General features: G+C 40.7%; 3 protein-coding genes and 1 long non-coding RNA gene across 7 annotated transcripts in view; 2 read left to right on the plus strand and 2 right to left on the minus strand.

Annotated features, from left to right (window-relative positions):
• The window catches only part of RIMKLA (ribosomal modification protein rimK like family member A), a 34,128-nt gene extending 28,894 nt beyond the window's left edge, over positions 1-5,234 (minus strand). Inside the window, exon 1 of the mRNA XM_023221585.3 lies at positions 4,929-5,234. Within this exon, the coding sequence (XP_023077353.1) occupies positions 4,929-5,091 (163 nt within the window). The 5' untranslated portion in view covers positions 5,092-5,234. The remainder of the gene's footprint in view (positions 1-4,928) is intronic.
• A 41,093-nt stretch (positions 5,235-46,327) lies between these two features.
• Positions 46,328-56,068, minus strand: LOC111548700. The gene is made up of 3 exons (XR_002733498.1): positions 55,527-56,068; positions 49,086-49,177; positions 46,328-46,661 (listed from the first exon to the last, which is right to left on the minus strand). It is a non-coding gene; the product is annotated as an uncharacterized LOC111548700 (long non-coding RNA).
• A 38-nt stretch (positions 56,069-56,106) lies between these two features.
• Positions 56,107-209,865, plus strand: FOXJ3 (forkhead box J3). Of its 4 annotated transcripts, none has more exons than XM_023221311.2 (13): positions 56,107-56,319; positions 80,752-80,812; positions 115,394-115,718; positions 129,927-130,001; positions 159,282-159,365; positions 180,282-180,383; positions 186,934-187,062; positions 191,699-191,873; positions 195,009-195,425; positions 197,318-197,419; positions 197,788-197,979; positions 204,519-204,626; positions 206,578-209,865. In XM_023221311.2, the coding sequence occupies exons 2-13, from the start codon at positions 80,769-80,771 to the stop codon at positions 206,691-206,693; spliced, it is 1,869 nt and encodes a 622-aa protein (XP_023077079.2). In that variant the 5' UTR covers positions 56,107-56,319; positions 80,752-80,768; the 3' UTR covers positions 206,694-209,865. The 4 variants fall into 4 exon arrangements, with proteins under 4 accessions (XP_023077079.2, XP_023077081.2, XP_023077083.2 ...); XM_023221313.2 differs by having other exon boundaries at positions 56,151-56,319; positions 115,282-115,718; positions 206,578-207,077; XM_023221315.2 differs by lacking the exon at positions 180,282-180,383 and having other exon boundaries at positions 56,164-56,319; positions 206,578-209,863.
• Positions 209,866-221,454: 11,589 nt separating this feature from the next.
• GUCA2A (guanylate cyclase activator 2A) lies at positions 221,455-223,541 on the plus strand. The gene is made up of 3 exons (XM_023221196.1): positions 221,455-221,556; positions 222,609-222,816; positions 223,249-223,541. Exons 1-3 carry the CDS (start codon positions 221,482-221,484, stop codon positions 223,320-223,322), a joined length of 357 nt encoding a protein of 118 aa, XP_023076964.1. The 5' UTR covers positions 221,455-221,481; the 3' UTR covers positions 223,323-223,541.
• Positions 223,542-225,750: the final 2,209 nt, after the last annotated feature.

A 225,750-nucleotide genomic window follows, 5' to 3' on the forward strand; every position in this document is an offset into this window, starting at 1 on the left:
CTGGGCAAGAGTGAGACTCCGTCTCAAAAAAAAAAAAAAAAAAAAAAGAAGAAGAAGAAGAAGAAGAAAAGGAAAGGAAATCTAGGAGCAGGGCTTCGAGATCCATGAAGGATCTCATCTACTGGTTCTAAAACTCTTCCTAACATAGTTCATGGGGTGTAAAAACTCCTGTTAGAAACATAAACTAAACATCCATCCCACTCTCAGCCCTTGCGGTGAGCCTACAGACATAAATGTGGACCCAAGGGGTAAAGCACATCCATGCAGCACTCACGTCTATTTGGAAATATATGGTAGGTGCTTGTACTCATTCCCTGACCGTTCCTTCCACGAGTGTGGTACAGTGGTATCATGTGCATTATAAGATGTCGGGCACAAGCCTTTAGCAGGAACTGAAGTTAAAGATCAAGTTTTCTGCACGAAAGTTAGCATGGTACTCTTTCCTGCCAGTGTCTTCTTGCACAGTGATGGGAGTCCATCCTTTCTCTGTGAGCCTTTGGTTGCCTTTTAGTGATCTAAGGTAAGACTATTTCCTTATATAAATGTAGTCAGAATCCACCCATTCCCAACTCTTTTAAATCTGACTCACCTGATTACTACAAAGACCCAAGTAAAAGGATCCAAGAACACCTGATTTAAAGAATCTGACCTAGAATTTGCCATTTAGCTACCAACGTTTTAGCTCTGAATGTAAGGGAAGGAATGCTGAATCATCCTGCTCCTAAGAGACAAACAGTAACACAACCTCATTTCCAGGTCAGACTCGTTTTATGTCTTGGTGGGTATCTGTCCCTGAGTTTGTTACTATACTTGTTTCTTGAGCCAATTAATCATACAGAGCTGTGGGTGGACAAATAACTTAATTCTTCCTAGTGAATCTGTCCTCATTTACACATCTCCTCATGATCTCCCCCACACAGAAGCTCCTTAGCTCATTGCAGTAAGTCTCACATACTTCAAATTAGCTTTTAAGACACTTCATTCAGTCATCCAACAAACATTAACTGAAGGCCTACTATGTACCAGTTACGAAGCACACATTTGAGGAATCCTGGTTCTTCAGAGGGAGGGGGAATATAAATTGTATAAATAGACAAATTATAGCAAAATATGATGAGTGCTATTTTAAAAGGTATGGACAAAGCTATTTGGCAGCAGATGGAAGAGAGGGACTACTTGGGGACAGAGAAAGGAGCTCAAGCAAGCCTTTTTAGAGACAAGTGACTTGTGCTGGATTTGAAGGATGAATAAAGGTGAACCATGTGGGAGGGAACAGTGGGCATCCGAGGCAGAGGGAATTTTAGTGCAAGGTCTGGAGTCACAGACAGGCATGGTGAAATCAGTGTAGACCAATGCAAAGGATAGAGTGGAAGAGAGGAGACAGTGTTTAGACCAGAATTACTGAGTATTGGTCCTGACTCCCAGCTGGTGCTATATTCCCATATATCCTTATTGGCATTTAGAAGAGCTAATAGGTAAAAAGAAGCTACACCTATGCCCGGCACAGAATAAACACTATATATATATAGAGAGAGAGAGTTATGACCATTATTATTAATCTGTGCATTCTGGTGTCACGTTCATCACTTTATCCCTAGGGTTGAGGATATTTAGTACATATTTGTTAAATGAATGAAGAACTTGCTGTTTCTAAAAATGGACATGATTTTCATATAATGCTACACCCAGCAAAGAGTGAAGGAAGGCTGTTTTCTACAGGATTGCTTCAGTCACCTAAAGATCATTTTCCTCTCCCCACTGTCTCCCCACTCAGATTACTAGATTAAAAATAAAAATCATGAAAACTTATAATCTCTTGTCTGAATCCTATTTCCAGATATAACCTGAAACTCTAAGCCCTGGATTTGGGCTCCCACTAGCCTCCAGGGAGAAAAGCTCAGGAATGAATTTAAGCAATTGGCTGAGGCACCGCCCATACCTGCCCCAATCGACTCCATCACCATATTCCTAAATTAACATAAAGAAGCAATGAAAAGGAGTGAAAGCACAAAGGCTTTCTAAAGGTGATACCTGAACTTCCTAAATTATAAAATTACGTTCCAAAGTCACTGTCTAGCCTCAACATAACTCAATTCACTTCAATTCCACATCTTCTGAGAAAGGTACTATAGGCTACAGACATCCTAAAGGAAGCTTATTCCATATCACTGGGCTAGAAATTAGAAGACCAAATTTTTTAACTTTAGGTTTGCTGTTAACCAGCTGGATGGCATTGAGGAAGTCACTTCACCTCTTGGAGCTTCAGGTTCTTTGTAAAATGAAGGAATTAGAATGGATGATCTGAAAATCCTTTCCAGCTCTCACATTCTATAATTCTCAAACAGTAAATAGTATCAATATCATCATAACTACATATTTCTGTATTTCAACGCAAGTTGAATTCTGGAATTTTTTTCGAGAAATACTTTGGCTCAGCAAATTGCCAAGGGTTTTCTATAGTTTGACTACAGAAGAAACTGAGAACCAGAGATCATATCCTGATTCATCAAAAAAATATGTATTGAGAGCCTACCATGTGCAAGGCACTATTCTAGCCACCATTATAGCGCTGAACAAAGCCAACAAGGTCATTCTCATGGGACTCACTTGTGCTTTAATTAATCTGCTTCCATAACAAATCTTTGGACAGCTTTGGACAGCAGAATTGGTGATCTAATAGTTTTGTTCTACGTTTTGTGATGTGTGTGGGCTACCTTGGAATTAACAAAAACTAAAACTGCATCAAAAAAGAACTGTCTTCAATTTCTCCATCGACCAGGCAAATAGCTGTGTAGATTTTCCTGTAGTTAAAAAGAATGGGCTGGGCACAGTGGCTCACGCCTGTAATCCCAGCACTTTGGGAGGTCAAGGCAGGTGGATCACCTCAGGTCAGGAGTTTGAGACCAGCCTGACCAACATGGTGAAACCCTGTCTGTACTTAAAAAAAAAAAAAAAAAAAAAAAAAAAAAAAATGACGAGGTGGCGCATGCCTGTAATCCCAGCTACTCAGGAGGCTGAGACAGGAGAATCACTTGAACCCGGGAGGCAGAGGCTGCAGTGAGCCAAGATGGCGCCATTGCACGCCAGCCTGAGCAAGAGAAAAAAAAAATGAATGAACTCCTGGTTTGTGAATAGATTAAGGTATTTTCACATACGAATTCCATTAATATTTAAGACACTAAACAAAAGGGTTTGAATGTTTCCTGTGGCACTAGCATTTAATTTTATCTTTTTCTAGGGCTGATTCTTTAAAATGCGGTTTTAGATACAGAGCATTTTCTTGCTGTTACAGAATTTGTGACGGTTCTACAACCTGAAGGTGATGTGGAATTTGGCTACTGTATCTCAAAAAAGAGACATCTTTACAAGCTGTAAAATAAATAAGCAAAAAGTTCATCCTGGGTAGAAAGATGAACATGTTAGTTAATCTAGGTCGGTGAAATACAACAGATTATATAATTTAAATATGATACTGAAACACATAAATTTAAAGTGAGAGGAACCTTAACCTTTAGTTTCTATAAATGAGAATCCTGAGATTCAAAGACATAAAGTGGCTTGCCCAAAGCAAAGCCAAGATACTTGTTAACTGCAAAGCTGTAATAGGAATCCACGTCTGCAGATTCCCTGTTCTGAATTCTACTTCTACATTAACTGTGAGAGTTTTAATAAATCAAGGAGAGAGGGTACCGGTTGCAGCTGAAAGACACTGTTGTAGATTAAATGTAAAGTACCTAATGTTTATGGTATATTTCTCCAACAGGATATACAATCTGATATTAAGTATGAGGGGACTTCAATAAACTTACGGATGAAAAAATATATAACAGCTATATTCCACTCAGAAACAGGTCATATTCAAAATCTCACTTGGAAGTAGTCTTTCCGAATTCGAAATTCTTTCCCCTGCCAAAGCAAAGTAGCAAATTACGAGCTTATTTAACCAGAAATAATTGTTGAAATAATGCGAACAGCAATCGTTTCTCGGCCTTTTGGCTAAGATCAAGTGAAATAATGCGAACAATAACCCAAGGTGCACCCTGAACTGGGCGCAAATCCTTTTGAGTCCTGGACTCCCTGAAATGGTTAGATGCCTCCAATGGAGCCCCAGAGACACTCAAACAGCAAGCCAGAGGGAGTTTTCTGCGTCAGGGATTCCTAAATCAGAGAGGCCTGTATTAAGGATATATGAAAAAATAATTAACCTTTTGAGGTCAAACCCACAGATGACAACCATGTCTTACCCACAAAAGTCTCCTGAACACAGCAGTGGAGTGATCAGTGAGGCCAGAACTGTCTGAACCTGAAATCCCGACTCTTCTGGAATCAGAATTCAACGCTGCTAGGGAGAAGGATGAGTTAAATCCTTCAAAGGTCTACACTCCCACTTTACACTCGAGAAGTGACTCCAAATCTTTCTCAGATTTCCCCCATATGTGGCTTTCTAGTTTGGAAATAATATTCTATGTGGTGCACATTACTGCTGCTCACACACTCCTAAAAAACTTTTTTATAACAGTCATCTTAATCGTAATTTTGTAAATCTGTTGTGGGTTTCTAGAAACCTCAGAGTCTGAACTGTCAAGGTATTGATGCGAGCAGGATTTGCAAATTTGGGGTTTAACAGCCTGATTTTCCTCGGACACCCGGGCGGTTTCAGGTGAATTTGGGTTTCTCACAAAATGAAGTCCTCTAAGTAAATTAAATCGCGTTCTCGAATCCTGGCCTCGGGGCAGGTGGTGGTGGTTAATGAAGCTATGAAGGTTAGCGGCTTTCTCCAACCCCAAGAGGTCTCGCAGCGGGAGTGCGGCTGGTGTGCCGGCCTGAAGGAGACTCCGGGGCGGGAGGCCTGGCGAGCTCGCCCACCCGGCCGGCTCTCATGGACCCCGGCGCGCCTCCCTTGCCCTCCCGGGGCCCGCCTCGCTCACCGAGGTGGCCGCCGACGATGGTGACGGCGATCTGGTCCATGAGCACCGCCCGGAAGCGCACGTCCTGCTCGGAGCAGCGCTGCCGGAGGGCGCGCAGGATCTGCACCTGCGGGTAGTCCTCGCGGATGCGCCGGTCCGTCAGGAACCAGAGCTGGGAGCACATGGCGGCCAGGGCGGTGCGCCCCGCGCGGCGCGGACCCCTCGGCGCCCCGGGCCGCTCGCTCAGCAGGGCGAGCGGAGGGGCGGCCGGCGTCCGGGGCGAGCGCGCCGCGGCTCAGCTCCCGCGGGTGCGCCAGGCGCCTCTGCAGCCCTGACCCAGCGAATCCGCCCGGCCACTCAGCGCCGCCGCCGGCCCCGCCAGCCAATCAGCGCGCAGCGGCGGGCGCTGGCGGCTGCAGAGGCGGCCCTGGCGGGCGGCGCTGGGAAAGGACAGCGGGTCGGGGTCCTGCGGCGGTGGGGGAAAGGACCTGGGCTTCCGGGGTTCCGGGGACCGAGCCGCCGGCGGGCGCAGGCGAGGCGGAGGAGGGCAGCCCCGGCAGGCCCCGGACCCCCGGTGGGCGTGGCGCTGCGGGCTAGGGTGGGACAGCAGGAGCGGGAGGGGCCGGGGCGGCGGCCCAGTGCGGCTCGGAGGGTTTCCTAGCTGACCGGCCAGCGATGCGCAGTGGGCGGCGGATGCGTCTCTATGGCGATCCCGAGCGCTCGGGGGCTGGTTACACAGGCGGACGCCTGCTGAGCCCCAGACAGGGAGGGCCTTGGGGACGTCCCAAAGGAGATTCTGGGGCCTGGGGAAGGTCACACGACTAGGTCCCCAATTGGACCCTAAAGCCATGGAAGAAGAGGGATTTCTCTGCCGAAATCCTAGCCTGTAAGCCCCACAGGGGCGGGGGAGAATGTAGGAGAGGGGGAAGTTGAGTCTTACCCACCTCCCATTCAGATAATTTGAAGGTGCATTTCTTGGGGTCTCAGATTTTCTTACACTGGACACCCACTCCTAGGTTGCAGCAGGTCTGAGCCTTCATAGCCTCGAAGTCATAAAAAACTGACCTAGCATCCTTTTCAGTTAGAAGGACCACTGGCTGGTCTTCCTTCACCGGTCCGGCTCTCCCCAGGCCATACAACTGAGTCATCTTTAAACACTGTCCTTGGTCCTGGCCAATTGCAAACTCTGCCTGCAGACAATAGTGTTTGAAGCCAGATTTTCCTGTCTAAATAACTGCAGGATTGAAGTTAGCCATATTTGGAGACTGCATTTGCTCTTCCAGTTCATTAAAATATGTCTTTTTTGGCTTAGGGAAGCAAGAGTAGTTTCAAGGTAGACCCAGCAATGGCAACTTAGAAATGGGGTAAGTTTAGTCTCAGGGAAGACAGGCTTCACTGTAAATATTGTACAGGTGTGTGCATTTACTCACTAAGATGAGCCTGTAGGAAAGTTCTGTATACTGGAATTTCAAAAATAAATTTTCAAGCAATCTTAAGTAAACCTTTTGATGTTGCAAAATATCTCCTCCCCCCTCCTAGGAATGTATTTTCTTAAAGTAACGGTAGTGCCCTATGGATTAGTAACTTTCAAAACTATCTTATGGCAAAAGGCAAAATTACAAATTTAGTTATAGATTGAATTGGCTTTTGAGATTCATGAATTAAGGTAGCCTCCATTCCACAAAACAGGATGAGAGCTTCCTCTGGGCAATGGGGGAAGAATGGGTTTTAAAAGAGGGGAACAAGGAAACAGAACAATGGAAGAAGAGCTGATTGCTTAACATCAGGCTACTTTGGGTTACTTTTTTGGTAAGGGTTAAAGCAGAGGGGACTTCCTTATTCTGACTCAAGTAAACTGAAATCTCCTGTTTTCAGGAAAAACTGGTCTGTTGTGGGATGTATGTCAAGTTTGATTATGTGGCATTTAGCAGGAGGGACTCGATTTGGTTTGTTCTGGTCTGTTGTGGCCTAGTGCAAAAGCTCAGTCCAAAACAATGGCCCTCCCATAATTTTTGTTTAACACTTCCTAAGCTTGGGCACTAGAACCTCTGTGTTCTACATTGGCCTTTTCCTTGATATTTCATGTTATATATTTTTTGACCCTGGCTTCTACAGTATCACCCATAGAATGTGATGCTTCCTTTAAGGCTTCTATAGTATCGCTCATAGGATGTCTATAAGATGATCAGAACCTTGATTTTCTGGGATGGTAATTTACTAAAAGATATGAGTCAGTGAATTCAAAAGTTACTTATAACCCATTTTCAAAGCTATCCACACTAGACTAGAATGTTTAACTGCAAATGGCTATCAAGGTCCATAAAAGCCAGGCTTGAGGAGAGCAGAATCTGAGGATGGGATCCAGATGTTGTAATCACTTTCTCTGAACTCCTTCACCAGGAGCTCACTACCACCTCTGTGATCTCCCCTTCTCCAGATGGGACACAAAGACCTGGAACAATAGCATATCCAGTTAGGAAATGACTACACATGTAGGTGCAATGTTCTCTTATGTCACTGGAATTCCTCAAGCACAGAGGCAGCTTTTCCAGGTACAGATCTGCTTTCTAAGATGTATTACTTTATGGAATATTTCTCCATAGGTGACTCTCAAATTCAAATTTAACCTTGATGTTCCCTGAGCTTTAGGATTTAAAAGGATGCTGTTCTGCCATCACCTCAATGTCACTAGGCTAAACTCATTATTTTCCCCTCCACTCCAGGCTCAACTGTCTTAAACAAAAAGGAAAATGAATTATCTCATATAACAAGAAACCTGGAGGTAGGTAGGTTAGGATTCCTTTTTTTTTTTTTTTTTTTTTTTTGGAGACGGAGTCTCACTCTGTTGTTCAGACTGGAGTGCAGTGGTGCAGTCTTGGCTCACTGCAACCTCCACCTCGCAAATTCAATTGACTCTCTTGCCTCAGCCTCCCAAGTAGCTGGGATTACAGGAATGTGCCATCATACCCTGCTAATTTTTTTATTTTTAGTAGAGGCGGGGTTTCGCCATGTTGGCCAGGCTGGTCTCTAACTCCTGACCTCAAGTGATCTGCCCGCCTCATCATCGGTGACCCAGGCTCTTTCCATATTCACTCTGACAGCCTCGGGCTAGTGCCCCTCATCGCTACCAAATGGCTGCCACAATTCCGGCTGGTGTACACATACACACAATGTCCAGCAGAAGCAGAGAGACTGTTTCTTCCTGTGTGTCTCTTTTTCTAATCTTGCAAGGAAAACTTTTCTCAGAAGCCCTCAAGCCAACTTTCCAGTTTCATATGCCCACGTCTAAGCCAGTTACCAGCAAAGAAAAGGAAACTCATGAATGGCTTAGTTTCATTATGGTTCATTCCTTGGGGCTGGGAGTTAGACTCCCTTCCTCCAAGCATATGGCCATGTAGAGGTGGATGGAACTGGGGAAAAACTGGGGGTATATTAGGAGGATCGAAAGGAGAATAGATGGCTGGGCACAGTGGCTCACGCCTCTAATACCAGCACTTTGGAAGGTTGAGGTGGGCGGATCACTTTAGGTCAGGAGTTAGAGACCAGCCTGGCCAACATGGAGAAACCCTGTCTCTATTAAAAATGCAAAAAACTAGCCGAGCATGGTGGCGTGTGCCTGTGATTCCAGCTACTTGGGAGGCTGAGGCAGGAGAATCACTTGAACCCAGGAGGCAGAGGTTGCAGTGAGCCGAGATTGCACCACTGCACTCCAGCCTAGGCAACAGAGCAAGACACTGTCTCAAAATTTAAAAAAAAAAAATTTAAAAAAAAAAGGGGCCGGGCATGGTGCCTCACGCCTGTAATCCCAGCACTTTGGGAGGCCGAGGTGAGTGGATCACGAGGTCAGGAGATCGAGACCATCCTGGCTAACATGGTGAAAACCCATCTCTGCTAAAAATACAAAAACAAAAAAACATTAGCTGGGCATGGTGGCGAGCACCTGTAGTCCCAGCTACTCGGGAGGCTGAGGCAGCAGAATGGCGTGAACCTGGAAGGCAGAACTTGCAGTGAGCTGAGATCGCACCACTGCACTCTAGCCTGGGCAACAGACTATCTCAAAAAAAAAAAAAAAAAAAAAAGATGTTGGGAGGATAAACAATGGTGCTTCGTATAGATGACAATATGGTAAATGTATCAGTCAGGATAAGCTCGGTTAGGCTGTGGTGACAAGTGATCCCAAGAGGGCTTATAGCAATGAAGTCTTTATATATGTATGTGTGTGTGTGTGTGTATATATATATATATATATATCAATGAAGTCTTATCTCTGAAATGTACTCATACATGGTAGGACAGTATGGCTATCCTCTAGGTTGTTTTTGTGCCAGGACCCAGGCTGATAGAGCAGTCTTTAGTATTTTTTTTCAGAGAGAGGATCTTGCTCTGTTGCCCATGCTGAAGTACAATGGTATAATCAGAGCTCACTGCAGCCTCAAACTCCTGGACTCAAGCAATCCTCCCACCTCAGCCTCCTGAGAGGGTAGGACTACAGATGTGCACCACCATACCCAGCTAATATTTTGCTTTTTTTTGTAGAGACGGGGGGTCTCACTGTGTTGCCCAAGCTGATCTTGAACTCCTGGGCTCAAGTGATCCGCCTACTCAGCCTCCCAAAGTGTTAGGATTACAGGCATGAGCCACTGCACCCAGCCCAGAACAGTCTTTATCTGGAACATGTTGGTCTCTCATGAAAGAAGGAAAGTGATTATGATGAACCACACACTGGCTCTTAATACTTGTGTCTGGCACTTACACATGGTCAGGTCACATTTTCTTGACCAGATCAAGTTCACCTGGCCACACCAAGTTTACCTGGCCACACCTGATGTCAATGAAGTAAGGGAAATATAATCCTTCCCTGGAAAAGGCAGCAAAAATTTGTGAACAATTGTGACCAACTATACAGTCTGCTACAATCGAACACCAGAAATAGCCAAATCCTGCTCTGCTAATCATCCCTCTTCTCCTTGGGGTTCCCAAGGGAACTATATCCAAGAAAAATTAGAGTGGAAACCAAAGGATCATTTTATTCATAGCTGAGCTAGCACCCAACAACCTCTAAAGCAGAGCTCTGCAAAAAGATGGAGTCGAATCACATGGCTTAGGTTTAAGGCTAAAGCGATGCTTCCTAATTCCCTGCCCCACCCTCCCCGCACTGTAAGTTTTGGGACCAGTATGCTTAGGCATGCCTACAGAAAGAGAGGGGAAGATGATCAGGTCTGCAAAGCAGACCAGCTTTACTCATCCAAGTGTGTGCTCAATGAAGACTGGTCTGGGCCTACTCAGAAGGAAATGAGGGCCAGGCACAGTGGCTCATGCCTGTAATCCCAGCACTTCGGGAGGCTGAGGCGGGTGGATCACCTGAGGTTAGGAGTTCGAGACCAGCCTGGCCAACATGGCGAAAACCCATCTCTACTAAAAATAAAGAAAATTAGCCAGGCATGGTGGCGGGTGCCTGTATATTTCTAGCTACTCGGGAGGCTGAGGTAGGAGAATTGCTTGAACCCAGGAGGCGGAGGTTGCAGTGAGCCGAGATCACGCCATTGCACTTCAGCCTGGGCAACAGAGGGAGACTCTGTTGAAGAAGAAGAAGGAGGAGGAGGAGGAGAAGAGAAGGAGAAGGGGGGGAGGGGGAGGGAATGGGGAATGATCCTTTAGCACAAAGTGGCCCCAACCACTGGTGTGAAAGTGGCCCCAACCACTGGTGTGGACTAATTAATATCCTGGTTTGATATTGTGATATAATAAGGGATATATATTTTGGTCTCTGTCCCCAGCTCCTGACTACGTCTCCTAAAATCCTTGTAATTTCCTAAGTGATAGGAGCTATAGGAGCATCTTTTCCTGAAATACTGGGTTTAGTCCCTGGCTCCTGAAACAGCTGCAGAATGATAAAGTTGTTTTATTCCTAACAGGCCCCCCTCAACCATACCTGAGTTTATGTTAATAAGGTGACTTTTGGAAATCTCCCAAAGATGAGGAGCTGGTTACCAGAGGAACAACCATGTGATTACAGAATTGGAACTTTCAACCCCACCCACTCACCCACCCCAGCCTCTAGAGAGAGGAAAGGGGTTGAAGGTAATTTGGTCACCAATGGCCAATGATGTAATCAATCATTCCTACTTAATGAAGCCTCCGTAAAAACCCTAAAGGACAGGCCAGGCGCAGTGGCTCACGCCTGTAATCCTAACACTTTGAGAGACTGAGGCGGACGGATTGCCTGAGTTCCGGAGTTTGAGACCAGTCTGGGCAACATCGTGAAACCTTGTTTCTACTAAAATACAAAAAATCAGCCGGGCATGGCGGCGTGCATCTGTACATCTGTAGTCCCAGCTACTCAGGAGGCTGAGGCGGGAGAATTGCTTAAACTCAGGAGGCAGAGGTTGCAGTGAGCCGAGATGACGCCACCGCACTCTGGCCTGGGTGACAGAGTGAGACTCCATCTCCAAAAAAACAAAACACTCTAAAGGACAAGTTCCAAGGGCTTCTGGGTTGGTGGCTACATCAAGTTGCTGGGAGGTGGTGCATCTGGAGAGGGCATGGAAGTTCCATGTTCCTCACCCCACGCTTTGCCTATGCATCTCTTCCAAGGCTCTTCCTAAATGGTATCCTTTATGATAAACCAGAAAACGTAAGTGAAATATTTCCCTGACTTCTGTGAGCCATTCTAGCAAATTTTTAAAAAATTTATAGACAGGGGCCGGGTGTGGTGGCTCAAGCCTGTAATCCCAGCACTTTGGGAGGCCGAGACAGGTGGATCATGAGGTCAGGAGATCGAGACCATCCTGGCTAACAGGGTGAAACCCCATCTCTACTAAAAAATACAAAAAAAAAAACTAGCCAGGCGAGGTGGCGGGCGCCTGTAATCCCAGCTACTCGGGAGGCTGAGGCAGGAGAATGGCGTGAACCTGGGAGGCGGAGTTTGCAGTGAGCTGAGATCCGGCCACTGCGCTCCAGCCTGGGCAACAGAGCGAGACTCTGTCTCAAAAAAAAAAAAAAAAAAAAAAAAAAATTTATAGACAGGGTCTAGCTCTGTCACCAAGGCTGGAGTGCAGTGGCACAATCACAGCTCACTGCAGACTCAACCTCCTGGGCTCAAGTGATCCTCCTGTCTCAGCCTCCCAAGTATCTGGAAATATAGGCACATGCCACCATGCCCAGCTAATTTTTTTAAATACTCTTTTTGTATAGACGAGGTCTTGCCATATTGCCCTGGCTGGCCTCAAACTCTGGCTTCAAGCAGTCCTTCTACCTCAGCCTCCCAAGGCACTAGGATTACAGGTGTAAGCCACTACACCTGGCCATTCTAGCAAACTATTGAACCCAAGGAGGGGGGTTGTAGGAAGCCCCAATTTATAACTAGTTAGTCAGAAGCACAGGAGGCCCAGACTTGTGACTGGCATTTGAAGTGAGGGCAGTCTTATGGGACCAAGCTCTTAACTTGTAGCATCTGATGCTAGCACCAGTAGATAGTGTCAGAATTGAATTGAGTTGAATTACAGGACACCCAATTGGTGCATGAAGAGAATTGGAGAATTGCTGGGCACAGTGACTCATGCCTGTAATCCCAGCACTTTGGGAGGCTGAGGTGGGTGGATCATCTGAAGTCAGGAGTTTGAGACCAGCCTGGCCAACATGGAGAAACCCCGTCTCTACTAAAAATACAAAAGTTAGCCGGCCGTAGTGGTGGGCACCTGTAGTCCCAGCTACTCGGGAGGCTAAGGTGGGAGAATCGCTTGAACCCAGGAGGCAGAGGTTGCAGTGAGCCAAGATTGCGCCACTGCATTCCAGCCTGGGTGACGGAGTGAGACTCCATCTCAAAAAAAAAAAAAAAAACAAAATCAGCCAGGCACAGTGGCTCACACCTGTAATCCCAACACTTTGAGAGGCCAAGGCAGGCAGATCACGAGGTCAAGAGATCAAGACAATCCTGGCCAACATGGTGAAAAATTAACTGGATGTGGTGGTGCACACCTATAGTCCCAGCTACTCCGTAGGCTGAGGTAGGAGAATCGCTTGAACCCAGGAGGCGGAGGTTGCAGTGAGCCAAAATTGCACGACTGGACTCCAGCCTGGCGACAGAGCAAGACTCCATCTCAAAAAAAAAAAAAAAATAATAATAATAATAATAATAAATCTTTTCCTTTTGCCTGGGCTTTGACCAATCAGGTTAATATCTCCTTCTTCCTTGTGAACATAGCCATAAGAGAACAGGGGAGAGGAGATAATTCCTGTGTTCCCACATTTTGTTCTCTCTTACTCCATTGGGAAGATGGGTGGAAAATTCTCCTACCAAACAGAATATGTGCATTGTCTAATTACCTCCCCATCTAGACTAAACCTCTCAAGATCGGGGCCAATGCATCATGCATACTGTTTCTATGTGTGGTAGGCACTTAGTTTCTGTTGATAACAATTGTGGTTGTCATTTAAGAAACATCACTGCAAGTTCAGTTTACAAAACTGTGGCCAATACAGATATAGCAGGCTTTTGTAACCTGAGGTTTTGGGGGCTTTATTTCTTATCTTTCTTTCAACCTTCACTATATATTGGCATAGAAGGGTATTGAGATATGGGTCTGGACAGTAGAAGGAGTGTCTTTTATAAACATTACATATATCCCCAAGAAGATGGGTCTGCCAAGTAGACAGAAGATCAAAATTCAAGTTACCTCAATGAATTAGAGAAATGACCATCAATAGCAGGTTAAAATGCACTAGAGTATTTGGATTGTTTCTAACACAAAGGATAAATGCTTGAGGGGATGGATACCCCATTCTCCATGATGTGATTATTTCACATTGCATGCCTGTATCAAAACATGTACCCCACAAATATATACTCCTACTATGTACCCCCCAAAATAAAAAATTTTAAAACTTACATAAAATGCACTAGGATAAATGGACAAATGGTATAATGAAGGAGTGAAAACAAAAAAAATCACATGGCTGGGTGCAGTGGCTCACGCCTGTAATCCCTGCACTTTGAGAGGCCGAGGCTGGTAGATCACCTGAGGTCAGGAGTTCCAAGACCAGCCTGGCCAACATGATGAAAACCCATCTCTACTAAAAATAAAAAAAAAATTAGCTGGGTGTGGTGGTGTGCACCTGTAATTGCAGCTACACGGGAAGCTGAGGCAGGACAGTTGTTTGAACCTGGGAGGTGGAGGTTGTAGTGAGCTGAGATTGTGCCACTGCACTCCATCCTGGGCAACAAGAGCAAAATTCCATTTCAATCAATCAACCAATCCAATCAATACACACACAATAGAATTCAAGGGAAAAACTGGCCACATAGAAATGTGGCCAAGAAGGGCCTGATAGATGTGGCAAACCAGTAATGGAATGCATAGAAAAATTGGGGGCTATATTAACAGAAGCCTGGGAAGCCAAATTCATCTTCGTATCTCTGAGACTTAGCACAGTGTGTGGCACACAGAGGATATTGATACACATTTATTGGAAAAAAAAAAGTGTGACCTTGACTTTGGTCACATCATCTTTGCTGTTCCCTGCCTCTGAAAAGTCTTCACATAACCAATTCCTGTCCACTCTTCAAGACCCAGCTTAAACACAACTTGTTCCCTGTTGCCTTCCCTAAAATCCACCTCAACCCCAGCTAGAAGAAAGGATTCCATTTCTGAATTATTGTAAGCATTTAATAACTGCAAGCAATTATTTTAGTAATGGGCACTCTGATATTGGGTGAATGGTAATTCTTAGATTATGGCAATGCAATCTGTATCATTTTTAAATTACAGAATTAATAAGTAAGGGAGGGTGTGTGAAATTCTAGAAGTTTAATCTCTGACACTGTCTCTGACTTTCCTTGTTCTAGTTTTTTTTTTTTTCAGATGCTATATGTCATCCAGATATCAGCCTCATCCTCTTATTCAAGCTCACACCCCCTGTGTCCTCTCATACAAAGGCCTTAGTGAACCAAGCAGAATTTACTGAAGTAGAGACACAATTTACATCATGTAGCTTGCAACAATTCATTTAGTAATCCCCCTATAAACTATTTTCCAGAGTGCCCTCCCTGGTTCTGCTACTAGAGTGTTTTTTCTACTCTCCTCCACCCTCCAAGCCTCCAGCTTTGCTGCTCTTAACTCTCTCACTCCAAAGCCCGTTCCAAATTCCTCAGCCCTTCATTATTCAGAGGAACACATTTTATCCCAGCTCATACTTCCAAAAAGTGTACCCTGGACAAATTACTGGGTTCAACAAAACAGAAGGTCTTCCAATTAGAGGACCTATCCTCTTCAGAAAACAGAGGAGGGTCATAAATACATTTTCCTTTCTGCAAACATAATTAACACAAAATTACTAAGTGGGGTTAGTCAAGGAAGTCTTATTGGCAGGCTTGTTGGAGTCAGCTTTTGAAGGTGGCAATGGTCATAGTTTTGTATGGTGGAGTGCAAAGAAGGCATTCAGGTGGTTGCTGGCTGCAATTCTGCTCTGGATAAACTTGGCTCCTAGAACCTGGTAGACGTTTATAGTTTTCAAGGGACTTTTCCTATCTCTCCCAAGACAAGGCTGCATAGTTGCTTATCTTGCTATCTGCCAGCCTTAGCTTCACTCAGCTATTATCAGTAAGGATAGACATTTGTTGTCTCAGCCTTTCCTAGCCTCTTAGCCATTTCTGACCAAGTCAGGAATTATATTAGAAACCTCAACACTGTTTTCTTCCCTTCTGTGTTAGGATACAGGCTATGCTGCTGTAACACAGACCCCTCAAAAGACAGTGACTCAGTAAGAAGTTTATTTCTCACGTAATAGTCCAGTAAGGTGGATGTCTGACTATACAGATAGCTCTGCTCCACTTGTTCGTCTTGGAACCAAGGTTTCTTTCATCTCAGTGTGCCACCTACTCCAGGATGTGGTCATTGTTTGCAGGGTTGAGCCTGGCTCACTTGGCCACATCTGTGTCCAGACTTCTGGAAGGAGAAAGAAGGGAAAGAGAAAGTGGAGAGCAAGTAACTTCCTTTTAATGACGTAACATCAAAGTTGTACTCTTCCATTCGCATCTCATTGGCTAGAACTTGGTCGCATGGTCACATCTACTGCAAGGAAGGCTGGATAATATATTCAGCCTAACTGGATAGACATATGCTCAGCTAAACTTAGTGGAGGAGAGAACAGCTTCCATTATAAAAAGAAATGATGATAGGGATGATGAGCAGTTTCCACCATACTTCCACATGGCCTGTGGAATGAACTTCTTAGCGTGGCGTAAGAGACCCTCTTGGACCTTCAGCTTTCCACTCTAGAAATATCCAATTACTTGACATGCCCTGAACTTGCTTTGCTTTCCCCTCCATGACTGTTTATGGTAAATTTTTCTCATCTTTCTTTGCCTGCTAGAATCAGCCTAAATAACATCATCTCCAACAAGTGCTCCTAAACCTCAGTCTGGGGCAAGTAACCCTTCTTTGCCTTCTCATAGCACACCGTGCATTCATCTCCTCTGGCACTTGTCAAATTCCCCCATTGCCTGCCAAAGTTTGAAATCATCTCCTTTCGGCTCTGTCACCATCTAGATTGTAAGCACCTTGAGAGCAAGTATGCTATGTCTTAGTCATATTTGGACCTTTAGTTCCTAATTTGAGCTGAATTCCTTTTGCCTACCAGTGGGTGAAAGATGTTGCATCATTGCCTGAGCCCTTGCGTGCTCACTGGGTTGTAGCTTTCATCTGTAATAGCCAGGCTGTATTAGTGGACATTCTTGTTCCCATTGGTTTGGAAGCACCAGCCTGAGACTGCTGCTGGTCTAGTTCCTATCCTCTTTCTTGTCCTTGTGAATTTCTTCCTTTGAGGAGCCTAAAGCTTGTTTATGTTACCCCTTGGGGCTAGCTGCTAAAGGGCATGACTGCCATTTACTGCCTTTGATCTTGGAAGCTCTTGCTGCTAGGCTTCACGTGCTATGGATTTTCCTGATGCCAAGACCTGGGGGAATTCAGTTCTGGTTTATTGTCTTTGGACACTGACAAATGATCCTTTAGGTAGATCATTTCCTCCGAGTTCTGCTTCTAGTGGGCTCTGGCCATTTTCCACTTGTCACTGCAAAGACTCTATCCTGCCTGACTTGTGAATGTTTTCCATTTTAAGATTGATAAGTATTATTGGTACCATCTATTTGAAACTAACTGGTCCATGATGAGAATGGATTAACAGCTTTGTGGAATATCACTGGCACAAAATGCAATTTGTACAGACTTTCTTTGGAGAGAGATACACACACACACACACACGTATATCTACATACATGCTTAACATATGAATATGTGAGCATGCAAACCAGTGTATTAAGAAGGTTATTCATATGGTAGATGTTCTTTATTTTATAAAAGGGCTTACTAGAAAGATCTTATGGATTATTTTCTATCTTTTTTGGTATAATGTTAGTAATTGCAAGGCAGAATTCCCAGGTCAGATGGATGATTTGGGCAGCCACATAATCTGCCCTTCTGTATGTCAAAGCTATGGATCAGAACAAGGAGATTTACCTTAAAAAGTTAGTAATTTAGTCAGATTTTGCAAAAGAACTCGGTAATATCCAGGGAAGTAAGAGGCAGGGAACTCTAGAGTTCTTGATGAGCTGAAGATGAGTTGTTAATTTGTCATGAACTGAAAATTCTCAATTCCAAAAGGTCATGGAAGAGTCACAGATAGGTCCCACCTGGGCAGCTCAAGTGCCCAGAACCCTTCCAAGTTTCCCTGCCTGTATTAGTTAGAAGTTACTCATTTACAAATGACAGAAATCCAATTTAAACTAGCATAAGCAGCAGGGGAGGGTACTGACTCACAGTCCTTGGAAGGCTAGGAATGGACTTCAGTCACAAGTAGATCTAGAGACTAAAATGCATTTTCCAAATTGGTCTTTCTCATTTTTTTCAATCCCAACCTTCTTATTCTTCATTGATCCCATTCTCTTCTATGGGAATTACCTTCCTCCACAAGGCAGAGAAGATAGCCCTCATTTACATTCTAAATGTCCTTTATCTGGAAGGCTGGGTAACTTTTCTTCTATCTCCAAATGAAAAAATTCCCAGGAAGAACTTCGATTGGCCTGACTCAAGTCACATTCTACCCCTGGATTAGTCATTGTGGCCAAGAGTACAGGATATGATTGGCTGGGCCCTGTGGCTGGGAAGTGGGGTGGTATAACTAGCAACCTCGTCAGACTCAGAATTCATGTGGGTCACACTCTCCTTTCTAATGCTGAGACTCTCCAGTGAATATCTCACATGTTCCCACCAAACAGCCCAGGCTTCATTTCATACTTCTGCTCGTTTCTGCTCTTGATGTGTTGCACTGACCACTGCTTGCTTTTAGTGTGGACACCTGCTTTGTGGTTCCCTTAGTCTGCCACTAAAACCACTTAGCTGGACCACTGTTGGTCACTTTGCTGCTCAGGCAACTGTTTGTGCTGACTTTTTTTCCCGGACCTCCTCTCAGTGGTCAATTTGGAGAAGTGCCCATGGGCATCTCAGATACTCTGGCAGGGACTAGTGCATGCAGTTGTGTAATTAGGAACAGTTATATAGGTCGTTCAGTGCATAAGGGCATCCCATGAGAACAAACATGGAGACCGAAGTCTAGCATGAAATCCAGCTTACTAAGCTATACACCCACCTTTATGAAGACATACTTTTTTAATTTGCATAAGGGTACCAAGCCGCCATGCATCAGGGAGAACATATTACTTGAGTTGATTCTAGCAAGCAAAGAAACGTGAGAAAGATTTACCATAAATAGTCATGGAGATAAGACACAGAAAAGCATATTCAGGGAATTTCAAGTAATTGGATACTACTAGAGTGGAAAGTTGAAGGTCCCATAGGGCCTCTTATGCCATGCTAAAAAGTTTATTCCATAGGTCGTAAGGAGGTGATTTTTATGTTATTTTATTTTATTTATTTTTCTGAGAGTCTTAACTCTTGTCACCCAGGCTGGAATGCAGTGGCGTGATCTCAGCTCACTGCAACCTCCACCTCCCGGGTTCGAGCAATTCTTCTGCCTCTGCCTCCTAAATAGCTGGGGCTACAGGCATGTGCCACCATGCCTGGCTAATTTTTTTTGTATTTTTAGTAGAGACGGTGTTTCACTGTGTTGGCCAGGCCTGTCTTGAACTCCTGACCTCAAGTGATCCACCTGCCTCGGCCTCCCGAAGTGCTGGGATTGTAGACGTGAGCCACTGCGCCTGGCCAGGAGGTGACTTAAAAATTCAGACAAGGCTGGGCACGGTGGCTCACACCTCTAATCCCAGCACTTTGGGAGGCCGAGGCGGGCGGATCACGAGGTCAAGAAATCGAGACCATCCTGGCTAACACGGTGAAACCCCATCTCTACTAAAAATTAAAAAAAAAAAAAAGTTTAGCTGGGCATGGTGGCGGCTGCCTGAAGTCCCAGCCATTTGGGAAGCTGAGCCAAGAGAATGGCGTGAACCTGGGAGGCGGAACTTGCAGTGAGCAGAGATCACGCCCCTGCACTCCAGCCTGGGCGACAGAGCAAGACTCCGTCTCAAAAAAAAAAAAAAAAAAAAAAATCAGACAAAGCTTCCCTGCAGGCCAGCAGCAGCATAACTCTGGCTGTTTCCTCTGAAAGTTAGGAACAACTACATCTCTTCTGTTTGCCATTGTATCAGAAGAATGCCACTACCATAAACATAACATTGTGAGAGCAGCTAGGGGCACAAGCCCACCTCACCTGTCTTTGTTAGGGCTGCTATAATAATATACCATAAATTCGGTGGCCTACAAGTGGCAAAAATGTATTGCTCATAGTTCTGGAGACTGGGAAGTTCAAGATCAAGGCGTTGGCATATTAGATGTCTGATGAGGGCCTATTTTCTGGTTCATAGATGGTACCTTCTTGCTGTGTCCTCACATGGCAGAAGCCGCAAGGCAGCTGTCTGGGGTCTCTTTTATAAGGGCACTAATCCCAATCGTGAGGACTCTGCCTTCATGACCTGATCACCTCTCAAGGCCCCACTTCCTAATTCCATCACATTGGTGTTAGGTGTTAGCATATGAATTTTGGGGGGACAGAAACATTGAGACCATAGCACCACCCCATCTTCAAACTACATCTTCATATGTGATAATTTCAGCAATGTGAATAAAACATTTTGAATAATTGACCTTCACACTGATTTGCCAACTAAGTCAGTCCTGGACCTACAAACTAAACTCCTGGTGAGAAGCAAAAGTCAGATGAGCCACACCCTTCACTTGGAAAAATTAATAGTAATTGGCCCTGTCCTTTCTTGCCTGGGAAGGTGACAACATACAATCAGTATCTTGGATTTATTTTGTCATATCTTGCTGAAGCCTTCATATTTTATATTTTTAGTCTTGAAGCCAACTGAAGGCTCCTAGGTGTAGTTTTTATTTGACTACATCAGATAATTTAGTTATATTCAGTAGAAGAGAGTGTACTGTATACAGCATAGATTAGGTAGACTATATAGGAGGCAGCATGGGTAGTAGGAAAGAAACTATCGAACTAGGAGATCCAAGTTCTTGTCCTGCCTAGCACTGCTCACTAGCTAGCATGTGACAATAGAAAAGCCACTAAAATGGGCCAGTCATGGTGGCTTATGCCTGTAATCCCAGCACTTTGGGAGGCCGAGGCGGGCAGATCACCTGAGGCCAGGAGTTCGAGACCAGCCTGGCCAACGTGGCAAAACCCTGTCTCTACTAAAAATACAAAAATTAGCCAGGCATGGTGGCAGGCGCCTTTAATCCCAGCTACTTGGGAGGCTGAGGCAGGAGAATTGCTTGAGCCCAGGAGGCGGAGGCTGCAGTGAGCTGAGATCATGCCATTGCACTCCGGCCTGGGCAACAAGAGCGAAACTCCATCTCAAAAACAAAACAAAACAAAAATAGAAAAGTCACTAAAACCTCACTAGCCATCTGCAAAATGAAGGACTTTAGATAACCTCTAAGACCAGCTCAAAAATGCCGTCATTCCATAGTCTCATTGGAAGTGTCACTAGGCTGTTCAAGAAATTCATAGACACCAGGGGCCAGGACAAATCAGCTGCGCTGAGCCAAATACCAAGAGGCAACAAGCGCAAGCTGGTGATAACCAGAGGTGCAGACGCAAAGTGTGCACTTGTCTTCCAGGAAGGTGTTTGGTGGCTGGGCACAGGGGCAATGAGAGAGAGTGTTGGAAAATAATTTAGTCACGGGTTCACTAAATGTTCCTTTCAACCTAGGTTTAAGATACATCTAAACATTCCCCATCAGTTGCTTTTCTTGGGGGGCAGGTGGTGTCATCATATCTCTAGGGAAGTATATTCCAAAGACCTACGTGCATAGTAAAGCTCTTTGTGGTACCTTTAGAGGCTGTGCACAACTTCACAGACAACTGGTAACAATAGGATAAAGAATTATATTGTTAATCCTGGCTACTTAGGAGGCTGAGGTCAAAGGATTGCTTGAGGACAGGCATTCAAGACAAGGCTGGGCAACATAGAGAGCCCTCCATCTCTCCTAAAAGAAAAAAAAAATATGTTGTTGTAGCCATTCTGGATAGTTCCAAATGTGGCCAAAGGTTACTGGCTATCTTCTGGCCTTGCTTAATCTGTGATGTTATTTATGTTCATAAGATATAATCTGTACTCTGTTGATGGCACAGCTGGGATTCCAGATACCCCCTTAGTGATCTACAAGAATAGGAGACTGACCCCTGGCCTATAGGAGATAAGACTCAGACTAGGTCTGTATAATATACATCACATCTCCAGAGACTGCTGACAAGCCATATGAGACACAGAGGAAGTCTCTCAGAATACCACCATTTCCAAGAGATAGTACCTGTGTATGTACCAAGTCCTATGTCCCAGTAAAAGAGCCTGGAGCCAGGCATGGTGGCTGATGCCTGTAATCCCAGCACTTTGGGAGGCCAGCACAGAAGGATCGCTTGAACCCAGGAGCTTGAGACCAGCCTGGGTAACAAAGTGAGACCCTGTCTGTACCAAAAAATATAATTTAAAAAATCATCCAGGCTTTTTGGTGCATGTCTGTAGTCCCAGCTATTTGGGAGGCTGAGGTGGGAGAGTCACTTGAGACTGGGAGGTTCAGGCTACAGTGAGCTGCGATCGTGCCAGTGCACTGCAGCCTGGCTGACAGAGCAAGTTCTTGTCAAAAAAATACAAAAAATTTAAAAAGCCTGAGAGCCAAGTCCTACAAGTCCTATTGCAAGCACTTACTTTCAGTCGACGTCCATATAACATGGCTTTAACTTCCCTGGGGAAAATTGCCCGAAGCTTAAGTCTTGTGGGGGTGATCAATAACGCTTCTCTTTTTCCTTCCAAGTTCTGAACCACTCAATAAGACGAGAGCTGTCACATGGGAGGCCAAAATAACATATTTATTTCCATTATAGTAGAGAATGTGACTTACATGTGAGATTCAAACTGTTTTCTTAATCCTGAACCTCAGAGTTAGATGGTGCTATAGTTTGGATGTGTGTCCGGCCCAAATCTCATGTTAAAATGTAGTCCCCAGTGTTGGAGGTGGGGCCTGGTGGGGGCTGATTGGATCATGGAGGCAGATTTCTCATGAATGGTTTGGTACCTTCCTCTTGGTACTGTCCTTGTGACAGTGAGTGAGATCTGGTCATTTAAAAGTGTGTGGTGGCCGGGCGTGGTGGCTCACACCTGTAATCCCAACACTTTGGGAGGCCGAGACGGGCGGATCACGAGGTCAGGAGATCGAGACCATCCTGGCGAACACGGTGAAACCCCGTCTCTACTAAAAAAAAATACAAAAAAACTAGCCGGGCGAGGTAGCGGGCGCCTGTAATCCCAGCCACTTGGGAGGCTGAGGCATGAACCCGGGAGGCGGAGCTTGCAGTGAGCTGAGACCTGGCCACTGCACTCCAGCCTGGGCAACAGAGCGAGACTCCGTCTCAAAAAAAAAAAAAAAAAAAAGTGTGTGGCACCTCCCCACTCCCCCTTGTTCCTGCGTTTGCCATGTGATGTACCTGCTCCCCCTTCACCTTCCACCATGATTGGAAGCTTCCTGAGGCCTCCTCAGAAGCAAGTGCTGCTATGCTTCCTGTACAGCCTGCTGAACTGTGAGCCAATTAAACTTCTTTTCTTTATAAATTAATCAGTCTCAGGAATTTCTGTATAGCAATGCAAAAACAGACCAATACAGATCCTCTGTAGGGCTCCTCCATGAGGGAAGGACACTTACACAACACACAACATGGAGCATCAGAGCAGAGAGCCTGCTAACTGTGGGCAGACGTCCTCCCAAAGGGAAGGAGATGGGAAGTGGTTCTGCTGCACATGCCCAGTTTCTCCTTCCAAACCTACCAGTCAAATAAATTGCCCCACATTCCCAGTATTATGCTAATAATACAGCTTTGCTAAATGGAAGGGAGCATTGCCCCATCCAGGCACCCTTCCCTCCATTAACAAAATCCTAGATCTTTTCTAGGCTCACAGGAAGGCCTAAAGTTTCAGTAATGAAACAGTGCATTTCCCCTCTTTCTAATCCATTTCTTGGGACAAAACAAATTAAGAACTCTTAATACTAGGCAGAAGCCTGCCCAGTAAAGGTGCCATGGACAGAGAGGGATATAGTGTGTTCATCCTACCATCTTCCAACTGAGTCCCAGGGTAACTTTCTCCTCTGGAATATCCATGGTTGGCAGAAAGTGTAATGATGATAACTCCTGTTGGATAATTATTTAGCTGCTGCCAGATTCGTATTCTAGGGGTTTTGTTCTAAGGAAACCAAGAGTAGAGTGGGATTTTAGGACACCATTCAAGAATATGGAATTCAACAGGCCATCTGATACAAAATGAGGGATTTGTTTAGTTTACTGTTGGTCCATTATCCATTGGCTGCTGCATCAGAAACCAGGATTCCTTTTTTTTTTTTTTTTTTTTCTTTTGAGACAGGATCTCACTCTGTCACCCAGGCTAGAGTGCAGTGGCTCAATCAGGGCTCACTGCAGCCTTCATCGCCCAGGTTGGGCTCAAGTGATCCCCTCACCTCAACTTCCCAAGTAGCTGGTACTACAGGTATACACCACCATGGCCAGCTAATTTTTTAAAATTTTGTTTTTGGTAGAGACAGGGTCTCACTATGTTGCACCCGTTGGTCTTGAATTCCTGGGCTCAAGTGATCCTCCTGCCTCACCTCCCAAAGTGTTGGGATTACAAGTGTGAGCCACAGCACTTGGACTTATTCTTTTTTTTTTTTTTTTTAAATAAGCTTTGTATTTTGGAATAGTTTTAGACTTACAGAAAATTTAGATTTTGCAAAGAAAATAAAGAGAGTTCCCATATGCCTCATATGCAGTTTCCCCTACTAACATCTTACATTAGTAAGGTACATTTGTTATAATTTATGAACTAATATTGATACACTACTATTAACTAAAGACTACATCTTACTGAGATTTCCTTGATTTTTGCCAAAAGTCTTTTTCTTGCTCTGGATCCCATCTAGGATACACAGACTTCTCATATTTCCTTAAGCTCCTCTTGGCTGTGACACTTTCTCAGACTTACCTTGTTTTTTGTAACCTTGATAGTTTTGAAGAAAATTGTTAGGTATTTTGTAGACTATCTCTCAGTTGGATTTGTCTGATGTTTTCTTCATGATTATACTGGGGTTATGGGCTTTTGAAAGAAAGACCACAGAGGTAAAGAGGCATTTTCACCACTTCATATCAAGGGTACCTGCTATCAATGTGACTTATCTCTGCTGATATTGACCTTGATTACCTGACTGAGAGAAAGTCAGGTTTCAGATTTCTTCACTGTAAAGTTACTCTTTTTCTTCCTTTCCATGCTGTACTCTTTGGAAGAAAGTCGCTATGCACAGCCCACACTAAGGAGTGGGGTGGTATGCTTCCTTCCTTCAGGGCAGAGTATCTACATAAATTATTTTGAATTCGTTTGCATGGGAGATTCATCTCTTCTCCTCATTTACTTATTGTTCAATCACTTATTTATTTCATTCAGTGATTTCTGCTTTCATCCAATTGGCTGTTCCTATCTGCAAGAGAAATGGGAAATGCAGTTCTTCATGTGGGCGCATTGTTCAGAATTTGGAAGGAGTTACCCTGGATTTCATGGATATTTATTTTGTTCATTGGGTTATAATCCAATACTAATTTGTTTATTTTGTTGCTCAAATTGTCCCAGCTTTGGCCGTTGAGAGTTCTTTCAGTTGCTCACTGTTTCTCTTTAACAGATTCCCATCATTGTGTTATTGTGGTTTTTGTTTAGTTTTGTTTATGTTGCTTTTTAGCATTTCCTTATTTCTGGCACTAGAAGATGGTTCAGATTCATCTTGTATATGTTCTGTTCTAATTTTAGAATCAGCCATTTCTTCAAGGCCCAGGGTTTGTTCCTTAATTTACATATTTCCATTTAAAACAAACTCCTTAGAAAGTGGTGATATCAGCCAGGGTGCGGTAGCTCATGCCAGTAATCACAGCACTTGGGGAGGCTGAGGCGGATGAATCACTTGAGGCCAGGAGTTCGAGACCACCTGGCCAACATGGCAAAATCCCATCTCAACTGAAAATACAAAAATTAGCTGGGTGTAGTGGCAGGCGCCTGTAGTCACAATTACTCAGGAGGCTGAGGCATGACAGTCATTTGAAGCTGAGAGGCAGAGGTTGCAGTGAGCCGAGATTACACCATTGCACTCCAACCTGGGTGATGGAGTGAGACTCTGTGTCCCAAAAAAAAAAAAAAACCAACAGAAAGAAAGTGGTAAGGGAAGTTGGGAGGAGAGGAGAATGGGCAGGATATACCACTCCCCTCACTTCCTGTTGATTCAATTGTTTTACCTTCCTTAAGGAAATAAAAGTTTGAAACCCATATTTATTTCCTATTGTTGGTATAACAAATTACCACAACCTCTGTGGCTTGAAACAACAGACATGCATTATCTTATAGTTTTGGGGATCAGAAGTGTAGAAATGGGTCTTATGAGGCTAAAGTCAAGGCAGGGCTGTGTTCCTTCTGGAGGCTCTAGGGGAAAATCTGTTCCTTGCCTTTTTCAATTTCTAGGGGCTGTTTCTCTGCATTCCTTAGCTCATGGCCTCCTTCAATAATGACATCACTCTGACCCCTGTCTTTGTAGTCAAATCTCCTCTCTCTTCAGCTTCCCTCTTTCATCTTTTAATGACTCTTGTTATTACATTGGGCCCTGTATTACTTCATTCTCACACTCCTATAAAGAAATACCTGAGATTGTGTAATTTATAAAGAAAACAGGTTTAGTTGGCTCACAGTTCTACAGGTTGTACAGGAAGCATGGCTGGGGAGGCCTCAGGAAACTTACAATCATGGCAGAAGGCAAAGAGGAAGGAGACATGTCATACATGACTGGAGCAGGAGGAAGAGAGTGAAGGAGGAGGTGCTACACACTTTTAAACAAACAGATCTTGTGAGAACTCACTGTTATAAGAATAGCAAAGATGAAATCCGCCATCATGATCCAACCATCTCCCACCAGGCCCCTCTTTTCAACATTGGGGATTATAATTTGACATGAGATTTGGGTGGGGACACAAATACAAACCATGTCAGGCCCACTCAGATTATTCAGAATAATATTTCTATTTTAAAACCTTTATGTTAATCACATCTGCAAAGCCCCTTTTACTACATAAGGTTACACAGTCACAGGTACTGGGGATTAGAACATGAATGTCTTTGTGGGGTTGGGGGTGTCATTATTCTACCTACTATAAAACCTTAAAACCAAAAAGTGGCATCTGCTGATAAATCACAGTTTTACCTTCCTTTACACTACAAAGGACACTCAAACTCTGAATGTTTTCAACAACCTCAGACAATCATTTCTTCTTTTTCCAAAAGGAGATGATAACAGTATTATTTAATAAACCCTACTAAAAACCTTATGTTGCTTTTTGGTATTTTGCCAAAAACATATCACAATTTTCCTCACTTATTCTACTGATATTTTCTTTAGTAGCAATTTAGAACATGTAGGTTAAATAGTACATATGGTTGATTTCCTATTCTCATTAAGTGGTCTCTTAAACTTTAAAGGCTAAAATATTTATACAGACTTCTAGGTTCATGATGGCACACAAAGCCTATCTATTCCTTGTCTTCTATGTCTTTTCCATCCTGATAGTCTAAGGCCTCAACGGGCAATCATATAGATTAGAGAATGCAAGCTATGTGTCCCATAAGGTAGATCTAATGCATTAGACTTACAGTTAAATAATTGTGGATTTTTTTCCAAATGAAAAAAGTTATATTAATGAATATGTTATAAATTTCATAAGCATTCCCTATTAATTTTCCTCAACATTGGTACCTCTTTCTGCTTGTATGTCGGTGTATGCTAGCTGACAACAAAAGAAATCAACAAGAAGCCAATTAATAGAAAAAGTCAGAGATAGGAAATAAATTATGTCTAGTTTGATAACTTAGTGTTTCTATAATTTTATGTTGCATACATCTAATAGAGAACTATTTTGCTAGCTGAAATGCTTTCTCACATAAAGAACTCTAGATGTAAAAAAATCATTACCTTTCCCTAAATATAATGGCGCCAACTACCATTTTTTTCATTTGATTGCAGATACTTTACAAAAAATACTTTCCTCTTGTAAAAGAGAAGTTTACTCCTGGAAAGGTAAGAATATGGGCTTTGAGCTAGATAAACCTGAGTATGAACATCTTACTAGTTGAATGACTTTGTCAGTTTTTTAAAAATTCCCCTCCCTCCCTCCCTTTCTTCCTCCCTCCCTTCCTTCTTTCCTCCCTCCCTCTCTCTCTCTCCCTCTCTGTCTCTCTCTCTCTTTCTTTTTTCTTTTTTTCCCTTTCTTTCTTTCGATGGGATCTCACTCTGTCACTTAGGCTGGAGTGCAGTGACACAATCATAGCTCACTGCAGTCTCAACCTCTTGGGTTCAAGTGATCCTCCTCAACTTCCCAAGTAGCTTGGACTACAGGCATGCACCACCACACCCTGCTCATTTTTAATTTTTTTTGTAGAGATGGGGTCTTACTATGTTGCTCAGGCTAGTCTCCAACTCCTGGCCTCAAGCGATCCTCCCACCTCAGCCTTCCAAAGTGCTGGGATTACAAGTGCCTAACCTAGTTGTATGACTGAATATATCACTTAACTGAATAATTTGTAAGTAATTACATGGGGTTGTTTGTAGAAGACACTAATTAAAGCAACTTAAATACAAAAGAGGCATATTTCTTCCTCAGAATAAAGAAGAGCAGAATTAGGCAGTTTGGGGTTGCTGTGGGCTCCTTGGTCATTAAGCATCCAGGTTCTCCCCTTTCCATGTGCTCTGCCATCTTTGGCACATACCTTCATGTTCTAGGTTATTCTTGGTCCAATATGGCTGTTGAAGCTCTAGCCACCTCATCTACCTTCCAAGCAACAGAAAGGATGAAGGGAAGAAAGGCAATAATGACAGCTTTCCAGGAAGCCTACCCAGTGACTTCTGCTTACATCTAGTTGGCCACTTTTATCTGCAAGAGAAAGGGAAATGTAGGTTTTCATCTGTGCACATTGCTCAGGATTCAGAAGGAGAGGATCATGTTGGATTCTGTGGCAGAGATGCCTAAATGATCCTCAATATCCATGATTTCCTTTTTCTTTTAGTAATAGAACCTTTGCCACACCTATCTGCCACTAATCTTAACCTTGACATTGACACATGACCATTGAGATAGAGGCTATGTTATTCAACCTCCCTTGAAGTTAGCTGTGGCCATGTAACCATTCCTTCTGAACAATAGGGTGTGAGCTGAAGCTTTTGTGTGCAATTTTTAAAAAACAAAACTGCCTGTCTTTCATCCTCTTTCCTTTCTCCCCACAGGCTAGGGCATGGATGTGTGGTGATGAGTTAGCTTTTTCTGTATGAAGACCATACTTTAGATGATGGCGGAGTAACCAGACAGAAGATGCTGTGTCCCTGGATAACTGCACAAGCTGCCAATCTAGATGTCTGCCTGCCCCTGCTATATTTTGTGAGAGAAAAATAAACCTCCACCTTGTTTAAGTCACTATATTTTGGTATCCGTTTGTTATAGCCCAGCCTATATAATATATGAATACAGCCACTTTCTGTGCCTCGGTTAATTTTTCTGTAAAATGGCAATGGAATTATGTACTCCAATGGGTTGTTGCAAGAGTTAGATAGAAATAAGAGGCCGAGTGTGGTGGTGCATGCCTGTAATCCCAGCATTTTGGGAGGCTGAGGTGGGTGGATCACCTGAGGTAAGGAGTTTGAAACCAGCCTGACTAACACGGTGAAACCCTGTCTCTGCTAAACACAAAAAATTAGCTGGGCGTCGGGGTGCATACCTGTAAGCTACTTGGGAGGCTGGAGCAGGAGAATCACTTGAACCTGGGAGGCGGAGGTTGCAGTGAGCTGAGATCACGCCATTGCATTCCAGCCTGGGCAAGCGTGATCTGCCGAAAGGAAGGAAGGAAGGGAGGGAGGGAGGGAGGAAGGGAGGGAGGGAGAGAGGGGAAGGAAGACATCTGGGCCACGGCTATTATACGTAATAGTTATTAGCATGGGTTTCAAAAAGCTGACTAAATCACTTGGAGGAAATTGGCAGCATGCTACCCCACCAGTATAATAGAGAAATATGTGTGAGTCGATCCTTGATTTAGCAGCAAAAGCATAAGAACAATAAATACCGCCTGGTGCGGTGGCTCAAGCCTGTAATCCCAGCACTTTGGGAGGCCGAGACGGGCAGATCACGAGGTCAGGAGATCGAGACCATCCTGGCTAACACGGTGAAACCCCGTCTCTACTAAAAAATACAAAAAACTAGCCGGGAGGTTGTGGGCGCCTATAGTCCCAGCTACTCAGGAGGCTGAGGTAGGAGAATGGTGTAAACCCGGGAGGCGGAGCTTGCAATGAGCTGAGATGCCGCCACTGCACTCCAGCCTGGGCAACAGAGCGAGACTCCGTCTCAAAAAAAAAAAAAAAAAAAAGAACAATAAATATCTTGGACTTAAATGTAAGTAAGTAGTTGCAGTGTTTGTAGAAAATACCCTAATGCATTTCTCTCTCTCTTTCTCTTTCTTTCTCTGTCTCTCTTTTTGGAGTCAGTCTCATTCCTGTCACCCAGTGGTGCTATCATTGCTCACTGCAGCCTCAACTTCCTGGGCTCAGGTGATTCTTCCACCTCAGCCTCCCAAGTAGCTGGGACTACAGGTGTGTGCCACCACACCTGGTTAACTTTTTGTATTTTTAGTAGAGACAGGGTTTCGTCATGTTGCTCAGGCTGGTCTCAAACTCCTGAACTCAAGAGATCCACCCACCTTGGCCTCCCAAAGTGCTGGGATTACAGGTGTGAGCCACCATGCCTGGCTGCATTTTCTCTTAATAATTTGGATTATTTCCCTGCCGTTCCCTTGCCTGCAGTGTTATTGACTCAAAGTAGGGGAGGACTAATGCCATGGAGGAAGGAAAAGGGTATTTGGTAGAGGAATTCCTGAGAGACAGGAAGGGAAAGCAGGAAGTTCTTCTGATAATTGGGAAAAGCAGAGTATGTGTGAGATAAAGGAGTGGGAGGTCAGAAACAAGTGATTTGGGGAAACAGATTTGGTGAAATTCCAAAACATGACTCATGCCCACTCTCCAGATTTTGTTTCAGACGATGCAGTTTCCTTGGAACAACCCTGTGTTGGGGTTGGTACCATGTTCGGTATGAATCAGGTAGCAAGGGATGAGGGAGAAGTCTGAGAGCAGCCTCCCAGGATCCCACCAGCACATCATGTCAAGGAGAAAGCAGTCAAGAGTTCCTTGGATTCCTCAGGGGACAGATGGTGCTGAGGAGAACCACTTGGCTGCAGGAAGCCTTGGGTTGCATAAGCAGAGCACAGAATGCAGGAATGAAGAATCTGAGTAATAGGCAGCAAAATGATGCCCCAAAAGATAAGGTACAGCCAGGCTTCCCTCCGTCAGCTTCAACAATGGGACAAGGGACATCCCAGGGAAGGCCACAGGACAGTGTGGTATTCTCCTCCTGCTTTTAGGAGGGGAGAAAACAGCCAGCAGGGAGTGTGAATTTTTTGTTTGTTTGTTTGTTTTTTGATACAGGGTCTCATTCTGTCACCCAGACTGGAGTGCAGTGGCGTGATCTCAGCTCACTGTAACCTCCACTTCCCAGGCTCAAGCGATTCTCCTGCCTCAGACTCCTGAGTAGCTGGGATTACAGGGATGCGCCACTACCACCCAGCTAATTTATTTTGTAGTAACAAATTATTTTAGTAGAGACAGGGTTTCACCATGTTGGCCAGGCTGGTCTCGAACTCCTAACCTCAAATGATCCACCTACCTTGGCCTCCCAAAGTGCTGGGATTACAGGTGTGAGCCACCGCATTCAGCCGGGAGTATGAATTTTGAATGAACTAAATTCTATTTAAACTCACAGAGACATAAACACAATTTAAAAATTTCCCCCTGCTATTAGCAGGAATTGAGGCTTGAGTCTAAAATAGGATTCATTACAGAAAGTAACAAATGTTACATTCTTTCATACATCTGAGTCACAGTATGCAAATTTCTATCCTGCTACATGACACAAGGTCTGTACAAAAAAAGCACATGTATAGGTCAATTTCATTTATAAACATAGATTCCAAAATCTTAAATAAAACACTAGTAAATTTAATCCATTAGGATAGTAAAAGAATAATACATCACATCCAAGTATTGTTTAGTCCACAGATGTTAAGTGCGATAGATTTCAAATAGGAAGTTTCCACCAGAAACCCTAAGGCAGTAGATATCAGATGGCAAAGTTATCAGCATCCCTTCTGTGGGAGTTTCAAAGTAGATAATCAAAAACCAGTTGCACAGTTCTCAAGCCTCTCATCCCCAAGGAGGTAAAGAGATGTTGCTATAGGGCTTCTTTGAAGAAGACTTTTCTGGAGAGAAATATGCTTGTGAGGGTCTCTCCTCCCTCTCTCCCAATAAGCAGGGTTGGGTGATACTTTCTTATTCTCAAACCAAGGGGGAGCCATTTCAATGGGACCACCTGGAGACCTTGATATATAACTCCTGCAGGTAATGGGATGCAGTGGACCAATATCTAACTCTTGCCTAGGACATGTGAAAGGCAATGGTGGATGAGCTAGCTGTTCCAACTACAGGGGTGAAGGTCAAATACATGATTATATCAAGTGGCCTGCACTCCAAGAGTTTGTCAGGGTAGAAGGTTTCTTTAGAAGGAGAGCTGGCTTAAACCCTTTAAAATCTTGCCTAAGAGGAGTGCCTGGAAGAGCCGTGGAACTCCTAAAAGAAAGACCCAGTGTAGACTGGACCACCAAAAAACAGAGGCTGAGATGAGAGTAGCCAATGAAAGGGAAATGAAATATAAATCACCTGAATTATATAAGGTACAACAGAATCTTCCTACTGGGGCTTCTGCAGAATCTGTAAATGTGTCCTAAGAGAGAAATAGTTAGCTTTGAATATCTGCCAATCCCAGAGAGCTTGAAACTATTTAACAAACCTTAGAGAACCAGTATGTGAAAATGGAGACTAAATTAAATTCAACTGCCTCTTTTTAAATTTTACCATAACTTGTTTTCTCAACTTTCCCGCTCCCCTCCTGCTATACCCTCCAGTAGAAGAAATTGATGCTCTATTCCATGTCCATGTTTTGTTGAATTTGCTCCCTTTTTTTCCTCTACCTAGGATGTTTGCCCCACCTCTTTTGGTTCACTCAGTCCTCCAGAGAACCATCAGCACCGAGGTCAATGAATAACATGGGGGCCTTTAATCTGTGTTAAGAGACCTTGGAATGACTATCACAAAGGCCTTTTATCCAACGTGATCAGTCCAGAAATGGAACCATTCCATTAAAGCAGAGAATCATAAAATGTGATCTGTACTTATTTTAAATATTTTCAGTTCAAATCCATTTATATATATATCCATTCACAGGCCTTTGAATGTGAGGCAAGCTTGTTTTTCTTTGTCCAACGGTCCAATGATCAGAACTCTGTGTTACCGTTCTTGAACAAACCACTCGCAATATGAGTTTTTATGATTCTTCAGTTTGGGTTTCTTTAATGTACAAGAACTTAAACACACCTGGGAAGATATCTATGTGTAGGACTTTAAATTACTTAAAATTATTTACCCAACTCTTTAGTTGTTTTGCTTACATTTATTTCAACAGTCATTTTTGCCCTTTTTTTTTTTTTTTTTTTTTTTTTTAATAGCAACTCAGTCTTCAGTCTTCATTGAGTCTTTCCAAAGATTAGGGGAGCCATAGGTCACATCTAATCCTCCTTCTAGCTCCTAGTGGGCTCTTCGGCTGGATCTGGAAACCAAATTGACACCAAGCAGATGAATAAAAGCATACAAATTGTATTAGTTTTACATGTACATGGGGATCTTTATGAGTGAAGTCTGAAGAAATGGCCAAAGCAAGATACTTTCATACTTTTTAGACAAAGAGCAATAAACTTGAGAAGAAATGACCCAGAACTGTGCTCCAAGAGAGAAATATGTCTGAATATCTGCCAATCCCAGAGAGCTTGAAACTATTTAACAAGAGTGTTTCCCAAACCTAAGAGAAAATAAAATCTGCCTAGGGCAGTAAAATTTTCTAGGGGAGTCATTAGGAAATACACGGAGGGGTGTAATACAGGTAAAAGCTAAGGGTAACTTCACTAGGTATGTTTATTCAGGCCCATTGCAGCCTTCAATTCCAAGTTTCCAATGATGAGGGCTATTTCCTTGCTCTGATATAGAAAGGGTACCACTCCCAGAGGAATCTGGCTACATGCAGGAAGAAAAAGGTCAGCTCTCACCCTTTCTGAAACTACAATTTCTCCAATGTTTTCTTTTTTAAAAAATGTTTTCGCCAGGTGCAGTGGCTCATACCTGTAATCCCAGTACTTTGGGAGGCTGAGGTGGGTGGATCACCTGAGGTCAGGAGTTCGAAACCAGCCTGGCCAACATAGTGAAACCCCCTCTCTACTAAAAATACAAAAAAAATTAGCTGGGCATGGCGGCACATACCTGTAATCCCAGCTACTTGGGAGGCTGAGGAAGGAGAATTGCTTGAATCTGGGAGGCGGAGGTTTCGGTGAGCCGAGATCATGCCATTACACTCCAGCCTGGGCAATAAGAGTGAAACTCTGTCTCAAAAAAAAAAAAAAAAAAGAAAAAGAAAAAAAGGCCGGGCGCAGTGGCTCAAGCCTGTAATCCCAGCACTTTGGGAGGCAGAGATGGGTGGATCACGAGGTCAGGAGATAGAGACCATCCTGGCTAACACGGTGAAACCCCGTCTCTACTAAAAAATACAAAAAACTAGCTGGGCGAGGTGGCGGGCACCTGTAGTCCCAGCTACTCGGGAGGCTGAGGCAGGAGAATGGCGTAAACCCGGGAGGCGGAGCTTGCAGTGAACTGAGATCCGGCCACTGCACTCCAGCCTGGGCAACTGAGCAAGATTCCGTCTCAAAAAAAAAAAAAAAAAAAAAAGTTTTAATTTTTGTAAAGATGTCATCTTGCTACGTTTTTTGTTTTGTTTTGTTCTGTTTTGTTTTTGCTTTGTTTTGTTTTTTGTTGTTTTGTCTCGAGACAGGTTCTTGCTCTGTCACTTTACCCACTTTTTCTGCTCTTTATCTTGTATTCTTGATTTGTAGGAATTTTGTTATAAATTTGGCATACCTACCAGGCGTGCTGCCTCACGCCTGTAATCCCAGCACTTTGGGAGGCCGAGGTGGGCAGATCATGAGGTCAGGTGTTTGAGACCAGCCTGGCCAACATAGTGAAACCACGCCTCTATTAAAATTACAAAAAATTAGCCGGTGTGGTGGCGCGTGCCTGAATCCCAGCTACTCAGGAGGCTGAGACAGGAGAATCGCTTGAGCCAGGGAGGCGGAGGTTGCAGTGAGCCAAGATCACACCATTGCACCCCAGCCTGGGCGACAGAGCGAGACTCCGTCTCATAAATAAGTAAAAAATAAATTCAGCATATATTTTCTTGTCAATTAAATGAATTACAAATATCTTCTCTCAGAGTGCAGCATGTAATTCATCTTTTTTATATCATCTTTTGTTAAATATGTGTTTTAAATTATAGGTAATCACATGTATCAAACTTTTCTTTCATGGTTTCTGCTTTTTTTGTTTTAAAAAACATTTCCTATTCTGAGAGGAATATTTTTCTACATTCTCTTCAAAATGTTTTAAAGCTTTATTTTACATATTTATGTTTTTATTCCTCTTAGATATGGTTTTGGATATGGTGTGGCGTAGAGACCTTTTTTATTCTATACATGCAACTATCTTACCCAGGTTCTCTGAAAAACAGAGCCTGAAGTATAACCTCCATGCTAAGGTATTGAGAGGGGCAATCCCAGGCCAGCAAGAGTGAGGGGAAAAGGGAAATTAGGCACGGAAGAAAAGAAAACAAATGCAGGATACCATGTTAGAAGCTGGGCACAGCTTCCTAAGGAAATTTAGCCTGTGGCTTGTTTACCCAGGACATCTTAAAGATAGGTTTCGTGTAAGTACTATACAACAGAATTGTGCATCAGAGACAGAGAAAGGGCAAATAATTTATTTTCTGGCTCCACTTCTCTCTGTTCTTGGTTGAAGTTTGCTCTATGGGAAGTTAGTTAACTTCTGGGCTGTGTAACACAGCTTCTCTGTGTAACCAGTAGGCAAACCAGTCTTCAGTGCTGTTATATGGTGTTTGATGCTTTATCTGAGATTGCCGGGGATGGGAAGAGTCTCTATGAGTCTGGTAGGGTGGGACCTGGGCACCAGAGTCATTGTGTCTTCTGATGTACTGAGAGCAATGGAGGCCATGCCAAAGCCAGGCTCTCACTCTATGGGGAGATTGAGAAGTGTTGGGAGATGAAGGAATGTCGGCAGCTCCTGGGGCTCCCCAGGGGGCAGGTGTATTATTTTGCTCCTTTAGAACAACCAATTTTCCATTATTGACCAATTCATTCCTCCCTCCACGTTTGTAATACCACCTTTGAGCATGTCAAGTCTGTGTATATTCATGGGCTTCTTTCTAGGGTCTCTTTTCTATTCCATTCAACAATTTGTCTATCCCTAAGCTAATGTCATACCATCTTAAATCTTACAACTTTAAAATAAGGCTGGGCGCGGTGGCTCATGCCTGTAATCCCAGCACTTTGGGAGGCCGAGGAGGGTAGATCACCTGAGGTCAGGAATTCGAGACCAGCCTGGTCAACATGGCAAAACCCTGTCTCTACTGAAAACAGAAAAATTATCCGGGCATGGTGGCGCTTGCCTGAAATCTCAGCTACTCAGGAGGCTAAGGCACGAGAATCACTTGAACCCAGGAAGTGGAGGTTGCAGTGAGCTGAGGCTGCGCCACTGTACTCCGGCCTGGGCGACAGAGCAAGACTCAGTCTCAAAATATAAATAAATTAAATAAATTAAATAAAATAAGTTCATATGTGGTGGCACAGTCTTTCTATTTTGTTCTGCATCTTCAAAATTATCTTGTCCTTTTCTACTTCCAAATGAATCCTAAGATCAGACTGTTTAGTTCCACAAAAAGTTATAGCTGGATTTAATTTAGAATTATATTGAATTTATGGACAAATTAGGGAAGAATTTACATCTTTATGATATCGAACTCATGAACCTGGTAGATATCTTCATTTATTCAGATCTGTGTGTGTATTTGTATTTGTTCTTCAGTTTTGGAATTTTCTTCACAATGATCTTACATAGCGTTTGTCAGGTTGATTTCTAATAATCTTTTTCCTTGTACCAGTATTGTGGATGAGATCTTCATTTCTAATACAGGTTTTAATTATTTATTGATATTGAAAGTCTATTGAGCCAGGCATAGTGGCATATAGCTGTAGTCCCAGCTCCACTGGAGGCTGACGCAGGAGGATCACTTCAGCTCAGGAGTTTGAGGCTGTAGTACACAGTGATCGCACCTGTGAGTAGCCACTGCACTCCAGCCTGGGCAACATAGTGAGACCTCTGTCTCTAAAACAAATAAAGAAAGATAAAAGAAAAAAGAAAGGCTATTGATTATTTATTGGTTTTGAATATGGCAAACTTGCTAAACTCCCTTACTAGCTTTAATAGATTCAATTCTAGTTCGGGTGTGATGACTCAAGCCTGTAATCCCAGCACTCTGGGAGGCTGAGGTGGGTGGATCACCTGAGGTCAGGAGTTCGAGACCAGCCTGACCAACATGGTGAAACCCTGTCTCTACTAAAAATACAAAAATTAGCCAGGTGTGGTGGCACACGCCTGTAATCCCAGCTACTCAGGAGGCTGAGGCAGGAGAATTGCTTGAACCCAGGAGGCAGAGGTTACAGTGAGCTGAGATCGTGCCACTGCACTCCAGCCTGGGTGACAGAGCAAGACTCCATCTCAAAAAAAAAAAAAAAAAAAAGAAAGATTATATTCTACAGATTATTTTGGGGCTTTGTATGTAATCAATCATATTATCTCTACATAAGGACAGTAGCTAGACTTTTAATTCCAGTTCTAAAGATTTTTTTAAAACCATGAATGAGTGTTAAATGTTGATGCCTTTTCTGTATTTACTGAAAAGGTCATAGTTTTTCCTCTTTTAATCTGTTAAAGTGGTATACTACATCAATAGATTTTAGGATGCTGCACTTCCTTGCATTCCTAGGATAATCAACCTAGTCTTTATAGAAACAACTCTCATTCTTTTGACATTTATAGTACATTGGTCTATATAACTACATTAAATAAATTAGTTAGAATATCAACTACACATGATGTCAATAGGTTATTACATAAAATACAACTGACTCTGGATGAGCATGAAACTCAAGTGCACAATAGCCCATTACCTGTCAGGCTTCACACTGATGATTCTTTAAGATAGCAGGAAGAGTATCAGTTAAGTGGAAGTTAACTAGAAAGTGTCCACTGTTTAGGGAAATTAGTGATTGTGGTGACAAACCCACTCTATGCCAACATGATTTGTTTCTATTAAACTAAATTCAAGAAATAGTTATGGAGAAACTACTATATATTAAGTACCATGTTAGGCATCACGGCTAAACACAAAGGTGAATCAAGCAGTTTCCCAACCTAGTAGACAGGTTAAAATCAAGTGCTTAAATATCTCATCATAACACAAAGCAGAATAAGACAGATGTCCAAGGAAATAAAAAAGCTATCACAGATCATAGGGGAAAAGTGTAACTTGGGGAGAGGAGTAATCAGAAAAGGAGTTTTGGAGAAGGTAGATTTTGCAGTGAATTAAGTGGGAGGTTAGACCATTGGTGTCCATAGCAGCCAGCCCCTTTAACTGATCTCGATTAGTTTCAGCAATCCACTTTAAAAGCAATGAGAGCTTCTGATGCTTCTAAAGCAATCCACTTTAAAAGTAATCTGATCTGTTCTGATGATCATTTCTTTTCTTGTTGGACTTGCACATAGATTCTCCCTTTCTGTCCAGCCCTTTCCTGTGAGATGTTCATCCCCTAATCCTTGGAACCTGTGAATATATTACTTTACATGGAAAGGGAGAATTAAGAGTGAAAATGAAGTTTAAGGTTGCTAATCAGCTGATCTTGAGATGGAGAGATTATCCCGTATTGTCTGTATTGGCCCAATGCAATCACAATGGTCCTTAGAAGTAAAAAAGGGAGGCAGGAGAGTGAGTGTCAGAGTGATGTGACATGAGAGAGACTCAACCATTGCTGGCTTTGAAGATGGAAGGGGGCTATGAGCCAAAGAATGCTGGCAGCTCCTAGAAGTTGAATAAATCAAGGAAATAGATTGTCTCCTAGAACCTCCAGAGGAATGCAGCTTCTGCAAAATCTTGCTTTTAGCCCAGTGGAACCTATTTCAGGCTGCTGACCTCCAGAGCTGTAAAATAATACATTTATGTTATTTTAAGCCACTAAATTTGTGGTAAGCTGTTACAGCAGCAATAAGAACTAACACAAAAGATTAATAAAGCCAACCAGGATAAAAAACAGGTTTGGAAGGAAAGCTCATAGCTTTACTCATGTTGAGCTGAAGAGCTAGTGCCTGTCTGTGAAAGGCCAGCAGGATGGTGGAAATGTGGGTTTGAATCTCAGAAGAGGCTTGGATTTGGAACCTTAAAATCATTACATAAAGGGGATACTTGACACCTAGAGCATGGGTGAGATGTTTTTAGGAAAAACATTTAGATCAGTGCTGTCAAGTGGAAATATAACACAAGCTGTGAATGTAAGCTACACATGCAATTTAAAATTTTCAGCAACCATATTAAAAATCTAAAAAAAGAAAGTGAAATTAAATTTTAATTTTTTTGTACTAAACATATCCAAATTGTTTTTTCAACATGTAATCCATATACAATTATTAGATATTTTACATTTTTACACAAAATCTTTACAATCTGATATGCATTTTACACTTACAGCACATCTCAGTTCAGCATGTCTATAAATAATTTCAAGGGCTCAATAGCTGTCGTGTGGCTAGTGGCTATGGTACTGGGCAGTGCAGTTTAGAGAAAGAGCAGATACAAAGGGTGGAGCTTTGACAGACACCTGCATTTAGGAGACGGGAGAAGGAAAAGGAGCCAATAAAGAAGTGGACACAGGGCCGGGCGCAGTGGCTCATGCATGTAATCCCAGCACACTGGGAGTCCGAGGCGGGTGGATTACCTGAGGTCAGGAGTTCGAGACCAGCCTGACCAACATGGTGAAACCCCATCTCTACTAAAAATACAAAAGTAGCCGGGCATGGCGGCATGCGCCTATAATCCCAGCTACTCAGGACACTGAGGCAGGAGTATCGCTTGAACCCGGAAGGTGGAGGTTGCAGTGAGCCGTGATGGTGCCATCACACTGCAACCTGGGTAACACAGCAAGACGTCTTAAAAAAAAGAAAGTGAGAAAGAAAGAAAGAAGGAAAGAAAGAAAGAAGGAAGGAAGGAAGGAAGGAAAGAAAGAAAGAAAGAAAGAAAGAGAAAGAAAGAAAGAAAGAAAGAAAGAAAGAAAGAAAGAAAGAGAAAGAAAGAAAGAAAAAGACACAAAGGACGATAGTCAAGATAGTGCAATGTCCCAAAATCTAAAGGAATTTTACTTAGGGAAATGTAGGGACGAAAATTTCAAAGGCTCTTCTTTGGTGTTCTGGCTCATTCAACTCTTATATTTGAGAGGTTTTCCCCCTCTCTGAAGTGCAGCTCTACACTACAAAGTCACTTTCATTTGCTCTGGCTTTTTAACAGTCTCATATATCCATCTAAACATAAATTTAGGGGTGCCATCATAGGTGACTGGGGATAGCAAGGTGACTAAGGGAAAGAAGAAAGGAGCATTGAGGTGGTTTGAGGTTGTTGGAGGATGTGATGATTTAGAACAGGTGCCTGGTGGGAGTAAGATGGAGATCATGTTACCATGACAACTGATTATTTCATTGGTCCAGTGACCAGTTGCCATGGTAACAAAATTTTTGTGTCAGTGTGACATGGATCCCAGGGGAGAGAATGCTTGTGCAAAGGACCCCTTTGCTCATTGGTAAAGCTTTTATATTTACAATGATTTCTGCATTGCTTGATGAAGCCTCCTGCAGGAACTTCAATCAACACTGATGTCTCCTTCTCCTTATTGCTCGTTTATGGCAGTCACCACATGCAAAATGCACACATTTTCATTGTTCATGTTCTATATACTGTTTTCTTATCTGATATTCCTTAGTTGTTTTAGTACTTTAATCTCTTTCTCCTAAACAGATAAGAATCCCACTGAAGGCAGGGATTCTTCTTATAATTTCGTTGTATTTTCAAAGGACTGGGAGTTAGAGGGAAAAAGCAGACACACCTTGTGCACCAGACATATCTGGGTTACATGCCACCTCTGCTTTTGCCATTTGCCTTAGATATTTCCTAATGGACTTAGGAAAGTCATTTTATCTTCCTGAATTTAGTTTTCTTCTATAAAATGAGAATATCAAAATTTGCACTGTGGGGTTGTTATGATGATTAGAAAAATCTGAAATGAAGTAGTTGGCCTACAGCAAGAACTGAATAAATGGTGCCAGTTATTATAACATGGTTCCCAGCCCAGTCCTGGATGCCATGATCAGTACTTAGCAATACCTGATGAACAATAAGATGATGACAAATGATACCGTGGTAACAGTAGGACTAGATTAATTTTAGAGTTTCTTAAAGATCAGTTGTCTTATGGTGGCCCAATTACATACCAGCTGCAATTCTTTTTTTTTTTTTTTTTTTTGAGACAGAGTCTGGCTCTGTCGCCCAGGCTGGAGTGCAGTGGCCGGATCTCAGCTCACTGCAAGCTCTGCCTCCCGGGTTTACGCCATTCTCCTGCCTCAGCCTTCGGGGTGGCTGGAACTACAGGCGCCCGCCACCTCGCCCGGCTAGTTTTTTGTATTTTTTAGTAGAGACGGGGTTTCTCCGTGTTAGCCAGGATGGTCTCGATCTCCTGACCTCGTGATCCGCCCGTCTCGGCCTCCCAAAGTGCTGGGATTACAGGCTTGAGCCACCGCGCCCGGCTACCAGCTGCAATTCTTAACTTGCAACCCAAGTTATGCTGATTGTAACTTCTTGGGAGGAAAAATTTTTAAGTATTTAAGAAAAATGAGAGGAAAGAGAACCAGATATTTTGTGCCTTCTTGATGGAAAAACATGAAAAAAATCACATATGAATGGTCCAACCTCTGGATCCAAGTACTTATTTACACAAAATACAGAGGGGCCTGGCGTGGTGGCTCACATCTGTAATCCCAGCACTTTGGGGGACCAAGGCAGGTGGAATCACTTGAGGTCAGGAGTTCGAAACCAGCCTGGCCAACGTGGTGAAACCCCCTGTCTACTAAAAATATAAAAATTAGCTTGGCGTAGTGGTGGGCACCTGTAATCCTAGCTACTCAGGAGGCTGAGGCAGGAGAACTGCTTAAGCCCAGGAGGTGGAGGTTGCAGTGAGCGGAGATGGCATCACTGCACTCCAGCCTGGGCAACAGAGCAAGACTCCATCTCAAAAACAACAACAACAACAACAACAACAAAAAACAAACAAAAAACAGAGGGCAGAGGCACATGTTAAACACCACAACAGGGAAACAATTAGCAAAATCCATACTGTAGAAATACTACAGGAAAAATGCTGTGGTTTCAGGCCGGACACGGTGGCTCACACCTGTAATCCCAGCACTCTGGGAGGCCGAGGTGGGCGGATCACAAGGTCAGGAGATCGAGACCATCCTGGCTAACACGGTGAAACCCCGTCTCTATAAAAATACAAAAAAAATTAGCCGGGCGCGGTGATAGGCGCCTGTAGTCCCAGCTACTCGGGAGGCTGAGGCAGGAGAATGGTGTGAACCTGGAGGCGGAGCTTGCAGTGAGCCGAGATCGTGCCACTGCACTCCAGCCTGGGCAACAGAGCAAGACTCCGTCTCAAAAAAAAAAAAAAAAAAAAAATGCTGTGGTTTCTTCAACAAATACATTGCAAGAAAAAATAATGGAAAAGGAACTTACAAAATAAAAAAAGATTTAAGAGACTTATTAATATCCATGTGTAGATCTTACTTGAGCTTTGATTCAAACAAACAAAATTTTAAAAAATTCGTAAGGTGACTGAAAGTTTAAATACTGACAGGATCAAAGACATATCTTAATACTAGTGACTTCAAAAATTCTCATTAATTTTTAGGTAAGTCAATGGTATGATTATGTTTCATTAATAAAAGAGTTCTTATCTTTTGGAGATGTATTTTTAAAATATGTGTGTATTGATGTAGTATGAAGTCTGGAATTTGCTTCAAAGTAACACAGAAGGGGAAATGTGAGGGTGAGGGTAGGGATATAGATTTAAAAGGTTAGTTACCTGAGGCGGGTGGATCACCTGAGGTCAGGAGTTTGAGACCAGCCTGGCCAACATGGCGAAATCTGTCTCTACTAAAAATACAAAAAGTAGCCAGGTGTGGTGGCACGTGCCTGTAGTCCCAGCTACTTGGGAGGCTGAGGCAGGAGAATTGTTTGGACCTGGGAGGCAGTGGTTGCAGTGAGCCGAGATTGTGCCACTGCCAGCCTGGGTGACAGAGTGAAACTCCATCTCAAAAAAAAAAAAAAAAAAAAATGTTAGTTACTACTTGATAACTGTTGACGTTGGAAAATGGGTACATGAGGATTCATTATATTACTTGCATATCTGAAGTTTCTCTATATTTAAAACGTTGAGTGCGTCTATCCAAGATTATATGCACAATAAAGACTTAGATATAAGGAAACACAGAATATTATTTAATACAATGTTGGACAAATGCATTGTGATGGTTTAATCAATAAATTAATGTATATTTTCCTTAGCTAGTCCTTCATAGCCAGGTTTTTACATTATATACATAAATGATATTTTTTCTTTCTTTCTTTTTTTTTTTTGAGATGGAGTCTCGCTCTGTCGCCCAGGCTGGAGTGCAGTGGCGCAATCTCAGCTCACTGCAACCTCTGCCTCCTGGGTTCAAGAGATTCTTCTGCCTCAGCTTCCCGAGTAGCTGAGACTACAGGCACATGCCACGACGTCTGGCTAATTATTTGTATTTTTAGTAGAGACGGGGTTTCATGGTGTTAGCCAGGATGGTCTCAATCTCCTGACCTTGTGATCCCCCTGGCTCAGCCTCCCAAAGTGCTGGGATTACACACGTGAGCTACCACGCCTGGCCATAAATGATATTTTTCTATTGCAAATTATAGTTAGTATTATTCATGATGTCTTAGGTTAGATTCCTTGAGAAAAAGACTCTGAGAGGGAGTTTTGTGGGCATGAAGTTTTTTGTGGGGGAGGGTGAAGTGGTGGTGTGCTTTTGTGTTCAACCATAGTGGATACGAATGGGCAAAGGAAGGATCTGAGCAGTGATACAGTTGCCATATGTATCTCATCTGATCTCACCTCACCCAACCCCCTAGGGAGCTTGAGAGATAGAAGGCGCTTTTCAAACATGTCCCACGTTGAAGAATGGAGCCAGGCCTTTATCCTTGGAATCACTCTTCTGCCTACTTTGCCTCAACAAACTTGAACTCATTTTTCAAGGATGAGGTCAAATGTTTCTGTATCTGCAAACTCTTCCTTAAAACACTCACCCTCGCCTGGGAGGCAGAGGTTGCAGTGAGCTGAGATGGTGCCACTGCACTCCAACCTGGGTGACAGAATGAAATCCCATTTCTTATCAAACAAACAAACAAACAAAAACAACAAAAAATGCTCATCTTCAGTCAGATCAAATTCCTTCTTCCACTATCCTTCCTATATGAACCATACAGGGGAAAAAGAAGAGCTAACATTTATAGCACTCCTCATGTGCTAAGCACTGTGTTAAGCAGTCTACCTGTGCATGGTTTCAGTTAACTCACAGCATACCTAGGTAGGTAGGTACAGATGCTCCTTCATTTAGGATGGGACTACATCCTGATAAACTCATCATAAGTTGAAGATATCGTAAGTCAAAAATGCATTTAATACACCTAACCTACCGAACACATAGCTCAGCCTTGCCTATCTTAAACATGTCCAGAACAATTACATTAGCCTACAGCTGGGCAAAATCATCAATCACAAAGCCTAAACAATAAATAATAAAATAAATGTATTATTTTATAATAACATGTTGAATCTCTCATGGAAGAGTATTATACCACGTATTGCTAGCCCGGGAAAAGATCAAAATTCAAGTATGGTTTCTACTGAATGCATATTGTTTTCACACCACTGTGAAGTCGAAAAATTTTAAATCAAACCATCTCAAGTCAGGGACTGTCTGTATTATTATTATTATCCCCATTTACATATGATGAAACTAAAACCTCAGAGAGATTAAGCGATTTGCCTAACTAAAATGATTGAACTAGTGAGTGGCAGGGCTGGCCATTTAACCCCAGACAAGGGAGCCCACACGCGTTTTTTTTTTTTTTGAGACAAAGTTTCGCTTTTGTTGCCCACGCTGGAGTGCAATGGCATGATCTTGGCTCACTGCAGCCTCTGCCTCCCTGCAGCCTCTGCCTCCCTGCAGACTCCCCCTCCCTGCAGCCTCCACCTCCCAGGTTCAAGTGATTCTCCTGCCTCAGCCTCCCAAGTAGCTGGGATTACAGGAACTCAACCCTACGCCCAGCTAATTTTTGTATTTTTAGTAGAGACGGGGTTTCGCCATGTTGGCCAGGCTGGTCTCGAACTCCTGACCTCAGGTGATCCGCCTGCCTCAGCCTCCCAAAGTGCTGGGATTACAGACCTGAGCCACTGTGCCAGCTGGGAGCCCATACTCTTAATTGCTATTATGCTATACTGCCCCCTAGCTACCGCTTTAATCTTTGTACTCCCAGCCCTTAGCACAATACCTAACCTAGAATTAGCACTTAATAAATATTTACTGAATAAATGAATATTCATTTCACCAGCATTTCTAGCAAATTTCATTTTAGAAAAAGATCAAATCCAGATGAAATTTGTAGAAATAAGGGTGGTATATTTCATGGAAGCATGGAACAAGAAACCCCACTAGAAGAGTTAAGCTTGGCTACACTTAACACTGCAGAAAAAGAGATCAGATGGGGGCAGTGGACATAGTATAGGCCAAAAATTAACTGCTAAATAGTTTAAAAGGGAAATACTTAAGTACATTAAAAGAAGCTTTGTCTTTGTGTGCGTGTGTGTGCTAATATGCCTTTTTAGCATATTTTGCTTTAAGAATCATTGCAAAAAGACACATTTCTTACTTATTCTACCATACTAAAATGGGGGCAAGTCATGGTGAATCATGAACTTAGATGAGATATAATGAAAACAGCATAAGTCAGTAAGTATTGAACATAGTTGCTAAAAGGTGGAAATGAGATCCTTTAGGAAAGGTGAAATATATAGGAATTATAAGTAAGTTTCCTTTAAGTAGTAAAGCAACTCTTCTTCATTTTCGCTAAAATAGAATATAAGATGACATATTTCAGCAGTCTGTGTGGCGTGTTAGCAAAAGGAGGGATTTCAAAGTCATGAATTGATGTTCAAGTCTTCATATTGCCATTCACTAGCAGAGTGACCTCGGTGTCCCTTGCCTATAAAACGAGGAGGAAAATCTCTAACTCCTAGATTACAGGGATTTATTGATATAAAATATTACTTCCTTTTTCTGTTTCCTGTTTCTGACAGAAGTCATTGTTTCCTCCTCTGAACTTCTACAGGCATCAACATTTTGCCAGTCTTGTTTCATCTCTCTCTCACACTTTTTTTGTTTTTTTTTTTTTGAGATAGGATCTCTGTTGCCCAGGCTGGAGTGCAGTGGCGTGATCAGGCTCACTGTAGCCTCAACCTCTGGGTTCAAGTGATCCTTCCATGTAGTAGCTGGGAGAAGAGGTGTGTGCTACCACATCCAGCTAATTTTTGTATTTTTTGTAGAGATGGGGTTTTTCCATGTTGCCCAGGCTGGTCGAAAACTCCTGGGCTCAAGCAATCCATCTGCTTTAGCCTTCCAAAGTGCTGGGACTACAGGCAAGAGCCACTGTGCCTGGCCCTCAAATTCTAATTATGCCAACACTGTCATACTCCAGAATTAGATGCCTGTTATGTTTGCAGTATTGTCACTTTTTGAGTGAATAGTAGAAACAACAGGTTGAATCTCTTCCTAGTTTCGAAGAACTGATCCACAGATCCGAGCAGTCCTAATTAGTTCTCAGGACTCTCTTCAATGCTTGCATCAAGGACATTCCACAGATGGTTTTTCAATTACTTCCCAGTAAGCTCTGGAAATGTATGGAAAGTGTTAGGACTTAGGACTTTGCACCTATGTTTGTCTAATTTAAAAAAAAATTTTTTGTTATTGTTGTTGAGACAAGGTACTTTCTCTGTTACGGCTCAGGCTGGAGTGCAGTGGCACGAACGCAGACCACTGCAGCCTCAAACTCCCAAGTTCAAGTGATCCCCCCACCTCAGCCTCCCAAGCAGCTGGAATACAGAGTTTCACCATGTTGCCCAGGCTGGTCTTGAACTCCTGGGCTCAAGCGATTCACCTGCCTCTGCCTCCCAAAGGCTGGGATTACAGGTATGAGCCACTGTGCCCAGCCTGTTTACCTAAATTTAACCTTCACCTACATGTTCTCTTAATCTGGTCCCATTAAAAACTTGGTCCCCAGTGCACTTCAAGCTAGATTTCTCATTGCCAAGTCCTTTGGGCTTTTCAGTGTCTTCCATTCTTTGTGATTCCTTAGAGAGGACTGAGTTTCTTTACTGAATACTGACCATGCTCCAGGGCCTGCAGATCCTAATGTTCCAGGTATTTTTCTTTTATGCGACATTTCAAATAAATTAGGTACACATAACGTTTTACATAAAAATTAGCTACTAATAATCCCTTAACTCAAGTTAGCAATATGTGACAACACAGGAAAAGCCTTTGTGGGGAGTTAGGGGACTTTGGTTATGGTTCTAGATTATTCCACAGCATTAATTTGACAAAATTTTACTTATTTAGTGCCTAGAGGCTGCCCCATACAGTGATGGGTTACTAGGTATAGAAGCAAATGAGCATGGTCCTTATCTCAAAAACAGGGACTGGCTGGGCGCGGTTAGTTCATGCCTGTAATCCCAGCACTTTGGGAGGCCCAGGTGGGCGGATCACCTGAGCTCAGGAGTTCAGGACCAACCTGGCCAACATGGTGAAACCCCATCTCTACTAAAAATACAAAAAAAATTTAGCCGGGCATGGTCGCAGGCACCTGTAATCCCAGCTACTTGGGAGACTGAGGTAGGAGAATCACTTGAACCTGGGAGGCGGAGGTTGCAGTGAGCCAAGATCGCGTCATTGCACTCCAGTTTAGGGCACAAGAGCGAGACTTCGTCTCAAAAAAAACCAACCAACCAACCAAACAAACAAAAAAAACTGGGACTGTGCTGGGCATGGTAGTTCACACCTATAATTCCAACACTTTGGGAAGTTGAGGCAGGAGGATTGTTTGAGGCCAGGATTTCGAGACCAGCCTGGGCAACATAATGAGACCTTGCCTCTATTAAAAAAAATAATAATAAAAGAAAAGAAAAACAGGAACTATATCTTAACATTCTTTGTAAGTTCCCCAGCTTCTGGGGCATGACATGGTCCATGGCACTTATAAAGGGTTGTCTGAGCCCACAGATCAAGACTGACTGAGTTTCAAAATCTGTATTTTTATTTTATTTTATTTTATTTTAGAGGCACTGTCTCACTATGTTGCTTAAGGTAGGGTCTCTCTCTCTCTCTCTTTTTTTTTTTTGAGGTGGAGTCTCGCTGTGTTGCCCAGGCTGGAGTGCAGTGGCCCGATCTTGGCTTATTGCAACCTCTACCTTCCTGGTTTAAGCAATTCCCCTGCCTCAGCCTCCAGAGTAGCTGGAATTACAGGCGCATGCCGTGCATGCCACCACGCCCAGCAAATTTTTTGTATTTTTAGTAGAGACCGGGTTTCACCATGTTGGCCAGACTGGTCTCGAACTCCTGACCTCAGGCAATCTGCCCGCCTCAGCCTTCCAAAGTGCTGGGATTACAGGCGTGAGTCACAGTGTCCATCACTTTTTTTTTTTTTTTTTTTGAGACAGAGTCTTGCTTTGTTGCCCAGGCTGGAGTGCAGTGGCACGATCTCGGCTCACCGTAACCTCTGCCTCCTGGTTTCAAGCAATTCTCCTGTCTCAGCCTCCTGAGTAGCTGGGATTACAGGCATGTACCACCATGACCAGCTAATTTTTGTATTTTTAGTCAAGATGGGGTTTCACCATTTTGCCAGACTGGTCTCGATCTCCTGACCTCAGGTGATTCACCTGCCTCGGCCTCCCAAAGTGCTGGGATTACAGGTGTGAGCCACTGCTCCCGGTGGGTCTCTAACTCTTAGCCTCAAGCAATCCTCATGCCTTGGTCTCCCAAAGCTCTGGGATTACAGGTGTGAGCCACCATGCCCTGCCTCAAACACCTCAAATACTGTATTTTAAAGCCTTTCACTATACTACACCAATCATCCCATTCTCTCTATCTTCTTACAATCCCCAAGCAATCTTTCTACCTGAAGATGACACCAGAAATTTGGGTCACTAAAGAGAAAGATTCAGAAAGTGTCTGCATTAGTCAGTGTAGGCTGTTATGCTATGGTATCAACCCGCAAATCTCAGTGGCCTAATCAGCAAAGATTGTTTTTCTCGCTTACTTTGTGTCCTTCCCAGGTCAGCTGTGGCTCTGCTGCACATTGTCTTCACTCTGGGACTGAAGCTGATGGATTAGCCTCTATCCAGAACGTTGCTGGTCATGAGGAGAGCAGGCAAGGAAAACATGGTTCAGCACATTGACTGAGAGCTTCCAGCTGGAAGTGGCTCATACTGCCACTCACATTTCATTACCTAATGCAAGTCACACAGCCAAGCCTGCTGTCAATAGGAAATTACAATCCAATTCTGGCAGGCACAATAAGTGTTTGGGAACAATTATATAGTCTTCCACAGGGTCTCTTTACCCTTCATTTGTGATACTTGGATGTAAATACATCTTCTCACAGTGCCTCACCCAGTACCTTAAATACTGTATTTTACATTGGTGCAAACAATCCGGATTTTTATTTTTATTTAGAGGCACTGTCTCACTATGTTGCTCAAGGTAGGGTTGCTCTCTCTCTTTTTTTTTTGAGATGGAGTCTCGCTGTGTTGCCCAGGCTGGAGTGCAGTGGCCCGATCTTGGCTCACTGCAACCTCCACCTCCCTGGTTTAAGCAATTCCCCTGCCTCAGCCTCCAGAGTAGCTGGGATTACAGGCGCATGCCACCACCCCCAGCAAATTTTTGAAATTTAGGAAATTGGCAAATTTAGGAAATTACAATCCAATTCTGGGAGGCACAATAAGGGTTTGGGAACAATTATATAGTCTTCCACAGGGTCTCTTTACCCTTCATTTGTGATACTTGGATATAAATACACCTTCTCACAGTGCCTCACCCAGTACCTTAAGTACTGTATCTCACATTGGTGTAAACCATCTGGCTGGTTTAGAGTCTTTGAAGGCAGAAGAGAGGGCTTAGGATCAGAAAATTCTGGCTTCAAATCCTGCCTCTGACACTTAAACTACTGAGCCTCTGTTTCCTCTTCATTTACATGATGACCACCTTGTAGTTTTACTGTAAAGATTTAAAAAAACCAAACAGACGCAAAGGGCCTATTGTGTTGCTACTCACACAAAGAACACTAAATGTTAACTATTCCCCCACCCCCAAACTCCATCCAGCACTGGGGTTTCTTGATGGTTCTTATTTAGCTCATGAGGCATGAAGTAAGCCAGTATCTTTACAACTTTAAACAATTGTTTCTTACTACCAAATTTGTACCAGAGTTTCAGGCTCCTTGGGGCTGCAAACCTTGGCTACTTTTTCCTGCTAACCAGGTTCCTTTCTATCAACCCAAAAGATATTGCTAACTAACTGGCAGAGAGATTTCCCTTGATCCTACTCTGTTTGAACATCCTCTGACTCACCCTTCCTAGTGCCACCCAAGTTTCATCTGCACCATTGCTTACACATAATACAAGTACTTTATTTACTTTACGCATTTGTTAATGTTTGCTCAGCTGTCTTGGTGCCTTTGTGTCTTTCACTGTGCTTTTAATTAGGTTGGCTGATTCTAAGAGTGGAGGTAAACCAAGGTTTGAACCAGGTGGTTACAAGGAACATGGAGATGGGTTGCAGGTAGGGGATGGCAGATTGCTATGAATGCACTAGTGTAAATTCATTGACAGCCTAGGGAAAAAAAAAATGTATTTTAGGCTAATGCCTTCTACCGGGAAAAAATAATCTAAGTTACTCCTTTCTACTAATAATGATTAAGTAGTGGAGTCTTTGGGAAGGATCACATTTTGCCTTACTGATACAATCCGAAGTCAACACCAAGCTACCAGAGGACAAGAACTCAATGATGATTTACATAGAGTGATGTGGTCTAGCTACATGAGTTAGTTATTCCCATCAGGCACTAATATTTAATGACTACTTATAAGACTATCACTTCTGTGGCCTCTACTTTTATCTACCCAACCTCTGACTTTGCACAAGTTGTTCTCTACTCCCAGTTTTGCCTCCATCTCTGCATGGCAAATTTCTACTCATTTATTAAAATTTAGCCTTAACTGTACCTTTTAAGAGTGAAGCTTTGTTTGGCCCCAGTGACTGTGCCTCACCCTCCACTTCATCCAATTTGACAGAATTAAGCCTTGCTTCTTTTCTGTTTCCATGGCACAAGTATAAATTTCTACCAAACTGCATTGGGATTAACTGTTTACATGTCTGCTTCTCTTTTATTCTCTTTTGACTCCTTGGTATTTAGTACAACACCTGGTATAGAGTAGGTGTTTGCTAAATGATTATTGAATGCTATGTAAGTGTGCACAGTGACCAACGCCCAAGCATTTTCCTTAAATAGCAGTCAGTAGTGCTAAGACCTTTCAGGCCTATGTATAGCCTTTTATTTTATTTTTAATTTTTAATTTTTTTTTTTGAGATGGAGTCTCGCTCTGTCGCCCAGACTGGAGTGCAGTGGCCAGATCTCAGCTCACTGCAAGCTCCACCTCCCGGGTTTACGCCATTCTCCTGCCTCAGCCTCCTGAGTAGCTGGGACTACAGGCGCCCGCCACCGCGCCCGGCTAGTTTTTTGTATTTTTTAGTAGAGACGGGGTTTCACCATGTTAGCCAGGATGGTCTCGATCTCCCGACCTCATGATCCGCCCGTCACGGCCTCCCAAAGTGCTGGGATTACAGGCTTGAGCCACCGCGCCCGGCTGTATAGCCTTTTAAAAAACCTAATTCAAGAATTATAAAATATTACATAAAGATACCCAGGGAATCCGGAAGGCGTTTCCCGGGCTAGGAATAATAGGAGGCGCTCTCTCATGTTTTTCTCTCTCCCTCTTGCAAGTCTTGGCTCATTTTAAATTCATTTCTCATTTTCTAATTTTCTCTTACAATAAATACAGAGGGAGAAAAGGATCAGGTAAAGGCTCATTTATCTAAGTGTCTGGGTCATGTGAAGTGTTGAACACTCTGCTGTTGAAGCACTGCCAGCGTCCAATCAAGGTTTTTGTAGGGCTATTGCAGCCCAGCTCTGGGCTGTGTTCCTTTCAGAAAATTCAGAATTCAGATGAAGCTAGGAAAAGATCGCAAACAATACAAAACAATAAAACCACTACTTTATTCCCCTGGGCAATCTGTGTCTTTTAAGGGTCTGTCCCTTGAGCTGGATAATATCTCCTCTTTGAAGGTTTTCTTGCTCTGCACCCTCCCTTCTAGTCTACGCCCATCTAGCAAGACAGTGAACTACTATACTCTTTTCTGTGCTGACACTGGGATCTTATGAATAATAATAACAGCTGTCTCGGGGACCTTTATTTTTGACAGCCTGTGCGTGGTCTCTTTTGCTAGGTAGCTATGATTATTGTTTCCTTATTATAGGCAGGGCAACAGAGGCTAAGAGAAACCAAATAACTGGATGTAGGCGCAAAGTAAGTAAGCTATGGAATATTAGACTTGAATCTAGGTCTGCCTTCTCAATCTAGGCTTTAAGCTTTTCTTCTTCACAATGTTCCAGAATTCCCCAGGCTGCTATAACCATTCTAGTTTTTTTTATTTTTCTTAGAGTCAGGGTGTCACTTTGTTGCCCAGGTTGGTCTCAACCTCATGAGCTAAAGTGATCCTCCCACATTGGCCTCCCCAAGTGCTTGGATTACAGGCATTAGCCACCGTGCCCAGCCTGCTTTATTCTTTTTTATTTTTTATTTTTGAGGAGGGATACTCCTCCACCCTTTTTTTAATCTTAAAAAAATTTAGGCCGGGCACAGTGGCTCACGCTTGTATCCCACCACTTTGGGAGGCCGAGACAGGCGGATCACGAGGTCAGGAGATCGAGATCATCCTGGCTAACACGGTGAAACCCTGTCTCTACTGAAAATATAAAAAAATTAGCCGGGCGTAGTGGTGGACGCCTGTAGTCCCAGCTACTCGGGAGGCCGAGGCAGGAGAATGGCGTGAACCCGGGAGGCAGAGCTTGCAGTGAGCCGAGATCACGCCACTGCACTCCAGCCTGGGTGACCGAGCGAGACTCCATCTCAAAAAAAAAAAAAAAAAAAAAAAAAAATTAAACACATGTTGTTGTATATATCTAAGGTATACCACATGATGTTATGGGATAGTCAAAAGGTCACTACAGTGAAGCAAATTAACAGAGCCATCATCTCACACAGTTATCCATTTTTTTTTTTATTGTGGCAAGAGAAGCTAAAATCTACTCATTTAGCATGAATCCCATATGTAATAAATTTTATTGCCCCTCCACCTTTTAACACCTTGGGACTCATACTTCTTTCCTTCCCAAAGGCTGCTGATCCCCATCTTCCCACCTCATTCTGGCAGCTAACCACCTCTGTTCTCTCTCCAGCCCTATCCCCATATTAGCTCAGGATGAGCACTTTAGGGAAGAACCTCAGAATCCCAGACAAGTGAGAGGAGCAGAGCTGCCCAACACTTGTAAGAGACGGTGCTAAACAGGAGTTCGACACAAGTCTGAGCAACATAGCGAGATCCCATTTCTATAAAGTTAAAAAATGTTTATAAAGAAAAAAATAAACAAAAGCTCCAGACTTGGAGCAAAGTCTACTCTCTCTCTCTTTTTAAAGACAGCGTCTCGTTCTGTTACCCAGGCTGGCGTGCAGTGGTGCAATCACAACTCACTGCAGCCTTGACCTCTTGGGCCCAAGGGATCCTCCCATCTCAGCCTCCCACATAGCTGGGACCATGGGTGCACACCACCCTGCTGGCTAATTTTTTTTATTTTTGTAGAGACAGAGTCTCTCCATGTTGCCTAGGCTGTTCTTGAATTCTTGTGCTCAAGCAATCCTCCCGCCTCTGCCTCCCAAAGTGTTGGGAGACTGTAGACAGACTGTACACTTATTATTTAGAGATGGGGGCTTGCTGTGTTGCCTAGGCTGCACTTGAACTCCTGGGCTCAAGTGCTCCTATCCTCCTGCCTCAGCCTCCTTAATAACTGGGATTACAGTCAAACGCCACTGTGCCCGGCTGAGACTAAACCTTATCCATCTTACTCATTGCTACCATCTAGTTCAAGCCATCATTCCGTACCTGGGTAATGGAGCCTCTGGCTTCCACCATTGTCCTCTTAGGTCTGCTCTTAGCGCAGCGGCCACAGTGATCTGACCAGAGTGATGTTTTGAAAGCGCAAGTCAGATCCTATCACTCCTCTGTTCAAAGCCCAGCAGTGGTTCTGTTTCAGCCAAGATTCTTACAGCTCCCTACTTGAGATCCCTCTCTCTGATCTTATCTCCTCATTCCGCTCCCATTTGCTCACTGCTCTAACCGTCCTGGCCTCCTCATTATTTCTAACACTTCCCGAGGCTTTTGTCTCAGGGCCTTTCACCAAGGACACTCTTCCCCAGACAACTGCATGGCTGACTGCCTCAGCTCTTTCAGGTCTCCGATTTAAAGTCATTTTATAAATGAGGCCCATGCTGACGGCTCTATTCAAAATTGCAGGCCAGGCGTGGTGGCTCACCACGTGGTGGCCGAGGAGGGCGGATCACTTGAATTCGGGAGTTCCGTGACCAGCCTGGCCAACATGTTGAAACCCCACCTCTACTAAAAACACAAAAATTAGCCGGGCGTGGTAGCGCCTGTCTGTGATCCAGCTACTAAGGAGGCTGAGGCAGGGGCATCACTTGAACCCGGGGTTTGCAGTGAGCCGAGATCGTGCCACTGTGCTCCAGCCTGGGTGAGGGAGCAGGATTCCCTCTGACAAAAAAAAAAAAAAAAAAAAACACACAAAAAAAACCTGCAAACCCCCTTCCTCCAGTTTTCCTCATATCCCTTATCTTAGTGTATTTTTTTCCCCATAGCACCCAATGCCTTCTAACATATTACATAATTTTCTTACGTTTATCATCTTTCTCCCTATATTAGAATGAAAGCTCCAAGAGGGAAGGGTACTTGTTTTCTCTCTCTCTTCTGTTTACGGATACATCCCAAGCACTAAAATAGTGTCTGGTAACCTTAGCAGTGGTTGGCAAATATTTGTTGAGTAAATGAATACATGAACCTTCAGAATCTTGCTAGTCTTATAAACAAAAGGAATATGTGAGTACTTTGAATCTCCAGTGCCTAGAAATGCTTGACCAAATGGCAAGTGTTCAATGTTTTCTGAAGGAATTGTGTGCTCAGATCTGCTGGAGTTTATCTAAACCCTTTGAGGCTATGTCAAAAAAGTACCCAGGGCCAATTCACTCATGCCTCTCCTTTTCCTCTCATCCAATCAGCCCAGTATTCATCTAACAAATATCTAAGTCTCCAAATATTGAGCCACCCAATGTGAGTTCAAAAGCGTGTTTGGTGCTGCAGGGGAATACATGACTAACGCGAATGGAGCAACAGCAAATACTACACTGGAATGTAATTAAGCGTGAAATTATAGGGCAGATTATCAGTGCTAATAGTTTAGAGAAAGAATCAGTGAAGACTGACGTAGAAGTAAATTCCAAAGTTCACTAGTCGACCAAACTACCCTTCTAAACGCTCCACCTACTGATAGTAGGACCATAACCTGGGTAGCTACCTTGAGAGTCAGAAGGGCCTTTAGAGTTCCAACTCCTTTAAGAAAGAAAGACCAGGCACGGGAAAGGCCTCAGCAGACATGAGTCTAGCACCCGGGGCTCAAGAAGTTCTGAAAGGAGGGGTGTCCTGAAGGTCCAAGGCGCCTTTGTTGGGGGTCCTGGAATCCACGGTGTGCCAGAAAAGGCGTCCGGTTTCCTGGAGAGGCGGCTAAGGTGCCGGGCGCTTCGGTGAGGTGGCGGAGGTTGGGGGGCGTGGGAGGACAGGAGGCACCATTTCTTCGGGGCATGGGGCCCCAGGTCTCCGCGGGCAGGGTCCAAAGCCACCGATCCCTACTGTCCTCAACTGCGGGGTTGCTTCCGCTGCCCTTGCTCCCCAGACGCCACTCCGAGGCACAAGGACCCCAAGTCGCTCGGAACTGCGGGCCGCTACATGACACCCGCTGAGCCGAGGCATAGCCGCGGGAGTCTCAGGGCACTACTTGTCCCAGCGGAGGGATCTCGCGTGCGTCGAAGCGGACGAGGCCGCGCAGGGACTTGACGCCGCTGACGCCGGCCCGGCGGCGCAGCTGCGTCGCTGGAGGAGGTGGCGGCGAGGGCGGGAGGGGGATGTGGGTCGGGAAGTAGTTCCGGGTGCGCTGCCCCGGATGTTGGCTGCTCCCGCTGCCGCCGCCGCTCTCGGCGCTGCTCGGGGCCTCGGCCGCTCGCACTAGGCACCGTTGGGACTTTTCCCGGGGGGCGGAGACGCACGCAGCGGCCGGGGGCTCGGCCGGGCCGTCCCGGCCTGCGCAGCCTGAGGTAAGTGCCCGCCACCGGGGCGGCCGGGCCTGGGCGGCGGGCGAGGAGGCGGGGCTGGGGCATCTCCCGGGACGGAGGCAGGGGCTGCCCTCCGCGAGACGCCCTCTCTTCTAGTCGCAGCCGCGCTGTGGGGTGGGCGGCGGGCGGGGCAGGGGGCCTGGGCCCGGGCTGGGGCCTGGCGGGCGCTGAGGGCTGGGTCCCTCCCTCCCCCGCGGCGCTTCTCTTCAGCTGCTGCTGCCCCTCAGCCGGGAAGCAGCGGCTCCGCGTTTCCCGCCCCTCCCCCAGGCGAGGCCCCGGGGAACCAGCCGTGGATCCCGGGGGCGCCTAGTCCGAGGGCAGCGACCGTCTCCTTCCATCCATGACCTGTCCCCTGGCTGGGGCTAGCCCCCGGACCCGGCGGTCTGCGGCTTCTTCCCTTCAAGCTTGGGGGCGCTTTTCTGTCGGCGGGGAGGGCTGTACCTCACGCCTCGGGGTGGCCCTTTGGGGTGATGAGGCCTTTGCGAGGGTGCCTGCGTTCCCGCCCATCCTGTGTCTGTGTCCTTTGCTGGGATTAGGGCAAAGGCAGACGTTCCATGCGGACGTGTTGCTGTCCTGTGTGTGTTGCATCCTGCCCACGTGGTAGAGTGTCTCCCGCCCCCCCTCCCCCCCAGCTCCATTTTTGCAGCTGGTGAGGAGGGAGGTTAACGGGATGGTTTTTCCTCTGTGATTTCCTCCGGGTAGCATGGAAGGTGTTAGGGTCAGTTTGCTTTGCCGAGGCCGACTGTTGGTTAGATGAAGAATGAAGAGTTGTACTCTGAAATTGAGGCCAGTAGGGGACATAGCAGGGCTTAGTTTCATTAACATTTTTTCTCCTCTTCCATTAGCTACTCTTATTCTTTTCTCTGTTGGTTAATCATAGAGAATAAGCGCTTGCTACGGATGCATTCAGGTATATAGTTTTCATTTCTCTATTTTACCTTTTGTGTGTCTGGTGAGCAAAGGTTTTACTATTCCGTGTTGGTGCATTCCACGTCTGTGTTGTCCCTAGTTGGATTCCTGAGTGAGTTAGAGCCATTCACTGTAATTCCTGAAGGAGTTAGAGATTGGTGGGCACCTTTTTGGTCTTTTTCTGAGATTTATTTGTGTTTGTTTTCCTCCGTTTTGTTTCCCAGTGAAAAAGCGTGATGTCATAGGAGCGTTATATGCATAGCTCTTTTTCTCACAAGGCAGCACTAGTTTCACCTAGTCACTTATTTTGTAGAAGCTTTTACTTCACTTTTCCTCTTACTCTGTTGAGTAACCCATTGCACTCTCTTTTTTGAAACTGGTTTGAAACATGTTTTGAGTAGTTTTTTTCTTAATGTCCCTTCCAGATTAGGGTTTTCATCTTCTGTTTGGCTCTTTTGAGACCACAGATTGTTCCCGCAGTAACAGTGAGAGAAACCTATTCCCCCTGGTCCCTAGCAAATATTTAAAGAAAAGCAGTAACTCCTCTCTCTTTTTCTGAGTGGCATATATTATATAGATGTGATTAAATGTTTTAGTTTCTTAAATAGGAGGATTTCTCTTTTTGCTTTTGTGTCTCAGAATTGAGGTGAATCTTCTTGGTTTTGTGCTGCTGAGGACAAAGCTGGGAAGTTTCTCATGCTTTCATTAGATTTTTTTTTGGATGAGGCTAGAACTTGTTTATTTTGGCTCTTTTTTGTTCATTAGTTTGGGTAAAATAGAAAATCTTAATGTTTCGAAGTCACTTACTAGATTCCAAAGTGGCCTGAATTCTCACTTTGTTTTTCACATTGTACATTCTTTGAGTATATTTTTGACTTTTTTTCACTTTTATCTGGTACAGTTGGTATATTCCCTTTCGTTCTATGTAGAATGAAAATATTTAAATATAGATTTTAGATTCTGTCTGCTTTCATTATGCTAAGTATGGGTGGGGCAGTGGAAAATAGAGAATGTTGTTCTGATACATACAGAGGCTTTTTTTTTTTTAAGTAAGTCAGCATTTGTGTACTTCTGTAAAGTTCCATGTTATCTATGTGTGAAGTAGTCTGTATGAAGAGACAAATAAGATATGTGGTCTCTTGGAAAGCTTCAACTTATATCAAAAGAACAGAGTTGTTTTTTTCTGTTGGGGAAACATGTACATCATTCAGAATTACCAAACTGCATTGGACTTTTCCTTGGGATAACAGTACAACCAAAGTCAAAAGTGTAAGTGACATTTGAGAAAGATACAAATTTCCAAAGGGGAAGAGATGTATTTCAGGAGAGCGAAAGGGCCTGTGCAAAGTGAGAGAAGTGGCAGTGTACAAATGATATCAAGGAGCTTGACTGTCAGATCATCTGTGTTGGTAAAGAATAATAAATGAGTTTAGGATTGGTGAGGAGGTATTGGTGGAGGATCTTTCAAGGTAGAGGGTTTAGTTTGATACGGTACCACAATGGATTCTAAAGAATGAGAGTAAGATGGTGCATCTTGTTCCTGAGGAAGGTTTTTGTATCAGTTGAGTGTCCTGAGAGTGGAGAGACTGATTAGAATGCTCATGGAGAATTTTAGGAATAAGATGATGAGGGTGGGTTATAAGATAGTAGTTGTAGGAAAAAAATAATAGCTAACGTTTGCTTACTGTGTGGCAGATATAGTTCTAAGCGCCTTACGTGTGTTTACTTCATTAAATCTTCATAATAAGGTATTAAAATCAGAAGGGACTTTGGGCAAGTTACTTAACCTTATGCATGTAATTATTTCCATATACAATGAACAGTTAGATGAAAGGTAGATTTTGCACTGACCAGGAATATAGATGGTGGTAAAACACATCAGTAGATGTATGTTGGGAAGATAGTAGTATAATGAAAAAAGAGCTTTGAGGTTTGGAATTTTGGGTCCTGTAATGGGCTGATAGCATTCTGAGAAGAACTGGAAGGTGCATCAGTTTCACAGAAGCCAAGGAAGATTTTCTACAAGGGGGGTGTTTGACAGTTTCAAATGCAGAGTAGAAGTTCAGAAACAGTGGCTACAATGAAAAGACAATTGAATGAAACCAGAGGAGATAATTTGTAACTTTAGAGAGAAATTTGAAAGGAAGGGTAAGAATAGATGCCAGATTTGTTTTTCACAGGATTTGTAGAGACATTAGGATCTGGTATGGTAATTCTTAGTATTTCCTTTAAAAAAGAAACAAACTTATGTTCCAAAGCCAGTGATTTTATACTTTAATGCTTCTCTCCTTAAACTTTTATTACTCTTAAAAAAAAACCAGCTTTCTTGAAATATAATTCACATACCATTTCATTCACACATTTAAAGTATACAAGTCAGTGGTTTTTAGTGTATTCACAGAGTTGTACAACCATCACCACAGACATCTTTAGGATAGCATTTCAAAAAGAAGCCTTGTACCCATCGGCAGTCACTCCCCATACCCCCACCTCCAGGCAGCCACTAATGTACCTAACATCTTGTAGAGATGTTGATAATTCCAAATGCCTGTTGTGGGCATTTCATACAGCATAAGGTCTTTTATGTCTGACTTCTTTCACTTAGCATATGTTTCAAGGCTCATCCACGTAGCATGTATCAGTATTTCATTCCTTTTTATTGCCAAATATTATTCCACTCTATGGATATACTATGTTGATATCCATTGCTTTAGTTGATGGGCATTTGAGTTTCTTATTCTTTTATTATTATTATTATTATTTTAGATGGAGTTTCTCTCTGTTGCTCAGACTGGAGCGTAATGGCGCCATCTTGGCTCACTGCAATCTCTGCCTCTCAGGTTCAAGCGATTCTCCTACCTCACCCTCCCCAGTAGCTGGGATTATAGGCATGCACCACCATCCCTGGCTAATTTCTGCATTTTTAGTAGAGACGAGGTTTCACCATGTTGGCCAGGCCGGTTTTGAACTCCTGACCTCAAGTGGTCTGCCTGCCTCGGCCTCCCAAAGTGCTGGGACTACAGGTGTGAGCCACTGCGCCTGGCCAAGTTGGTTAATTCTTTTAAACTCCTCCCCATTTTCATTGAATCTTCGCCCTGCCAACCCCTCACATGGCCGCCTTTTAGATTATAACCTCTGCCATGCATTTTGCTAGGCATTGGGGATATAAAGATGAGTAAGACACGGCCCTTGAACATTCATATAGTGTTTTATTGGTTTATATACATTTTCTCGTTTGATCTCAACAACCCTGTGATAAAGTCAGAACATCTTAAGATGAGCAATTTGAAGTTTAGGTGACCTGCTTAGGGTTGTACACCTAAGTAATTGGTGGAGCAAGTGGGTCTTCTTAGTTCATATCTGTGCTGTTTCCACTACTCTATGCTGCTGTTTTAACTTAAAGCATTCTCATGTAATCTCCTGGAGACTTAGAGGGACTGGAAAATGTATTTACTCAAAGAATCACTTTTTTTTTTTTTTTTTTTTTGAGACAAGGTCTCACTCTTGCCCAGGCTGGAGGGAATGGCGTGATCATGGCTTGTTGTAGCCTCAACCTCCTGGGCCCCAGTGATCCTCACACCTCAGCCCCCCCAAGTAGCTGGGACTACAGATGCACGCCACCATGCTCAGTTAATTTTTGTATTTTTTGTAGAGAAGTGGTTTCGCTATGTTGCCCAGGCTGGTCGCGAACTCCTGGACTCAAGTGATCCACTAACCCTGGCCTCCCAAAATGCTAGGATTACAGGCGTGAGCCACTGTACTCAGCCCACTGATTTTCTTCCGGACTTAAAATGAAGATTTTTTTTCCCTGGATTCTGCCACTTGTTTGTTCTGCGTTTTAGACAAATCATTTCATATTTCTTTTCTTTCAGAACTTCATGGAGTTCATGTGATGATAATGATAATAATAGCTAACATTTTTTGAGGCCTTACTATAGGCCTAAAAGTGTTCTAAGTACTCTACATTCATTATCCATATCTTAAAACCCTTAATATTTTATAAATTTTATGAATATATTTTATAAATATATTGTAGATTTTATAAATTTATTTTAGTTGTAAATTTTATAAAGATGGTAGTTTTACAGGTGAGGAAATGGGCAGAGAGGTTAAGTAATTTGACTAAGGGAACATAGCTTGAAATGGAAAGAGCCAGGATTTGAACTCTTGCAGTCTTATTTTCAGAACTCCGTGGCTGTTAATCACTACACTGTTCTATTTACTGTGTTATGAATTAATAGAGGATAATATTTCAAGTAAGGGCATGACCAGAATATGAAGGTTTGATTTTGAATGTAGTTGGGGAAACAGTTAAATAGCAATTTTAAGTTGACATCACATCCACTTTTCTGTTAAAAGTGGACTTAACACTACAGCGTACAAAGATACATGTTGTTTAGACATTTTTTTGTTTGACCCTGCGTAAAGCTTCTCAGCTCAGAAATTACATTATTTTCACTGATCTTCACTGTTGGCTTTGTTAGTCACATAGCTTTCCACATTGCCACTATTCAGAAACCTTGGCTCGAGACAGCTAAAGTTCACTTTTACCTCTCTGCTCAGCCTTCCTTTAACTGTGAATTTTTGTTTTCCATTTTGAACAGTTAGCCTTTCAGTCCTGGAGGGAGTTACTCTTTACCTCTTCCACTCCAAAACCCAGAAAACAGTGGCATTTTATAACAACTGTCACAAAATTTGACCATCTTAATTGGTGTAACGTGATTTTAGTGCACAAATAAGAACCAAAGCATAGTGTTTTGGTTAAAGAGATTGACTTACTCTGAAATTGGAAAAGGCATCTGCTATACAGGATTTTTGATTTAATAGAATTTGTTATAACCAGATCAGCAGAGCATTATTACTGTGGGCCATCTGTTGGGATATGGAAATAGCTTTGTTATATGGAACCAGATGTTGTTTTTATATTTATAACAATGATATTCTGCATATTTTAAGTAATCTTTTGTAGTTAGGTACCTTTGGCTGCCATTCTATTTGACATGTATATCAACTGATAACCTGAGAATGTGATGTCTTTCAAAATGGCTGTTATTCTTCTGTGGGATCAGGACAAAACAGATGAAACAAAAAGGAAACGAGACTCATACAGTGTCAAACTTTAGTACTATAACAAGATAAAATATAGGAAAGGTGACCTGGCGCGGTGACTCATGCCGGTAAACCTAGCACCTTGGGAGGCCGAGGCAGGCGGATCACTTGAGGTCAGGAGTTTGAGACCAGCCTGGTCCACATAGTGAAACCCTTTCTCTACTAAAAATACAAAAATCAGCTGGGCATGGTTGTGGGTGCCTGTAATCCCAGCTATTTGGGAGGCTGAGGCAGGAGAATCGCTTGAACCTGGGAGGCTGAGGTTGCAGCGAGCTGACATCCTGCCACTGCACTCCAGTCTGGGCAAGGGAGTGAGACATTGTCTCAAAATAAAATAATAATTAAAAAAAAGGATAAGTATGAATATGTGATATGAGATAATTAGGACCATATTAAATAAGAGCTTTGACTTTGAGACTATTAATAAAGGCCTAGTTTCTAATAATTACTAAGCCACTTGGTTGCTCTAAGAATTTTTACCATGAATCTAAAGCGATTTGATTTTGATGTAATTGGACCTACATTAATACCACACTGTCTGACTTGTTTCCCATCATCAATTGATGAAATAGTCTGTAACAAGACTCATATTTGTAGAGTGGGACTCAAACTTAGGGTGCAATAGAGGAACTGTTTTTAGAACATAGGCTTAGAGAACTCTGTTCTGAATTGAATGCTAACAATTTGAAGATGACTGGGTCTTTGGGTGGGAATTTTTATTTTTTTGAGACAGGGTCTTGCTTTGTCACCCAGGCTGGAGTATAGTGGCTCCATGAGAGCTCATTGCAACCTCCAATTGCTGGGCTCAAGTAATCTCCTGCCTTTAGCTCCCCAAGTGGCTGGGACTAGAGGTGCATACCACCACACCTGGCTAATTTATTTTTTATCTTTAATTCAGACAAGATCTGACTGTACTGGCTCCCTAGGCTGGTCTTGAACTCTTGGCCTCTTCCTCCCTTCTTGGCCTCCCAAAGTGCTAGGATTTACAGGCGTGAGCCACCAGGCCCGTCCTGGGTGGGATTTTTTAGAGAGTCTATCCAGAAACTACATGATGTCTGTTTTTCATGGTCTTCAAATCAATGTAGAGAGTCTATAGATTCCATAGAGTTGGCCAGCTATTCTAGGATGAGCCTGTGTCAAGGAGACTATACCCAGTAAACTGACTTTCAGTCAGTTTTCACCTGCAGTATAAAACAAAAAGTTCTAATGGAATTCTCCTACCTAGAGTCCTCCTCAGTGGTATAGTGGTTACTAAGGAAATAAGATTGATCTTCTGATTGATTGGTGGAGTATGGTGCCCGTGTGACCTTATTAAAAACCTTGTAAATTGGAATCATCTTTTTTTTTAAGATTGGGGCCTGACCTTTGACACCATCAATAGCCCTTGTTTCTAATTAGTACTATTGTGTTGAAACAGATTTGTGAGAGGAATGGATAATAAAGGAAAGACTGCTAGAACTCACTAACTGTTGCAAATTTTGTTTGCTTACAGAGAGAGGGGATTGCAATATGATGGAAGTAGGTTATAATAAAGATTCTAGATTTTGGCTAGTGGGTACATGGGTGCTTATTAAATTATTAAAGTTAACTTTAAAAAGTTTCTGTGGCTTGGCCATCAAATTTTGGGTAATTACAGGCACAATGGTCAAACATGCAGCAATCAGGGTCAGGTTGACCTTTCTGAATGAAGATGGAGCAGACTGTCATGGCAGGAGGTGAATGATACATGATGTCTCTTTCTGCTAGGGTAGTTGAGTCTGTGAGTCTATGATACTTTGTCTACCCTGTGTACAGAACTGTTGATGGTATTGTCCCACTTTGTATACGTGGGTAGCCATCAACATCAAAAATGGCACCTTTGTATATCAGAGGAAGTTGTGTTTTATATTATTATAGGGGATGTGTATTTTCAAAAGATTTCCACCTTACATTTGAATAATATTTTTTCAAAAGTGCTTGATCTGTTGGATTTTGGAGCCTTATAAAACAGCCTTGTGATATGTGTTAATAGTGATATTCCTATTGACAAATGGAGAAAATGAGATAGAAGCTAAGACTTAGTGCCACTCAATTATTTAGTAGTGGAGCAGACACTGGAACTCAGACCCTGCATTCTCCTTGTTTCGTACTCTTAGTATAAAACTGACAAAGTTTTGGTGAGGAACTTACTCTGGATTTTTGAGGTAAAAATGGAAGGTTATAGACCACAAAGGACCTGGCCTACTTGGAGCAGAACATTTGATAATATCAGACTTAGGGTACATAAAACCAATGGGAGCAGTTTCTTGTTAAATTTAGGTCTATTTCTAGTCATTGGAAGCATTTTTACTTGAATCTGCATTCTTTATCTTTGTAGAATTCAGGAGTTAAGGGAAACTTTAAATAGCAGATTCGTCTTGTTTTATGTAAGTACACATCTGTAAAATTTAGACATTGAGAAAGTATCCCTGGAACATGATTCTACTAAGGATGCCTAGGTTACTGCAACAGTGGGAGATGTGTTGTCTGTTGCCTGGTGGTTAGGAAGAGTAACGGTATATAAAGAAGTTATATCTGCATAGAAAAAAAGACTGGGAGAGAATGCATCGTAATGGGTAATTTAAATTTTCTTCTTTGAACCTGTATATATTTTCTAAGCTCTCTGCAGTGACCATATATCATTTTTGTACTCAAGGAAAACCTATACAGTTTGATTTTTATGGTTCAAGTGAGAATTTGAAAAAATGTGGATCTTCGGACTTTTTTTTTTTGAGATGGAGTCTCACTCTGTCTCCCAGGCTGGAGTGCAGTGGCGTGATTTCTGCTCATTGCAACCTCAACCTCGTGGATTCAAGCGATTCTCCTGCCTCAGCCTCCCAAGTAGCTGGGATTACAGGCGCCCGCCATCACGCCTGGCTAATTTTTGTATTTTTAGTCAGACGAGGTTTCACCATGTTGGCCAGGCTCGTCTGGAACTCCAGACCTCATGTGATCCGCCTCGCCAAGTGCTGGGATTACAGGTGTAAGCCACAGTGCCCGGCCTGATTTTAGGACTTTTGAAGAGCAGTTTAAACACTTGATGCTATGAAATTGTTTTGCTTTCTACGCAGTTTGTTAACAAATCAGTTTGATAAGTTATTGATTATCTTATGGATCAAGTTGTGAGTGTATTAAGTGGTTTGGGTTTTTCTTTGCATTCTAATTTGGTTATTTAGCTCTGCTAATCAAGAAATTAATTTTAGTCCCCTAGAGGCAAACAAGACCTTAAGTTTACTTACAGTAGTTATTTATCAATAAATGACCTAGAAATAGCACTCCAATTTAAATCCTGAAAACTAACTTAAGGATCCACTTATATGCTTCCATTCCTTGGCAGATTTCTAATAAAAAAACAAATGGTTAGAGCTTCTTTAAGGTACTGTTTTTCATCCATGTACATTGGACTCATTCATGTCTCTTACTCATTCGCTTGCTCATTTGTTCACTCTTTTGCTGTGTTCTGGGCGCAGTACTAAATACTGGGGACACGACTAAGGCAGGGTCCCTGCCAGCAAAGACTACAGCTTTTAGTTTGGGAGAAAAATCATAGATGTCCTTGGCATCTGAAAGTATCCTGTGATTTCTGTGATTTCTTCTGTTTTCTACTTTTTGACTAGAAAGGCAGAATGAGTAGCTAGTTCAAAGAACTTAATGGATTTAGGGATGTGAATAGATGGCTTTAAGGGAAGCTGATGGCTTCATAGTTATTTCTCTGATTGCAAAATATTGAAAATCTAAGAAATTTCGTCATCTAAGGAGCATTTGTTACTCAGGTAGATGACCTGGGCATTCAGATTTATATCAGGTTTGCTTTGGGAACGTAAGCAAACAACATTGTATTGATTCTTCCAGGATGGAGACAGTATCTTTTTGTCTCTTATCCTCTATTCTTAACACTGTACGTGACACGTAATAGGCATTATTATATAGCCATTATACAGTCGTGTGCCACATAATGATGTTTTGGTCAACTGTGGGGCACATATATGTATATACAGTGGTGGTCCCTTAAGTTTATAATGGAGCCGAAAAATTTCTATTGCCTAGTGACCTCAAAGCCATCACAATCTTGTAGTGTAATTAAAAAAATAAATTTAGTGTAGTCTATGTGTACAGTGTTTATAAAGTCTACAGTAGTGTACAGTAATGTCCCAGGCCTTCACAGTCACTCATCACTCACTCACTCTGAGCAATTGCCAGTCCTGCAGGCTCCATTCATTATAAGTATCCTATACAGGCATACCATCTTTTATACAGTATTTTTACTGTACCTTTTCTGTGTTTAGATACACAAATGCTTTTGTATTCCAGTTGCCTACGATATTCAGTGCAGTAACATGCCATTCAAGCTTGTAGCCTAGGAGCAATAGGCTGTATCATGTAGCCTAGGTGTGTAGTAGGCTCTACCATCCAGGTTTGTGGGAGTACACTCTGATGTTTGTACAGCGATGAAATCGCCTAACAACAGATTTCTTAGAAAGTATCCCTGTTGTTAAGCGGTGCATCACTGTAGTAATAAAAGATGTTGCATGTTTAAACTTAATTTTAAGAATTTTAATATTACTACAGATAGTTTTGTCTAATACAGTGATAGATATATACACACTATATATACTATATATACACTGTATGTACACTATATACTATATATACACACTATATATAATATATAATATATAATGCACTATATATTATATGTTTTTATATATGTATATAGTGGTTCCTAGAATTTTAAGAGTTAATCATTCAGATCAGTGAAATAGATTGCTAAAACACTTGATATATAGTCATTCGGCTACTTTTAGAACACCTTTGGTCACTCATAGCTGTAAGGTAACCTGTTTGTTGTTAGTTGTAATTGAGGCAGAATTTGCATCTAATGTCATCTCTCTTTCTTAGTTCTTCCTGTGGAACAGTAGAGACCTAGTCTGCCTTCTTTCACAAGATTATTCAATTATTTGAAGGTGATTGTTCAGCATATATCTCTTGAGTACCTGTGCATGCAAGACACTGTCCTAGATATTGTGAGAGATCCAAAGGTAATTAAGAGGCATAGTCTGTTAGCAAGAAATGGGTACAGATACTAAGAGCTATGGGTTTACTGAGAAGAGGGAGTGTTTTTGCTTATGATGATGAAAAAAGCTTCGTGGATGAGATAGTGTTTGGATTAAGATTAAACGTGGAGCATTCAAGGCTGAGAGCATAGTCAAAGACTTAGAAATGAGGAAGCACAATGCGAGTTAGAGGAATAGAGACCCAGCTTGGTTGTTCCCCAGACTATCCTTCAGGATATTAAAACTGTTCATTGTTGTATCCCCAGCACCTGGAGGAGTGGTTGGCTAATAATTGGTGCTTAATAAATATTTGTTAAATGAATGAATGGTCATATTTGAGAAATACTGATCATCATTTTCATGGACGTTAAAGCATTTTAGGATATTGAACACTCTAAGTCATTTAGAGGAAAGAAAGTGTTTATCTCAGTCTTCTGTAATTATGGAGTGTGCATTAACAACTCTTGAAATCCTCTGGAAAATATTACACACTGGTCTGTATGGTAGAGGTGAGGTGGAAGGCTAGAAAGGTGGAAGGCTAGAAACACCCAGTTTCTTCAGTCATTATATACTTGCACACCCAGTTTCTTCAGTCATTATACACTTGACATTTGGTTTCTGATCCCTCACTAGTTTGATATCCCTCCTTCCAAGGATTCTGTCCTGTAAGTGTTCTTAAAATGTGGTGCTCAAAACAGAACATGTTTCCCTCCATAGGTGATGGTTTTTAAATTCTCTATTAAAACAAAACAAAAAACCCCCAGAATACAATACTCCAGTTGTGAACTAACTAGTGAGGAGTACATGGTACTGTTACACTCCTTTTCTGGATACTGTTCTTCTGATGAAGCCTAAGATTGCATTTTGTTTCTTTTTAGCAGCTGAGTCACTCTCTTGGCTCATACTCAGTTCTCATCTTAATTTACAAGAAGTTCTTTGAGTAGATTCAGAGAGATTTCCTATTAGTAGAGCTAACTAACGAATGCCCGTTTTCTTCTGATTGAGTCTAGGCTGTTTTCTCAGAAGTACTAGTCATCCTTAGCTTCCTGAAATCTGAGAAAGAAAAATAATTAATTATCTATTACTATTGTTGAGCAACTAACACCAAACAAGTTTAGTCCAACTGCCCTTTTGAGTATATTCAGAAGTATATGAAATATGAAGAACCTCCCGTTTACCTGTCATTGAGATTCATCAAATTAAAATAGGTGCCACATATGCCTCAAATATCTTTTTTTCTTTATTTCAAAGAAAATGATAGACATTGTCTTTTCATCCCTATGTCAGTATGCATCTCTAAGAAAATGTAGGTATTATATAACCCATGCCATCATTGTATCTGATGATACAGTAGACAATAGACAATATTTTTAGGTGTCATCTAATATCTAGTTCATAATAAAATGCCCTGATTCTTTAAAAACATCTCTTTACAGTTGGTTTTTAGTTGACTCAAGATCCAGATAAAGTGTATACACTGCATTTGGTTGTTATATTTCTTAAATCTCCTTTATTTATTTATTTATTTATTATTATACTTTAAGTTCTAGGGTACATGTGCATAACGTGCAGGTTTGTTACATATGTATACTTGTGCCATGTTGGTGTGCTGCACCCATCAACTCGTCAGTACCCATCAACTCGTCATTTACATCAGGTATAACTCCCAATGCAATCCCTCCCCCCTCCCCCCTCCCCATGATAGGCCCTGGTGTGTGATGTTCCCCTTCCTGAGTCCAAGTGATCTGATTGTTCAGTTCCCACCTATGAGTGAGAACATGCGGTGTTTGGTTTTCTGTTCTTGTGATAGTTTGCTAAGAATGATGGTTTCCAGCTGCATCCATGTCCCTCCCTACAAAGGACACAAACTCATCCTTTTTGTATGGCTGCATAGTATTCCATGGTATATATGTGCCACATTTTCTTAATCCAGTCTGTCACTGATGGACATTTGGGTTGATTCCAAGTCTTTGCTATTGTGAATAGTGCCGCAGTAAACATACATGTGCATGTGTCTTTATAGCAGCATGATTTATGATCCTTTGCGTATATACCCAGTAATGGGATGGCTGGGTCATATGGTACATCTAATTCTAGATCCTTGAGGAATCGCCATACTGTTTTCCATAATGGTTGAACTAGTTTACAATCCCTGGGGGAAAATGGAACCAAGTTAAATCTCCTTTAACTGAACCACAGCCACTTCCCACTCTCCCCCCTTTTGGATAATTTGACTCCTTTGGCCCTTCACGTCTCTTATCTGTACCAAATTCTGTTCCTTTTGAAATACCTGCTAGATTTTTTCTTCTTTGATGACAATTCAGCAATCATTTTGGAGTATTAGGTGTAGAACGTGTCCTAGGCATTATGGGAGATAAAAAGTTAATTCAGTGTGTACATGGCCCCCTAGGAGCCAGCATTCCAGTGGTAGGGACAGATGCCTACAGAAACAACATGAAGTGGATTATTTGTCCTCCAATACATCATGCCTTGATGATAAAGTCTCCCTTTTTTTTTTTTCCTGGAAAATGATGACAGTGGAATCTTCTTCATACATCTCTTTAATCATGTACTGATCAGGAACCCACATTTGGTTTCCTCTTGAGTCAGTTCATACTTGACTGTTTTTGGCCTGTCACTCAATTCTTCCACTGGCTCCCACTATTATCCAAAGTGGCACAAAAATATTTTTATTTGCTTTATTTTAAAAACCCACCTTTATGTTATGTAGAATTTTCATTTCTCCAACAAGATTGTAAACATCTGGAGAGCAAAAGTCATACTGTCTTCTTTTTCTTTATAATACTGGGTGCTTAATAAGTACTTTTGAAGAGTCCTGGTACATATACCAGGTCTGTTCTTCTCTTTCCTACCTTTCTAGAGTCAGCTGGAGCTTCTGCCAGTTAAAAGTAAATAATCCAGACCTGGATCTCTTCTTACCTCAAAAGTCTCCTAGCAAACAGTCCATTCAGTGGTCTAACTGAACCAGGGATGACAGATAAATGGTTTGCATGTTACCAATTTCCCCTCACCATGTCCTTGGCAGACTACTAATTTCTGGTTGTGTTTAGACATTATTTTCTCTTTGTAGCACTTGAGGCAGCTGCTACCTATTGAGTATTATTGACAAATGATATGAAACCTTTCTGCTACCCTTGTCCTAAACCAGTAATCAGACTACATCAGAATCACCTGAGATAACTTTTAATTACTAGATTTCCCAAGTTTCACCTAAATCAGGATTTCCAGGAATGGGATAGAAATGATTATAAAGTCAGTAGTGGTTTGTTTACTGACTTTGGGAACAAGGCAGGTAATTTTTATTTTGTTAAACATCTCTGGCAGTGGAGACTTTGTGGCTTCCTATCTTTTCAGTTTCAGTACAGCATTTTATTCCTCTGACAGCCAGTAAGTTCTGTTAGGTTCAGTGGAGTTTTCAGCAACATGGGTAGGATCTGTTGCTTTGAATTACACCAGGCAAAGCACATGAATCAAATGCCCAAGATAAAGATACAGGATCCAGAGAAGTGGCATCTTGGTTTTCTAAATATAACTGAGCTCAAATTTAAAGCCTCATAGCCTTTAGCCCTCCAAAAGCTTATTCTGTCTTTGTTTAGTGAATACCTTTAAATGTTGCTTAAAATGTAAGAGTTCAACATTTTTTAGTAGATAATCTTTTGGATTTTTCATATTTCGTGTATATTCAATAAAGGTGGTTTAAACATATAATGTGATCTAATTTCATGTACCTTTAAGCATCTAATGTGATCTAATTTCATATACCTCTAATTTCATATATCTAATTTCATATACCTTTAAACATATAATGTGATCTAATTTCATATACCATGTAATTTCGGTATTTAAACCTACAATGTGATCTAATTTCATATACCTTTGTCAGGTTCTCAGTAAAAATAAATCTGTAAATTGGGAAAGTCTTCATTAGACCACATGATAAGATTTTGGGACCAGATATGAGGTAGTTAAGTTTTTGAGCAAAGTAGAGAGACTGAAGCCTCAGGATTATCTAGTGAGTTAATGACAGACCCAGAAATAGAATCTTGTGCTATTTGCTTGGGTTATGATTTAGTTTGAAGAGGGTGGCCTGTGATCTGTTTACATAAATTGCAGGAAGTAAGGTTTGGGGTTTGGAAGAAGTTATAGCTGTGTGATGTTTGACCAGGAAGCCCCCCTTCCCCACACTCACCACCTGTTTTATTGACACTAGTCCTAAAATACGGAGGAAAAGAGGCAGTTACGTATACTTCCTACTGTTAAAACAGTCTTTAAAAGCGAAAGCTAATTTTTTTCATCTTCTGTTAGTCTCCTCCTGGCCCTGGTCTTGTTTTAGGAGGAGAGGGGGGTATAGCCTAAGTAGTCGATTTGTAGATATTAGTAGTTTCCTTGATAATTTTTTCAGGTGTATGAAACTTTTTTATTGGCCGTACATGTATCTTCTTTAAATGTGTTTAGTAAATAAACAGTATGGTTTGAAAACAGTGGAGGCCACCAGATAACTATTGAATGGTTCAAGGGATTATAGATTTGTAAGTAATTGTTTTTTCTAGAGTTGTTTTCTGGTGAGGTAGTTACTTTTACTCTCCCTTTGCTGTTCCAGCTGTGGGGTTTGGGAGTGGATCCTGTGGCACTAGTGAGAGAAGCAGCAGGAAGCAGGAATAAAAACATTTGTGTGTGGTGGTTCTGAACTTATTTTTTTTCCTAACAGCTTTGTTGAGATATAATTCACATACCATCCAGTTCACCTAGTTAAAGTGTAAAATTCAGTGTTTTTTAGTGTATTCACGGGGTTGTGCAACCATTGCTACAGTCTAATTTTAGAATGTTCCTCCCTTGCAAAGAAACCCCATACCTCATAGCAGTCAGTCCCTATTCTCCATTTACTTTTTCTCTTACTGCTAACCCTAAGAAACTGCTATCTAATTACTAACATTGCCTATTTTGGATGTTTGATGTAAATGGAATCTTACAATATGTAATCTTTTATGACTGGTTTCTTTCACTTAGCATAATGTTGTTAAGGGTTATACATGTTGTAACATTTATTCCTTTTTATTGTCAAAACAGTATTCCGTTATGTGGATATAACATATCCATTCATCAGTTGATGGGCATTTGGATTATTTCCATGTTTTTAACAAAACAAAACAAAACAGGGTCTTGCTGTGTCGCTGAGCTGGAAAGCAGTGACACGATCACAGCTCACTGCAGCCTCTACCTCTTGGGCTCAATTGATCCTTCCACCTCAGCCTCCTGAGTAGCCAGAACTACAGGCACAACCCACAGTGCCTAGCTAAATTTTGTGTTTTTTGTAGAGATGTGATCTTGCCATGTTGTCCAGACTGGTCTTGAATTCCTGGGCTCAAGAGATCTGCCTGCCTTGGCCTCCCACAGTGCTGGGATTACAGGTGTGAGCTACTGCACCTGGCCTATTTTCATTTTTTTGCTATTATGATTTAATACTACTGTGAACATTCTTATACAGATTTTTGTGTGGATGTATGTTTTCATTTCTTGGGTATAGAATTTCTGGGTCATATGGTAACTCTTAATGTCTGACTTTTTGATGAACTGCCAAACTTTCCCAAAGTAGCAACACTATTTTACACTTGTACTAGCAATGCATAAAAGTTTGAATTTCTTCACATCTTTGCAACACTTGTTATTTTGTGTCTTTTTGATTATAGCCATCGTAGTGGGTATGAAGTGGTGTCTTGTTTTAATTTGTATTTCCCAGCTGGGTGCAGTGGCTCATGCCTGTAATCTCAGCACTTTGGGAGGCCAAGGTGGGCGGATCACCTTATATTGGGAGTTTGAGACCAGCTTGACCAACATGGTGAAACCCTGTCTCTACTAAAAATACAAAAAAAATTAGCTGGGCATGGTGGTGTGTGCCTGTAATCCCAGCTACTTGGGAGGCTGAGGCAGGAGAATCACTTGAACGCGGGAGTTGGAGGCTGCAGTGAGCCAAGTTCACACCACTGCACTCCAGTCTGGGTGACAAGAGTGAAACTCCGTCTCCCCCCCCCCAAAAAAAAAAATTATTTCCCTAGTGATTAATTATGCTGAACATCTTTTCATGTATTTATTGGACATTCATATATCTTCTTTGTAGAAATGTGTGTTGAGATTCTTGCCCATTATTAAATTGGATTATTAGTCTTCTCGTTATTGAGTTGTAAGATTTATATATTCTGGATACCTAACTTCCATCTTCTAACTGCAGACTGGTCCTTAATTGCTTAGAAGTAGAAAAAAGTGGTGGATACAAAAGACTGTATAAAGTAAAGTTTCTTTTTTCCCCCCAACTTTTGAAGAATCTGGTTTATTCATTCACTGAAAAAATATGAATGCTGGCTTTATACTAGGTTTTGGGAATATAACAGAGAATGAAACATGGAGCTCACATTCTAATGGGAGAGAAATAAAAATCATATCAGATGGTGACAAGCTTTTCTGTTTTCTGTTTTTATTTATGAAGAATAAAATAGGGTAATAGAGATAATGTGATGAAAGTTGTAACATTCTTTACCATTCCTGAATTCTTAATCTATAATTTCTGTTATTACACTTTCTACTTAATTTAATACACTTTGTAGCTAAACTATTATTTTTCTTTCACTCCTGATTCTTAACCCCTATCCATGCTAATTTTTGCCTTCACTATTCCACAAAACTCGCCCAATGTAGTGTAGTATCTTCTTTTAAAAGCCAGTATTCTCTTTTCAGTTTTTATCCTTCCTGATCTACACTGAACTCTATTGCCTTTCTCCCTCTTAAATCACTTGCTGCTGTCTGCAGTCCAACTTCCTCAAGTTTTTTTTTTTTTTTTTTTTCAATCGTTTGTCTTAATTATCTATGTGGCCTCTCTTCTGATTGAAGAGCCTCATGATTTTAATTGCTCTTTGAAAGCAGATGACTTCTTAGCTCAAGCTGTACCACTGTCTTCAGGTTTAGCTAGAGGAGCTGGGATGAACAGCTGATTGCTTCTCACTCATCAGGATTCTTTTCCCTTTACTCTTCCCTCTGGCACGTTTCTTCTATTTGGATTGATTAGGATACAGGTTATTTCTGCGACTGCTTTAATGATTACCTGTGACTAATGGTATAATAATCTACAATGTTCAGTCAAGTTTCTTGAATCAAAGGGTTTGTTTCTTCATCGATGTTAGTGAATTTTATACTTTCAAGTATTTTGGAAAGATAGGGCTGAATTCAGAAGTTAAAAAAAAAAAAAGAATAGCTTCTTGATCTCTAGAGCTGTAACAGTTTTTTTTATAAATAAAATAAATGAATTTTTATTTGTTTTAATCTCGGTAGGTTTTTGGGGACAAGTGGTGCTTAGTTACATGAATAAGTTCTTCAGTGGTGATTTCTGAGATTTTGGCCCATCCATCACCCAAGCAGTGTACACTGTACCCAATGTGTAGTCTTTTATTCTTCACTCCACTCCCACCCTTTCCCCTGAGTCCCCAAAGTCCATTGTATCATTCTTACTCCTTTGCATCCTCATAGCTCCCACTTTTGAGAACATATAACGTTTGGTTTTCCATTCCTGAGTGTAATAGTTTTAACAAATGTTTAATTCTTACCTTTGTCTGGTGTTACACTAATGCTTTCATTCAAACGACTGTCATAATAACTGAGGCATTTACTGCATTTTTCCTTTCTTATGAAGGAGGAAATTAAGCCTTAGGGAAGTTAACATATCCAAGGTCACACAGTAATTGTCAATAGTTGGGATTCCAGTGTTGAGTCTTCAGCCACAAGGTCATGAATGGTAGTAAGTTTTTTGTAAATTATAAAGCGTTACATTTCTGTGTAGGTGGGAAAGGGGAGAGAGCTCCTAAGTATTTCGGGCTGGGTGTGATGACTCATGCCTGTAATCCCAGTGCTTTGGGAGGCTGAGGTGGGAGGATCATTTGAGGCCAGAAGTTTGACATCAGCCTGGACAACACAGCAAGACCTTATTTTTACAAAACACACACAAAAAATTAGCCCAATGCAGTGGTGTGCACCTGTGGTCCCAGATACTAGGGAGGCTGAGGCAAGAGGATTGCTTGAGCCCAGAAGTTCGAGGCTGCAGTGAGCTATCATCTGGCCATTGTACTCCAGCCTGGGCAACAAAGCAAGACCCTATCTCTTAAAAACAAAAGGAACTTATTCAGAGCTTTTTCAAAACACTTAATTCTATTTCACTCCATGCCCCCAAATAATATGTTATTATACAACTGTTAGTGTGTTGTGATGGCTTTTTCCTAAATGTGGATCGTTTGTAACTCAGTTTAATGTATACTTGAATACTGCTTATGTTGAAAGGAATTCCATGCTTTTCTATTGGTAATGGAATATAATACAGTAAATAGCTTGTATTGCAGCATACTCATTAGCTAATGCCTGGCTTTTAGTACTCATATTCTGGTTGTGTCATTCTACTCTTTCTTGATACATATTCGTTTTCAAAAGATTTGGAGATTTATGCTGTTGGCACCAAATAAAACCATGTAAATATGGATGTAATTGAATGAGTTAATATCATTGTTCAACTATACTTGATGCCACAGAGATTTGTTTGTGACTTGGAGGACTTCAAAATTTCCTGACTTTAATGTGAACCTTAGTCTTCTTTTGTGAGATTTCCCTGTTGGTTGTTCAGTTGCTTGGGTAGGGAGAAGACTGGTATATGTTTGTTCTTTCAGTCAATAAGCCTAGGGTTCAGGATGTCATTTAAGGACAGTGATCTAGAGGAAAAATGAATAACACTGGGACTAAGGTATTGAAGCTAGAGCAGATTAGAAAGATAATTAAAAGTTAGAATTTGGTAGTAAATGGTAACTTATTGGAGGTACTAAGGGTGTTGATGTTTGGACAATTCAGTATATGAGATCATTTTCCCTTGCCTGAGTTTTGAACTGATGGAGAAATAAGAACCTGCGGATGAAGAAGCAAGACAATACCTTTAAAAAAATTAGCTTTTTATTCAGGTAAAAATCACATACTGTGAAGTTCACCATTTTAAAGTGTACAATTCAGTAGTTTTTAATATATTCACAAGGTTGTGCAACCATTACCACTATCAATTAGGCCATTTTCATCGCTCTAAAAAGAAACCTCCTAGCAGTGACTTCCCATGTGCAGTCTCCCTCTCTTCCCCCATCTCCTGGCAACCACCAGTCTACTTTTCATTTCTATAGATTTGCCTATTCTGGACATTTCATATAAATGGAATCATACAGCATGTGGTCTTTTGTGTCTTTTTCACTTAGCATAAGGCTTTCAAGGTTCATCTATGTTGTAGCATGTAAAAGTACCTCATTCCTTTTTATGGCTGAATGAAGTTGCATTGTGTCTTATATGGTTATTACTTAGATAAACCATATTTTGTTTACCCATTCATTAGTTGACAAGCATTTGGGTTATTTTCACTTTTTGGCTTTATGAGTAATGCTGCACATTTGTGTGCAAACAGTCATTTGTGTGCATGGTTTTGTAGGAACATTTAAATTCTCTTGGAGATATATGTGCCTGTAATTGCTGGGGTTTATGGTAACTCTGTGTTTAACTTTCAAAGGAGTTGCCTTTGTTTTTGATAAAACCTGTATTGTAGAACATGACTTAGGTTTAAGAGCCAAATGAGTTGACTGACTTTCTGCAGGCCCTCATCCCCATCTGTCAATGGGACAGTTCACTCTAGAGGATGTTTGGGTCAGCAGAGCGGACACACTCAGATCATTGCCTTGTAGAATCCTGGATGGAGAGGGAAGAGAGAGACTGAGGGCTGGGCGTGGTGGCTCAAGCCTGTAATCCCAGGATTTTGGGATCCCAGCCAAGGCAGATGGATCACCTGAGGTCAGCAGTTCAAGACCAGCCTGACCAACATGGTGAAACCCCATCTACTAAATACAAAAAAGTAGCCAGGCATGGTGGTACATGCCTGTAATCCCATCTACTTGAGAGGCTGAGACAGGAGAATTGCTTGAACCCAGGAGGCAGAGGTTACAGTGAGCCAAGTTGGCGCCATTGAACTCCAGCCTGGGCAACAAGAGTGAAAACGCCGTCTCAAAAAAATGAAAAGAGTCTGAGTCCCTGGAACTCAGTTCTTTTGTTAAGTTAGCTCTATGTACTAACCAATTTACCTCTTTGGAGAGGAGTGGGCTAAGAGACCAGGAGTGTTTACTGAAGTAATTCCTCATAGAGACTAAGAGTTGGAAAAAAATTAGTCTGCTCTAACAAAAAGTAAAGAGTTAAGCATGAAACCTGAAAGCCATTCTTAGATGAAAAGGCTGTGCCATTTTATCCAGGAAGGAAGTATATTAAGAGAAGATGATGAATTTGGTTTTAAACGTGGTAAATTTGGGATTTCCGGTACAGAATGTTAGGTATTTGTTTGGAGATCAGGAGATTGATCTCTGCTAGAGATGAAGATTTGAGATCTATAGAGATGAAGATTTGAGATCTATCTACATATAGGCAACTAAAATACAAGACTAGGTAGACACACATACAGTAAAACAGTAGAAAAGGATGTCTAGTAATTTCTTTTTTTTAAATAAAGCTGCTCTGCTATGTACAAAACCCTGACCCAGAAGCAGGTTGTCTATGAGTAGTTTAGTGCCAGGTTCCCCACGAAAGTGTGTTCCACGACAGCTGAGGGGAAGGCTGCCTTTTCAGCCACACCCCATTTCCCAGGATGAGGGGCTGTCCATGCCGGACTCTGGTCCCAAGGATGTCTAGTAATTTTTATATCTGAATTCCTTGTGGTTTTATTGTGCTAACTGATGTTTCTGCTGTATTTTGCTATGAGTGGCTGATTTCCTTCTGGGTTTTGTGATTTTTAATTATGAATACCTTTATTTTGAGATCTTACCTGTGGGAATTTTTCCAGGCTTAGATCAAAGGTGATTTCCTCCAGAGAGAATGTACCTTTGCTTCTATCAAGATTGGGTGGGAGATACAACCATCCTAGGGCTACCCTAAACAGAATTCTAGGTATGAAGCTTTTTTTTTTTTTTTCTGAGACGGAGTTTTGCTCCTATTGCCTAGGCTGGAGTGCAGTGGCGTGATGTTGGCTCACTGCAACCTCTGCCTCCCAGCTTCAAGCGATTCTTCTGTCTCAGCCTCCCAAGTAGCTGGGATTACAGGCACATGCCGCCATGCCTGGCTAAGTTTTTTGTATTTTTAGTATAGACGGGGGTTTCATCATATTGGTCAGGTTGGTCTCAAACTCCTGACCTCAGGTGATCCGGCTGCCTCGGCCTCCCAAAGTGCTGGGATTACAGGCATAAGCAACTGTGCCCGGCCGGTATGAAGCTTTTAAAACCATAATCTAGGGGAAGATCAGCTTGTGGTTGTAAAATATCAGGGAAGACACCCTTGCATTGCTGTCACAGTCCCTGATCCTCTCCCAGCACTGAGTGCCGAGGTTAAAAAAGTAGTTTTCCTGGCAGTTTACTTGGTTGAGAACTGAACATTGCTGCCTCTTATACCTTACTGCTGTCATAGTCCTTGATCCCCTCACCAACCCTAAGTGCTAAGGTTAAAAAAGCAGTTTTCCTGGTAGTTCTCTTGGTTAAGATCTGAACGTTGTTGCATCTTGTACATTGGGTCCCATAAGGTCTTGGAATTGCGAGCCAGAATTCATAGTGCTTGGCATAATGCCCTAAAGGTGAAGGAAAGCTGGTATCAGTACTCTGCATACCTTTCTGGTTTCTACTGTTTCACTTAGTTTTTGGATTCTGATCATACCTGATTTTCTGTCAAGTTTTTGGTTTATATGTAAAGATTTAAAGATATTTTACGCAGCATTTTAGTTATTTTCAGTGGATATGAGATCGAGCCATCCATCCTGTCGTTCTGGCAGAAATAGAAGTGTCTTCTGTCTCTCTCTTCAGTGTATGAGGGATAATTATTGGATGCAGGGACTTCAATCACCTTTCAAACCAAAGGTTACAGACTTGGAGCAAAATCCAGTTTCCGTTTGGCCCACATAGTATTTAGGAAATGAAAATCAGGGCCAGGTGCAGTGACTTATGCCTGTAAGCTTAGCACTTTGGGAGGCCGAGGCAGGAGGATCACTTGAGCCCAGGAGTTCAAGATCAGCCTGGGCAACATAGCGAGACCCCATCTGTGTTTTTTTAAAAAGTTAAAATAAAAAATCAAGAGATTGCAGATAAAATTTTGGATTTTTTTTGTTTCTCTTGAAAAATTGGAAGTTCTTAAAATGCTGGATGTATAATGCTCCTGCCTAGCAACAATTGACTAGAACTAGGAATAGCCCTGATCCCTTCAGACTGAACATGCTCTCTTTAGTTGCTCACAGTTCCGCCACTTGTGCAGTATATGCGTATGTATACACTTAAACCCATTTTACCTTATCCCATTTATGTTACCATTAGGCATTTGTGGATCATCTTTCTGCCTAATGAAAATACTGATACTCTCCCATGTGCTCCATAGTAGTGCTGATAGACACTTTTACATTTGTTGATTTATTTAATTCTAACAACAAGCTTGGAGTTTAATACCCTTTGAATAAAGTTATGTAGGTGGTATTAGCCCCACGTTACAGACGAAGAAACTGAGGTTCATTGAAGTTATATAAATTCTTTAAGGTCTCAATAGTGCCACTGTTAGAATTTGAACCTAAAACCTAGAATTTGAATTCGAAGCTCTTTCTGTTTCAGTGCTTCTCTTTACTGCTGCTGCTGCTGCTGCTGCTACTACTACTACTACTACTACTACTACTACTACTACTACTACTATTACTACTACTACTTTTTTTTTTTTTTAAAGCAGTGGAACTGTTTCTTAGATGAAGTCTTTGTGAAGTCGAATATTTAAAACCAATAAAGGTAGCACTGTTTTGCTGGAAGAATAGATTTGGTGGGGCACTTATTTGGGGGTTGAAACCTGCATGCTTAACTCTGGTAGCTTTTGGGCACCTTTCTAGAATCCCTAGGACTCAACTAAAACAGTTTGGACACTCTCTATATCATAGCCATAATCATTTGTTAAATCTTACAAAATCTCAGCTTCTTTAGATGTTACAGTTATAGTGTGTCTATTTCTGTTATGCCTCCTGATATGTCTGTAGGCTTCCTGATATGTTTGTCTGTCTTAGTGTAATCCCTCTTACGACTCAGTGGCATTTTTCTTTCATGGAAGTTTGTGTTCTGATAAGGGTGATTCTTTTAGCATTTTACTTCTGTTTTCAGAGTGTTTTAAAGTAAATCTAAAGCGAGACTTACGGTTTAATTTAATTTACTTTGCAGCATCTGATAACTAACTCTTCTTTACTTTTCAGATTCTCTTTGTGGCCAGATGGGTTTGTATGGACAGGCTTGTCCATCTGTAACTTCATTAAGGTGAGTGCTCTTCTTTTTTATTTTCTTTATTAGAACATGTAACATTTTAAAAGTTAGACTGGTCACCTTATATTACAATGAATTTCAGGGTGAGATTCAGAATAAAATATTGTAGCTTGTTTTGTCAAGTAGTGCAGTTTGGCGGAATGGAGTGATATTTCTGCTTACTGAAATTTTTGTGGTAATAGGATTTGGATATGCTTTTAATCTTCATTTAGTGAACTGAGTATAGTGTGGTAATTTGTACATGAAACAACATAATTAACATTTCTTTGTGTTTATTTTAAAAAAACTAATCTGGGCCGGGTGCGGTGGCTCACACTTGTACTCCCAGCATTTTGGGAGGCTGAGGCGGGTGGATCAGCTGAGGTCAGGAGTTCGAGACTAGCCTGGCCAACATGATGAAACCCTGTCTCTACTGAAAATACAAAATGATTGGCCAGGTGTGGTGGCTCACACCTGTAATCCCAGCTACTTGGGAGGCTGAGGCAGGAGAATCGCTTGAACCCAGGAGGCAGAGGTTGCAGTCAGCTGAGATTGTGCCATTGCACTCCAGCCTGAGCAACAAGAGCGAAACTCCATCTCAAAAAAAAGAAAAAAAAGCTAATCTGCTTTCTACTCAATTTAATTGGAACATAGTAAATTTTGATTGCCTTTGTAGCAATCAAAATACGACTGAAGATACTAATTTTAATTTCTTTCTAAGGGATGGTAAAAACATAATATCTAGATTTCTCTCGTTTACAGTAAAATATGAGAAATGTAAAAAGTAGGAACTGTTTTGTTGTGTACAACCCTGTGGTTTCAGATTTTTGAAGTCACCAGATCAGTTTTGCCAATCAATTAACATGTGAAGTCAAATTAGCAAAACAGATAAATGTGTGACTGTTTTTGCTGGCTTAGGCTTCCATGTTCTACCTTCATATTGGCCCCTGAGGGATTGTCATGGCTCCCAGAGTGAAAAATAATCTAAACCTAATCTGCTAATTGAAATCTTAGAGTATGAGGTGTTGATGGCAGGACCTACTAGTTACATGTGGTTGTGTAGTCAGCCATATCATTTATTCATCCAGCATATTGAGCATCTACTGTTGTCAGGCACTATTCTAAATGTTGGGGCATAGCAATGAGCATAACATGTGAAAATCCGGTAATCATGGAATTTGTATTTTGGTGGAGGGACAATTAATAGACAAAATAGTATAAATATCTGTTAGTGATATGATAAGGGTTAAGGAGAAAAATAGAGAAGAGGAATAGGAAATAATAGGAGTATGTGTTGTTTTAGACAGGCCAGTCCTAAGGGAAGCCTTCACTAAAAAAGGGGACATTTGAATGAAGATCTTAAAGTATGATGGAGTGAGCCATATATTGAATAAGTGGTAGTTGAGCATTCTTTAGGCACAGAGGGAGTCCAGGAAGGTCCAAGGCAGGAGGCTGCCTTGTATGTTTGAGGAGCAGTGGAGGAGGTCATTGTGGTTGCAGCAGCGTAGATGAGGAAGGGTTATAATTGCCCAGCTTTGGAGGGCAGAAGGAGAGAGAGAGGAGAGATACAAAATTGCCAGAACCATGATTGGAAATCAAGTAATCCTTTCGCTTGAGAGCAATCCTGATTTTCCGGAATGACACACACACACACACACACACACACACACACACACACACACACACACAAAATGAACAGTGAAGTTACCTTTGACGTTTTGCAAGTCAAGGCTGACTGTCCTATTTCTCAGTAGAAAAGCTTTTTTTTTTTTTGTAAAATGACTGTTGTTTCTTTAGCGTCCACTTTCTACTGGTTAGACTTCCTTAAGATATTTTAGTTGTGTGAAATGCTGAAACACTCATATATTAAGGTAATTGACTGAAATTTTAAATCTCTGTGTGAATACTATATTTATGTTTAGGTTAAGCCTTTATATGACATTGGGTTAGGAGTAATATGTGTGTAACTTTTGTTTGATGAAAGAGAAGAGGTAATATAAGTTATGTTACAATTTACTCACTGTGTTGTAATTCCTTAGCACAATATTCTACAATCAGAATTTGTTGGGATATAACTGTATATCTAGCATTTAATTTATAAACTGAGAAGCCCTATGGCATCAGAGTCATGATATTTACTGTCCTTATGTATGTCTTTCATTTCTGTAATATTCTGTATGGTCTACGTCTGAAACAGAGGATTCCCATTCTTAGATTTATGTATAGAAGACCATTGTCTGTCACCGATTTTTCTTAGTGGAAGCCAGTATTGTTTTGAGACGAAGAAGGGAAGAAAAACTGGATTACTTAATAACTACAATAAATTTTAGTCTACTTCCCGTAGAGTCTTCCCCAAACCAGAAATGGTCCCTGCAAACTACACTGCCCAAATAGGAGTACAACCAGAACTCTTAAAGTAACTCAAACCTACTGACAAACATTGCTTGTTTGCCTTATCTTTCTTGTATATACTACCATGTATATAGTATTTGTATATCTAGAAAGTGACTAATCTCAAGACAGGAAGCAAATGAGTTGGTGGAGAAGAACTGGTCATGTGGCTGGGAATCAGAAAATGGATAGGCAGGTGGGAGTTTGTAGGCACAGGTATGAGTGGGAGTGGGCAATTTATGTGTAAGTGAAGGTAGTGAATAGAAGGAAAGTATAAAAAATTTGTTGGTTGGAAGAGGGTATTTAGTAAATGGATTAAAACTCCCTCAGTCTCCTTAAGTATTTAGGGTAAGGTAAACAAGTACTACTTTCTGTGGATGATATTGGATCCTTGTTTAATCTGACTTTGTTAGAATTGTTGTTAAAATTAGACTTGCTGTATTTTTATGATTACAAAGTAGTACATATTTATTGTAGAAAATTTGGGAAAACAGAGCTTGCCTTTTTTATACCAGTAGATATTATATGTGAATTAGAAAAAGGCCCTCTAAATTTGCCTTAAAAAATGACTGCAGAATAGTTTGTAGTGATAGTTAAGTATACTCTGTAATTGTAATCAAATTGTTGTGACACTTTGGTCTGCTTTACTTGCTAGTATAGGTAGAATTGCATTTCAACAAAAGTCACTGTAACAACATCATATTCTACATGAGACTATTTTAGCATTCAGGATTCTCTAGGGAGGCTGAAATCATACCAGTATTTGAACAGAGATAATACTTTAATAGAATTGATAACTAGATATAAATGTTAACTAAGTAACATAAAGGATAAAAACAAAACTAAAATATCACGAAGATAGACACAACAGGAAGCAGCTACTGCCCATAGGGCTCAGGGACCAAAGGGAACGAGAAAACATTAGGAACTTAGAGGAAAGTCCCCAAAGAAATGAAACTTAGACCTCTTAGAAGCTGCTGCATGATCAATGCTGGTGTCTGAGCTTGGAAGAGGGGTTCTGTAAGGTTGAGTCCCAGACCTTGCTGGCTGATGCTGGTGTCTCAGTGGTTTATGGTGAAGCTAGTTCTGGAAGTGTTGGAAACACTGCAAGCTGGATTCACTTGTTGCTACTGGAAGGACCTGCTGCTATAGGGCTGAAGAAGCCTGTGTTGGGGAAATGCTTTTATGAAACCTAAAAATTACATAGGAAGATACAGTCTTTTCTTCCTCCTCCTCCAGCCTTTCAGTTCATCTTGAGTGCCTCTTCTTGGGAGAGCTTTTACAGAGAGTCTTAGTGCAACCACCACAAAGCAGAATACGGGTAGGGGTGCTGCAGTTTGGAGCTGAGGGGCAATAACCTAATAGCTGCCTTCCTTGCTCCAACAGACTGCTGAGAAATAGGGTACAAGAAGATATTTTCTAAGATGTTTTGCAGCTAGTATTTATGGGATTTAGTAGAGTACTGCATATTACTTAAAAAATCCTCAGAAGTTTTTTAAACACTGAAATTATATTAAAAATTTATGTTAAGATTCACAAGTATTTGCAGTCTGAATCTATTGTATTTATATCCTGAGTTTGGGTGATAAGAGTCTGGATAGTGAGGGATAGCAGGCCATTCACATCTGTTCAATTCCTGAGTTTTGGATAGCAAGAGCAAGAGTAAGAGTTCAGAGAGTGGGGCCAGGCGCTGTGGCTCACGCCTGTAATCCTAGCACTTTGGGAGGTCAAGGTGGGTGGATCACGAGGTCAGGAGTTTGAGACCAGCCTAACCAATATGGTGAAACCCTGTCTCAACTAAAAAGATAAAAAATTAGCCAGGTGTGCTGGTGCTCGCCCGTAGTCCCAGCTACTCGGGAGGCTGAGGCAGGAGAATCGCTTGAACCCGGGAAGCAGAGGTTGCAGTGAGCTGAGATTGTGCCACTGCTCTCCAGCCTGGGCGACAGAGTGAGACTGTATCTCAAAAAAAAAAAAGAAAAAAGTTCAGAGAGTGATGGATATAATTTCTGTTAAACAGTAGAATCTTAAAAGTTTAGCAGAATCTTCTTGTTTCCTGAGTTTGGGTAAGATGGATTTGAATCCTTAGATGTACCTGTATTTTATTTCCAAGTACAGATTCAGTAATAACAACAGCTTACTGAAAAAGCAAAAACTTTCCTTGACTATTTGCTTTATGTATACGAGTGAATGTGTGTGTATCTCATATGACATACTTCTTTTACATATTGTAACGATAGATTAGTTTTTGTAATTTCATTTTGTTTCAATTTTTAATTTTTGTGGGTAAAATGTATATTTATGGGGTACATAAGATATTTTGATACAGGCATGCAGTGCATAATTACATCCGTAAGTGGGGTATATTCATCAGCCCAAGCGTTTATCCTTTGTGTTACAAAGAATCCAATTATATTATTTTAGTTATTTTAAAATGTACAGTTAAATTATTACTGACTATAGTCACCCTGTTGTGCTATCAAACACAAGATCTTAGTCACTCCTTCTATTTTTTTGTGCCCATTAGCCATTCGCACTCTCCCTGACACCTCACTACGCTTCCCAGCCTCTGGTAACCATCCTTCTACTCTATCTTCGAGTTGTTTTCATTTTTAGCTCTCACAAATAAGTGGGGACATGCAGTTTGTATTTTTGTGCCTGGCTTATTTCACTTACCATCATGACCCCCAGTTCCATCCATGTGGAAAATTACAGGATCTCGTGTATATATGTACCACATTTTATCTATTCATCTGTTGATGGACGCTTAGGATGCTTCCAATCTTGGCTATTGTGAACAGTATTGCAACCAATATGGGAGTGCAGGTATCTCTTTGATATGTGGATTTGCCTTCTTTTGAGTGTATACCCAGCGCTGGGATTGTTGGATCTTTATGGTAGCTTTACTTTTTGTGTTTTTGAGGAACTTCCAAACTGTTCACCATAGTGGTTGTACTGATATACATTCCCTCCAACAGTGTTCAAAATCCAGTGTTCCCTTTTCTCCACATCCTCTCCAGCATTTGTCATTGCCTGTCTTTTGGATAAAAGCCATTTTAACTGGGATGAGATGACATGTTACTATAGTTTTGATGTGCATTTCTCTGATGATCAGTGACATTGAGCACCTTTTCATACACCTGTTTGCCATTTGTATGTCTTTTGAGAAATGCCTATTTAGATCTTTTGCCCATTTTAAAAATCAGATTATTAAATTTTCTCCTATAGAGTTATTTGAGCTTCTTATATATTCTGGTTATTAATCCTTTGTCAGATGAGTAGTTTGCAGATACTTTCAGCCATTTTGTGGCTTGTCTCTTAACTTTTTTGATTGTTTCCTTTGCTGTGCAGAAGCTTTTTAACTTGATGTGATCCCATTTGTCTATTTTTGCTTTGGTTGCCTGTGCTCGTGGGGTGTAACTCAAGTAATCTTTGCCCACTCCAACATCCTGGAGAGTTTCCCCAATGTTTTCTTTTAGTAGTTTAGTTTGAGGTCTTAGATTTAAGTATTTAATCCATTTTGGTTTGATTTTTGTATATGACAAGGAATAGGGGTCTGGTGTCATTCTTCTGCATTATAGGTGTCCAGTTTTCCCAGCACCTTATTGAAGAGACTGTCCTTTCCATTATATGTTCTTGGAACCTTTGTCAAAAATGAGTTCACTCTCGATATATGTATTTGTTTTCTAGGTTCTCTGTCCTGTTCCATTGGTCAATATTTGTTTTTATGCCAGTACCATACTGTTTTGGTTACTATAGCTCTGTAGTATAACTTGAAGTCAGGTAATGTGATTCCTCCAGTTTTGTTCGTTTTGCTCAGGATAGCTTTGGGTATTCTGAGTCTTTGGTGGTTTCGTATAAATTTTACGATTTTGTTTTCTATGTCTGTGAAGAATGTCATTGGTATTTTGATAGGGAGTGCATTGAATCTTTAATTTGCTTTGGATGGTATGTACATTTTAACAGTATTGATTCTTCTAATCCATGAACATGGAGTATCATTCCTTTTTTTGGTGTCTTCAGCTTCTTTCATAAATAATTGATGGTTTTCATTGTGGAGGTCTTTCACTTCTTTGGTTAATTCCTAGGTATTTTATTTTATTTGTACCTATTGTAAATGAGATTACTTTCTTGATTTCTTTTTCGGATTGTTTGCTCTTGGCATAAAGAAACTCTGGTTTTTGTATGTTGATTTTTGTCTCCTGCAACTTTACTGAATTTGTCAGTTCTAGTAGTTTTTTGGTGGGGTCTTTAGGTTTTTCCAAATATAAGATCATATCATCTGTAAACAAGGATAATTTGACCTCTTCCTTTCTAATTTGTATGCCCTTTATTTTTTTCTCTTGTCCGATTGCTTGAGCTAGGACTTCCATTAATTTGGTTTGGTCGAAGCAAAATAGGTTTGCTGTTTCTTAGGGCTTGTTGAAATGGGACCCTTTCTGCATTTCTGAATTACGTAACATTTATTAGAGGATTTATTTTATGGTTCTCACATGTATGCAGCCTGGGACACAGTAGTACTTGTAGTAGTTTCTGGTGATATTTAATACCTTCTACCTGAGATCACTTCCTCTTACATTTTTCTGTATTTATCCTTTTTTATCACTCATTTTTGTTAACACTTCTTCCTTAAAGATGCCTTTTATTATTGATCTTATTTGTCTACTTATTGTATGCCAGGGAACACATAGAAATATTTGAGTGCCCCAGATGAATTTCCTGTCCATCTGTTTCCTCATTTCCCTACTCTTGAAATTGATGACCCTGCTGTTTAGAACTACCAGAAGAAGGTAGATTTATTTCAAGCCTTCTTGCTGCCTCATTTCTAGAGGCATACTGGTATTGATAAAGCAGCTGTGGCATATAGACTTAAGATAATGTAGATACAGGTTCACATCTCTCTCTGCCACGTATTAGCCATGTACTCTTGGGCAAATTACTTTTCCTAATTTTGCTTTAATAGAGTTGCTAATGTTTACTTCACCGCTCTTACTTCAAAGCATCACTGAATATGCTGGTAGGTTAAATGTAAAATGTGCCTGCTAACAGTGCACATGGTGCAAAATTATACTGAAAAATAAAAAAGTAATTATATGATTTGACTTAGAAAGCTTATCATAGGCAAGCTTTGTGGTTCAGTGGCACTCAATGCAGAAACATATCTCTGGGCATTTGGAGCACCCACTCTTCTACATTAGGAGTTTAGGCTATACTCCCCTTCCCATACAGAGGAAGAGGATTCAAGGAATTAAATGTATACATGAGGAATCTGGCATATTTTCTCCTCTTTTCTAGTTTCTAATAGTAGAAAGCAAAAAGGTTCATCATTTTTAGAATAAAAGAAGGAAAGGGACAGATTTGTATCCTTTGCTAACAGTATAAAAACATGGGGTAGAAGAAAGTTTACTGTTTTCCTTTGTTCTATTTCCCCTTCATCCTAAATTTTAAGATTCTAGAATATTTACCAGTAGTATTCAGGTTTGCCACTAACCTTCAGGCTAAGGATGTTGCTGACATTTAATATTGTATGTTTACTATATTTAATACAGTTAAAATTTTAGGCTTTTGGGTCCCAGACAGTGGCAGAAATAGCCTTTGCATTATCATGCCATATTTATCATTATCATTTTTATTAATTTTTTGGAATTAGTAAAATCTTTATTAATGTACATGTTTAGATATGGCATGTTCCAATTAAATTATGAGTAATGAGAAAATCCTCTTAATTTGACCATTACAGAAACTTTCTCTAAAGTGCGTTTTGAGTTTTCTGATATGGGAGCTAGTAACCTTTTGTGGCTATTTAAATATAAGTTAATTAAAAATAGGTAAAATTAAAAATTCACTTCGTTAGTCATATTAGGCACATTTTAAGTGCTCACTCGCTATACATGGCTAGTGGCTGTCATATTGGACAGCACGCAGATATTTGCATTGTTGGAGAAAGTTCTGTTGGGGAGCGCTGGTCTGTTTTATGTTTGATTGAGACAGGGTCTTGCTTTGTCGCCCAGGCTGGAGTACAGTGGCACAGTTATGACTTGTGGTAGCCTCAACCTCTTGGACTTAAGAGTTTCCCCCACCTCAGTCTCTCGGGTAGCTGGGACTGACTACAGGCGCGTGCCACCATGCCCAGTTAATTTTTAAATTCTTTGTAGAGACTGGTCTCCCTGTGTTGCCCAGACTGGTCTCAGAACTCTTGGGTTCAAGTGATGTGCCCTCACTGGCCTCACAAAGTGCTGGGATTTACAGACATTGGTTACTGTGCCAGGCTTAACAGCACTAGTCTGGATCACCGTAAGTATAATTTAATCTTTTTTTTTTTTTTTTTTTGAGACAGAGTCTCGCTCTTTTGCCCAGGCTGAAGTGCAGTAGTGAGATCTTGGCTCACTGCAACCTCCACCTCCCGGGTTCAAGCGATTATCCTGCCTCAGCCTCCTCACTAGTTGGGATTACAGGCACCTGGCTAATTTTTTGTATTTTTAGTAGAGACGGGGTTTTGCCATGTTGCCCAGGCTGGTTTCAAACTCCTGAGCTCAGGCAATCCACTTGCCTCGGCCTCCCAAAGTGCTGGGATTACAGGCATGAGCCACCACCCCCAGTCATAATTTAGTCTTTAAGATCCTGATGTCCTAAGGCCTCCATTTCTGAACACCAGATATTGAGGAGTACTATTGACTGACTTATTCATTAACTTAAGGACATAAAGTTGCTTTTGTGACTGAATACTGACTTTGGTAGGTACTATTTATGGTGTTCTTACTGTTAGACCAGGCATTATTTAAGCACTTTTAAGTTTATTAAGTTCCCCCAACAATTCTGTGAGGTCAGTACCATTATTATCCTTACTTCGTAAGTGAGGAAACTGAGGTAAAGTTAATTAACTCAAAGATATATAGGTAATTAGGGATAGAGCTGGGATTCATACTTAGGTCCTTATCCAGTGCCTATGTTGTAACCATTTAATTCTACTGCCTCTTGGCTATGAGTATTTATTGTAATTTCAGGCTTTTTTCTTAAATGAAGGCTGCCAAACAATTTTCTTCTTAATTGAGGGCACTATAAAAAATAAGTAAAAAAGAGAAGCGTCAGTGCAGGAGACTGTAGAAAAAGGTAATAGAAAACCAGCGCTTTAATTTTGGAATACTAAAATTGAAAAAAAAATCTTGTTTAAAATTGATAAAATTTTTTGTTTTTTTGTTAACAAGAGAGCAGTTTTTTTTTTTTTTTTTAATTTCAGGGAGATGGAGAAATTTTGAGTTTTTATGAGGAGAAATCATATTAGAGGTAATAGGGAATAAAAAACATCACTGAATATACTAGTGAGTTAAATGTAAAACATGCCTACTAACAGTACATATAATGCAAAATAGTACTACTGAAAAATAAAAAAATTGTATGATTTGATATAATAAGCTTATCGTAGGCAAGCTTTATGGTTCAGTGGCACTTAGTGTAGAGACATATCTCTAGGCATTTGGAGCATCCACTTTTCTAGATTAGGGTTTAGGCTGTACTCTACCTGCCATACAGAAAACTTGGGGCAGTGGACATTTCCCAACTCCATGCCTAGGCACACCTCTGGGTAACTGGTGGTTGCCCATTGGACCCCAACTATCCTCCGCCCCCCATACCTGGTGCTTATGCCCTGCTATTGGGGGACCTGTAGGTGGACCTGCCTGGTCTGGACCCACCTGTCTTGATCTCCTGCTCCAGGGCTGGGCAGAGAGCTCAGACCACTGTGCATTCTGCAGATCAGCCCATTGCCTGAGGCAACAGAGAGCTTCTCAATAAGCAAGGATCAAGTATGTACCCATCTACATTGGCTTCAGCTGGCTCTTACCTGTGAGTGCCACCTACTGACCTGGAAGTTTAGTTGCATGACACAGTAGAAAATCTGCTGACAAGTGTACAGCACTAGGGATCTTGATAAACTTCCTAAGACCACCATCCTGGCCCCACAAGATGTAGTAAGCCTGCTCCCATGCCAAGTACATCAGTAATACAACCAGCATTTGGGAAAACTACCATTCAAAGGCTAACTGTAACCAGGGAACTTAATACAGACTCTTTGCCACTGAAAGCACCCAGAACTAAAGCCAAAAGACCCTACAGAACATATATTATAGACACCTGAAGGGGAGAAAAATCACATCAAAATGAAAGCAAATTCAAAAAATAAGGAGAGATGGCTTATCTAGATGAGAAGCAACCAGAGAAACAACTCTGAAACTGTGAAAAAAGTGTGTTACAATGCCTCAGAAGGATCACATTAAGTCTCCAGCAATAGATCCTAACCAAAATTAAAATCTTTGAAATATAAGATAAAGAATTCAGAATGTTTTGGTTTTAAAGAAACTCAATGAGATCCAAGAGAAAGTTGAAAATGCACATAAATCAGAAAAACAGTTTGGGATGTGAAAGGAGATATCACGAAAAATAAACCCAAACATATTTTGGAAATGAAAACTTCATTGAAGGAATTACAAAACATAGTTGAAAGCTTTAATTCTAGTCTAGAGAAAGTAGAATAAAGAATTTCAGAGCTGGAAGACAGGTCTTTTGAATTAACCCAGTCAGATGAACATAAGGAAAAAAAGAAGTAAAGTAAGTGAACAAAGGCCGGGTGTGGTACCTCATGCCTGTACTCCCAACACTTTGGGAGGCTGAGGCGGATAGATCACTTGAGGGTCAGTAGTTCAAGACCAGCCTGGCCAACATGGTGAAATCCCATCTCTACTAAAAATACAAAAAAATTAGCAGAGCTTCGTGGCGTGTGACTGTAATCCCAGCTACTTGGGAGGCTGAGGCAGGAGAATCGCTTGATTCCAGCAAGTGGAGGTTGTGGTGAGCCAAGAGCGTGCCACTGCACTCCACACTGGGCGACAGAGTGAAACTCCATCTCAAAAGAAAAAAGAAAAGTGAAAAAGTCTTGGAGAAATATGGAGTTGTATAAAGCATCCAAACTTACAGGTTATAGGTATTCTAGAGAAAAAAAGTAAAAAGTGTAGAAAAGCTATTTCAGGAAGTAATTAGGGAAAACTTCCCTAGTCTGGGAAGAGATTTAGACATCCAGATATAAGCTCAGAGAACTCCTGAGAGTAAGGAGAACCTTATTGTAAGAAGAACCTTATCTAAGGATATAGTCATCAGACTGTTCAAAGTCAGTGTGAAGGAAAAAATTCTTTAAGAGTAGCAAGAAAGAAGGGATTACCTATAAAGGAAATCCCATCAAACTAACACTGAACTTCTCAGCAGAAACCCTACAAGCCAGCTGGAAGAGATTGGGGACCTATTTTTAGCGGCCTTAAGGAAAAAATTACCAGCCAAGAATTTTTTTTGTTTGTTTTTTGGGCATGGTCTCAGTCTGCTACCCAAACCTGGAGTACAGTGGTGTGCTCACAGCTCACCACAGCCTTTACTTCCCAGGCTCAAGTGATCCTCTTGCTCAGCCTCCCAAGTAGCTGGGACTACAAGCACATGCCACCATGCCCGGCTAATTTTCTAGTATTTTTAGTAGAGATAGGGTTTTGCCATGTTGCTCAAGCTGATCTTAAACTCCTGAACTGAACCAATCCGCCTGCCTTGGCCTCTCAGCATACTGGGATTACAGGTGTTAGCCACCGTGCACAACCACCGGCCAATAATTTTATATCCTGCCAAAAAATAAGCTTTGTAAATGAAGGAGAAATAAAGTCTTTCCCAGACAAACACATGTGAAGGGAATTCATCATCACTATACTGATCATATAAGAAATGCTGAAAGGAGTTCTAAACATGTTAACGAAAGGACAGTACTTGCCATCATAAAAGTACAAAGCTCACAGTCTGTAAAGCAGTTATATAGTTGAAACTCCAAGGCAACTAACAACACTGTGACAAGAACAAAACTTCACATATCTATATCTCTGTCTCTGTCTTTTTTTTTTTTTGAGACATAGTCTTGCTCCATCGCCCAGGCTGGAGTGTAGTGGCACCATCTCGGCTCACTGCAACCTCTGCCTCCCAGGTACAAGTGATGCTCTTGCCTCAGCCTCCCGAGTGGCTGGGACTACAGGTGTGTGCCACCACACCCGACTAATTTTGTATTTTTAGTAGAGACAGGAATTCACCATACTGGCCAGGCAGGTCTCAAACTCCTGACCTTGTGATCCGCCCTCCTGGGCCTCCCAAAGTGCTGGGATTACAGGCGTGAGCCACCGTGCCCGGCCTATATATATATATTTTAAGATGGAGTCTTGCTGTCTTGCCCAGGTTGGAGTGCAGTGGCATGGTCTTGGCTCACTGCAACCTCTGCCACCTGGATCCAAGCAATTCTCCTGCCTTAGTCTCCCAAGTAGCTGGGATTACAGGCGTGTACCACCACACCTGGCTAACTTTTGTATTTTTTAGTAGAGGTGAGGTTTTGCCATGTTAGGCCAGGCTGATCTCGAGCTCCTGACCTCAAGTAATCCACCCACTTTGGCCTCTTAAAGGGCTGGGATTATGGGCATGAGCCACAACACCTAGCAACATATCAATATTAACCTTGAATGTAAATGGCCTAAGTGCTCCACTTAAAACATACAGAGTGGCAAATGAAATTAAAAAAAAAGAAAAAAAGACCCAACCAGCTGCTGCCAGCAAGAGACCCCACACACACTGGTTAAGGACAGCTATAGATTCAAACTGAAGGGGTGAAAAACGGTTTATCATACAAATGGAAAACAAAAGCCAGCAGTAGTATACATTCTCGTATCAGATAAACTTCAAACTGTAACAGTAAAAAAAAAAAAAAAAAAAAAAAAGACAAGAGCATTATATAATGATAAAGGGTTTGATACAACAAGAAGATTTAACTATCCTGAATATATATGCACCCTACACCAGAGCACCCACATTCATAAATACTACTAGGGCCAAAGCAAACAAATTGATGGCAATACAATAATTGTGGAGGACATCAACACCTCACTGACATCACTATTCAGATCATGGAGGCAGAAAGTCAAAAAAGAAATTCTGGACTTAAACTATAGACCAAATGGACCTACTAGACATTTACAGAACATACATTAATCTCACCTGCATGTAGAACATTCTCCAAAATTGACCATATATGCTTGGCCATTAAACTAAGTCTCAATACATTCCAAAATACTGAAATCAGATCAGGTATCTTTTTGGAGCACAGTGGAATAAAATTAGAAATCAAATACCAAGAGGAACTCTTAAAACTATTCAAGTAGATGGAAACTAAGCAACATGCTCCTGAATGAACTTTGGGTAAACAATGCAATTAAGGCAGAAATTGAAAAAAATTTTGAAATAAATGAAAATGGAGGCACAGCATACCAAAACCTCTGGGATATCAGTGCTAAGAGGAAAGTTTATAGCATTAAATGCCCACATTAAAAAGATAGGAGGATCTCAAGCTACTACCATACATCAAGGAACTAGAAAAATAACCAAACAAAAAACTAGCAGAAGAGCAAAGAGCAGAGCAGAGCTAAATGAGGCAAAACAACAACAACAACAACAAAAAAGATACAAAGGATAAGTGAAACAAAAAGTTGTTTCTTTGAAAGGATACACAAAATTGACAGACTGCTAGCTAACCAAGAAAAGTTTTAAATACAAGCAGAAATGATAAAGACAACATTACACCTGACACCACAGAAATACAAAAGATCATCAGAGACTGCTGTGAACATTTATGTGCTCATAAACTAGAAAAAGCTAGGGGAAATGGACAAATTCCTGGAAACATACGACCTCTCAAGACTGAACCAGGAAGAAATGTGAATCCTGAACAGACCAATACAAGTAACAAAATTCTATCAGTAGTAAAGGAAAACTGTATTAGTCTGTTCTCATGCTGATATAAAGAACTACCCGAGACTGGGTAATTTATAAAGGAAAGAGGTGTAGTTGACTCACAGTTCCACAGGGCTGGGGAAGCCTCAGAAAACATACAATCATGGCAGAAGGGGAAGCAGACTTGTTCTTCACATGGCGGCAGGAAGTAGAAGTGCTGAGCAAAGTGGAGGGAAGCCCCTCGTAAAACCATCAAATCTCATTAGAACTCACTATCAGAGAACAGTATGAGGGTAACTGCCCCCATGATTCAATTACCTGCCACCGGATCCTCCCACAACACATGGGAATTAAGGGAACTACGAGATGAGATTTGGGTAGGGACACAGCCAAACCTATCACCTTCTAACAGCAAAAAAGGCCAGGACCAGATAGATTTATAGCTGAATTTTGCCAGACATATAAGGAAAAGTTGGTATTTAGGAAAGAATACTGAAACTATTTCAGAAAATTGAGGAGGAGTAATTCCTTTCTAACTCATTCTACAAAACCAGTATCAAAGTCAGGCGAGGACACTAGATACCAAAGTCAGGTGAGGACACTAGGTACCAGTCGGGCACGGACACAACCAGAAAAGAAAACCACAAGCCAATATCCCTAATGAACATAGGTGCAAAAATCCTCAGCAAATACTGAATCAAACAGCACATCAGAAAGATTATATATCTTGATCAAGTGGGTTTTATTCCAGGAATGCAAGAATGTTGAAGCATATGCAAATCAATGAACGTGATTCACCATGTAAATAGAACCAAACCCCAAAACCATATGATTATCTCCATAGATGCAGAAAAGGCATTTGATAAAATCCAACATTGCTTCATAACAACCTTCAATAAACTAGGCACTGGAGGTACATACCTTAAAATAATAAGAGCCATATATGACAAACCTACAGACAACATCATGTTGAAGGGGAGAAGTTGAAAACATTCTCTTTAAGAACAGGAACAAGACAAGGGTGTCCACTCTCACCACTCTTCTTCAACCTAGTGCTGGGAATCCTAGCCAGAGCAATTAGGCAAGAGAAAGAAATAAAAGGCATCCAAATTGGAAAAGAGGAAGTTTGCTGATAACAAGACTGTATACCTAGAAAACTCTTAAGGACTCCTAGACTTTTTATTAAAGTTTCGGGATACAAAATCAATGTACAATGATCAGTAGCATTTCTATACAATAACGTTCAAGCTGATAACCAAATCAAGAACCCAATCCCATTTACGGTAGACACACCCACCCACCTACCCACCTACCCCCCCCCCCCCCCCCCACACACCCCTAGGAATACATTTAACCAAGGAGGTGAAAGATCTTTACAAGGAGAACTACAAAACACCAATGAAGAAATTGCAGATAACACAAGCAAATGGCAAAACATCTTGTGCTGATGGATTGGAAGAATCAATATCATGAAAATGAGCATACTACCCAAAGCAATCTACAGATTCAATGAAGTTCCTCTCAAATTACCAACATCATTTTTCACAGAATTAGAAAAACAGCACCAAAGTTCATATGGAATCAAAAAAGTACTCAGCCAAAGCAATCCTAAGCAAAAGGAACAAATTCAGAGGCATCAGCTTGCCTGACTTCAAGTTATACTACAAGGCTATAGTAACTAAAGCAGCACGATAGTGGTACAAAAATATGCATAGAGATCAGTGAAACAGAATAGGGAGCCTAGAAATAAAGCCACATACCTACAACCAACTGATCTTTGACAAAGTTAATGAAAATAAACAGTGGAGAAAGGACATTAACACCCTATTCAGTAAATGGTGCTGGGATGTTGGCTAGCCATATGTAAAAGAATGAAACTGGACCCTTGTGTCTCACCATGTACAAAAATCAACTCAGGCTGAATGGATTAAAGGCTTGAACATAAGACCTTAAACTATAAAAGTCCTAGAAGAAAACTTAGGAAGAACTCTTGGATGTTGGCCTAGGCAAATAATTTATGATGAAGACAAGAATAGACAAATGAGACTTAATTAAACTAAAAGCTTCTTCACAGCAGAAGAAATACTCAGCAGATTAAACAGCCTATAGAATGGGAGAAAATATTTGCAAATGATTACTTTCACAAAGGATGAATACCCAGAATCTACATGGAACTCTAATAACGAGGAAAAAACAACTTCTTTTAAAAACTAAGCAGAGGACATGAGACATTTCTTGAAGAAATACAAGTGCCAACAAACACATGAAAAAAATGCTCAACATTATTAATCATCAGAGAAATGCAAATTAAAATCACAGTGAGATACCATCTTATACCAGTCAGAATTACTGTTAAAAAGCCAAAACATAACAGATGTTGGTGTGGTTGTGGAGAAAAGACAATGCTTATACACTGCTGATGGGAATGTAAATTAGTTCAACCTCTGGAAAACTATGGAGATGTCTCAAAGAACTAAAAATAGAACTACTTTTTGATCTAGCAAACACACTACTGGGGGTATCTGCCCAAAGTAAAATAAATCACTATATTAAAAAAGACACCTGACCAGGTGCGGTGGCTCATGCCTGTAATCCTGGCACTTTGGGAGGCCAAGGCAGCGGATCACCTGAGGTCAGGAGTTCAAGACCAGCCTGGCCAACATCGTGAAACCCTATCTCTACTAAAAATAGAAAAATCACTCAGACGGGCGGTGCACACCTGTAATCCCAGCTGATTGGGAGGCTGAGGCAGGAGAATTGCTTGAACTTGGTAGGCAGAGGTTGCAGTGGGCCGAGATTGTGCCACTGCATTCTAGCCTGGGGGACAGAGTAAGACTCTGTCTCATACACACACACAAAAATGGCACCTGTAGTCATGTTCAACACTGTTGAATAATAGCAAAGTCATGGAAGCAACCTAACTGTCCACCAGCAGTTGACTGAATAAAAAAAATGTGGTATACAGATACCATGGAATACTATATAGCATAAAAAAAGAATGAAATCATGTCCTTTTCAGCAACATGGATGGAGTTGGAGGTCATTATACTGAGTGAAATAACTCGGAAACAAAATCAAATACCACATGTTCTCACTTATAAGTGGAAGCTAAATAATGAGTATGCATATACATAAAGATGGAAATAATAGACACTGAAGACTCCACCAGGGGGAGGGTAGGAGGAGGATAAGGGTTGAAAAATTACGTGTTGGGTATAATGTTCACTGTTTGGATTGTGGGTACACTAGAAGCCCAGTCTCCACCAATATGCAATATACCCATGTAACAAACATACGTTTACCCCTCGAATCTAAAGTTTAAAAAAAGCTTCGCTTGGTTGCAAGAAAACTAACTCTGGATACATCAAGCAGAAAAGAAAAAGAATTTATGGGATGAATTTAGAAAACGGTTGTATTTTACAAAATACAAGGATAGTTTAGTCTCTTGAAATGGAAGTAGGAATTGATGAAATGCTCTTAGAAACCTAGGCATTGTACTGACCCTTCTCTGTTGAGTTTTTCTGAATCTAATTTATTTCTTCATATCTCCAGGCAACTTTCTTTGCTTTTCTGACACATAACCATTCTATCCCTCAAGTTCATGGCTTCTTCTTCCTTTTTTTTTTTTTTTTTTTTGAGACCGAGTTTCGCTCTTGTTGCCCAGGCTGGAGTGCAATGGCGTGATCTCTGCTCACTGCAGCCTCCGCCTCCCTGGTTTAAGCAATTCTCATGCCTCGGCCTCCCAAGTAACTGGGATTACAGGTGCCTGCCACCACACCCAGGTAATTTTTTTTTTTTTTTTTTGTATTTTTAGTAGAGATGGGATTTCACCATGTTAGCCAGGCTGGTCTCGAACTCCTGATATCAGGTGATCCGCCCGCCTCGGCTTCACAAAGTGCTGGGATTACAGACGTGAGCCATCGTGCCTGGCCTCAAGTTCATGGCTTCTTCATTCAGGAGAGCATCCCAAACTGTTTCACTTCTAATCCTAAACCTTGGGGGAGAAAATTTAGGTAAACAGCTTGGATCAGGTATCACCCTTGGTTTAGATTCTTTAATTTGTTCCTGTATTACTGGTACAGACAAGTTGTAGTACAACATTCAGGGCCATGGGGATGGAGGCACCTCTGAGAAAGGGCATTGGTATGAGCTAGGCAAAACACTACAGACAGTGCTTGAGACAAAGCAGCATGTATCCACTTTTGGTTGAGAAAGGATTTCAAGAGAGGATAATTTTAGAATTCCTTATGGTCATTGGGTATTGAATGGGAGACTTGATTCCCAGCTTTGTATTAGAACATCCAGAGTATCCTTAGAATTGTGGTATTTGGAATTGGACTCCTACCTCAATTCTATTCAATCTGACAAATATGTATTGAATACTCACATCCTTACTAGTGTTCAAGAGTCCACAAAAGCAACAAAAGAAAACGAAAACAAAAAGATTATTCCACTCCATACTAGTGCTTACTTGAGAGCCTGATGTATAGGTGTTTGGCTGGGTCTCTTTTGAAGGTTAGGGGTCTGAATGGGGTTTTTAGTATGGGCATCCATTTCTTCACAGTTTTCTTAACACCTTCCCAGTCCCTCACATATATTTGGAGCTTGCAAAATGATATATCAGCTATGTTAAAAAGCACAAAGCATGGAGTTATGGAAAGATGAGACTGTTTGAGTAAACAGAGGCTGAGAAAAAGATAGTGCTTCTTTGTATAGTGCAAGATAGGGCTACAGATAATTCAAGAAATAGAAAACCAAGAGAAGCTCATGAGACTGGATTGGAAGCCATATGAAATGGAGATACTCATTCATGCTTTACCTCACAACACAATATATATATATTTTTTTTGCTATTGATATCAAGAAGAACCCAGTATGCTTGAAATAAATTCAGGAAGGAGGATTATTATTATTGCTTTTCAGATTTTAAAGACATTTTAGTGGGTTTGGAATAGTATCTCGTTGTTTTAGTTTGCATTTACCTGATAATTAGTGATGTTGAGCATCTTTCATGTGTTTATTGGGGTTTGTATGTCCCTGTTTAAATTTTTTGTACGTTTTAAAACTGGGTAGTTTGTCTTCTAATTATTATTATTATTATTATTATTTTTTTTTTTTTTTGAGACGGAGTCTTGCTCTGTCACCCAGGCTGGAGTGCAGTGGCCGGATCTCAGCTCACTGCAAGCTCCGCCTCCCGGGTGCACACCATTCTCCTGCCTCAGCCTCCCAAGTAGCTGGGACCACAGGCGCCGGCCACCTCGCCCGGCTAATTTTTTGTATTTTTAGTAGAGACGGGGTTTCACCGTGTTAGCCAGGGTGGTCTCGATCTCCTGACCTCGTGATCCGCCCGTCTCGGCCTCCCAAAGTGCTGGGATTACAGGCTTGAGCCACCGCGCCCGGCCCTTCTAATTATTGAGTTATATGAGTTCTCTAAATATTCTGGATATACGTTTTTTTTTTTTTTTTGTTAGAGCAAGAAGGTTTTAAATTTTGGTAACATCCGACTTACCAATTTTTTCTTTCATTGTTCAAGCCGAGAAATATTTACACATTCCTAATCACAGATATTTGTTTGTCTCTTTTTATGTCCAAGCTGAGAAATCTTTACTTACTCCAAATCACAAATGCTTGTTTTTTATTTTATTTTATTTTTGGAGACAGAGTCTCACTCTGTCACCCAGGGTGGAGTACAGTGGTGTGATCTTGGCTCACTGCAGCCTCCACCTTCCAGGCTCAAGCAATCCTCTTGTCTCAGCCTCCTAAGTAGCTGGGACTACAGGTGCCCACCACCACACCTGGCTAATTTTTGTGTTTTTTTTGTAAAAATGGATTTCACCATGTTGCCCAGGCTGTTCTCAACTTCCTGAGCTCAAGCAATCTGCCTACCTTCGCCTCCCAAAGTGCTGGGATTACAGGTGTGAGCCATCATGCCGAGTCCACAAATATTTGTTTTTTAAAACAGCTTTACTGAGATGTAATTGACATAGTACATTTTCATAAATCTGACAAATATATACACACATAAATCATCACCACATCAATGTGGTGAACATACCTGTCATTCTCAAAAGTTGCCAAAAGTGCTTCTGTGAAGTTCTTCCCTGCTGTCCCTCTGTCTGCAAGGTATCTACTGATCTGCTTTTCTATTCCTTATTATATATTTGCATTTTCTAGATTTTTATATAAATGGAATCACACAATATGTATTTTTATTTTTGTCTGGCTTTGTTTAATTATTTTGAGATTTATCCGTGTTGCTGCATGCATCAGCAGTTCATTTCTTTTTATTCCATTGGATATATTCTCACCAGTTTGTTTATTCATTCACCTGTTGATGGATATTTGGATTGTTTTCAGTTTTTGGCTATTACAAATAAAAATGCTATGAACATTTGTGTACACATCTTTGTATAGAAATATGGTTTATTTTGGGTAAATACCTGGGGGTGAAATGACTGCCATATTGTAGGTGTATGTTTAAGAAACTGCCAAGCTGTTGTCCTTAAAGTGGTTGTGCCTTTTTAAACTCCCACCAGCAGTGTGTAAGAGTTCCATTTGCTCCATTTGTACTAAATGTCTTGTGAACATTTAGTATGGTCAGTCTTTTAATTAGCCTTTTTGGTAGGTGTGGTGATATCTCAGTGTAGTTTTAATTTGCATTTCCCTAACAATTAATGATGTTGATTATCTTTTCTTATGAATCCTTTTTCTTTGCAACCCCTCCTTAGGGTTCTCTTTCTTGGCCTTGCATCCCCCTTCTCAGGGTCCCATCCCCTGGCTCTGCTCCTGCCTTTCCTCTCACCAGTGTCAGGATCCCCAGCCCGCTCCTGTCCTGCTGGCCCCATCCAGCTCCTGCCCTTGGCTCCTCTGAATCTTTGCTGTATTTTATTTGTTGAACTATCTGTTCAAGTCTTTTGCTCTTTAAAAAAAAATGGGTTTTCTCATCTCATTGAGTTTTGCGAGTTCTTTATATTTCCTGGATATGAGTCCTTTTGGTTCATTCCCTCCACCCCCAGTGAGGTGGATCTTACTCTGTTGCCCAGGCTGGAGTACAGGGTTGTGATCATAGCTCACTGCAGCCTCAAACTCCTGGGCTCCAGCGATCTTCCTGCCTTGATTAAACAGACAGACAGACAAAAGAAACAAAAAAAAATTTTTTTTCTCTAGAGATGAGTTCTTGTGATGTTGCCCAGGCTGGTCTTAAACTCCTGGCCTCAAGTGATCCTCCTGCCTTGGCCTCCCAAAATGCTGGGATTACAGATGTGAGCCCTGTAATTTGTAGGGCTAAGCCCTACACAAGTCCTTTTTAAGATATATGCTTTGCAAATGGTTTCTGCCAGTTTGTGGCTTGCCTTTTCATTCTCCTAACACTGCCCTTGAAGAACAAAAGTTTTAAATTTTGATAAAGTCCAGTTTATTAGTTGTTTTATGAATTGCGATTGTTTTTGGTGTCATATCTAAGAAATATTTGCCTAACCAGATTCTCTCTTATGATTTCTTCAAAAGTTTTATAGATTCAGCTTTTACATCTAGGTTTGTTGTTCATTTTTAAGATTTTTATATATGATGTGATGTAAAGGTCATTTTTAGTTTTTCTCCCATGCAATCAGTTGTTTCAATATAAATTTTTGAAAAGTCTTTCCTTTCCCCACTGACTTGTCTGGTGCCTTTATCAAAAATCAAGTGACTGTATATATATGGGTCTTTTCTTGGACTCTGTTTTATTGATCTATGTCTGTCCTTTTCCCCAAATTTGGTCATTGGCATTTTACAGTAAACCTTGAAATCTGACAGTCTAAGTCCTTTATGCTTTTGAAATTGAGAAAAGAGCCTGATACCTCATATCTGCTTAGTGGAGGGTTGAAAATTAGGGTATTCGTATTAACAGATTACCAAATAAAAATTTAAAAGATAGTAAATAACTGTGGCTTCTTGGAGCACATGGGAGGGGATGACTAGTTCCATCAAGTAAAGATTGTGATGTTTTAAGGAAGAAGTTGCTGTACTTGATAAGAAGAAAAAGATAAAGTCTGTGATAAAGACAGCAAAGTTCAGATGTTTTAAAGTGATGGCAAGGAATAAAAAATAGAAACAGAAAATGTAGGATCTTTTAAAAGGAGCCAGTATAGTAGAATAAAGAAGATAGAATAAGGAAGACTTAGAGTCTAGTAAGTTTAAGCTGCAGCATCTTTACATGTGGATTATTAGTGAACATCCCAAATAGTGCTGGGATTTCCATGTAAGTTAGTTATCTTCACACTTTTTCACTCCTTTTCGTACCATGGAATTGTAATGATAATCAGTGTTGATGTTTTATGTAAAGAGATAATGACTGATGCGCTGTTACAGCAGAAGGTCTGTTTGTTTAGATATTAACTAGTAGTAGATAACGGTCAGCTGACTTGTGGTAAGATCCATAACCTTAAGGGATTCTAGCTTAACTTATTCCTACTTATTTTTTTGAACTCCTTCAATGAATATGAATTCCTCCAATGAATTGACTGGTGTGTTCCTCTAATTTTTGTCTTCTTTGATGACTATTGTTTTAAAGTTCAGAGTTGAGTGAATTTTAACACAGACTTTAACTATCTTTTTCTTCTCCTATAGCATAGCAACTTCTTCCTTAAAACATCAGGGCCTTTTCTTGATGGAACTACTCGTCTTCTACCATGTGCTCAAGGGAATGTAGTTATTTACTGTCTTCTAACATTTTAATTCTAGTTGACTGTATTTTCTTTATTCAGCTTTCTCTCTCTACTTACCCCTTTTTATTTTTCTGTCCATTATTTAGTAAAAATTAAAGTGGTTTTGTGTAAGAGATGCAGTCTCATTTTTCTTTGAACCTTAGTGCACTTGAAATTATAACAAGAAATCTAAAGGTAGATAGAATGTATTTATGATCCTCTGAAAATAACTCCAACACAAGTAATCATAATGAGCAGTATGGAAGGTCTGTAATATTTATTATTTCAGACATTTTATATTGTTAAATAGTTTGTGTCAGATTGCTTATCAGATTGCTTATCAAGACTTACAGGTAATTCAGAGATTTTTTTTTTTTTGGCTTCTTTAGGTGCTTTGCACTTCATGCAAAGCCTGACATTATGCACATGAGCACGGAAGATTTTTTTCTTTTTAAATCCACAGCATAGAACTGAATTGAATTGTATTTTTATATGTTGCATACTATGGAGACTTTTGACAAAGGGAAAATAAGCAAGCGTGTCTTTTTACAAGTGTTTCTAACAAAATTGATTATAATAATATTTTTCATTTATTGAATGCCTACTATGTGTCAGGCATTCACTGTGTGCTAAATATTCCACATGTATCTTGTCATTTATTCCTCAAAGCACTTCTTTGAGGCTTAGAGGTTTATTTGACTTTTTTAAGGATACATAGTTAATAAGTAGGAGAGTAAGAATTTAAGGCTAGGTATCAGAGTAACTTCAAAGTCCTTACTCTCTTTGTTATACATAAGAAACACACACGTACATAAATACATATATTAAGAAACATATTCATATATAAATATTGTATATACTGTATTAAGACACATGTCTAAATATAAGACGAGACCAAAAGACTGAAGTTTAGTGTTTCTTATTTTTTTGTCCCGTAAAAAATTAGTGCTTAAAGAGCTTTTGTTTATGTGGGTTATATCTGTCAATATTGTGTTACAAATTAAAACTAAGAAAAATTTAAAGTATTCACATAAAAAATTACAGAGTCTCTGTACTGTACAGCATATAACAAATATAATTGAATTCAGTTCTACATTGTGGATCTTTAACAAACCCTTTGCCAACATAGATAGCAAGTTTTATGAAAAGTAACTATATTCCAAAACAAAATTTAGTGAGAAAATTGGCATTACATTACATTTTTGCAGATCTTTTAAATATCTGACTTAATAGAAGGCAGCTGGATTCTCATCTCTCTCTCTCTGCATTTAATCTCTTGTGATATCACACACCACATAGCATCTGAAAAGCTCTACTGTATACTTTATGAGAGGATCAGAGTGAGAAAGGCAAATAATATCTTATTATGAAAATAGTTTTGACTCTTCAGACTGCCTGAAGGGTCTCTGGACCATACTTTGAGAACAGCTGATCCGTAGACACCACATATAGCAGCTTAAACTATTTCTTTAGCATTTTCTGTGCATCATACTTAGCACTAAAAGACAAGACAGGATCACTTTCCACTTTGTTAGCCCTCTGCCAGCATTGATGCCATACTTACTTGTATAGTGCCATGGAAGCAGAAGTTGTGGAGGAAAAAACTGATAGAATATCCAGTAAATATTGGTTGGTGAGCTGAAGTAGTACGGTTGCAAACAGAGGTCAGCATAAACACTTCAATGAAAGAAAATTAGTGGACATATGTTACTTGAAGGATGTGTGTGTGTGTTCTAAACTAGGAATAAGAAACATTCTGGAGCAGATTCTGAGTTTTTTTTTTGTTTGTTTGTTTGTTTTTTTGAGACAGAGTCTTGCTTTGTCGCCCGGGCTGGAATGCAGTGGCCGGATCTCAGCTCACTGCAAGCTCCACCTCCTGGGTTTATGCCATTCTCCTGCCTCAGCCTCCCAAGTAGCTGGGACTACAGGCGCCCGCCACCTCGCTTGGCTAGTTTTTTGTATTTTTTAGTAGAGACGGGGTTTCACCGTGTTAGCCAGGATGGTCTCGATCTTCTGACCTCGTGATCCACCCATCTCGGCCTCCCAAAGTGCTGGGATTACAGGCTTGAGCCACCATGCCTGGCTGATTCTGAGTTTTTATTTACGGCTACAAAGATGATGTTGAATGTTCTTATGTGAAAGACTGGTTGTGTTCATCAATCTTTCCAACTACTCAGAGACATAGACATTTTAATAGGGTGAGTTTTAAATGCAAAATACAGTATTTACTTGATGACAGAATAAACATTTGGTTAATGTCCAACAATCTTTATTTTTTCCTCCCTAAATTGTAAAGTGAAATATTTTGAAGATGAGAACTATACTTATAGCATAAAATATCTTTGACCATATATATGATCCTTAGGTTTGTATTCTAAGTGGAGTTCTATTTTTGTTTTTTGGTTTTTTTTTTTTTGTGACAGGGTCTCATTCTGTTGCCCAGGGTGAAGTGCAGTGGTATTATCACAATTCACTGCAGTCTCGACTTCCCTGGGCTCAGGTGATCCTCCCACCTTAGCCTTCTGGGTAGCTGGGACTACAGGCGCACACCCCCACACTTGACTAATTTTTTTGTATTTTTTGTAAAGACGGGATTTCGCCATGTTGCCCATGCTCATCTTGAACTCCTGGCTCGAGTGATCCGCCCATCTCTGCCTCCCAAAGTGCTGGGATTACAGGTGTGAGCCACCATGCCTGGCCCTAAATGGAATTCTGAGGAAGGCTTTAGATTGTATAAATTCAGAACACAGTTTTATGAATCTAAGATTAAATAATTGTAGAATGATTTGGAGAGACTCTAGAGAAGAGCAAGAAACATATTGTGATTCTTAAAACAGATCTTGTGAGAAGACTTGGAGAAGTTCTGGACTTTTAACTTAGAGAAGAAGGAATCCAAATAGTGTTACTGTTGTAGAATATGTTACAGTCATTATGAAGAGAACCCTGACCAGTTCTCATTTTCCAAGATGGAATTTATAGAAATTTACTTCTCTGTAGCAAGGGAAATTTAGATTAGCTTGTTAAAACTTTTTTTTTTTTTTTTTTTTTGAGATGGAGTCTCACTCTGTCACCCAGGCTGGAGTGCAGTGGTGGGATCTTGGCTCACTGCAGCCTCCGCCTCCTGGATTCATACGATTCTCCTGCCTCAGCCTTCCAAGTAGCTGGGATTACAGGTGCGTGCCACCACTCGCGGCTAATTTTTGTATTTTTTAGTAGAGATGGGGTTTCGCCATGTTGGCCAGGCTGGTCTCAAAACTCCTGACCTCGTGATCTGCCCGCTTTGGCCTCCTAAAGTGTTTGGATTACAGGTGTGAGTCACTGTGCCCGGCCATCTTTTTTTTCTTTTAACCATAATGAATTGTATACCCTAGAACTGATCGAATATATTGTGAATTTTTCTTCCCTTGGAGATTTTAAGAAATATTGTTGGTCTCCAAAATAATACCAGGACTTGCCTGGGCGTGGTGACTCATGCCTGTAATCCCAGCACTTTGGGAGGCCAAGGCAGGCAGATAACCTGAGGTTAGGAGTTCGAGACCAGCCTGGTTAACATGATGAAACCCCGTCTCTACTAGAAATAGAAAAATTAGCCGGGCGTGGTGGCACACACCTGTAATCCCAGCTACTCGGGAGTCTGAGGCAGGAGAATTGCTTGAACCCAGGAGGCGGAGGTTGCAGTCAGCTGAGACATGCCATTGCACTTCAGCCTGGTTGATAAGAGTGAAACTCCATCTCAAAAAAGAAAAAAAGTTTAGGAAACCCTGAAGAGTATGAACTTGATATTAATATTAACTTGATACCAATATGAGCAGTTACTATGTGTTGGAAACTGTTCTCAGTGCTTTATATGTATTAACTCTAATCTTACAACAATCCTTTGGGGTAGGTATTATTTTATCCTCTTTTTACAGATGAGGAAACTGAGGCATAAGGAGGTTAATTTACTTGTTCAGGACCACATAGCTGAAGGGAAGAACTTGGATTCCAATCCAAGCAGTCTTGCTCCAGAGCCTCTATTCTTAATCACAAAGCCATGTCTTTTCCCATGTATATGGACATTGACTTTTCTATTTTGCTGAAATTAAACTAAGAATAGAAACTTTGATTTGGGTCATATATAACTAACTTAGAAAAAAGTAACACCAGCTGTTTTCATTTGGAAATTGCTTAAGTTATTTATTCACCTACAAACCTAAAAAAAATTATTTTACATTACATGATAACAAAATATAAAGTCAGTCCGTAGTAAATTATTTTATTTCTTTTTAGATTTCTTCTGTAGTTGACTCCTTTGTCTACCCAAGCATCCACATACATTTTTCTTCCTATATCTAATACTTATTTGCCCCTTCCTTAAGGGAGACAACCCAGAGATTCTGCCATTCACTGTATTGGAAAATATAAGATCTCTGGATACAGTCCCTTTCATCAGAGCCGAGGATGACTTCTTGTGGTTTGGAAACCTATAAACCAAAGATGAATTATATGCACTCTGCATATCCAGAATACAGTGGTGGAGAAGGCATAGGAAAACAACAATAAAAGGTGTTATTCAGAAAAGAGGATAATGGGAAACTCAGTAGTCCCTAGTCCATATTGATCATAAAATCCTGCTGGATAGGAGTGTCAGAGACTCCCTGGCAGAGTAATAAGTCCTTTTAATCTGCTCTTTGGGAAGATTTTCATTGTCCTTTATGGTCCTTCAAGGAATCTTACCTTGTCCTCAATGGCCACATCTTAGATTGGTATTGATAAAGATGCCCTTTCTGGGAAATACACAGTTTTTACAGCTCTCTCCATTGATAAGCCTTGGGGAGTATTTTAGAAACTTTAGAGACTTTTGCAGTTTAGGCTCTTTGACCTCTCACTCTCCCATATAGTTACCTTAAAAATTTTAATTTCTAGACTTTTTGCTCCTTCGAGTAATTAGAGCCAAAGGACCTGCCCAGACACTTTTTTTTTTTTTTTTTAGTGTGAAGACTGCCATTTGTACCTTGCTTACCTCAGGAATGTCTTGTTTTGGTGCCATGGAACATGTTTAACCGTCTGGTGAAACCTATGCATCGTTCTCAGAATAATGTTTCAAAATTCATAAAATACGGGGGTGGGGTAGGGGGAGGGAGGGCATCAGGAGGAATAGCTAATGATGCCAGGCTTAATACATAGATGATGGTTTGATCTGTGCAGCAAACCACCATGGCGCACATTTACCTCTGCAACAAAGCTGCACATCTTGCAAATGTACCCCTGAACTTACAATAAAAATTGAAGAAACAAAATCACACAAAAGGTGAAAAATAAAACCAGTTAATTATATCAAAATACAGTTATCAAAATATTAACTTTGTGACATAGTAATATATACTTTTAAAATAACACATTGAACAAAAGATCTAGTGACAAATCTAAGAAAGTCAGTTTTGAAGTAGTTGATGAGTTTAAACAAAAATTTTAGATTTCTGCAACATTTCTCATTGGTTATATTTGTGATTTTTATTGGTGGCAGAGTTATAGATACTATTAATGTTACTGTGATTTGTTGTCTACTTTCATAGTTAAAGGAAATGCTAAATTTCGGTCACAAGTTAGTGGAAATAAAGAAGATATTTTCCTTTTCCAAGTTATTTGACCTCTTTTAGCTCCTAAGGGAAAGGTGGCTTTGGTGAGGCCATTTTAAACAATAGTCTGTGTGGAAGGACAACACCTTAACATTACCTTTGTGTGGTAAGGTGTCAGTCTTCTCTACTGCTAATGCTGTAGTTTTGTAACTATACTCAGCTACCTCAGTTTGGACTTCAGAAGCACTTGGTTTTTCCAGCCTTGCAAGACTTCAGATTATAGGACTCTTAGCTGAAATTGCAGGACAAGGGCAGGGAGTACCTATCTCAGCAAATCTGTATTTTCTCTGTCTCTTCTTGTAACTTTAATCAAAGTTTATTTCTCTTTTAGGACTTCACTTTAAATGGCAAGAAAGAGCCAACACATGCCAACATTCTAAATTTTTCCTGCATTTCTCTTTTTGCACTAGCCTCAGTTGGCATATGGCTTGCTTTTCAAATTCTACAGATAACAGTTCGACCAAATTCTTTGTCATCAGCTTTCCAACTGTCATTATCGGAATTTATTAACTCATTAATTCGTCTTTAAGGGAGTGTCCTATTTTAGCTTATGTTACTTGTATCACTACACTGCCATGTCCTAAATTCTCTGTGTTAGGAACTACATTCATCTGCTGATAGAGACTCTTTTATAGTAGTTGAACACATTAAAAGTCTGTAGGGTAGGCAGTCTGGCTGGGATGGCAGCTTCACAATCTACTTCACACACACAAAAAAATCAGGGATCCAGACTTTTTCTCTCTGTTTCCATATGCTCAGTATCTGGCTTCCATGTTCAGGATCATCTTATGATCCAAGATGACTGCTAGAGCAATAGTTAATTCTGTCCACACTCCAGAGGGCAGGCAGGGCAAAAGGTGCAATACCGTCCTGAATAAAATTGGGATTTATTCCTAAGGTGAAAGTTAAGAACAGATAATAAGTGGCAATAGGAGTCTCTGCCGTAGCCCCTGCTTCTGGTTGCTTTGAGTGCTGAAACACTGTAATAGGAGTGATAGCACATATTGGCCCTAAGAGATGCATGAGATCAGAATAATTCAAGAATCAGTCCTGTGGTAATTACAAGAATTTCTCCTGAGTTCTAAGTTGCTCAGTTTTTTATGTGCCGCAGGTCTTAAGATGAAATGCCAGGTGCCGGGAATGACGTGGGGAGGATTCAGTAATATTTGGGTCACAACATTGTTACCCTCAGTGTTCTTCGTCCTTTTATTTTCTTTTGTGTCTTACTCTTACCTCCATTTAGGGAGCCAACGATATCTCTACCCATTTGCACCCTTTTTTGATACTGTTGAAACTTTAAAAACTTTCTGAAGAAGCCTTTGCTACACTTTGGGAATTAGGAAAGTTGCAGAGGGAGGCCACACAGTGTACTAAAGTAGCTATAAAGCATACATGGCATCATGTGAGTGTGTTTCATAAAGTGGGATTCAAACCCCCATGTTATGACTCAGTTTTGAGTTGTTATAGCCTGATCCTGATGCTCCTTATCCTTTAATTTTATGAAGAAAAAAATTCTGTATGGAACTTCTTTTAAGTAATAGTTACCATCATAGATTTAAGAACTGCAGACAAATTCTTCTCCATGCCTTCCTTTCTCCCACAAGTAACAGTATGTGCTTTTCATCTTACTTCCATGTTCTCATTTTTCTCTGTTCTAGTAGAATGGTTTCTTTTCCTGTGTAATACTGCCTGTCAGTCTGTGCTCTGAGTCATACTTTCTTCTGTCTTATCAAGGACTTCAAACCTATGAGTACCCTTACCTTTTGCTACTTAGTACTGTCACCTCTTTCTTTTAACTTTTGAACTGGTTACGGTCTCATTTGTTTGGGGAGGAGTACACCCATACCTTCATTGGACAGTTACTATTTCAATCATGAAAGTTTCTTCTTTCAAAGAGATCAGAGTCTTGTGGGAGAGAGGTAGGTAAAGATAATCACAGTTACATATAAATTCTATGATAGGGGTATTTATACTCTGCTTTAGGAATAATAGCTCCTTTAGTTTAGGAGATGGAGGATGGAAAGAGGGGATTGACCAGGCTTCCTGTAGGGGGAGATGTTTGGTCTTGAAGTAGAAACCAGCCAGGCAGACACAGAAGGAAGGGACATTCCAGAAAAGAAGGCCCTTATTCCTTATCCAGTTACTATGTTATTTTTCATATAACTTGTACTTGGCACAGTATTAGTTAGCATCGGAAGTACTAATGTATGGTCACTGTCCTTAGTGGTTGGGGGAGAAGAGGTGAGGGTAGAAAGCTTAAGCATATGATTCAACTATGCATGTGAAACCACATGTCAGTTGCCAAACTGAGGTTATAATTGCTCTAGGAATTTAGAAAAGGATTAATGAAAGATTAGTAAAAGCTAAAGTAGTTGAAAATGAGGAATTTAGATTTAGTATAGTAGGAGTAAGGGAGCCATTGAAAACGTTTAGGTATAATGACATGAAGGCAGTGTTGATAGGTTTCTCTTGGAGTGTATGCATGGACTGGATATGATTAGTAGGGAGGGGTGGTTGAGACATCAGAGTCCAGGAAGCCAGCTAGGAAGCTTTTGGAATGAGGTGAGGTAATGAGGGCCTGACATTTCTTAACCAGATTTCCATAACCAGATTCCTCAGAGCCTCCCATGCTGTTTTTAAATTTACCACCATCTGTTCTCGTATACAAGTGGACTTCTGTCATCACCATTCCACTAATAAGCTTGTTTGTTTGTTTGTTTTTTGAGGCAGAGTCTCGCTCTGTCGCCAAGGCTGGATTGCTGTGGTGCACCCTCAGCTCACTGAAACCTTCATCTCCCAGGTTCAAGTGATTCTCCTGCCTCAGCCTCCCGAGTAGCTGGGATTACAGGTGTCTGCCACCACACCCAGCTAATTTTTGTATTTTTAGTAGAGATGGGGTTTCACCATGTTGGTCAGACTGGTCTTGAACTCCTGACCTCAAGTGATCTGCCCGCCTTGGCCTCCCAAAGTGTTGGGATTACAGGCGTGAGCTACTGCACCCGGCCTAAAGTTTGTGTCTAAAGTTACTGGTGATCTGGCCAAATCTAATGATCATCTTTTGTGTTCTCCATGCTTAATGGAGAATCACAATAGCCACCAGCCTAAGTACCAACAATGGAGGCACTTTTTGCTTCACTACCAAGAATGCAGTACATAAAATTTAAGAAATTGCAAACAGAACAGAAGCCCCACTTTTTTAGAGTTTAAATTTGAGATGTTTTTATAGTGTACTTAAAATTTGCTCTTGCCGAACTGATGAATATAAGCACAGTAGAATAATTTTTACACATGATGGCTTTGAAGACTAGGGTCCTTTTTCTTTCCAGTCTATTTAAATCTTCACTTAGCTGAAGTTCTTCAGCTAAGTCAATCTTAACCTAGCTGAAGACTTCGCTAAGTTCTTCTTTCTTTACCCTCAAGGCTTTAGTCCATGTTGTTTTCTCCTTTTCCTGAACCTTCACAGCACCCAGAGCTCAACTCTGTACTTTTTTTCAGTTCTTTGTTGTGTCTGAACTTCTTTATTAAACTATAAGTTCCTGGAGGACAGGAATTTTACCACACTTCCTATGTGTGTATTTTTATCTTATTTTATGTTTTACTCTAACATAGCTCTTTATGCATGTATAATTTATGCATTCTTGTTAAATATATAACACACAGTAAATACCTGTATTACTGAGATTCTCATAAAGTCTTATTACTGGCACTGAGGGAAGGGAGCAGAAGGCAAAGATGGTTCTCAGTAGGGAGCACCTGCAATAACAATTATATTCCCGTTTGTAATATGCTTTTGTATGAAAATGTATGTAACTGGCTGCTTTGGGAGTTTCAACAAAATAAACCTCTACTCCATGGAGACTTGATTGAGGTAAATTGGATGACAGCATGGTATAAAATAGCCAATCTTTATTGAATGAAATGTGAATAATAATATAAGTAACTACTCTTATTACCAATATGAGTAGTTAACATTTATTGAATACTTACTACTTGCTTGGCACTGTTCTGAATACTTTACATCACTGAGGTGGGTACTATTTAAATTATCATCTTCATTTTACAGACGAGATATGTTTAGCAAAACTACTAGATTGGGTATCAGGAGATCTGGGCTCTGGTTTTCGTACTACTGCTAACTACCTGTGTGAAATTGGATGAGCCTTAACTTCAGTTTTTCATTATTGGAGGGATTAGTCTCTGATCTCTAGAATACTTTCTCTACTGTTTTGACATTGTGATCTCTAAATTATCCTATCTTCTTATTCTACAAGTCACTATATGACTTCTTGCTGGGAACAGATGTTTCTGGTTGAGATTGTAGAGTAGGATAGTACGTTTTTTTTTTTAAGGTCTCTGAAGATGCTATATAGATGAATTTAAAGTTCAGGTTCAGAGGAATGTGTACAATAGAGATGGAGGGAATTTGAGAAAATGAGTAAGGTAAAATTGTGGATCAACATATCTGAAAATCAAGAGGACTCAATTTACTGGCAGTGCAGATAGAAAGAATCCTAATGGTTGTCTTCTGATTTATAATTGCTCTTGCTTAATGTGGTTTACTTTATAGTGTATTAGTGCCCTCCCAAGATACTCCTAGACTAATATTATTAACCAACATTTACTGAGTATTTCTTTTGTGCATGTTTTAACACATTTAATTTTCAAAGTAATATTTTAACCATAGGTACTATTGTTGCATTTTACAGATGAGAAAACTTGGAGGCAGAGGTAATTAACATCTTCACAGTTCTATAGCTTATAACTGTTAGAATCAGTTCTTAGACTCTGGGTCTTCCTCACTCCAAACTTCCTGTTCTTTATTGATTCTCTGTTGCCTCTGTGTTGTTCAGAGCCTATGCATAATACTCAAGGTTGCTTTTTGTTAGGAGCCATTTGGAATGAAGGGGCTATATGGGATTTTCATAGCTACTAATGTTTTCTTTTGACTTGAAGTCAAAAGAAACCTTTAAGTTTCTTTTTTTTTTGGTTCTCCTTTTTTCCTTTATTTTGATATCACTTAGAAATCTTTTCATTCTTCTCTACTTTATTGTCAGTCATTATTTCTGCTTCTTTGATCCCAGAATAGAAGGGCTTATATCCTCTGCTGAAAGTTAACAATTCCAATGTGAAATGTCAAGCCTTGTTTCTATATTCTTATCTTCAATTCTTAGAGCAGCTTTCTTCCTTTTCTAGAATATCTGTTAACCTGGCAGATTTAGTTTTCTTTCTTTGTGTGATAATGGTCTGAATTTTTCAGCTTTGGAGAGAAATACACTACAGAATTCAAATCACTGGACGTTTGCCCAAGCCTGTCTTTGAGTTTTTAATGCTGCTTTTCTTGCTGACCATTTATGTGATTTAATGCCTTATATTCTGTACTCCCACATCTTCAGTTAGTTTTTGTAAACCTGTTCCTTGACTTGTTTTTTAAAAAAAGTAACTCCCTGGTACTGCCTATTTTTTCTCTCACTCATCAGTGTCCTTGACTTTGCATTCCTTTTTTCCGTCAACTCCCCCAGCTAGCTTGTCTCTTTGCTCTTCTTGTATACCCTGCTTTACTCTTCCTACCTCCTACCTGCATAAACTCTACCTTGTTTCCTTCGTGTGGATTCCTGTGCTAGTTTCTCAGTTACTTCTCTGACCTCTTGTCTCTACCTTACTTTTTGGTATTTTGTTTTTATGACTCTCCTAAAATTTGTGTAAAAGAAATGCCAGAGGTACATTTTAAGCTTTTAACGGCTTGTGGTGGTGAGTAAAAGAGTTGGGCTGCAGCTGGGTTTTTCATACCAAGATCCTGTTGCCCTCTTAAAGAAACAGGCAGCAATGTTTAGAAAGATTGGCATCGGAACACTTTGTATGTGTGTGTTGTTCTGTATTTTAAACAATTTTAAAACCAAGTTTGTTATGTTTTGATGAGGAAAAAATTAAGAAAAAAGATTGGAAATGTTGATCCCTTAAATACTTGGTTTGCTCATTAACATACTCAATCTTTTTCCTCCAGATGTAACTCAGGCTTTCCCTCACTTTGGAACTCCTAGATTTGTGAATATTGGATATTTTGAGAAGCAGGGGTTCTTTCCTTGATATTGACTAAGGAGTCTATTTACCTTCAGGATGACATCTGAACTGGAGAGCAGCCTAACATCTATGGACTGGTTACCACAGCTCACCATGAGAGCAGCCATCCAAAAATCTGATGCTACACAAAACGCTCATGGAACAGGAATTTCTAAGAAGAATGCACTCCTTGACCCAAATACAACTCTGGACCAGGAAGAAGTCCAACAGCACAAAGATGGGAAACCTCCATACAGTTATGCCAGCCTCATTACATTTGCAATTAATAGCTCACCCAAAAAGAAAATGACTTTAAGTGAAATTTATCAGTGGATTTGTGATAACTTCCCATATTATAGAGAGGCTGGCAGTGGTTGGAAGGTAAGGATTTTATTTAAATTATTACTTTTACGAAGTAAGCAATGATAATACTGATTTCTACTGAAAAAGCTTTGTGAAGGCTCATGTAATTGATTATGAAATTTTGATCTTTAGTGATTTTTAGGATGTCAAAAAAAAGTTTTTAGCTTAGGTGAATAACTTTATTTTTGGTAGATTATTAGTGTGTTCAAACTTCATTATGTTATAGTACTGATGTAGCATAAAGTAAAGCAGAGTTAAGGTAGCATTCACTGGAGACCATACCTGCAGTTCAGGTGAGTTGACAGTGAGCCTAAAGTGAAAAACAACATAGTATTGCAGCTAGTACTAACTGCATTTATCAGTAAAGAATTTTTTTTTTTTTTTTTGAGACAGAGTCTCACTCTGACGCCCCAGGCTGGAGTGCAGTGCTTGATCTTGGCTCACTGCAAGCTCCACCTCCCGGGTTCACGCCATTCTCCTGCCTCAGCCTCCCAAGTAGCCGGGATTACAGACACCCGCCACCATGCCTGGCACATTTTTTGTATTTTTGTTAGAGACGGGGTTTCACTGTGTTAGCCAGAATGGTCTAGATCTTCTGATCTCATGATCTCCCCGCCTCGGCCTCCCAAAATGTTGGGATTACAGGCGTGAGCCACCACGCCCAGCCAGGGATTTTTTTTTTATTAAATTAGAGACAAGGTCTTGCTCTGTTACCCAAGCTTGAATGCCTGAGCACGCCACCATGGCCAGCTAATTCTTAAATTTTCTGTAGAGATGGGGCCTTGCTTGTCTCAAACTCCTGGCTTTAAGTGATCCTCATGCTTCGGCTTGCCAAAGTTTTGGGATTACAGGTGTGAGACACTGTGCCTGGCCAAGACTTTTTAAAAAATATTTATCTTGAAAGAATTTTAGATTTTTGCAAAAGTTGCAAAAGCAATACAGAAGGTTCCCATGTATACTTCGTCAGCTTCTTCTAATGTTAACATCTCATATAACCATAGTACAATTTTTAAAACTAAGAAATTGACTGAGCATGGTGGCTTATGCCTGTAATCCCAGCGTGTTGAGAGGTGAAGGCAAGAGGATTGCTTTAGAACAAGAGTTTGAGACCAGCCTGGGCAATATATGTTGCTCATGATTAGATGTTTTCTTACAATTAGAATGAGGTATTACATTTTTGGGAAGAATAATACAGATACGGCCTTTTGTGCATAACATATCAGAGGATGGATAATATAAGTATTTCTTAATGGGAATGTTAACTATGATTCTTTGGTTAAGGGGATGTCTGCCAGGTTTCTTCATTATGAAGTTACTATTTATCACTTTGTAAATAATAATATGTTTTGGGGGGATACTTTGAGCATATGCAAATACAGTAAGTCCTTAACTTTGATAAGTTCTTGGAAACTGTGACTTTAAGCAAAACAACGTAAAGTGAGACCAGTTTTTTTCCTCATCAACATTATAATGAAATGATGTTATTTGAAGACGTGCTATACTTTTGACTTAATGTTGCAGTTTCCAAGAACCCCATTAGTAGTGCTAAATGAAGACTTACTATACTTTATTTCTTCTTAAACTTTTGTCCATTAATTTTAGCATTGATTGGTAGGTCATAACTGTAGCAATTATTACTCTCTCCCCTCCCCTCTCCTCCCTTCCCCTCCCCCCCCTTCCACTCCCCCCCCCCCCCCCCCCCTTTTTTTTTTTTTTTTTTTTTTTTAAAGAGTCTTGCTCTGTTGTCCAGGCTGGAGTGCAGAGGCACTGTGTCAGCCCACTGTAACCTCCGTATCCTGGTTTCAAGTAATTCTCCTGCCTCAGCCTCTCGAATAGCTGGGATTACAGGCACCCACCACTGCGCCTGGCTAATTTTTATATTTTTAGTAGAGACAGAGTTTCACCACATTGGCCAGGCTGATTTTGAACTTCTGACATCGACCTCCTAAAGTGCTGGGATTACAGGCGTGAACCACCGTGCCTGGCCAGTTATTACTGTTTTCTAACGGTGATTGTCTGTTTTCCTTAATTCCTTCGACATTTATTGATTGATACTCTTCTGAAAAGATGAGTTCTTTTAGTCCCTTTTATTCATTTATTCAGTCATTTATTTATAATAGTATGCACTCATGGATATTTATTCTTTGTGCTATTGTTGTCATTCAAATTGTTGCAACTTTGGCCATTAGGAGCTCTTATAGGTTGGCCCCATACTTCTGTTTGCTTAGCACTTTCTTTTTGGCACCTTGAGTTGTTCCAGGGATATATTGAGTCTTCTTGCCCAACCTTGGAATCAACCACTACTTTAAGGAGACTTTTGAGGTACTAGCTAATTCATGTTATGCAGCAAATAATTCAACTTTCTTTTTTTACATTTTTAAGTTTTTTTTTTTTTTTTTTTTTAAGACAAAGTCGTCTTGCTCTCTCTGTCAGCCTAGCTGGAGTTCAGTGGTATGATCCTAGCTCACTGCAGCCTCAAACTCCTGGGCTCAAGTGGTCCTCCTGACTTACCCTCCTGAGTAGCTAGGACTACAGGTGCGTGCTGCTATGCCCACTTGGCTAATTTTTAGGGTCTTGTTATGTTGCCTGGACTGGTCTTGGCCTCAGGTGATCCACCTGCATCTGCTTCCCAAAGTGCCGGGATTATACATGAGGGCCACCGCTTTCTTTCGTCTCTGCACATGTTATATTCATATTCTTACATAGGAATTAACAAGTCGTGTGTTATGTGGGGTGTGTGTATACATGTAGAGGAAGGGAGTTATAGAGCTTTAGGTCAATCATCAGATGGTAGTTACTCTTTAGTTTCTCTTAGGCCTTCCTACTTCAACACTTTTGCCTTTTTCATTTGACTGGATATATTAGAGACATTTGCTGATTTGCCGTGCAGCAAAGATGTGCTGTGCATGATTCCCTTGTAAGGGAAGGGATTGTGCCTCACTGAAGTTTTTGTATCTCTTTCTCTTCCATACCTTAGCACACAGTACTTCCATTTGGTAAGCCTCAGTAAGTGCAGTTTGAATGAAAGCATGAATCTTGGTCCCAGTCCACCTTTTTAGCTTTATTTTTTGTACCTTCCTTTCATATACTTCTTGCCATTCCAGCCTACTAGCTGTCCCTGTAAGTAAGCATATCTATTTCCTTCTTGCTTTTGTTTTTCTCTTATTTCTCCTTGGACCTTGTCTCTTTCACGCCCCCCTCCCTTTTTTAGTTGATATTGCCCTATTGCTTCAGCTCATGTATTATTTCTCATCTCCCTGTAGAATCAATCTTATGCTTTATTAATAACGTATTATAAACTTAGTTTTTTTGTTCAGAAATCTTGTTTCATTAGTTTTTGTTTCTGTACTTAGATACTCAAAATGATAGCTGCTTTTATTATTTTCTGTCTGCCAGGCACTATACTAAGTGCCATCATTGTCTCTTTAGGCCACACAATAGCCTTATGAAATAGGTATTATTATTGTCCAAATTTTAGTAAAAAACTAAGGATTAGAAAAGTAACTTTCTAGAGTTTCTCAGCTAGAGAATGATAGAGTTAAGATTTGGTACCAGACTTGGTAGATGTAGAGATTTTTTTCAATGCTCATGTTCTTAACCATTACACAAGATGCATAATTTTGCAAAAACTACTTACTAAATTTAATTTTCCAGGATAAACTCCCCTTAACTGGCTGACTCAGTATGAGAAGTGATTGTTAACAGTATATTTTGAATAGGAGTCTACCCTAACAGAATGTTTCAGTGGAGGATATACCTAATAAAACTTGAATGAAACATGAATCACTGCATCATTCTAAGCAAGTAGTAGTGTGTCTATTTAAGCTGTGCTTTCTGGCTTTACCCCTGGGTACTGTAGACTTTTTTTTGTCAAGATTTAGTATGAGAAAGGCTAGAAAATTTTGATAAACCTGTGTGACAATGGAAACACATGGTGGCTAGGGAGTAGAAATGGCCAAAATTTGAATATGTGGCTTAGAAACCCCACTAAGGATTCATAGGTATCATTGATTGTAAACCGAAGTGCCTGCGGGTGCCAGATAAGTGATGTAAATGGGGAAAGCAAAAAAGGTGCCACACTAAAGAGTGTGTTTAATGTAAAAGGAGCAACTATGTTCTAGTCAATTACTGCTTTTTAGGGCACATGGCATATCTTCCAGTCTACCCTGCTCCCCAAGAAAAGGGAAATCTGGATTTTGTGTGTAATTTGCAAATTTTTAGTTGTTGTCAACTGATTCTGATTTTCATGAATCTCTGCAGGCCAGACATAAGTCTTGTGTCTGGGTTCAGCCTATGGAGTACTAATTTGGAATCTCTGGTCTAGATGATATCCTCCTCTTTTCTGCTTTTTTTTTTTTTTTTTTTTTTGAGATGGAGTCTCACTCTGTTGCCCAGGCTGGAGTGCAGTGGCGTGATCTCGGCTCACTGCAAGCTCTACCTCCTGAGTTCAAGTGATTCTCATGCCTCAGCCTCCCGAGTTGCAGGGACTATAGGCACATGCCACTATGCCCAGCTATTTTTTTGTATTTTTAGTAGAGATGGGGTTTCACCATGTTGGCCAGGCTGGTTTCGAACTCCTGACTTAAAGTGATCCTTCTGCCTTGGCCTCCCAAAGTGCTGGTATTACAGGTGTGAGCCACCACACCTGGCCCTTAGCTGATTTAGTCTTTCATTTGTTAATGTGAAAAGGATTTATTTTTTATCTGCTCTTGTGAAGCAGTATGCTAGGCTTTGGCAGTACTAAGAAGTATAGCACAGGGCCTAAGGGAATTTACAATCTTTATTAAATGAGAAGAATACATATAAACAAGATATTATTATGCTATGTAAAAAGCTCTGTAATAGAGGAAACCAGAGGACTGTACTATAAATAGTTGACTAATTGGGCACTCCTATTGTGTGTAAACCATAAAAATATCCATTGTATATGTGACATAGTAAAAAGTGTTAAATGAAGGGTACGGTTAATGAGTTTATGGGGGAGTATGATAATCTAAATTGAGTGGTACAGAGAGTAAGTGCCACTAGAGTACAAGGAAGTGGGGAGTCATTAGATAGCCATTGAGGGAAGTGGGACTTGAGTTGTGTTTTGGAGAAGAGTTAAGATTTGTGGAGGTGTTTTTCAAAGTTCAAGTGTTAAGAAGCACTTGGTTATAGTGGTTTGCAGTAGAGTGTGATAGGGTCAGAATATGGAGATCCTATGAATATATGAATGCCAAACTGAAGAGCTTGGTCCAAATTGAAGGGATAGCATACAAAGTTCGAATGTTGTTTTTCCTCATTAACTTGTCTGGCTTCAGTTTTGATTATGTCTCCCTGAGAATGCCAAATCCATTCTACTGATACTCCTTGCCGATAGCCAGCCCAAATCATGGGTCTTAACCTGTTTTGGATGTAATGATGCAGTTTCAATTGGAAGAAATAGAAATAGAGAAGGGTCATATCGTTGTTTATCGAACTAAATTAGGTAGAGAACTAATGGGTAGAGAAGGATGATGTTGCTCTTAGAACTAGAAGATCCTGAGAGGGATGATCTGGTCCTATCTACTGCTTTAGGCAGACTTTTAATATTTCCAGAGTTGGTTATTAAAGTTTCCTTTACTCAGTTTTTAAGTATTTGGTGCCTAGCATATGGCATGATCACTTTTTTTTTTTTTTTTTTGAGGCGGAGTCTCGCTCTGTCCCCCGGACTGGAGTGCAGTGGCCGGATCTCAGCTCACTGCAAGCTCTGCCTCCCGGGTTCACGCCATTCTCCTGCCTCAGCCTCCTGTTTTTGTACTTTTTAGTAGAGACGGGGTTTCACCGTGTTAGCCAGGATGGTCTCGATCTCCTGACCTCGTGATCCGCCCGTCTCGGCCTCCCAAAGTGCTGCGATTACAGGCTTGAGCCACCGCGCCCGGCCGGCATGATCACTTTTAATTTTATTTTTATACACATAGAAATATTTTCAACACTTCGAGTGGAGACAGATGGAACCTCGTTTATCTTCTCCTTTGCACAGGCCTTTTTCTATTTTACTTCCCATTCACTCTCCTTAGATTTGTTTAGAACACTTCAGCAATCTGCTGCTTACTCTTCTTCAGGTACGGAGGAGATGGATCATAGGAAAATGGGAAGTCACTTAGAACTTGTGAAGTTAGCTTGTATTGGTTGAAGAGAGGTTTGGAGAAAGATCTTAAAGTGACTGTCACCACCTTTCCAGAAATGCAGAGTCAACTTATGCAACCCAGAGGACAATATGTTGCCACTGTTGCTTAAAAAGACTCAAATACAGTTTTAGTAAACTCCCTTTCATTTTGTGTCAGGGCCTTGAAGGGAGATTACATATTAAAAATACCTCTTTGGAGTTTCCATAATTGAATGATTTTGTATTCAGAACTAGAGGAAAAGTAATTAAATTTTCAGGCTATGTGCAGTGGGCTCATGCCTGTAATCCCAGCACTTTGGGAGGCCAAGGCAGGAGAATCCCTTGAAACCAGCATAGGCAGCATAGTGAGACCCTGTCTCCACAAAATAAAAAATAAAAAATAAATTAGCCAGGCATGGTAGTGTATCCCTGTGGTCCCAGCTACTTGAGAGGCTGAGGTGGAAGGATTGCTAGAGCCCAGGAGGTTGAGGTTGCAGTGAGTTATGATCATGCCACACTACACTCCAGCCTGGTGACAGAGCAAGACCCTGTCTCCAAAAAAATAAAAAATAAAATTTCATGGTATTCACTTTGAGGAAAGGTAACTTATTAAGTTGTTGAAGGTTAGGATAATTTAAGAAAAGAAAAATACAAAAGTGGTGTGTGGGTGTATTGTGTTACTTTTTGTGTGGGTTAAAAAGGAATAATAATATTCATTATGTGTTTGCTTATTGTTGGGAAAAGAAATTTAGGAATTTAAACTAGAAATGTAATTAATATAACTACCTCTAGGGGATAGATGGGAACCAAGTTGGAAAGGATGTAGAAGGAAATAAGATTTTGAGTATACCTTTTTATATACTTTTAACTTTTGAACCCATGTACATGTTTTACATATTTAAAAAAAAATCAAAAGGGATAAAAAAAGGAAACCCTCAAACAATACAAGCAGAAGCAAGTCTAACATTGTTTTGAATTAATAATGTAATCACACAGAAAAAAACAAATTGAAGAAACTTTTGGTATATACTTTATATACCTTCATGGCATACATTCCAAGGCCAAAAATAGTTACAAAGAAATCATCAACTTAGTAGATTTGTGTTCGGTGGTGGAACTTCAGTAGAGGCAGTCTCTATCTCCAAAAACCCCTAGGAAAGAAGTTGGGAGGGAAGAAGTTAGAAAGTTGAGAGCAATTCTGAAACCATTTTAGGTAGGGTAGAACAAATGAGTACTTATATTGATTTTCGGGGGGACCAGTGGGGACAGAAACCAGGACTCACAGAAGAAAGAATGGATAAGAATGTAGCAGTTGGTTGGATTGGAGGTGGCAGTTTAAACTCAACTTTAAAATAAAAATTACATAGAATGCTTTTAAAATGAGAATTGCCAGGTCACTACTCCAGAGATTTTCAATTAGGTGCCTTGGATAGATCCTAGGAATCTGCATTAAAATAACATTTCAAGTGATTCTAGTGCAGATAAACTGTAGTTTTGAGAAACTGCTTTTGGGGATGGGGTTTTTAAGGCCAATCAGCATGGCTTCATCATATTGATTGATTAGGTGATTGAAAAAAAATCACCTAATTATTTCTGCTTTTCCACTTCACCAACTTCTTTTCTTGGGGTTATGGGAGATGGGGACTACCCAAGCTGTAAGGTCTGAAGTAACCTCTTTTCTTTGTGGGTTTTATGTGTATGTACAAGTCTTGGCTTTTGTATCTCTGTGTTTTTACATTCTAAATAGGTTTTTGGTATTTTTTTTCCCAACAGATATGTGATTACCCTTTTAAAAACATTGTATCCTAGCTTTTGGATTGAAAGACAAGGTTCCTGCCCTCATGGAGCCTGTTTATATTTTGGTAGAGAGTACAGCATGGAGGGGGAAGACCATTAAATGAACAATTGCAGATGTGATGAGAAATTCAGGATGACAAAGTTTATTACAGTGGAACCTAACTAATCTGTGAACACCAGAAAGGGCTTCCTTAAAGAACTGAAGTTTAATACAAGAATGAATTGAAAATTGATAGATGGATTTAGGTGAAGAAGATGGAGTAAGGCTGGGGGCAGTAATCTTTGCAGATGTAGCAACTTGTGGAAAGTCTAGAACCTGAGAGAGAACATTGGAGGGGATGAATGTAGAAAGCAAGATAGGGTCAGATCATGAAGAGTCTTTCAAGGCTTAAGAATATTGGATTTTGTCCTAAGTGCGCTGAAAGTTTTTAAGTGAAGGGGTAACACCAAATTTGCATTGTGAAGACATAACTCTCTGCAGGGTGGAGAATGTTGGAAGCAGGGCTGAGAGGAAGGGGGACACCAGTTAGGAAGCTGTTGTACTAGTTTTGCTGAGACTGGTTCCCTAGACTGAGTAGTCACAGAAAAGATGGGGTAAGATAGGCAGATCTAGGGCAGGCTTAGTAAGGTTTAGTGATAGATTTGTTTTAGGTGGGAAGAAAGAGACAGGAGTTAAGGATGCTTTACAGGTTTCTGATGGAGCAGTTATGTGAATAATAATGTCTTTGAACTGGGAAGGGAAAACTGGAAGAAGATCACATTGGGCATAAAGATTGAGTTTAGTTTTAAATATGTTGAGTGAGGAGTTTCTGGAGATGTGCCATTGATAGTTGGAAATATACATTAGGAACTCGAGAAAAGTCTGTCCTGGATCGAGACAGATTTAAGTGATTTGTCACAAGTGGTCATTGGGTGTAGATGAGATTAGCTAGGCAGCAGATGTAGAAATGAAAAAGACATAGGGCAGAACCCTGAAGATTTCCAACATTTAAGCTTTTTGTAGAGGAGGAAGACTGTGTAGAGGTGTGTACTTCTTTGAAGTGATGAGTTCACACTGAGCCGTTTACTAATGATACTTCTTTGTTCTGACCATCCTGATTTGTATTTTCCCCTCATCTTGAACTTTTAAGCTGGGTAGGTGAACTACAGTTTGTCTGATGCCTCTTTCTTTTTTCCCATCTTATTTTAGATTTGAATTGTGTATTTTTTATGATTCCATTTTATCTCTACAGTTCTGTTACTAGTTATCCCCTTTCTAAATTTTTTTTAGTGATTACTCTAGAGTTTACTGTATACATCTTAGTTCATTCAGGCTACTATAACAACAAAAAGAAAACCAAAAACATAGAGTCGGGGCTTACAAACAGCAAACATTTATTTTTATTTATCATAATTCTGGAGGCTGGGAATTCCAAAATCAAGATGCCAACAGGTTCTGGTGATGGCCTGTTTCCTGGTTTGTAGATGATCCTGTTCTCATTATAACCTTACATGGTAGAACAGAGAAATAAACTCTCTGAGGCCTCTTTTATAAACACTAATCTCATTCGTGAGGACACCTTTCATAACCTAATCACCTTAAAGGCTCCACCTCCAAATATCATCACGTTGGGAATTAGGTTTCAACATAAGAATTTTGAGTGGATGCAAATATTCAGTCGATTGTAATATCTTTAAGTTACTGCACTGTGCCTTCAAATAGGAGGTTATCAAGTTTTGGGGGAGACTAGGAGATAATTTAGGAAAAATGGAAATATTATAAACTATATTTAAAATTGTTCATTCAAAATGGAAATAGTTTTAGTACTACAGGGAGAAAAATGTATATTTTTAGAACTTAGATGATCTATTTTATTGAAGACTGTCAATGAAGGAAAGACTGGGGCATGACTAGCAATTTTCTTCTTTCTTTTTTTGAGACTGAGTCTCACTGTGTCTCCAAGGCTGGAGTGCAGTGGTGCGATCTCGGCTTGCTGCAACCTTCACCTCCTAGGTTCAAGTGATTGTTCTGCCTCAGCCTCCCCCGTAGCCCCCCTGTAGCTAGGATTACAGACGTCTACCACCATGCCCAGTGCTGAGTGCCCTTCGTCCTGGGAAACAGGGTGCGGCGGGAAAGGCGGCTGCCCCCTCGACCGTCACGCAACGCACATTCGTGGGGAAGCTGGCGCTAAACCATTCATAGACGATCTGCTTCTGGGTCGGGGTTTCGTACGTAGCAGAGCAGCTCCCTTGCTGCGATCTATTCAAAGTCAGCCCTCAAAACCATTTCATGTATAATGTCAGAATTGTTTAAACCACATCTTTCCAGTTTCTTTGACCCATCCTTTTTGCTATTGTTGTCGTACATTTTACTTTTACATAGTTCCAAACTCCATAATAAATTATATTTGCTTTATAAAATTTATTTTTTATTTTTTACAGTCTGAATATCTTCATACAGTCTTTTTAAAAGCATTAAATCTACCTTCATTTTTTACCATTTTCTGACACTCCATTTATTTTCGTGATCTGCATTTTTGTTTGATTTCATACTTCTGCCAAAAGAACTTTCTTGTAACAGTGTAAGTGAGCTGAAATGAATTTTTTCAGCTTTTGTTTGGAAGTCTTTATTTTGCCTTTATTTTTGAGAGATATTTTCACTGCACAGGTGTTTTTTTTTTTTTTTTTTTTTTTCTTTTCAGTATTTTAAGATGTCACTCCATTGCCTTCTGGCTTGCATGGTTTTTGAGAAGTCCACAGTAATTCTTATCTTTATTCCTTTGTATGTAATCTACTTTCTCTGACTGCCTTCAAGATGTTCTTTATTTTGGTTTTTAGCCCTTTCACTGTAATGAATTTGGGGATGTGGATTTTTACTTTATTCTGCTTGGTGTTCTCTGAAATTCTTGCATATTCTGGTTGATGTCTTGCATTTATTTTTTGAAAATTCTTGACGGTTACATCAGATTTTCCCTCTGCCCCATTCCTTTTTTTTTCTCCTTCTGGGACTTGAATACTCTTTATCATCACACAGTTCTTGGATGATCTGTTTTGTTTTTGTTTTGCCCTGTGTGAATGCGCCAGTCTCCATTTGGAAATTTCTGTTACTTTACCCTCAGAGTTGTGTCTGGTTCTTTTCCTAGTTGTGTCTAGTTTAATGATCCCCTCTGAGGAATTTTTAAAATCTTTAATCATGTTTAATGTTTTTTATTTCTATTGTTTATATTTGTCTCTTTCTTTAGTTTTCACATTTCTGTTGAAATTCTCCATCTCTTTATGCAAGCAGGTTGTCCACTTTTTTTCTGCTAGACCCTTTAACATATTAATCATAGTTATTTTAATGTTTTCTTTCCTGATAGTTCTAACACCTGAGTCTTGTCTTGGGTTTTGTTGATTATTTTATCTCTTGGCAGTCAAGTTTTCCTTTCTTTTCTACGTCTTACAATTGTTGATTGAGACCAGATATATGTGTAGAAGAATGGTAGACATTGAGGTAAATGGTACTTGTACTCGTAAATGGACAAGCATCTTTTTTCTCAGGCCGTTCTTGTGGGGATTGAGTCAGTCTGTCAGTAATTTGGATTTTTAAAATTGATAACTTTATCTTCAGTATACCACAAACTTTACAGTCCTCCAGCAGTGGGCTTCTGTTAACTTGTGCTTGGAGAGGGTGCTGTAGGATTTTTTTGTTTTTTAATCTCCTTAGATTTTAATTGTCTCTGCCCACCTTTTTACACATCATGGGGATTTCTTGCCTGATTTGTTTTTCTAAGACCACCAGAGCGGGCACAAAAGAACCAGCGAGTAGGCAAGGGTAGGAGCAAAACTGCAAATTTATTTTTGGTCACCTAGCTTCAGGGAAGAAGGTGTGGGGGTGAGGTCTGTCGGCCTCTGGCAAAGGAGGCCAAGAGAGTCACCCGGTGAAGCTCTCCGACGGAGTTCCTGCAGTCCGGACAGGAGTGAGGGACTGAGGAATGCCGCGTGGCGCGCTGGCCGAGAGCGGCTTTTCTAGGAGTGGGAGGGCAATAGGCGGGACACGGGCGTGTGGGGGGGGGGGGGGGGGGGGGCGTTCCGCAGGTGCGACCAGGTAAATCTTGGTCTCTTCGGATTGACGTCACCTGGCGCATGCCCAGTTGATCTGCACCCTCCCTGGGTGCTGGCTGCATTTTCGCGCGTACGGGAAAAGCTGGTGATAAAGAACCCGGAAGTGCGCCATCCTGCCTCGGTTCGTCCAAACATTGCCCCTTCTCTGTCAGTAGACTGCGTTTGCTTGTTATTCAGTGCTATACTTTTGGTAGAGGTGAGGGGTTTTCTCTATTGTGTTGGTCCAGCCTTAGTCTTATGCAGACCCTCAACCTTATGGTGGGCTTTTTCAGTGTTTCTTTCCCTCAGCCAAACTAGTCTTGTGTATCTGTAGTTACTTTTGGGTGGGAGTTTCCCACCTCTTCTCCAGGTGTAGCAGACCTCTACATGGTATCTGTATAGGGTCCTGGGCCCAAAATAGTTTCCTGTACCTCTCCCAGAGTTCAAGGGATTTACTTCTGCTTTTCCTCCAGCAGCACATCATCTTTGCCTATGTACTACTGGGTAAGGGTTTCCTGTCCCTCCCTAGAGGCACCAGGGTTTTGTTTCCATTCTTCGCCTAGAAGCAGTGAATCTTTGCCAGAGTCCTGTGGGTGAGAGGTTTTGCTGCCTTTACTGCAGACTTGTTTTTTTGCTTTGTAAAATCTGTGGAAGGTTGGTGGGCTTTGTCTCCTCACTCCCTATCACTGTCAATCACTTTCTTCCTGTTTATGCCACTAGGGGAGACTTTCTTGGGTCTCCTTTCCTACCCCTATTCTTTCTTAGGAACATATGATAAAGGTCTATGGAGAAGAGTGTGTGAGAACTTCTCTTGTTTCTGGGATCCTTGTTGCTCTAAAGTGACAACCCCATGCTTGGCCTTTAAAATTTTAGGTAATTTCTTTTTAACTGCTTAGATGGTGGCCATCTCTTTTTCCTGTGCTCTGCCAAAGGTGATATAGTTGTGTGTCCAGTTTCTCGTTGAATAGCCTTGCTCCTCTTAGGAATGTGGTCTGGTTGCCTTGCAATCTGAGCTCTCTGATGTAGCTTAAAAGTAGGTTTTTTGTTTTGTTTTGTTTTGTTTTAAAAAAAAAAGCTTACTTAGGGTTTTCTCTTTGTAAGAGAGCATCATTCTTTGTAGCTGTTTACATCCCAAGCGTAAATTTTAAATTTCTGCTTTGGTAATAAGATGGTCTTGAATTTATATTCTGTAGTCATCTTTTAAAAATGTTTAAAATTCCAATATTGTGCCTGAGGGAGAGAAGTTTTATTATAGGCATTCTTGTTAGACTACTGAATTTTATATTAAAAAATAAAACAGATACTATGCCAAAATATGACCCCAAAAGGTACCATTCTAAGTAATGGCTAAATGCATTTGGACCTCTTTTCTCCCAAATAGTAGCCATTTGGGAACAAACAAGATAATTTGAGAATGGATTTTGGAGCATTTAATTGAGAAGAAATGGACTTTGGGGCATATTCTGTAAGAATTGTGGTACAGTCTTACTTATTCATGAATAAATTTCTGTTTCACAGACTCTGCAGGTTTCCAAGGGCATTTTCCTGCTACCCACCTTGGGTGTTCTTCCCTGCTACAATGAGGAATTTAGATGTTCTTCCCAGCTCCCTATAGCCAGTATCTTTCCATGTGTTTTTCTTTTTTACAGACTGCGGTGAGAACCTAATTGGGTTCTGTATTTTTTTGTAATAGGGCAGTGGAATTTTTTTAAAAACATTTTTTAAACTAATTAAAAAGTGCTAATACATGTGTCTTGCAGACTATTTGGACTTTGCAGTAAAGAGAAGAAAATAGTCATACTCTTTAATTTCATGTAGAATGCCTTCTAACATTTTGCATTCTGGCTTATTTCCAAGAATAAATAAATAAATTTAAAATAAGTACCACAATTAAAGTCATAATATGTATCATAATATGCCAATTTTATATTTGGCATTTAATATTTAACATTACATTACAGGCATCTTCCTGTATCGTTAAAAGTGTTAAACACTTAAAATACTACATGTATTACATTTTATGAAATCTTCTAGAAATTATTTTCCAGTAATAGCTTCCCCTTGTAGCATTCATAATTTGAAAGTCAGAAAGATTTAAATTTTAAGCTCATTAAAAAGTTTATTCCATTTGTAATTGTTTTGCAAAGCATAGAGATGTTTAGATTTCTAATTCTGTTTTTAAAGTTGGGTTATGTTTTTAGGATTTTATTGACCTTATGGTTTTTCTTCTTTAATTCCAGAATTCCATACGACATAATCTGTCATTGAACAAATGTTTCCTTAAAGTGCCTCGATCCAAGGATGACCCTGGAAAGGTAGGATTCATTTTCTTAAAACGGTTGTCATGTTTGAATTAAGAACTTTTCCAGTTCATTGAATAGGAACCTCTGCAAAGTAGTAAGTCCCCCCCCGACCCTGCTCTAAAGCTTGTTAGAGAGTTTTAAGCTGTGGGAAGCTAACTAGTGTATAGCCGATGCACACCACAGCGCTGTTGTACTTTGCGGTTTCTAATCTTTGGTTGAAGTGTTGTGTATTAAATGAAATTTGGTGTTTGAGCTGCTTGTCAGGAACCATAATTATTACATAAAAGAGGTGCATCTGTGTGTAATTGGCAACAGGTGGAAGTATTCTCATACTGGAATAAAATAGTTTCTCTGTTATTAACCCATTTCTGAGTATAATCAAGAAGAGTATTCTCTATTTGACTCCTCTTATCTCCTGACACCATTGCATTTTTCATGTTTTTAGCGTTTTTTCTATGGTGACTCCCGCCTTTTTTTTGTTGTTTTAATAGCTAGTCAACTATAGTGTGCCCTGAACTTGGTACTAGTTGTTTGGTTTCTGAAACTTTAGAGTACTTGGTTGTACTGTATTTGGTTGTCAAGGTAAGTTACTAGATTAGGACTTTGAGACAGTGTATTTATTGGCAAGCATGATGCTTGTTTAGGTGGTTAGACTTCTTATATTTGTTTTTAGGCTAACTAATTTTGGATCTTTGTGAAATGTAAGCCTGGTCATGTAAGCACCTTGCTTAAATGTATTCCTTAGTGTCCTGGAGGTGTTTACTTTCTCTTGTAAAATGTTCTTTACTATTTTTTTCTCTATCTGCCTTTCCAGCTATAATTCACCTCATTCAAGACACATTGTGAAGAACTACTTAAAGTTTTCCAAACATGCCATTCACATGGTCTTCTGTACAAATTTCATTGCTTTACTTGTCTAGACTGTTTCTTACCTCAGTATTGAGCTGCAACATGACTTCTCTGAGGCTTTTTCGTTTCCCCATACTTCAGCTGAGTTTGTTGCTCCCTCTTTTGAGTTCCTTTTATTTTGTAGCGACCGTCGTCATTGTAGTAAGTAGCTCCTAACTGGACTCTCAATGGCTGGGCTCAATCCCTCCAGTTTATATTAACTTTCACATAGTATGCAGCAATCCTCCCCATCCCCCCCAAAAATGTTAACTTACTCATATGGTCTCTTTTTTTCAAGCTCTTTGTTAGTTATCTACTGCCCTTAAAATCTAAATTTATGCAAGTAGGGATCATGTGTACTTGTTCACTGTTTAGACCCAGTTGCTGGCACAGTGGCTGGTGGCACTGAGAAGACACCATTGTTGAATGAATGAATATACTGTATCCTCTCTTAGACTGTTAACTTCTTGAGATTAGAGATGAAGAGTTATTCATTTCTATCTTAAATCAGTTTTTCTGAAGTAGTGAATATTTTATATCACTTTTTATCATCTGTGTGCTCCGTCAAGTTGGTTCTCAGTAAGATTGAACAGATTATTATAATAGTCTTGTAAAAAATTGTTTCTCTATGTTTTTAACTTTGAGATTCTGAATAGGAATTGTTGCACCTTTTCCTTTAAAGGAGGCTTTTTACAAAAAGATAATTAGATTCTAAAAATAAATTCTTTATCACATTTCCTGTAGGCAATGAGTATATATGGGTCAGACTGAAAAATATTTTTAAGAGACTTCAGAGATTATTTACTAGAGTCCTATGAAGTCACTAATTAGGTTCTGTAAACATTTTGGTTCTGATTGGATTTTTAAATGAATTTGAAATAATTTTTAAAAATTAAAAATCAATACATATGGAGGCTTAATTCTATCATGTACTTGATTTTAACCAATTGGAGACTCTTAAAAATGTGTCATGTTAGGTATTTTTATTTTGTGTAGAAGTTTAAGCTTTTGTTCATCTTTAATATATGGGGTAAGACAGATGTGGAAAACATGTTACTCATTGCAACTCTGTTTTTTGAATCAGGATTCTCAATAATGTGCAACTAAAACGAAATACAGAAATAAATTGAGTCCTGAGAGGCTAATCAGAGCTTTCATCTTTTACCAGTAGTTTTCAGTTTTAAGGTTTTGTATCTATTAAAACACCCCGTTCTTACTGATTTTGGTCATAGTAAGTAAATATCATATGTTTGATTTTATAAAGTACATTTGTAGTAGTAATTTTTCTTTTCAGTCTCAAAGTGAGGTTTTTTTTTTTTTTAATTTGTTTGTTTGTTAATTTTGGGATGGAGTCTCACTCTGTTGCCCAGGCTGGATTTGCTGTGGTGCAGTCTCAGCTCACTGCAGCCTCTGTCTCCCGCGTTTAAGCAGTTCTCCTGCCTCAGCCTCCTGTGTAACTGGACTACTGGCGTACATCACCATGCCTGGCTAACTTTTGCATTTTAAGTAGAGACGGGGTTTCACATCTTGGCCAAACTGGTGTTGAACTCCTGACCTCAAGTGATCCGACCACCTTGGCCTCCCAAAGTGCTGGGATTACAGGCGTGAGCTACCGCGCATGGCTACAAAGTGAGGTTTAAATACATTTTTCTCATTGATTTTGGTCAGACATAGATGTAAATTTGGTCTTATAAATACATTTATGTGAATAAAGTCATTTTTATTTTTGATTTCAAAATGAGATTTTGTTTAAGAAAGCACAAAATTCCACTGCTTTAAAAACACTTTGAAAACTTCATCTCAAGCCCATTTCATAAAAGAAGAAACTAAGGCCAGTAGATGAGGAACAGCTTGCTCAGGTTCAGTGTGGAGTTTAGAACCCAGGCATATTGGCCAGACATACTTGTCAGTCACAGAAACTCAATACAAACTAACTGAAGGGCAAAAGTACTTAAGGAAGAACTGGAGCCAGGTTCTTAAATTATATCACCAGGAATGTCTCTTTTCATCCCTTAGTTGTGCTAACTTCTCTGATAGCTTCATTTTCAGTCCAATTAGTGGCAAATATGTCTGTCAGCAGCTCTAGTTTATATTTCACCAGCTGAGTAACACTTAACAGAGAGAGTATGCCTGATGTTCACCCCGCCACCTCCCAAATAACTGAAATTATAGAAAAAGTCTTAGAATGAATGCTGAACAAGCAAAATACACTGGGTTTCTTAGTTCTTAGATTAGTACTTTTCCGATGATATCAATCTTCCTTGAGAGGGAGACCAAAATGTTAGTTAAGTTTTAGTACTTATGAATTGTTTTTTCTTTTTGTATTACAGTGTTTCCTGACATTTGAGGGGCTTTTCCAAAACCACCCTCACCATAGTGGGAGAAAACCATTGAGCCAAGGTGGGGTGGGAGTAGATTTTGGTCTTGGGTATAGGGTGGACTTTATAACCCCTTAGAATTTTGCTAGTTGCTGCCATGACTTAGGTCAAGAGGTAGAAGTAACTCGAACAGCATCTTCTCTGTATTTTCACGATACAGCTTTCTGTTCATTGTATTACCAGAGAGTTGTGAAGAACAACCTAATCTTGAAGTGTATTGTTGAATCACAGATGTTTTTATGTGGCTATCTGTTCCTTACTTAATCCTTCATTTTCAAGAAGATTGTGGTCGTAAAAGCCCTTAATATTTGATACCTTTCTATGTACATTGGTGGTCTGAGATTCATTTTCCTCACCTCTTTACAACTAATTTCAAGCAGCCATATTACCACTTTATTTAAAAAACACACACAAAAGGAAATTCAGTTCTGCATCCACAACTTTGCTGCTTTTTGGGGGACAGATTTGTTTTTCTTTTCTCTTGATTATAACCCTTTTCGCCCTGTCTATACATTGGGCAGTCTGTGTCCATTTTTAAGTCCGGTCTTTTATTTCTTCTCTTTTTGTTCTGTTTTCTCTATATTTGTCTTCTTCTTCTTCTTTTTTTTTTTTTTTAACTCTTTGGGTTATAAGTCTTATTGTGTAATTCATACTTGTGTCTTAATTATCTTAAAGGTAAATATTTACATTAGGGAAAAACAGATTACTGCCTAAATGTAGTTTAAAAAATATAATTCTCTTTCTCTGCTTTTCAGCTTAACCTTTTCTCAATTTTGTTTCCCTTTCTTCAGTTCAGAAAAATGATCTTTGACTTGAAAGGAACTAAAGGATTATAGGGCTCAGTTTCAACAGTTACCTAAACTTAGTAGCAGTGGGCTCTAATAGAACTGAGAAAATAGCTAAGAAGTTTAAAATCATATGAAGGCCATCTGACTATCCTGGAGAAATAACTACAGTTAATTCATAGAAGAGTTTTTAGGAGTGTGGGAGTTGGGGAATCTTTGTCTTGCCTGGGAATGGGAAGTTGTAAAGCCTCAGTGACTGTAAAGATTGGGCTCTCTTGCTTTGTGAGGAAATAACAAATTCATTGCTAAGAGACTAACTTTTGAAACTTCCAGGATTGTGATTTTTTCTTTAAAAAATTTTTTTGAGACAAGATCTTGCCCTTGCCCAGTGCAGTGGTGCTCTCATAGCTTACTGGGCTCAAGTGATTCTCCAGAGTAGCCAGGATGACAGCACATGCCACCACGCCTGGCTAAGTTTTTGAAATTTTTTGTGGAGATGGGAGTTCTCACTCTGTTGCCTAGACTGGTCTTGAACTCCTGGCTTCAAGTGCTCCTGCCTTGGCTTCCCAAAGTGTTGGGATTAGAGGTGTGGCCTCACAAATTATGAGTTTTTTTCTATTCCTATTCTGTAGATTAGTATAAGGGACCATAACATAGTTGACTGATCTTTCTTTTTAAAGGGTATTCTTTTTTTGGGGCTATGTTAGTATTATGTTATATTTATTTGTAAATTGCTTGTTAGTCTCTGGTATCCCATTTTGGTCACTTTCTTTGAAAAATGTGTAGAAAAACTGGAGAGGTTTGAGGGAACATAAAATATAACATTAAATGATGAACAGTGTTGTAGGAGTCATAGGTATTACCCTAAAGAAGGAAGATAGGAGTATCATTTTAATGCTAGTCTTAAGTAAATGCATGATTTTTGTGAGGAAGAAAGTGACTGCTTATCTGTGTTTCCGTACAAACTAAACAGGAACTAGGACTGAAGGATAAGCAAGAGTTTGGTTGGACCAAAATAAGAATGTCATATTTATTGAAGTAAAAAAACACTGATATAGCTTCCCAAGGGAGACTTTAGAGTTTGTCACTTCTGAAGCACTTGAATAGATGAGGTTGGTAGCATTTGTCATTTTAACTCATGGTAGATAAGAACTCCAGTTGAAGGCTAGAAGTGGACATGATCAAGTTTAGCTGAGGGACGAGTCATAGCAAAGCTGGGTAGAGTCAGGAATTAAGGGAATTAATGTCAGTACTAACGTGAGATCCAAACGTGAGAAATGGATTGGTGCCATTGAGTGATTGTCGAGACAGAGGTGAATTATGAGTGTGAGACATTAGACAAACCAAGGTTAGAAAGCCAAGGTATTCAGAAAATTAGGAAGATTGAGTTAGATGGAAGTGAGAATCTGATTCAGGGAGATAACACTGCAGAAGCTGAAAGAAGTGTTGGCCTAGAGCCCTGATGTTAATACTGTTCGAGCAGTGTGGTTGCAGCTGCCTTTTGTTTAGACATACAGTGTTCTCTGTTCTCTTTTTAAAGTTGAAAGAGAACATTTTGTTGTTGTTGTCCTCTTTTTTTTTCTTTTCCAGATCTAAACTACTTTAAAAAATAACATTATACCTAGAAATTGTTTTAAAAAATTATGTATGGTAAAATTTACTCTTTGGTGTATAATTCTATTACTTTCAACAAACACAGTGTAACCATCACTGTAATCAAAATAAAGAACAGTATTCTAGATTGTCACTTGGTAGTCAGCCCTTTCCCTTTATCCCCAGGCCTTTGCAACTGCTGATCTGTTTGTGTCCCTATAATTTTGCCTTTTCCAAAATGCCATGTAAGTGGGACTCATGTAGTACATGGCCTTCTGAGTCTGGCTTCTTTCCTTTAGCGTAATGTATTTGAGAGCCATCCATGTTGTTGTGCGTATCAGCAGTTTTGTTTCATTTCATTGCATATATTCCATCATACGGATTTATCAGAGTTTAATCACTATTTGAAAGACATGTTTTTGCTAATTGTGTGTTCATTTGACCATCAAGTTACTTTCTTTTCGGCTTAGACTTGACAGATATTGAGTTATAACCCTCAAGTAGTAACATGATAGTCATGTTAAGCTGCCTTGTGAGTGGATTATATAGGTGAGCCATCTGTTTCTTGGAAATTCGTTATGATATAGTAAAACTTTATCTCTAACTTAAAGTTTCTAAAAGGATTGATTGGTACTATGATTTAAAAGCAAGATATGTCTGTTAATCCCTTAATAAGATATACTTTTTAAGTATCCTTAACATTTAGTGGAATTGTTTACTATACTACAGTCAGTATGCCAATTACATATTTTAATCCATTGATTAAGAGGAAATTTCTTAACAGTCTCTCTTTAGGCTTAATTTGATGATCAGTGTATTTAAAAGTAATAAAAACTTGTATTTGTACAAAAAGGGTATTTCAGGACCTGAACAGGCATTGGAATAGTTGTTATCCACATGTTCATTCAGTCAACTAGCCAGACAAGCAGCCTGCCTTTGAAGTACTTACTGTGTGTTTGACCATTCATAGTCTATTTTTGTGGTCTCAGTAGCTCTTTAACCTATTATCCAAGCCAGAAACTTGTGAGGATGAAAGGGGTGCTATTCTTAACTATGTTTAGGGAACAGGTATAAAGCAGGATTGAAACTCAAAGTATGGTTACACTATCTGTGGTGCATGCAAATGTTGTGCCTGAGCAGTTACCAGGAACAGCATCCTAAGAAGTTGGGAGAAAACAAAGCAAACAAATCTTTTGAAGATGGATTGCTGAAATAAACTGGGAGAGGTTAAAAAAAAAAAAAAAAAGAAAAAAAAAAAAGAAAGAAAGAAAGATGAAGGCATGATATAAAGCCAAAGAAGTCAGGGACAACAGGAATCCAGCTCCTGAGGTGAATGTGCATTGAAAGCTAAGGAAGAGCAGAGAATCGTCTATGATGATTCATGTTACCAGTGGGCATATAATTTGCAATAGTAATAGATTTCACCATTTGGAATGGTTAGCTATTTATGACAGGGACTGCTCTCCCTAGGAGTCTGAAATTAATATTAGCATTTTTGGTTTATTTGTACTTAATCAGGTAATAGCTTTTTTATTAGGCTATTTTCAACCTAAGATAAAGCAGGGTACTTTGTGTTGACGTAAAATTTCAGCTAGAAATAAAGTTTTGGAATAATTAAAATGCTCTTTATTTGAAGTAATAAATACTTTATAATGATGGGAATAAAGACTTTTAAGTTTATTGTTGATCTTTGACACATCTTCATTTCTGATGCATTTTCTTTTTTTTTCTTTTTGAGACAAGTCTCACTCCATCACCTAGGCTGGAGTGCAGTGGCATGATCTTGTTTCACTGCACCTCTGCCTTCCAGTCTCAAACGATTCTCCTGCCTCACCCTCCCCAGTAGTTGGGATTACAAGTGTGTGCCACCACGCCTGGCTAATTTTTTTTTTTTTTTTCCCAGTAGACATGGGGTTTCACCATGTTGGCCAGGCTGGTCTCGATCTCCTGACTGCAAATGATCCACCCCCGTTGGCTTCCCAAATTGCTGGGATTACAGGTGTGAGCCATCGCGCCTGGCCATTTCTGATGGATTTTCTTTATCTTGATTACCTTGATTTTTCTCTGAAGTTTATGAATTGCTGGTATTTGTTTGCTCTCTTCTACTTAACAATGACACCTGGTTTTCAGTTGGGTGCCACTTTCCTCCCCTCTGGAATTAACTTCTGTTTTAGGGTATCTTGAATCATTTTTGGAAAATATGATCAAAGTTGTAGAATTCTTGTTTGTGATCTTTCTTTGGGATTTTACAGGGTGAGCCACTGCAGTCTTTTCCATCAGAAGGGACATTACTGTGTTGTACTGGAATTGTTGATAAAAAAGTAATGTCTGTATCTGTATATTGCTTTAAAGAATTTAGAGCCATTTTTACATGGATTATCTTGATCCTCAAAATAAGCCTGTGGTCAAGCCCCAGTTTTAGATAATGATCCTTGAGTGCATAGTAGATTTTTTCCGTAAGTTCACATGATAGAACTACATGTAAATGGAATCATTCAGTATATACTCATTTGTGTCTTTCACTCAGTATAATGTTTATAATGCTGCTACATGTATTACTTGTTTGTTTCTTATTGTTAAGTGATATTCCGTTGTATGAATCTATGACAGTTTGTTTATACATTTATTTGTTGATGGACACTTGAGGTGTTTTCAGTTTTAGGCTAATAATAATTACTAGTAAATTCTTAAACAAGTTTTCTATGGACATGCTTTCTATTTCTCCTGAAGGATAGAATTACTGGGTCAGAGGGCAGATGGAAGGTTAACTTTATAAGAAACTGCCAAATCCTTTCCCAAAGTGATTGTGCTGTTTTACATTCCCAACAGCAATACCTGAGAGTTGCAGTTTTGCTTCCCATGGCCAACAGTTGGTTATTACCTGTCTTTTTAACTGTGGCCATTCTACTGGGTGCGAAGTGGTATTTCATCATGGTTTTTATTTGAATTTTCTTGATGGCTGTTGATATTGAGCATCTTTTTATGTGCTTCCTGGGCATTTGTATGTCTTCTCCTCTGAAAGTTTTTTAAAAGTCTTTTGACTTAGAAAACATTGGTTGTCATTATTACTGAGTTGTAACCATTTTAAAAAATATATTCTGGATATAAGTCTTTCCTTAGATTTCTGCTGTTTAAATGTTTTTTTTTAGACTATGGTTTGCCTTTTTGCTTTCACAATAGTGTTTTAAAAAGAGTAGAAAATTGGAATTTTGGTTAAGTCGAATTTATCATTTTTAAATTTAATTGTTAGTGACTTGTGTATGCTGTCAGGAAATCAAGTACGGTCATGAAGATTTTCTTTTTAAGTTTTATAATTTTAGATTTTGCACTTAGGCCCATTGCAAATTGCTATTTATGTATGGCGTGTTTATTCTTCCTGATAAATCGTGCTTTTATCTTTATGAAATGTTCTTCTTAATTTCTTTTTTTTTTTTTTTTTTTTTTGAAGCGAAGTCTCTCTCTGTTGCCCAGCCCGGAACGCAGTGGCGCGATCTCGGCTCACTACAACCTCTGCTTCCCAGGTTCAAGCAATTCTTCTGCCTCAGCCTCCCAAGTAGCTGGGAGGTGGCACGTGCCACCATGCCCGGCTAATTTTTGTATTTTTGGTAGAGACGGGGTTTCATTATATTGGCCACGCTGGTCTTGAACTCCTGACCTCGTGATCCGCCTGCCTCAGCCTCCCAAAGTGGTGGGATTACAGGCATGAGCCACTGCACCTGGCACTTAATTTCTTAAAATGCTCTTTGTCCTGAAGCCTACTCTGTCTGATACTAGTTTAGCCATTCCAGCTTTCTTATGCAATATCATGGTGTATCTTTTTCCAGTATTTTGCTTTTAGTCTGTAAACATCTTTGTGTTTAAAGCGTTTCTCTGGTAAACCACGTGGCCATTGGCTCTTGCTTTTAAAATTGTCTAATGACCTCTGCCTTCTATTTAGACCACTTAGTGTTTGTATTTAATTTAATGTGATTATTGGTATCGTTGCTGTTTGTTTTTCTTTTGTTCTTAATGTTGCTTTATTTCTACAACCTTTGGGGTTAATCAGTTTATAGGATTCTATTTTATTTCATCTCTTGACTTCTTAGTGTCCTCTTTTAATTAGTTTTTTAGTAGTCATTCTAGAGTTTAACAATATGTATCACTAACTTATCAGAGTCTATTTGGAGGTAATATTATACCACCCTCCACTTCATACCTTACATTTTATACCACCTACTGCTACCTCCTGCCATCCATTTAAAAATGTATTAACATTACAACAGTATAATTTCATTTATCTACCATTCCTTTCTTTGTGCTATTGTCATATCTTGTACTTCTACTTACACCATAAATCCCGTCTTAGGATTTGTGTTATTTGCTTTAAATAGTTAGTTGCCTTTTAAGGAAATTACATTGGAGGAAATATTTTCTTAGTTATTTACCTTTTCTGATGTTCTTTCCTGGAAATCTAAGTTTCCATCTGGTCACCTTTCTCTTCAGCCTAACAATATCCTCTGGCAGTTCTTGTAGTGCAGGTCTACAAGCAACAAATTTTATAGGCCTTTGTTCATCTGAAAATATCTTTATTTCATCCTCAGTATACTTTTTTCTGGGTATGGATTCCTGGGTTTGCAGGGTATTCCCACTTGTCAGAGTTTTGAATATATTCCATTTTGAAGATGTTCCATTGGCCTCCATTGTTTTTTATGAAAAGTCAGCTGTCATTCTTATTTTTATTCTTCTATATATAATGTGTGTTGCACCCCCAAACCCCTGTCACTTTTGGTAGCTTTCAGTAATTTTTCTCTTTTTCTTTGGATCTCAGCAGTTTGACTGTGATATGCTTTGATATAGTGTTTTTGTATTTATTCTAGGCTTGCTAATCTAGGATCAACAAGATGAGGCTTTCCTCCAAATTTGGGATATTTTCAGTTATTATTTTTTAAAAATTCTTTTGGCCCTATTTTTTCTTTTTATTTTAGGGTCAGTTATAATAAGACTTGAATTTTTTTCACAAGTCCTTGAGACTGTTAATTTTTCTTATCTTTTTGTTCCTCAGATTGGTTAGTTTCTACTAATCTATTTTCAGGATCTCTGAATCTGATTCTATCTAATCTGTTGGTGAACTTTTATTTCAATTATTTGACTTTTTTTTTTTTTCTTTTGAGATGGAATTTTGCTCTTGTCGCCCATGCTGGAGTGCAATGGCACAATCTCTGCTCATCACAACCTCTGCCTCCCAGGTTCAAGCGATTCTCCTGCCTCAGCCTCCCAAGTAGCTGGGGTTACAGGCATGCGCCACCACACCCGGCTAATTTTGTATTTTTAGTAGAGACGGGGTTTCTCCATGTTGGCCAGGCTGGTCTCAAACTCCCAACCTCAGGTGATCTGCCCACCTCAGCCTCCCATGTGCCCAGCCTACTGTACTTTTTAATTTTAGAGCTTCCCTTTGGTCCTTCTTGTGTATGTACATAGGTAATTGGTGAAATGGATTCAAGCAGTTGCTTTGATGCTAGAGAATTAGGACTTATGTGATGTCCCTGACCAGTTAGTTAATATTTCCTGTACATGAAACATGCATAGGAGACTCTGCTTCCCTTTGGGGTTTTATTTTAAGAGAGTATGAAGTATTGTCCTTATCTGTATAGTGTTTAGCAATCCTGTGAACCTAATTCAGCCTCATGTGATTCCTTCTGTCATCACTGATCTTTTCAGATCCTGGTTTTTATATGAAAACAAAATAATTAGTAGAGTTAAGATGTTTTAAAAAGTAACATGATTTTAACGATAAATAACCTGAAATACTATGTCACTTTCAACTAGTCTCCTCTAGTCTCTGTTTACTTTTTCTGTGCCTTCTTCGACATTGCTGCCTTAGGGTATGGCACATAAGTAAAAACACAAGTCTACTTCGGTGGCCCTATTTTCAAGTCCAGGCTTGGACTTTGTGCTTCTAAGCTTTATATTCAAGCTATACTCTACTGTTTTTCTTGCATTTATGATACATGGTATCTAAAATAGTATTTCATTTTCTTTATCCTTTAAAGCCCAGTTCACATTTCAGTATAATAACTGGGAAAGGAAGTTATTTTCCTTTTTTAACCTATTCTACCTTTTCAAAATTAATTGCTCTCTTCTTTTTGCTCCCATGGTTCTTGGGGAATTTCACTATTATAACTCCTTCAGTTGTGAGTTTTTCATTTACAAGGATTAGATCTTTGACATTTTCATACCTCCATCATACCCAGCAGTGTCTGATACACAGTAGATGCCTAATAAATGTTTATCTCAAAAGTGATGTTTGTCTTTTCCTAGGTAACTAAGAAATTGCTGTTCTATTCTCAAAGAAACTTCAAATTCTACATAATTTTTTTGCCATTTTAAATTAAGACTGGTCTCAATGTTCTAGAAATTGTCACTTTGCTTCATTTTACTCAGACTTTGATTTTTGATCAGTAGGTTGGGGCCAGGAAACTTATTTCATTTCTTAACAGTGATTCACATCTACTTTAAATTTGGGAGGATCTTTTGAGTTCTTAACCTTCAGGTAGGTGAATTCCTTGATTTTTCTCTTAATGACTACTTTAGGTAACTTTTATCACAGACAAACATGGTCCAGAGGAGAGCCAGGAATCAGCTAGAAATCAGGAGCCTTATACCCAAAGAAATATATACTCATTTATGTTTCTTTTACTCAGCATATCTTTGTAATCATTCTCTTATAAAGATACATGCACACGTATGTTTATTGCAGCACTGTTCACAATAGCAAAGACATGGAATTAACCCAAATGCCCATCAATGATAAACAAAATATAGTACATATACACCACGGAATACTACGCAGCCATGATAAGGAATGAGATCACGTCCTTTGCAGGAACGTGGATGAAGCAGGAAGCCACCATCCTCAGCAAACTAACAGGGAACAGAAAACCAGACACCACATGTTCTCACTCGTAGTGGGAGTTGAACAATGAGGACACAAGGACACAGGGAGGGGAACAACATACACCGGGGCCTATCGGGTCGGGGGGCAGCAAGGAGAGGAAAAACATCAGGACAAATAGCTAATGTATGCAGGGCTTAAAACCTAGGTGACGGGTTGATAGGTGCAGTAAACCACCATAGCACACATATACCTATGTAACAAACCTGCACGTTCTGCACGTGTATCCCGGAATTTAAAAAAAAAAAAGAAAAATCAGGAGGCTTGAGTTCTTTCTGGACAATATCACTGGCTTTGCTTTGTGAAAGGTGTCTTTTGACTGTATTGGACATACCCTGTGTTTGATTAGAGCCTGTTGATTCCCTTTTCTCTTAGATCAAAAAAAGTTTTTTATTGAGAGAAAATTTATATACTATAAATGTTGTATTTTAAAAGTATATAATTCCATAGTTTTACTATAATTGCAAAGTTGTGCAATCATCACTATCAAATTCCAGGACATTTTCATTTCATCCCTCCCAAAAAGAAACCTATCCATTAATAATAGTCTCTCACCATTTCCACCATCTCAAGTTCCTGGCAACCACTACATTACTTTCTGTTTCTGTGAATTTGCCTATTGTGGACATGTTACCTATTTTGGACATTTCGTATAAAATAATTATACGATATGTGGCATATTGGGCTTCTTTCACTTACCATAAGGTTTTCAGGGTCATCCATATTGTAACATGGAATAGTGCTTAATTCCTTTTTATGCTAGAATGATACTCCATTGCATAGCTATACCACAGTTGTTAGTCTTTCTATCCAGCTGAACATTTAGATTGTTTCTACTTTGAAACAAAAATGCTGCTGTGAGTATTTGTGTAGACAATTTAGGATAGACTCAGTGTTTTTATTTCTCTTGTGTATGTTTTCAGTTTTTTAGGAGTGGAATTGCTGGGTTATATGTTTAATCTTTTGTGGAACAGCCAGACTGTCTTTCAAAGCAGTTGTACCATTTACATTCCCACAGTTACGAGGGTTGCAGTTTTTCACATCCTTGCCAATAGTACTTACTAAGTGTCTTTTTTATTATGGTCATCCTTGCGGGTATAAAATGATACCTCATTTTGTAATGGTTTTGATTTTCATTGGATTAATGGAATTGATGGTGATCAAATTTTGATGAGCCTGTTGGCCATCTGTACATCTCCTTTGGAGAAATGTTTTTTTAGATTATGTGCCCATTTTAAATGGAATTATTTCTCCCTTATAACTCAGTTGTAAGAGTTCTTTATATATATTAGATACAGGTCCTGTATCGCTTATATAATTTGCAAGTATTTCCTTTTATTGTGTGGTTGTATTTTTTTTTGCCTTCTTAAAAGTTTTTAAAAACTTTTTAATTGATACATATTATTTGTGCATTTTTATGGGGTACTTGTGGTATTTTGTTACAGGCATAGAATGTGTAATGATCAACTCAGGGTAATTAGGGAATATATCACCTTAAGTGTTTATCATTTTAATGTATTGGGAACACTTCAAGTCCTCTCTTCTATTTATTTTGAAATAAACAATACATTGTTTTAAATTATAGCCAGTCTACCCTGCTGTGAAACTTTGGAACTTATTTCTTCTATCTAACTGTATGTTTGTACCCATTAATAAACTTATTTTCACCCCACACCGCTACACTCTGCCCATCCTGTGGTGACTATCATTCTGCTCTTTACCTCCATGAGATTAACTTTTTTACCTTCCACATATGAATGAAAATATGTGATATTTGTCTTTCTTTGCCTGGCTTAACATTCTTTCAGTTCCATCCATGTTGCTACAAATGACAGGCTTTCATTCTTTTTTATGATAGCATTTCATTATGTATGTATAGCGTATGTTCTTTATCCCATTCAGCCATTGATGGATATTGAGTTTGATTCCATATCTTTGCTTTTGTGAATAGTGTTGCAGTAAACACGGGGTTGCAGGTATCCCTTTGATATAGTGATTTCTTTTCCTTTGGGTAAATGCCACATCATATGGTAGTTCTATTTTGTTGGTTTTTTTTTTAGAAATCAGCATATTGTTTTCCATAATGACTGTACTAATTTACATTCCCACCACAAGTATATGAGAGCTCCCTTTTTTCCACATCCTCTTCAGTGTCTGTTATTTTTTGTCTTTTTAATCATAGCTATTCTAACTGCAGTAAGAGGATGTCACCTTGTGGTTTTGATTTGCATTTCCTTAATGATTATTGATGTTGAACGTTTTTTTCATATACCTGTTGGCCATTTGTATGCCTTCCTATGAGAAATGCCCATTCATATTTTTTTGCCCACTTTTTAATGGGGGTGTGTGTGTGTGTGTGTATGTAAATAATTATTGAAGTTGAGTCCCTTGTATGTTCTGAATATTAGTCTCTTGTCAGATGAATGGTTTGCAAATATTTTCTCCTACCCAACAGATTGTCTCCTCACTCCATTGATTATTTGCTGTGCAGAAGCCTTTTAGTTTAATATAATCTTATTTGTTTATTTTTGTTTTGTTACCTGTGCTTTTGAGATCTTAGTCATACAATCTTTGTCTACTCAAATGTCCTGAAATATTTCCCCTGTGTTTCTTCTAGTAGTTTTTTTTAGTTTTGAGTCTTTCATTTAGGTCTTTAATCCATTTTGAGTTGAATTTTGTTTAAGGTGAGATACAGGAGCCTAGTTTCATTCTTCTGCCTATGGACATTCACTTTTCCTAGGACCATTGAGTTTTTTGGGGGAGTCTTTAGGTTTTTCTACATGTAAGGTCATGTCATGTGCAAAGAGGGACAATGTGCCTTCCTCTTTTCCAGTTTAGATGCCTTTTATTTCCTTTTCTTGCCTGACTGTGCTGACTAGGACTTCAGTACTATATTGAATAGTAGTAGTGAAAGCGGGCATCTTTGTCTTGACCAGCTTTTAGAGGAAAAAGTTCCAGCTTTTCCCATTTTGGTATGATATTAGCTGTGGGTTTGTTGTAAATGACCTTTATTATGTTGAGGTGTGCTTCTTTTATGCCTGATTTCTTGAGAATTCTTATGAAATGATGTTGAATTTTTTCAAATGCTTTTTCTGTATCTGTTGAAATGATCATATGATTTTTGTCTTTCATTCTGTTGATGTGATGTATTAGGTTTACTGATATGCCTATGTTGAACCATTCTTGTATCCCTGGGATAAATCTCACTTGGGCATGGTGTATTATCTTTTAGATGTGCAGTCGGATTTGGTTTGCTAGTATTTTGTTGAGGATTTTTGTGTCTGTGTACATCAGAGATAATTGGCCTGCAGTTTTTTGTGGTGTCCTTGTTTGGTTTTGGTATCAGGGTAATGCAAGCCCCATAGAATGAGTAAAGGAGAATTCCTTCCTGTTTAATTTTTGGGAACGGTTTGGGAATTGGGTTAGTTCTTTATAAGTTTGGCAGAATTCGGCAGTGAAGTCTTTGTAATCTTGGGCTTTTCTTTGTTGGGAGCCTATATATATATATTTTTTTTTTGAGATGAGTATCAGGCTGGAGTGCAGTGGTGCGATCTCGGCTCACTGCAACCTCCGCCTCCCGGGTTCAAGCGATTCTCCTGCCTCAGCCTTCTGAGTAGCTGGGATTACAGGCACACGCACCATGCCCAGCTAATTTTTGTACTTTTAGTAGAGACGGGGTTTCACCATATTGGTCAGGCTGGTCTCAAACTCCTGACCTCGTGATCTACCTGCCTCAGCCTCCGAAAGTGCTCAGATTACAGGTGTGAGCCACTGCTCCTGGCCAAGACTTTTTATTACTGATTCAGTCTTGTTACTTGTTACTGGTTTGTTCAGATTTTCTATTTCTTCCTGATTCAGTATTGGTAGCTTGTATATGTCCATGAATTTATTCATTTCCTCCCAGTTTTAAAGTTTGGTAGCATCTGGTTGTTCATAGTAGTCTGGTGATCTGTATTTCTGTGATATCAGTTGTTAGTCCTCTTTTTTGTTTCTGATTTTGTTTATTTGGGTCTTCTCTTTTTTTCTTGATTAATGTGGCTGTCAGTGTGTTGATTTTTCTTAATGTTTTCAAAAGACCAACTTTTAGTCGATAGTTTGTATTTTTTAAACCTCTTTAGTTTTGCTCTGACCTTTATTATTTCTATTTTCTTAATTTTTTTTAGATTCAAGGTCTTGCTGTATTGCCCAGTCTGGAGGGAAGTGACATGATCGTAGCTCATTGCAGCCATGAACACCAGGACTAACAGGATACCTCTCACCTCAGTCTCTTGAGTAGCTGGGACTATAGACACATGTCACCATGCTAGGCTAATTTTTAAATATTTTTTTAGAGATGAGACCAGCCTATTGCCCAGGCTGCATTATTTCTTTTTGTCTGTTAATTTTGTGTTTGGTTTGTTCTTACTTTTCTGGTTCTCGAAGTGCATTGTTAGATGTTTATTTGAAATCTTTCTGCTTTTTTTGATTTAGGCATTTATTGTTATAAACTTTCCTTTAGGTCTGCTTTTGCTGTATTCTATAGGCTTTGGTATGTTGTGTTTTCATTTTCATTTATTTCAAGAAAGTTTTTTATTTCCTTCTTAATTTCTTCGTTGACCCAATAGTCATTCAGGAGCATTTTGTTTACTTTCCCGTTATTTGTAGAGTTTCCAAAGTTCCTCTTGTTGTTGCTTTCTAGTTTTAGTCCATGTTGTCTGAGACTATACTTGACATAATTTTGATTTAAAATTTTTTTTGAGACTTTTTTGGGACCTAACAAATGGTCTGTCTTGGGGAATATTCCATATACTGATGGGAACAATGGATATGCTGCAGCTGTTGGATAAAATATTCTGTAGCTGTCTTTTAGGTCCTATTGTTCAGGTGCAGTTTAAATCCAATGTTTCTTTGTTTGATACTTGTTTTATGTATCTGGTTCCTCTGGTGTTGGATGCATATGTATTTAGAGTTTTTATATCTTCTTGGTGAATTGATCCCTTTATCATTATATGATGACTGTCTTTGTCTCTTTTGGTTGTTTTTGACTTAAAGTCTGTTTTATCTAATGCAACTATCTCTGCTTATCTTGGTTACTGTTTGTGTGGAATATCTTTCTCCATTCCTTTGCTTTCAGTCATGTTTCTTTACAGGTGAAGCAAGTTTCTTGTAGGCAGCATATAGTTGGGTAATGGTTTTTGTTTTTTGTTTAAATCCATTCAGGTTGTCTATGTCTTTTAAGTGGAAAATTTAATCTGTTTACATTCAAAGTTGTAATGGATATGTGAGGATTTATTTTTATCATTCTGTTAATTATTTTCTGGTTGTTTTATATCTTGTGTTCTTTTCTCTCTTATTGCTTATTGCAATTTGGTAGTTTTCTGTAGTGGTAACATTTGAGTTTTTTTCTCTTCTTCATTTGTGTGTTTGTTCTACCAGTAAGTTTTTTTACTTCTCTGTGTTTTCTTGATGGTAGATACCATCCTTTTGCTCATGGACATAGGACTCCCTTAAGCCCTTTTTTGTGGGATTTGTCTAATGATCATGAATTCCTTCAGTTTTTGTATTTCTAGGAAAGACTTTATTTCGCTTCAGGGTAACTTTCCTGGGAATGGTATTTTTTACCTACATGCTGTGTTCTTCCAGCACTTTGAATATATCATCCCATTCTCTCCTGGTCTGTAAGGTTTCTGCTGAGAAATCCACTGTTAGTCTGATGAAGGTTCTCTTATAATAATAGACTACTTTTTCTTGGTTTTTTAGAACTTTGTGTTTGACTTTTGCCAGTTTAAGTATAATGTGTCACAAAGAGAATCTTTTTGGGTTGTATCTATTTGGGGATCTCTGAGCTTCCTGTATCTGGATGTCTAAATCTCTTGCTATAATAGATTGGTAAGTTTTCTGCTGTTACTTTGTTAAATAAAACTTTCTTTGCCTTTCGTCTTCAGTTTTTGGAACACCCAGAATTTGTCTACGGTCCCTTTATGGTGTGCCACATGTCACATTATGCAGTGGTGGGCCGGGTAGATTGCTATGTCCTTGGTCCCCTGGGTAGCATGTGTGGCATGAATGATGGCAGTAGTGGCAGGAGAGCCCTCTTTCATTCTTTTTTTTTTTTTTTTTAAACCTTATTGAGTTATTTCTAAAAGATCTCTCTTCAAGTTCTGAGATTCTTCTTTCTGTTTGATCTAGTCTGTTGTTGAAGCTCTCAAATGAATTTTAAAAATTTCATTTATTGAATTCTTTCATTCCAGGATCTGTTTTTGGTTCTTTTTAACGATATCTGTCTCTGGTGAATTTCTCATTCATATCCTCAATTGTTTTTCTGGTTTCTTTGTACTGTTTATTTGCATTCTCTTGTATCTCACTGAGCTTCTTTAATATTATTATTTCAAATTTCTTCTCAGGTATTTCATAAATTTCATGTTCATTGGAATCTGTTGTTGGAGAAATACTGTGTTTCTTTGGAGGTTCTCCCCCCGCCCCCCCCCCCACATTTCTTGTGTTTTTATGTTGATGTCTGTGCATCTAATGTAGCAGTTACTTCTTCCAATTTTTTAGGTTGACTTTCCTAGGGGAAGACTTTTTCCTGAAGATATATCTATGAGACGCCTGTTACATGGAACACTTCAGCTTTGATTCTGAGTGTATGTAGCACTGTAGCCCCCATATGATTTCTTCAGTTGTAAATGGCATCAGTGATTTTTGTGTTTTTCTCAGTGACTTGGGCTGTAGTCATTAGTGGAGGCTGTGGCAAGGCTTTGCTAAGGATGAGGATGCTCAGTAGGCCAGTTCTTGGGCCCTGGTGATGGTAGTGGTGGGTTGGATGTTCCTGTCCTTGAGACCCTGGGTAGCGTTCTGGTTTTAGTGGGTCCAAATGGGCCATTCTTCAGCCTCAAGACAGCTTGGCTGGTTACTGACCGTGGCAGCAGTGGGCTGGACAGTTGGTGTGTCTTCATTCCCCTGGACAGCGTGGGTGATGGCAGTAATGGTGGTGGGACAACCCTCAGGTTCTGAAGTGGTATGAATTGATGTTATCAGTGGCTGTGAAGTGCGGGAGGGCCATTCCTCAGACCTCATGTATCACTCACTGGTGACTGGTGGTTGCGGTAGTGGCAAGCTGGGTGGGTTTGTCCTCAGGGCCCCAGGAAGTATGCACAGATGCCAGCCATGGTGGGTGGGGCAATCCCTGGTCCCCTAGGCAGTATGCTTTGGCACTTGGAGGGGCTGTGTCAGGCCAGAGTGGCTTGTCCTTAGGTGTACTTGGGTACTGGCTTTGGTGGGCAGAGTGGAGATGATCTCCAGGCGCTTTGGCAGTGTGCTCAGGTAGCTGGAGCAGTGTTTGTGGTGGGCTGGGGAAGTCTGTCCTCAAGGTGTATACAAATTTGCTATGGCTATGCTGCTAGGGGTGGCAGAGTTGTCAGTGGCTGCAGCTGCAGGCAGTTCTCAGGCTTCAGAGAGTGTGTGCTTCAGCCCCTGATGGAGTTGTCAGGAAGCTCCCTATGCTAGTCTCAGGGCCCTCATAGGGATTCTCCTGTGGTTAGGGTTACAGACATTCATAATGAAAATGTGGACCTCTGGGAATCACTCACTTATCCTTTTCCCTCAGTGGGCAGCCTCTCCAGGATTCCAGGTGAGCTGGCCCTCTGCTTCCCTCTCCTCCTCCTTCCCTGCCTCAGGTGTTTCTTGTTACTTCTTTGTTAAATTCTAGTGTTCTCTGTTAGATGCTGTGTTTGAAATGTGATTATCTGCTTGCTATTTGGTTTTTCTAAGTGCAGGAGGCAAGTACCAGATCTGTTTCACTTTCTTAATAGTGTCTTTTGACAAAACAAATTTATAATTTTGGTGAATTGTTCAATCTTCTTTGGGTTGGTTGCACTTTTGATATCATAGCTAAGAAAAGATTTCCTAATCCAAGGTTACAAAGATTTACATTTATCTTTTCTAAAAGTTTCACAGTTTTATCCCTTCCATTTAGATCTTTGATCCATTTTAATTTTGACATGTGGTGTGAGTTAGGAGACCCAGTTTCGTTCTTTTGCATGTAGACCATTTTCCTGGCACTAATTGTTGAAAAGATGGTTTCACTGTTGAATTGTCTTAGTAGTCTGGAAAACAATTTGACCATAAATGTGTAATACATGGATTTCCTTCTAGACTGTCGTATCAGTTCCACTGATCTGTATGTCTGCTCCTATGCCAGCATCACACTGTCCTGATTACTACAACTTTATAATAAGTTTTGAAGTCTGAGAATGTGAATCCTCCAAGTTCTTCTTTTTCAAGGTTATGTTGGCTATTCTGGGTTCCTTGACATTACAATATATATTTTAGGATTATCTTGTCAATATCTGCAAAAAAACCAGCCGGGATTTTGATAGAACTTACATAGAATCTATAAATCGATTTGGGGAGTGTTGCCATCTTAACATTAAGTCTTCCATCTGTGAACACATGATGTCTTTAAAAAGCTGATGAGCAAGATCCTACCTCTATAAAAACAAACAAAAAAACTAAATTTAATTCAGTGGACCCAAGTAGTATATTGAGGGTTTAGCAAAAATATATATGAAAGTATTCCCTCCTCCAGTATCTGACCTTATATTATTTTGTATTAATCTTAAGATATTATTCTTCCTTACCTCCTACAATTTCTATGAAAGAACAAGCACACAAATATTTGGCAAATCCTAAATCTTAAGGGCAGAAAAGGACCTTTAAAATCATCCACTACAACTTTTATATAATTATTGCAGAGAACAATTAGTAAAGAGAGTTATGCCTAGGAAAGGTAATTTGGCTAATCCCAAAAGATTTGTGTTTTCATTTAGCTTGCAAGGAAATAGATGATAAAAAAATGAAATAGTTGATTGGATTCATCATTCTACTTGGAATTTATAGATCTAAATAGGAGAATGTTTTTTGCAATTGTGGAGCAGAGATGACTATCCTTCAACAAAATTATAGGCTATCAAATACTTCGTAAGCCTGACATTTTGAAAATGTAAGTACAAAAGCCAGAGTAATAATGCTGTAGAATCTGTTAGAATTGTATTTGAAATCTGGACTCAATATTTACAAGATGGTATGTTGTTGATGGTATGTTTTTTCCCATCTCTACTAAATTGATGGGTAGTTAGTTATATTCAAAAGATGTTGTCCATTTTGGTACACATACCTTTAAAACCAGGGATATTTAAGTAACTCATCAAGTGAGTAGAAGATAGCTAAAAAAATCATACCATGTCAGGTGTAGAAAAAATATTTGACAAAGGTTAACACTCATCCAGCAAACTACCAATAGAGAATTTCCTTAACTTGATTAGAAGCATTTATGAAAAACCTACAGTTTATATTTTACTCTGAGATTGAGAACAAAGCAAGGATATTTACATTCAACCACTTTTATTCAAAATTCTATTAGAGGTCCTAGCCAATGGAGTAAGGCAAGAAAAAGAAATAAAAGGCATCCAGATTGAAAAAGGATAAGTAAGCCTGTCTTTATTTGCAAACATTAGATCCTAAGGAATCTATGGAAAAAACTACTAGAAATAATATGTGAGTTTAGCAAGGGTACAAGCTGCACGGAAGGAGTGCTTGGAAAATGAAGTTAACAAAAGCAAGATAATGAAATACTGTAGGGATACATTTTAACAAAATATATGTGGACCTGTTCACTGAAAACTGCAAAATATTACCAAGAGAACTAAGGGCAGATCTACATGAATGGAGACATATATAGTATGTTTGTGGAGTGGAAGACTCAATGTTAGATGCCATTCCTCCCCAGGTAGATTTATAGAGTTAATGTAAACTCAATTAAAAAAATCCTAGGCTGGGTGCAGTGGCTCACACCTGTAATTCCAGTGCTTTGGGAGGCTGAGACAGGAGGATTGCTTGAGTCCAGGAGTTCAAGACCAGCCTGGGCAACATACAAAAAAGAAGACGAATTTGCCAGATGTGATCGTGCATGCCTATGGTCCCAGCTACTTGGGAGCCTGAGGTGGGAAGATCTCTTGGGCCTGGAGGATGAGGCTGCAGTGAGCCATGATTATGCCACTACACTCCAGCCAGGGTGATGGAGATCCTATCTAAAAAAAGGAAAAAAAAAAATCCTCATAGGCTTCATTTTTAGAAATTGGCATGCTGGTCCTCTTATTTATGTGGAAATGCAAAGGGCCTAAAATAGGCAAAATAATTTTGGAAAAAACCAAAGTTGGGCGAACCACTGCCAGCCCACAGGTCAGCTTGTGGCAGTGGTGGTGGGGAACCAAAGTTGTAGGATATATACTGCCTGATTTCTAATTTTTATACAGTTAACAATAATTAAGACAAAATGGTATTGGCGGCCGGGCATGGTGGCTCACACTGTAATTACAGCACTTTGGGAGACTGAGGTGGGCAGATCACTCGAGGTCAGGAATTTTGAGACTAGCCTGGCCAACGTGGCGAAATCCCATCTCTACTAAAAATATAGAAAAATTAGCCGGTCATGGTGGTATACACCTGTATTCCCAGCTACTTGGAAGGCTGAGGTGGGAGAATTGCTTGAATCTGGGAGGTGGAGGTTGCAGTGAGTGAGATCACGGCACTCCACTCCAGCCTGGGTGACAGAGTGACTCCCGTCTCAGAAAATAAAAAAAAAAAAAAATGGTATTGGCATAAGGATAGACATGTAGATCAATAGAATAGAGTTTAGAAATAGACTGTCGTGTGTGTGTGTGTGTATTTTGATAGAGGTAGCGATGTAATTCAGTAGGGAAATGTTACAATATTTTAAAGAAATTATGCTGTATATCTGAGTGGACAAAAAATTAATATTGCTCCATATCACATATTTATACAGAAAATTAACTCTAGGTATACCAGAGACCTAAACATGGAAGTTAAGACTATAAAACTTCTAGAAGAAAACAGTGGAGAATATATTTGTTATCTTGGAGTAGGCAAATTAAAGGAAAACATATAAATCACCTACCATAAAATGAATATTTGATAGATTGGACTTTATTGAATGAAAAGCTTTTTGCTTCTTACGAGGTTCCATTATGAAAACAGATAACCACAGATTGTGAGGGAATACTCACAGTACATATTCACATAGAAATGACTTGTTATTCGGAATATTAAAAAGTCTCATAACAGAAATAGCCTATATTCTTATAATCCAAATAAAACATGGGCAAAAGATATGAATAGACACTTTACAAAGGATAATATATGGGTGGCAAATAAGTACATGTAAAGATGTACAACATCTTTATTTGTTAGAGAAATGCACTTGAAAATCACCGAGGCGCAACCACACATCAGTAGAGAGAATATAATTGAAAAGGCTTAAAATACCAAGTGCTGGCAAGAAGGGAACAGCTGTATTGTCATACACTGCTGTCGAGAGTGGAAAATAGTTTGACAGTTTGAGTTCACTTGTATGAAATGCTAGAAAATACACAATGATAGGAATCAGTGGTTGTGTAGGATGAGAGAAGGTGAAGGAAAGGGAATTGCTTCCTGAGTCACACAAAGGAGATTTTTAGGGTTCTGTATTTTTAGTGTTGGTTACATGAATGTATACAATTGTCAAACTTTCTTAAACTGCACACTTAAAATGGGTGCATTTTATTTTTGTTTAAATCTACTTCAGCAAAGCTGATTTAAAAATAAAACTAAATTGAGTGTGATGGCTCATGCCTGTAATCCTAGTGCTTGGGATGCCTAGGTGGGAAGATCCTTATAGACCAGAAGTTCAAGACTAGCTTTGGCAACATAGCAAGACCCTGTCTCTACAAAAAGATAAAGGAAAATGTTAGCTGGGCCTGGTGGCAGGTACTTATAGTCCTACCTACTCAGGAGGCAGAGGAAAGAGTGTTGATTAAGCCCAGGAGTTTGAGATTGCAGTGATCTATGATTGTGTGCCACTGTGTTCCAGTGTTGGCACCAGAGCAAGACCTTGCCTCAACACCCTTTTCCCTGCCAAACAAAAAAACAAAAAAAAACCCCCACTTAAACAAAAACCTCTTGTTTCCTACTTGCTCCACATGAGCCTAGTGGTATAGACCCTACTCTGGGAGGAAATTGAACTGAGCCTGTGTTTGTTGATTGGCTATCTAAAATGTCAGTTCAGTTTTTGTGAGATTTCTATATTGTCTAACAAGGAAGAGCAAAGGTAACTGCTTCTTAGATGGCTGGGTGTGGTGGCTCACCTGTAACCTCAGCATTTTGGGATGCCCAAGGCAGGAGGATCACTTGAGCCCAAGAGTTTGAGACCAACCTGGGCAACATGACAAGACCCCATTTCTACAAAAAAATCAGAAAACTAGGCAGGTGCAGTGGCTCACACCTGTAATCCCAGCACTTGGGAGGCAGACCGCCTGAGTTCAGGAGTTTGAAATCAGCCTGGCCAACATGGTGAAACCCCATCTCAACTGAAAATACAAAAATTATCTGGGCATGACGATGGGCGCCTGTAATCCCAGTTACCTGGGAGGCTAAGGCAGGAGACTTGCCTGACCCCAGGAGGCGGAGGTTGCAGTGAGCTGAGATTGCGCCACTGCACTCCAGCCTGGCCAACAGAGGAGTGAGACTCTGTCTCCCAAAAAAAAAAAAAAAAAAAAAAAACAACCAGGCATGGGGGTGGAATGTACCTGTGGTCTCAGCTAATTGTGAGGCTCGGGATCACTTGAGCTTGGGAGGTCAAGGCTGCATTATGCCATGATCGTGCCACTGTGTTTAGAAAAAAAGAAAAGGCGGAGAGGTACTTTTTTGGTGGTAAAATATACATAACATAATTCTTACCATTTGAATCATTTTAGGTGTACAGTTCAGTAATATTAAGTTCATTCACATTGTTGTGCAGTCATCACTACCATCCATCTCGAGAACCTTTTCATCTTCCCACTTAAATTCTTTACTCATTAAACAATAAGTGCCTATATTCCTTTCTCCTCATCCCCTACCAACCATCATTGTACTCTTTGTCTCTAAGAATTTTACTACTTATAAGTGGAATCATACAATATTTGTCCTTCTGTGACTGGCTTATATGTCAGAGTATCCCTTTTGTTTTTTTGGAGACGGAGTCTCACTCTTTTGCCCTGGCTGGAGTGCAGCGGTGTGATCTGGGCTCACTGCGAGCTCCGCCTTCTGGGTTCTTGCCATTCTCCTGCCTCAGCCTCTCAAGTAGCTAGGACTACAGGTGCCTGCCACCATGCCTGGCTAATTTTTTGGTTTTTTTTTTTTATGTAGAGACAGGGTTTCACTGTGTTAGCCAGGATGGTCTCGATCTCCTGACCTCGTAATCTGTCTCCTCGGCTTCCCAAAGTGTTGGGATTACAGGTTGAGCCACTGCACCCAGCTAGAATATCCCTCCTTTTTAAGGCTGAATAATACTCTATTGGATATATGTGGTGTATTTGTTTTTTTTTTTGAGACGGAGTCTCGCTCTGTCGCTCAGGCTGGAGTGCAGTGGCCGGATCTCAGCTCACTGCAAGCTCCGCTTCCGGGGTTTATGCCATTCTCCTGCCTCAGCCTCCCGAGTAGCTGGGACTACAGGCGCCCGCCACCTCGCCCAGCTAGTTTTTTGTATTTTTTAGTAGAGACGGGGTTTCACCGTGTTAGCCAGGATGGTCTCGATCTCCTGACCTCGTGATCCGCCCGTCTCGGCCTCCCAAAGTGCTGGGATTACAGGCTTGAGCCACCGCGCCCGGCTGTTGTTTATCCATTTATACTTAAATGCACACTTGGGCTGCTTTACCTTTTGGCTGTTGTGAGTAATATTACTATGAACATGAGTGTGTAAATACTTGACTTTCTGCTTTCGTATCCTTTGGATATATATCCAGAAGTGGAATTGCTGGATCATTTGGTAATTCCATGTAATTTTTTTAGGAATTGCCATATTTTGTACAGTGGTTACACCTTTACACATTTCTATCAGCAGTGCATAAGAGTTTCAGTTTCTCTATGTGCTTGCCAATACAGGTTGAGCATCCTTAATCTGAAAATTTGAAATACAAATGCTATAAAATCTAATACTTATTGAGCACCAACATGATGCCACTAGTGGAAAATTCCATGCCTCACCTCATATGATGGATTACAGTTAAAATTTTGTTTTCATGCACAAAATTATTAAAATGATTACAAAAAATTACCTTCAAACTGTGTGTATAAGAGTTTATATGAAACATAAATCAATTTTGAGCTTTAGACTTGGGTCCCATCCCCAAGATATCTCATTAGTTATATGCATGTATTCCAAAATCTGAAAAAATCTGAAATCCAAAAGATTTCTGATTTCAAGCATTTTGGATATTTGGATAAGGGATACTTAGCCTGTACTTGCTATTTTCTGTTTTTTTTTTCATCATAGACATCCTAGTGGGTATAAAGTGTTATCTCACTGTGGTTTTGCTATGTGAAGAGGAATTTTAAGGTCTTTTTATTCAAACCTGTGATTTCAGAGGTCAGACTCAAATAGAGGTCAGCCTGAACTGTTTGGTGGAAGATTTCACAATTACTTTTGTGAATCTTAATTATTAGAATTTGCATTTAGGCATTCAGGATTTTATGAATACCTAGTGGATAGTAATAGGCTATGGGCAAGTTTTTTCCCTTTTGTTGATTTATTTGTGACAAGCCACAACCATTCGTATTTTGTGTGGAAGAAGAGATATCTATTTTTTTTTGTAATTTTATTGAAATGTTTACTGACAAATCAGTGTAAAGTTTGGACATTGAATGGTTTCCCCAGATTAATACACGTATACACACCCATCCAAAACAAAACTAAACGCTGGAGTTTATAGTTTCTATGAAAAGTGGTTTTTAAACTGTTGTCCAATGAAGTTTGATATTTTCTCTCCTACTTTATTTTTAATTTTTATAAGAACTCAGTGTAAAATTTTTCCCCTTTGCATTTATTTTGAAACTTGCTGGCCAAACCTAAATCATTGTTTTCCCAAAATCATTGTTTTCCCATTTTTAGTGCTTTTTGTGGCATCTACATTTTACAGGGTTCTTGGCAAGTTCATAGGTCCTACCTAGCAGATTCTTACCAGGTCTGGTAGACTCTTAGCTGAAATGTAGTGACTGTTTTGAAAAGATAACATAGAAATACCCCAGCAGTGGCTGGGTGATGAAATGAGTGTTAAGCTCGGGTACCTGCATAGACCAGGATCCGAGACATAGACACCTACCTTGTACACCAACAGTGTACACTGGCATGTACATAGTAACACCCAGTACACTGATATTCTTGATGCAGTTTGTTAAACAGCTTTTTTTTGCGTTCTCATTTCAACAGATGTTAATTGAGTACTTGCTTCGTGTCTGACATTGTGCCTGGCACTGTGGATATAGAAACAAGTAAAATAGTCCCTACCGTTAAGGAATACATACATATAGCCTAGAAGGGGATACAGACCTGTAAACAGAATTGAATGTTAATTGCAAACAATGGTCTAAATGTGTAAAAAGTATAGAGATCTTGCAGAGGGAGAGAGTGATGAATTCTTGGGTATGGCAGGAAGATCAAAGAAGGATGCCTTTGGATAATATGAGGTAAAATTTGAAGGTGGAATATGGGTTTGTCATTGGTATGGTGGGCATTACAAGTAGTGAGGTCAGCATGTAGGACAGGATCAGATAAACAACATGGTATGTTCAAAAAAGTATAAGGAGATGATTCATGTTGGGCATAAAGTGTGAGGATTGATAGGTCAGGGTTGTATTTCCCGTCATTGTCAAACGTTGCCTTAAAAAACAGCTTAGGAAGATTAATGAGATAGTAGAGACGAAGACTAAATTTGGATATGACCACTGGGATTAATTGTAAAACTAGGATATACATTGTGTTTCTGTTTCTGAAATGCATATCTTCCTCCTTTCCCTCTTTCCCTTTCTTGAACTCTCCTCTTTCATGCTTTCCTCCCCCATGTGTGTGTATAGAGGCAGGATAATTGAAGGAAAAAGAGCTAAAAATCCAACTTTGTTTCTGTTTGTCTTTGTTCCTGGTTCTCACAACTTCAAATGGGAAAGCCACTTTATCTTTCTGTGTTTTGCTATTCTTGTTTGTATAATGTTTGCAAACTGTATCTAGGGATCTGTGCTTTTCCAAAGTTGTTGTTTTTTTTTTTTGGAGAGTCACACTTTCTGAGTGCCTGGAACACAGTAGATGCTCCATACATATTTTCAAATGAATGCTGTTATAACTTGTATCAAAAAGTAAGAGAGAATAGTTAAGTCATGACAGAGTAAGCAGTAAAAAATTTATGCACATATCTTTGCTTCTTAGGAACACTTACTATATAAAATGTGTTCTAGCAGTTTGTCTTTAAAAATGTTTCACTAACCATGTAGATTTGTGAGGTCCCAGGATATAGAAGCTACAGTATCTTTATACATTAAATTCTTTTCATGTCATATAATTAACATCTGTTCAATTGAGAATCACTGTATATTAAAAATGTGTTTTGTTGATCATTTTCTGTTTAAATTTTGGTGTGGCAGAAGTTCTTAGATTTGGATTCTTCAGCTTGTGAATGTTTTCTTTTAATAATGTAATTATAAGTGGATATATTTTCTTATATAATCTTTTTCTCATTTCAAAACAAGTGTTTCTTATGTTATTTTTCCATTGTATTTGCAGAATGTTTGCTTTTGATGCAAAGGATTATAAAAACCCATTTTAATATCATAGGGTTGCTGTACTATACTGTTAACATAATTTCTTTACCTCTAGGGGTCCTATTGGGCAATAGACACCAATCCGAAGGAAGATGCGCTGCCTACTCGGCCAAAGAAGAGGGCACGATCTGTAGAACGGGTAAAGGCTCTTTGTCATAAATTTAGTATAATGCATTGAATATGTCTGAAATACAGATTTTGAAAGTTCTTTTCCAATGTAGCACATGTAACTATAATGAAAGTAAGATTTTATTTGTGTAGCATTTTACATTTTTGAGAACACTTTTCAGACTCATTTTATTTGATCTTAACTCTGAGGGGCAGTTTAGGACTTAAGTAAAAGGTTTTGTCATAATTAGGGCACAGCAGTTGGTTGAGACTTGAATTCAGCTCTCTTGAGTTTTAGTTTGGTATTCTTTTCTCTGCATCTACAGCATTTAGGAATAGTTTTATGTAACACAGCTATTCCCTTCTATTATGGAGGATCAGTTTGGTTGCATTGAATTTTCCCCATTGTCCTCAAAATACCTTTTCCTGGTTCTGTCCATTTAATAGTCACTTTGTACACAACATTTCTAAGTTGTGTGTGTGTGTGTATTGCTTGTAAGATAATTCTTACTTGTGAATTAATGGTTAAAATTAGTTTGCAAGACTGAAACAAAAAAGGAACTATAGTTAATATCCTAAGTTGTCTATTTTAACATATTTTTAGTCAGCACTTTGACTGCCATCAGCTTTCCTTATCCTTTCTACATTTCCAGTATCTCAGCTAATACATACAAACACATATCCATCCTACCTTACTGTTCTTCAAGACCCATTTCAAATGTTAACTGCTTTGTGAAGCTTCACTTACTCTTTTCCATTTGTGTTCTTCTAGAATTTTTATAAAACTCTTTTATAGAATTTCTCACACTTTGTAGAAAGTATTTGTTTTTATATTTGTCTCCTCTACTGGAATATGTGCCCCTTAAGGGCAGAGAAAATACCTTACATTTGTATCTCCTGTGTTACCATTTTTCACAGCTTATAATAGATACTAGTAAATGTTTGCAGCAAGAATCAGGGCAAAGAGAATAGGATAAGATGAAAGAAACTGAGTAAATGCTTGGTCAAATAAATTTGTTGTGTGCCCATTCCTGGTAAAGGGTTAAAACTTTTGAGCCTCAGAGATAAAGATCTCAAACTGTGATTAGGTTGGGATCACATGAGTCCATGAGGTATAACAGCAGTGAGATTTAGTAAGGAGGATTTATTGGATTCAGCAGAGGGAATTCAGTAAGCCAGTTATCGGGATATATAAAATGAATTATTTGGCCAGAACAACTTTTGACTTTACACAAACCAGAGTTTAAGAAGTTAAAAGTTTAGTATTAGTGACATGGTCTTCTGGTAACAGAACTAGACAATTTTTTTTTTTTTTTGAGATGGAGTCTCGCTGTGTCGCCCAGGCTGGAGTGCAGTGACGCAATCTCAACTGACTGCAACCCCCACCTCCTGTGTTCAAGCCATTCTCCTGACTCAGCCTCCCAAGTAGCTGGGATTACAGGCGCCCACCGCGCCTGGCTTTTTTATATTTTTAGTAGAGATAGGGTTTTGCCTGTTGGCCAGGCTGGTTTCGCACTCCTGACCTGAGGTGATCCACCCACCTTGGCCTCTCAAAGTGCTGGGACTACAAGCATCACCCACCACGCCCAGCCAGAGCTAGACAATTTTACAAGAGATGTTGATAAGCTCAGTATGTTATCATTTGAGAAGGAATGAACAAACATCAGTTTCTGCTCTCCTGCCTTTGCCTTTTTTTTTTTTTTTTAAAGCACTCCTCTCAGCTTATATCCAGCCTTTGCCTTTTAAAGTAAGCTTAATTCATGGACATTATATGAATATATGGAGTATAAAACATTTAGCAGCTGTTGCCAGAATTTGAAGGAAGGAGAGAAAAATCCACATTTTTGTTTTTTTCTTTTGAGACGGAGTCTCGCTCTGTCGCCCGGGCTGGAGTGCAGTGGCCGGATCTCAGCTCACTGCAAGCTCCGCCTCCCGGGTTTACGCCATCTCCTGCCTCAGCCTCCCGAGTAGCTGGGACTACAGGCGCCAGCCACCTCGCCCGGCTAGTTTTTTGTATTTTTTAGTAGAGACGGGGTTTCACCATGTTAGCCAGGATGGTCTCGAACTCCTGACCTTGTGATCCGCCCGTCTCGGCCTCCCAAAGTGCTGGGATTACAGGCTTGAGCCACCGCGCCCGGCCAAAATCCACATTTTAAAAAACACATAGCATTGTTAAACAATTTGGAAAAGATTGAAGAGCTGAAGAAGTGTGGTCTTCTCTATTTGCTTTTTTCTTCTGAAGTTCCTGGAATTTCAGTTATTTTTGCAAGTTGGAATTGGGTTAACAACTGTGCATTTCTTTTGGATATTAAGCTTGCCTTTTATTCTCTTTACCTTGTTTTATTTTCTTAAAGCAATCCCTATTTTTGAGAGTCTTCCTTTTTTTTCTGAGACTATATGCAGTTTTATAGTGGAGGCCTAAAGAAATACAGGATTCAAGTTACAAAAGCATGTGTTATTGAATGTACATTTTATACATATATTTTCTGTATTCATTTTCTACTGTTTTTTGATCATCACTTTAAAATGTAAAATATTCGGAAATTTACTTTTGTGGTATATTTTCACAAAATGTTCATAACCATACAAGGGTCTTTCGATTACTAATGCTGATATTCATTTTGGCGTAAGCTGGGTATTGGTTGCCCCTGTAGGAGCATACAAAGAGGTTGGCTATAAAAGGGCATATAATTGGGGGGACAGATATTGTTTAACAAATATACTAAAATATAGTGTTCTTACGAAACATAATTTCCTGCCCTGATAAACTGAATTACCTGTATTTTTCCTTTAGAGTTTTTTTTAGAGTGGGAGGTGAGAGGTTATATAACATATAGTATTTTTGTTAGGACAGAGTGTATATTTTAAGTAACCATTGGGTTTTTATCTAAGGAAATGCCTAGGGCAGATAGTGATGGTCCTGAACATGACCTTCAGACGTTTAAAGGATAAAAGTTAAATGTAGATGGTAAATACATTGATACCCCTCTAAGTTCCTTATTAAATTTCTGAAATTTGTGATTTCTTTGTCCATATGTAAACATTGAACTTCTATGTGAAAAAATAAAACAATTTCACACATTTTTAATTTGAAGTAATGAGCTTTTGATGGAACAGAGAAGGCTTTTTTTCCTTTTTTTTTTTTTCTTTTTTTCTTTTTTTTTGCTTTTTTGGAGACTGGGTTTCACTCCATCACCCAGGCTAGAGTGCAGTGGTACCATCATGGCTGGCTCAGTGCTGCCTCCACTTCCTGGGCCCAGGTTGATCCTCCTACCGCAGCCTCCTGAGTAGCTGGGACTACCACCACACCCAGCTACTTTTAAATTTTTTTGTAGAGATGGGGTCTTGCCATGTTGCCCAGGCTGGTCTCAAACTCCTGGACTCAAGCAGTCCACCCACTTCAGCCTCCCAAAGTGCTGGGATTATAGGTGTGAGCCACTGCGCCTGGCTGAAAAAAGACTTTCTAAACTGCTAAAGAGAAGTGATTTTAATGCAAGCAAGAACATCATTATGTCTTAAATGGAAAGTAAAGCTTGACAGTTACCTCCATCCTAATAATATTTTTTCTTTATTATTTATTTATTTATTTATTTTTTCTTTTGAGACAGAGTCTCACTCTGTCACCCAGGCTGGAGTGTAGTGGCACCATTTTGGCTCACTGCAGCCTCCGCCTCCTGGGTTCAAGTGATTCTCCTGCCTCAGCCCCTCCAAGTAGCTGGGATTACAGGCGTGCACCACTATGCCCAACTAATTTTTGTATTTTTAGTAGAGATGGGGTTTCACCATGTTGGCCAGGCTGGCTCCATCATAATATGCTTAACCCAGTTCTCTGGAATACTTACCTGTCCTCTCCATTTACATGAGCATAAGCCTGTGCTCTCTCTTCTATTATTATTATATTTCTTTCTTCTTTTCTTAATCCCTGAGTTAGTTTATAAATCTCCTTTTCCTTTTACAAATTTATTTCTTCTTATCATTTTTTAATCATATAATGGTCCCGAAGACCTTAAACAAATTGAATAAAATTTCAGTTTATTGAAAAGATATTGAATAAAATGGTGAGACAGACTCCTCTAGTAGGAATCTCATGTTTCTTTTCTGACTTTACAACTTACTAGTTCCTATGACTTTTGGCAAGTTGTTAAATTTTTTGCACTTTAGTGTTCTCAGCTATAAGTGAGAGGCTAAAAGTCAAAACAATAGAAGATTATGCTGAATTTATGTGCCAAATGGTTTTAAAAGGATTTTATGTGTATTAACTCATGTAATTTTTAAAATAACTCTGATGAAGCTGATGAACATGGATGTTAAGTGAGTTATCCAAGGTACTAAAAAATACCAAAGCCAGAATTTGAACTCAGATAGTCTTGCCTTCACAGTCTGTGCTGTCTACAACTACATTATTCTTCCACTAGTATGTGCTATACTGAAGACTACAACACTGGATCAGAATTCTTTTTACAGATGCATATTCTGTTGGGAGCTCATCATCCTTGATTTAAAGCAGAATTCCCTACATTAATTCAAACATATATAATTGAGTAACATAAATGTGATTATAAATGACAGAGCAATTATTAAGTAATGAATTTGGTAGACCAACTGAAGTGACTCAAAATGTATAATGCTGCCTGGGAAGACCTCTAAGGAAGAGGAATGAGACTTTGAGACTAATAATTTTGGTGCGAAAGTGGAGCTGTTTTTGCGTAGAAAATGCTAAAGGATGTTCCACTTGGAGACACAGCATGCATGATTGACTAGTAAGTAAAAAGTACAGGTGGGCATAATTGAACACCCTTTAAATTATTGTGAAGAACTTAGGCTAGAATGTGGATATTTAGATAAGGAGTAGACAGATTTGGGTAGATAAACTAAAGGTATGAGATCAGGACTTTTACTTTGATTTGAAAGCCCATAGTGTTGAGAAGTGAATCAAAACAGTTAAGGTGTGTGCTCTTCACAGAATAACCCATTGCAAGAGGAAGATGCTGAGGAGATACAGATGTTGTTGCAATGGTAATGGCCTGAGCTAGGGATATATACATGAATGAGAAGGTTCTTTAGAAAACTAGCATGCTTTCTGAATGCTGTATATACCTGTAATTATATGTAGTGTCATTTTATCAGTTTGACAGATCTTTATTTTGTAGATACTGTATGCCAGGCATTGTACTAGGGTACTGTGGCACATACCAAGAAGAATAAGACATAAGACACATAATTTTAGGACAAGGGTAAAGTGTAGAAGATATTTTAAGAAAGATAAACTATTGTGTGCAGAGGAAGGAGGGATTATTTCTTACTAGTATTGTCTGAGGAGGCTTCATAGGTTATGTGGCTTAGCTTTCAGGTGGAGATAGGCAGAGCAAAGTAGAGAGGATACCATTCAGGGTACATCTGTATAAATGAGGAGTAAGTGTCTATCATGAAAAGTATTGTTCTAGATCCTGAGGAAACATCAGTGAGCAAAACACAAAACCTACATCCTGTCCTCATGAAGTTTATATTCTGATTGAGGGGAGGAAATTTAGAGAGAGAAAGATATAAGTAAACACAAGATAAAAGGTCTTTATTAAAGGTATGGGGTAAAAAAGTATTAGGATTTGAGTGGGAACACAGTAGTTAATTTTGTCTGGATAAGATTTTCCTTTTTGAAGTTAATTTTCTTTATAAAAATTAATGCTTATCCGACCACACCTTTTGTATTCTAAGCACTGAGTTAATTGTTGAGGGGAACAGTTGGTAAACAAGACAGTCATACCCTCTCCTCATGAAACTCTTACTCAAGCAGGAAGATAAACTGATAAGGTAGGATGAATGTACATTCCTGGTGTTGCTTATTGTCTCAGCATAACTACTAGCTCCACATTCATTCTCCAGATAGCATGTGGATGATAAATTATGTGGTCACAGTAAGATAAGGGTCTTTGAGAACTGTAGGGCCATGTAGCAGAGAGGCATAACAATCTAAGAATCAGGGAAGGTTTTTTTGAAGAAGTGATATTAATTGGAGGCCTGATGGATGAACTGAAATAGGACAGATTAGTGGGATTTGGAAGGTGATAAACTGGTCGTAAAAAGGAATGCCCTCAAAGTGCAAGACAGGTCAGTATGGCTGACCGAGCATGGAATCCAAGAAAGACAGTAATTCCTTATTTTTCAACTTTTTATGTCTTTTTTCTTCTTCTTCTTCTTTTTTTTTTTTCTTTAATAGAGACCGGGTCTTGCTACATTTCCCAGGCTGTTCTCAAACTCCTGGGCTCAAGTAGTTCTCTTACCTTGGCCCCCCAAAGTGCTGGTATTAAGGTGTGAGCCACCTGTGCTTGGCCAGTTTCCTGATCTTTTTGCATTTTGCTTTTTAATTTGGGCTTGCAAGCAATTAAACTATTCCAAGGAAACGTGTCAAGGAGTAGAAGAAGGAACACGTATCTTAGGTAGTTTTTTAGCAGTAGATCATGTCTGTAATCGCAGCACTTTGAGAGTCCTGGGCATCAAGGTAAGACCCACCTCTCCATTTCTACTAAAAAAAAAAGAAAAAGAAAGAAAGAAAACTGGGTGTGGTGGCACCTGCCTCTAGTCCCAGCTACTGGAGAGGCTGAGGCCAGAGGATTGCATGAGCCCAGGAGTTTGAGGTTGCAGTGAGTCATGATTGTGCCCCTGCACTCCAGCCTGAGCAACAGAGCAAGACCCTTTCTCAAAAAAAGGAAAGAAATGCCTTAAAACAGTGAGTGCTCCACATATAAGTGAAATTATACAGTATTTTCTATCTGTGGCTGGCCTATTTATAATGCCCTGTAGACATTCATGTTGTCGCAAATGACAGAATTTCTTGTTCTTTAAAGACTGAATAATGTTTCATTGTGTATGTGTACCACATTGTTTCGACCCATTCATAGGCACTTTGGTTATTACCATACCTTGGCTGTTGTGAGTAATGCTGCAGTGAACATTGGAGTGCAAATATCTTTTCGACATACTGAATTTATTTCCTGTGGGTATGTACCCAGTAGTGGGATTGCTAGATCATATTGTAATTCTATTTTTAGTTTTTTGAGGAACCTCCATCCTGTTTTCCAAAATGGCTGTACTAATTTATAATACCACCAACAGTGTATAAGGATTTCCTTTTCTCCACATCCATGCCAACACTTGTCTTTTATCTTTTTGGTAATAACCAGTCTAACAGTTGTGAGATTATATTTTACTGTGGTTTTAATTTACATTTCTCTTATGATTAGAGATGTTGAGCATTTTTTCATATATCTGTTGGCACTTGTATGTCTTCTTTTGAGAAATGACTGTTGAGGTTCTTTGCCCATGTTGAAATATGGTTATATGTGTTCTTGTTATTGAGTAGTTTGAATTCCTTATATATTTTGGATATTATTCCCTTTTCTGATATATTATTTGCATGTATTTTCTCCTAGTCTGTGAGTTATCTGTTCACCCTATTGTGTCCTTTGCTGTGCAGAAGCTTTTTAGTTTGATGCAATCCCATTTATCTATTTTTGCTTTCACTGCCAGTGATTTTGGGGTCACATCCAAGAAATCTCTGCCCAAACCAGTGTCAAGGAGCTTGCCCCCTGTATTAGTCCATTTTCACACTGCTGTAAAGAACTGCCTGAGACTGGGTAATTTATAAACAAAAGAGGTTTAATTGACTCACAGTTCTGCGTGGCTGACAAGGCCTCAGGAAACTTACAATGATGGCAGAAGGGGAAGCAAGGCATGTCTTACATGGCAGCAGGAAAAAGAAGAATGAGAGGGGAACTTTCAAACACTTAAACCCTCAGATCTTGTGAGAACTCACTCATTATCATGAGAACCAGCATGTAAGAAACTGTCCCCATGATCCAGTCACCTCCCACCAGGTCCTTCCCTCAACAAGAGAGGATTACAATTCAAGATGAGATTTGGGTGGGGACACAGAGCTAAACCATATCATGCTCTGTTTTCTTCTAATAGTTACAGAGTTTCAGGTCTAACACGTAAGTCTTTAAACCATTTTGAGTTTATTCTTCTATAGGAGTGAGATAAGGGTCTATTTTCATTCTTCTGTATGTGGCTACCCAATTTTTCCAACCGTTTATTGAAGAGACTGTCCTTTCCCCATTGTCTGTTGTGGGCAACTTTGTTGAAAATCAATTAAACTTAGATGTGTGGGTTTATTTCTGGGCTTTCTATCCTAATCCACTGGTTGATGTGTCTGTTTTTGTACCAGTACCATGCAATTTTGATTACTATAGCTTTGCAATGTATTTTGAACCCCTATAGAGTGATGCCTCCAGCTTTTGTTCTTTTTGGTCAAGACTGGTTTAGCTATTTGGAGTCTTTTGTGGTTCCATGCAAATTTTAAGATTTTTTTTTCTATTTTTGTGAAGAATGAGATTGGAATTTTGATGGTCAATTGCATTGGATCTGTAGATCACTTTGGGTAGTATGGACATTTTGACAGTATTTTTATTCTTCCAATTCATGAACATGGGATATCTTTCCATTTATTTATGCTATCTTCTATGTCTTTCATCAGTGTTTTATAGTTTTTATTATACGGACATTTCTCTTTTTAAAATTGATTCTCACATATTTTATTTTTTTGATGCTAATGTAAATGGATTTCTTTTTAAATTTTAATTTTTTATTTCAGTAGCTTTCAGGGTATAAGCAGTTTTTGGTTACATGGATGAATTGTATAGTTGTGAAGTCTGGGATTTTAGTGTGCCTGTCACCAAGCTAGTGGACATTATACCCAATAGGTAGTTTTTCATCCCTTACCCTCCTCCTGCCTTCCTCCTTCTGAGTCTCCAATATCCATTATACCACTCTTTACACTTTTGCATACAAGTGAGAACATGGGATATTTGATTTTTGATTCCCGAGTTATTTCACTTAGAATAATGGCCTCCACTTCCGTCCAAGTTGTTGCAAAAGACATTATTTTGTTCTTTTTTATGGATGAATCGTGTTCCATGGTGTATATACACACACCACATTTTCTTTATCCACTGATTGGTTGATGGACACTTAGGTTGATTCTGTATCTTTGCAGTTGTGAATTGTGCTGCAGTAAACATAACCATGCAGGTGTCTTTTTGATACAGTGATGTATTTTCTTTTGGATAAATACTCAATAGTGGGATTGGTGGATTGAATGATAGATTTACTTTTAGTTCTTTGAGAAATCTTCATACTGTTTTCCGTAGAGGTTGTACTAATTTACATTCCTACCAGCATTGTATAAACGTTCCCTTTCACGACATCCATGCCAACAACAATCTGTTGCTTTTTGACTTCTTAATAATGGCCATTCTGGCTGGGATAAGATGGATGGAATCTCATTGTGGTTCAATTTGCATTTCTTTTATCATTAGTTGTGTTGAAATTTTTTATATATATTTTGACTGGTTGTATACGTTCTTTTGGGAAATGCCTGTTCATGTCTTTTGCCCACTTTTTTTCTTGCTGATTTTTTTGTGTTCCTTGTAGATTCTAGATATTAGTCATTTATTGGATGCATAATTTGCAAGTATTTTATCCCATTCTACAGGTTATTTGCTTATTCTGATGATTTCCTTTTGCTGTGCAGAAGCTGCATAGTTTATTTCCCATTTATTTTTGTTTTTGTAGCATTTGCTTTTGGAGTCTTAGTCACAGTTTCTTTGCCTAGTCCAATGTCCAGAAGAGGTTTTCATGTACATTTTTGTAGGTTTAGGTCTTAGATTTAAGTCTTTAGTTGATCCTTTTTTCTTCTTCTTCTGTTTTTTTTGTTGTTGTTGTTGTTGTTGTTGTTGAGATGGAGTCTTGCTCTGTTGCCTGGACTGGAGTGCAGTGGCGCTATCTTGGCTCACTGCAGCCTCTGCCTCCTGGGTTCAAACAATTCTCCTACATCAGCCTCCTGAGTAGCTGGGACTACAAGGCGTGTGCCACCACACCCGGCTAATTTTTGTATTGTTGGTAGAGATAGGGTTTCACCATGTTTGCCAGGCTGGTCTTGAACTACTGACCTCAAGTGATCTGCCTGCCCCGGCGTCCCGAAGTGCTGGGATTACAGGCATGAGCCACCATGCCTGGCCTCGTCTTTAGTTCATCTTGAGTTGATTTTTGTAAATGGTAAGAGATAGGAATCCAGTTTCATTCTTTTACATGTGGCTGTCCAATTTTCCCAGCACCATTTATTGAATAGGGTAGGGTATCCTTTCCCCAGTTTATGTTTTTGTATGCTTTGTTGAAGGTTAGTTGATTGTAAGTGTTTGACTTTATTTCTGGGTTCTCTTTTCTGTTCCATTGGTCTGTGTATCTGCTTTTATACCAGTGCCGTGCTGTTTTGGTTACTATAGCCTTGTAGTATAGTTTGAAGTTGGTTAATGTGGTGTCTCCACATTTGTTCTTTTTGCTTAAGATTACATTGGCTATGTAGGCTCTTTTTTGGTTCTATATGAATTTTAGGATTTTTATTTTCTAATTCTATGAAAATGTTGATATTTTAATAGGAATTGTATTGAATCTGTAGATTACTATGGGCAGTATGGTCATTTTCACCGTTTTGATTCCTCCATTCCATGAGCATAGGATGTGTTTCCGCTTGTTTGTGTCATCTGTGATTTTCTCAACAGTATTTTGTAGTTCTTGTAGAAATCTTTTACTTCCTTGCTTAAGTATATTCCTAGGTTTATTTATTTTTTTGTAGCTATTGTAAAAGGATGGGCGTGGCTGCTCATGCCTGTAATCCTAGCACTTTGGGAGCCTGAGGTGGGCGGATCATGAGTTTGAGAGTTTGAGACCACCTAGACCAACATGGGGAAATCCCTTCTCTACTAAAAATACAAAAATTAGCTGGATGTAGTGGCATGCACCTGTAATCCCAGCTACTCAGGAGGCTGAGCTGGGAGAATCTCTTAAACCCGGGAGGCAGAGGTTGCAGTGAGCCGAGATCACGCCACTGCACCCATCCTGGGTGACAGAGCGAGACCTGACTCAAAAAAAAAAAAAAAAATTGAGTTCTTGATTTGATTCTCAGCTTGATAGCTGTTTATGTATGGCAGTGCTACTGATTTGTGTACATCGATTTTGTGACTTGAGACTTTACTGAATTCATTTATTAGTTCTGAGAGTCTTTTGGAGAAGGCTTTAGGGTTTCTAGGTGTAAGATCGTATTATCAGCAAATAGAGATAGTTCATTTCCTCTTTTCCAGTTTGGATACCCTTTTTTTTTTTCTTTCTCTTGTCTGATTGTTCTGGTTATGACTTCCAGGACTATGTTGAATAGAAGTGGTAAAAATGGGCATCTTTGTCTTGTTCCAGTTCTTAGGTGGAATGCTTTCAACTTTTCCCCATTCTTTATAATGTGGGTTTGTCGTAGATGGCTCTTGTTTTTTTCAGGTGTATTCCTTTGATGCCTAGTTTGTTGAGGGTTTTTATCATAAAAGGATGCTGGATTTTATCAAGTGCTTTTTCTGTGTCTTTTGAGATGACCATATTGTTTTTGTTTTTAATTTTGTTTATGTGGTGAATCACGTTTGACTTGCATATGTTGAACCATCCCTGCATCCTTGGGATGAAACCCACTTGATTATGGTTAATTAGTATTTTTTGATGTGCTGTTGGATTCGGTTTGTTAGTATTTTGTTGAGGATTTTTGCATCTGTATTCATCAGGGATATTGGTCTGTAGTTTTCTTTTTTCTTTTCTTTCTTTCTTTTTTTTTTTTTTTTTTTTTTTGTTATATTCTTTCCTGGCTTTGGTATCGGGGTGATACTGGCTTCATAGAATTAGTTAGGGAGGGTTCCATCTTCTCAGTCTTTTGGAATAGTTTCTGTAGAATTGGCACCAATTCTTCTTTGAATGTCTGGTAGAATTCGGCTATGAATCCATCTGGCCCTGGGCTGTTTTGTTTTTGGCAGTTTTTAAATTATTGATTTAATCTCATTGCTTGTTATTGGTCTATTCAGGATTTCTATTTCTTCCTGATTCAAGCAAGGATGATTGTGTGTTTTTTGGAATTTATCCATTTCCTCTAGATTTTCTACTTTGTGTGCATAGAGGTGTTCACAGTAGTCTTGAATGGTCTTTTATAATTCTTTGTGTCAGTTGTAATGTCTCCATTTTCATTTCTAATTGAGCTTGTTTGTATCTTCTCTCTTGGTTAATCTACCTAGTGGTGTCTCAGTTTTTTGTATCTTTTCAAAGGACCAGCCTTTTGTTTCATTGATACTTTGTATTTGTTTTTTCGTTTCAGTTTCATTTAGTTCTGCTCTGATCTTTTTTATCTCTTTTCCTCTGCTAGCTTTAGGTTGGCATGTTCTTGTTTCTCTAGTTCATTGAGGTATGAAGATAGGTTGTCAGTTTGTGATCTTTCACACTTTTTGATGTAAATATTTAGTGCTGTAATCTTAACTCTTAGTGCTGCTCTTGCTGTATTCCAGGGGTTTCAGTATTGTATCACTGTTACCATTCATTTGGAAAAAAAAAATTTAAATTCCATCTTTATTTCATTTTAATCAACCCAAAAGTCATTCAGGAGCAGGTTGTTTAATTTCTATGTATTTGTGTAGTTTTGAGGGTTCCTTTTGGAATTGATTTTGTGTCTTACTCTGCTGTGGTTTTATTTGATTTGTTTTTTACAAATATATCTGTTTTGTGGTCTATTATATGGTTTATCTTGGAGAATGTTCTGTGTGCTGACGACAAGAATATATGTATTCTGTGGTTCTTGAGCAGACTGTTCTATAAATATCTGTTTGGTCCATTTGTTCTGGAATACAGGTTAAGTCCAGTGTTTCTTTGTTGACTTTCTGCCTCAGTGATCTGTTTAGTGCAGGTAGTGAGGTATTGAAGTCTCCCATTATTATTGTGTTGCTGTCTGTCTCTTTTCTTAGCTCTAGTACTAATTGTTTTATGAATCTGGGAGCATTGCAGTTAGGTGCATGTATATTTAGGTTTGTTATATCTTGTTAAATTGATCCTTTTATCATTATATAATTGTGTCTTTTTTTTTGTTTGTTTTTAATCCTTGTTGTTTTAAAGTCTTTTTTATCTGACACATGAATAGCTACTCCTGCTTGCTTTTGGCTTCCATTTGCTGGAAATCTCTTTTTTCACTCCTTTATCTTGAGTCTTTAAGAATCCTTACATGTTAAGTGTGTCTTCTGAAGACAGCAGCTACTCGGTTTGTGATTTTTTTTTTTTTTAATCCATTCAGCCAGTGTATATCTTTCAAGTGGAACATTTAGACTGTGTATATTCAACATTAATATTGAGATGTGAGATACTGTTCCAGTGATGCTGTTGATTGTTACATAGTGACTTTGTTTTCTTCCTTGTATTATTGTTTCACAAGCCCTGTGAAGTTTATACTTTCAGGAGTTTCTGTTCTTTTGCACATCAACCTTTTGTTTCAGGAACTCCTTTTAGCATTTCTTGTAAGCAGGCCTATTATTGACAATCTTCCTTAGCATTTCCTTTTCTGAGAGACTTTATTTCTCCTTCACTTAAGAAAGTTACTTTTTTTTTGTTTGTTTTGTTTTGTTTTGTTTTGCTAGATACAAAATTCTTCGCTGACAGTTATTCTGTTAAAGAGTAAAGATAGGACCCCAAGCCCTTCTGGCTTGAAAGGTTTCTGCTGAGAAGTCTGCTGTTAGTCTGATAGGTTTTCCTCTACAGGTTACCTGATGCGTTTGTCTAACGGCTCTTAGACTTCTTTCTTTCACATTGACTTTAGATAATCTGATGACTATATGCCTTTGGTGATGTCCTTTTTGCAGTGAATCTCCCAGAAGTTCTTTGAGCTTCTTGTATCTCTAGCAAGACCAGGGAAATTTTCCTCAATTATTCCCTCAAATAAGTTTTCCAAATTTTAACTTTTCCTTCTCCCTCAGGAACACCGATGATTCTTAGGTTTGGCTGTTTTACATAATCCCATATATTTTGGAGACTGTTCATTTCTTTTCATTATTTTTATCTGATGAGGTTAACCTGAAAGCCTTGTCTTCGAGCTCTGAAATTATTTTTTTCTACCTGGTCTAGTCTGTTGTTAAAACTTTCTACCACATTTTGTAGTTCTCTAAATAGGTCTTTTATTTCCAAAAGTTCTGATTGGCTCTGCTTTAAAGTATTTGTCTCTTTAGAAAATTTTTCCTTCATATTCTGAACTATTTTAAAAAATTTTTTTCTGTTGCATTTTTTTTTTACCTTGTTTCTCTTTGAGTAAATTCACAATTGACTTTTTGAATTATGTTATTATTGAGATGGAGTCTTGCTATGTCGCCCAGGCTGGAGTGCAGTGGCACCATCTTGGCTCAGCCTCCGCCTCCTGGGTTCAAATGATTCTCCTGACTCAGCCTCCTGAGTAGCTGGGACTACAGGCACATGCCACCATGCCCAGCCAAATTTTGTATTTTTAGTGGAAATGGTGTTTCACCATGTTGGCCAGGCTGGTCTCGAACTCCTGACCTCAAATGATCCTCCCACCTTGGCCTCCCAAATTGCTGGGATTACAGGCATGAGCCACTGTGCCCAGCCACTTCTAATTATTTTTGAATTTATTTTTGATTCAACGGTGTCTTTTCATTTCTTACCTTCCCCCGGCCCCCCTCATCCCCACTACTCCAGGATGTAACTTTAATGTTTATGGTTTAGTGTCACCCAGCTTTGGCTCTGGGTGCTTTCCATGGTGAAAACTCTATATGAGTTTCTTGGTTACAGACAATCTTTGTGTAGTGGCTTTCTCAGATGCTGGTTGTAGTAGCATTGTGCAGGGTGTGTGAGCAGGCTCACTAGCTCCAGTGGAGCTGGAATGGCAGAGGTCTCTTGAAGCTTATCTGTTCCCCAGTGGTTTGCATTTAAAAATTTTCTCTGCAGGGCGCGGTGGCTCAAGCCTGTTATCTCAGCCCTTTGAGCGGCCGAGATGGGCGGATTACGAGGTCAGGAGATCGAGACCATCCTGGCTAACATGGTGAAACTCCGTCTCTACTAAAAAATACAAAAAACTAGCCAGGCGAGGTGGCGCGCGCCTGTACTCCCAGCTACTCAGGAGGCTGAGGCAGGAGAATGGTGTAAACCTGGGAGGCGGAGCTTGCAGTGAGCTGAGATCCGGCCACTGCACTCCAGCCTGGGCCACAGAGCGAGACTACATCTCAAAAAAAAAAAAAATTCTCCTGTAATACTTTATTTACTGAATTGAATAGTTTAGGCTTGAGGCTGGTAGGAGGTACCCACAGGTATGGCCAAAGGAGGTAATACCCCAGTGGTGGGCAAAGTTCCCAGCCTTGGCAGAGGCTGCTAGGGAAGCTCTCAGTGAAATGCACTGAGATCTTTTCAAGGGGAAGGAAAGAAACCACCAAAGCTGTCTTTCAGGCTGGCAGGAAAACAGTCACCTCCCAGTCACACTCCTCACCAGATGTTCCAGCTATTCATATCAGACAGGCATCTCTTTTCATCTGCAGGATTGTGATGTTCCATGTAAAGAGGGATTATGACTCTACCTCTCATGGAGGCCTGAATCTGGAGGGCACACCTCCTGTAGGGATGCAGTTACCCCAAAGTGTTCCAGGAAGAGTATCTACGGATGCACCCATGCCAAGCTCCCGTGGGAGAGGCCCCAGCTGTATCTGCAATGATGGGCGAGAGGAGAAGAAATCCCCTTCTTCTAGACCCTTCATGAGCACCAGGGCCGCCTGACTTCGGGGTAGAGCCAAACAAACTTTCCCCACTGAGCTTAGCACTGCACATGTTTCTCTTCTAAAAGAACCTTCCCCACAAGTGGAAAGTTAAAGGACTTGAGGCCTGCAGTCTGGTTTCTTTTGTCTCATGAGGTGCTCCCTTAATGTAGTACACCCGCCCCCCCCCGCCCTGCCCCTTTCCTTAGGAGTAGCAGTCCCTGAGGGCCAGACTGTTGTGGAGCTTGCTGCTCTTCTGGATATAGCTGCTCAGTGGGGTTGCCGCACTCCAGGCTGGTGCTGGGGAATGTGTGCAAGGGATTCAGTGATGTGACCTGTCCTCTAGTCTCCCAGCAGCGGGTACCAGCACCAGCTCTGATGGGGGTGGGAAGGGAGTTACGTAGACTATGAGATTTCCTTATCTCAAGGAAATCTCCTTGAGATTTGTGTTGGCTTTCTCAAATGCCAGCTTGTGTTGGCTTTCTCAGATGCCAACTGTAGTAGTAATGTACTGGGCACGTGGACAGACTCAAGACCTTCTGGTTAGCCAGAGTGATACAGGCAATGACGATAGCTGAGGTCATGCAAAAAATTTCTCCTTCCTGAGGGTGGTGTTATTGTCCTTGCAGATGTTGTAATGGGCTGTGCTGGTTGGCCTCAAGAGGTGATGCTTGCAAAAGAACACCAACTATGGTGGTAGTGGTAGGATTTGTGCTTGCCTTATGTTACCCAAGGTACTCTGGTGTCTCAGGTAATAGGTGGGGCTATGGGGCTTCCCAAAGTCCCAGTCTGTTGTGTTATGCTGCCAGGGCGAGTGAAGGGACAAAGCCAGATGGGGGCCGGGTCAGGCAAGTCTGCACTCTGGCTCTTGACATGTGGGCGCAAGCAGTGGCCCTAGTTGGGGTCAGAGGGCAGTTCCGTGGCTGTCGGGATAGTGTTACAGGGTGGATGGAGTACAGCTGCCTCTGATGCACAGAATAATCCGCATGGGGCATCGGGTGTAGCAAATGGCGGTAAGGCCCACTCAGCTCTCACGGACTTGCAAGACGGGTCTCGCACACAGTGTTCTGCTAGCAGCAACTAGTTGGGTTGCAGGCAGCCAGCAGTTAGAACTCAGAACTGCCCCAGGCTATAAGCCTTCCCAGCCAAGACAGAAACCACAGTTTTCAGGCCATATCCCTCCAGGTCTGCCTGCAAAGCAGGGACACCCAGCTCCTGCACCTGTGGCTATAGCACACTTCTCACTTGCCCCTCTGTTCTGGCCAAGGGGGTCCATCTGCACTCAAGATTATATCACGAGTCTCAGTTGGGAGCATTTCTCAACCTGTGACCTCTGCCTGAATTAGCTGGCAGTCTTCCCTGAGATAGGATCAGGAATGGCTTCCCTCCGGGCCTGCTGGAATCTGGGAATGGATGCAAAGCATGTCCTGATGATGCTTCTCCTCATGTTCCACCCACTGCTCATTAAGTCGGCTCCAGCACTGGGTAGCATTAAGGCATTCCCCCGTGGCCTGGATTGGGTTAAGATATTTTATACCTGGGTAGGGTTAAGGCAGTTCCCACTGGCCTGACTCCCTAGTGGGAGTATGTGTCTTGGAGGAAGCCTGTCTCCCATTCAAGCTCTATAGACACAGTTTTCTACCTGCTTCATGGTGTAGGCTGCTGCCCACCACTTCTTTCAAAAGGCTTGCGGTTTCTTTCGGTTTTTCTGTTACGTTCCTGTGTTGCTTCTAGGAAGGAAGTTTACAACTTGAATTTCTACACATGATTTTATTTTTCCAAGTGGGAGGGGCATGTTAATCCCTTTAATCTATCATCTTGGAGAAAGAAAAAATGAGTTGTTTTCTTAATAGCTTTTTTAAGATACTTTGTTGTTAGTGTATAGAAAGGCTACTGATTTTTAGAGGTTAATCTTGTGTCCTGCAACTTTACTGAATTTGTTTACAACTTTACTGAATACTGTTCTGTTTTTGTTGAATTCTTTAGGATTTTCTTTATATAAGAGCATGTCATCAGCAGAGACAGTTTCACTTCATTGTTTCCTATTTGGATGCCTTTTGTAGATAGCACTTGACTTAGAGAATGTTTTGGCTTACATTTTTTTGACTTTATGATGGTGCAAAAGCAATACATATTCGGTAGCAACAGTACTTCAAGTACCTATACAACCATTCTGGTTTTCACCTTCAATACAGTATTCAATAAATTACATGAGATATTCAACACTTTATTATAAAATAGATGCTTTTGCTCATGTGTGGCTTAATGTAAGTGTTCTGAATGTGTTTAAGGTAGGTTAGGCTGAGCTGTGATGTTCAGTAGGTTAAGTACAGTAAATGCATTTTTGACTTATGGTATTTTCAGTTTATGATAGGTTTATTGGGACATAAGCCCATGATAAGTCAAGGAGCATCTCTAGTTCCTTCTCTTGCCTAATTGCTTTGGCTTGGCCATCCAGTACTATGTTGAATAGAAATGGTGAGAGTGGGCATCCTTGTCTCGTTCCTGGTCTTAAGAGGAAAAGCCTTTAACTTTTCACCATTGAGTATGGTGTTAGCTATTGACTTATTATATATGACCTTTATTGTGTTGAGTAATGTTCTTTCTGTACCCTATTTGTTGAGCGTTTTTGTCATGAAAGGATATTGTATTTTGTCAAATGCTTTTTAAAGTATCTTTGGGATGATCCTTCATTCTTTTTGTCTTTGATTCTTGTAATATGGTGAATCACATTTATTGATGCATGTATATTGAATCAGCCTTACATCCCAGGGATAAATCCCACTTGATCATGGTGAAGGATCCTTTTACTGAACTGTTGAATATGATTTGCTAGTATTTTGTTGAGGGATGAGTATTTCTTTGTATCAGCAGGTCCTTGGCATCAGTAGCAGATATATTCTAGTGGTCATCATAGTGGTCAGCACTTACTGTGTGTTTCAGTTACCATGCTAAGTGCTTTACATGAAATACTTTGTCGATGTTCTTAACAGACCTCTAAAGGTAGTATCATAATCCTCTTTTTGTAGATGAGAAAACAAGCATAAAGTTCACGTAATTTGCATGACATCACATAATACAGCTTCCCCTTATCCTACCAGAAGGGAAGAATGAGAATTAGTGAACCAGTAGTTCAGACTGAGATGACTGAGTTGAGTTAAGGGAATATGAGATTTGTACCTTTCTAAAGTAATCTTATGTGTTAACTAATTATAGCTTGGTTGGCTGGCACTAAAACTGAGGCATAAATAGAGTTGTTTTTAATAGCTCTTCTATTTCACCTTGCTCTCAGTGTGTACCTGGGACCTAAGCGCTGGATTCTAGCTTGTAGGGGTAGCTCTGGTCTTTTTCAATCAAGACCCCTATTCTCTGCCCAAAGGTTGATTAGATTATCTGATGAGAAAAATGCTGAGGGATTAAAGGATAGGTTAATTTCAGAAATATGTCTTGGTGAAATTGCTTTCTCACTCATCTGGTATGATCTTTTAAAAATGCATGTATAGTTAGGATCATGTGTTTCTGGATCATTTGTTTAGGATCAAAGAGTTTTTGCCAGCGAGAGAATATATATGCAACTAGCATCATAACCATAAATTATTTCTGTTTGCCCCTCTTTAACATTTACCATTGAAGTTGAACTTTTGACGGCTCAATAAAGCAATAAAAAACATTTCTTAGGAGAGAGAGGGGAGTTGTCACAATGTATATATTCAAAATTTCCAGTAGCAGAAAACTTTCTGTATTGTTTTTGACACTCATGTTAACTCTAAGCAGTACATATGAAGTATATTTAGGAGGTTGTTCAGTTGCTCTAGCAAAGGAAGAAAAATAAAACTATAACTGTTGTACACTAACAGAAAGACAAATATTGCATATTCTCATTCATATGTAGTAGCTAAAAAAGTGGATTTCATGAAGATAGAAAATAGATTGGTGATTACCAGAGGCCAAGAAGGGTAGGGGGAAGGGAGATGAAGACAGGTTGATTAATGGATATAAGTGTACACTTAGATAGAAGAAATAAGAACTGGCTGGGCATGATGACTCACACCTGTAATCCCAGTACTTTGGGAGGCTGAGGCAGGTGGATCACTTTAGGTCAGGAGTTCGAGACCAGCCTGGCCAACATGGTGAACCCTGTCTCTACTAAAAATACAAAAATTAGCCATGTGTGGTGACACATACCTGTAATCCCAGCTACTCGGGAGGCTGAGGCAGGAGAATCACTTGAGCATGGGAGGTGGAGGTTGCAGTGAGCCAAGATTGCACCACTGCACTCCAGCCTGAGTAACAGAGCGAGACTCCATCCCAAAAAAGAAGAAGAAGAAGAAATAAGACCTGATGTCTGATAAATCAGTAGGGTGGCTGTAGTTAACATTAATTGATTGTATATTTCAAAATAGCTAAGAAGAGAATAATTGGAATATTCCCAGTATAAACAAAAGATAAATAAAGTTTGAGGATATCTCAAATTTTTCATTTGATTATATGAATGTATTAAATTAGCACATGTATCCTGAAAATATGTACATTTAATATGTATCAATAAAAATAAATAGCAAAAGTTTAAAAAATCTGTAACTGGCTTAAACCAGAGAGATTTATTTCTCTGTCAGGTAGTAGCCCAAGCTGATGGGTGGGTCAGAGATATAAACAGCTCTGTTCGACAAGGTCATTCAGATGTTGAGGTTCCTTCTAATCCTGTTTTTCTGGTATTTTCCCAGGATATTACCCTCAGCTATTTATGGTTAAGCAAGATCACCACCACCATATCTGTCTTAAATCTGCAATAAGAGAGGAAGAATGAATGGTGGGCAAGCAGGTTTCTTTCAAAGACATGACCCAGAAGTGGCACACATCACTCCTGCTCACATCCCATTGGTTACACTGTAGTCACATGGCCACAAGTAGCTCATGAATCTGGAAAGGTAGTCTGTGGCTGGGCAGACATGAGTAGATACTGTAAAGATCTATTACTGAAGAGGATGAGGGGAGAATGAATATTAGGGGATCATTAGCAGTTATCACTACAGAAGTTTATTTATAATTTTTGTCAGCCTATCTTGCAGTCAATTAAAAGAGTTGGTAGAGAATAGCCATACCAAAGGACTTTGTAGTATCAGGTCAGTAGCATACTAAAATATAGTAGAATAGATTTCACTAGTGATTTAAATTCATTTTCAGAAACAAAGCACAAAACTGAATGTTCGAGAATTTGATGAGATCCCTTCAAAGTGTGTTAAAGTTGCTGGATATATGAGCTAATAATTATTTATTTTGTTCTTATATTTTAGGCCTCAACTCCATATAGCATAGATTCAGATTCTTTGGGAATGGAGTGTATTATTTCGGGAAGTGCCTCTCCAACTCTGGCAATCAACACTGTGACTAACAAAGTAATTTCATTTTTTAAAGCATTATTGAAATGTCATTGAGTAGTACATTTAATTTGTCTTTGTAGTAATGATAGAATCCTGTATGGTTCAGTTTAAAGACTATATATATTTGTTTACCCTATACATAGTAGTTTGAAGGCTAAATTCAGAATGTTTTGAGGTATGCACAGATTAGAACAAAATACCTCTCAGGAGAAATTGGAAGGTGCTTATTGAGAAGTTCTATACTTGTTTAAACATTCTTGGCTCTCACAGTTCCCATTGGTAGAATTTGTGAGCCAGGATTTTATTGAATCAACTTGTTTCAGAATCATTAATTACCTCTCCACATATGTGGTTGAAAAAAAGATTGTCAAATTCTGATGAGTTAACAGAGTCAAGTAAAATAAATAATTGGACAGCCTCATAGAGTTCGCTGGGATGGTGGTCTACCTATTTTCATGATATTCAAGTCTAGAAATATAGCCAGAAACAGTATATGGTCGTTTGCTACATTTTGATGTTGAGTCACAACTTTGTGATGGGTCATTATATACCTAGTGGGATACAGGTATATATCTGTCTCTTCTTTATAAGACAGTTTCTTAACGTTACATCTCAAAACCCTAAAAAGGTTCTGGGAGGTTCATGAATCCAGTTTTGTTCATCTGTTTTCTTCCCTACTAGACCATGAATACTCCAGAGCTATGCATCTCTCATACTTACGCTTAGATTCTCTTTCAGTCTTGTTTTCATTTTCTCCCTCTAGATTTCACCCTCTTTTTCTCTCTCCCTCTCTCTGACTTTCATTCTCCCACTTCACGCGCACACGTAAATGTGAACACATACACATACACCATTGCACTAACATTGCACTCCTAGGATCCTTTTACTTGTGGAAAGATAATGATTAAACAGATGGCAGATTATAATCAGAGTGACATAATTCAAATTTCCAGTTCAGAAAGGAAACTGGCAGCCTAGGCATAGAGGAATGATTCTTCCCACATGGCAATCTGAAATCATTACATCACAGTCACTTAGAGGATTTATGGGGCAGTTGGAGGGTGGAGGGTGGTGGGAGGTGGGTCGTGGTAGTGGTGGTAATCCCAGGATTCCATTGCAGTTCTACCAAATCAGTTACTGTGTCATGATGAGTAGGGCCCAGAAATATGTACTTCAAAAAATGATCTCTAATGGTGACCAGCTAGAGGAGAATTTCTGGTGAAGTGGATGGGTTAGAATCAGAAATACCTAATACTGCTCTGTGCAGTAGTAGTCTAAGTGGTGATGAGGACCTAAACATAGATGATAGTGTGGTTACTAGGAAACAATTAGGAAGTAGTAATGCTGGGACTTTATGACCAAATAATGTGGATGTCAAAGGAACTGAAGGTTTTGGATTTCTGCATCCAGATATGACAGACTACTAGTATTAGATTAACCTTTCTGCCTATCTGTGTAAAATACCAGACAGACATAGCCACACACCCCTCCCCACCACCTCGTTGATTAAAAAAAAAAAGAAGAGGGAGGTATTGGAAACTAAGACAGCCAGGACTTCAGGGGTCAGGAGCCCAGAGAAGAGGTAAACACATTGAGATAAGCTTTGTACATTTTCCTTTGGTACATTTCCAGATTCTCAGTGCATGGCGTAGGGGCTACACAGGGAGCAGTAGCTTAGAGCTCTCATTAAACCAGGGAGACAAAATTGGAGTTTGGAGTTACCAAACAGCCAGGGCTTGCAGAGCCGAGATCCTGAGGAATCTCAGGGGTGAATTCAACTTTTTTTTTTTTTTTGAGACAGGATCTCACTCTGTCGCCCAGACTGGAGTGCAGTGGTGCGATCTTGACTCACTGCAACCTCCGCCTCCCGGTTTCAAGCAATTCTTTGCCTCAGCTTCCCAAGTAGCTTTACAGGTGCCCACCTCTGCGCCTGGCTAATTTTTGTATTTTCAGTAGAGATGGGGTTTCACCATGTTGGCCATGCTGGTCTCAAACTCCTGACCTCAGGTAATCTGCCCACCTTGGCCTCCCAAAGTGCTGGCATTACAGGTGTGAGCCACCACACCTGGCTGAGTTCAACTTTTTGTAAGCAGTATCCACTTAAGGCATTTGCCAACTCCTAATTGTGTATGCTAGGGCTCAGACACAAAGTAGTTTTTCCGCTAGCCAAAATTCAACACTGTCACAGAACAGAAGGGACGAATATTGTAATTTATGGTCTTCAAAGGAGGAGAGAGCCATGGTAATACACCATAGGCTTTCAACTTGATATCTGAGAAGAATTTTGTTCTGAGAGTAAGTGCAAGCCAAGATAGATCAGCCTCAACAGTTACTATAGTGGTATGCTAATATTCTTTCTGCCAAAAGAAAACGGAATTCTCTCTGGAGGAAGATAACATCATCCAGAGCTTCTGTAATTTTCCTTAAGTGTAAGGTGTAGCATTCAGTCAAAATTTCCAGGCATGCTAGGAGAGAGAGTTTGAAATAACTAAACATGCAGTTGGGGGGAGACAGTATAAACATTGATCGCAAAATAACTATAACTGATATGGTCAAGAAAATAGATGAGTTACAGAAAATTTACCAGAGAATTGGAATTTGTATGGAAGAATCAAGAGGAAACTTGATTAAACCTGGCAGATGGGATTAATAGCAGATCAGACACATCAGCAGAGAAATTTAATAAACTGGAAGATAGGTCTATAGAAAACGTGCAGATGGAAGCACAGAGAGAAGAAAAGATGGAAAATTCAGAAAAACTTGAGGTAAATGGGACATGGGGAAAAGGTCAAACAAGGCTGTTTTTAGTGTGCAGGAGGAGAGGAAAAAGGAATAAAGATCATGGTAATATATTTAAGCATGCCTTTCTGTAACTTATAGAACATGCAGACCAAATCAAAACAGCAAACAACCTCATTTAAAGATATACAATATTTGGGCTGGGTGTGGTGGCTCACCCCTTTAATACCAGCACTTTGGGAGGCTGAGGCAGGTGGATCACTTGAGGCCAGGTATTCAAGACATGCCTGGCCAACATGGCAAAAACCCATCTCTACTAAAAATATGAAGATACTATACTATATCATGTATAAGAACTTTATTACTGTACACTCCCATTTTTTTCTGTCTATGATAGAAACCCACAATACATATTTGTTATTTTTGCTTTAAACAGTCAATTACCATTTCAAGAGATGTAAATCAGAAAGAAAAAATGGCTTTACATTTACCCACGTAGTTACCATTTCTGGTATTCTTTATTTCTTTGCGTAGATCTGGATTGCCACCAGCAACTTACACGTTTATTAGTTTACTTGAAACTGTCCCCAGAGCTCACTAATGTTCTTTACTTTTTTACAGTAAACAACCCATAATGAGAAAAAAGTCACAGCTGACCCAGAAATGATAGAGATGATAGAATTAGCTTAGAAAAGGACATTAAAGCAGTTATATCTGTATTTCATGGAGAAGCTAAAAGACACATTGAACAATCAGTGTAGACACATGGAATATAAACCCAAAGCAAATTCCTAGAGATAAAAATTGCAGTGTCTGAGTTGAAAACTGCACTAGTTGGGATTAATAACAGACTAAACAGAAGGAAAGATTAGTAAATTTGGAGATATCGCAATAAAAAGCTTTCAAAATGAAACAACAGAAAGGTACTATTAAAGTTGATGAAAGAGAAATACAATTTGCTAATACCTGGAATGAAAAAAAGGAGCTATGTGGATTCTACAGAATTAAAAAGATAATGGATAGATATGAACATCTTACGTAAATAAAGTTGAAATTTTAGATGAAATAGACAAAATTGTAAAAAATGACTTATCAAAACTGGCACAAGAATAAATAGAAAACGTTAATACTTTTGTATATATTAAACCCATAATTAAAAATATTTGTTTATAGAAGACTTCAGGCCCAGCAAGCTTCAAGGAATTCTTATAATTATGTAATGAAAAAATAACATTGATCTTATATAAACACTTCAAGAGAATTTTTAAAAAGAGGTAACATGTCCCAATTTATATTATGAAACCATCATAGCCTAAGTAGCAAAACCTGAAAAAAATTTTAGAAGAAAGGAAATCTTCAGCCAGTCTCATGAGCATAGGTGTTAAAATCTTAAACAAAATGTTGTCTAATTTAATCCAGCAATACATAAAAAAAGAACATCACACAGTTGTATTCTAGAAATGCAGGCTACGTCTAGCACTAGGAAATCTATTGCTGTTGTTGTTGTGTTTGTAGTTAGAAATGCTACATGTATACTCCACATTTTATGCGGAATATTACAAAGGCATACTCAGAGGTCATGACTTAATAAAACCCTTAGAAAGCTGTAAATAGGTGGAAATTTTTTTCAATGTGATAAAGAATATCTACAAAGCATATAGCAAATGCTATATTAAATGGTGAAATACTGAACACTTTCTCTTTGAGGTATGGAAGAAGAGAAAGATGTTTGCTGTCAGCACTTTTATTTGACATTGTGTTGGAGGTCCTTGCCAATTAGAAGTTACAAACAAGAAATAAAAAGCATAAAGTTTTGAAAGACAGAGTTGCCACTGATGATCACAGAAAATTGAAAAAAATCTATGGATAAAGCCTTAAAATTAATAAGTGAATTTAGCGAATTCTCTTCAGAAATCAATTTTATTTCTGCCTTCTAGCCACAGATAGTTTGAAAATAAAATGTGAAAGATAACACTTACATTAGCATTCAGAAACATCAAATATCTTGGCTTAAATGAAAGATGAACTCTACACAGAACACTAAAAATTACTGAAAGAAAACGATATAAATAAATAGGTAATATAATTTTCATGCAGAAGACTATTGTAAAGAAGTCAGTTTTTCCAAAGTTGCTATACAAATTTAATGTGATTCCAGTCCAGATGTTTTTTGTGGGAAGAGAGGCGATGGGTAGAAAATAAGCTGATAGTAAAACAAAAATGAGAATCCAAATGACTAAAGGTAGCTAAAGAAACTATTGAAGGCTGGATGTGGTGGCTCACGCCTGTAATCCCAGCACTTTGGGAGGCTGAGGTGGGGGTGGATCATGAAGTCAGGAGTTTGAGACCAGCATGACCAACATAGTGAAACCCTGTCTCTACTAAAAATAACAAAAATTAGCCAGGCATGGTGGCGCGCACCTGTAATCCCAACTACTTGGGAGGCTGAGGCAGGACAATCACGTGAACCCGGGAGACAGAGGTTGCAGTGAGCCGAGATCGCACCATTGTACTCCAGCCTAGGCGACAAAGCAAGACTCCATCTCCAAAAAAGAAAAGAAAATATTGAAGAAAAGGATAAAACATGGAGGATTTATGCTTCCAAATATATAAATGATAAAACAATAAAGCTCTATTGCATGAAAAAAATGAATTTTAAAAAGGAAAGAAGGAAATATAATAAAGATTAAGAGTAGATATTAATGCAATAGAAAACAAGGCCTTTAAAAAAGGATATACACTATGTGATTCCATTTATACTTAGTTCAAAAAATAGGAAAACCAATCAGTAGTGATAGAAGTGGTTACCTGGGACAGGAGATGCAGGATGGATAATGACTGACTTGCGTCATGACTGGAAGAGTACATGAGCTTCTAGAGTGCTGGTCATACAGCGTATCAGTAGTTCTCAAAGTGTGGTCTCTGGATACCTGGGTAACTGAGACCTTTGTAGAGAGTCCATGAGGTCAGAACTCTTATTCATGATAATATGTATTATTTGTTTTTTCCTTTATATTTACTTTGTGTTTTTTTTTGAGACAGAGTCTTGCTCTGTCACCAGGCTGGAGTGCAGTGGTGTGATCTTGGCTAACTGCAAATAGGCTAGTTTTCTATTCCAAAAATACCTTTTTTTGTTTATTTCTAAATTAAAAATTATAATGCTTATAGACAAACTCAAGCACTGTAAAAATATACACAAATGTAAAAGTTTTCAGGAATCCTCAGCCCCTTCCAGAAAGCCATTAACAACAGTTTGACAGTTCTTCATATCTAATGTATATATTAACATTATTTTTTTAAAGTTAGATCATGTATTTATGATTTTATGAATGTGTTGAACAATTGTTTCCAATCTTCAGTATTAAAAATGCTGTGAGGCCTGTGATTTAAAAAAAAAAAAAAAACTTTTTTGTATATGCTTCTTTTTGATTTCTAAGATTCTGATAGAACAGTAATTTTGCTTAAAGCCTGAGCAAAAATGTATGCATTATAGAAATATTTAATAGATTAAAAATCTATTATATTTCTCTTTTATTAAACATTTAATAAACATTTATTAAATGTTTATGGGCTAATTATACCTGGTAAATTATGCTATAAATTGAATTTCTATACCTCTAAAAGACATGTCCTTTAGTTTGAGTATTGAGAAAATTATTTTATGATGAAAGTGAACTTAGCCATATGGGGCATGGAATTGGGGTGAGCACCTAGGGAAAGGCCACTGAGATTTCTTCTTGCCATATGCCTGCTCAGTTGTATTTTTGCAGAATTGCTTAAGAAGTACTCCTTATATTCAGTTGTCATTTTTCTTTTTTCATTTTAGGTAACATTGTATAACACTGATCAGGATGGTAGTGATAGCCCACGCAGTAGCCTTAACAACAGTCTCTCAGACCAGAGTTTGGCATCTGTTAATTTGAACAGTGTTGGAAGTGTGCATAGTTATACACCGGTAAGTCTTGATGAAGTTAACATGTTAATAGTTATTCATTTAGTACTTAAAACTAAACCAAACATAATTGAAATGCAAATTTAAAAATGAAGGTATGTTTTTCTCACTAATAAATTTATTAACTTTGTAAGTAGATAAAACTTAATTAGAGGAGATTGTAACTTGTTAGTGTTTTAATTTGGTACCATATTCGATTTTTAAAAAATGGTTGTGCAGTGTTAACAGATTTTGGTCTACTTTATTCTGTCCTGTGTCCAAGAGAAAAGCCATTGGAACAGGAAAAAAATTGCACTTTAGGCTAGTAGAGCGATAGTTGGTGATATGCTATACTTCTTAGAAAAAGAGCTTAGAGGATATGTGTGTCAACATGGTTTCCAGCTGTAGATCTGAGAAGGGAATTCTGTAAATCCCAGAGGTTAGGGTGGCCTGGTACTCAATTGTTAACTACTCATGTGTTTTCAGTTTGGATCCAGGGGGCAAAAAGCCATGCTATAAAGGGACCTGTGTGTGAGTACTCTTGCTTCTATGCTAATTTGTTACCTATTACAAGAACATGACTCTTAGGGTATCTATTATTCTTTTCAAACTACCTGGCAACTGTCTTCCTCAGTGAGCAGATAACACAGCCCAAGAGCTACACACCACATTGTTTGTCAGCATAAACTTGATCTTACCAGATCACTCCCTGTTGTTCCAGGATGAGTAAATAGGAAAAAACTTACACGGGACAAAGATATAAAGGGAGAGACCCGAAAGAAAATAACGCAAGGGAAAGAAAAATATAGCAGAATTAAAATTCACATTGAATGTAGGAAAAAAGAAAGTTGCCTCTGCAAAATTATTATTGCCCTGTGGAAAAAAATATCCCACAATGGAGAAGAAAGAAAATGGAATAAAAATTATGTAAAAGAAGACAATAAATGTGGAGAACTGAGAATTGTAGTTGTCCCTGCAGAAGAAAAAGTTGTTATAGAAGCGGTTTTCAGAAGAAATAGAGATTTAAAGGGATACTGAGTTCTAGAAGAAATTAATGGGAAAAAACCTATACAGTCAGCCCTCCATATCTGTAGGTTCCACATCTACAGATTTAACCAAACTTTGGATTGAAAATATTTGAACAACAAAATACAATTAAAAACAAAAAAAAAGTACAGCAATAAAAAATATATGCTGGAATGAGTTAGCTCATACCTGTAATCCCAGTACTTTTGGAGGCTGAGGCAAGAGGATTGCTTGAGACCAGGAGTTTGATATCAGCCTGGCCAACATAGTGAGACCCCGTCTTTAAAAAGTGCAATAGGCTGGGCGCGGTGGCTCAAGCCTGTAATCCCAGCACTTTGGGAGGCTGAGACGGGCGGATCATGAGGTCAGGAGATCTAGACCATCCTGGCTAACACGGTGAAACCCCGTCTCTACTAAAAAATAAAAAAAATTAGCGGGGCGAGGTGGCGGGCGCCTGTAGTCCCAGCTGCTCAGGAGGCTGAGGCAGGAGAATGGCGTGAACCCGGGAGACGGAGCTTGCAGTGAGCTGAGATCCGGCCACTGCACTCCAGCCTGGGCGACAGAGCGAGACTCTGTCTCAAAAAAAAAATAATAATAAAATAAAATAAAAAGAAATGCTCGTTGTCTCGTTAGCGTTCTTTAAAAAGTGAAATAGCCAGGCACTGTGGCATGCACCTTAGGAGGCTGAGAAGGGAGGATCACTTGAACCCAGGAGTAATCATGTCACTCCAATCCAGCCTGGGCGATAGAACGAGACTATTTTTTTTTTTTTTTTTTTAAGGAAAAAAATATAGTTTAATAACTTTGGATTATATTAGGTATTAATCATCTAGAGATGATTTAAAGTATATGGGAGGATAGGTTATATGCAAATATTATAACATTTTGTATAAGGGACTTGAGCATGTGCAGATTTTGTGTTCTAGTGGGTTGGGGTTCCTGTACCCAATCCCTCGCAGATACCAAAGGACTGCTGTATCTAGATACATTATGGCAAATTTTAAAATTTCATAAGTGGTTACCCGTATAAATACTCTGACAGAATAAGTAAGTTTATATATAAAGAAACACAAATCAGACCTCCCCTTCTCTTTTTCTCTCTCTTTTTAGATACAGGGTCTTGCTAAGTGGGCCAAGCTGGTCTCGAACTCCTGGCTTAAGCAATCCTCCTGCCCTGTTGGCTTCCCAAAGTGCTAGGATTACAGGCATGAGCCACCATGCCTGGCCTCAGGCTTCTCTTTGATACTGCTAAATGCCAGAAGATAATGGAGCATTGTATGCAGAGTTTTGAGAGAATGAGTTTATGCCCAAATTTTAATTCATATGTGAAGGCAAGAGAAAGACTTTCTTTGATATGCAGAGATTAGAAAGTATCCTGCCCTTGTTTTCATGTATCTTTCCTGAAAAAAATTATTTACCCGTGATCAAGATTGATTAAATTAATTAAATAATAATGACAAAGTCAAGTTATAAAACAATAGTTGGAACATTGAAGCAAACTCAGCAAAGATATAATGATTTTAAGTTGCTTTTTGAAGTAATTTAAGTGTAAAAAACCTTGACCAAAAGAATGCAAAGAACACAGTCCAGTATCACAAAGCATTATAAAAGGACAAATTTAAAAAGCATGTATAGAACTAGATGACAGAAGTAAGAACTAACATGTTCGTTATGCCAATAAATGTAACAGGGTTAAACTGCCCTGTTTAAAGCGAGACTTTGTAGACTGCTTTTTTTGTTGTTTTTGAGATGGAGTCTCGCTGTGTTGGCCAGGCTGGAGTGCAATGGCGTGATCTCAGCTCACGACAACCTCTGCCTCTCAGGTTCAGGCAATTCTCTTGCCTCAACCTCTCAAGTTCCTGGGATTACAGGCGTGAGCCACCACACCTAGCTACTTTTTGTATTTTTAGTTGAGACAGGGTTTCACCATGTTGGCCAGGCTGGTCTCAAACTTCTGACTTCAGGTGATCTGCTCGCCTTGGGCCTCTTAAAGTGCTGGGATTATAGGCGTTGAGCCACCACGCCCGTCCCTGCTGTTTTCTTTCAACAATAAGGTGTCAAATAGTCGAGCATTCCCTAAGCAACAGTGCAATATAGTTTGATCCTGTAAGGCCACAATGAGCCCACATGGATTGAGATAGTTTTATTACTTATACAGACAGTATAAACCAGGTTAGCATGGTGTCAGCTCCCTACATCCCACATGACAGTACTAGATGACAGACTACTCGAGTAGTAGCTCACTCTGTAATAGAGGAACAAATTCCATAGTGCAGCTAAGCAGTTTTATAACCTGCAGCTGTACCCTAAGGGAGTAAGGCAGAAAGTCCCATGCCTCACTCAGCCAGGGAGGCAGATGAGAAACTGTTTCTTGGCAACCTCTTGCAAAATAGAAAGGTGGATGAGTAACTGCCCTGTGGCCATCTCCTGCAAGATATGAGGGCAGATGAGAATTTTAATAAATAAAACCACTTGGTCCAGGATAATCTCAGCGTGTTCCACCAAGGCTTAGGTCATCCTGCCATGGAGCCTTGCCTACATTGTTTGTGTGGAGATGTGTAAGGACACTAGGGTGCCAGTGGCGGAGCCGTTTTCTTATGTAAAAATTCGTATTTTTCCATGTTATTGCAGACTCCTTATGAGCATTATTTTTAATGGCTACGTAAGTTTCTAGTCAGTGTTCATACATTAATTTTTCAAAACACTAAACAAATGGTAGTTTACCACCTTTTCATATAGTACATAGTCTTTAAGAAATATAGATGATTATCTTTTATTGATTTTATTTCTAGTTTTTCTGCTTTTAAAGATAAGTTTTCCCTGGAGATGAAGAGTTAGGCATATTTAAGCTCCTTGTTGCTTTGGGCAGAGCCATACATCTAACTCATAGTTCTCACAGTATTTGGGTTTGTATACTAAAAAATAATTGAATAAATGAAAGAAATGTTAGTAGTTTTATAGTTTAATGGAGTTTGAGATAAAATAGCTTCTGTAGAAATCATGATTGAAGATTCTACAGAAAGCCTAGAAGGATTCTAGGCCTAACTCATCACTTACTTATATAATCTAAGGCAAGTTATTTAACTTTGAATTCTTTTCCTTCTGTGAAATATGGAGGTTGGGTTAGATTTCTTTTTTTTTTTTTTTTTTTTTTTGAGACAGAGTCTTGCTCTGTCGCCCGGGCTGGAGTGCAGTGGCCAGATCTCAGCTCACTGCAAGCTCCGCCTCCGGGGTTCACGCCATTCTCCTGCCTCAGCCTCCCGAGTAGCTGGGACTACAGGCACCCGCCACCTCGCCCGGCTAGTTTTTTGTATTTTTAGTAGAGACGGGGTTTCACCGTGTAGACCAGGATGGTCTCGAACTCCTGACCTCGTGATCCGCCCGTCTCAGCCTCCCAAAGTGCTGGGATTACAGGCTTGAGCCACCGCGCCCGGCAGATTTCTACAGTTCTTCAAGATTCAGTTTAACTGTTTTGCTTTCTGTCCATTATGCTTTAATAGAGGATGGGAAAGCCTAAGACAGAAGAGTTATTTGCTTTGAATTCCAGTGTTGGCACTGTTTTCAGTTATATATTTTATATAACAAGCCAATTGTAATGAGAGGCTGAATTAGTTGTGTTTTCTTTTAATGTTAGGTGACAAGCCATCCAGAATCAGTCTCTCAATCATTAACTCCTCAGCAGCAACCACAGTACAACCTTCCAGAAAGAGACAAGCAACTACTTTTCTCAGAATATAATTTTGAAGATCTTAGTGCCTCATTTCGGAGCCTTTATAAGTCAGTTTTTGAGCAGTCACTTAGTCAACAAGGTGAGTTTTCTTAAATCCTTTTTTATGACAAAGTTTTATTGGAAAAAGGTTTTTAAATTATTTCACATGGCAGCTGTTATACTCTTAATCTTAGAATATTATCATCACAATAAGAATTGGATAATTATATTTTGCCCTTTGTGCCTTTAGTGTGTTCTGTTTATATCATAGCACAAAAATGGCAGGTAAATTTTATGTTGCATGCCTACTTGTTTACTAGTGTCATCCAGGAGCACTGTGTTAAAGAATTCTGACACTGCATCTATACCATATGGGAATCACCACTATAATTAATTAGTGGTATCTGGCATATGAAGTGTTTGAGTGGTGAATGTTGCACCATAAGAATAGACGTGCCTTGCTTTTGGTCTGACTGGTATTAGCAAAAAAATAACTATCGGAATGTGGTAGCACCAAATTTGTGATTTTGAGTGTGGCACTTACAAGTGAATACATCAGCTACTAGTAAACTTTGGGTCATTGTTTTACACAATATACGTAAGTCAGATTTTAATATTAAAAGTGACTTTAGTTAAGACGCACTATTATATCTCAACCAAATGCTAGATTCTTGCTATAATGTATTCTCGTCCCATTAACTGCTGGTTTAATTTTAATCAGAGGGTAAAAATGTCACATCTTTTCCCCAAAGATGACTAGTCAGAAATTGTTGGGAACTCTACTGTTGAAGCATTTCCTAATTAATTGTTTGGCACATTAACTATTTATACCCCATGTTTTATTCCTTTCCTGCTGCTGTGTCAAAATACCTTAGAATGGGTAATTTATAAACAACAGAAATGTATTTCTCACAGTTTGGGAGGTTGGGAAGTTCAAGATTAAGGAACCAACAGATTTGGTGTCTGGCGAGGGCTTGTTCATCGTAAATGGTGCCTTTTAGCAGTATTCTCACATGGAGCTGAGTACTGTGTCCTCATGTGGCAGATGACATGGAAGGGCAAAAAGTAGCTAGTTCTCTCCATCCCTTTTGCAAGGCCCAATCCCTCATTACCTCCTCAAGGTCCCACTTCTTACCATCACCTGCGGGTTTAAGTTCCAACATGTGAATTTTGTAGGGATACATACATTGAAACTGTAGCACCCCAATCCAGAAAGTTTATATGTTCACAGCAGTGAACAAAAATGAACAGAAATCCTTGTCTTTATACTGTTTGCATGTTAATACTTACTTTCAGTTAATGTTAATGTTATATACTGTTATTTATATTGATGAATACTGATCATGTGTATGTGAAATGGCTTTTTCTGGTTAGCATTTGAGTTTAAGATTCATATGTTTTCTCAACTTTTAAGTTTTTTATCTATTAAAGTATAAAAAGAACTAATAGAAGAGTTTGCTAAGCAAATCCAGCTTTGGTATTCATAATAGAAAAATAAGGGCTTTGAAATAACAATGATGACAATTTCTGAAGCCCATAATTCCATTCCATCACACTATTTAAAAAAAAAAAAAAAAAGCATCGATGGGAATTCTGGTTCTAGTCCAGGTTCTGCCATTAAGTCAACTGGACCTTAGTGTCCCCATTTGTACAATAAAGAGGATTGGATTAGATCAGTGATTTTCAGATTGTTTTCTTCAGAGGCCTTGGCTTTTGTAAAGATCTTTGGGACTGCCGGAGGAGAAGTGTGCAGATGCAGAGGTAGACCTAGTAAGCTTCCTTCCCCAGCTTCAAAAAAACAACTTTAGTATACTTATCAGTTTTATATATTGGGCTTCTGGAGAGATATTTTGCTTTCTTTTATTTAAAAACAATTTTGAGATTGAAAATGTTGATACACATCAGACCTTGGTTCCCTTGTAAAATGCTAGGATTTTATTAAAAATTGTTAAATTACTGCTTTTTTTGATCCTACAATAATAACCCTGTAGATTCCTTATATGTGACTATTTTCTAGGGCCCAGGCAAGAACTTTTATTAACTCTTCTGCCTGTAAAACTTGGTAGCTTTTAAGATTATCTTGCAGTGTACTCAAACACAGTTTTACTACTAATTACAAATATGAGAATAATTTTATCTTTTTAAAACTTGGTTATTTTATTGATTGATATCTTGTATTTTTTTTTAATTCAATAAAATTATTTTTATGTTTGGTTCAGCATAACATTGCATGGGCCACGCTTTGGGATTTGAAAATAGTCTAGTTACATAGAACCAAATGTTGCAGTAAGATTATCTAACTACTTGCAGACCAAACAAAAATTATCCTTAATATTAAGCACTTTTGGCTTAATCATCATCATGGCAGCTAACATTTATAGAGCTCATCCTGCAGCTTATACCTTCACTATGTAGAAAGTAAAAAGTTCCTCTTCAAAAGTTTCCCTTCTTGTTAAAGAATAAATCGTAAGTGTTAGAAATAATAGTTTCTTTTAAAAACTAACTTCCTTTAAGCCTCCTTACTTTATGCTAATAACTCTTTGTTGGGCCCTATCCTATGTAGCTGTTAAACATGCTCACAGGCACCTAGTACATTCTATATCCTTGTACCTTAACCAAAATATTTGTGCTGGACGTGCTCACAGGTACATTCCAGCTCGCAGCCTATGCCCCTTCCCTATTTGGCATAAACAACATCTTCTTTTCCTTTGTCTTTCCATTACTTTTACCTGTTTGGAAAAGTTTTAAACTGTTAGCCAATCGGGTTTTAGTTAGATTGTGCGATCTTCTATCAAAGCCTTGGTCTTTATGCCTACAGAGAACCATCCTGAGTGTGACCCCAACACCTTTCCCACTTTTCCCCTAACATTTACTTATCTTTCAAGACTCAATTCAGGCACTGTCTTTAAAACAAAGGCTTTTCTATATATTGAGCCTCCTCCTAGTTGAACAGACAAGGAGCAGTTTTCATAATCCTCTGTATACTTTAGTTTTAGTACTTATATTGTTGGTCATAATCTTGTCTTTCTCTTCCGCTCAAGGGTGGGGAATTATATTTCTTCTCAATAACCACAGAGCCTAGTTTGTAGTGGATGTTGCATTAGCACTTGTTAAATTGAACCAGTGTAGCTCCCTGGCATCATATGCTTTTATGTTAATAATTTTACAAACGTTTGTCGTAAAATACAGCTGAAATCTGACCTTAAATGATCTTGCTCTCTCTGACTGTTTTTAGGTTTGATGAACATCCCTTCTGAATCTTCCCAGCAGTCCCACACTTCATGTTCCTATCAGCACTCTCCCAGCAGTACAGTGAGCACTCACCCACACAGCAACCAAAGCAGCCTGTCCAACAGTCATGGCAGTGGCCTCAACACCACGGGCAGTAATTCGGTTGCACAGGTCTCACTCTCTCACCCCCAGATGCACACACAGCCATCTCCACATCCTCCCCATCGACCTCATGGTTTACCACAGCATTCGCAGCGTTCCCCGCACCCAGCACCACACCCACAGCAACACAGCCAGCTCCAGTCTCCTCACCCCCAGCATCCCTCTCCACATCAACACATACAGCACCATCCGAACCATCAGCATCAGACGTTAACACATCAGGCACCCCCACCCCCACAACAGGTGTCCTGTAATTCTGGTAAGTTTTTGTCTCCTGGCTTGTGTTTGGCTAACTGTGAATTAGGATCTGTCCTTTGTTATTTGGAGCTCATGTAGTATTTGCTACCAAAACCTCTTTTCATCTGTTTCCTTTTGTGTTTCCTTGCTATAATCCTATAGTTGTAACATTTAATTCATAGACTGACCTGGCGATTTTCTTGATTAAAATTTATTGTGGCAACATAGGCAAACTCAGCAACCCTTGCAGGTTTTGATTTTAACTGTTGTTTGTAATTTAGATACATTATCTTACATTATCCTCCCAAATCAAGTATAGATGACCACATTTTATATATAGGAAAATGCAACTAAAAGAATTTTAAGTAATTTGCTTAAGATCATACTGTGGTAAGTGGTAGAACTGGGGTTTGTATTCTGACATGTCTGACTTCAAAGCTTATAACACCAGTTATTCTAAAAGAACTAAAATTAGCAGACATTTACTAAGTGGGTAGGGTTTGCTCACCCACTCTCTGCAGAGTTTGCTTTATTTTCATTTGCCAAGTCAGTATTTATTAAAGGAGCCTCCTCTTCCTCTTACCCACAACAACAAATTAGTCATGGCAAGTGCCCTGGTTCCTGGTCATAATTTCATTTCAGTTAACTTTTTTCCTACCCTGACCTTTTGACTACCAAAGAGTTGCGTTTACCTCAGGAGATCAGGATTCTAGTACTGCTTTGGCTGTTGTATTACTAAGTGACTTAAATCGTATAATTCCTTTGAACTTTGGTTTCCTTATCCATGAAGTTCTTCTTGAACTAAAGGATCTGAGTCTGGTAGACTTGCATGTTCGTGGCTCATTTGGGTATTAGTTTAATCCCTTCCCACCCTGCAACAAATTTCTTCCTAAATTATGACTTGCTTCATGGCAGGGTCATGTTGTCTCTAGTTTATTGTAAAAATCCATAATTGGCAGAATTTTGTAATCAAGTAGCCAGTAGTTGATATAGCCAAGAGATGCCTTGATGTAGCAAAAGCAAACCAACCAACCCTTTTTATTGGTCTTTATCTTCATCCATCCAGGGATGATCCTAGAAACAGAGTAGCTTGAGAGCAGTCACTGAATGGAGAATTTTCTTCCTCTATTCAGCACTGCTGTCTCATTGAGGGTAACTCTTGCTGCATGGCCTCTGACTAATGACTGGTTTGCTGACATACAGATTATGGAGTCTTAAACTCTTCTGATGTCATACCAGAGGATACCATTTCTAACTAGAAATGCCCTGACGTGGATTCATAGCATTTCTTACAGAGATCTCACTCCTCTTCCTTCACTGAGTTGGCAGGGGGACTGTGTTAAATTTTTTTCTCCTAAGATTGCCTTGGAAGAAGCATTTACTCTTACTTATGATCTGATCCACCTGCCTTAAGTCATTGCATTAAATTGTACTGTGTATTGCCTCTAAATGAGAACCTGCTTCTCTAAGTTCTTTTAAGGTCATAGCAAGACAGGAAAATGAACTTTATATAGGGGAAAATACAGATTTGCATGACATTTCCCACCTGTTCATTTATTGGTACTGTAATGTAAAGAGCAGTCTCAGGTTTGATATTACTAGATGATGTGGCAGTTTGGAAGCTGCCAGACTGGAGGTTAGAAGACCTGGGTTCAAGTCTTAGATTCATCATGATAACCTTGCTAAGTTATGTCACCTCTCTGGTTCAGTTTCTTTTATTTGTAAAATGGAGAGAAATAATACCTTTCTGCCTGTCTCACAGTGCAGATTGCCCAACACATGATATAATGAGTACAAATCCCCTTTAAGACTGGACAAGAATCAGCCAATTTCAGGAATAGGGCCAGCTCATCGTTTTCCCTTACACCCTTTCACCATCCAGGAGTTAGACTGTTGTCAATATTACTTTTATAGGTGTTTCAAATGATTGGTATGCGACACTTGATATGCTAAAAGAAAGCTGTCGAATTGCCAGCAGTGTTAATTGGTCAGATGTAGACCTTTCACAGTTTCAAGGTGAGTGTTGGTTCTTTCTGACATATAACCAAATACACATGATCTGTTTCTCTGCTAGATTATAACTTACTTTGTAGTAGAAATAAACATCTTATGTAGCATTTCTTTCGCAGTTGGTAAAATTCATAATGATTTTGGCCAGTTGATATAGCAGAGGGTCACAGACAAGTTCTGAAAGAAATTTGGCCACATTTAAAATAATTGGGCTTTGAATAACTTAAAAAGATCATTCTTCATTGCATGGGCAAATCACTGCCATAAAATGGAGTGAGTGGAAATTTTGAGGGCTGAAAAATTGTGTCTTGCTATTTTCCTTGCAATGTTTATTGCATAACTGTGCTAACGTATTTTTAATGCTTTCCTCATAGGTCTGATGGAGAGTATGAGACAGGCAGATCTCAAGAACTGGTCTTTAGATCAAGTTCAGTTTGCCGATCTCTGTTCTTCTCTTAATCAGTTCTTTACACAAACTGGCCTTATTCATTCACAGAGTAATGTTCAGCAAAATGTTTGTCATGGTGCCATGCATCCAACAAAACCTTCCCAACACATTGGAACAGGTATGGGATTAGTTATCTTCTTGATTTTTCTCATTTTCTCATTCATACGAAATGTAGTAACTGTCTTAACCAACTTGGTTTGCTGCTAATGGTGACAGTGATCTGTTTACAAATTTTTATTTATAAGAAATGAATGAAAGCAAATAATTTATATGTAGGGTATATCTTAGAAAAATTGAGGTAAAGAGACTGTGTTCTTCTGTTGTGATTTATATGATTGCTTTATTATTTACAGTTAACTGTTGTCATTAACCTTTTATAGGTTATCAAACAAGAATTAAATATATTAGAGATAACTTATGTTTTTATATGACATAATTATGAAATTATATTAATTTAAATCTGTACAGATCTGCAGTGGAAATCAGCATGTCTTGTGTATCTCTTAAGAATGTTAAAATTCAACAATTCAAAGTGTTTGAAGAGTGGACATAATGGAAAATAGTCTCACTGATGTTTTACTTTAGACCCAAAATCTTTCCTATGTATTTTTTAAATCTCGCTTTCTTCTTTTATTCTTTACCCTTGCAGCCATGTCTTCTACTCTTGATTGCACTGCCCACATTTTTCTATAGGAATTTCATATCCAAGTTACTTCTTTCTTCATTTTAATTCCTTACCTTCACTTATCATCAAGTTTATTTCTTTTCTGTATGTTATATTGATTTTACATTTTATGCCAACAAGCTCTCTCTTCTCTATCCTGAGTGGCTTCCTTTAACCATTATTCTATCTTATTTCACATCTTTTGTCCACCCATGGTTTGAGTTTATTCAACTCAAGCTTATCAGTCTATGTCTTTCTTTTCATGAAATCTTTATTTCTATATCCTTTGATGTAGTGGAAATCTATTATCTTTTCTTCTTCCATCTTGAATAGCTTTTCCTAAGCTATTTTGAATAGCTTACCCTGCCTGAAACTTTCAGTCACTTTTTGATTCTGGTGACCTATTCATTCAGTGAATTATATCCACACAAGGGCCTCATTCAGTCCCCTGACTGATTTCTCTCTGTGCCAGAGAGAATTTAGTTTTTGATAACTTCTTAGCTTCTTTGTCTCTCTCTCCTTTTATTAGTTCTTTTTGGTATCTTTCTGATATATATTCATTTTTAAGCATCAAGATCTCTATAATTCAGGTATCCTCACTTATGTGCCCTTCTTCCATTTCATTTTTTAAAATATTTTCTTGCAGATGGACAGCATGTCTTCTTTGTTTCTGTCATGGGTTCTAAGCCCATACTTTGTCCCTTTCAGGATATATCACTTTCATTTTTTCAGCTTGCTTTAAGTTCTTAGACCAGGTGTACCACCTCCCTCTGTTTTTTGTCCCTTTTTTCTCCTTTCCTATTTTCTTTCTGTATTCATCCAAAATTGTTGCTTCTAAGTGCTGTCATGATGTTCACTTCTTTGCTAACTCTACCTCTAACCATTTCAGTCAGCCTCAAAAAGTACTAAGTGAAATTATATAGCTTACGTATATATATCACTAGTCTTGTGTGTTTGGAGGTAAGTACCTGTGCTGCTCATAGATTGTTGCCTCAGGCAGGACAAGTAGAAGAAGTTGTGGGTCAGTCTTAGAAGAAGGCAGTCTCGGCCAGGCGTGGTGGCTCATGCCTGCAATCCCAGCCCTTTGGGAGGCTGAGGCAGGCTGATCACCTGAAGTCAAGAGTTTGAGACCAGCCTGGCCAACATGGTGAAACCCCGTCTCTACTGAAAATACAAAAATTAACCAGGCGTGGTGGCACGTGCCTGTAATCCCAGCTACCTGGGAGGCGGAGGTTGTGGTGAGCCGAGATCATGCCACTGCACTCCAGCCTGGGCAACAGAGGGAGACTTCATCTCCAAAGAAGAAGAAGAAGAAGGCGGCAATCTCAAAAGCCAGTGTACATGTTAGCCAGTAGCTCCCACGTTGTTGAATTTCAGTTTTGTGCCCTAAGTCTGTAAGAAAGGTCTATATGTACCTTTTGGTCTTGGAACTTGGTAGTTTTGTCATGGAAAAAACACTGTTTATCTGCTGCTGTCCTCTGTCAGAGAGTACCCAGGCACTCCTGGATTCTCTCTAGGCTGAGATCCTGAGTTATTTTCCTAAAGCCCTTTGTTCCTAGACTTCTGTAGTCATCTCTTCTTGAGCCTTGACCTTGGTTATTTGTTCTGGTGTTCTGTGATTCTGCTAATTTTTTCTGTCGTCTCTTTTGTCATGGCCCTCCTCCTCTCTAGGGTCCCAGTGACACCTTTGTGATTCTCAGTCCTACCCTAGTCACAGCCTGTCAAAGGTAGAAAAACTATAGTTTTTCTTCAGTGTTTATTCAGTTCTTTCTACTCTCACTCCCCTTTTGTATCTTCCTTCTGACTCATGCCTGCCAAGCTGTGTTGGCCTCTGACAAGTTGTTCTCTCATCAGTTATGGTGCTCCAAGTATTCATCACTTCATGCCTGCTGATATCTGTTCACAAATATTCAGATTTTTTTTTTTACATGTCCAGCCTGCTTCCTCTTGTTTTAAGTGTCTTTCTATCATTCCTTTTTTCTCTTCCTTACATCCCTGTATATCACATCCATTCAGATCTTTCACTTCCCTCATCTCTACACCCCAATAATTCTTTGTCGTAATTTCTTAGAAGTATAGTCAAGAGGAGACTTCCAGAGAGCTGCTGATTTTATCCCTTTAACAGATAAGGACATTTTGATCCAGGGGGAGAAAGTGACTTGCCCAAAGTTGTAAAATTCATTTAGGTGTAGGTCTTGAGTCCCAGAATATAGTCTCTCCATTTCCTTAAACCTTTCCTGTTATTCCTGTTTTCAGGGACCCTCTTTTGGTGAACACCTCCTTGAGCTTCCTATAGACTCCAGAAATTGGTGGTGTAGTGTGCTAGTGTGGAAGGGAGAAGGGGAGAAGGATGTTATAGAACACAGTCTATGACATCTTTTCCTAAATATTTTTACCTGTGGTTATAATTTGTTTATATCTTCTGGCTGTACTATTGTAATTTGATGTTTTGCTTAAAGATCATTAAATATAGGTAGGGATGCAGTCATTGAGTACCTACTAGACACCTTTTCTGTGTCTAGCTGGGTATTGGGCACTGAGAATAAAGACATGACCCCTGTAGTAGCTTTTGTCTCAAAGAGTTCACAACCTAATGGTTGAGACAGGTCCATCAAGAAATACAATATGTTAGGGGGGCCTCTTAGGGAGGCCGAAGCAGGTGGATCATGAGGTCAGGAGATAGAGACCATCCTGGCTAACATGGTGAAACCCCGTCTCTTCTAAAAAAATATTTAAAAAATTAGCCGGGCATGGTGGTGGGTGTCTGTAGTCCCAGCTACTTGGGAGGCCGAGGCAGGAGAATGGCGTGAATCCGAGAGGCAGAGCTTGCAGTGAGCCAAGAAAAGAAAAAAAAAAAAAGAAATACAGTATGTTGAGGGCTATACTTCTCCATAGGGTATAAGTGCAGTAAGAATTCAGAGAAAGGGGTACATACTTCTCTTGGAAAGATGAAAATTTTCCTAGAAGACAACACATTTAAGCTGGACTTTGTAGGTTAAGTGGGATTTTGCAAGACAGGTCAGATCATGTCATGTCTGTTTTCTGCTCAGAACCCTCCATCTTTCTCAGTAAAGACCAATGTTGTTACTATGGCCTATACAATCTGATCACCCATTATTTCTGATCTTGTCTCCTGCCTTCTCCCCTCCACCCCTGTGCTCCAACACTGCAGGTCTCCCTGGTGTTCTTTGAACACACTAGGTAGCACACTCTACCTAACCAGGGCCTTTGTACTTGCTCTTCCCTCTTGTTCAGAGTGGTCTTCCCTAAGATAGACACATGACTCATTTTCTCATCTTGTTCTCTTTTTTCCCTCAAAAAAACACCTGCTCAGGGGATGCCTTCCTTGGTCATCCTATTTAAATGGCACCACTACTCAGCACTCCTTGTTCTCTCTCTCTGCTTTTTTTCCGTAGCATGTTACATACTATTTAATTTACTTTGTTTGGCCCTACCCAACATGCCCAAGAATATACTCCCGAAAAGCAGAGTTGTGTTTTTTCATTGTTATATCCATAGTACCTCGAGCAGTGCCTGAAATGTTTGGAAACTGCATTGGAAGTTAATTTATTACGTAGAAAATTCAGGCGTACACTCATTCAGACTCTATATTGTGAGAATATGGGAAGAAATGAGAATTAATGGGAATTTCTGTATGAAAATAAAAGTGTTACAAATATGATGGAATTTCAGAAAGTTAAGACTGTTTTATGTAGATGTTTGTTTATTGTCACAATCCTGTAATTCTTACTCCCCTCTGCCTTTAAGTTAAGAATTATGAAACCATAAAAGAGAAGTGATAAAAGATTAATTCCCAATAAAAATCAGTTTTAATTTTCATTATGACATGAACTCGAAAGATGTGTAGAATGAGAGCTAAGGTTTTGAAGGACAGAGACAGGGAAGTTGTAGCTGTATGAGTGACCATATTACTCTGAGTGGTGTGGCCCGTCCAGCTTGGTGCAGTCTTTAGAAAGTACACTAGCCGTGCATGTGAAGACCAATCAGCATTTGGAGACAGGATTCCATCCCGCGTCACTTGCACCAGTATTGGAGCTGTAGTTTAGTAGAATGTTTCTCCTCTTTTTTCTTTCTAAATCATCAGTATGGTCAGTCAATCGAAGAGCTCAGTTCTGACTATAAACTTCACTGATGAAAGGCATGTTATCATGGGAGGCAGGGACAGGGGTCAGAAGTGTTGGATTCTGGTCCTGGTTCTCTCTCATTTCCTCTGTTCCTGTTTCCCTATCTACATGGACAGAGGTAAGGTCAGATTAGATTATCTCTGAGGCCATCTCAAGCCTGGATAGTCTGGCTTTCCACTGGAGGGTAAAGACTTGTGAGCAGCCAAATACAGAATGCCTTACCTTAATAGAAGTGGAAGATTTTTTCCACTCTTTTTAGTTTCCTCTGGGAAAATGATTATTGTTTTTTAATTTCATTACAGCATTACTAGAATTCAAGTGTAATTTACATGAAATACTAAATAACCTTAGGGAAGTAGCTTTTCCAGAATTCCAGATGTTTCTTACAATGTGAACCACTTTTATAATCATTCCTCATGAGTTATTGGGAGAGGGGTCATGTTTGTTCTCTCTCTCTTTTGTATTATAATGTAACGTAGTTGACATTTTGGAGGTGTTAACACTTGATGTCTCCTGTTAATGAAAATATATTAAGAACTTTCTGAAATAAAATTTGAATGAGATCGATGGTCCCCATCCTCACACTCCGGAATAATACTCCCCTCCCCACTCCCCTCTCTTTTGACAGAGACTCACTCTGTTATCCAGGCTGGAGTGTAGTAGCACTATCTCGGCTCACTGTAATGTCCATCTCCCAGGTTCAAGCTACTCTCCTCCCTCAGCCTCCCGAGTAGCTGGGACTACAGGCGCATGCCACCACGCCCAGCTAATTCTTTGTATTTTTAGTAGAGACAGGGTTTTGCCATGTTGGCCAGTCTGATGTCGAACTCCTGACCTCAGGTGATCTGCCCACCTCTGCCTCCCAAAGTGCTGGGATTACAAGCCTGAGCCACCATGCCTTGCTCAGAATAATACGTTTTTAATCATCATTGCTTGATGTAGTTCTTTTACCATGTGCAGATCTTTACTGTTACTTTGTGCTTCCCAGGCACAAGGGCACACATGGTTAGACCTGCTTCAAGGGTGAGAACATCAGGGAAATAGCGAATAGGTGGTGATGTAGAAAGAGTCCATGAGTGTCTGGGTGCTGTGGCTCATGCCTGTAATCCCAGCACTTTGGGAGGCCGAGACAGGTGGATCACTTGAGGTCAGAAGTTCAAGATCAGCCTGGCCAACATGGTGAAACCCCATCTCTACTAAAAATACAAAAATTAGCCAGGCATGGTAGTGCATGCCTGTAATCCCAGCTACTTGGGAGACTGAGGGAGGAGAATTGCTCGAACCCGGGAGGCAGAAGTTGCAGTGAGGTGAGATTACGCCACTGCACTCCAGCCTGGGTGACAGAGTGAGACACTGTCTCAAAAAAAAAGAGTCCATGAGTTAGGAGATCTGAATTCTAGTCCTAGCACTGTCAAACTAACGTGTCTTTGGGCAAGTCAAGTTAGCCTTTCTGAGTTTCAATTGCCTCATCTGTAAAATAGGTATAACAATCCCTGTCTTGCCCTCCTTTGGGGCTTAGTGGGAGGGTCAGATGAAGGATACAAAAATACTTTTGAATTGTAATGAGGTATGTGACAGGAACAATAATAGACATAACTTGCCTACCAGCCTACAGTTAGTGGCAGTGCCAGCATTAGTTCCAGTGTGTTCACACCCAGCCTGGCACCCTGTTCAAAAGGCCAAGACCACAGTTATAGCATCTAAAAGGAGTAATATTTTCTTCCTCTTTTTTCCTCACTTTACCTGCTTAGTTTACTTTCAGGGTAACAATTCTGTTAAGATTTTAGTACTCCATTTGTTTTATTTGTGGTAACATATTTTCCCTCTTTCTGCTTTTAATCTGATTAGGAAATTTGTACATAGATTCTAGGCAAAATCTCCCTCCTTCAGTGATGCCACCCCCTGGTTATCCTCATATCCCACAGGCACTCAGCACTCCAGGAACAACGATGGCAGGTAATGTGTGTCTGAGTGTGTGTGTGTGTGTGTGATTTATTACCCAGAGTTTAATACTGAGAAGTGTTAGCTTTCCCAGTGGTGAATGAGGCGGCTTCAAGGAGAGAACCCCCTGTTAAGAGGGGCTAGGGGACAATGTCTGGACAGCCACTTGGCACTAGTGCTAACGAAGGGATTCAAGCATCAGTTGGTGTTTAGACTGTAGGACCTGAAGTCCTTTTTTAGCCCAAGATGCAATGATTCTACTTACTCTAGTTATTTATTGTCTTGCCTCTCTAAGAAGTCCTGGGGTCACAGTTGAGGGTGCTTGACAGGACTTTAGCAGGTTTTAGGAAACTACTTTATTAGCTCCTGTAGATTCTGCTTCATTCATTCTAATGGAGTTCCCACAGCTGTAGTTTCCAGGGAAGTACCTCGTAGAGAAGGTAAATTTTAGGAGTTAACTGGTTCATAAACTTTTCCCGCTGGGTTCTTGAATGCAGGATACGTTTCATTTAGCCAGGGGAATACGGTACATTGTTAGAGCTGGAAAGTGTCTTAAGGATCCCTTAGAATAATGGAGGCTCCGAAGGAGAAATGCCTTGCCCAGGCCACCCAGTTTAGTGAGTGGCCAGACCAAGACTCAAGCCCCAGTGTCTGGATTCAGAGTCCATTGTTTTTCTCAACATACCACACAATCCTTTACTTAGGCTCTTTGAGGAAAAGACATAAAGGTAATGGGGTTGAGGGTAGAATTAAAACCTTGAAGAACTGTGTGGTAGACAGCAGTGAGGAAGGAGTTGGGACCAAGTGATATGTCCTTTGCTGAAGGGGGAAGAAATGTTACTGTTGCGAGTGCATACTAGTAAATTGTAAGTAGCACCATAAGGTGGATAAGACTCTGGAGCCAGAGTGTTTGTGTTTAAATCTTCATGCTTTGCCACTTAATGGCTGTGTGATGTTAGGCAAGCTACCTAACCCTCCTACCCCAGCTTCCCTGTTTGTACAGGGGGCTAATAACACTACCTAGGTCCTCGAGTTGTTAGGATTAAATGAGAATTGTGTAAATTAGTGCCTGACCCACATTGAGGAACTTAGAGGTTTTTTTTCAGTGAAGGCATTTCGCCTATATTGTGATATACTGAAAACCTTAGCATTAAATAATTGTACAAGAAAATATTTCAGGGCATATGAGAAAAATGAGTAGCAGACTACTTGAAATTTTGTAATCAGAGTACTAGAAAAATAATCCAGTTAAACTTCCACAAAAGTTAAAAGGATATGTATAATTTGTAATAAAAGAAAGAATTCTACAAGTAAATATCAACCTTTACTTTTAAAAACCAGCTGGTTTAGAAGGGGGTCTGTCAAGATACAGTAACAGCACATAGCCAAACCGGTGCAAGAGGAGGATGGGAAGGTGGGCATTCTGTACTCAACTGTGGTTCCTCCTGGCTTCCTGTGTTCCCTTGTTGATGTTCTCTGTGTTCACTTGATGTTACTTGGTGGCACAGAAATTAGCTTGCTGGGGAAAATTCAGTATGACATCATTGATGCAGTGCCATCATTATCCTGTTTACCATTCTCATGGGAGCCAATTCACGTTACTGAAACAACGTATTGGAGCAAAACAGACTAAGAGCAGTGGCTACATTGGCACTTTTCTTGTGTCTTCCTTACTGCAGCCTGGTATAACGGAAGGAGTGTGGGTCAAGTGAACTGACCTCAGATCCTATCTTTGCCCCCTAGTGGTTGTGTGACTGGGTAATTTACTCATCCTCTTAAACCAATACTATCCTCTTACCTATAAAATGAGGATCATAAGAGCCACTTTTTGAAGGCTTATGGTTGTATTAGTGAGATAATGTATACCTGGCATATAGGAAGTACACATATAGGAAGTTAGGGGTTAGTTTATTTCTTACTTTCTTCTCTACCCAAGTCGCTGCTAATATTGCCTCTTTCCTTCCAGGCCATCACAGAGCCATGAACCAGCAGCACATGATGCCTTCCCAAGCCTTCCAGATGCGGCGCTCCCTCCCTCCAGATGACATCCAGGATGACTTTGATTGGGATTCAATTGTGTAGGGCTTGTTTCTGCAAGACACCAGACCCTAACGTTACCTTTCTGTGCAGTGAAGGGAAAGGTTTTAAGAGAATCCAGTTGAGAAAACAAACTTCCTAATCACTTTACCAATGTTATCAAAATTACTTTTGAAGACAATCAGAAGGATTTTAGCTGGATAACTTACTGCTTTTATCTGACCCGAACAAGTACTACATGTTTGTCTCCCTGCCAGCTGCCCTATGTAGCTCCTAACTGTTGTGTGATTTGGACGGCTTTTTGTGTATTTGTGTCAGTTTGATGTTAACCACAAGTGCCAGACTGATTTTTCAGACGGAGCCTATTTTGCTGCAAGCAGTTTATATAAAGATACATATGTGTAAATATATGTACAAAAATTACTGAAAGGCTTCAGTTTTTTCTAATTGGGTTATTATGTCTTGAAAGGAAAGTTATTGTCAGTTTTTATTCCTTGTTAGGCTATTTTCTGCAGGATGCTTTTAACTGATGTAGGAAACTGAAAGGAAATAGATTTTTTCCAAAGCCAGTTCCCCTTATTTAATCTTTTTTAGAAATGTGGGTAATGAGTTCTACCTACTAAGTCAAGGAACCCAGGATTTGAGACTCTCCAATAATCCATAGGGGCATGTTGCTCCTGAGCAGCATGAAGAACTGACCAAATTGGTTTTGATGCTTGGGGGATCATAGAGTATTTTATGTCTGCTTTTCAAAATCTATGTTATAACAGCTCTAAAATTTGTTTGGTAAGAAGTTGGGCATTGCTTGGCTCTTTAAACACATCAGTGCTTCCACATTCATCTATGTATTTATTATTCAGAAGTGTTATTTTAATATTTATTGCTGTCTTCTGTGAATGCTCGGCTCCTGTTGGGTTCATTAAGGAAAAATGTGTCTGAAAGCACAGAATTACTTTTTTTTTTTTTTTGAGGTGGAATCTCACCCTGTTGCCCAGGCTGGAGTGCAGTGGCGCGATCTCGGCTCACTGCAACCTCCGCCTCCTGGGTTCAAGCAATTCTCCTGCCTCAGCCTCCCGAGCAGCTGGGAGTACAGGTGCACACCGCCATGCCTAGCTAATTTTTTGTATTTTAGTAGAAATGGGGTTTCACCATGTTGCCCGGACTGGTCGCAAACTCCTGAGCTCAGGCAGTCTGCCTGCCTCAGCATCCCAGAGTGCTGGGATTACAGGTGTGAGCCACTGCGGCCAGCCCAGAATTACTTTTCTTGATAAGAATTTACAGACAAGACACTCAGACATTGTGTCATTCTCTATCATCACTCCTTTTACCATGTGAATAGATTTCTCTGTCTTGGCATTCTTGCTAATTCAGACTTATTAGTTAAATCGGATTTTTCTGGAATTTGAATCAGATTCCATTTGGGCAACAATAGCAGGGCAGTGTTTCTAAAGCAAGTTTCCCCACTCATCTTCTAGGTTGTCTTGAAAGGAGGATAGAGCCACTTACAATTTTATTTGCTTCAGTGTTTAATGTAGATATTATGTAGCCTGCTGTTTCTGTTGTCCTGTGTGTCTGTGTATGCATGACATTTGGTCCCTTTCTTTGAAATGCAGCCCACCTCTTAATGGTTTTTTTAGTGGTGGTGGTTTGTTTTGTTTCATGTCATATCACAGTTTGCATGGACTGATTATCTTAGTTTTATGATAAAACTAGAAGAAATGAGGGGTTTTTTTTTGGATGAATAGATTTTTAATTGATTCCTTAGACCAAAAGAAAGTGTCAGTTCTAATGGGGAAAAATATTCCATCAAGTCAAAGAGTAGTAACTGCTCACAGGTTGCTTTTTAGCATCTCTGGTCTTAGCAGCCATGCTAAATCACTTTAATTAGCCTTGGTGATTCTATGGTTGAGTAATCTCTACTTGAACTAAAGAAACATCTTTTGTTTCTGTGTATGTGTGCTGTGTGTGAGAGAGTGTGCCTGTGCGCGCGCGCGTGTGTTTTAATGAAGTGTTGCCTTGAATGAATCACTGGGAAGCCAGCCATGGTAAGGGCTGGTGAGGTTGGGGAGAAAGGAAGAGCTTTATGTTTCTCTGTTGTTTGGACCCTACTTGGCATGAAAAAGGAAGCTCAGTTCCAGCCCCTTGGATCAACAAAAATCAGAGGATTCTGGAAAGGCAGCCAACTTGCCCCTCTTAGAAGGATCAGAGGCAAGATGAGATGGCAGCCTGCAGAGTAAATGCTTGAAAAAAGAGGGGGTGATTTTCAATGGTTTGCTTAAGTCACTTGTTTTCTAGACACCAAAATAGCTGTTTTGAAACTGTTTTAATTGCTTGGGTAGCAATGTGCACTTTAAACAATTTGGATATTGGAATGCAGTATCATACTGAGTGATTTGAGTAGAACCACTGATGATGATTTTATAAATTGTGTGAAGCGAATTTCCCATTTGGCAATCATTTACTGATTTGCAGTGATCAATATTTTTATGAGAATTTAAACTTACCAAGAATGGCCATGGAGGCAAAGCCTTCACCCAGACCCATCCCACTCTCCTGTGATCCAGGTGGTCTAGGAGCCCAGGACAGGCGTTTTCTGTGGGCCCTGGCCACAGACAGGGTTACCTGGTGAGGTGCAGAGAGTCCCTCTAGTGGCCATTTCGCATAGTAGTTGCTAATGCAGAACAAGTTCTGTCTTGGGCTTAAATTGACTGAAGACTATAGGGGGAAAGAACATTAAATGCATGTAAACAAATGGGGGTACTCTGTCCAGGAGAATAATCCGACTGGCATTTGTGGCAGTTTTTGAAATGTAAATGTATTCATGTGTGTTCTTGTAAATACATGTCTCTCAGATGTCCTTTGAAGTGGGAGGGAATCAATCCGGGGATAATTTCAAATGGAATAGAGTATTTTGATATTGTTCATTTAGAGGGTGATGTGTACATATCTATATTGTATATATGTGATGAAAATGCATTGGCTTTTTGTGCAGATACAACCTGCTCTCTGTACTGCTGTTGGACAGTGTTTTAATGTTTCTACAGTTTTGCTATTGCACGATTTCATATTTTGCCTCTATGATGAACGGCAACCATTCTTTGTAACTGTTTAGTGCTGTAAAGAAATATTCCAAGTGTCATTAGGATTGTTGCTGCCAGAACTGATATGCATGAATGGCACTTAAAATAAATATATTATGTTAACTCTATTTACAACACTGGTCTCCGTCGTTTGCTGTAATTGAAGAAGTGAGAATGGAGCTAGTCCAGGTGCAGAAACCCCACAGCCAGGACTCTAGAGTCCTTGGGGTCACTGAGATTGTGTCCCTTGCATTACTACCTGAGAACAGTAATTGCTGCCATTTAGTGAGCATCTCATTAGCTCCATGAACTTGGGGAAGTCACTGGATTTCCCTGGGCTTCATTTTCCTTATTTGCAGTGCCAGTACAATGAGGATAGTATCTGCCTCCCAGAGTTGTAGTGGGATTTACATAAATTAGTACATTTAAACATTTAGAACAGCACATGGGACATAAAGCATACTGGTACTCAGTATGTGCCAGGTGCTGTGCTAAGTAGATACTGTGGTCCTCCTTTTACCGACATGGGAACAGCTCAGATAGAGGTATAGAAACTTGTCTAGATTATTTAGTTGGCAAGTGATAGAGCGGAGGTTTGAATCCAGGTCATTTGATTCCAGGCATCATGTTTTTTACACAATCCTCTCATACTTCCTGAGGGAATTCCCCTCTCCCTACCCCCTGCCCTTGCCCCCTGTCTTGGCCCCAGCACTGCCTTCCCAGAGCCATTTCCAAAAGGTGAAAGTAGGGTTTTACATTTGCTGAGCACATACTCTGTGTCAAACCCTCTCATGAGAAATCCAGAGATGAGGAAGCCACAGTTCCTGCCTTTACAGGGTACAGAGTTGCCCAGGACAGGTAGCAAATGCCAGCCCAGGGAGGCTATTCTGAAGGTATGCTCTGGTAAGGCAAGATTCTGGTGGTGAGGAATGAGGTCATACTGAGGATTGAGGCAGTGGTTTAGGAAGGGCTCCAGGTATGGGCTGCTAAGTTGAGTCTTCAAAGGGTCCCAGACAGATGGGAGGAGGTATTGCCATTTATACCATCACCTTGAGCAAGTCATGGGAGCTCCCTTAGCGTGAGGGTTGTGGGTTGAGGTGGGAGAAGTGCCGGGCTGCTGGTCAAGAGCTGAGCATAGCAATTCTGTGAGAAATGCTGTCCCCACTTCGCTGATGTGGAAACAGGCCCGGACAGGCCAAGCAACGGGCAGACCAGCCATGTGGCTGGAAGTGAGATTAACCTGGAGTCCCTCCCGCTCTAGAAGGGGGACCTTTTCATCAATCCCAAGATCTACCCAAAGCCTCAGGCTGCTTCTAACTTAACCCACACAGTGGTACCAGAAACATCTATGGCAGTTTCACAGATAGGGAAACAAGGCCCAGAAAAGTTAACCTGCCCAAATTCTCACAGCTAATAGAGGAGCTGGAATAATTCAGTCCAGGCCTAACTCCGGAGTTCATTTCCTTTTACTTCACTGCTGTCTAAAAAAGAATTTTCCCAAAGCCAAGAATAGTGACTGTCCTCTGTGTGTGTGTCCATGTGTCTGTGTGTGTGCCTTGGAGGGAAAGCTGTGCTTCACTCCCATCACAGGTAAGCGTTTGTCATTCGCGGTGCCTCTGAAGGACCGTAGTAAGGGCACCACTAAATGTGGTCACTTCTGCTGATTCAGATGCAGCTGAAGTATACTTCTGCTGATCAAATGAGAAATAAGGCGATTAAGATGCATGCATGATTCTCAAGGTTTTAAGATATTACAGTGTGCAAAGGGCTGCTGTTTATAGATGAGACCCTTATCAGTTGGGTAAAGGAGTCCTAGAAAAACCATGTAAGCATCAGTTAACATTCATTGAAGGCTTGATCGCTTCTTGGCCTTTTGACTAAGATCAAATGCATTGAAGTTTTGACTGCATTAAATGCCCTAGAATTACAGCACTATCCTAAAAACTTACGAAGGGGCCTTAGAAATCAACTAACACAACCCCCACATTTTGTTGTTGGAGAACATTGAGACCCAGAGAGGGAAGGGTCTGCTCACATTTCACACAGCTAGTTAGGGAAAATTTGGGGGAAGAGAAGAAAGTCGTTTGCCTGGCAGCCATTTAAAATTCCTACACATACTGTCTTATTTGATCTACACAATAGCCTGATGATGTAGTACTCTTACTGCCCTCATTTTACAGAAGAGGAAACAGCTTTGGAGAGGTGAGACACAACGGAGTTGTATCATGAATGTGTTCAATCAAAGCATGTAAATTCAGTTGTATACACTTGGCCAAAAAGAGAAGGAATAGAAATTTTAAATAATGTGATGGTGGAGTATCCAACTCTGATGGACATGTGCCCCTGAGTGTGAGATGGAAGATTCAAATCCGAGTCTATAACTGGTATTTGCTTTCATGTACCTGCGTGAGCATCTCATTACTGAGTTGATTCCAGTGGATAAAGATACATGTGTTTGGTGCAGCACTGTCCTGGGTTCAAGCCAGTGGCTTCCTCTGATGCTCAAAGACAGACTTCAGTCAAGAACTAGAAAAGCTGGCCAGGTAGGTTGGGCTTATTGAGACATGTTTATCCACGAAAGTGCTGCCTTTCCAAAGGAGTTTCAAGAGTGATTTCTGAACTTACCTCCTTGGACTCTTCCCTTAATATATGTGACTAGCCAACATGTGCAAAGCAGAGACTTGGTAAATTGACTGCGTCAGAACCAGAATTCAACCCTAGGTCAGGGCTTCAGCCCCCAGCTCTCCTGCAGTGCCCCCTAAACAATGCTGACCTCAGAAGTACAGAATTGGACAGCTACTCTTTATTAAAAGTTCCTGTTACTTAATATTACTTATTCTAAGCACCTGATGTGGATTATCATATTTACTCTTTGAAATAACTGTGTGTGGTAGATACTGTTACTATCAACTTCATCTTGCAGAGCCACAGAAATGAAGTCCCTTGCCCAAGGTCATTCAGCTTGTAAGTGGTAGAGGTAATAATAGTAATAACAACAGTAAAGCTGGGGTTTTGAACCTAGGCCATCCAGCTCCAGTGTCTGCGCCATTCACCACCACACTGTGCTGTCTCAGGCCCTGTTCCCAGAATGACCGGGCAGAGAATGAGGGCCTTAGAACAAAGCCAAAGCTATTTCGCAGTGAGGCTGCAGTGAGTGCCTGTGGCCACTAGAGGGTGGGGCTGCCGGCTGTGCACCTTTCCTCTTTTGGAAGGTTTCCTTTACCCTTGCGTAGGGTTGTGCTCCCTTTCTCTGCAGCCCCCAGAGCTGGGTGCTCCTAAAGAAAGGTAGGGATTCCACTAGCCAGCCCTTAGAATCTGTGCCCCTCCTCTCCTGTGTCAGAGCTTGCTGGAGGAAGCCAAGGAGACTCTAGTTCTCAGCCACATACTGCTGGGGCCCACTCCAGAGCTGCCTCTGAAGCCTGCTGCCATCCCAGCCCCCTGGTGCCTACGGCTCCCCTGCTGCAGGGCTCAGGTGGGAGAAGGTGCCCACTGTCAACCCCACACTGAGGCTCCTCAGGCTCTGCCCCTTCCTCTTCTGGGGCCAGCTAATGCTGGGGGCTGGCATGGTTTCTGCAAGCGTAGAGAGGCCTGTGGTCCAGCCAGCCACGCTCCCTGCCACTGGGCAGCTCCCCTTGCCCCCCCACCAGCCTGCCTCTGAACCGGAGCAGGCCTCGTCTCCACTTGTACACCAACTCCTGCGGCTGTCACAAACACGATGGTTATTGTCACATTTGCCAGGTCCCTGCCTGGCACTGGACAGCCATTATCTGAGTGAACATGCCCAGGTGCCTTGTGAGGTTGGTGTCATTATCTTTTATGACTGGACATTGCCAACTCAGAGAGGTGAAGTGATTTGCCCAAAGTCAAAGCCAGCTAGCGAGGCTGGCAAGAGGACAGGAACCCACATCTGCCCCAGGTGCGCCTGCTCTTCTCGAGGGCACGCTGTCTCGTCCACAGCACTCCCCAGCTGCCCTGACCACCCTCTGGTCACCCTACCCCAGAGGCAAGCCTGAACTGACCTCACGGTGGACGGATGGCACCACTCTCACCCCGCAGCCCCCAGAAGCCAGAGGGGCAACTTCCTGTCCCAGACAATGGCAATAAAGACGTCCAAGGACGCTTCCTAACCATCCCATGCCTGAGTGACGTTCACAGGCAGAGCCCTTCCTGGACCAGCCCTCTGTTTCCGTGTGACTGTGTGTGTGTGTGACCACATGTGAGCAAGGCCTTGTGCGTGTGTGCTCGTGTGCTTGTGTGACCATGTGTCTGTGGCTGAGCATGTGATACAGTGTAGCCTGTGTGATAGTGACTGGGACTTTGTGTATCTGTGTGTGCCCATAAAGGAGACAGGAGACAGGAAGATGGCTCCTCACTCAAATTTGATGATTTGATAGCCACTCACTCCTCCCACTAGGATAGGGGAAATTGCAGGAGGAGGGAGACGCTTGCCCGGAGTGGAGCTGGGTTCACAGGCACTGTCAGGGTTACGCCTGTGGGTCTGATACAAATTTTCTTATCACATCCCTGGCTTGTCCTTGTGGCTTTGAGGACTCCTCCCTCCTTTATCCCTTTGAGCTAGATCCCAGATCTATACCTGCTCCTGCCCCTAGGCAGCCCCTCCCCTGCTGCCCTAAGGCTTTTACACCAAAAGTTGCTCCAGGAAGAGCAGCTCAGCCTGCATGTTCCCTGCAGGCCCCATAGGCTAGCAAAATACTTGAGGCAACGGAAAGAATTCAGAGTTTGGAGTCAGAAGAAACTAGAATTCTGTTTGGGTAAGACATTGCCCTCTCTGAGCCTCAGTTTGCTCATCTGTAAAATGGGGATGCATACCTTACCTCAACATGTTACTGAGACCATCAGTGAGGAGTCAGATGGCAAGCTGCCCTGGCACATATTAGGTCCCAAGAGCGGTCTTCCCTTCTCTGTCTCCCTCCCTCTCCTCCATCTGTTGCCAAGTTGCCAAGACCAGTTGCTTCTCCTGCCATTTTATGTTTCCAATGCACCCCCTGCCCTTCTGGGGCACTGCCAGGAGTGGAACACAGACCTTCTCTTCTGGACCCATGCAGCAGCCATCGCTAGACAGTCCACTTTCAATGCCAAGTGCCAGGGCGCTCCTTCTGAATCACGACTCTTACCAAGGCCTCCCCTACTCTGAAACCTCCTATAGCTCCCCGCTATCACCAGGTGAAGGGCAAAACTCCTCAGCCCGGTGTGTAAAACTGCCTTCTCTGGGCTGCTGGCCCATGAGTCCTTGAGACACCCTCTGATTCCACCACAGCCGCCCCTGCTTTGCCCTCTGCACTTCCTGCTGCCAGGCCTTTGCCTCACAGTTCTCCCCTCGATGGGTCCAAATCTTCCCATGGATCAAGGCCTGCTGCAAATGCCGCCTTGTTGGGCAAGCATTCTCTGACCTGGTGCCAGGAGGACCGGTAGCCTCGGCTTGTTCCTCCCTCGTCCCAGGGAGTCTGTGCCCATGCCCTACCCTCCCTGTAGCCTGTGGGCTCTGTGAGCGTCTTCTATGGGGGCAGGTGGCGGGAGCTCCAGCTGTGCTCTCCTTCCCTGTCAGCCTTCGGGCATGGGAGGTTGTCTTGGTGGCCAATGCCCAAAGCAGGCTGGGGGATGCGGGAGAAGGCTGCAGCTGCTGTCCTGCTGAGGGGGAGCAGATGGTGAACGGAGCTTCTTCACCACCTCTTCCTGGTCACGCCACAGGGCCCTGAGACGACACTGCTGAGCAAACAGCCAGGCACGCCCCCTGCCCACTCCCCAGCTGCCCCCTGGAGCATCAAGGGAAAGAGCCGGGCCACCTGGGGCCTGGGGGTAGGGGAGGGATCCCTCCACTCAAGCCTGGACTTGGGCTTCAGCCAAAAGGCTTCCAATTCCAACTCAGCCATCCACTTTCTGTGTGACATCGAGCACTCTTTCTAAGAGCCTCAGTTTCATCCTCTAAGATGGACATCATTGACCTACCTCACAGGGTCTGACTTAGTGGCCACTCCTTTCTTTTTCCTTTTCCCTAGAAGGGGGGAAAATGGGTGTTTGGGACCAGCAAGACAGTGCAGAGGAATGGGATGGACTCAGTAGAAATTTAGGCTTTTCTTTGGCAGTTGAGAGGACTGGATTCTGTTCTGGGATTTCTAGCTATGTGAAATCACAGCTGCCACCCAGTCCATCTGGCAATAAGTCTGAAGTATTGTGGTTTCCTCTAGGCTGAGGTAGTCCCATGCTTGTTTCCACACTTATGCTCTCTGTTGGTCGGGTACCTGTGTGCAGTGCACAACCAATACAACTGTACACAGCACCCCTGTATGCGCCTTTGGGAAAGTTATACTTCCTTAACCTCTCCGAGCCTCTGGGCTTCCGTTTACCCATGTATAAAATAGGGTTATGCAGTTATTTCTTAGGTGTTTCCAGTGCTGTCAGGAGGTTCACATATATTGTAATGTCTGCCTCAGGCAGTTCTGGATTGTTATAGGGGCCAGAGATTGTTACACCCTCCAAGACACATTTACAAGCAGGTTGGAGAGGCTGCGTATTGTGGACCACACCCCTTTCAAGGTTACACAGTTCTGTATTGGAGTCTTCAGGTTTCCACCTGGGCTCTGTTCCAGGCCTTCCTGCTGAGGTCTGATTAGGCCTCTGGGCCTGCGGGAATGGGGGGACGGAGTCTTAATGGTCCCAGTTTTCATGTGCACACAGGAGCCATGATAAGATCACCAGACACAAGAATCAAACATCAGCATCCTCACAGAGACCGGAAGACTGGTCCCACAGCAGGGCAGAGCCTCTGCAGCTTCTGGCAGTGGGTGAGGGGTGGCGGGGCTTTAGGGAGCGAGTCTGGTTTCCACACTTGTAAAGCACTTGGCCAGAGCCTGGCACAGAGTGAGTCTTGATAAATATTAGCTGCTGTCATTAATGTGATGATCATTACAAACGCTCCAACCTGCCTCATTCTTTAAAGACTTAGTGGTACTTACTAAGTGCCAGGCCTTGTATGAGTACCAGGGCCTCAGTCGAGTAGGACACAGTCTCTGCTTTCAGCAGCTCCCAGGGCAGTAGGCTAGACAGACAATTTGCTAAGTTTTCTGATGAGAAAGGTGTAGGAGGCTGGTGGAGCTCAGAGGAGCAGAAATGGTCTTAACCCAGGCTTGTCGGGGCTGGGGTCAGTTAGGACAGTCTTCCAGAAAAACTGAAATTTGCAATCTAGCTGTTATTGTCTCCATTTTTTAGAGCAGAAACTGAGGCTCAGAAAGGTCATGCAGCTTTTGAATGGTGACAGTGGATTCTTTTTTTTCTTTTTTTCCTTGCTCTTTAGCCCAGGCTGGAGTGTGGTGGTGCGATCTCGGCTCACTGCAACCTCTGCCTCATGGGTTCAAGCAATTCTCCTGCCTCAGCCTCCCAAGTAGCTAGGACTATAGGCATGTGCCACCACGCCCAGCTAATTTTTGCATTTTTAGTAGAGACGGGGTTTCACTATGTTGGCCAGGCTGGTCTTGAACTCCTGACCTCGTGATCCATCTGCCTCAGCCTCCCAAAGTGCTGGGATTACAGGCGTGAGCCACCACGCACCCGGCCAGTGACACTGGATTCTAACACAGGGCTGCCTGGCTCTGAAGCCTGAGCCCCTGAAGCCACAGCACCCCATGTTTAGGTCCCTCCTTCCGGGTCCACTCCAGGGAGTCCTTTGGGATCCTGGTTGAATGAAGAGCTCAGCAGGGGCCCGATCACAAAAACCTTGAATGCCAGGCAAGGGAGGCTGGCTTTCTTCCAAAGGTTTTGGGCGGTCGCTGATGGATTTTCAGAGGGGGAGGCAGGCAGTACAGGTGGCATGGCCTGGAAGGCTATTAGGAGCAAGAGTTTGCCAGAAAAGGCAGTGTGGGAAACCCAAACGGTCTCAGACCCTCCTTCTACTCATATGGGAAGAATGAGGGATGTGGGGGTGCCGAGGACCAGGGCCTGAGTACTCAGGGTGTGGGCTGGGGTGGGAGGCAGGAAGCTTGGAGTTCAGGGAAGAGCTCAAGTTCCAACTTCCAGCAGCTTCAGAGCAGGCTGCAGAGGCCCTGAGCACACTGGAGGTTCAGGAGGGAGGGGGCCTGAACTCACAACTGGGGCCAGACTAGGCAGAGGGGCTTGGGGAACAAGGGAAGGGGAGTTGGTTCCCATTTCCCAGGGCAGAGGTCAGAGGTGGAGTTGGGTAGGAGAGGACCCTAAGGGCCATGGCCTAGGAGCCACTTCCTCTTTCCCACAGTGTAGAGTGATGTCATTCCTGAACCCACCCTACTCCATCCCTGCCTTATAGCAGGCAAGCCTCGGCCAGGGGGACTGTGGGAGAAAGGCTCAGGGATGAAAGCCCCTGCCCTTTACCCCCATTCCTGCCACAGCTTGGGAGGGGAAAGACCAAAATGAGTCAGAAAAAACAGCTGCTCAGCCTGGTGGCCCCACCTAAGCCCCATCCTTAACTGGAAGTCAAATCCCAACCCAGCTTTAGCGTCCCACTTAAACCAGACCCACCCCCATCATAAACCTGACCCAGCCACACCTCCAATCTCTGCTGCAAACTCATCTCCAATCCCAGTCCTGCCAATGAGCCCCCACCTAGCCCAAACCAGCCTCCACGTCGGTTACAAGCACCACATCAGCCCAATCTGGACTGCGCCCTCGGCTCCACACCTAACTCTAATTTACCCGGCCCAACCTCAGCTCCATCTCAACCCGACCCTAATCCAAACCCACTTTGCTGTCGCCCTAATTGAGCCCCAAACTCAACCCCGCTCCAGTCTCTGTAAGCCCCGGCTCCAGTCTAGCATGGACCTCAGCCGCACTACACTCTGGAACTTCTCCCAGTGCTCATCCCCACCCCAGCCTCCGAATCTCCTGCCCCTCACCTTTCCCCCAGCTCCATCCCCCGACCTCCTGTTGCTCAGCATCCAGGTCCCACGACCCGATCCTCAGCCCTATTCCTTCCCCTAACCACACTCCCTCCCACGCCCACTCCCACCTGCACTCAGCGAGGGGGTCACTGCGTGGCTGACCTTGGTGGGCACACACACATGTCCGGGCACGCACACACACTTCAGCACACACACACACCTCAGTGTATACACACGTCAGCACACACACACACCTCAATGTATATACACACGTCAGCACACACCTCAGTGTATACACACACGTCAGCACACACTTCAGTGTATACACAGCACACACACAAGTCAGCACTCACGCCTCAGTGTACACATACACGTCAGCACTCACACACACCTCAGTGTGTACACACACGTCAGCACACACCTCAGCACACACATGCACCTCAGTGTATACACACACGTCAGCACACACACACACCTCAGCACACACATGCACCTCAGTGTATATACACACCTCAGCACACACACACACCTCAGCATGCAGACATACGTCAGTGTACACACACACGTCAGCACACACACGTCAGTGTGTACACACACGTCAGCACACACACCTCAGCAAACACATGCACCTTAGTGTATACACACATGTCAGCACACACACTTCAGTGTATACACACACGTCAGCACACACACACCTCAGTGTACACACACACGTCAGCACACACACGCCTCAGCACACACACACGTCTCAGTGTATGCACACACATCAGCACTCACACACACCTCAGTGTATGCACACATGTCAGCACACACACACTCCTCAGCACACACACACACGTCAGCACACACATACCTCAACACACACACACCTCAGCACACACGCACCTCAGTGTATACACATACGTCAGCATGCACACACACATCAGCACTCATACACCTCAGCACACACATGCACCTCAGTGTATACACACACCTCGGCACACATACGCACAACACAGCAGACGCCCTCAGCTCAGCATACACACACACACCTCAGTGCACATACACACACATATCTCAGTGCATATACACACACAAGCATACACACACACACCCCTCAGTGCACATACACACACATCAGCAGACACCCCAGCAAACACACACACCTTGGTGTACACACACATGCCTGTGTATGTACACACTGGCACACACACACCTCGATGTATATACGCACACCTCCTTGCACAGACACAGATATCTTGGTGTACACGGACACACATATACCCCTCAGTATACACACACATACACCTTAGCATATATACATATACACTCCTCAGTGTACACACATGCCTCAGCACACACACACACCTTCAGCACGTGCACATATACATACACACCTTGGCTACACACACCTATCAGGGTATATACAGACACTTTGGCATATACAGACATACACGTCTCCGCAGACACACCCCCCCTTAACACACACACACACACACACACACACACTCACCAGAAAGGGGTGGGAAATCCAGTGCAGCTGTGAGGACTGCCCTGGGAGCCGGGCCAGGAGCTCCCTGCCCCTCCCTGAGGGCCTTGTCCCTGCAGTTCCCTCCTGGTCAGGCCCTGCTCTCTCCAATTCCCTCTTTAGTGTTGACTCTCCCCACCCAGGAATTCCTGCCCAAGCTCCCGCCCTAGGGCTGTCCTGGCATCGGGCCAGGTTGGCTGAGTAGAAAGATGACAATCCCAGGGTTACCCTTTCTCCTGTGTCCTGGGGATTCCTGCTCACAACAGCACACAGTGAATGCACGCTGTGCTGAGGGTGCGGTCTGAATGGGGTCAGAGTCTAGAGGGGCGCGGGTACAGCCAAGCAATTCCCCAGTGTGATCTGTGGAAAGGGGACTGCATCTGCAGGGGAAAGGGGGTGGGCGGACTGGGGAGGAGCTCATTCAAGGACACCCTGAGGCTGCAGGGCAGGCAGGACAGGATGGGGACCAGCACAGAATGGGGACAGCCTGTGGCTCAGACAGGCAGGTGGTCACCAGAGGGGCCAGGGAGGACCAGGAGCTGCTGTGGCTGCTAAAAATAACAGGGGAATGGACCTCTGCTGAGCACCTTCTGTTGCCAGGCATTGAGTTAAGTGTTTTTAAAACCTCACTTGATTCTCGAAACAATAATGCCTACCGCATACCTACCCCATGAGGTAGGTATTATTTTTGGTTCCCACAGGTGACACAAGGGACAACGAGACTCAGAGAGCGGAAAGCATTGGCCCAAGTTCACATGCCCCACAACTGGGCAGTAGGTGGAACTGAACCCAGGCTGTGCGAAGGGCTTCCTTGAAGTTGCAGCCATCAAACGCAGCCCCCGACTTGCCCTGCAGCCTCCGGTGCGGTATTTCTCACATTTCCCTGAATATTCCAGGCCTGTCTCACCTCCGAGCTGTCCATGTGGCATGAAATGGCCTTCTGTTCTCAGTCCCTTCTCTGAGAAAACCTCCACCCATTCTCCAGAGCTCAGCCCCCAGTGCATCCCCATCACCTCACCCTGATCACCCTACCCTAATCACCCTGCCTTCCACTGTCGGGCTGGGCCCTCCCCTCAAGGGCTGGGTCGGCGGGCCCCACACCAGCACAGGGCAGTCGTGAGTCAATGTGCCTTGTTGGTGAATGAACGCAGGACCCAGCCCGGCTGTGGGTCAAAGTGGGTGCTCAGGGAGGGGCCAGGGTTCCCCCTGCCTGGCTCTTATCTCCCAGGGCTGTCTCAGCCTTATCTGATAAGGCCTGACAGGTGAGCAGATGAGACTGACAAAGGCTTCCGGGTTACTCAGTAACCTACCCTCTTTAAAAGTCCCGCTGTTTCCCCCTGGCATCCAGAACAGCCACCCCTCCCTCGGGCATTGCTGCCATGAATGCCCTCCTGCTCTCCGCACTGTGCCTCCTCGGGGCCTGGGCTGCCCTGGCAGGAGGGGTCACCGTGCAGGTGAGTCCTGTGTCCCTACCCTGGCCCAGCTGGCTCCCTGCCCTAGTGCCCAGGGCTGGTCCCCTGAGAGAATACCTCCTCTTTGGGGCTGGACTGCGGATGTGTGTCTGAGGTTTGGCCTTCTTTGAGGAGCTCCTGCTCAGTCCAGCCATACGCACACCTTTCCCTTCAAATTTGGAGGAGAAAGAAATCCAGTGGAGGGAAGAGGAATAATCCTATGGGGAAGGCGAGGAGCTGGCCAATTTACTGAGTGTCCCATGTGCCGATTCTTTCCCCAGCCCCTCACTGTAGCCCCACCATCAACCTGGAAGAAAGGAATTATTAGTCCCATTTTACAGAGGGGAAAACTGAGCCTCACAAAAGTTCTGTAACAGACGATGGGCACATGGCCGTGGGAAGTGCAGGAGCTGGATTTAAATCCAGACCTTACTCCTCAGTTCCGTGCTCAGCCAAAGTACCCCTGTGGGTCCCAGGAACCACATGGACACCCTGGAGGTCCTGACAGATGGGTGTGCCTACCAGTGCCAATGCTGGCGACAGGCCAGGCTGGCACCTAGCAGGGGCCCTGCTCTCTATCAAAGCCAGATTCCGGGAGGCCTTTTATTGCTTCTCAAACAAAAACCAGGCTGCAGGCTGAAGCTGGGGGCCCGGTAATGAGCAGCACCGCTCTCAGGCAGGGGAAGGATAGCCTGGGCTTGACCACGTGGAGCTACCATGCCTGGGTGCTGGTCCTTTGCCTCTCCCTAAAAATCAGCACACTGGCTCCTACTCATTAGGCACCTTTGGTGTTACTGGAGCCTCACACCCATTTTCTCCATTCCCCACACAACATGCAGAATTTGCGGGTTCCAGAGTGTCCAGCATCACGGAGCCAAGCCAGGGCGTGGGGCCTGAACTCAGCCCCTCACAGTGCCCCTCAGTGGATCGCCTGGCTCCCATATGCCGCGAATACTACTCATGAGCACCGCTGGGCTGGACCGGGGCCAGCACGGGGGGCACAGTCAGGAAGCAGGCTGCAGCCTGGCCTCATGCTCTGGGCTTGTCTTTTCCAGGACGGAAATTTCTCCTTTTCTCTGGAGTCAGTGAAGAAGCTCAAAGACCTCCAAGAGCCCCAGGAGCCCAGGGTTGGGAAACTCAGGAAGTTTGCACCCATCCCTGGTGAACCTGTGGTTCCCATCCTCTGTAGCAACCCAAACTTTCCAGAAGAACTCAAGCCTCTCTGCAAGGTGCCCAATGCCCAGGAGATACTTCAGAGGCTGGGTGGGCAGCCTCCTTCCTCTCTGATTGACGGGACTCGGGAATACTCTGGTGGCACATGAAGAAGAGATGTGCTCTGATTGGTGGGATTTGGAGGAAGGGCTCAGCTCTGATTGGTGGAACTAGGGAGCTTGGCTCTGATTGGTGGGCCTGTTCCACGCCCACTTCAATTCCAAGTTGTAACTGCTGAGGTTTGGGAACTAAGACAGTTCATCTGGTCTTAGTTGCCTCTCTTTCTGGTGGAATCTCTGCTTTGATGGGTTGGTTTGAGTGGTCTGCGTGCCCTGGTTTGGGGCAAAAAGCCCAGTAGGTCAGAGTACGGGCCTGCTGGGATTCTCTGGGGGCTGGGTGGTGATGTACAAGCTCTCGGCCAAGGGCGGCAGGGGTATTGTGAGGAAATGCTGGTTCTCACGAGGCTCCATCTCTGTTATGCAGAGGAAATCGCTGAGGACCCGAGCACGTGTGAGATCTGTGCCTACGCTGCTTGTACTGCTTGTACCGGATGCTAGGGAGGCTTGCCCACTGCCTGCCTCCCCTCCCCAGCAGGGAAGCTCTTTTCTCCTGTAGGAAGGGCCACCCATGATATTCCACTCCCAGCAGCTCAAGCTACCCTGGTCCAGTCGGGAGGAGCAGCCCAGGGAGGAACTGGGTGACTGGAGGCCTCGCCCCAACACTGTCCTTCCCTAGAGCCACTCCAACCCCCCGCTAATAAACCAGATTCCAGAGTACTCTGGGTGTTGCCTTCCTTCCTTCATCCCCTAGTCTACCCTGCCCTGGAAGCTCGGGATGTAATGTACAAAGCGAAGGACCCCACTCTGTCTGCTAAGCTGCTCACTGTCCCTGGGGCTGCCACAACACAGAGGCGTGGAGGGGATCTGGATCTCCAAACCACCAAGGCAGCAGGTGGTGGGGAGGGTTTGCTTTACTTTCACATCTCCTGAGGTCACCAAATTCACTGAGCCACATGTGAGCACGGGAGCCAGTCTGAGCTGGTTGGGACGACCAACACAGGCACTTGACCCACTAGGAGACTGGCACCAAACTCTTGGGTACTCAAGGACTTGGCTCCCACCAACCATGCTAGTGTGGCCTCCACCCTGACCACATCCCAGACCACACCTCTTGCCATTTCCTTTGCTGCTGCTCACCTCTTCACTGCCCCTCTTCCCACACTACTGTCAGGCAAACTCCTACTCAGGGTCCAAGGCTTTCGTTCCATGGCCTCTCCTCAAGACAACTTTCTCAACCCCCAGGAAGAGTCTCAGTGCTCCCACTGTGACCCTGACCTTGGTGCTCTCCGGGCACTGTGACCACCCACAACCCTTGCACAGCTCTGGCCACCGTGTTATGTAATGGCTTCTGTGCCTGGGGAAGTCTCTCTGACCTCCAGACACACATAGATAATTGCATGAGGATATAAAACAGGGCAGGGTCCCAGCCACAGCTTTTCCAAGTACTGTGTGATCTTTGGAAAGTCACTTTCCCTCTCTGTACCTCCACCTCTTCCTCTATAAAACTGGGGCGCTAATATTTCCTGCCTCCCAGGCTGGGTGAAATAATGCGCATAAAGCCCTCAGTTGAGGCCTGACACAAACATAAGAGGAATTCAATAAGTGGTAAAACAAACCAGAGAAAAGGGGACCAGGATCAGGCTGAAAGTGGTTCAGACAGGGTGAGGAAGCAGGGTATGGAAGTGAGGCCTATTAGCAAAGGTAGAGGCAACATAAGAAAGAGAAGGCAGAACTCCCAAGGGTCCATCTTGGGGAGTGGGGTGGAGGGGAATTGTCACAAGGGGGATTCCATGGGCTTCAGAATTCAAAAAGTAAGGTCTCTTCTAGTTGAGGTCAAGAAGGCTTTGTGAAAGGGGAAGGGCAAGTGCATTTGCATCACCCCTCAGATTTGCATTGGGATGCAGAAAATTTCAAAACCAGTGTGGAAGTAGGGAAAGAGAGGGTGTTGCAGAAGGTGGGAATGGTGCAGACGGACACAAAGACACTGGAATGGTTCGGTCAGGACAGTGTGGAGCCTGGGAGGGCAGACAGGACTGAGTTTGAGCCTTACTGTGTCATTTACAAGCTGAGTGTCCCTCTCTGAGGCTTGGTTTCTCATCTGAAAGTGAGGATGATAACAGACCCTACCTCCCAAGGTGGCAGGGGATTAAGTGAGATATATGATGGAGTAGAATCATTTAATGCCCTAACTCTGGAGCCAGACTCTTTGGGCATAAATCCTGGGTCTGTCTTTTACAGCTGTGTGCCTTCAGGCAGGCTATCTAGCCTTTTCTCTCCTCAGTTTTCTCATCTGAAAAATGGGGAAGATAAGAATCCATATATCGTAGGGTTGAGTGAAGAGTAAATGAAAAAATGCAGAAAAATTCTTAAAAGTCTACTGGTTTTGAACAACCACTGGGTCAAATAAGAAATCAAAAGGGAAATTGAAAAGTATCTTGAGACAAGTGAAAATGAAAATACAATATGCAAAAGTTTATAGGGTGCAGCAAAAGCAGTTCAAAGAGGGACATTTATAGCAATAAATGCCTACATCAAAAAGGAAGAAAGATTTCATATAAACAACCTATTGTTACACCTCAAGGAACTAAAAAAGAAGAGCAAACTAAGCCCAAAGTTAATAGAAGAAAAGAAAAGATCATAGCAGAAATAATTGAAATAGAAACCAGAGGCCGGGCGCGGTGGCTCAAGCCTGTAATCCCAGCACTTTGGGAGGCCGAGACGGGCGGATCACGAGGTCAGGAGATCGAGACCATCCTGGCTAACACGGTGAAACCCCGTCTCTACTAAAAAAATACAAAAAAAAAAAAAAAATTGGCGGGCGAGGTGGCGGGCGCCTGTAGTCCCAGCTACTCCGGAGGCTGAGGCAGGAGAATGGCGTGAACCCGGGAGGCGGAGCTTGCAGTGAGCTGAGATCTGGCCACTGCAC

This window comes from Piliocolobus tephrosceles, chromosome 1, assembly GCF_002776525.5.
Source record: "Piliocolobus tephrosceles isolate RC106 chromosome 1, ASM277652v3, whole genome shotgun sequence".
Taxonomy (NCBI): Eukaryota; Metazoa; Chordata; class Mammalia; order Primates; family Cercopithecidae; genus Piliocolobus; species Piliocolobus tephrosceles.

Bases quoted from the DNA above. Each gene is read 5' to 3' on its own strand.
- FOXJ3 (XM_023221311.2), top strand. From the start codon at position 80,769: ATGGGTTTGTATGGACAGGCTTGTCCATCTGTAACTTCATTAAG. The intron at 159,366-180,281 runs GTAAAGGCTCTT...CTTATATTTTAG, and splicing joins GGGCACGATCTGTAGAACGG to GCCTCAACTCCATATAGCAT. The intron at 195,426-197,317 runs GTAAGTTTTTGT...TTACTTTTATAG, and splicing joins ACAGGTGTCCTGTAATTCTG to GTGTTTCAAATGATTGGTAT.
- GUCA2A (XM_023221196.1), top strand. From the start codon at position 221,482: ATGAATGCCCTCCTGCTCTCCGCACTGTGCCTCCTCGGGGCCTGGGCT. The intron at 221,557-222,608 runs GTGAGTCCTGTG...TGTCTTTTCCAG, and splicing joins CAGGAGGGGTCACCGTGCAG to GACGGAAATTTCTCCTTTTC. The intron at 222,817-223,248 runs GTGGGCAGCCTC...TCTGTTATGCAG, and splicing joins GGAGATACTTCAGAGGCTGG to AGGAAATCGCTGAGGACCCG.